At 46.9% G+C, this 232,688-nt stretch overlaps 5 protein-coding genes and 1 long non-coding RNA gene across 14 annotated transcripts; all 6 read right to left on the bottom strand.

Moving 5' to 3' along the window:
- Positions 1-28,643: 28,643 nt before the first annotated feature.
- Positions 28,644-41,978, bottom strand: SLC35H1 (solute carrier family 35 member H1). Of its 2 annotated transcripts, XM_074317835.1 has the most exons (11): positions 41,853-41,978; positions 36,692-36,761; positions 36,391-36,561; positions 35,669-35,819; positions 34,722-34,785; positions 33,961-34,033; positions 33,261-33,429; positions 33,095-33,178; positions 30,783-30,958; positions 29,548-29,677; positions 28,644-29,210 (listed from the first exon to the last, which is right to left on the bottom strand). In XM_074317835.1, the coding sequence occupies exons 3-11, from the start codon at positions 36,508-36,510 to the stop codon at positions 29,089-29,091; spliced, it is 1,089 nt and encodes a 362-aa protein (XP_074173936.1). In that variant the 5' UTR covers positions 36,511-36,561; positions 36,692-36,761; positions 41,853-41,978; the 3' UTR covers positions 28,644-29,088. The 2 variants fall into 2 exon arrangements, with proteins under 2 accessions (XP_074173936.1, XP_074173937.1); XM_074317836.1 differs by lacking the exon at positions 34,722-34,785 and having other exon boundaries at positions 36,391-36,761; positions 41,853-41,975.
- Positions 41,979-43,516: 1,538 nt separating this feature from the next.
- Positions 43,517-79,011, bottom strand: ELMO2 (engulfment and cell motility 2). 2 transcript variants are annotated; one of them, XM_019749701.2, is made up of 22 exons: positions 78,889-79,011; positions 68,211-68,338; positions 67,871-67,911; positions 67,321-67,393; positions 66,899-66,949; positions 63,375-63,556; positions 61,708-61,807; positions 60,490-60,641; positions 59,806-59,884; positions 58,606-58,641; positions 56,681-56,731; positions 52,258-52,380; positions 51,806-51,940; positions 51,146-51,250; positions 50,945-51,053; positions 50,372-50,508; positions 49,097-49,260; positions 48,887-48,999; positions 48,641-48,748; positions 47,803-47,885; positions 46,172-46,249; positions 43,517-45,038 (listed from the first exon to the last, which is right to left on the bottom strand). In XM_019749701.2, exons 2-22 carry the CDS (start codon positions 68,286-68,288, stop codon positions 44,838-44,840), a joined length of 2,199 nt encoding a protein of 732 aa, XP_019605260.1. In that variant the 5' UTR covers positions 68,289-68,338; positions 78,889-79,011; the 3' UTR covers positions 43,517-44,837. The 2 variants fall into 2 exon arrangements, with proteins under 2 accessions (XP_019605260.1, XP_019605263.1); XM_019749704.2 differs by lacking the exon at positions 58,606-58,641.
- A 2,714-nt stretch (positions 79,012-81,725) lies between these two features.
- LOC141568050 (uncharacterized) lies at positions 81,726-91,747 on the bottom strand. The gene is made up of 3 exons (XR_012491066.1): positions 88,879-91,747; positions 83,392-84,445; positions 81,726-82,931 (listed from the first exon to the last, which is right to left on the bottom strand). It is a non-coding gene; the product is annotated as an uncharacterized LOC141568050 (long non-coding RNA).
- A 7,705-nt stretch (positions 91,748-99,452) lies between these two features.
- ZNF334 (zinc finger protein 334) lies at positions 99,453-152,416 on the bottom strand. Of its 7 annotated transcripts, XM_074317303.1 has the most exons (8): positions 152,291-152,416; positions 149,606-149,666; positions 147,259-147,393; positions 146,828-146,929; positions 116,722-116,780; positions 111,748-111,874; positions 111,379-111,474; positions 99,453-108,454 (listed from the first exon to the last, which is right to left on the bottom strand). In XM_074317303.1, exons 5-8 carry the CDS (start codon positions 116,734-116,736, stop codon positions 106,668-106,670), a joined length of 2,025 nt encoding a protein of 674 aa, XP_074173404.1. In that variant the 5' UTR covers positions 116,737-116,780; positions 146,828-146,929; positions 147,259-147,393; positions 149,606-149,666; positions 152,291-152,416; the 3' UTR covers positions 99,453-106,667. The 7 variants fall into 7 exon arrangements, with proteins under 7 accessions (XP_074173404.1, XP_074173407.1, XP_074173405.1 ...); XM_074317306.1 differs by lacking the exon at positions 147,259-147,393; XM_074317304.1 differs by lacking the exon at positions 152,291-152,416 and having other exon boundaries at positions 149,606-151,989.
- Positions 152,417-153,332: 916 nt separating this feature from the next.
- On the bottom strand, positions 153,333-162,823 carry OCSTAMP (osteoclast stimulatory transmembrane protein). The gene is made up of 3 exons (XM_019749621.2): positions 162,688-162,823; positions 159,019-160,021; positions 153,333-156,343 (listed from the first exon to the last, which is right to left on the bottom strand). Exons 1-3 carry the CDS (start codon positions 162,729-162,731, stop codon positions 155,945-155,947), a joined length of 1,446 nt encoding a protein of 481 aa, XP_019605180.2. The 5' UTR covers positions 162,732-162,823; the 3' UTR covers positions 153,333-155,944.
- A 6,218-nt stretch (positions 162,824-169,041) lies between these two features.
- On the bottom strand, positions 169,042-230,129 carry SLC13A3 (solute carrier family 13 member 3). Its single transcript, XM_019749727.2, has 13 exons — positions 229,961-230,129; positions 206,686-206,951; positions 204,237-204,400; positions 195,435-195,501; positions 192,443-192,613; positions 191,163-191,288; positions 189,363-189,458; positions 188,332-188,436; positions 185,792-185,889; positions 182,943-183,055; positions 175,285-175,446; positions 172,698-172,835; positions 169,042-170,830 (listed from the first exon to the last, which is right to left on the bottom strand). Exons 1-13 carry the CDS (start codon positions 230,069-230,071, stop codon positions 170,654-170,656), a joined length of 1,794 nt encoding a protein of 597 aa, XP_019605286.1. The 5' UTR covers positions 230,072-230,129; the 3' UTR covers positions 169,042-170,653.
- Between the last annotated feature and the right edge of the window lie 2,559 nt (positions 230,130-232,688).

Here is a 232,688-nt window from a genome sequence, read left to right as displayed (position 1 = left end):
TCCCTCACACCAACTGCTGGAATCACTGTGCTGAGCCCTACAGCCTCCGGAGCATGGTCCTCCTGGGACTGTACAACCTTGGCCTTGGGGAATGTTGAGTCTCAGAGGCAGACCTAGGACCCCTCGAGGGCTGAACCCCAGGTTGACTGACCTCTGTGCCTCTCTCCTCCCCAGACTGACTGCAGCCGCGAGTCTACGAGGGGCCCACCATGTACACAGAGGGACAGACTCTGGCCCAGTGACTGGCAGGGCTCGGTGACACATGTGACGTTCAGGTATCCCAAAGGGCCCTTGATCTTCTTGTCAAGGGCCTGTAGAGAAAAGTTTGAGATGTGAAAGAGAAAAAAGATTTGCTCCAAAATACAAAAAGAAACCGCAACATCGAAATTATTGAGTGCTGAAATATCTACAAAATGTAGCACTGTGCCAACTAATCAACTGCAGTTCAGCTCACCTCTCCCACACTCATGCATACAAGATGGGTGAGGTGGGGTTCATGCGTTTTACTGTCTGTGAGGTGGAGTGGAGACCCCTCAAAACAGGAGTGCACTGGGGCCTACCTCCATCTTCAAAGTCTCTTGGGTCCCAGCTCTGCTCCTCACTCATTGTGTGACCTCGGACATGTCACTGTCATTCTCTGAACCTCAGTTTCTCCATCTGTCAGAGGGGTAGAACCACTACTTAGCTCTCAGGATGGCTGTGAGGATTGTCCAAGCCTGTTTCAGGATGGCATGGCAAGCCCTCAAGTGCTGGCCTCTTGCTGTGGGAATCCAGTAAGCGGAGGGGGCTTACCCGAGGCTGGTTGGGGTGGACTTGAACTTAAACGTCTGGGGCCCTTCTCTGGTTCTTTCCCTTACACAGAGTCATGGACAGGGATGATATTCAAAATACATCACAGTCAGGAATGGACACTGGGACCTGGAGCAGGACCCTGGAGGCCCTTGCTGGGTCAGGTGTAACCCATTACTTACTGGGTCCTGGGAAAAGCCAAGGGTTCCGGGCGGAGCTGGGGTCACGGGCTTGGGCTGAACCTTTGGGAGACTCAGGTAACAGGAAAGCAGCTATTTACCCACCAGAGTGGAAGGGTGTCAACACATTAATACCTGGAACAGCCCTACTGCTGAGTGCTGGCTCTATATTGTCATCTCCCTTGTGAGTGAGATGGGATTTAGAGACCAATACTATACGCTGACCCTATGACCCCAGGATGCTGCTCCTGGGTATAAATCCCAAGGAAATTCTGGGAGTGTCCACAGGGACAAATCTGGGGGTGCTCATCCCAACATGTCTGTGTTGGGGGGGTGGAAGCAACTCGGGTGCCCTTCCAGGGAAGATGGGGGAACACACCATGGAGGTCTGGAGAGCTGTTGGTGCAACAGACAGTGACAGACATGGAAGGCTCTTTAAAACAAGAAATGAAAGGAGTAAGAAACTGTTGGGAATCTATAGCATAATATTAATATTTGTGAGAATTCAAAATGCATTCGGAAGGTGGTTCATGAATCTATACATGTGCTGAAACTTATAGAGCTGAAGACTCCCCCCCCAAAATTCAATGTTATTGTTTGAAAAATAAAATACAAAAGACCACCTTCAGAGGACTCGCAGTCTAGAAGATGAGACACACTTTAAAAATTGCGTTCACGAAAAATTGCCCTCATATGCAAAAACACATACAAACAGAAGGATTTTTTTTTTTTTTTTTTTTTTTTTTGTCACTTTGCCCCTCCAGGAGCTTCCAAGCTAATGCAGCAGACAGACTGGAAAAAAAAAAAAATCTCATTCTAATATCATCATGGCTGTGCAAACATACGAGGCTCTCTGGGACCACAGCGGAGGGAACAATTTATTCTGCCTGGGGGAACCCCAGAAAGCTGCCCCTAAAAACAGATGATATGTAATTTGAGTCTTCAACACTATGTAAGGAATTCAAGGCATAATACGATCTGCCATCAGAGAGCAGGCAACGCTTTACCCAAGGAAATAAAGCGGGAATGGTGGGATTTGAGGTGCCAAAGGAGGAGATATAGTTGGCCGGGGGAGTCTTTCAGGCTTGGGCACTTCTTGCTTATCAGCTCCTGGCGGCTGGGCCCCCTATAGCCCAAGACGGGGTTTAATCTGCAGGCTGTGAAGCCGGCCTGGCTCCCTTGTACCTGGGAGAAAGGTGACCTTCCCCCAGTCTGCCTGGATCCTGCGGGGTCCCACCTCCCGGACTCCTCTCTCTCCCTTGTCCTACCTCCGTGGGCAATCCATCACCAGTTCTGCCCACTTTTACCAAATCACTTCCTGAATTGGCTTCCTCCTCCCCAATCCCAGCAGCACATGGCCTGAGCACAATTCCTGGCTGACCACGTCTCGCCTGTCTCCCATCCCCCTTCATCCTGTAGCCAGAAGGAGCCTCCTAAAATCTGCTCTTCTTTGCTGCTCTCCTCGCCTGGCTCCCCATAGCCCCAGCATAACATCTGGCTCCTCCCATCTCCCCAGCTTGGTCTCTCACGGTTCCTCACCTTACTCCTTACCTTCCATCATCACTAAACCACTTGAATTCTGCTCTTTCTTACCTCTGTGCTTTGCTAACCCTGCCCTATCCTTTTAGAAGTTCTTTCCACCTCCTGCTTCCCCTAGCTAACTCCTATGCACAACTCCAAGGCTCTCTCCGACCCCACCTCCTCCTGGAAGCCCTCGGTGATCACCCAGGATGGCATGACATGCTTCCTCTGTGCTCCCCACTGTACCCTCTCTAGCATGGCTCACACTGAATTTAAACTGTCTTTTTACTTCTCTATTAGAGGTCTTGTGGTTAAAACATGTGGGTTTTTGGATCCAGGCTCCCTGAGTTCACAACCTAGTTCTTATTGTGACCATAGACAAATTACTTAATCTTTCTGTGCCTTGGGTTTCTCACCTGTGAAATGGGTATAAAAAGAGTACCTATCAAAAAATAAAAACACAAACCCCAAACCAAAAGACTACCTACTTCACGGGGGTTTTGGGGGGGAACCAATGAATGTGTTTAAGTTCTCAGCAGTGTCTGGCACGTAGTAAATTCTCAATAAATGTTGGCTGTTATTTGCCATCTCCCACCCCAAGCTATGAGTTCCTGGAGATCATGGCAGAATCTGATGCATCTTTGGGTGCCCAGCACCTCCCCACAGTCTGCCTGTAGAGTGGTCATCTGCCGGAGACCCAGCTGTTGCTATGCTAAGAGGTTCCACACTGGCGCCCACCATCAGCCACTTCTGAGCCCTGAGCCCCAGAATTGACTCTATTTTGGAGTTGATCGATGCTTTTTACTTGGAGCCCTGAAATGCCTATGGTGGTGGTGAAGGGGCCACCACTTGCCAGATCTCTTTTCCTGCCTCCTGGCCTGGTCCCAGACTCACCCCCTCAAGCTGTCACCTCTAAATGACGTAGGAGATGGGACAGAGGATGGGGTCCTCCATGTACAAGCTGTCCCTGGTCGGACCACCCTCGGTCCAACAGGTGGACCCTTCTTGGAGACTAGTCCCACCAGTCTGCCCAGCATAGTTACAGCTCTTCCCACAGCTATCCCAACTGGGCTCTCCTGCCTGGGTGGTCCTTGGTCTCCGTAACAAAGGAGTTTTTCTTGGCAGTGTTACTAATTAGCAGTGAAAGACGATTAGTGCCATTAACAGACTCAAAACATTTGTATTATGAGCTCCTTGCTGGCTGCAGGGGTGCCCTGAACAGAGGTAGGGGTGGGAGTCTTGGAGAGAACAGCTTTGAGAGGGAGCTGCCAGGTAGAGGCAGCGAGAAGGAGGGAGGGAGGGAGGGAGGGAGGGAGGGAAGGAAAGAGGGAGGGAGGGAGGGAGGGAGAGAGGGCGTTGGCAAGAAAAAACGAAATTTAAAGTGGATGAATTATTTACTGCAGGAAACAATTCCGGACTCACTTACTCTCACTTGGAACATCCCAAACTGTAATCCGTGGCATTTTTCACATCTCCCTAGCGTGCTGAGTGATTTCTTTTACGACTGGATACCAGAAGCCAGGGTAATCTTGTCAGAGATTGGTTTAGTATTGATCACGTGCTTCTCCCTGGGCTCCAGGCTCCCACCCACCCGTGATGGGCCATCCTCCAAGGCTGGCTGGGGCTGGGGTCAGCCCCAGCTGGGAGCTGATCAGCCCCAGGGGGTCATCTCCCTGGTGAGCATTTGGAGCCACCAGGCTGGGCCCCTTGCCCATGAATGAACTGGGTCACCGCGGCCATTTTTGGTCTCACCCCAGGATGGTCCTTAATGTGGCGCTTCTATTTTGCCAAATACTTTAGATGCATTGTGTCGCTACCTCCTCTTAAGAACCCTCAGGTAGATAGTCTCAATCCCATTTTTCAGGTAACAAGAGCAGCAACTCTATACTAACCTCCCCATTCATCCTGGGTACTATGCTAATACCTTTCATTGACTATCTAATTGTTTGCTCACAACAGCCCCATTTACTGAAACACTCAGAGAGGTTACATGACTTGCCTGGAGTCACACAGTGAGTGGCAGAATCTGGCCAAACCCTGATCTCCTCACTGCCAGCACTGGGCACACACTGACTCCAGCTGGGCATGAAAGAAGAGTCATTAAGAGAAAGGATATAAAGCACATGCTGAGCTAGAGCAGGTGTTTAGTACCCTTCCTGGGGACTTCCTGAAGAGGGCAGTGCTTGGCCCAAGGGCTGTGTAGCCAACAGCACGTGCAGGTGGTGTAGGGGTGTAATCGCTCAGGCGGAGGCAGAGACATCTTCAGAGCAGAGACAAGGCAGTCTGGCCAGCTGGGAGGACAGTGCCTGCCTGGGAAGACTTTCCTGCTGCAAGGAGCTTATGACCTTGAGGGGAGGGGCCTCCCTGGAATCAAGGAGAGGAGGGAGACTGGGAGATGAGGATGAGGTCAGAACTCTCGGCAACTACAGAATCTGGGCTCTGCAGCCGTCTCTGGCCTCTTTGCCTCCCTTTCAGGGAGAAAGAGGAGGAATGCAGAGACCTGGGTTCTAGTCCTGACTGGGCTGGGTGACTGCCTTAACGTGAGTCCCTGCTCTTCTGTGGGTCTCTGACTTTCCATCTGTAAAGTGGGATCTTTGTCCTGAGTCACTTAAAAGAGCTCCTTAGGGGAGGCCAGTTAGCCCAGTTGGTTAGAGCGTGGTGCTTTTTAACAACAAGGTTGCCAGTTCGATCCCCACATGGATCACTGTGAAATGTGCCCTCTACAACTAGATTGAAACAACTACTTGACTTGGAGCTGATGGGTCCTGGAAAAACACACTTAAAATAAATATGGTGTTAAAAAATAAATAAATAAAAGGGCTCCTTAATTGAGTCCCAGTTAATTAGGTCAGGAGGTGCCCTTCTGCATAGAGGTGGGGGCGGGGAAGATGGCAGGTGCCAAATCTCCCCCTACCACTCACCCCCCCACCTGGAACATTAGCTCATCAGTGCCGGAGAGACTTCTGATGTCATTGGTGCCCACCCATTTTACAGACAGGAAAACTGATGTCTGGAGATGGGAGCGGAGATCACACAGTCAGGTGCAGGGCCAAGATCCCAGCCTAGGCACCCCACTCCCCAGCTATGCTCCTCCTCGGTCTGCCCAATCCAAGCTGCAGAGCAATTTGGCTTTAAAGCCACTTGGCTTGGGACTGAGGGACCACAGGCACAGGGCTGGGGCAGGAGGCAGGAAGTGGGTCCCACCATGGGGCCATGGCTCTGGCATTTGGCCACCTTCTTCTGCTATTGTAACTGTAAATAAGGCATCTGGGAGGATTTCCAGCACTTTAACGGGTTTAACAAGCAGTAATGTGCGACCCACAGTACAAATGGGTCTTTTAATAATGAATAAGCATTTATTTAACAAGTAATAACAGTTTTAGCACCCTCAGGATCCTCACGAGTTCAAAACTCTAGCATCGACTCCTTAGACTGGCATCGCCTGCTCTTATCCTTTGTCTATTTTTTTTTTAATGAATGTTTGTCTTTCTCTTATTGATTGGTAAAAGCTCTTTGTATATTAAGGCTATTAACCCTTTGCTAATATTTTCTCCTAAGTCTGCACCTTTATTTTTTCCCTTAAATTGTACAAAAATTTAAACATTTTGTGTGGTAAAACTTGTTCTTTTTCTTTTCTTTTCTTTTCTTTTTTTTTTTTTTAACTTTGAGGCTTCTGAGTTTCGAGAATTGCTTGTGAGCCTGATGGATCCTCTGGCTCTCGGGGAATTGCAGGGCACGATCAAAGCAGAGGGTGGGGGTGGGTGGGTGATGCTCCGCAGAATTCAAAGACAAGAGCCCTGGCCCTGGAGTGTGACCTTGGGTGAGTCCCTATCTCTCTTGGGCCTAAGTTGCTTCATCTATAAAATGAGGGTGTTAAAACAGACAATCTCTTGGCTGCCTCCCAGCACGAATCTCCCAAGATTTTAAGAAAAGGACAGTGTAGGGAAGATGCTGCAGTGCATTCTGGGAAGGCTCCCAGGCATCTGCCTTCCATGCATCCATCTCCCCCACAAGATCTCCAGCCCCTCTTTATTGTCGTACCCTTAGCACCTTGCAGAAGGATACCCCATAGTAAGCCTCCAGGAGAAACTCACCCAACTGAGCTGTTGATCACACCTGGAGGTAAATCCTGGCTGCGTGTCACGCCTCTACCTAGTGGAGGTAGAGTGGAGTGAATAAGACTGTATGCTGCTTGGGTTTGGATATCAACTCTTTCGTTAGCTGGCTATGTGACCTTGGGCAAGTCACTTCACCTCTCTGAGAATCTGTTTCCTCTTCTGTACAATTGGAACAAGACCTCCCAGAAATGTCTTTCAGCTTGAATGAAAAATTGATCCAGGACCAAAAAACACATATTCCCTCGCACATACAAATATGTCAGACCTCTTGTTCTATCTCCACTGCTGACTAGAGTGCATTATATCTTGAGCCTAAAGAAATATTTCCTGAGTGTCTTAGTTTGGGTCCCACAACTCTAAGATTCTGAGAAAAGGATTCAAAGGTAAGTAGTTTATTTGGGAGGTGCTCCCAGGAAGAATCAGCTAGGGTATAGGGAAGCGAGGCGGGAGGGAAAGAGCCAGTGAGGGGTGCATGACCAAGCCCCTCATCACTGCGGGCAACTGAAGCTCAGCTCCATCAGGGAATTCTGGGAGCCAGCGTAGAACTCACATCTCAGTGTATCTCAAAGGGTGAGAGAGCTGGGGTACTTACCACTCCAGCTCCAAAGAGTCAGTTGTTAAGAGCTGCTGCTTGGACATTGTTCCATGGCTCTTCCAGTCTGCCGTCTGGGCAGCAGAGCAGCTCTGGAAGTCTGAGCAAGCCTCAGGTGCAGGTGGTAGCAGTTGGAAGTTGGGCAGGGTATGCACCGAAATGCTGAGAGCCAAAGTTAGGGGCGGGGTCCCAGCACCTCTTCTGCAAGGGCAGGTGACAATGGCTTAAGTGGGCTGGCACCATGGGATGAAGGGAAGGATCAAATGGCAAAAGAGGGCCTGCCTGGATCTTCATTGCTCTCCACTCTGGTCACCGCCTGAAATTGATAGCCGGTCCCAAAGGGCAGAAGTGTCACCTCTCTATAAGATGAAATCTATGTCTCCGGTGGATAGAGACGACAGGAAGATTTATCAAGGCCCTAGCAAAATTAACATTTGGACAAGGGACACAGCAAGAGCGGCTTCCAGAGGGGGGTCTCTTTGCATTTATTCAAGCTGGTTCCTGTCAGCAGCTGGACTCAAAAGGGCTGCCAGGGTCAGCCATCCAGCTGGCCTCCTAAGGGAGGGACGCCCGGACAGACAGATGCGGACACATGGGATGAAAGGGGACTGGAAAGAGATCCGTCACCTTGGCCTGGTAGGGAGGCTGCTAGGGGACCCGGGGCGGAGTCCTGGTGCTACCCGTCACTTGTTGCAACCCTGGGCCTCAGTTTCCCCATCTGAAAGATGAGGGTATTGCATTGGATGCTTCCAGCACTGACAATCTCTTTCCCACATGCTGTTTCAGCAGTGTTGGGAGACTGGTATGAATATGTCCCGGGAAACAACTACTAGCCTTGCTTGAACACCTACTATGTGTCAGGCATTGGACAAGTGCTTTATTTATGGTTCCCATAATACTCCACACAATCACCCCATTAGCAGGCACTAATTTATCTCCGTTTTGCTATTGATCTCAGAGAAACAAAACACCACACAGTGAGCTTGGGGCCGAGTAGAGATTTAACCCAGGTCCCCTGATTCGCAGCCAAGAGCTCCTTCCACTGTTGTCACGTAACAACGTGACTACAGGGCCTCTGTCTCTGGGATGGGTTCCAGGGTCTCTGTCTCTGGGATGGAGTCTTAACTTCCCCCTCATGTGGGAGAGCATGCTGTTAAGAGCTCAGGTTCTGGACAAACCTGGTTTCGAAACCCAGCTCAACCAGCTCCTTACCACGAGACCTTACCCAAAGCACTTCACAGGAGCCTCAGTTTCTTTGTCTGTAAAGTGGGCATGTGTAAAGGGCCTGCCTGGTTCTAGGGTCAGTAGGGGTCAGGCTCCAGTGGAGGTAGGTCCTCTCTCCTCCCTATTTTTCCACTCAGGACCTGCAGAGGCATGGGATTTGCATCTGGGGTTTGGGGGTGAATTTGTGCTCAGGAGGTAAGGCTGTCCCTCCAGCTCAGCATGTGTGGGACAAGGGACCCCAGAAGGCCTAGGGGATGCTAGGGGTGAGGCCTGAGTTCAGGCAAGGAGAGAGGCAGGGCCGATGTAGGAAAGGCTGGTGCTGGGAGCATGGACCCCCTGCCTCACCTCAGACATTCTCACTGAATGCGCCATCTGAAAACCCAGCCTGCTACCCTGGACCTGGGGATAGGAAGGAATGGAAGGGAGCTTTCATGGGAGTAACATAATCTTAAAACTTAAAGCAACCGTGGACCGGACTTCAGTGTCCCTACTTGCAAAATGGGCCCAGGGAGCTCCGCCTCCCATTTAGGGTTTATTTAGGTGTAACTGGGATTTTAAAATTGGGACTCCAGGCATTTTGAAAGATTCAGTGTGGGTACTATCTAGACTCTGGGCAGGTTCCTGAATACCTCTGTGTCTCAGTTTATTCATCTGTACAATGGAACCTGACAGTGCACTTGGCTGTTGCTGGGATGGGAGGAGTGCTGATGCGTATAGCACTTTGACAGTGCTTGGTACCTAGGAAATGCTGTGTCAGTGATGGGTGGTGTTTTTATTATTATCCTTATCACCTCAGCTGAGGGGTGTGGAGGTCCAGAGACGGGCTGAGGCCCAAGGACACACGGCAGTCAGGACGGTGACCAGGGGTCTGAACTCCAGGACCACAGCCACTCACACTGAGCCCAGCCCCAGCCCAGGTCCCCAACATCCGCCCCCCCCTGCCCCCGTCAGGGCTGCCCCAGACCACCCCCCGGCCCACCTTGCCCAGAAGTAAGAGGAGGCCCAAATCCAATTAACCTGGGAGCTGACTTTGGAGCATCACCCCTTTAATATAGCTGAAGAAACTGCAGAGATAAATGGGAAATTAGAATTCTGCTGGGGTCCCTGAGACATGTTTGCTGGCCTGCCCTGAGCTGGGGCTGCAGCAAACCTCCTGGGGACCAGCAGAGCTGTCTGAGACGCTATGGAGGGGCTGCCCCTTGAGAGGCGCTGGTGAGGCCCTGGTCCACGCCCAGCTTCTCCCACTGTCTAGCTTCCCACCAGACGCCCACCTTCCCCACTGCCTTGTCCACACCCCCTCCCCACAGACAGAATTAACCTCTTCTTTCTTGATCCTGCCTCCTTCCCCTGGCCCTCCCCTCCCAGGACCTGGGCGCAGGTGTTTGGAGGGGAGCTGGGAAAGACATCATGCCAGCAGCTGACCCTCATTTCCTGGTGCACCCCTTCCCTCCCCCCACCTTCGGCCCTAAGAAAGCCCAACATCCCCTTCTCCTTGTAATGTGTGGACCCTGGGAGGAGCGGGGCCTGGGCCAGGCCTCTGGGGCTGAGGCCTCCTTTGGGCTGGGGCTCCGTCACTTACGGGGTTGGAACTAGGCCTGTTGGGACCTCTCTAATCATCCTCAAGAAAGAAGAGTCTGCAATGCATTCCTTCTGAGGGCCCCTCAGAGTGGGTACACAGAGAGGGCATCTGCAGCCCCCTCCTCTAAGGGAGGGGGTGTGGGCTGTCACAGGAAGTCCTAGGTCACCACCATTGTCTCACTGCGGTCTCCTACAGCTCTTTGCTCCTCTCAGGGCTCAGTTTCCCCTTCTGTATGATGGGGAAGGGCTTGACATCCAACAGAAACCTAAAATTGGGGCCTGGATACCCCAGGCCCAGCCCCTGGGAAGCAAACAGGCCCCCCTACCATCAACCCAGCCCCGCCCCTGCCTCCCCAACTCCCTCCCTCGGGGGACACATTTGCTGCTGGGAAAGTTAATCCATTACAGTTTAAAGGCTCCGTTCCTCGCTGGCAGTAAATTACCTGCTTTGCATTTTGCAGCAACAACTTAACGGTATTAATTTATTGTGCTCTGTCTTTAACAAACATCATTATCATATTGCCAGCCAGGATTATGCAAATGGGAGGGACAAGGGAGAAAGAGGCCCATTCTTGTCCCTAAAGTCACCTTGATTTATTAGTTTGGGGCCCTGCAGTTGGCCAGGTCTGGGAAGCACAGGTGAGCAGGCAGGCCAGGAGTATCTGGAAAGTTTGGGGAGTCTTGAGGCTAGTGGGGGCTCTTGGTGGAGGGTCTCCCTGGGAGGGAAGGACTGGCTGGGCTTAGAGGGACTTTCTTGTCCCTCAAAGTGTGACTTTGGACAAGTCCATTCCCTCCCTGGACCTTGGTTTCCCCACCTGTAAAAGGGGGGTTGGATTAAAAGGTCTTTGGAGCTGAAAATGTGTTAGTTAACTTGAGACTCAACTAGACATTCTGAATGATCCAAAAGAAGGAGTGTGTGTGTCTGTGTGAGTGTGAGTGTGAGTGTGTGTGTGTGTGAGTGTGTGTGTGTGTGTGTGTTGTGTGTGTGTGTGTGTTTGGGGAGGACAGGCTGAGTGGGGGAAGGTCTGGTGCCACGACCTGGTCCGGGGCCGGAGTCCTCTTGCTGAGTTCCCTGGCTCCTGTGACTGCCCGCCCCAGGCAGTCTGCACTAGACTAAAGACGTTTGGATAGTGGAGGGGAGATGGTTGAGCAGGGGCTGAGGAGAGACCGGTGTGAGGGAAGGGGCTACTGCCTGGTTAGAGGCCAGGTGCCAGCTCATGAGAGAGTCCTAGACTTTCAGGCTGTAAATGGGGAAGCTGGCTTGAGGAAGGGAAGCCAGGACCAGCTCAGGCTGGGAGGCAGCAGCATTTAGCTTCCGGTTTTCCATCAGGCTTGGGGGCTGGGCTGCTCTGCAACAGGGGGCTATTGTCCCAGCCTCCTGCTGGCTCCTGCATCTCCTCCTGAGTTTCCTGGGCACTGAGCCCCCATTCCTAGGTGGGAAGTTGGAGGCAGGTGGGGCCAGTCCCGCCCTCTACGCACCTCCTCCCCTGCTCTGGCCGCAGCTTGCCTCTTGCCTCCGTGGGCCTCCCAGAGCCGGCCTGATGACACAGCTGGCTGCCCCTGGCCACCCCCAGCACATTCCCCACCACCTGCAGCCTGGCTCTGCCAGGAACTCACTGGGGCTGCTTCCAAGCACCGGTGGGCTCCAGCCCAGGGTTCTGCCCCAGCCATCAGGGCCCGGCCCTGGCTCTGCAGAGGCGCCAAGGTGGGGGCTGGAGAGGGGCCAGCAGGGAGAAGGCACCAACCCCCGCCAGCTGGGTGCAGCGGCAGGTGGGGGAACAAGCAGGGAGGAGCCATGCTCTTCTCCACTGAGGGCCCACGTTGCCCAGGTGTCTTCCACCCCTGCCTTGTTTCTTCCTCTGCCTCCTGGTCCCCCAGGAGCATGGGGTCTCTGCCCGCCCCACTTTCCTCTCTACCTTGCTTCCTCCTACATCTCCGTTTCTTGGACTCTCCCAACAGGGCTTTCAGGGAGGGGGGTGGGGCTGGGGAGGGAACTAGGAGCAGAGGGCAGGAGTAAGGAGGGCAGGTAGGAGGACAGAGGAATTCAATTTCCAGAGCTGGTCCCTGCGAGTCACGCCGTGTGATAAGAAAGCCACTCTTGTGATGGGCTTCTAATCCACCCCCTCCTGCCTGTGCACTCCAGGCTGTCTCCTCCCTTCACCCAGGGCCATAGGCCAGCAGGGACCCCTGTTCCTGTCACCGAGGAGCTGTATCCACGCCATGCTGAAGAATGCCAGGATGGTTGGGGCAAAGGTCTACGGAGCTTTGTGTGGGCAAAAGGCCAGCAGACCCAGAGGAACCATGATAATGTATAATCTGATATTGTACAATGGCTCAGGTTGCGCTGGGATTCACAGGGGCGTGCACAGCTGGGATCTAATTGGAGCCAAACAGCAGCACATGAGATAAGTAGGGATCATTCCCACTTTGTAGATGGGGAAAGTGAGGCTCAGAGAGGTTTAATGATTTGCCCAAGGTCACAGAGAGAAGTGCAAGTTGAAGTGTGCAGGTACAAGCTGGCCGTCTGAGCTGCTGGGGCTGGAGGACATGGGGGAAGGAGAGGGAGGGGAGATGGGCAGGGGTGCGGGGAGAGGTATGTTCTAGACAGGGTTTCGTGAGAGCCTTCCCTCCAGGCAAGGAAAGGAGGAGCCCCTCCCTCACGCTGGTCCCTTTCCAACCTGACTGGACACACCTGGACTGGCCAGGTGTCTGGGGAGGTAGCAGGGACTTGTCAACCTTGGCCAGCAGGTCCCAATCTCAGTCCTTAAGGGGATGGCAAGGGGGGAAGGGGTGAGCGCAGCCCCAGGAATGTGCTACTGCTGGTGGGCAAGTAGGCTGTGGAACGGAGCAGTGGAGAGATGGGAGCAGGAGAAAAGGCAGTTACGAGACTCAGGGGAACCTAGGGCATGGTCAGGGAGGCAGCTGTGAGCAAGAGCCCAGCTGGGCCCTGCCACACCCACACCCCTTTATAAGACACCCCATTTCAGTCTTGACATCAAAGCCACCTCTCACCCTCTCCCCAGGCCTGTTGGGAACTCGGGTTTCCCACCGGATTCCTTCACAGGCCCCTGGAAGCTTCCTGGGCATGACAGGGCAGGGATTCCAGCGAGATAGGGGCTAAGGGGCTGAGCTGGGCCCTTCTCCCTACTGGCTCCCCTTGCCAGGCCAGGAGAGTGGCAGTGAGGCCCAGGGCTGGGACAGACCTTCTTGCTTGATTCCCACTGGCCCCAGGAGCAGGGCTGGAGGGAGCATAGCTGAGCTGGACTCCCCCTTGTATCCCTCCACTGGCCCCTGGGATTTAATGGGAAAAGTGGCAGGATCTAGTTTCTATTTACTCCCCCCAGGAGGTTTGATGGAGGGGAATTGGCAAGGGATGCAAAGCAAGGAAGGATCCTTAATCCTGTTTATCTCCCTCTCCCGGCCACCCCCTGCTGACTCCAGAAGGTCTGTCTGTTGGGGGAGAGCTGGCAGGGCCATGAAGTTGTGCAGGATCCTTCATGCTCCTTCTACCTGCCGTTTGCTGGCCCCCAGTTCCATGGTGGGGGTGGTGAGTGGTGGGGGAGGTGGGAGGTACTGGGGCTGGGCCCTCCAGGCTGCGGGAGCTCAGCAGAACAGCTGGCGGCTGCGCAGGGCCGTGGGTGGTGGAGAGTGGGGACTTGCTTTAGTAGGCAAGCTAATCTCATTTGGTTGCTGCAGCCGCACAACTGGGGCTGCATGTTAAGTGGCCGGAGGCAGCAGCAGGACTCAGGACAGACACTGAGGGGACTGGACCCAAGCACACCCAGGAGAGCCAGGCATCAGCGCCACTCGGACAAGGAGCCACCCTGGGCAGCGGCAGGGGGACTGTCAGTGCTGCTGGATCAGAGGTTACTCCCTGGGGGGAGGGAGGGCTGCCAGGAGATGGGGGTGACAGCGTCCTCCAGCTCCTTTCTCAATTCTCTGCCTTCCCCCCAACCAGCCCTCCTCCTGTGGGGCCCCTCGGTGGGGTTGGTGGAGATTCACGAGTGCATGCCACCTGGTAGGACACATCTGGAGAGCTGAACTGCATCCTGCTGGCTGGTGGAATGGTGACTGGGGTAGACATGAGGAAGAGAAGGAGCTGACGGGGGAGGCGTAGGGAAGGTGCTGGAAGAGAGGAGGAGGGGTGGGAGCCTGGGGTGGAGGGAGGCCTCCAGCCTCAGGCCCTGCTCAGTCCCCCACTGCTCCGAGCCTCCAGGGTCTTGTTTGGAGGGAGGCCCAGTGAGGTCTGCAAAGGGCCCGGGCTGCTACAAGATGACCGAGGCTAGAACTCTTGGGAAATGGTCCGAAATCATCTTTAGCTCAGAGGGGGAAGATGGAAGTGCCAGGGATGTGGGGCCTGGGTTGGTGCCAGGCTGGGAGTCAGGGCCTCCTGACAGCATCCCACACTCCCTCCCCTGGCTGCCATTCCCCAGGGCTGCCAACTTCCTCAGCTCCTGGGATCACACAGGTAGCTCGGGCCTTTGGGCAAAGATCCGTGGCTCCTACATGGGGGGCTGCCTGCATCATGGCGAGATGGAGACCCACTGAGGAACACAAACCCTGACACTCACAAGCTGGGGGGTTGGGGGCCATCCATGGAATGCTCTGTGACTCAGTTTCCCCATGTGCACCTGAGGGGTTGCTGATGAAATGAGATGATGCAAGTCCAGTGTCTGGCCCAATGCCCAGTATAAAGGGAACCCCGTTATCATTTTTCAGCATCACATCTAGCGCAAGGCTGGGCATCCAGAAAGCACACGGAAATACTGTGGTACAGGAAGTCCCACCATGCGCCATCATCGCAGTTTCCTGGGCCTTTAGAAAACGGCTCTGACCTCGCTTGCTGTGTGACTGGGGGCAAATATCTTTACCTCTCCGAACCTCAAATTCTCCATCTGTAAAGTGGGAACAAGAATACTGATCTTACAGAAAGGTTTCGAGATACTAAATAAGAATATAAATATAAATATGAATACAACAATAAATATAAATAGACAGAGACCAATATGCAGTAGGTGCTCAGAAAATATCTGTTCACTCCCGTAGAAGCCTCCTGTCCAACACTAACTCTCCAGAGAGGGCTCCTCAGGGCTTCCCCTGACCCAGGGCTGGAACAAAGGTCTCTTGACACCTGCTGTGGGGACAGGAGGGATGAAATCTCTGGCTCTCAGGTTTGCTACTTGTAAAAGGAGAGGGCTGCATTGATCTATGGTTTACAGTTGGCTGTGGGCTCTCAGGGGCCACTGTCGTAGTCATTGCTAAGCCCAAGCGGCTCCAGGACCGTCTTTTCTAAGTCACCCAGACCACCTTCCTTTGACTCATTGGATTTGAAAGTCTCTCAGCTGCTGTGAAGCCTCAGGTGAGAAAGTTCCTGACTTGTTTCTTATGTTCAAGCGTCCTGGCAGCTCAGACCGTTGGGATGGGGGCTCCCTCACCATACCCCTGCCCAGGCAGACTGTCGTCGTCCTGCCTGAGTCAGGGTTGGCTCGCCTGCCTGGCAGAGAGTGAGTGGATAGAAGTGACCCCACCCATGCCCAGCCAGCTGGAGCCGGAGCCTTGGATACCGGCTCCTTTGGCAGTTAAAGTCCCCCTGGTTGTCTAATTTAATCACAGCTGTGTGCACGGTGACTCTATAAATAATTTTTAGTGCGACATAACCATTATTTCACTAATTGCTTCACGCACACCCCTGGCCTGTGAGATAAATTAAAGTTTGCTGAGTCAGCACCTTTGGCCGAGGCCGCTTGGGGGCTTGGGAAGTACAGCCCAAAACTGGGCTGTTCCCATGCCAGCCTCAACGTGGAACCCTGAGCGGAGAGTGCGGCTCACATGAAAGGGATGAAGATGGAAGGAGTGAGGAGGAATAAGGAGAAATGGGCTAATAAGGGTTGCCACGTACGGTTGTACAGGTTGTGTCCTGCACAAGGATTCTTGGCCAATGGGGCCCCTGGGGGCGGAAATCCCATCCATGCCATCCTTCCTCAGCCAATATGCCCTGACATGGGATTTGTTGACCCAAGAGAAGGAGGCCCGTTTTTGTGATCTGCACGAAGGCACCATATGGACTGGTAGACCCCAAGTAACACCCACCCTGCAGGAGGTCCGGGCTACGCCTGGCAGAGGGAAAGCAAAGACGCTCTCACGTTATCAGTAGCGTGGAGACCTGGGTTCTAGGGCTGATGTTCAGGGACGTAGGCAAGTCACTTCCCCTTCTCTGGGTTATAATGTTTGGACCGTTTATCAAGTGCTAATCACATCTAAGGTTGGGCTTCGAAACCAAGTCCCTGGCTCTGGGCACTGTATCCTTTCCACGACACTTGCATATCCCGAAGTTAGTGGTTGTGGCTTGAAAACAAGGTCCACGTGGTCAAGTATGTTTGATGTATCGGGTGAAACAGGTTTCTTTCCTGCCTGACTTTCCAGAGAGCTGTAGCATGTGCCCAAGCAGTGACTCTCGCACAGGGTGGGAGACGGGGAATGCATTTGCCCAGGGAATCCTTTATTTTAGGCTCTTGTTCATGCTGGGATCCTCATGTCTGTCTCTGGGTTTGTTAATGCGTGGATTTTATCCCCAAGGGCGGACAGTTCTATTCCTGGCTTGCTCACTGCCCAAGGTGGGCAGAGGCCGCGACTCTGGACTCAGGGTGCTTCCTGATTTGTCATCCAGGAGATGCAGATCTTCTGGAGATTGGCACAGCGTGGGAAGAGGTCTCTGTGTCCTGACTCACGGGGCTCCAAGTTCCTCCAGGGCAGCTTTTCGTCTGCCCAGTTACTGCTGTACCCCTGGGGCTCAGCTCAGGGAATATCTACTGAGCGAGTGCGTGTCCGAGTGAGTGACCCACAAAGAGGTGGCAGGGCAGATACCTGCCTTTGGATCCTGCCCGAAATCGTACCGGCTGTGGGACCTTTGAGCAGATGGCTTCCGTGAGCCCATCGCCACCTGAGCTCTCGTGACCCATTCGTCAAATGTGCATCTAACTCTCAGACCTGTTCATCCTAAAGTGCTGAAATGAAGCTCCAATGTAATGATGGCTGTGAAGGACAGCTTTCTAGAGTGTGAGCTGCTTGGCAAAACAGGGGGATTATTACTGGCTCCTCCTTGGCACCCCGCACGGGGCTGGGACTGCGATGGTTATCACCACTGGTCTCCCTGGGGCCTTTCACATATTGTTCCTGTCCAACAATCCTTATACCGTGTTTCTCCCAAAATAAGGCCTAACTGGAAAATAAGCCCTAGCAGATTTTTCAGGATGACGTCCCCTGAACATAAGCCCTAATGTGTTTTTTGGAGCAAAAATTAATATAAGACGTGGTCTTATTTTCGGGGAAACATGCTAGGACTGTGAGAAGACGGTCCTTGTTTTTCGAAGAAACTATCCTTGTTTTTCGAAGGAGAAACTAAGGTTCAGAGAGGTGATGCAGCTTACCCAGGGTCACACAGCTGGACGGGAACCCAGATCTGTCCTACTGCAGAGATCTCTCCACTCCAATCTTATTGGCTCCTGTGCTACCACTTTGTCCTCCCCTCTGCAGAGTGATAAAGTGGTTTATTAAGTGGTGCTAGCGTGCAGTAGAAGGACTATTAGCCCCAATGTCCAGTCATTTGTTGTGTGTTACCAGTGACAAGGGCAACCGTTTGCTGAGTGTCTACCACGCACCTGGCATTGAGCTGGCGGCTGTAGATCCATTATGTCCCCCATGGAATGCTCATCCACCTCACTGACAGACGTGGAGTTGGAGGCAGTGTCAGTTATGTGACTTGTTCAACAGCATGTGACTAAGGAACAAGTGACTGGGCAGGATTGCCATCCGAGTCGTCTGATTCTGGAAGTTTGCCCTTTCCCTGGATTCTCAGGTTGCTCTAAAACCCATGGTCCTGAATAGCTAGCCCTAGTCTGGGAGGGTGACCTATCTCCTCTTTGGTTCCACGGTCGGACACATCAGGTCCCTCTGCAAGAGCTGCCATTGAGATGTCCCCAAGGCGAGTCATGAGCCTTTGGGTCTCTCCTTCCCTTCCCATGCTGTGCCTGCCTCCTCAGCCCCCTGGGTCCTGCCCTTGGCACACCCTTATTGCCTGGGAAACACTGAAGAATGATGACAGCGCTTTGGGTCCGGCCTCTCCAAGGTCCCTGTTTAACATCCAGGGAGGCTGGAAGGAGGAGAGGGAAGTGACTGCTGACATTTACGATTGATGCAGAGTTGTTTATGTCTGAGCCTCGCTCCGAAAGCGGCCTCTGGAAGGCAGGCTCAGTCGGCCTGCTCCCCTCCCCGTCATCCTGTCAGCCCGGCTGCCATGGGGACAGTGACCTCCGCCAGGGCCACCTCCTCTCCCAGGGTCCACCTCCCAGACTCCTGAGTGTGGCACTCAAGGCCCCTTATATCCAGCTCCAGTCTCCTTGCCTTTCCAGCCTTATCTCTTACTTATTCATTTATTTTTTTAAAATATTTATTGATCATTTATGTACCTGGCAGTGTCCTAGGTACTGAAGATACAGCAGAGAACAGAACAGATCAAAGCTCTGCCCGCTTGGGGGGAACTGACAGTAACAAGTTAACAAATAAATGTGTAATGTCAGGCAAAGAAAGCGACTTAAAACAAAACAACAAAGAAAACCCCAGATTTCCCCCAAGAGATCTCTAGACGGAATTCAGGGAGTTGGTGAAGTCAGATGGGGGGAAAACTACATTTTTATCTCACTAACCTCTAACTGAAATATAGCATCTCTCTTCAACGACAAGTGCTGGCCACACACCACGGTCAGACTAGCAGTACCTGTGACTGTCACGAACAGAAATCAGATATTTCACCGTTACGTTGGAGTTGTTGCAGACATTTCAAAATACTATTGACACTCATCATTGCTTCAAAATTGTGGTAGGTAATAGAGCTGCCGCTAGACCTTGTTATTTAAAACATTAATAAGAAGCACTATAGTACTGTATCACACATTTGTTTTGTAAATATGGTGAAAAGTGTATTTCAATATAATTGATTTCCTTTGTAATTCTACGGATTTTCTTCTCTGCACTTGAAAACATTATTCTGGGGAGGGATTGTAGGTTTCATCAGAGACCCCAAATGGGTTAAGTCCGGGAGCAGAGAACCATGACGAAGAGGGTATTAGGTGGAATGGCCAGGGGCCCTCTCTGGGGAAGTGATATTTGAGCAGGGACCTGATGGAGGCCGAGGAGATGCCATGAGAAGGTTCTGAGTGAAATTTCATTCTGGGCCGAGGTGTAAGGGCTCCGGAGTGGGAAGGAGCCAGGAGGCCAGCATGGCTGGAGCAAAGAGAGAGAAGACGGAGAAGGCAGGGACCACGTTACGAAAGGACCTACAGGCTTCGGTAAAGACTTGGGTCTCATTCTGAGTGAGATGGAAGCTACTGCAGGGTGTCGAGCAGGGAGTCAGGTATTCCAATGGATCGATTAAGGATCAATGGAAATGCTGAGCAGAGAACAGGGCACTAAGCAGTGGGTGAGACGGGAGCAGGGAGACGAGGTACGAGGCTGCTGCCATCATCAAGGTAAAGATGACAGTGGCTTGGACCAGGGCAGCAGGGGGAGAAGTGTTCCCGTCCCGCAGAGGGTTTGAAGCTCCAGCCAACAGGACTTGGATGGAATGTGCCCTGAGCTTTCACACCTCTGCGCCTTAGCTATGCTCTTCCCCGGTGCACCTTCCTGCGTGTCAGTCCTCGGGCCCTCTCCTCTGATTCTTCACCCACGTGGCAGAGGCTGCTAGCTGCCTAAGCTGCTTATTCTTTATCCAGTTCCTCCTTACTAATACATCCCCAATATTGTCTGGGGGAGTAACGTGCCCACGTTAAACAGCCACCTATCCCAGCCTCCTTTGCAGCCAGGGGTTGCCAGGGCGATATAATTATAAGTCACTGGGTGAGGCTTCCAGGAACAGCCTTTAGAAAGGAGGTTGACTCACCCTTTCGCCCCTCTTCTTCCTCTTTCTTCCTCCCTGGATGGTGGAGGCCCCTTCCCCCCACAGCTCTTTTGAGACCACGAGGAAAAGATCAAGGGCATCGCAGTGACCTGGACCCTGACATTCTTGAGGGCTGAACCTGTATTGGAACTTCCCATCATGAGAAAAATAAAACCCTTATGGATTCAAGCCACTATAGTTGGGTCTCTGTAGTTGGGTCCCTCAGAGGGATAAAATTCTTACGTGATACACCACAATCCAACTGTTTACTGGATGTCTCCACCTGAGTAACAGGCCCTTGAGATTCAACATGTCTGACGCTGGGTCTGCCATCTTCCTCTCAAGGAACTTCTTGTTGGGAACCCAGACATCTGGAAGAAAAGAGAACTAATGGTATAAGAGCTGCACCTATCCATCCACCCACCTGCCCATCCATCCATCCATCCATCCATCCATCCATCCATCCATCCTGTTTGTGCATCCATCTGACAAAATTTTTATCAAGTATCTACTATGTGCTGGGCCCTATGCTAGACACAAAAGCTAGAGATGTGAATAATGTATTTCCTTTGATACCCATTCGCTTCTCTATGAGTGGAATGTCTCTGAAAGGGTACATCAGAAGTTGGAAACCATGACCGACCCCACAGAGGGACAGTGGGTACCCAGAGTCCAGGTACTTATTCCTTTTAAACTCTTTGACTTTCGTATCATGTGTATGTATTCACTAAACATTTTTTAATTAAAAGTATATGTACATCTTATCTGGATTTTCAGAATTTGCCTTGCTTCTGAGAGGACCTGAGGCAGTTTACAAGAATACACAGAGATGAATAGATGAGGCCTGTTGTCAGGGAGTTGGCAGTCTCCTGGGGAAAAGAGATGAGTATACAATTCCAAGACAGTGTTGCACAAGGGGCAGAGGGAGAGGGGACGCCCCTTGGCGAGGTTTTGAGTGATGCTGGCGGCTGCATTCAGCCACGGCCCCCAAGCAACGACCTGGGACAGCCACCTTCATCTCACTCCTGGCTGGGCTTGGAACCAAGACGCCCACTTCTAGATGATACGACCGAGACCTTCCTCTCCCCCACAAGTTCAGGCACTTCTGTGAGCTGACCCCTAATCACCGAGCCACACTTATATCCATATACCCAAGGCAGGGATGGCTGGAAAAGCAGCCCAGGGCTGGCGCAGCTCGGATCCTCCTTGCCAGTGGTTGGTGTTGTGTTTATTCCGCATGAGCCCTGCTGGGCCTGGGGGTGAGTGCAGAGTACAGGAAGGAACTTGTCTGTGGTGCCCTGATGTCCAGCATGGCCATGACCTCTTCCGCAGCCTTGGGCTAGGAAGTGGGGCTGAGGGCTGAGGGAAGGCAGGAGCAGGATTGCATGGCTGGCCGGGGCCGGGGAGTGGGGGTATGGGGGTGGGGTGGGGGACCAGCCTGGCTGCTTGGAGAATTCGGTCTTTTCAGAATAGCCCTTTGAAATCGAGCAAGAATAACTTTAAACAATAAGATGCTTCTCTCTCCCCCTCAGCTGTTGCCCAGGCAACGCCAGAGTGCTCAACAACTGTTTAGTTTTTTAAGAAACCAAATCTGCCTTCCTTTGGTCAGTTACCACCAGGAAGATGAAGAGGGCCCCTCGCGGCCCATTGTGTGGGAACCTGGGTCAGCTGCCTGCAGCAGTGACATTTAAATCTGACGCTACATGTTATATATGAACCCGGAGCCACACTTCTCAGCAACTCGTGCTCCCTCACGGAGGGGAGGCTCCATTCTTCCGCCCCAGACTCCTGGCCCCTGTGCGGCTTTGGCAGTCTGAGGGGTGGGGTGGGGGGGTCAGAGCAAAGAGGCTGACCTCTGCCTGCAAAGCAGCTGGTGGCTAGCTTGGGTGTCTCCGAAGGCGAAGGCGATTTGTCCCCAACCCTCATCGCGTCCCCGGAGCAGTGTTCAAGGCCCCTCCCCCCAGAGGCTCCCTGAAAATCCCTGCCTTTGAGGGGCCTTGCCCAGAAACACCTGCCGCTCCTGCAGTGCACGTTTCCCTGCTTGCGGGACACACTGGTGCCCATTACCTCCGCGGGGCCCAGCAGCCCAGCGAGGGAGGATTTTGTTATCCCCAGGTGATACATACAAAGAAACCAGGTGCAGAGAGCGCTAAGACAGTAACTAGTAGATGGTAAGCACTTCAAACAGAAATTCTACAGCAGGCAAGGAGGTAGGTTTTACCACGAGCCCATTTTGCTAGAAGTGGAAGCAGAGGCTCCAAGGTCATGTGACAGCTGGTGGGTATGGCAGGATTTTGACCCTGGCCAGCCGGACTGGAGAGCCTGCATTCCTTGTGTCTCATCTCAGACTGCCTGGGGGAGGCTCTGTGACCTGGGGACAGAGGGCAGATCTTCCCTGGCTCCTGGGACTTGGTTTGTATGCTCTTCTGGAGGAGCGATCAACTTTCCATGGGAGGAAAGTGACGCGCTGTGGCCACGTGAAGTTCTGGGTTATGTGACCTTAGGCAAAGGAATGTATTTAAAACCTCACTTTGCTTATCTGTAAAATGGCAGCACGATTGTGAAGATCATAGTAACAGCTGCTACTTAGGATGTGCTAGGCAGTGCTCCAAGTCCTTTCTGTGTATTACTTCCTTTAATCATCGCAGTAACTCCACACACAGGTCTTACTATTACCTCCATTTCCAGAGGAGGAAATGGAGACCCGGGGAGTGGAGCGGCTGGCCCAAAGTCACACAGCTGAAAATGCGAGCGAATGAACATGAACCACAGGGACAGGTCCTGGCACATGGTAGGTTCAAAGCAGGTGCTGGCTCTCGTGTCCCAAGAAAATAAACAGAGGAAAACAAAACATGGGAGCAAGTTAAATTTAGAAAAGCCAAACCAGGTTAGAACAAGCCCTTTTTCCAGCTCAGCTGCAAAACCAGAATGGGAAATTGGCTTCAGCCCCAACAAAACCGGAGAAGGGGAAGTTGTGACACTTGTGAAATGAGCAAGGCCAGAAAGGTCTTAGCTGGGGAGGGAGGCACACAGCTTGTCACGGGGGTGCCTTACCTCTGCTCCTGTCCCCCGGACTGAGTGAGGGAGCCCCACACCTGAGACAGGTGGCCTTGCCCTCTATGGCAATCTCAGGAGGCCGTGCTGCCGCTTCCGCCCCTCCCCTCCGGCCCTTTCTTTCCCCGGACACTGGGAAGTTCATCCTCCACTTCCCAGCCCCACCCTGTCCCCTCGCATCGCCCCCCCCCCCATCTTGTTTAGCACCACTAAATGGCAAGCCCAGGGGTGCAGCGAGGGGAGGGGCTGGGGTAATGAACTCCCATTGGCTTCCTTCACGAGATCACTGCCTTAATTTACGAGGGCTGAGTGAGTTTCATTTCCCCAGTGCGCCTTGAGTAATTAACTATTAATAAAAGCATTACTGAGTTAACCACGGGGGCATGTTTAATTCATGGGGCAGCTGGGCATCAGGACGGAGGCTCTGGTTCAGTCGGGAGTTCCTCCCAGAGCAAATATTGCCAGCAGGATGCCGCCCTGCCACCCCTCGGACCCCTGCAGTGGGCCATTCTTTCGCTCCCAACCAGAGGGACCTAATCCCAGGGGGGTGTCCAGACTGCTGGCATCCCAATCAGAGGGCCAAACAATGAGTGGGAAGAACAGGGCAATGGGAGGCATGAGCCCCTGGGGAGGGGTCTTGCTGCTCTCGGAGGAGTGAAGGGAGTGACCTTGGGCAAGTCCCCTAGCCTCGGGAGCCTGTTTCTCTTCTGGAAAGAAGGCCGGCTAATAACGCCACCAGCCTCCCAGGGTGGGCTGCAGGAGTAAAGGAGGATGGGAGAGGACGTGGAGACTGACCTGATGCTCTTCACTTGAGTGGTATTATCTTTAGGACCTCCTGATCCCCTTACCCAGAGACACGCGCAATTGTTGGGTGGGAGGCGTGCAGATACCTGCTTGTTCAAGAACAACCTGGGGGAACAATTCCTATCAGGAAATCTCCTGGGGACCTGGGAGCTTTTCAAAGGAGAGGACCCCGTCACCCTGCTCTTACCCAGGTACACCTATGCCAGCCAGGGTAAACTAACTCCTACAGTGCCCAAACACACCATCCTCCTGCTCGCTCATGCCTCTGTGCCTTTTCGTCTGCTCCCCCCACCCCCACCACACCTGGTATGCATTTACCCTTAGGTCTGCTTGGCAACTCTTATTCAGTCTTTAAGACTCAGTTCAAAAGGGTCAGCTCCTCCCAGAAATCTTTGCTCTCCTCCTGCCCCAGGCAGACGTGGTTGCTCCTTTTTCTGTGCTTCCCGTACATTCTTCTATTATGGCATCCATCCATCTAGCCATTCCTATTTATCGAGCACCTATAGTGTGCTACTCTGATGATATTGAAGTTGGACCACTCTGGCTTTTCCTAGACCAGTGGTTCTTAATTTTTGGGGGGCCAAGGACACCCTCTCCCAGAAAAACGCACATATACACATACACCCGGGTGTGGTGGGTGCTGTGATGAGCGGCTCAGATCCCCCTTTGGAAATTGAAGCCTGATTCCCCAGCTGTTGGGAGCGGAGTTGGAAGACAGCCCTCAGCTAGCTGTCAGCCTTCTTTGGAGATTCTCTTGATGAGAAGAAACCTGCCTCACCCAGTCACACCCCCTTGCAGGGGTAGGCCCACACTTCCACTTCCAATGACAGAACAGGGAGGAAGGACAAAGGCCTCAACCTCTTGCCCCACCTTGGGACAAGTCTGAAGGGTTACCTGAGCTCCAGCGTTCCCTCTGAGGTACGGAGAACTTCAGTGGGACTCAACGTCCCCCTCTGCCGAAACCTGTGTCTTTCTCCTCCCTTCCACATGTTTTTCCCAAGCCCACTTTCTAAACGATGTCCCACACTCTGATCTCCATCTCGGAGTCGACTTCCCAAGGAACCGACTGGATTAAAAGTCCCGCAGGAGGTCCCTGACCATAGCCATGGTGTCTCTATGACGTCTCCACCTCCAGCAGCGCTCACTGGGCAGGGCACAGGTAGATGCTCCAGAAACATTTATTAAACGTATTTGAATGCATTTTCTCCCTGTTCTCTGTTCTGTCCCTCTGTTGTCCTAGCAGGAGAGTTCTCATCAGACCCCCACCAGCGGGAGGCCAGCAGGACCAAGGTTGGGGGTCTGTTTCTGGGAAATGTACTCGTTGCAAGTGAAAATGCAGATAACCATGGGAACAGAAGTCAAGCAAATTGGTTATTACGAAGCAGAGGCAAAGGAGCCTGGCTGATGCCAGGGCCGTGTGGTTAGGGTGAAGGCCCCAGGGAATGAAGGGGGTTGCAGGCTGGCAGGAGTGGGTGGTGGTGGTGGGGAACTGCTCTCTTGCAGGGCAAATCATTTAGAAGGTAGGCTGGCCCCCAGGCCTTGGAAAATCCCCCCTTTAGGTGCCACTGTTGGAAATTCCTTCACAGAACAAATATCTATTAAGTGCCTCTGCTGTGCCAGGCACTAAAGCAAGGACGGTGACCTTGAAAGGCCAGGACTTCAATGCTTGCTCCTCATCTCACTTGCTTTGTCACCAGGGCGTCATGTCACACTGTTTTGGCTGCCACTTACTAAGTGGCTCTTACTATGTGCCCAGCACAGTGCTACTGGTTTATATACACTGTTATTTCATCTTCACAGTAGCTTCGTTAGGAGATATGTGCTGATTCCTGCTTTATAGACAAGGGAACAGGCTCAGAGGGGATTGGTAACATGCACCGGACACGCAGCTAATCACAGGGCCCAGATGCAAATCCGAATCCAAATCTGCTGCAGTCCCGGCAGTGAGCTCTCAGCCGCGATCACGTTTAACCTCTACAAGCCATTTCCACAGCTATGAAGAAGGTACAAGCAATTCCTACTGCACTGGGCTTTAGGGATTAAATAACCTACGTGAGAAGCCTCGAGGGTGCCCAGTGAATGGTCGATTCTGTTCTCCCCCCGCTTCCCTGGTCCCCGGCCTCAACACTTGCCTGGGCTGGAGGGCCCCATTGGCCACCTCTCCAAGGACAAATGTCTCACCCCAAGCTCAGCACGATGTCTGCAGCCATACTGATTGAATGCTGTCGAGCCAAATGGATGATCCGAGTCCCCACCCTCAGGCCTCTGGTCTGCAAGTTGGGGACCCAACTCAGTCCAACATTAGTCCATGATGCAGAAGCCTGTGGCAAGTACCACGAAGACAATTCTCCTGATTCCACGTAACTCTACTCTCAGGCCACTGGGATTTTCCAGTTTTTCTCAGCAGAATGGAGCAGAAACAGATGGAGGTGAACAGGTGGTCCCCCGAGCCCTCATGGCAGAGAAGGGCACCAGGATGAAGAGGAAGGCTTTCCAGGTCCTGCCTGCCGTCTCCGGTCTCTCCAACAGGCAAACTCCAGCTCGTCCTCATCCCCACCACGACCTCAACTGCAGACATCCTCATATATTGGGGGCAATAACCTTACTTCCATCGCAGGCTCCCGGGAGAGGCGGTGGGCATGTAAGCACTTAAAACTCGAACCTGCAGGTCAGCCCTCCTTCCCTCCTCCCTCTGCAGAAGCCCTGGAGCTGTAGGCTGCGTGGGGACAGACACCACAGCCTTGGAGAGACAAGTCACATCCTTAGCTTCCCGAAACCTGTGCAAGCACCGAGTTGCCATGGCAACGCTGCAGCCCTGAGATGCAATGGCTGCAGACAGCATGGGTGCTTCTAGGGCTCAAAGCTGAGGGTGGACAGTCTGGCCTGGGAGGCCAGGCGATTGGGCGGGCAGGGAGGAGGGAGGGAGGGAGCGCTCCTCTAGGATCCACTGGTAATTGCTGCTAAGTGAGGGGCTGTCATTGAACCCAACATGTGGGCGGCAAGGGCCCCCGTTCTATACCCTGTAATTACCACACGAGACAGCAGCTTTTGCTCCCTGTGTGAGGAGAGGGGGACGATGGGGGAGCCGATGGAAGCTCTCATCCACCTGAGCCCGCCGGGCTCTGGCAGGCTCTCCGCTGCCCAGGCATCCTGCGTCCCAAGCATCCTAATGGGCAGAGGGGACTAGGCCCTGGCCCCTCCTTTTCTGGCTCTCTCGTCATTTAGTGTGGACGACGAGCTTCCCCTAATCCTGGCCTCTGAGTTTGCAAAGTCCCAGGGAGGCAGCGGGAAGGCACCCCCAGTAGAGCCCTGGGTGTTACACCTCCATTTCTGGAAGAAGTCTGAGCTGTGAAGCTGAACTGGAGGCAGATCTCGGTTCTAATTCCTCCTGAGCCCGGGGGCTCTGAGGACCCCAGGCTAGCCACTAGCCCCCCACCTCAGTTTCCCTAGCTGTAAGAACTGGGGGTGGGACTGAACAATTCTTAAGGATTCTTCTATGGCAGGGGTTGGCAAACTACAGCCAACAAGCTGAATCCTATTTCTATAAATGAGGTTTCACTGGCACAAAGCCATGCCCTTTGGTTTCTGTATCTAAGTCTATGGCAGCCTTCCTGCTACAATGGCAGACTTGAGTGGCTGCAACAGACCATATGGCCCCCAAACGGAAAATCCTTACTGTGTGACCCTTTACAGAAAGTTTGCCGACCCGTTCCTAAAGTACCGTGTTTCCGTGAAAATAAGACCGGGTCTTATATTAATTTTGCTCCAAAAGACGCATTAGGGCGTATTTTCAGGGGATCTTATTTTTTCATGTACAACAATCTACATTTATTCAAATACAGTCATGTCATCTTCTGGAATATCGTCATAACGTACTAAATGAGTCCATCTGGCTGACGATCTTAACTGGGGCTTATTTTCGGGGAAACACGGTATTCACGTTCTCCTAGGCTTAAGAGTGACCTGATTAGAACAATCTGTAACAAGCTCCGTCATGATCGCCACCCACAGACGTTCACTGTCCTCTTCCAAGAACCCCTGACTGGATTTGGAAAGCAATGGCAGGTCAGGTCTTCCCGGAGTCCCCGAGTGGTGCAATGGCGCCACCTGCTGCGCGTGCCTGCAAGCACGTGTCTGGAAAGACATGGCCCTCCAGGGTGCAGCCCCCTCCCTGACTCAGGGGACCAGCTCACAGGAGCAGGCCAGGCTCAGAACCCTAGCACATCACAGCTGGGATCTCGCCCTTCCTTCCCCATTTTACAAAAACTGCAGTCTAGAGGGGAGGAGTGCCTGGTCCAAAGTAGGGGAGCGCAAGGCCCAGGTACAAGAGGCCCATAAAGCCGTCCATGGACGTTCCCTGGCCATACTCATGGCACACAGACCTGGCCGTGAATCCCGGCTCAGCCACTCATTTAGGGTCTAAGTTCCATGGCTGGTAAAAGGATTTTCAGAGTAAACACATGTAACAGTTACTCTATTATCAATATTGACTCAATCTTCAGAACAACTCTGAGATATTATCCCCATTTCACAGATTAAAAAGCTGTGGTACAGAGAGGATATGTAATTTGCTTAAGGTCACACAGCTAGTGAGAGTCAGGATTCAAGCCCAGGCTGCGAGAAAGCACTCAAGTCCCCAGGATATGGTACTTAGTACATATTAATTTTTTTCCTGCCTGCAGGTGTGGTGGGGCCCCGAGAGGGCCCTGTGGCTCAAACAGGAGCACTAGACATGGAAGGGCTGGAGTTATGAGCAGTCATCTGAAGCAGGCGCCAGGCAGGGAAAGGAGGGGCCAGGCCTGCACTGCCCCTCCCAGCCCCCACACCTCCAGGCAACACGTGGTGGCCAGCAGGAGTGTCAACCTTTTATTTCCAAACTATAAACAGACCTGCTGAGAAAAAAGCCTGTCCAGGTGATCAGGCCCCGGCCTCTCCATGTCCCCTTCCCAACTGCTCCGCAGACCACACCCAGTCCCCTTACAAGCCTGCTAAGCCTCTGAAATCACCATCTTGGCAGCCAGAACCTGGCAAGCACGTGAAATCAGCCCTCCCTTCTCCCACTGGGACTGCAGCACAGCTCAGGTCCCGCTCCGGCCGTGGGAGGCTGGCCTGCTGCTCACCCTGTCTGACCGACTCCCTGACCCAGCCCCACCACGGGTCACTGCTATCCCAGGCCCAGCCTGGATGCTCCTGGCCCCCTGCTCCCAGCTGCGGGGAGGAGCCAGCCGGGGCCCTGAGCTGCCATCCAGGGTGAGGCTGGGCGCGGCCTGCTTGCAAGCTGCTCCTGGCTGGTCGCTGCTACCCCTGGGCCAGGAAGTACTCCTCTGCATCGGTGTCGCCTTCCTCCGGCTGGCGGCTCCGCAGCAGCAGCTCCAGGTCAGGGTTGGAGCCCAGCTCCTTCAAGGGTTTCGGGCCATCACCTGGGGACAGAGACCAGATCTCATCAGGGCTTCCAGGTAGACCGCTGTGAGTGTGCTGAGTCGCCCAGGCCCCCCACCAAGTCCTTGCAGACGACCCCCATGTCTTCTCAGACGCGTGGCGGCAGTGGGACCACCAGGCATCCTTCAGGAATTAGAGGCACAGCCAATGCAGAGATGGCTGAACTGTGCAGACAGCCACCAGGCTGCACCTGCTTTGGGGAAGTTGAGGGCCACCTGCTTCCTCCTGGTAGGGCTGGGTTGAGGGGAAATGAGAGGGGCTGAGTGACACGGGGAGGCTAGCCTCAGAACACTGGCTTCTGAAAGGGGCTCCGGTCACCTCTGGAGTGCAGGGCCTTGAGGGCGACATGCAGGGATATTCCCGAGAGGCAGAGGGCGAAGCCCAGCCAGTTCAGGAGGCTGATCTGATCGCCCAGCAGATGAGCTGCCAACAGCAAAGTGCAGACTTCCTGTGGGCAGAGAAGCGGAAGGGGAAGTGATGAGCAGGAGGTGGCCCTGCAAACGGGAGCCCCTCCTGGGCATACCCACAGGAAAGAGCCAGCCCCGCCCAAACTCCCAGGCTGGGCAGGGGGCCTGTCCTGCAAGGCAAAGAGGAAGCTTCCACAGGCTCAGAGGACCAGGCCTGCCTGTAAGGCGTTGCTCCTTTGGTGTTCCTGAGGTGCAAAAGAGGTGCTTTTCACAGAATGGTCAGGATTAGAAGAGGCACACCAAATCCAGCCGTGTCCATGGGAATAAAGGAGAGAGAAGGCACCTACTGATGGGGAGCTCTCAGCTGCCCGGGGAGAATGCAGCCTCACACTGGGCTCTACAGGACACTCACTGGTCTTGGGGTTCTTTGTACACGGTGGCTACAAATGACACGGTGAGACCATTCATTCTGAGATCCACAGCTTATGCCTCCTCATTGGGTTGTCCAGAGAACCCCTGGGGAGCCTACATTTCTGCTTTCTGGCAACACTGCTCCAGTATCAGTGTCCACCTTGTCAAAGAACAAAATCTATACACAGCCCCAGTACAGGTGGAATGACAGATGGTGGAGAAGGGGAGGGAGGAGTGGTGAGAGGAAGGGCAAGAGTGCGGCCAGGCAGCAGTAAACGCAGGATGGGGAAAAACAGGGCACTCATGCTGTAACTATCCTTGGTCGTGACCATGGCAGACATTGCCAATCAATCACAGAACTCTTTACTGAGGAGTCTGGATGGGGTTTCTCAACCCAGGGCTTCAGGCCACTCCCCAGTGACCAGAGTTGGCATTCCTGGTAAAACGAAAATGCGTCCTAAGGCCTAGTGGAGTCAGACCTGGCTTTGCATCCCAGCTCGGCCACCTAGCTGTGTTTTCTGGGGTGGGAGCAGCTAACTCTTCATGTCTGAAGACCACCCCCACCTCACAGGGCTGCAGTGAGGGTGGGAGGGGATACACATGAGAACGTGGCATTTAGCACCCTGAGGGACTTCCATCTCCTCTGTCGGCCCTGGGGTGCAGGAGCTGCTGTTGGGAAACACCTTCAGGGGGCTCCCCTCTAAGACAGGACTGGGGTCACCTCTGAGTCTGTACCTTAAAAATGCCGGCAATGGAGAGAGTGAGGCTGGAGGTTCTGGAGACCAGGAGGAATTCGGAGAAGCCCAAACCAAAGGCAAGAATCCCACCAAGGAAGAGGGTCCCGAGCACCCGCAGGAGTAGCCCTGTGTCCTGGAAACGGAAGATTTTCTCAGATGTGGACAAATGGAGACCTGAAAACAATGGGGGAGAAAGGGGCGGCCACGTCCTGGGTGTGCCTGCCCGGTGGCCTCAGCCTCCCAACAGCCAGGTGACACTTGCCACTGTTGCAGTGCATATTTTCTGAGCCCCTGTTGATGGAGGCCCTGAGGAAAAGAATGGCCTGAGGCTTGGGGAAGCCGGGGAAGCAGGGATGGCTGCCAGAGAGCCCCGGGCAGTACAAGCCCGAGATCCTCATAGGGAGTAATAGAGAGGGAGGGGGGGATCCAGGGCCCCTGGCTGATGTAGAGGGGATGGCACCACAGAGAAAATCCATGAGAGCACCCTGCTCTTTCACATGGGATGGTGACCTCATGTGGCCTTTGCAGCTGTGGTAACGTGTGGGCCAGAGAGGTGGGGCAGCCCAGCTGAGGGCTGTCAACACCCTGGTCCACTGGGGGATGTCCCTTATTCTCAATTTCGGGTGGGCCACCTATAAACAGGGACAATACTCCGTCCTTACTAACCTTCACCATTTCAATCCAGGTCTTGCTCTCACATAGCTGTGTGACTTGCTGAGACATGGCCCCTTTCTGGACTATGGTTTTCCCACTAATAGCATAGAAGGGCTGGGACTAGACCAGCACTCCTCAAACAGATGGCATAATTTGACGAACAGTTCTTAAAAAGCAAACACTGCATATAAATATGCGACAAATGCCACGGTCCCTTGTTTCAGAGACACCCACACAAGCATCCATGCACCAAACTTCATTTCAACTTTTGCTGCAGAGGGTTCTTGGTCCTCTAACGCTGTCCATCTGAGAGGATGATTCTGTGGGTCCCTCCTTGCAGGAAAGACCCCTTGGGATATTAGCAAGGTGTAAAGTGACCCCTGAAGTAGCCACAAAGGACACAATTATGGGAGCAGGAGGCTGACTGACGACTTTGAGACTTTTGGAGGGAAGCACCAAAGAAATGCAGAGTGACAGTCCCCCCTGAGGCAAACAGCCTCGTGATCTAGGACATCTTGTCTGGTGCTGGGCTCAGCAAGACTGCAGAGGCGTCGGCAAATTGAAGGGGAAACAAATTCGGGGAAAGCAACGTAAGTAATGAACGCGCTTGGGGGATTAATTTACCAGAAAAGATTAAAGGGGCTAAATCCATACAGCTTTGCTGAGTGACGACTACCAGGGGCTTTTGGACGAGGGTTTGCAGAGATGGGGAATGGTGTAAAGACCCAGGAAGGGAGGGTGAGCGTGGCGTTTGGTACAGGAGGCAATAATGAAAGGATGGGGAGGGATTTTAAAGAGGAAACAAATGAGGCTGCAGAACAGAAGTTTCCTGGACAACAGGGCTGCAGAATAATTTTCTCAGAGGTTCGAGACGCTTCACTGCTTGAAACGTAAACAGATGTGGGACAGAATTTTCTGTAATGGTCCTGAGGACAGAAGGGACTCTGGGAGGAAGGATAAACAGACAGGGGACAGAGACTAATCCCAAAACATTGGGGGAAGGAGCGGGCACTGCGCCTCCCAGCCTCTCCTCTTCCCTGGGGGATGACAGTGGAGGGGAATGGCTCAGCTGCCCAGGCTCCCGCCTGCCACTGGCCCCCGGTCCCCCACCCCCTCCAGAAATGCACACACTCCACAAGTCTGAACCTACTGCTCCCACTTCCTGGGCTGCCCGCCCCCGTCAGCCCGTTTAAGGCCCATTCTCCCTCCCAAATCCAATGTCTGGGAAGGCTTTCTGACTTGCCTTTCCACCCTATTATCCTGAGACAATCCATGACCCTCTGTCCCTCCCGAGGCAGAATGCAGCAGAATGGTTAAGACGAGCGACTGGAAAGCCAGCTTCTGGATCCAAATCCTGGCTCGTTTATGAGCCACGGGACCTGGGGCAAGGTTATCGTTACTTCTCTCTGCCTCAGTTTCTTTCACTGGCAAGATGGGGATATTAACAGTACTGTCCCATAAGGTTTGGGAGAATATTAAAGTTAATATATTGAAAATGATTAGAACTGCCCTGGCAAACCTTCGGGGCTGTCCACATTCACTGTAATTATCTCTGCTGTGTTTTATATCCACGTTCTATGTAGGATTTATCATGTTGGATTCTAGCCACTTGGTTTAAGTGTCTGTCCAGTCCCCGGAGTGGACGACCCAACGTACCTTCAAATATGGCAAAGAGAGGGAAGAGCCCCAGAAACATGAGTGGCTGCAGGTGGAACATGGTGTCAATGGGGTTCTGGAGCCCTGCAGAACGGGGACACAGGTGAGCTGGCCGCTCGGGCCCGCCCTGCCTCCACCCGGCCTGGCGCCCGGGCCCCTGTCTCACCAAGTTCCGCCTTCTGCAGAAGCATCTGGGTGAGGGTCCAGCGAATGCCACCGATGAACGAGGCCCCCAGCACCAAGGCAAAGCCCTCCATGTTGAACTGGGTGGACTTATAGGTGAACATGAAGAGGCCCCCGGCGATGAGGAGGACCACCAGGACCAGAGCTGCACGCTATGAGGATGGGGCGCAGTGGTAACTAACTCGGGGGCGCAAGGTCGGCACACCTCCAGCTTGGGGGTCAGCAGCCATCTTGGCTGCTCCTTCTATCCCCACCACCCTGGGGTCCTGGCCAGCTCTTTCCCATCGACGTACGCAGAGCTGACATTCAGCTGGCAAATACCCAACGTCAGCTGACCTAAAACACACAAGTGCTTTCCTTGGCTGTCGCAGGCGCCCACGGGGCCTCACCCCTCCCAGGGACCCACACAGGGCACTGCGTCACACAGCGGGGAGCCTCCAGGACCCTGCCTGACCTGGACCCCCGTCCTCACTCCCTTCCTCCTTGGTCATGACCCTGCCACACCAGTTTCTAAATATTCTCAGTGGTGCCCAGTCCTAGGTCCTTCCTCAGGGATGGGAGTTTCTGCCACCTGGGCTGGGCTTATCTCTTCTGTCACACAGGACAAGCTACTGCTCAGATCCCCCTTTTTATTTTTAGCATCTGCGGGGGTAAGAGGGACAAAAGGGAAGCTAGGGCCTCACCAGCTCCTCCAGCTTGAAGATCAGAGAGAAGATCAAGATGAAGAGGACGGCGGAGGATTTGGTCATTGTGTACCTGCAAGGGAAAGTTACCACGCTGCACAGGTGGAGCCGGGGCTCCCACCGCCATCAGGAAAGGAGCCCACAGAACCATCGGTGGGCTGGAAAAGGGGGGGCAGCTTCCTGACTTCCCTGAGGGCAACACAGGGCAATCTGGGTACAAAAGATCAAAAGAACGTGGCCTGAGTCATCTGGGCTGACAGGTGACCTTTAATCAGATAAAATCTGACTCAGAAGCCTCTGCTGAGCAGCAGGGAGAAGACTGCAGGCCTGGCCCTGAGCTCGGAGGCCTACCCTTCCCTGCCGCTCCGTGGAGACCAGGATGAGGAAGGCAGGCTGAGGAGGAGGAGAAGAGAGGACAGGACTGTGCTCTCTGAAGCACAAAATCAGAGATAAGAATGTTATGCCTCCCTCTGTGCAGCTGCACTGCCGCGACTGTCACCTGTCCCCATTCTATTTGAGCCCCTGGCTTCCCCAGGCCACCTGGCAGGCAGGCACAGCTGCCCTCTGCATCCGGCTTCAGGAAGCGGGTAGCAAGTTTCTGGAGCGCTGCTGGGTGTCAGGGAGGGGCTGAGGGAGGAGGGCTGGTCCTAGAGAGTGGTGGAGTGGCTGGCCCATAGGCCGGCGGGCAGAAGACAGCCAGCTGGACAGACAGACGGACAGCGTGAGCTTGAAGGGCGGTGGGGGGTGCGGCGGGTACTCACAGTGAGACGGTGATGTAAAGGAAACTCCAGTTGGACAAGCCCACGTCCAGCGCCGTGGCTAATGCTGCGGAGACAAGGGCCACCCACCGGACACGCAGCCAGGGCCGGCCGGTGTGGGGCACTGGAGGTTACCACCCTTCCGCGAGGCACCTGAGTGGCCCTGCTTTGCCCTACTTACCCTGGCTTTCTCTGGGGCCCTGGACCTGCCGTTCCACCCTTTCTACTCCTGGCTAAAACAAGGAGGAGAGGTCTGCTCCCGCATTCAGGCTGCGGTCCCTTCTGACTGGCTGGGGCTCGCGTCGTCCGCGGGTTGAATATTTTGAATACCCCCTGATGAGGGGTAGTAATCAGACCCTACCGCTTTTACTGAAAACTCCTCAGCGTAGTCATGGAGGAGCCCCTGTCCCTCCTGGATCTGACCCCTGTCACCCAGTGGTGTCTTGTTTCTCAGCACCCGAGACACTTTCCGTTCTCTTGCAGGCCTGTGTGTGTGCTCTCCGGGCACGGACTGCCCTCCGCTCCCAGGACCCACCACCCCACTCACCCTCCAGGTATCAGGCCTTGCTCTGGGGAGCCCTCCCAGCTCCACGCCCAGCCTGGCCTTTGTTGGTTCCCTTGTGCTCAGCATGGCGAGGGCAGGGACCATGTGCCCTGCTCACCACCATCTCCAGGCCTTGGTACAAGGCTCAGTGTAGGGTTCAAGGGTGAGGGAACTGCAAGGCCATTGCCACCCGGGGCCTTTTCTGGGTGTGCATGGGGGAGTGGGAAGATGAGGCGTATGTAAGAGGCAGAAGTGGGGGTGGGGAGAGCAGACAGAGGCCTCAGGAAGCATGGTGGGGACAGGGAAAGGAAGGCTTAAGTTTCAAGCCAGCGAGGAAGGCGTCCTTCTGTTCCCAAGCCAGCCTCCTCTTGCTGGGGCCCTCCCCCCCCCAGGCACAGGCACACACCTGTTGGAGCTACTCTGCGGAGGTAGTCTGTCCAGCTGAGCACCACGCGGGCCCTGTGGCTGGAGCATTGCACCAGCGCCCTGGACAGGGCGGAGAACAGGAAGATCACGGCCAGGTGCAGCATCGTCATGAAGAGGGGGAAGTGGAAACTCTGCACGGAGCCCAAAGCACAGATGGCGCAGGCGCAGTGTAGACAGTCAGCCTGGCCCTGGTCCCTCTTCCCTCCTGCCCCTACCTGCTGGCAGTGCTGCTCTGCAGTGTATGAGGGGCTTTCACCCACATTACAATCACTTGGCAGAGACTCAGTCCCCATTTTGGAGGTCACCCAGAGAGCAGGTGGCATGGCAGGCGGAACCTTAGCACGGTGCTATCTCTCCCCGTCAGCAGCAGGGTAGCCAGCTACCTGCGCCAGCCCCTCCTCACAGCCCACGCCCAGGTACCGGCCAGTGGGGGCCAGGAGGGCTGTGCGATTATCAGATACTGAACTACCTCTCTGGGGGGGGGGGGGCAACAGCTGCTGCCTCAAGACTCCCAGGTCGCCCCAGCTCATCCCTGATTCCCCCTTGATGCAGACATTTCAGGGGAAGCCCTGGCATGTAGGGCCCTGTCCCGTCACTAGTGTGACTGGCCTCCAGTTTGATGAGTTCAAGCCGGTGCCTTCCTGTTGTTAAATATGAGGGACACTGCGTCCCCAGCCCCCCCACACCGAGGCCCCGCGTTACCTTTGTCAGCCATTTGTTGTAGAAGGTGATGCCAATGGAGAAGCAGTAATAGAGCAGGACCAGCCCCAGAGTCAGCACCACCTTCCACACAAAGGCCACATCGAGGGCCCACCTCCCCATCCGTGGAAGTGGCACTTCCCTCGCTGGGGTCACGGTGGGCAGGTGCCTCTCCTGAAGACAGGCCACAGAAGAGCCGGCTGAGCTGGGCCACGACTTTCAACAAGAACGCGGCCCGGTGAGAGGAGTTCTCTTCACCTCCATGATTCAGGATGGTCCACGGAGCCCTAGGCAGAGTCCTCACCTAAGGGGCTGGTGGCCCGAGCCGACCGTCTCCATGGTTAACCGGATGCAGGGCTCACAGGTCCCCAGGCCTGAGGTTAGAAGGATGGAAAGGCAGCTCCGGTGGCTTGCGCAGAGTGAGGGCCCCCTGACTCCCTCCACCCTACCCCTGTCCCACGGGGAGCAGGTCCGAGCAGACCGCACAGCAGGAAGGCACTCACACAGCGCCCAGCACGTCCACTCGCATAGCCTCAAGCTGTTTTCCATGAGTTGCCACCAAAGTGACCTTTTACAATCGTAAATCTGATCATGTCAGACCACTGCTTAAAGCCCTTCTGTGGCTTCCAGTGCTCTTGTGATAAAGATCAAAACTCCTCCTGGGGCTGAGAAGGCCTGAGCAGCCCCTGCGGGCCTCTCTGCTCAGCCCCGGACTCTCCGTGGCCCAGTCCCACTGGCCCTTTCAGTCCCCACACACCAGGCCCCTTCCTGCCGCCTGAAGGAACCGAACGCTCTCCCTCCCTCTGTTCCGTGCTCAGCAGATCCTACTTTTCTTCAGCTCAGATATTGCCTCCTCAGGGGCCACCCGCCTCCCTGACGGGTCCCGAGATGCAGGCTGCTCTCGCAGCTCCCCTACTCTCTTCACTGAATGTGTGTAGGGTGTGATGATTCAAGTGATGGCGAGTCCCCTCGAAGGCTGAGCTCCGCCAACACAGGGACCACGGTGTCCACGTCAGCCTGGCATCACACCTGGCACACTGCAAGTTCTCCACATGGTCTGACGACTCAATGCAAGAGGGCGGGCACGTGGTCTTCAGGGGCCAACTCTGGTCTTTAATCTGGTCACTAACCTGGTGTTAAAAATGGACCAGGAAACCAACACCTACCTTGACCAAGCCTCTAACAACCCCCTTCACTGACACGGCGCCTGCCTTAGGGTCTTGCCAAACTAAACCACTGCCTGTCTCCCTACAAGCCAGCCAACCCCAGTGAGTGCCGGGAGCATGCCAGGCCCTGGGGAGATCGGGTGGACCCTGGGTCCAGCGTTATCCCACCTGCTGCTTCATCTCTGTGCCCCTCTTCCCCCCTCCTCCTTTGAGATGTTCCCACTTTGCAGTAACGCCACCTCCTTCTTGAAGCCTTCCTAGAATCACCTGATCAGACAGAGCCCGAGTTCCGCCACCCCAGTCCTTTCTGAGGAGTGTTGACACTGGCTCTGTACTCTGGAACCTGGGTTATCATTTCCCCTCCCCCAAGGCAAATTGGGAGCTGGCACAAGGCCCATGTCCCAAGGACACCCTAGGGTTGTAGTTCTCTTCAGGGCACTTTGGAAACCTGTGGCGGTGTTTTAGGGGACACTCCTAGCTTGTCATGAGTGGGGGCACTGAGGGGGTCAGTCCACAAAACTAAGAGCTGTTCTGCATCCTGCGTAAATTTGACATTCCTGTAGGTGAAAGAAAGATCTGCTGATAATGACCTGAAGCTAGAACCCAACTGTTTTACAGGTAGCAGCAGTTTTTCCAGGGTTCTGCTCGGTACTAAGATTTCCAAGAATACATTTGCCATGTACACTGAGGGGACAGGGGAGACTGAACTGTTTTTGATAAAAGGGTCCCATGAGCTCCCAGTTTGGAAAAACCGCATCCCGGCTCGTGTGGGTTTCGAGCTGCCACACAACCAGGCTATAGCCGTGGGCACTGAGGCCAACGCAACCCAAAGGTTCCACGGAGCGGGGTCAGCACTGACTGTTTCACGGTGGCTTCTAACGTCCTGGTGCCCAGGAACTAACCTATTGAGGAATTTTATTTTATTATCAATTCCTTTCCTTTTCTTTCTCTTTTATATTATGGTTAGGGCATTGCCAATTACAAAAAATATGTGGGGAGGGTGTTGGTAGGTGAGGGTAAAGGGGATCAAATCTATGGTGATGGAAGGAGAACTGACTCTGGGTGGTGAACACACGATGTGATATATAGAAGATGTATTACAGACTTGTACACCTGAAACCTATGTAACTTTACGAACCACGGTCGTCCCAATAAACTTTAATTAAAAAAAATGTGTAGGCAGTTTTTATGAACCCCAAGTTTCATTTTAAAGTGACAAGGGGGGGTTGTGAGCAAAATATTTGTCATTAAAAAGAGCGTGCTGCGTCTTCCCGGTTGAGGACCTCGGAGCTATGTGACCTGATGTGGTATGTGACCTTAAACCGCCTTCTGTAAGCCTGCGTCGCCCCAATGGTCATCCCTCGGACCTGCCGTCAACCCCGGAACCTAATGCCTACCTGTCCTCTTCGCTTGGGGGTGTTATCAGGCATCTCACACACAGCCTGTCCAGAACGGGCTCCTGTTGCCCAGGAGTCGTGCCCCTCCGTCCAAACCTGCCACCCCAGCCACTGGCACCACCGTTTACCTACGCGCTCAGACCAGAAAACTTGTTCTCATCTGTGATTCCTTTTTTTCCTTCAGCCCACATTCAATCAACAAATACTGTCAGCTCTATCTTCAGAGAATATCCCAAGAAGAGAAGGTCACATCCACCCCTACCGGCCTAGCCAGTAGCCCTCCCCTCCACGATGCAGGCATTAGTCCCCCAGCTGGTTTTCCCAGCTTCTCCCTGCACCTCCCCGTCAGACTCCTGCTAACACAGCGAGGGAGTGGGGTCTCCCGGATCTCAAGGTCCATATACTCTTTCCTCTAGATCAGGGCTTCTCAACCTTGGCATTGATATTTGGGGCCAGGTAATATTTGTGGGGAGAAGGCCTGTCCTGAGCACTGTAGGTCTGTCTCTACCCACTAGATGCCTGTAGCACCCTTCTCCCTCATCCCAAGTGATGACAAACAAGACCGTCTCCAGACATTGCCAAACATCACCTGGGGGCAAAACTGTTCCCTGCTGAAAAGACTGCTCATGTCACACAGGTGAGCACAGGGCCTGCTGGCACTAAAAGCTTTCTTCTAGCACTCTCTCCCCATGGCTCCTATCCACGGCTTCCAAGCCAGGGCAGTCTGCACCCTTCTGTGAGTCAACTTCTTGTACCTTCTGCTTTTGCTGCTGTTCCTGCTCCCACACTGCAATGCCCTCTCTCCACTGTTCAAATCCTGCCTGTCCTTCAAAGAGCCAGTCCAGGTTCCCGCCTGTAGGAAGATCCCATGACGATCCCAGCCCACAGAGAGCGCCGTCTCCACATTCACAACACTCGTTATTATGGTCAGGAAGGTCACCTAACCACAACACAAAATCAGACTTCGGCTAGAAATCATCCAGCCACTTATTCAACGTGCATTGATTACGCACTCCTGTAACCCTAGCACTGGGGACATGTAAGAGACATAGAGACATGTAAATGATAAGGTCCCCACCCTTATATTATCTTATCATAAAACCAGGCTTAAAGGAGCAAGTGCCCTTTTTCAAATCTCACTTGCCTGAGGAATTGCATATTCTGCCTTACTGCCCCGGGGGGGGGGGGCAGCCTCACTGGGGGCAGCAGCCACATCAGCGTAGAGCTGCTGCACCCCTGTAGCACCCGGCTCCCCTTAACCTCCCCAGCTGCACCATGGGAAGTGCAGCTTAGTGCTTCAAATGTGCGCTCAGAGTGACGAAGCTCTGGGATCAAATCCTGGCTCCTCTACTTGCTACTTCATGACCCGAAGTTATCTGACTTCTGGACCTCAGTTTCCCCAACTGTAAAGGAGGATAAAATCGTGTGCCTCCTGGGAGGGGAGTCAAGGGCATCAGGTACTGCACTTCATGCTGGCTCATGGTAGGGGCTTACTCCCCTCCCCGTCCCCTTATAAGGAAACTTCCCAGCCAGTCCCCACTGCTCCACTAGTCACCACACCCTCCTCCTCACTGGTCATTCAAGGGCCAAGTCTCTCTTCTCATCTGCATCCTACACATCCCACCGCTTCCTCTTCCTGGGAAAACCTCGTGGATGCCACACCACACTCTCAGGGTTTTTTTTCTGCTTTTCTGGACTCCTTGGTCTCTGATGATGGCTCGTCAACCCAACCTGTAAAAACTGGGTGCCTGAGGGTTGGACCCTGGCTTCTCTTATCTAAATTCTCACCTTGTGTAATCTCATCCCATTCCATCCACATGCCAATGATTTCTATTAGGTTGGTGCAAAAGTAATTGCAGTTTTTGCACTTATTTTTAACCTTTTAAACCGCAATTACTTTTGTACCAACCTAATCAATTCCGTACATTAGCCCGAACCTTTTCTGTGAGCTCTAGACTAGTACATCTAACTGTCTGTAGCTCCACCCTAGACACCTAACACATGAGGTGTCCCAAATAAATTCCCTGACTCATGCCCCCAACCTATTCCAAAGTCATTAGTAAATGCCAGCATAGTACACCTGGTTACTTAAGCCTAACCCCCCCAAATCAATGACCAGGTCATCTTTGACCACTTTCCCTGTCAAATCCTGTCCTATCAGTTCCAACTGCAATATACTTGTTGACCCAACTACTCTCTTCACTTCTACTCCACCATCCGTCTTATCTTTCGCCTCCTGACTGCAAGGCTCCTAACTGGTGTGCCTGCCGCTTCTCCCCCTGCAGCCTGAAGTCCACAAGGCAGCTGGAGAGATGACTTCAGCACAGACAGCGGCCATCAGCCACAGGGCTGATCCCAACTCCCGGGAAGGTCCAAGAGGAAGGCCTCCCACGATGGCCTCTGCCCACGTCTGCAGCCTCATTCTCCCCCCGCTCCCTCCGCACCCGTCACGCTGGCCCCTGGCGGTTTGTCAAACACATCAAGCCTGTGTCCTTCTTTGCACTTGCTGTCCCCTCTGCCTAGCACCCTCTCCCACAGATCTTTGCTGGGCCCCCTCCTCATCCTCATGGCACCGCCCACCACCTGACGTTTCCTCGTGTCCCCCCGAGTTTACAGTCCGCCCCCAACTCCCACCCCGCCGCCTCGCCGCGGGCAGAGCCGTCTCGGCGTGATTCCCTCCGGGGTCCAAGCCCAGCTTGTTGCCCGGCATCAGGGAAGGCCGCGCGGCAGGCTGCTGAGGGGGGCGCGGGGAGGCCCGGGTCCCCTCCACAGCGGGAACACGGAGGCCCAGGCGCCTCCACGCAGAGGGTCGCAGAGTCCGGCTGGAGCCCGGCGCCCCCGCTCAGCCCCAGCTCTCCCCGCCCCCGGGAGCGCGCAGGAAGCCCGCGGCGCGCACACTCACCCCAGCAGCGGCGGCTCCGGGCGGGGATCCTCTCGCCGGAAATGCGAGGACCGGCGCTGCGCTGCCGGGAGTATTTCCGCCAGCAGCCGCTGGGAGTGGGGTGGGCGGGGCCGGCGGCGCGGAGGCGGGGCGGAGGGCGTGGGTGGGGCCTCGCGGCACTGCCCGCCCCGACGCCACGTGCACTCCGCGGGGAGCCCTTCGAGTCCAGCGCTGGGCGCCCTTGTGGATGTTTGTACATCAGGGCCTCGCTCTGGAGCCCCGGTGCTTACTGCAGAGCCCTACGCACCGTGGGCACCCAGAAAAATAGTCACCATTAACTTCTAATGAACAAATTGTTTACCTTATTCCAGTCCAGTGCTGGGCAACCATGGAAAGAGTTACAAATAGAAGTCTCACACCATTTTCTTCTGGTTGCTCAAGCCAGCTGGGGAGTGCTAAATCAGAGCATTTCATTTTAGGACTTAGGAGATCCATGGGAGGTAATAAATAATACACATTTGTGAAACATTTTCTCTGTGCCTGAAACTTTGGAAGAATGATCTCAGTTCAATAGGTCGAGTAGGGAGAGAGAGTCCCAGACAGGAAATAAGGAGGGGAGGAGAATGGAGCCTGGCTTGGAGCCCAGTTATTTACAAGGAGAGTACCAAAAACTATGGTTGGAAAAGTAGCCAAGGGGCAGGCTGCAGTGGTCCCAAAAATACCAGCTAGGGAGTTGAGCTCTTATTCATCTTGCAGGATGGATTAAAAGGCAGAACCAGCAGAGAGGGAGATCCATTAGGAGGCCAGGGCAGGCTAGGGTTGCAGACTGAAGCCCAGTTTGGTGCTTTTTGCTAACTCCCCACCCCCACCCCAACCCCCCCAGCCCCTTCTGGGCTCTGGCTCTAAGACTGGCTGCAAACATGGATCCTTACAAGTGACTCAGCTGGGCTCCCTGGCTCCTCTGAACAGAACGCTCAAGACCAGAGTGTAAGCAGTTCATTATGCAAACCAATGCTGTCCCCCACCCCAGCTGGCATTTCGCAGGCATTAGTTCATTTGGCCCTTACCAGTCACTTACAATGGCACCCATTGCTGCCCATGGTCTTGGCTTTATTTAATCCTCAAGGCTTGTGCTGCTTGCACTTTCTATGCCATGTGAAAGAGCTTGTCCTCGCCTCCTTCTCTCAGAGGCAAGAGAAAGTATCTATTTTCATTATCGCCCTCATTCAAGCTTCCCAGCTACCAAGGCTGAGGTTTGGAGCAACAGCCTAAAACACCAGCTGGAAGGCTGGGCACTAAGCACGGCAACACACATGGTGCAAACCGTGTCGTCTTCGTAAGGCACAAGTATTCGAGCTGTTCCCTGGCTGTGTCCCTGGCAGGGAACAGAGGGTGGAGATGTTCTCGGGGGTGTACAGTCTGCTTTCCCTGCTGTACCCGGCAGGCCTGAGCAGAAAACACTTTGTCCTGATGTGCCAATCTGTGAACATCCTTACCCAGGTGTGTGTGTGTGGAGGCGGCAGGGTGTTTGAAGAGGAGAAAGAGGCTCTTGGGAAGCGGCTGAGGGCTCCAGCTGGAGCTCCCCAAAGTCTCCCACACACAATGACATGAAGGCTTATCAAGGGGAAAGCTCCTTGGGCAGAGAGCAAGTCACAGAGCAAGAGCTGTTAGCAGGAACCACAGTCTGTACATGAAAGAGTATTTATTGAAAACATGGTTACGGACAGGAAGCTCTTGGTTGCTCTCAGGTTACAATCTTGGTTCACAACTGGAAGTGTTACTTTTCTTCTTTTCTGGCCTCCAATTTTATTTTCTCTCAAACATACCATCCTAGGATTGGTAGCTCTTATATAAATATATATACACGTCTGTATAAGTATGGCCTATAATAAAGAAAATATATAGTACACTCTTCATCGGGCAGTACCTACCATGTCAGGCCACCAAGACCGAATGCCACTGTGTTCACTATGTCCAAGGAGAGAGGCTGTGCGTGTGGTTTATAAGCGCGGCAGCACCAGGGACGCCCCATTGGCACAGCTGTGGCCGCAGCCAGCTCCCTGAAATCATGACCAACGGCAGGGACCACAGCACTGGAATGGGGAGGAAGGGAAGGCAAACTTCCTGAGGTCTGGAAAACCGGAGGAAAGCAAACTGGAGGGGGCTGCAATTCAGGGTAGGTGGGAGATTTCTCCCAGAAGGAGGAAGAGATATAAGTATGGGGGCAGGGGAATGGAATCGAGTGACCTCACTACAGTCTGGGCCCAGGCTCCTCTGGGCGCTCTCAGCAGAGTTCCTTGAGACTAAAAAGATGGGACTTAGCCCTCACGTCTTTGACTTGCCAGGATGAGAGACTGAGAGCTTGGAGAAAGAAATTTCCATCTGCCCAGACAACTGCGTGGGCAAGATACCTGTTGTCTCCAGAGACCAGAGATGTTAGAGCCAAACCCCAGCAGCAGCAACATGGTGGCCCTTGGGAGGTCGAGGGAACCCTCACAAAGATGGCCAAAGCGCGGGCAAGCCTCTGCTTAGCTCTGAGACACAGATACGGATTTCCCCAGGGCAGCCTCTCCACGGCTCGCCACACGCCCAGCATGTCTGTCCTCTGCAGGAGGCCTCTCCGGGGCCAGCTCTTGGCCACATGGGGATCCAGCCGACTGGAGAGCAGGCTCAGGAAGAAAAGGTGAGTGGCTGTTGTTAAACACAGCTCAAGAAGCAGTTTCTTGGCCTGGAAGGCAAGGCTATCTGCTGTTCATTCCTCACAGCCCGAACCCAGGCTCCACAGTGATGGGGCGGGCAGGGCAGCCTGCGCTTGTGACTGACCCACGGTGGGCAGGGACCAAGGAAGCTCCGGGTGGTCTGCGGTGGGTCTGAGGAATGGTTGGCATTTACCGGCCACCACGGTCACTACAGATTCTGTACAAGCGGAAGACAAGGCACCAGACTGTGAGTGTTTCTCTTGGGCCCCAAATCCCTTCCCGGGCACCGCGGCGTCTGGCTCCAGGCTCAGCCATAGTGATAGACAAAGTCATAGCTGCTGGGCTCCTTGGGCACTGGCGGCGGGGCTTCGGGAATCTGGATGTTCTCCAAGTCCAGGAGCCGCAGCTTCATCTCCATGCTCAGCAGCGTGTCCAGGTCGCTCTTCGTCAGCTCGCTGGACATGTCCTTCCCCAGAAGGGCACTGAGGCCGTCGATCCAGATGCAGTACTGGGGGGGGGGGGGGAGCAAGTGGCAAAACGTCACATGGTGGCGCCTGGTCAGCAGGAGGCCCTGCCAAGGTCCCTTTTCTAGGAGGACTCACACCAGGCTCCTCTGGGCCTCAGTACAGGCAAATCGGAGTCGGGATAATAGCACAGGTAAGATGGGAGGTGGTCATTCACTTTCTCAAAAGACCTTTTGGTGTTTATGAGGGACTGACATGCAAACCTCCTAAGATAACATGAAATAGGATTTTTTTAAATGCAGTTAAAGAATACAGCAAAAACGAGACCTGAGAACTGGCGCATCAAGGAACTGAAATTACCCCTGAAATTAGTCTTGGGGGTGGGGAAGGGGGGAGGGGAGGAAATACATATTAGGTGAAAAGAGCAGGACACAAAAGGAACCACGGCGGAACCTCAATTTTGTTTCAAAAAACAAAATTAAAAAAAAAAAAAAACAAAAACCAGTCAATACATTAAGTACTGGAGAAACTGAACTTGAGGGAATAACAGAATTCTCAACCCATCCTTCCCTAACTCCTCCTGTTCCATGCTTCTCGTGCTTCAGCCCACCTGGCTCTCCACCTGCTAGTTCTCCATTTCTTCTCAATAAAACCCAGCTGGCAGCTCAGGCCCCTGACTAAGCGGCTCCTGCCCCAGAGCCCCGCCCCTAGCTTCCTCTGATGGCTCTTGGCGATCAGCAGACATGTGTGGTCTCAACCGCAGTGACTCATTTAACATCTAGCATCTTCCAACACTGCAGATGAGCCCAACCCTGTGTCAGTAGGACCGGACCCGTACGGCCGGATCCACTACATGTGGAAGGAGGAGCCCAGCGGGGAGGACCTGTCAGATACATTGGGGAAGTGGTTACACAGAAACTGCAAAGGGACAACTTCTGCCACTCCCAGGCAAATAAGTTATCCCTGGTTGGCCCTGTCTTTCTAGTGACAACCTACAGCTACTGCTGAGGAGTCACCTGGAGAGCCTGGCTCAGGGGGAAGGACCCCCAGGTGACAGATCCTCGGCTATGGCTATGGCCCCCTGCCTTTACGGGCACGTTCCTGCTCTGCCCACTCCTCCCCTCCAGCTGAAGTGTCACAGGGAGGGCTCGCTGTCCAAGGCAGTGCCCCTGCTCACCTCATACTTATTAGGTGCAATGAAGTTTAAGGTCTCATCAGGGTCATACAGGATGGAGAAAGCCAATTCCAACACCTCCTGAAGGACAAAGGTTTCGGTTACTTGGAGCAACGGACTGGCCTGGGCTCTGCACACCGAGATCTTGGCCAAAGTCCTAGTAACTTGGCACCATCACCAAATGTGCTGATTCAGATGTGACCCAAGGCACGCACGTAAGAGTGGCTGGAGATGGGGCCCAGTGGGGATCAATCTTAACCTACCCACTCCCCACCCAAGTCACGCCTACGATGTGGTGATTCCTTTAACACTGGAGAAGCGTCACTCCTCAACACTCAGGAGCTTTGAATGTCAGAGGCTAAGACTGTGTATCACCTTAAATATGCATCTTGGTTATTAAACTGAAAGTCTCAACAGTTTAAAAAAACCACAACAGCAAAAGCAAATTGTGGCCAAAGATGGGACAATTTGAGCATCAACAACACAACTATAGTGGATTGAAACAAATATAATTTGCTTAAACCCTTGAGTTCATACTAACACTAACAACCAAACCAAAATACACACAAAATTGGTCACTGTTGGATGCTACCAGGAAACTACCTCTTTGTGTTAAAAGTGGGTACATAAAAGGAAAGAATCAAGCATTTATCCTCCTTTCTCATCACTGGGAAACCAACAGCGATGATGGCAAGTTCCTCTTTAGAGAAGTAGTTCAGTTAATAAATGAAAAGGACTGACTGCATTAGAATATCACTCGTTTGCAAACCTGAATTGACTAATGGAACGAGGCACTGAGCACCCCCGTGTGCTAACATCACAAAAAGAGAGACACCACATGTTATGTCTCTTGATAAAACACAGTATCAGCTAGGAAGTGTCTTAAAAAAAAGGTCAAGCCTGAACTGGATCAAGCCTCTAGATCTCTCTACCAATTTACAGATCTGGGACAGAGGAACAAGTTAAATGACACCACGGGGAGACAATCAGCAAATTTCAGAGTCTGGGAAACTACCCAACAAGCTATCTGGTTTCTTCATCTAATAAACTGCGAAGAGAAAAAAAAAAAAAAGATGGAAAGGAAAAGATGGAGGGGGAACTTACGAATTAAGAAACTTAGGAGACTAATCATAATGTGTTAGCCGTTATTTGGATTCTGATTTAGCAAACAAAACGGGGATGTGTATACGTGCATATATACGTATATTTACATATTTCTATACAGAGAAATTATGACATTTATAAGACAATGAGTGGAAATAGAAACATCAATGGACTCTCTGACATTCAATAACAACTTTTTATTTCTTCTTAGGTGTGATAATGGTATTGTGATTATGCTAAAAGATTATGTTTTAATCTAGAGATACATTCTAAGTATTTACAGATGAAATGACGCAATACGTGAAGTTTTCTTTAAAGTAATAAGGGAGAGAGACAAGGGGGTGGGTAGAATTTGCCATGCGTCTATGGGGGTTCTATCTACTTTTGTTTGTGTATGTTCAGACTTGTTCTTCACTGAGCACTCAGGACTAACTTGAAGAGACAGAATGAGGGCGAGAGCACGCACCGTGACCGTGACCGAGCTCTCCAGTTATCACTGTGACTCAGGCTCAGGACTGCTTTGCACTCACCTTGTTCTGTTTCAGAGCACTTTTCTCTTTCATGTGGGGACAATCTTTCCCAGTGACAATGGCCTTAATGTCTGCAACAGGAACTGAGAAGTGAAGGGAATTAGTCTCTGGAAGCGTTGTGCTGAAGCTGGCTGTCGCTCTGGTGCTAGAGAAGCCCCAGCCCCCAGACTCAAAGGGCTGTATTAGCTCAGGGAGCGGGGCCTTGTATTGTCCCGTCCTCCGTGGTCACTTCCCATGGACCATGGCCTGCTGGGCTGTGTCAAATCTAACTGGGGGTCAGTTCAGGGCTTTTGGATTGTCTCCCCAAGGCACGGGGCCTCTGCCACTCACCTCACTTGCACTTCACAGTAAGGACGATGACAACGCCACCACAGCAAACAGCAGTGGCAGCACCTACCAGTTTCGCTTGCTACCTGCTCGCCACTGTTCTAAGTGCTTTACATACACTCACTACTCGTTCAATCCTCATATGGGGGAGGTGTGGCTACTATGCCCACTTGACAGAAGAAACCAAGCAGAGGGGAGAATGAACTTGCAATGAATTAGAATTAGCAGCAAAGCCAGGATTTGAATCCAGGAAGTCTGCTCTTAACCACCGCCTTTCAACTTAGTCTTGTATCTCCCTTTATGATCTGCAAAACCTAGCTCTGATCTCACTGACTTCTCCAAACAGCTCTGTGAGGTAGGCCAGGGAGACGTGACCTGTGACAGATGAGGAAAGGGGCCCAGAGTGACAACTGGCCCGAGACCTGAGAAATCTGTTTGAAACAGCCAGGATGAGAACTCTCCTGACGTGGAGTTCAGCTACCAGGACACACCAACAAAGAAATGAACCTACTTTTCTCCTGCAGGGATTCAAATGTCACCTCCCCTTGAGGGTTGTCATCCAAGTCACCATAGTGTAGGACCTTGTGGTTCAGTGCCAAGCGGCAGTACCAGAAACGCTCTGGAACACAAGGGAAGCCAAACAGCTGAGCAAAAAGACAGTTCTGGGCAGGGCCTGGGCATGCAGAGGGCAAAGGATGGCTTGTTCCCCGCCTGCTCCCTGCAGGGTCCGTGGCTCTGGGGCCCAGGACCCCCTTACCTTGCCTTCGGCGATTCCCAATCTTCCGGAAGCTGCTGCCCTCACAGAGTCGGTTCAGGCGCTGCTGCTTGATCAGCTCAAGGATCTCGGGCTGGATCTTCTCCCTCAGCTCCCTGGGGGGGACGTGCACCAGAGGGAGGCGAGGCTCAGCGGGGCGCTCTTGACAGAACGCAGAGCTGGGGCTGCCCCCCACCCCTGGATTGCACTTACACAATGGGTGGGGACTGAAAGTCATCCTGGCTCATCCTTTCGGACTGGCGCAGTCGCAGAATCTCAGAGTAGCTCAGGCTTCGCAGTTTGCTCTTGAACTGATCCAGAGAGCTGGGCTTGGAGGGCAGAGCGCGAGTGATCTGCTCTCGGACCACCTGCATAACCTAAAGGGAGAGGAAGAGGGCGGCCACTTCGCGCCAGCTCTGACACATGGACAGGCTGCCATGGCTCTGCCCTGGCCCGGGGTCTGCAGCACAGCAGGAACTACAGCTATCTGCCGGGGGAACAAGAGCACCCATTTTCTAAGGCACCCTTCTTTCACGGTTATTTAAGACAAAATGACTGATGCAGACAAATGCTTCATTCCTCACACATTTCAATTAGTCAGCGGTGTGGTGGAATGAGCATAGGTTTCTGGAGCCAGAGAGAAATGGGTTCAGATCGTGACTCCGTCCCTTAATCTGTTCCTGGAGCAAGTCACTTAAGATCCTCAGATCTCCATCTACTCTTTAGAGCAAAACAAAGGAAGATGGATCTTCTGACACCTGTTGCCTGAAGGATCTGAGGAGCTACAGGGAGGCACGGAGCCTGGCACACTGTATTCAAAAACGCGTTACTTCCCCTCACACAACAACAGGGAAAGAAAAAACCAGGACATCACACTGCACGTCCAGTCTGCGCTCCACCAATGAAGGGAAAATCTATAGGGAAAAAAAGACTAGAGGGAAACACATAAAATTACCATCACCGGGTGGTGGAATTACAGAATACTTTTTCTTCTTTGTACTTTCCAAATGTTTTACAATGAGAGGACAGCTTCAAAATACTCTGCTCCTAGACGATCAGCTTTGGAGGGCCCAGTGGTGCTCTACAGAGACGGGGCCTCGGGAAGCCTCGAGAATGACTCCCATGGCTTGCATGTCAGTTTCTCTGACCTCTCCCTGACATTCCCAGTTCCCAAAACTGCAACAGTTCCTGCACACAGTAGGTGCTCAGTAAACCACAGCTACCATTGCTATGCTTATCCTCTTGTTCCCTAAAGGAAGACAGGCGGGGCAAGTACTGTCTCCACTGGGCAAATGAGGAAACCCCAGCACCAAGGGGAAGACTACTCAAGGTGACAGAGGACCGAGCCTCTCCAATGCCTCGGCCTTGTGACTCAATGCTGCAAAACAAGCTGGTTTTCCAGCTCAGGGATGCCCCAGGCGCTGGCCAGCTGTCACAGACTGTCACGGGTGGTGTCCGCCTGTGGCCGCAGAGCTCTGCGACCCTGACCTTGTTGAAGTCCTCGGCCGTTGCCCTCATCTCCTTCCAGGTCTTGTTCAATAGCTGGATGCAGATTCCGAAGAGCTCTTCAAAGGCTCGGTCGTGGGTGAAGAACATGGGGTGGTAGTCGTTGCGTCCTTCGTTGGCTGTGGAAGTGGAGAAATGGGGAAAGGCTGAGCTGGGAGCTCCTGCCCAGGCCCTCCGGATCCTCTGCCCCAAAGCCGCCTGGAACAAAACCTGAGCGAGGACTGGGCCCAAGGAGGGTGGGATGGGCCCCTCCCCACTTCCTTAGCTTTTTTCTCCGGGGCACTTGCTCTTGGTCTGGCTGTACCGTGTCACAGACTCAGCTAGTCCTTATACACGGGAGGAAGTGGATGGTGGCACAGCTCTCGAACCCATTCAAACTGCCAGCTCAAACAAAGCAAGAGCCAAGGTCCCTATTAACAAGGATAAGGTGGATTACAGCGCCCGCAGGTGGTTTTTAAAAAGCAGCCCCACGGACACCTAACTTTATAACCTTGTGCCTCACCAGGCTCCTGATTACAAGGCCTGGCTGAAGGAAGAGGGGCTGCACCGACTTACGTAGTTCCCCAACCTGGAGGATTTCACAGAGCATTTTGGTGAGCTCGATGGCACTGCGGCCAAAGGGGCATTCGTGTTTGTCTTCTCGGCTGCTGTTCTCCAAGACGATCTGGGGGGGAGAGGCAGGCAGGAGGAGGGAGGTGAGGGACGGAAGCCAGAGATGTGGCCCCAGGACCGAGAAAGCTGGCCCCCAGCCTTTACCCGGATGTAGGTGTCCTGATGGACTTTAGCCAAGTACAGCATGTTGTCCAAGGCCAGCATTCCGGGAGGAGTCTGGGTGAAGTCCAGTGCTGGGTTGATATGGTTCTGGGCGAATAGAGAAAACAGATTTGAGACTTGGTAGTCTCCCTGTGTGCAGTGTGACCTGAGGGTTGGCCGCTGGCATCGCGTGCCTACCTCTATCCTAATGCCCACCCCCACCACGACTCTGAGATCTTGACCACTGAGCTGCGGCTGACTCATCTTGACCGCAGCATCTAGCACACCGCTGGGCACTGAGTAGGTTCACAATAAATATTTAACTGAATTAACTCTATCCTCTAGCTATATCCTATCACACAATACTCACTGCAGCTTTTCAGAGAACCCCCTGCTTTGGTGAGAGGTCCCCTCTCTACCCTCTGGCTGACCTCCTGGGCCTTCCTACAGATGGGTTTGTTTCACAGACCAAATGTTGCACATGAACTTGTGACTCTGCCACCGCCAAGGCAAATAAGCGGCAAGGCCCTTCCAGCTTCTTAGTGTTATCTCTGCCAGGGCCACAGCTGCGAAGGAGGGGTTCTCGGGGCTCTGTCTGGATGGGCCCTGTGACTTCCTGTCAGGGGAGAAGGCCCACCGATGTCCGTGCTTGGGGAAACTCACAGTAAATCCCAGCATTTTGTAGTCCTTGGTATACATGGCTTTGCGTTTTTCAGTCCCACTCCCAGGGACGTTGCTTGGGTCAGACTCCGCATCAAATGCAATCCTCCGCAGTTCGAATATAATGTCTCTCTGAGCCTGCCAGGTGGAACCGACAGACAGTCAGCAGGTGATGAGCCAACCAAGGGAAGCGGGCAAAGGAAGGCTGGTCAGGCTTTTCTGGGCAGACTCTGCCTTAGCAGAGGAGGCTTGGCCCAGAGGGTCACCCAGCAGCGCGAGATCACAGGATGGCACACAGCGAGGTTTCCCAGAGCAGACACAAACCATTCTGCAGACTCAACCAAGCACGACCCCTGGCACGTGCAGGCACCCAAGACACAGCCTGAGGGTGGGATGAACCACATCAAACAGCACACAATTTAAGCCAGGACAGCTGTGCCCCACTTAGCACCTACCTGGTCATTGGGGTCCATCTTGGTCATCATCCTTTCTTCCAGAAGGTTAAAGGTCAGGACTTGCAGGACATACAGCTGATGGGCCATCTCGGTTTTGATCGGGCGGTTTCCCCGGATCACATGCTAGAAAAAGCACAGCAGGGAGCAGGGGGCTGAACTGATTTTCTCTTATTGAAGCATCACATCCGTGCTGGTGATGAAAAGGACGTGTGCTGGGCAGGGAACAGGACTTTCCTCCCACACACAGGGACTTCATGTTCTGGAAGCGGACGGAACATGAACGGCTTGATTCAGGCAGAGATGATTCACTGCGGGCCCAGAGGGCACCATCCTGTTTCCTTGCACCCCCCTGGCCTGGGACGGTAGATTGAAAGGTGGAGGTTGCACCCGGCCACACCAAAGAGGATGGAGGCTGCCCCGTTAAGGTTATGATACGGGCGATCAGCAGCAGGACCTGACTCCAACCGCGTAAGTAATGACTGGTCCCAATCAGGTAAGGAATTACTAGTCTCAGTTTGGACCAGCCACACTTCAAGTATTCAACAGCCTCATGTGGCTGGTTAGTGGCTACCAAAGCGGACTGCGCAGGGCTAACGTGATGGCTCACTCAATCCAAGGCAATAGACAGCATGCACGGAGAAGATTCGCTTGTAGAATTAGACACTATGGATCTTTTATCTTCCTTTAGAAAAACAAAATGCTTTGGACGGCCTCACCAAGTAGAGAGGCTTTGGAAAAGGTCCTTTTTTTGAAGTGATATCAAGACACCTACACAAAGGGGGGGATCCAACACTCCTTGGCCAATGCCTGCACTCCCCCGCCCTTTCTCATCAGTGCATGCCCCCTCCCTGCATCCCTCGCATTCCCATGTCCCGCCCCTTCCTCCAACTCTGTCCTCCTCACTCTTTCTCCATGGCCCCATCTCCCCCCACCCCAGTTCGTCACCCCCTCCCTCTGTCCCTCTGATGCCCACCCCTCTTCTTCTCTCGTGCTGTCTCTGTCTTTTCTCTTGCACGCTCCGTCTCCCTCTGGCCCCCCAGGTGGATCGATGCTTCATGCCGTTCTGGTCTCCAGCTGTCCTGTTCTCACTCCCACACGAGCCTGCCCTTTCCCACTTGTATCCCTCTTGTGTTTCTTGCCCCCGCTCTTTATCCCACCACCATCTTGAATCCCGTCACTCTCGGTCTTTTCTCCCCCAAATGAGACTCTTGTCCAGTGTCCCACACGAACCACCTCATGTCCTTCGTGTTCTCTTACTCAGTCCAGCTGTGTCTCTAGAGCTGTGCTGTCCAATACGGTAGCCACCAGCCATACGTGCTTATTTGCATTTAAGTCTGTTAAAATTAATTTAAGTTCAAAATTCGGGTCCTCAGTAACACTAGCCCCGTTTGAAGCTCAAGGGGCACACGCGGCTCGTGGCTACCACCCGCCGACAGAGCAGATGTGGAACATTTTCATTAGCACAGAAAGTTCTGCTGGACAGCCCCGCCCTAGAGCCGCTAATTCACGATCAGTATAGCTTTCGAGCTCCCTTTAACTTTGAGATCAGCTCTCTCAAGAGCCTGCTCTGGCTTGAGATGGTTAGGCCTGTGCAGTCCAGTTTGGTAGCCACTGGCCACAGGCGGCTGCTAAACACTTGAAATCTGGCTAGTCCAAAGTGAGATGTGCTGTAAACGCAAAATATACACCGGACCACAGAGCCTTCGTAGGAAAAAGGAAAATAGATGATATTTTGTTAATGTTTTTCCTCTACTGATTACATGTTGAAATCATACTATTTTGGATATATTGGATTAAATTACATATATTATTGAAATTAACTTTCCCTATTCCTAGTTTTTAATTTTTAATTTTTTTTAAAGGAAGGTATTTCTTTTTTTAAATTTTTATTTAAGTGTGTTTTTCCAGGACCCATCCGCTCCAAGTCAAGTAGTTGTTTCCATCTAGTAGTGGAGGGCGCAGCTCCCAGTGGCCCATGTGGGGATCGAACCGGCAACCTTGTTAAGAGCACCGCGCTCTGACCAGCTGCGCTAACCGGCCGCCCGCCCCCATTCCTTTTTATAATGTTGTTGCCACACGTGGCTAGTGGCTCCCATTCTGGACAGCGCTTCCACAGCTGCAGACATTTCTATTGGACAAGGCTACTCCTATCTCTTACTAGAGGGTGTGCTAATGCCCTCATGCCCTCTCTCCTGAGCCCTCTCTAGCTCCATGTCCCGTTCGCTCCCTCTGTCTCTTTAGCAAGAGCTCTCTCCTCTCACTCAGCCTCAGTGTCTCTCTCCATCCCCCCAAGCTTACTTTTCATTCTCTGCTGGCTTCCCCTCCCCACCCAGCTTGCTTTCCTCCCTCCCCCCAGGCTCTCATTGCCTGGGGGCTTTTTCTGGCCATTGCTCTCTGTCCCTTCCGCCACTCTGATTGCTCCCGACCTGTCTGCCCCATTCCTTCCTCCTCACCTCCCCGCTTTACAGAGAGGTCCAAGTTAATGTGATATTGGTTTTCACTCACTTTAATCCCCTTTTCTCAAATTTAGACATATCCTAGCTTGAAGGAATTATTCTAGCCCCCAACGGATTAGAGCAGTACAGCGCCACACAGATGAGTTAGAGACGTCAAGGTTTTATCTGACGCCTTATTTGACTGTCAGATCCTCAAGGCCTATGCTCTGTGGCTTGACTCAGTTAAATCTGGGACTTAAGGGATCATGCACCGGCCACTTCCTAGCAGACTGTTTGAGCCCTGAGTCCTGACACTGAACTGTCTTCTGTGGCGGAATCTTTGCTTGTCACAGGGTTTGTCTAGAAATGAGCGGAACTTCTAACCCCATTCAGGTAAATGGTAAGCCTCGAAATTCATTCAATTTCCCCCAGAAGGGCACCCTCACTCCCACACGTGTGGAGGACGGCACCCAGGACAGCTGCTCAGGACTGAGGACAAGAATGCTTGGGACCCCGCGTGCTCCTGTCACCTGCTCCCGTCACCTGCTGGCAGAGCACATGAGCATTTGCTCAGGTCCCTCCCGCCAGACTGGCCGTGGGGCTGTGACCAGGGAAAAGGCCAGCAGGCAGGAGCTGGTTCTGCAAGGTGAAGTCTGACAGGCTCCACGTGTTTACATCAGCTGATTGCTGGACTTCACAAGGGCTCAGAGCCTACTTCTTCAATTCTGTCACCTTCATCTCCTGCTCACAAAGAACTGCCAATATGCGTGGAGCGCATCTGCATCCCACGTGCCAGGCACCCTGCTAAGCCCTGCATACATATGAGCTCATTTAGTCCTCACATCCAGATGAGCAAATTGAAGCACACAGAAGTTAAGTGAATTGCTCAAGATCAAAGATTGGTGAACGGCAGTGGGGGCTGGGGGCTCCAAAGTTCATGCTCAGAATTAGTAAGCCTTTCACACTTGACTCCAGATTTCTCATGCTATTCCCTTCACTGTCGTCTCCTAGTTTTCCCTTGTTTCGGCAACTGATAAAATAGCGTCCTTTTAATCCAGATATTTGGCTCTCTTCCCCAGCCCTCGCCGCCCCCACCGCCCACCTCAGCTCTCTCCCACCCACATCACCGCCCTGGTAACAGGGACTTAGACCTCTTTCCAGACGCCCCCTCCCCACCAGTTCCTACTCTGCTCTCCTGCCTCATATACCCCTCAGGAAATACACAGATCGTGGAGTGTGATCTTTCTAAAATGCCAATCTGGTTATTCCACCATCCTGGTTAAATCCTCAGTGGCCTTGGGAAAAAGACTGAGGCCCTACTTATCAGGCCTTTGCTACCTCTGCAGCCTCACCACAGATCTGCCCTTGTTTCACCCATCACCCAATCACACTCTCCTTCTAGGTGCCAGCTGCCCACTGCCTCCTGCAGCTCCTCATCCTCAGCCTTAACTAAGACAGTCCTCTGAAGGCTTCCTGACACCTCTCTTTCAATGCAGGACTGGCTGCCTTGCCTCTGAAATCTCCCAGACCACGCATCTCTATGGAACTTGCCCACACGGTGCTATGACCACGTGTCTTTCCTACTGGACCAGAGTCTTTGAGAGCAAACGAACCATCTTACTCACCCCTGAGAGCACCCCACACAACAACTCAGGTTTAGGACTGCTGTTAGTTGAATGAATCTCTGTCCTCTTTTGTGCCTATGTTAACACATTCCCTCTAGATACAAACTTTTGGAGTTGCAGGGGGCAATAAACAGTACCTCCTTGAGGCTTTACGGTTCCTGGAAGGACGGCCTCCTAGAGACAATTCTGCTCGCAGAGGGTTACCAAAAAGCTTTTCACCTTAAGCAGTGTTTAATACCTATTGGTTAAGTTCCCTCTGAGTGCCCTCCCCACTCAACAGTAATTTCTAATAACAGTAATAATTGCTATTAATCGTAACAAAACAACAATGGTAACAAAACACAGCTTGTTCTGGGAACTTACGTTGAGAATTATGGACCGAAGGTGCTTCTGTGCAAATGCATTGGCCATATCCTAGTGAGGAAAAAAGAGCCAACATAAGGCAAGGTGGCAGGCACACAGCTGGGACCACTACCAAGAAGACAGTGAGGTCACAGCTCTGAAACTTTCTCTTTTAATTTTTTCCCCTTTCAAACGAAAAGTGGGCAAATTGAAAAAAATCCATGGACCATCAAATGTATTTTATACTCTCAAAAACTCCCCCCGATCTTTTTTCGTGAGTGCAGATCAGCTCAGACAGGGCTTCCCTTCCTGGTACGATGAACCGCGTCCTTTTCAAAGAGGGACAAAGACTGTTTTAGGACGAGACACTGTGTTACGAGGACGCCGGGCAATGGACGATGCACATGGAGCACAGAGCAGCGTGATGGATCCCAAGCCACACGCACTGGTCCAGGCAGAAGCCCACCACCCAGGCTGGAAGGGACGCTAATGAAACACGGAATGAGGAAAGGGCTTGGCCCCCTGCTCTCTCTCCAGCCCCCCAGCTCCGCACCAACAGAGCCGGGCGTGGACATCTGAAACAGTCCTTGATTCACTTCTGACCGGTTTAGAGAACCACATGTTGGGTGCTTTGGGGGACTTTTTCATAATAGGGTCACCTTTTTTGCTATATTTGGTTCAGATTTTGACAGTAACACTTTATCCATTTAGCACGCTCAGAAGAGTATCCTACGTAAGTGACCTCCAGGGAGCCAAGCTTTAAGGGTCCTCTCAGAACTATAACTTTGACCTATTCTTACGCAAATCTTTAAAAAAATATATTATATACATTTATTTCGGAAGAAACTACAGTGATAATTTAATCACTGCCAAGGACGTAGCTTCCTTAAAAAGAACATTCATTATTATTCTGTGTTGTGACACTCTGATACCCTAAAGGAGCTCTTGAAATTTGAAGCTATTTTCCTCTAAACAAAACAGTCCCAGATTACTATGCTTTTAATTTTTCTGACAGCTTTTCATAATTCTTTTGTCTCCTTCCAATGTCAGCCATCACTTCTTAATAATGTTAATTAGGATGACTTCACTTTCTAAACGGCTGCCATAATTTAATTTTACAGATAATTGTAAATCAATTGGCGCGAGGGAGCTATGACACGTCTCTAGGGGAGCAATATCCGTGGTACTGCCATGTCCCTCAGAGCTGGAATATGGCTGGATTTCTAGCCATATTCCCAATAGCTGATGCCGCCAGGAACCGTTTCACTTCGCATCCTCTGAGCACACACTGGCTGGAGAAGGGTGGTGGCCTAGAAAATGGCAGCTACAGGAGGTCAGCTTGAGACTCAATCTTGTGGACAGTGGACAAAGTGGGTAACTGACAGGTGCCCACTGCTATAATAGAATGTAAAGGCCCTACACCAAAAGCTTCTCTGTGGTGCTGGGGGAAACCCCTCATCCTTCTCCAGGTCCTCACAGAGCCGTCCCCTCAAAAGCGCCCTCTAACCCGGAAGCGAGCATCCCGGTTCTCTTTTGTCAACTATCTCAACCTTTTCAAATTCCCACAGTCTTCTAAGCATCAGAAAGGGCATGGATTTACCTTTACACCTTGCGCTGCATCGTGGAATCATCTAGATGCGAGTCACAGGCTATTTCTGAATCCGGTCTTCCCTGGCTAAACTACAGACCCATGCAAAGGCAAGTGACAAGGGAAAGAGTGGCCACATTCCCTGGGACAGGCCTCCCCTGAACCCTTTATGTGACTCTGAGCTGCGGTGCGTCCCCAAGTGTCCTAACAAATGAGATGCACGGCACACCCCCGTTGCCTGGGCCTTGGAGTTCCCTGACCAATCCCAGGAATCAGATGTGAGATTCTTGCCCAGCTCTGACCTCCCCACCTGGAAGGGAGCCGCGCGCGGCCCTTTCCACACAGCGACACTACTTACAGTGACAGGCAGGTCTAGCGGATTAAGGTGCTTGTCCTGCCGGCAGAAAGCAAAAAGCACGGAGAGAAGCAGATGGAAGAATGAGCGTTGGGTTACATTCACAACAGGACTAGGAAGGAGGAGATTAACAAAGCAAAGCCATCCAAGACAGACAAAGACAGACAGACCCACAGATGCTCCTGCTCCTCCCACTAGAATCCACCGTGAGCTTCGTACATGATCCCACATGAGTTTCAACTTAGCAAGCCCAGGGTATTGGCAGAGACCTGAAAAGTCTGCCTTTTGCACACCCCTTGGGCGCTGACCAGAGAAATCTAGAAGGTCAGTGTTGGAAGGGCCCTTAAAGATTTTTTAATCTGGCCCGTTCATTTTACAGAAAGAGAAACAGACCCAGCGAGGTTAAAGCACGTGTCCAGCCAGCGGCAGGACAAAAGCTTAGCCTTGGGGTGCTGCACTCTTAGGGCGGTGCTTGTTTCACTGCCCAGCTGATTCCCGGTGTCCTCACTTGTAAATAGGGGTCTGGTTTTAACTCCTGACAACCTCGTGAAGTAAACAGGGCAGATGTTGTCGTTCCCATATAATAGGTGAGGAAACTGGGATTCAGAGAAGTACAGCTATTCGCATAATGTCACACAGCTAATTAATAGGAGAAGAAGGAAGTTTAGGACTTGGATCAGAGGATCCTTCTACATGAACCTTCATGTTAAGTCCCCTGACTCTTGCTTCCTGAAATAAGGGCCTCAGCTGTTTCAGTCTCTTGGACTCAACAGTGAGGCCCAGAGGGTCTCCTCTTTCTTGATCCTCTAACCAGAGGTCGGCAAACTATTAGTGTAAATAGGTCTTACTGGAAGCCAGCCAAACTCGTGCGTGGGCCTGCTGTCTGAGGCTGCTTTGGGCTACAGCGGCAAGTTTGAATAGTTGCCACTTAGATCACAGGGCCCACAAAGTGAAAAATATTTACTCTCTGGCCCTTTAGAGGAGCAAGTTTGCAGGCCCCTGCTCTAACCTAAGACCCAGCTGGTTGCTGTGCTAGTTCTTCTGTTGGCAAAGCCGCTCTGATGTGCTGACCACAGAAGGCCAGGAGGGAGGGCTCCTGGGGAAATGGTTGGGTTTCTGCTCTCTGCACAGCAAAGGGTGGGTGGATGAGACATCCTCCCTTGCAAGAGCCCAGATGAAAAGCTTGAAAAGGCAGCCACAGACCTGTCGCTTGTCCTCAGGAGCCTTCAGAAAAAGTGCGTTGATCAGGGCGATGGCGTAGGTCTGAATTTCCTGGTTGGAGCTGTGTCAATGGAGAGAGAAGGCAGAGGGAAATGAGAAGAGTGACCAGCACGACGACACTTAGAGATGGCTTATAAAATCACTCATAGACTGTAATCAAATAGTAATCTGGGGCTAAGTCTCAAAAGCCTTAAAAGTGCTCACTCAACAAATACTAATAGAGCTTCTACTTAAAATCAAAGGGGATACAAAAATGATTGGTCCCTGTTCCCAGAGAGCTCAAGGTTTAAAATGGGAAACAGATAATAAAAATACAATATTTACTATAAATATAATCATCACAGGTACACACAGAGGCTATTTGGCCCATAGAGGAAAAAGCATTTCATTCTGTCTGGTATCACAATTACCAATATACAGGAAGATTGGGGAAAACTTCACTTTATCCTAAAGGGCAAGGAGAGTTACAGAGGATTTTACGCGGGAGCATAACAAGATCAGGTCTGAATTATGGGAGGAAGCTGGCAGCAGTGTGGAAAAGGTGATGAATGAATGACCAAGCAGACCAGCAGCTCGGTCAATCAAGCAGAATGGAAGGGAAGACGTAAGCAGACCAAGAGAGAAGAGCACAGACAAGGGAAGGGAGGTGCGGGCAGGGTCTCTTACACCTGGAGGTGCGAGATGAGCTGGCCCACTGTGATCTCTTCCGCTATCTTCTGGTACAGACTCTGGCTGTTTAGGACCATGCTCTCCAGGATGGCCAGGGACCTCTGAAGGATAGACACGTCCACCATAGGCTGGCTCACGTACCCTGCAATCTGAAGCCAGAGAGGGGCAAAGTCAGTTAGGAAGCTGGATGGCTTGTTTCTGACGCGAGCCTGCAAAGGCCCTCTCCTCTCAGGCGTGCTGCCCACATTTGGGCAGCTGAGCCTCCCAGGTGGAGAGTGGGTCACGGCTGCACTGGCCAATGTGCCAGGATTCCTGAGGCATGGGTAACTCGATTTTCAAATTACAGTAGCCAGTCAACTATGTTTCCTAAAAGTCTAAGGGCTTAATCCTTTGTCTTCAAAATAAGGGTTCAGGTGTGAAAATGCTGACTGTAGAAAGCAGAGGATCTTACTGATACTGGGGTATCGTTTTACCTCCAGGTACTCTTCTCCTGACATACAGTGTGCCTATAGGCATGTAGACCAGGAGCGACTTGGAGAAGCAGAAAGGACCTCAATGTCTTGTCATCTAATCCCTCTTCTCCATCCCTGTCATACTATCCTGGACACATGGTCATTTCACTTTTGCCTCAGTCTCTCCAGCATCGGCAAGTTCCCAGCATCCCAAGCCGATGACAGGTGTAATTACAGGTCAGTGGACATATTATTTATTGGTTTTAGTTCAGTTTTCTGAATTGACACTGCCCCTTCCTGTAGAAGAAAGGAGGGCAACACTACAAGTATCCACTCCCACCCACTGAGTTCAATCTGACAGTCCAAACAGGCTACCCTGCAGGTCTGTAAACAAAAGGCAGACTTGTAAATATAGGGCAAATGAAATGAACATTTTTTTTATCAAAGAGAAGCTCAGGAAGCCAGGTCAGAAGACTTCGGGATGGTACTGGTTTAGGAGAACTTGTTATCCCAAGTCTCACTGACAATCAAATCCAGTGCCGCTCTGGCCACATATAGCTCTGCGCGCCCAGTTCCAGCTTCTCAGTGTAGGTGCTGAGAGTATAGCAAAATGAACCTTTCAGGAGCCACAGGAAGGCCAGAGCTTGAGGATGAGAAATCTGGCCTCGGGGATAGAAAGCCGACCCTCACCAGAATGGCCGCATGGCCTGCATCTCCCATTAAGCCTGAGGGAGGGGAGAAAGCAGAGCGCTGGAGGCCTCACCTGCTTAATGAAGGTGATGGAAACCATGTCCCAGGAGACAATGCCGTGGTCCATGAGCTCTAAGAAGGCAGTCAGGGTGAATGCCAGCATCTCACTGTAGCTGAGACATGTGCAAAACACACATACAACACAAAGATTCAGAACCGGGAACACGGGTGTGGGCACCATGTGGGGACAGATTTCAACATAAGCATCACACGAGAAATCAGCTGACATGATGAGTGAGGGCTGCATGCACACCTAGCCAGACGCAAGGGATTCTGTCCAGCTATCTATCCCTGAAAACGAAAGGGATGCTGGGTGATTAGGCGTCTCCTATCTCCTCATCTCAGGGAAGCAGAATCACTTACCTATTTCCCAAGAACAAAGAAGCTATCAGACCTTTGTCTCACCCCAACTCTTGGTGGGGTACCTAAGGAAGTGTATGTCCCTTTAGGCCAAGAGGCAGCAGAGTGCAGGAGAAAAAGTACCAACTTTGGACATGGGTTCAATTCCTGTTCAACTATTTACTAACTGTGCAACTTTTATCTTTTCAGACTTCGATTTCTCCCTCTGTAAAACCGTATTAATCTCACAGTGTTAAGCTCACAGGCTTGTGCTGAGGCCAAGACGACCACGCATGCAAAGCCCTTCGCATCGGGCTGATGGAGAATACGGATGAAAATGTTTTCTCTCCTTTGTTTCTCCTCTTTACACATTTAATCCTTTATATAGCTGTAGAGTGCTTTGCAATTAACAAACTCTATTCCCAGGTACAAAGCGTGTTCAGATCCATTCTCATTAACAATGCTTCTCATGACAATACTGCAAGGTAGGTCTTACCCCATTTCAAAGAGGAGGAAACAAGGACCCCTCTAATCCTGTACTCTTGGGAGACTGTGGAACATTAGCTCGGGTCACTGCTGATGATAGCCGAAGGCTTTAGGATTTTCCAAGACTTAAAATAAATACCCACGATTAGTCGCTGGCTTTGGCTAAAGATTTCAATAGCTGATCCATCGGCTGAAAGATTTCTGACTCCCTCTCTGCCAGCTTAGGCTCCAAAGGCTTAGAAGGCAAACTAAACACCTGTTTCTTCACTGCTGATCGTGACAAGGCCCAGTTTCCCACCACATTCATCCTAACAATGGAGTAGCGGAAAGATGTTTGTGGCGTCTTGCAAAGTTCTGGATCTCCTGCCCCCTGTGAAAATGGGAGGCAGGGAGATGGAGAATGGGGAGGGGGTAGCCTATGGTGAACACAGTGAAAGGCATGTGTGTGTGTGCATGTGTGGGTGGAGGGGACTGGAGAGGGCGGGAGGCAGGGGGCGGTTAAAAATAGACAGACACCTGTTCTTGTGGACAATGGACAGTCTGCTCGCTAACCTCCATCAGGCCAGTCACTTGCCATAAATTAACAGGGATCTTCCTGCCTTCCGTAGCTCCTATTTTTACTACCCACTTGGCACAGTACTATTTTCTGCTGTCATGGGATTTATCAGGGCCTAACTAGACGACAGGTTCAGGACCACGCCAGTGACGTAGATCCCGGTGTAGACCCAGTGCTTGGCAGGTTACCGCAGAAGGTGTTCAATAAACTGATGTGGCTCAACGGCGACAGCAGAGGATGCCCTTCGGAGAGTAGGAACCCTCTGAAAGCCCCCCGGACGAGACCTCAGCGATACTCACTGGGACAGGAGCTTGGTTCCACTTTCCACAAGCCGCGTCAGCACGACGACGCCATCCATGTTGATGAACTCGGTGGCGAAGGTCACGTCAGCAGAGAGCTTGGCCAGCTCCTTCATGGCATCCAGCCGCGTCTCCATGTTGGATGACTGGGTCCTTTCCATCAGCTGGCGTGCTGCCCGGGACTGTAAAACCAGGGACAAGACACATGCCATCTGCTCCTCGTGGCTGGTTACTGCTCTGAGGCGGCCTTTGCGTGAGCATCCAAGCCTGAGGCAGAACTAGTTTTTCCACCGCGAAACAAATGTTTACTGGATCGATCAGGGGATTACCAGTGTGCCAAGACTAATTCTGCAGTTATCTGGATCCTTTCTGTGCCACTCTGCTCTATGGATTAAAAAAATTCCCACCGAGGGAATGCAAAAGCTCTGGGAGATGACAGTCCACTCACTATGGCAAGTCACAGGGGAACAGATACTGGTTCTACATAGGACAGATTTCTATTAATTAAAGCCATCAGACAGGGGAAGAGGTTGTCTCTTGAAATGATGAGCTCTCAGTCGCTGGAAGCAATCAAGGAGAACCTAGACAGCCATCTGTCAAACACGCTATAGAAGGGATGCCTGCATTGGGTGGCGAATTTAATCTGATGACCGTGAAGCTCCCTTTCAATATGAAAATGTGAAAAGCCTCACAATTTTTTTTTAAACTTTCTCTGAAAGTCCACATCATTGTCCCTCAAAGTGACAGTCCTGGAGAACCTGTAAGAATATCAAAGAGCGGGAAGCAGCTAATTTCAGAACAGCTTTTTGAAAATGATGGCTGGTGACAAAGCTTCCTCCTAACATAGGAACTTTTCCTGGCAGCACACTCGCCTCTGTTCTGCAAGCTGCAGCTACAATCCCTCTTCTAGTGTTCACAGACTTTCCTTTAGCTGAACTTATTAACTTTCTAGTCAGTGCCTCACAACGTACTGTTTCATCATTCTCTATTTCTGGTGTGTTCATTTAATGTTCTCAGTCGGGAACGGAAGAGTCTGGGGGCAAAAATGTTCCTGTGGTCTTTATTTTTTCTCACAGCGCCAAGCAAGTGACTGGAGCCCAGTTCCCGTTGCCAGCCAAGGAGTCAGGCCTGTTCTCCTCTCTCCCCTTTGCCTCTCCTCTGTTACTGTGATAAACATGGCCCTGTGAGGCACACTGCTCTCAGGGATACAGAAATCCTTCAAGATCTCTGCGGGGGAGAAAATGTGCGCCCGGAGAAAAGGTCACAAGCAGGAACAACTTGAACAGCCTTGGTCTGTATCACGCTTAGGAACGTCCCACTCCAAATGTTAATTTTTCTCCTGAGACAGCATTTCTGGGCTGCTGCCTCCCCCTCCAGAGAGATGTGCTTCTGGGAAAGTCAACCACTATGTGCGAGAGGCCTGTAAAATGCGTCGGCACTTCTATAAAGTAACTCCCAGACTGTCGTACTAAATTAGCGGAGTTTAGTGGGGAATAAGGAAGTCCTTAAGATGCGTTCAAGAGAAGAGGGAAGCAGAACACGATGGCAAGAACACTAGTCTCGAGTCAGGCAGACCCGGGACATTTGAGAGCCAGCCCTGGCACTTTTTTTTGGGTAAACTTTTATTTATTTTAAGTGTGTTTTTCCAGGATCCATCAGCTCCAAGTCAAGTAGTTGTTTCAATCTACATAGTTGTGGAGGGCGCAGCTCACAGTGGCCCATGTGGGAATCGAACCAGTGACCTTGTTAAGAGCACCGCGCTCTAACCAATTGAGTTAACCGGCCACCCCAGCCCTGTCGCTGTTTGACTGCGTGACAAGTGCCAAGTCAGTTCACCTCTCTAAGTCTCGGTTTCCTTGCCTGCAAAATGGGGCTATCAAGAGTGCCCGACTCATCAGGTGTTTGTCAGGACTGAAGTATATAGTATTACGCACAGTATTTAGCAAAACGCAGGTGTTCGGGAAATGTTAGCGTTTATTACTCCACGCCTCCCTTCCTTGCAGATGAACCAGTGTCTCTCCCCGCATCAAGGACACAGGTGTCATCATGCCCTTAGTTTTCAGGCAGCCCTTCTGCAAATGTACCTAAGCCACCCCGCATGGATCACCCTGCTCCAGCCTGAGCTGTCAGGGCGAATCCCTCCACCTGGGCTTTGGGTTTGTCCTGTCCTGATCCAAGAAGGGCCTGTCCCATTAATTACCCTCTTTCCTGCACTGTCAACCTTCCTCTCTTCCATCTTAATGTATTTTCAAGGACACGTGAAAAATTGCAACAGAAGTTAACAACTCTGCAGGGTCAGAGGAGGCAGGGAACTGGGTAGATGAGGGATGGGAGTCGGAGGGAGACCTTTCACTGTATCTTTGTCAGACCTTTTTGATTTTTGAAACACATGAATGGTTTACCCTTTTTAAAAAGCACGTTTTCCACTCCACACTTCCAAGTTACTACCTTCTCTACTTCTTTTCATAACCAAGCTTCTTGATAATGTGGTAAATTGAGCTTCTCAGTTTTTGAACTTCTTTTTACTCAACTCACTGCAATCTAGCTGCCACCCAATCACCCCAACAGAATGGGTTTTCAGGAAGTTCATGAGCGACAGATTGACTTCCCGGGTCCACGGACAGCCGTTCTGTGTTCAGGCTACTTGACCTCTCTGCACTTGCAGACCACACCTGCCTCCAGCCTGACACTCTCTCTGCCCTCAACTTCTAAGCCATTTCACGCTCCTGGTTTTCTTCCTCCCCTTCTGGTTGCTTCCTCAGTTACCTGGAAGGGCTGCTCTTGCAGAAATCAGGGCTCATCCTGGATTTTCCCCTTCCCTTTCCTTCCACACCCAGTACACCCCCATATTCATTCAGTTTACCTCTAAATATTCTTCGTGTCCATCCTTTCATGTCCATTGCCATGTGCCTTGATGGGCCATGAACACTCCTCATTAGTTTCATAAAGATTCCTCCTGCCACCAACCTTCCTTCTTTTTTTAGCCCATCGTCCACTACTCTGTCCCTAAAGTGATCTTTCTAAAATATACATCTAAACATAACCCACCTTCCTGCTTAAAATCTTTCAGTGTCTCCACGTTCCCTTCCAGATAAAACCCAAACCCAAAAGCAGGCTAGCTGGGAACCTTCAGTGTCTGCCTGGTACCCACTGTTCCAGGTCCTCAGCCACCCAGCACCCCCACCTTCCCCAAACAAAGCACATCTCAGAGCACTTTTCTTCTTTCTCTAGCTAATTCCTGCTTACCCTTCAACATGTGCGCTACGTGTCCCCCTCTCTGGGACTCCTCAGGCTGGGTTTGGCGATCCCTTTTCTGAGTTCCAGCAGCTCCCTAATCAACTTTCTGTCTAGACCCTCGGGCGAGACCTTATGTTGTATTTGTTTACTCCCAACCAGGCTGTGAGAGCCAAGAAATGACTTTTCAATCTCCACAGTCTTAGCTTCTAGAATAGAGTCTGGCCCGTGGTAGATGCTCATAGATGTTTGTTAAATAAATTCATTCCTAAGGAGAGCAGAGTACCTACCGGGGAGATGGCCAACTGCAAGATGGTTCCATTCTTAATGTCACTGCGAGTCTGGGGAGCAAAGAGAAGAAAGAGTAACTAAGAAAAAATATTAAAATTGTGCGAGCGAGTTGAACCAACAAGAACTTGTTGTCCTTTTAAAGGAGTTGTCACTGGGACTCCAGTCAGGCCTTCTTCTCCTGCTTGTTTCTTGGCAAAGACCTTCTGAGCCCCTCTTCCAGCACCCCGGGCTCTCAGGCAGTAACAGCCATGGAGTGCCAGCCGTTCGAGGAGAACAAGGGCTGCCACTCCCCCTGTGCCCCGGAAGGAACTCTTTCCCCACAGGTGGAAGCTACCGGATGGAAGGGAGGTAAACAGCATGGGCTCCTTGGGTGGGTCACCGCAAAGAAAGGCTGCACTCATGTGCTTCTCCCTGTACTGACCTGCTCGGTGATGTAGAGCTGGGGCCCGTCGGCGTAACGCAGCGTGTAGTACTCCGGGTTTGGCAATGACCACCTACGTAAGAGAAAAACAGTCCCGTCCGTTGGGCCATTGCTCTGGGCCTGTTAGAAGCTGCAAATAAATAATTTTCAGTAGCGTTGCTCAGGGGATCGGGTGGCCTGTTTGGAGGACAGGGTGAAAAACCCCAAAGTTTTAGGTTGAGGTGTTGAAAAAAATAAGCGCCTCAGCCTTCTGTGAGGCTGGTACCACAAAAGGCAGTACATGCAACTCAGTATGGGCCACCGTACAATTCAGATGCCACCAGGACCTCGGGGCGGGCACTCCTGGATTAAAGGAAAAGCTGGAGATTGATGGGCACTCCCGGGGCAGCCTCATCAGCTCCACTGCCTTCCTAAAACAACGCTACACAAAAGCCCCATTCTGGGGACCTGACTGACTACAGGCCCTTCAACGTCGGTCCTTTCGAGGGCTGGCAATGCTCCTTTAGTCTTCAGCGTGCCATCGTCCAAAACGAGGGCGGTTTCCACTTACCCATCGCAAACTTCCTTGATGATGGATGCCAGTGGCCGTTTCTGAAAGAAAGAGAAAGATCCTCCAGCCACGGCCTAGTTGTGCCAAAGTTCTGATGCCAGGGGCTGCCAAGCAGGACCAACCCGGGACCTCAGCATGGACTCCTTCCCTGACGGCTTCTGTCGGAGAGCCAGCCTGTCCCAAGCCATGGGGACCGACCTTCCATAGAGTGGGACAGGCCTCAGCTTTCCTGTTGCTGGCTCTTACTCCTAATGCCAAAGGTCCATGTCCCTGAAGACGTCCTCGGCCGTGCCACTTCCCAGCCCCCTCTCCTTGTACCACTGTCACCGCAGGAGCTTACCTGGTCAATCTCAAGGAGCTGAGCATTAGCACCTGGCCACTCAATGGCCACTTTGACAATGTCTGATGGTGGTGGCATTGTTCCCAATGGGCCCTACTTCTCCAAGACAGACACACGGACACAGCTGCCTGGGGAGAGAGAATCAGAAAGAAAAAGTCACCGAGTTCGCCTTCACTTTTCACTCTTGTTGGATATTCTGGACACTCAGAATAGTGTCCAAAAGAACATACGGAACTCTTTGGTGTGAAGCTTTCTGGATCACAACACAATCTCTCCTTGGGCTTTTTGTCTCTTTAGATTAAATCAGCAAGTAGAAATGGGACAAACCTATCTATCAACTGTGGGCCAGCCAGGAGCAAGGTCTGACAATGTGACACCAGTTCGGGGGCAGGAGGGCTCTGTGGTAGGAGCGTATTTACTGCAGATTCACGTCTTTGGGGCCTTGAAAGAGAGATGCGTGTGCTCTGAGACAGACAGGAACAGACACAGCCTTTTCTTGGCTGAGCAGTTAGCTACAGGAACCAGCCTACTTCTGTCCCACAGTCAATCTAGGAAGAGCCAGTCAGCAGGGCCCGGCCACATGCTCTGTCGCCTCCTCCCTGCTTATTGCTGCCACTCCTTCCCTTCAAGGACACAGTGTGGAGCCTCCTCTGTGTGGGACGATGCAGAGTTCAGAAAATGGGGAAGAGAACTGGGACAGGAAATGCTATTTTAGTCTCTACTGCCAAGGGCAAGAGCTGCTGAGAGCTCAAGTGTAGGGAGGTGAGGGGACCCTCACACAAAGGCCCCTCTATGGGAGGACAAGGCTTTGGAGATAACTCTGAGCCCCTCCCCCACTTCTCTCCAAAATAAAGGACAAGAAATCATTTTGAACAAGTCTGGAAGATGGGCCCATGTGACCGGTATCCTAGGCAACTCTGCTAGCTTAGTGGTATTCCAAGCAGCAGCTAAAGCATTCTCTCCAAGGTCTGATGAAGGGAAGTCACTTGACTGATGGATTATTTCACATATGTTTACACTCCTTGCCTACAGGGTTCAGGAGAGGCCTCTCTCTTAATGAAAAAGACCTTTCTCTTGTGCCCTCCAGGTTGAGCGAGTCGCCCACAATTCACGCTTCACTAAGGGAGACCGCACCGCCTGCCTCTGCTGGAACACGCAGCACAGCTGTTGCTAAGCTGTAGTTCCTGTACGCTATCATTTTTCAGCCCAAATACAAATGTCAGTTCTCACAGCCTCGTAAGTGTAGGTAAAAGGGGTAACAGTCCTTTCCCCTGCCAACCGCAGGTCTCAGAAAGAGGGAAGCTTTCACAACCATTTCCTGATCAGGGTGGACTGCTTCAGAAGCTGACCATCAAAAAATACCAGCATTTCCAGAACATGACAATGTAAAAACGATGGTTTTCAACGTGCTTTCCCTTATATTGTTGAGTCCTCCCAGCAGCCTTCTGATGTAGGTAGAGTAGGATTATTACCTCCATTTGAAGACGACAACATGAAAGTCCGAGTTTGGGTCAGTTGCCCAAGTTCGCCCAGTTAATAAGTAGGAAAGGGGACAGAACTTGGAGTTGACTTTGGCCAATGCTCTTCCCCTGCCCCCTGAGCTAGCTTGAATTTCTGTTCCTCGCAACTAAATCAAGCCCGAAAGCCTCCACAACCTCTGCAGTTCTGAGCACAATGTTTCATGTATAATTTTTATGTGCCTAGCTGCACCACAGACCTTTGCATAGAAGCTGGCCCCATAAGACTCAGGTTGAAATACTCTGCTCCAGTGACACAGCAAGGCAGGGGCAGTACCATGAATCTCTGGGTGCCTAGAGAGCCTTATCCTTATCGGTAAAGCTGCCATAATTAGGGGTACATCAGCTGTGAGACCGTTTTCTAACAGTGAGATATCATTTACATACAATAAAATGCACCGAGCTCATGTATGTATGGATATATACATGTACATATACAGATGTGTGTATATATAAATATAAAATAGAAACACACGCACACACACACACACTCTCCTTGTAACCACCACCCAAACAAAACAAGCCTTTGAACATGTTCATTACCCCAGAAAATTCCCTCCTATCTCCTTCTAGTCAATCGCCCACCTTCCAGCTCTCCAAGAGGCAACTTCTTTCTGACTTCTATCACTACACATTATTTTTACCTGCTTTTGTATTTTATACACATGGAACTGAACAGGGTGGCTTCTTAGACCATTTGTTATTTAGTTCAGTTCTTCTCGTTTTTAAAATAACTAGGCAGACTAGGTATGACTCAAAGAGCACCAGGCTGGGAGGAAGAAGCCACTGAATTTAGAGCTAAAGGACTCAGGACCTTGTCACAGTTCCATCGCTAAGTGTCTGGGTGATGTGTACGTGTCCCTTTTGCCCAAGTCTCAGTTTTCTTCTACCATGAGACGTGAGTGTTGGACTGAAGTGTGTGTAAGTTGCCTTCTAAATGTGAAAGTCCATATTCTAAAGCAGAACTTTGACGACTGCCTACGTCAAAGTCCTCACTAAAAGAAGCTATGCCCTTATTTCAATGGTGCTCCTCGGAAACAAATTATATTTCTTGGAACTCCTTTCTGGATACTGTCTTTGGAGACAAAAGAGCTAAAGCTCCTTAATTCACAGGTCCACTTTACTGTGACCCCGCAGGGCATTTCCTAGGTTGATTGTCTCTTTCTTTATTAAAGTTAGCCCTGAGTGATTCCTGGCTATACCAAGAATTCATATCCATTTTCAAGCTTGAGAATTTGCAACCACAGGACTATTCAAGAGATACTATACACCCCCTTCTCAGCAATTCTGCCCTTTCCCACAAAGCCCAGGCAGCCCATGTGATCGGAATGACACTCTCCCCCACCACGCCGCAGCTGACCGCACCAAGGTGAACACTCAGCCTTAGCTGGACTAGTCCATTTCTTTCTCTTGAACTTAAAGACACAGGGTAAAGGGGTTGGATGGCAATGGGTCCTGGAGCAGAAAGGTACTGTCAACTTCAGAGTAGGTACCACGGCAGGCCAAAGCCACTCGAAAGCCAATGATATGGAGAAGCAAAAACCAAGAGCCTTGCAGGGGAAGTTGCTCTGAAGGAAGAATCCAGAAATGTGTAGGCGAGTGGAGGCTAGAAACCAGAAACCACGAAGTCCCAGAAAGAGATGGAAAAAGCCACTGGCTGATGACCTTCCAGATTCCATGGTGGCACCTCCTACCCTTGGGGTACCTGAAACCCCCTGTATCCTGCCAATAAACCTCCTTTTACATTAAACTAACCCGTGTTTCTGTTCATTGTAACTAAAAAGCGGAAGACTACGATTGACCCCAAGCTTTGAAGGAACTCAGAATGGGAGGTCTGAACAGGCAGCAGCAGAAGAGGCATCAGACGACGGCACTGAGCAAGCCCCTAGTTAACACTGGCGGAATTAAGGAAGAGCCAAACCCACTTGGCTAAGTCTGGCTTATTGTAAACAGAACAGTTACATGGTGACTTCATAGCAACCATCTTGTATGTGATAGTCACGTGTGGGCGGCCTCTTTACAGCTGACCGCTCGCTCTAGAGCGCTATGACAGCGCATGCGCACAAGAACCTGAACAGCATCCCCATTTTACGGACGAGACACCTGAGCACAGACGGGTGAGAAGCTTGTCTCCCACACGCCTCCTTCCCACCCCTCCCCGCCCCCAAAAAGAAATAAGAAATCACATCAGAACTGGGTCTCGAGGCTGGGCCTGAGGATTTCAGTGAGTTCTCTTCCCTCTGCATCAGGGAAGATGCTGATGACGACACTGGCCCACATTAACATAGAGCTGAGGCTGTTCCAAGGGCATTCATATCATCGTTCATTCCATCCACACAGCAACCCTGTGCGGTGCATTATTACCCCCAGTTTACAGGTAAGAAGATGGAGACACGGAAAAACGAAGTACCGCGCTCAGCATCACAGCTCGTACGCGGCACAGCCCGAATCCGATCCCAGGCAGCCGGGTGTCTGAAAGCCAGGTGGAAGCGGGGAGCAGTGTAACCTGGTCTGTCGCAGGTGCTCAGGGGAGAATTCCGGTTTGCCGTACCTGACGCAACAGCCCACGGAAGCTCAGAGACCCACGTGACAAGAGCTCGCGGCTGTAACAGGTAATGGTCCTCCGCCACCTCAAGAACGTGATCCCTGCCCCCTCACGGTGCCCAGCCCTTCACAATCTAGCCAGAGCTTCCTGCACTGCTTGCTATCTCCACGAGGCAGGCCATGCTCTTTCATTTCTTCTGCACCTTTGTGCATTTTCTCCTTTGCTTTGACTGTCAAAAGAGCTCCTAGTCAAGCTTCAAAGCCCAGCTCTGGTGTCACTGCCTCTTTGCCCCCTTCTTAGCTCTCCCCACCTTTCCCAGGCAAACTGAAACAGGACAGGGGCCACGTGGCCTCACAGCATTCTGTTCACACCTGTGGGAAGGCTCCTGCCCTGCGCTATGCAGGTACACACATCACCCTACTAGCTCCTCCTCCAGGGCAGGCACCGCCCTGCGGGCTCCTAACCTAGCACAGCACCTGGCATACAGTTATGGTTCAATAAGGACCCATGTCTGCTCAAGGCCACCAGCTTTGATTCCTTAACCCCTACGAACCCGGCTGGCTCTACAAGGAAAGGGCCTGGCACGAACTGTCCTAGTTGCTTGGTGTTCCCTTCATGTCCCACCACCTTCCAGTTACACGGCAGTGCCCTTCTTTCAAGTTTTGTTTTCATTTCTAAATTTAGAGCATGTCTCATTGGAAAATCAGATTTAGCATCCCTGACTCTCATTAAAAGACAGGGGGAAATATCCCTCTGCTTTTCTCCCTATAGAAACATCAGGCGGTAGGAGAAGAGAAGTAATAATATTCTCCAGTCTCCCCAGGATAAAGGATCTCCTTGTAGGGAACTAACTCTTCCAGCACTTGTTTGCTTACTCTTTTCATTTTCATTTTAGAAAGGAAGTGGAAATTAGGTCGAAGCAATTCAATAACATTGCAAAATTCCCGGGGCTATAAATAGCCTCTTGTCCACCTCTCAGCAATACTATAGAATTCAATAGCCAACAGGCAGGCTGAGGGAGCTGGATGCCACATCCAGGCCCAGGAGGCAATGACGTAACAGACCCCTTCCATTAAACACCTCTCCACCCCACGCCCTTCCATGCTCTTGAAAGTATTACGGACATAAAGAGGACTTGGACAACTCAAAATGCCACAGAACAGGAGAGAGGCACACACTGAACTGAAGAAGATAATTCTAGAAGACACGAGAATGAAAGCCCAGGTTTTCAAAGGCTAAGCTGGGGAAACAAGAGAAAAACAGCAACATCTCCAATGAAGGCATGCTCAGCAAACCAGCACCACGGGGCTTTCTCAATCACCCAGGCAGTGACAGTAGAGCGGGCGGAGTTGGGTAGCCCATCTTCAGAAAGGAAGTGAAAAATGATCCCTTCCCATTAGTAAGGAATTCAGAATGAAGAATGCCAGAGGTTTCCACCCCCCCTCCCCCTATTCCTTTTAAGGATAAGGATTGACCAGTGCTTTTTGTTCGGTTCTTTTGCTGTTGGTTCAGTGTGGGAGGCATGGGTAAGTTTGGTTTATGTTTCCGGCAGCACACCAGGAAGGCAACTAGAGGTCACACCCTCTTTATAATCGAGAACATAATCTCGACAGAGGCTTCTCCCTCAAATCTTTCATCTGAGAAGTGACTCAACTTCCCTTAGTTCAGACCACTGTGTGAGGACGCGGCTCAGCTACAGAAGAGGGGAATCTGGTTGGCAGAGATTCAGGTTGACACTCACTGCTAGAAACGCTGAGAAGGACCATCATGCCAGAGGCAGCTGAGGTTTCTCTTTTATTGAAATGTGTTGCATACAGGACTCACTCAAACGTGTGGTTAAAAGCCACTAAGTTAGACAGAACCCGAGTGCGGTGAGGAAGGGTGTGGGGACAGGGTAACTGTTTGGGCTTCTTCCCCTACCCTAAGAATCACCTAGGTCTCCTCTTAGCCTGCTTGGAAACTTTCTATAGCGTCGCTGTACTTACACTCCTTAGCAGAGCATTCGGCTTACTCCAGTTCTGTGTGACTTTCAGGGTAGAACTGGCTTTCAGACTCTCCCTTGTAGATGGTACCTCCGTCACATCAGGCCACCTTGTTCCCTCAAACATCAAGCTCCTCTAAGTCTGAACTTTTGCTTGTGCCGTTATTCCCTCCACCTTGTCCAGTGGACAAACTACTCATCCTCCCTCAGGACCCAACTAAGACAATCACTCTTCTTCCTCCGTGGACGTCCTAGTCCTCTCACGTCAGGCAAAATGAATCGTTCTCTTGGTGCTCCCTGTCTTTCCTACATACCTTCACAGTCCCACTGATTGATAATTCTCTACGGGCAGTCTCTTCTCTTGCTACTCAGTGTGATCTGCACCCCAGCGGCATGGGCACTGCCTGGGAGCCTGCAGGAATGCAGAATCACCCACGGAATCAGAATCTGCCTTGAAACAAGACCCTCCCCCACCCGGGTGGTTCACACGCAACTTCAAGTCTGAGAAGCAGACTCTAGACCAGTGGTTATCAACTCTGATTGTGCACCACCAATGCCCACCCCACATTGACAAACTCCTCCAGGTGACTCTACTGGGTGGCCAGGGACGAGAGCCACAGTTCCAGGACAGTCAGCAGTCTGAGGACAGGGACTCATCAAGCCAGTGTCTACTCCCCCGCCTACTCTAATTAAAGTTCACAGCACACTGCCTGGTACACAGCTGTGCCCACAGAATTCCACACCAAAAATACCCTCCAGGGTGCCCCTAGACCTAACTGCCCTTCAAAGAGAATAAAAACACTAACAACAGAGGATTATCCATCGCGTAGAACTTTGCAAATCCCTAGCTATAATAATCGAGGAGATGGATTTAGAAGGGGTCAGTGTTTACAGACCACTAGCCTCCGTTTTTTGGAAATGAAACAGAAACTGAATGGGAAATACAGATGAACTTTAAGAGACCGTTTCCCTTCTGCAGACTGCCTGGGTTGCAACAGGAAGGCGGAGCTTGTGTAGAGATGGGGGAGTGTGGCGAGCTGAGAAGAGTCCTGGGTTCTGACTGAAATCCTGGGCTGTGGGCCTGACTCTTCATTACCCACCATAACAACACAGCTTTGTTCTCGTAAAATCAGGCCAGGCCCTCTCATTTTATAAATAAGGGAACCGAGGTCATACTGCCAGTTAGGGACAAAGAAGGCTTGGGGTCCCACTTCTGGCTTAGTCCTCCCCACAGCCCAGGAGACCTGACCGCCCAGCTTGGCCACGGGCACAAGCCTCTCTCTGGACCTCGGGTCCTGATCTACGTGAGGGGGCTGGACTAGATATTTTTGAGGTCTCTTCCAACCTTGATCTTCTAGTGAGACAGTATAGCCAAACAGGAGCTTGTGGTCTGGAGTGGGACAGCCCTGAATTAGGATCCCAGTTCTAACAAGCTCTTTAGCTGTAAAATGGGGATTAGAATCAACCCTACTCTATAAAATTGTGAACATTAAGTAGGAGAATATATGTAAATTACTTAAGCATGATACCTGACACAGAGTAAGCAAAATTCCAACTGTGTGAACTTGAAGAAGTTGCAAAAACCATGTTTCCCCAGCACAAAAAAAGCCCTACCTGCCAAGCTGAAGTATATTGATGACAAAATGAGAACATACATGTATCTGTTAAGTCAATCGGGGAATAAAATCAATAGAGAAGGCAAAGTACTGCTGATGTTGTATTATTATTATTATTATTATTATTTTCTTCTTCTAGCGGAAGAAACTTGGAGGGTTTTAGAGTCAGTTCCAGAGCAGGGATGAATACAATGACACATAATAGGTGCTCAACAAATCTTTTTTAGTGACTCAATAAAAGCCAGCACGTCTAACAGGGTTACAAATTCAAATGCCTTAAGCGGCCAGGCAGGTAAGTAAATAAGCCATGCAGTAGCTACACAGGGACTGTGGCAAAGGGCAAAGCACCACCCTGGCTACAGGAATTCAGACTGAACACTTTAAACCCATTACACAGCTTAGCCGAGCCAGCCACTCTGCAGCCTCTGCACACCACTGATTCTGGTTCTTCATCACACCACACAGTGCCTGGCACACTGTTTAATCATTCTGTGATCTGCTCTTGTCTTTCCAAGTACACAATAGGCATCCTGAAGAGGAAGGCTGTGACTTATACTCCGCAGCATCCTACGTGGCCTAGAATAGTGCTGGCCTCACAGTAGGGGAGGGCCTCACTCAGGGAGCAATTGATGAACTGAAAAGCCACACTGTCAAAGCAAGCCTAGTACTCCCAGCACCGTTGAGATGCTGCAGGGTCTGTACAGTTTTCTACCCAGATCCTGGGACCAGGCTGCGCTGAGGTATGGTGACTGGATCACAGAAGGACTTGCCTTGCAGGTTTTTCCTTCAACTGCATTAAATGTGCTTGTTCCTGAGCTACCTAGGCAGGTAGTACCAATGTATCTAGACACATTTGTTGTGCACAGAACAAGACAGAATATACAATATACCCACAGGTGCCATTGTTTTCAAGAAGTTTAGTCCCGGGGCGGCCGGTTAGCTCAGTAGGTTAGAGCGCGGTGCTCATAACACCAAGGTTGCCAGTTCGATTCCCACATGGGCCAGTGAGCTGCGCCCTCCACAACTAGAGTGAAAACAACAACTTGACTTGGAGTTGATGGGTCCTGGAAAAACATACTGTTCCCCAACATTCCCCAATAAAAAAATAAAAGTTAGGTCCCCACTTCCCGTACCCCCATACTTCCTTGGCACCTCCTGGAGGCAGCATATGGTATAGAAAGATGCGGATTCCAGGTTAACAGATGGGGGTGCTGGTCCGAATCCTGCCTCCTCCACTCAAACTCTAAGCTAGGATGATCGCTGGCAGGAAACATAATTTTCAGAAGCTCATTATTTTTACTAGTAAAGTGCAGATAACAACAATTTCCTCAAAAGACTCTAGAGGGGAATTACATGTCACAGGCATATATAGCTCCTAGCACTGCACAGCCCAACCCCGCAGCCCATAGCACGGATGGCTACTGAGCATTTGAAACATGGTTACCCCGAATTGAGATGGGTTATAGGTGTACAACACACACCAGATTTCAAAGAATTAGTACACCCACATAAATGTGAAATAACTCACTAGTAATTTTTTATATTGATCACGTTAAAATAATATGTTTTGGAATATATGAGGTGAAGTAAAACACATTACAAAAATTAATTTCACCTGTTTGTTTTTACTTTTTTAATATGGCTACTAAAAAATTTAAAATTACGCATATTTAAAATTACACAGATTGCGTTATATTTCTATTGGACAGCATTGCTCCAACACAGAGCCTGGCACTGCACCAGAGTTGTTTTCCTTCCCCCACCGGTCAGACATCAGGGGCCACAACTCATACCCCCTTCCTCCTGCCAAAGCCAAGTCCTCCATTTATTTTTCAAAATAAGTATTTAAGTGCCTGGCCCTGTGCAAGATGCTGGCGATACAAGGAGCAAAAGCAGACACCATCTTCTTCCCTGTGGACCTTACTGTCTGGTGGGATAGGCAGACGTTCATACTTTCCTAAGTAAATGTAAAACTGCAGCTGTGCAAGTGTCGTAAAGGAGAAGTACACAGGGTGATGAAAGTGAGGAATTCACTTGGTGGGGGAGTCCGGGACCACGGCTGCCTCTGGAGGAAGTGACTTAAGTGGAGATTTGAAGGATGAAGCGTTTACTGGAGTAAGACAGGCGGGAGGAGAACCTCAGGGAGAAGGAAGTCCAAGTGTGAAGACCCCGAAGAGGGCCAGAGCTCGGTTTGCAGTGCGGGGAGGGCATTCAGCGCGAGGGATCCGCAAACTGAGAGGAGGGAAAGGTGGGGGGGGGGGAGGGCTAGATCGCCAGGGCTTGGGTGAGGACATGGGGGCTCATCTTGCAAGTGGTGAGAAGCCCGCCAGTTGGAAGCAGCGGAGTGTCCGGGTCTGATGTGCATTTTGAAGATTCTTCTGGCTACCGTGGGAGGCCCACAGGAGTGCATGTGGGCAGATCAGTTAGGACACGAACAGTCCAGATAAGAGACGAGAAAGGCCTGAACTGAGTGGAGAGGCGGAGATGCAAAGTAGATGGATTGCAGGCTACTGAGCCGGCCAGATTGACGGGGCGGGGTGATGAGCAGGGTATGTGTGTGTGGAGTGGCGATGTCCGGAAAGCTTTCGGACGTGTGCCACCCAGGTCCACACACTCTCCGGACTCCTATCGAGCTGTGTTCCATCCTGTCCGTCTCCCATCTCCTCCCTCCCCCATCTTCTCGTCGCATCCCCGGGCTCCATCCTCCCACCCTCCTCCTTCCTCAGACCCCTGCCCGGCCCTGCCCCCTCTCCTCCAGGCCTGGTCCGCCCTCTTCCCCATCTGACCCCTCTTCCTGGCCCGGGACCCCGTGCCCCACTGGACCGCGACCACTCAGGGGCCTGCCGAACCCGCGCGGTGGAACCCAGGCCCGCCCTCTCTAAGCCCTCAGCCCCCAGGGCAGAAGCACGCTGCAGCCTCCGGCCCCCGTCCCATCCCGGCTTCTCCTTGCTGCGTCCTTCCGGCTAAGCCCCTCTCAGCGGCCCGCCACGCCCTAGCCCTCCGCGCGCCCCTCACTCACCAGGGCGCGGACCTAGGCCCAGCTCCCGCGCCCGGGTCTCGCCGCCCTGCTCCTCCAGCCTCCGCTCGCTCCGCCTTCCCGGGACCCCGCCCCGTGCAGACCAACTCGGGCCTCTATTGCTTCGTTTCGCCGTCAAGCTGAATTCGATTTCTTCAATTGGGTTGTTTGCTTGTCACTCAAACAAGGGCGGGCACAGTTTACGGGGAAACACCGGCGGTCCCCGCCCCTTAGCGGAGGCCTCTTAAAGAAATAGTTGCTTTTTCTCCTCCCGAGGCTATGGGATCAGGCACAACGGGATTCTCACTAAATGCAAGAGGCAGCAGTTTTGTTTTTTTCTCCCCCTCAAACTTTTCTTTTGGAACAGCCGGCAGTGAAGAAACAGGCTTTGATTCCTTGTGACCAATGAGAGGTTTTGGAGGCTAAGCTTGTTCTCCGGTGGCACTCAGTCCCGTGCCCAGCGGGCAAGTAACGCACACTCAACGGTGGAGATGACTGAGTGGGAGGTGACAGTCGTGTCAGAGGCTGTGAGCAGCCGCGGCTGATCACCACCGAAATGGAGCTAATTATACCGACACCCAGGGCTGACCGTGGGCGCTGAGCAGAGGCAGAGGGGTACAGCTCAGCTGTACTGTTGGTAGAGACCCGTGGGTGGTGGCATTCGTCACTGCACCTGCGATGGGAACAAGGCCGGCACCGTGCCAAGGCCTCACTCGTGCTATCTCCCTTTATACTCTCAGCAACTCTGAGGTGGATATTATGCTGATCCCCTTCTTACAGAAGAGGAAACTGATACTCGGAGACGGCCAAAGATCATGCAAAGTGATGGGCAGAGCGAGACACCATCCTGTGCCTGTCTGATTTCAAAGTATATATTTTACCAGTTTTCTTTCACAGATCCTTACAACTCCCAGAGGTAGGTATTTTGTTGTCCATTTTACAGATGCCCAACAGACTAAATAATGAAACTGATACTCAGCAAAGAGACTAAATAACGACTGCCCTTTAAACGGCACTTTACAGTCTGCAAAGCAGTTTTACATATGTTGTTTCATTTGATCTTCAGAACATCTTGGACTTGAAGATAATTTTTATTAGTCCTTTTTCCTGGTGCATAAAGTGATGCTCAGGGAATTTGAGGGTTAGTAATAGCTGATATCACTGCCGCCTTTGCAGAGGTCATCAGTAAACTTGCAACAAAGGTCCAGATAGGACATACTTTTGCCCACATGGTCTCTGTCACAACCACTCAACTTTGCTGATGTCGTGTGAAAGCAACCAGACAGTATATGAACAGATGATTGTGTCTGGGTTCTTTTGCACCTTTATTTACAAAAATAGGTGGTAGCCAGTGGCCATAGTTTGCCCACCCCCGGTCTACAGTGCTTTGCTGGACGCTGGAGCCTTTTATAGACCATTGCTTTGTGGGATCCTCACCGCCACCTCGTTATTATTCATGCTGCTACCCTGTTTCCCCGAAAATAAGACCTAACTGGACAATCAGCTCTAATGCGTCTTTCGGAGCAAAAATTAATATAAGACCCGGTGTTATATTTTATACTATACTATACTATACTATACTATACTATACTATACTATACTATACTATACTATTATATTATATTAAAGACCCGGTCTTATATTATAGTAAAATAAGACCAGGTCTTATATTAATTTTTGCTCCAAAAGACGCATTAGAGCTGATTGTCCGGCTAGGTCTTATTTTCGGGGAAACACGGCATTGTTTGTTACTAATGTATTGTTATTGTTCATGATGTTGTTTTCATCCTTATCATCTTACAAAGGAGCAAGCTGTAAGGCATGTCAATCAAAGTTACAGATTTACCTGACATCAATGCAGGAACCGGAAGTCAGATCCAGTTTTCCTCCCTCCAAATTCCATCCTCTCTCTCCCACACTGTGTTGGGAGATTGCAGGAGAGCTCCATGTTGGTCTAGCAGATTTCCTTCCTGCCCCAGGCAGGATGACAAGCCGTGTTCATTTTGCCTTTTCCTGGCTCCAGGGCTTCCTCCTCCTCAGGGGCATTCTCCCACTCCTCCCTGCTTTCCCCATGAACACCTCTCCCTCCCTGAGCCCCTATGGTGCTTATACCCAACAGCCTTTAATATTACTGAGAAGAGATTATGCTGGAAAATAGGCTCCCTGTGGGCAGTGACAGTGGTGGAATCTGCTAGCACTGTACTGGCTGTTTCGTTTTCACAGCTTGCAGAAATCCCTTCTCCTGCCTTCAGTCACATGTCTGCCCAGCTAAGCTTCACTTCCCATCCTCCCTTGCAGTTAAGAACAGCTGGGTAACTAAGTCCTTGCCAGTGGACGTGATGTGTGAAACTTCAGGCAAGGCCTTTAGCCAATGGGCCTGCCTCCTCCCTGCTCCTTTTCCTTCTCACTTGCTGGGGAGCCTTCACCTTGTGATAATGAGGAAGTGCTGCGGGATGACAGCACCACAAATACAGAAGGTGCCAGGGTCCTAGAATGATCGTATGGAGCAGAAAGCTACCTGCTGACCTGGAAGTATTCCAGGTCACTTCATACTCTTATATGAAAGAGAAGTAATCGTTGTTACTAAAGCCACTAACTTTTTGGGGTGGGGTGGGGTGGGGGTGTGCATCTGTTTGATCTGGTAGAGCCAGCCCCGCACTTACACAACCCTGAGAGTGAAAGCCTCCTTGAATTTTGTGCCCTGGGTGCCTCATTTGCCTCACCCTAGCCCTGGCCCTGTGCAGTACATATTTTTCCAAGGAATGAATTGCTCACTTTAGCTTGAACAATACTTTTCCCCCTGATATGCCAGGGAGTGTTCTTTAATTGCAAGTCTCAGGGACCAATTCTGGCTCACTTAAGCAGAAAAGGAGTTTACTGGCAGGCTAGTGGTGAATTCACAGAGGTGGCAGGAAGCTGGAGAACTAGGCTTAGAAAAGAACAGAGACTGGAGACGCTCTGGGTGTTTAGATAGCCAAAATGAATCCGCTGCTTGACCAGATCTCTCTTTCTTGATCAGATTTGTTTGTGATCAGAGTCAAAGTCCGTGGAGCAATAGTCCAATTGGCTGAGTTCAGGTAACATGACCTCCCCTCAGCTTAGGAGGGTGGGCACCGTGATTGACAGCTCCACCAAGACTGCACACAAGGGGAGAATTCCAGATCCCTCCACCTCCACTCCCAGCTGCTACCCCTGGGCAACTGAGACCAGGTCTCCTATTTTCAGGCTAGGATCTAGTAGAAGTACCTGAAGGTAAATGTCTTGATTACACAAACCCAACACAATGTCTGGCACATGGTAGAGCATAATTGTTAAGATCCCTGGGCCTTATAATCATACGGAGCTCTCTGCTACTTACAAGCTGTGCATTCTTGTGTAAGTTACTAGATCTCTCTGAGCCTCAGTCTCCCCATCTGTACAATGGGGATTACAAGAGTACCGACCTTAATGCGTTATTGTGAGAATTAAATGAGATACAGTAAATGCACACCACTTAGCACAGTGCCTGGCACATGATAAGTGCTCAATAAATTGCAGGTAGTTTAAAAAATTACAGTGGGCCTTTAATAAGTATTTATCGTGTGAGCGGATGAGCTATAACATTTTGAGTTCTGCCAAAATCACATCTGAAACTGGAGTGTGTTAAAATACCCCTCCCAGTTCTCTAATCCACGACCTTCCACATCTGTATGGTCTGTCATCCCCTGTGCGGCCTCACTTCTTCTCCAGTTTGGAGCCCTGGTCTTCACTATAATCACTCTGTCGTGTTCGCCCTCAATTCCTGTGCTCCATTCTCCCTCCATCTACTCAACTGGAAAATCCTAACTCTGTTTAACTCCAACGCGCCACCTGTTCCACACGTGTGCCCAGCAATGGACGGGGGCCAGAGAGAAATACAGGCCCTCCGGCCCTCCCACTGTGGGCCACACTACAGTATGTATTTCCTTGGCCAATCAATTCACTTTCACTCACCCAGAGGCTCGCTCACATCTTCTCCTCTCTTCTGCCTTCACCTCCTCACTCTAGTTGATGAATTTCTCATCTCTCTGACAAAAAAAGAAAGAGAGGAAAGAAGCAATAAGGAGAAAACTATCTCGTCTCCCTTTCTTGTTGTGAAATCCACCAATCTACCTGCATTAGCACCTAAGAGCTCTGCTGGTACCATAAATGCAGCTTCTCTGATCCTCTGTAAGGGCAACCCTGCAGGTGTACCCTGATTTCATCTCCTCTCACCTACTCAGAAAGTTGGCTTCTGCAGTTATTTTCTCAGCCTTATAACATCAGCGCTTCTGTCATCCCCATCAGCACCCACCTGCACTGTAACATAGCCCATCTGTACCGTCCTGGGGGACTTAAAAAGACACACTCACCACCAGGGTCTACAAGACCTTCGATGAGCTGGCCCTTGACTACTTTGACTTAATCTATTTCCTCGCTCCCCCTAGCTCACTCTGCTTGAGTCCAACAGGTCTAATTTCCCATTCCTCAAACATAGTTTCCTCTCACCTCTGTGCCTTTGCACTTGCTGTTCCCTCTCCTGGAATGCTCTTCCCCTGATCACCACATGGCTTTACTTGGGTGGTGATGACTCTGTCTTCTCTAATCCAGGCCACCCAACTCCACTCTGTTTGCTTAACTGGCTCTCATCTTCTTCACAGCACTTGACGTCATATTAGTGCTGTTTCCTGACTTCCACATTAGTCGTAAGCTCCATGGCAGCAGGGATGTTGGTTATCTTGTTCCTACCTGTATCCCCAGCACGTAGCGCATACCAGTACATAATATGTGATCAGTATCTTATTTATTGCATCATTAAATAAACAAAAGGAAGCCATGGGTCAATGGAGGGTCTCTATGAACTGGACTCTTGTTATATTTGGATCTTCCTCAACACTCCTGAGTTAAGCCTGGCCCTTCTCACATACAATTATCATACAAGTACAATCCTTGTAATCACACCAGAAGGATTTCTGATACGGTGGCTCACAAATGTCAAAACCTATGTTTATGTGCTAAAAGAAAAAGAAGCAGTATTTCCTGTGGGTGTACTATGTGCCAAGAGTTATGTTGGGGACTATTACATACATTATTTCATTTAAAACTATCAATTTTCTGTAGAGTATTAGAGCACCCATTTTACAGATGAGGGAGACTGAGGTTTAGAGATGCAAAGAAACTTGCTGAGGCCACACAGCCTGGTTGGTACCCAAGTCTGACTTCAAAGTACATGTCCGTCTCTTTATACTACCCACTGAAAACAATATACCCGGGCATTTCATTTTTCAAGTTGTTCTTATTTTAAAATGCTTAAGGCTTGATATATATGAGACTTTGTGCTAAGGTCTTTACATAATTTATCTAATTTGAGCCTCACGTTCCTATATGGTGTATTCTTTTATTACCTTTATTATACAAATGAAGAAACTGAGGCACAGAGACGTTGAGACATTTTCGCAGGTCTATTTGGGGGAGTGGCGAAGCCAATATTCAAATCCAGTTCTCTCATTTCCAGGCCTGGATCTTATCTGCAACATTGTGCTGTCTCCCTTAAGACAACTCTCTGCCTCAGATAGAAAGAGAAGAAAAATGACTAACACAGGCGCATAAAGTATCATTAAGAAAATTCATGGTGACTCGGTTCTTTAAGCGGGAAGCCAAGGGCAGGAGGCAGACAGCCAGTCTAGCATCAGCTCTTGCAGGTTGGGGGTTCACATAACTCACGATAACTTAATTTGTGAGGATCATTCTTCCAGGAACTGGGACTTATCGTGTATTTGTGTGAGTAGAGGCGGAGAGACAGGGGACTTGGAGACCATGGTGAGCAGTCAGCTGTCAGCCCCAGCAGGAGTGTGCTGGAGCCTCCTTGTGAGACCAGCGCCGTCTGCTGGCATAGGAGATCTTCTTCCAACATCTAAAACCCTGTGTGTGTGTGTGGTGGGGGGGCTGTGTGTGCCTGTGGCTTTTGGGGTGGGGAACAGAGGTAGCCTTGCTGACCCAGGACCCCTCTGTCTCACCATCCCTTGCTTCCATCCTTCTAATTGTAAGCCGTACCCTAGTGATCAGAGCCTGGGTGGCGGCTGGGGGTTCCTTTATTTGTCAGCGCTTTCTTTGCTCCAGTAGACACTTCCACCAGTTTTACTGAATTGGTCTGGTTTGTCCAAGCACTGCCATTCGTTGAGAAGCTGATGGAGCCATTATGGAAGAAATGGAGGGCCACTCTTGCCAGAAGGCCTCGCCTTGGAGGTCTGGCTGGGGAAGGAGACCATGTACCATGCGGAGAGGCTCCTGCTTATGGTAGGGTGACGTCAACCCCCGACCCAAAGTTTATTTGCTATTTCCATGAACACTTGTTGAGCGCTCAGTGTATGACAGTCACTGGTTATATGGTGATGAGCAAATCAAACACGGTCCCTGTCCTCAGCATTCATCGCCCCACAGGGGAGATAGACAGCAAACAAACACAGAAACGAATAAAATATGTTATTATAAGCTGTGATAAATGTCATGCTCCCACGATTAGGGCCACTTTCCCACATTCCAGCAAGTAAAGCGGGAGGTCCTGTCTGAGGAGGTGATGATTACATTGAGACGTGATGCATGAAGAGGACTTTTCCAGGTGAAGGGTGAAGGGCAGGGTGCTCCAGGTAGAAAGAACAGCAATGTGGGGAGACCTGGACATAGGAGAGATCCTGACTTGTACTGGGTGGTTGCATCATAAAAGCAAAGAGAAGAGGAGGACGGAGAAGCCAGCTCATGCAGGCCTTGTCAGCTCTGCGGTGAAGCGTTTCCGTTTGGTTTTACGTGCAATGGGAACCCATTAGAGGGTTGTAAGCAGGGGAATGACGTGATTTGATTTGAGTTTTGCAAAAGGATCTTTTGGTGGTTGGGATAAGATTGTGTTGAGAATGGCCAGTAGGATACAAAGATAAAAGCAGGAAGACCAAGTGGGATGTGAATATTATAAAACCTGCACACTCCTAAGAAAAGACTGATTTTCCCCTAACCCTAGAAATAAGAAACCACCAGAACGGGGCTTAACCCTGTCTAATAGGTCAATGGCAGCTCACCGCACTGATCCTGCCTCTGAAACCAACCAATCGGTGACAATCTGTGCTTTCAAAGTCAGCTAATCCGCAGCAGATACACTGCAATGAACATGCTTCTAAGTCTGGCGTCGACCCACTCCTGCCTTTGGAACCAACCCGATCCCAAAACCTATATAAGATCAACAGCATGCTTTGCTCAAGAGACTATGCCTGGCCAGCCAAGCGTTCCTGCACTTAAGGAAGCAGTAAATTCAGCTGGTTGCAGATACTGAGTAAGAGTCTCTCATCTTCTGACAGAGCTCTTTACGGTCATCCAGACTATGGATGAGGATGGTTTTGTCCTCTTGTCACTGCTGAGGAGGTCCTGCTGACGCACTGGCCCAGGCTTCTTTTGAAAGACACTCTCTTCCTTTGGAGATTGTATGTCTTCAATGAGATGTACGGTCTCATTGTGTCCTGGGGAATGGCTTACACCTTCAAGGGGATGTGTTGGTTGGGGTCTAGTCAGGAGATGGAAACCACACCAGGAATTTGAACGAGATCAATCAATATAAAGAAGAGTTTACTAGGGATAAAGTTGTTAAGTCGGTACCTTAAAAAAAGGATCAGAAGATCTCTAAGGTCTCACAGAGGTAATGACCACGGGAAGCATCTACCCACCATCTCGAAGGCTGAATGAACAAAGGAAAGACGTGGGGATCATTAAAACTGAGACACAGTTCCTGAGGTTCCCGAAACTCAGCCCTCTGAGGAGGGGCCACCGGCCAGCTTGTGCTGGGATCCTGAGCTCAGAGGAGGGCCTCTGAGGCTGGGACTCAGCTCTCCAAGGCGGGGCTGCTGCTGGGTCTGCAGGGCCTAAGAAGGCCATCTGCAAATGTGGGAAAAACTGAACTGGATCCAACTGGTGATACGAGAAGAAACTGCCACTGCCAAGGTGAGTAAGTGTTCCCGGGGTGATGCTCGCAGGACTCCCACAGAAAGCAAACAGGAAGGAGCAAGGCCTTTTTCTCCTCCAGGAAGACCCCCTTTAGCAGAGGCTGGGAGGGAGCTGCTGCAAAGCCGCAACGCAGTGCAGTTCTCAGACCCCAGCGCCAGCAGCACAAAGCAGGGTATGGAAAGAGGGGTTTGGAGCTGAACTAGCTGGCATTCTGGCTCTGTTTGCACTCCATTCAGAGGTTTGTTTTTAATCATTGAATTATCAGAGGGCAGCCTTATTTCTAAGATTTTGGGAAGTCATCTCATTGCTGCCTCGTGTACTTCTGTCAGGTCGCTGCCTCTCTGGTGGCGGGGGCAGACGCACACACAATTAGATGATTTCCCAGCAATGTGCGATGCCGTCAGTGTAAAAAGGGGGGCAGAGGAAGTGGTAGAATGTGGGGAGCGTTCAGTCTGAAATGGTTCTAAGTCTTGGAAGTGGCCATAGTCCATTGAACGAGGAGTGATGAGGAGCATTTCAACAGACTTGACAAAAAGAGGCCCTGTAAGGCCCATTATACAGAAGAAGAAATTGAGTCAGAAAACTGTCTGACTGCCTAACCCAGATTTCTAAACCACGGCCTTGTGACTCAAGCTTGTAATTTCTTCAGGTTTATCATCCTCTAAAACTGGGATAATGACATCTGTCTTTCAAGGGGGGGGCGGTGAGGGTTAACTGGCTTCGTGTGTTGACTAGAAGCAGACAGCCATTTTGGCAGACAGATGCTGGGCACATTCCCACTCCCACTCACCAGGCTTGGAACTTGTAGTTCAAATTCGTGCCTCGGCAAAGTCAATAAAACAGTCCATGTCATGGATCTGGGGGTGGGAGGCAGGGGTAGTGGTGTCCTCATGTTGAAACCAAGAACATAAAATCCTTGCGTGTCATTGTCTCAACGAATACTAATAATGAAAGTGATGCTAATAATGGGAATATCCTTCCACTTAACGAGTGCCTGCTACGTACGTGCCAGGCAGTCTACATTTATTAGTTTGGCTTGTGTATTCATCAAATAGATATTGAGTGTACTACATGCCACTCTTCATGTCCTGTTAAGGCTAATCATCACAGTGACACTGAGTGGTAGGTCATTATTCCTGTTTAACAGAATGAACCCGAGTAAAGAGAGTAAAAATAACCAGCCTATACAATAAGTATCGTGAACATCTTTGACAAATGAAAGAGCCCATTGCATCATTGTTTTTCAAAGCACCCCAGAATTCTATAAATTAAAAAGCTTGATTCTTTTTAAAATGAAACTAATTCTCTTGAAAATAAAAACAAGTCTTTTAAAAAGAAAAACAAGTCTTTTAAAAATAAAAATTTCAATAGCTGGGTTGAATAGCAAAATGGATTGAAGAATCAATTAGCGAACCAGAAGCTCAAGCTAAGGAATTCCCCCAGGATGAAATACAAAAGAGTAAATTGATGGAAAGTATGAATGAAGTGTTAAGAGACACGAAGGACAGATGCAAAAGTTCCACTGTCTCCTTAATGGGAGCTACTGAATGAGGGAGGAAAACAGAGGAAGGAGAATCTCTGAAGAAAGACAATTATTCAAGACATTTTCTTAGCACTTAAGAAATACTTGACCTCTTAGATTGAGAGGACCTAGTTATAGGCCCTCTGCAACGGACAGGAATTACTTCCTGTAATTTACAGAAAGGATGTAAAAAGATGTGTATCGAATACATCATGCTGAAATTTCAGGTTACTAAGGATAAAAAGGAAATTTTGAACATTTCCAGAGTGAGAGAAAAAAAAAATGTTCCAGGCTGGAATGAGAATAAGATTGACATCAGTCTTCTCATTTGCACCTTTGCAAGCAAGACAACAACAAACTGCTATCTTCAAAGTTCTCTGTTGAAGCACTTGTGAATTTAGGATTCTTTACCCAAACTATCAAGCAAATGTGAGAGCATCATAGAGACATGTTAAGACACAAACGGAGTAAAAAAGTTTACAACTCACAGTCCTTGTAGAATAATAGCGTTTCTCAACAGGGTACTGGTGGCATTCTGGTGGGTAATTCTTCATTGTGTCAGACTGATCCACTCACTGCTTGGTACCTTCACCACCATCCATTAAATGCCAGTAGCATTTCTCTTTAGTCACTGTAACAGTACAAAACACCCCACATTGGGAAGGGTTGCAGTAGAGCCTCTGGTTGAGAACTCACTGGTGTAAAAGACATATTCCAACATGAGTCCAGGAGGAAAACGTGGGATATAAGAAGCACAGGTAAGCAAGGATAACAGCAAAGTTTATTGTCAAGTCTAAATAAATCCCTTTCCTTATAATAATTAACTAAAACCTGAAATGATAATGGGGAGGGAGAGGTATGAAGTCTGAAAAGGAGGTAAGAGAGAAAAGTAAAAGCACGCTAAGATTCTCATTTTATTTAGTAGGAAAATAGAGGTATTAACTAACTCTAGATATTGAGTAAGAATATGCTTCACTGTGTGTTTGTTGAAAATATAAAGATAATAGGAATGGAGTACATATGTTCCAAGTCACTAGAAGAAAAATTAACTGGGAACAAATAAGATGCTATCAACTAGCCAAAAAGCAGGGATAAAAAGTACCATGAAAACAGTGTGTCCAATAGAAAACCCATGGTAACTGGTAGAAATGTGCAAAAATAGCAATAACCATAATAAAGGTGAATAGAGTAAATTTTATGTTAAAAGACAGACCCTTGAATTGAGTAAAAAAAAAAAAGGTCAAAGTGTATGCTGTTTTATAAGAGACAACAAAAACAGAGTAATAAAGATGGAAAATACTGACATGGAAAAAGGTACACCAGGCAAATAAATGCCAGCAAAAGGAAAGCCAAGTGGTACAAGTAATCTTAGCATTAGGCAAAGTAGATTTCAAGGCAAAACTAATCAATATTATTTGATAAGACAAAAAATATCTGTTGAGAAAATATTCCATCTACCAATAAGTTTAGCCTTTATGCTTGCACGCGCCTCCTAAGCTAGGATTGAGATATATGATACTAAAACTGATAGGATTACAGGAGAAACCAACCAATGCACACTTTTGTGGGAAACTTTAATATACCTGTTAGAAATCTACAGAACTAGTAGTCAGAAAATCCAGTACGAAACCTGGAGGATTTGCATACCATGATTAGCAAGCTTTATTGAATAGATTTATATGGAGATAAATGTTTGCCCTTTTCAAACATACATGATAACTTTACAAAGCATCTTTATTTGAAATAATAGTTATTCCTTTTAACCACCCCCCTTTCACTTTTTTCCTTTTCTCATATATGTTTTTTTCCTCCCCTTCCCACCTTTCTATTTGTACCACTTGCTTCTCCTCCTCTCAGGTAACCTTGCTTGCAGAGTAACTATATCCTTTTATATCTCTTTTTCTGCTCATAAAATAGGATGAAAAAAATATATATCTAAGTAGATTTCTCTTCCTATCTCTTATAAAATGGAATCATAGTTTATATGTACAGTTCTCTGCATCTTGCAGAAATGGAAGATGGAAGCCCCTGCAAGTCAGTTGATGGAAGTTTAAGAAATTCTTTTTTAATGACTGTACATGTCATGATATAAAGGTCCCACAATTTATTTAACCATTCTCTACCTATGGGTATAGTATACTTTGTTTTTTTGGGTTTTATCGCAACCACAATCACTCCACTTTGAAAATCCACATCCGCATATATCCTGGTGCTTTTATTTCTATGGGATGGATTCTCAGGCGTGGGATTGCTGGGTCAAAGAATATATGAAGTTGCTTTATTTTGATGCACGTTGCCAGATTGCTGTCCAACAAGGTCATAACTACTGTGATATGGTGAAGATGGTCCCTTCCCAGGCGGTAGTAGGTGTCATCCTGCTTCTGATTTGCTAGGCTGGTGTGAGTGAAGTGACATCTCATTATTTAACTTGCATTTCCCTGACTTCCAGGGAAGCTGAACATCTTTTGAGGCTTATTCACCATTTGGATTTGTTCTTCTTTGAATAGCCCAGTGATGGCTTCTGACAGTTTTTATTCTGATACTAATTTGTTCAAGTTCTTTGTCTATATAGATAGAAACCCTTTACCTGCCATCTGCGTTGCAGATGGGAAGAACGATCTTGTCAAATGCTAGGTAGGTATAGTGTGTGTTTCCTTCTAAGATTTTAATGGTTTTAGTTTTTAGATTTAAGTCTTTAATTCACCTGGAATTTATTTTTGTTTAAATGATGTGAAATGCGGTTCTGATATTATTTCTTTGGTCTCTATACTACCCAATATAGTAGCTACTAGCCACATGTGGCCATTGAGAACTTGAAATGTGACTGGTCTGGATTGAAATGGGATGTGTGTTGAAAATACACGCCTGGTTTCCAAGACTTGATATGAAAAAAAAAAAAGAATGTAAAATGTTTCACTAAAAACTTTTACACTGATTGCATGTTGAAATCATAATATTTTGGATAAACTGGATTAAGTAAAATAATTAAAATTAAGTTCACATCTTTCTGTTTTCCTCTTTTTAATGTGGCTCCTAGAACAAATTTTAATTATATACACAACTTGCATTATATTTCTACTGAACAGCACTATTCCAGATAATCAATTTTGCCAGAACTATTTCTTAAACATTTATCTTTTATCTGCCTCTTGAGGGGTGTATCTGTTTTATTGCTTATGGCAGACATCTGTCTTAATCTTCATTTCCCATCATCTTTTGAATAGCCCTTTTATATTTGGAGAAATTAATCAAACTCAAATTCCCAGCCTCCCTCACTGTTTAGATTGTGTATTTGACCTTTGTGAAATGAATGTGAAGTGAGCTACATAGGGAATTGAGTTCTACATGGAGTTCCCATTTCTGTAGGCCCAGGTGGCGGGCAATAACCTTTGATGGTGGCAGTCCCAGCCACCACATGGTGTCAAGGTCAAGGTCCTGGCATTGGGGGGATGGTGATAGCAGTGGCAGTTCCTTCATCAGACAGCACTGTGTATGGTTTGGGGTACTGATTAACCTTAAGTCTGGCTTTTTAGCCATCACTGCAAGATTGTGAGCTACTCAATATCGCTTTAATAATAAACTTGTTTTCTGCTTAATCATCAGAATCAGCTTCCATTGCAATATGGAACCCCATATAGAACTCTGACTGATATACTGGGACTTTGTTTTTCCTCAAAGAAAAGGATTTGGGATTTATTTTTTTTCCCTAGTATTTCTAAAAGATCTCCTATCTTAATGAGTTCTGTCTCGCTACTCCCCCTCCCCCCAGCTTATTTTCTTGTTCTTTTTCTATTTCTCAAGGAGGGTGTTGTCTCAGCCTGGATTCCCCAGAAAACAGAGCCTGTTGCAAAAGTTTACATGCTAACACTTCAGAGGAAGTGCAACCTCAGAAACACCAGGTTGGGGGCAAAGTGAAGCAGGGATGGAGGAGGTCAAAGGTAAGAGGGCGCGTTACTGAGGACCACGGTTTTGTAACTCGTGCAGCTAAACGTTCAGGCGCACAGTCCACCTTCGGAGAGGTTGTGTGAACTCCTCTGTCTGGGAACATTTCTCAGGAGGAGAATGTGAGCAGAACTGATCCACCGGCTCCTTCCTGCCCCCCATGGCTTACGGTTCAAAGTCCGCCCCCAGGGCATTACCTGGCACATGCCGGCTGTACTACCTGACGTCCCCAGACTTGGCTGGGGAAGCCAGAGCTGTCCCCATCATTCTAGCCAGTGCACAGAGTGGTCTGTCTATCCTTTCTCTTGGTGCTACCCTGGGGCTCCTCAGTCTGTAGGGTCATCATTGACGGAGGCACTGATGTGGCTTCACGACCAGGGAATAGCTTGATGTCCCCTCTATCTAGGAATCAAGGCAAGTGATTTAGGTGAGCACGGGGCGGGGGGGGGGGGGGAGATGCCACAGAGATCTGTGGTGGTACGTACCACATTCCTTGCACCATTCAGATCCGCTTTCACCCTCTTGTAATATCTGGAGCACATATAACATATAAGAGCCAGATGCCCTCATTTCTTCCCCAAGAGGAGAGATGCAAGTCAGTCTTTCAAGGTTGTAGCCTGTTGCATTTCCTGAAAAGACTTAAAGAGCGTTAGCAAACCGCCATACCGTTTCCGCAGCTGTAGCTCATTCCAGGGTAGTAACTTGTATGCTTCATCTTCCTCCGGTGGCACCCACTCTAGATTTTCTTCCCCCATGGCCATCACTTCAACCCAGCTGTGCTGCTTGCCTAGTGGGGTGACCCAGACCTCCCTCAAGGGATCTCAGCCCTTACTCGCCTTGCCCTTGTCTAACCGTGGTTGATGCAATTTGCCCACTTGCATGGAAGCCCTCAGAGCTGCCCCAGTGATTCCCGGGGTTGCAGACATACACTTACTCCCATTGTATAGCAGCTCCCCTAGCTTCCTGTGTTACAGGGTGGATTATCCCAGCCGCTATAGTCATTCCTTTTGTTACCTAGTAATCCACTGGCATGAAGACCCCCCAAATGGCCAGGAGGTACTGAGAGAGGCTGATCTTACCTCCTCCACTCTTTTGTTTCTGGGGACACTACACCACCGATAAGCCATTGGTTCAATGCATATACCATATTCTAGAGGACAGCACCCCAACCCTAAAAATGCTGTCTCCAAGCTGGTGCCCTGGACAGCCATTCCACCATTCCTTCAGGCTGACCGCTTTGGATGGCGGTGTATATCTTTGCTCCGTAAGGTATGTGGGGGTCTGGGGGGACCAGCAACATTGGCACCCCCTGGAAGCCTGTTAGAAATGCAGAATTTCAGGTCCCCCCCCCCACCTACTGAATCAGAATGCGCATTTAACAAGACTCCTGGGTGATTTGTATGCGTGTTAAAGTTTGAGAAGAATTGCTGTGCACGGTAAGACCAACAAATCATGTTCACTGAAGCTGGGCAATGCCTGAGGACAGAGAAAACAAGTGGGAGACAGAGGCGGGGATGAAGAGTGGGGTGTAGGTTATGGCTACAGATTTGGAGCAATGCTTAAACGGAAGCACACTCAAGTTCTAAGTTCTTTTCATTTATCGATGAAGTTACTCAAGGCTTTAAAATTTCCTTTGAGTATAGCTTTTTCTGTGCCCCATAAGTTTTTCAGTGAAGAGGTTTCCCTTTCTTTGTTGTCTAGATAATTTGTAATTTCACTTTGCTTTCCTTTGATCCAAGGGTTACCAAACTGTGTTTCTTACTTTGAATTTCCAAGTGGTTATCGTATTTTGGTAAACTTTTTAAATTATTCACTTTTTTTAATTGAATGATGAGCATAGAAGATCGCCTATGAAATGATTAGTTTATTGAATTTTCAAGTTTCCTGATGACCAGGTAGATGATTAATTGTGGTAAATGCTTGTGTATGTATAAAAATGTATATTCTGTATTTGAAGGAATATTTATTTATTTGAGTTGGTGGATTCTATTTTTAATTCTATATACCTATTTTTCCCGATCAGAGCTACTGATTTGGAAAGAGATATATTGAAGCCCTCTACTGAAGTTGTGCTTTCATGAGATTCTCTTTATATATCTAATAATTTTTACTTTCTAATATTTGCCTGCTATGTTGTTTGGGGCAGAAAGTTTTATACTCATTACCAGTCTCTTCATAAATTGTGTAGTAATAATGGCCTTCTTTATCCAGTTTGGAATTTTAATCTTAAAATCCAACTTATCTGATGTGACTATTGCTACTCCTGCTTTTTTGTTTGCTTCCAGATCAACGCCAATTTTTGGATCCCAAACACACTGACAGGGCAAGGGTATCAGCGCGGTCCTGAGACTGGCTGCATTTACAGGGGTTGTGGTGTGTCCTTTTAACCTTCCTTTTACAAGGTTCCTTCAGGAAAGATGCCCATTGGAATCCTGAGGAGTAGCTCCTAGAACTTAAGTGACGAAGCGGCACCAAATGGCAAAGGGGTGGACTGTAGTGGACACTGGAGGCACTGCCCAGAACCCCCTTCAAGAGTGCAGGACTTATTCCCAGGGCTGCTGGGATTGCTGCCAACATATCATCCTCGCTTGTCAGTGCCTGGGCTGAAAACAATTGTCCCACCCAAGTTCCTGCCCTTCCCCAGGGCAGCCCCAGCTCCCCGAATACCAACTTGGGACAATTCTGAAGTGCCATCATAGCTTCAAAGTTCCTCAAGGAGCTGGCTGATGCTTTTATTGAATCTATACCACAGCCCACTTCCTCACTCTGCCCAAGCCTTCCTTGCCTTTCATAGATGTTGATCCCAAGAGCACCTCCCGTGCAAATCTGTTTCAGAGTCTTTCTTCTAAGAAAGCCAATTATGACAATAGGAGATGGTCCTTATTCTTAAGGGATGAACGCTTAAGACTGAAGTGTCATAATGTTGGTAACTTGTTTTTAAATAATTCAGAAAAAAATGTGTATGTATGTATGTATGTATAAAAAGAGAAAGAGAGACAGAGGAGCTGTGGCCAAGTCATAACAACTGGTGACTCTAGATGGTTCATATAGAAACATTCGTCTGCCTTTCATGGGGATTTAAATTTGTACACAATACAAAGGTGAAAACAGAATCCCTTTATTCTATTTTTAATAGGTATCTCAGTGGGAGCAAAATTAAACTTGAATGTCCAATCTGCTATTTTTACCTGGGACCTCTTCATTAATTTTAATCTTTTTGTTTGTTTTTCTAATACAGTTATTTAAATCTGTATGTCTTCCTTTGAATTTTCCTTTGGTCACATCTCATTGATTTTTACATTTTGTGTTCTCATCGTTAGTCACTAGAAATAATTTATATTTAGATTTTCTCTTTAACTTGATATATAGTTAAAACAGTGACTTTTGGATATTTGTGTCTGTAGGAGTTTTGTTGGCAATGAGGTTTTTGTTTGTTTGTTCGTTTGGCAATTCTGGTTGATGATTTCTAGTTTTATTGCATTGTGGTCTGTGAAATGGCCTATGTAATTTTTGCATTTTGGAATATGGTAAAATTTCCTCTCAGAATTCTGGGGAATTCTGTTGCTTGAATACATCCTTGCTGCCCTCATCCTTCAATTTAAAACCAACTACTGAACCTTTTTTGAGGCAAGCAGCTTCTGAGGTTTGGGGCAAAAGCAAGATCTAGTACATCCCTGGCACCCAGAAGAAGGGAGTTGGCAGAGAAACTTTCTGACTCGAGGTCCAGAGAGAGCACAGGACCCAGGGGTGATGGTCAGAAGAGCAGTGAAATCTGGGCGCACTAGATCTATGGAAAGCCAAGGACCTCCTGAGGGAGGGCCTGCACCTGTCCACATGAGGTTTCTTTGGGCTCATTGCTCTGCCACTCACAAAACTGTGAGAAGTAACCACGTGTGTTGAATTCTCTCTTCCCTGAGAAAATGGCAGCTGAGGAGAATAGAGAGCAGAAGGCATCCTTCTGGGACCAACAACTTACCAGCTGGATCACCGCGGACGCAGACGCACAAAGACTGAGGGGCTGTCCATTACTCGAGAAACTGACCCTGCTGTGGATCCCCAGCAGCTGAACGTGTGCCCCAGTGAGCCAGCAAAGGAAAATACCGACATGCCTATGAGGACCTAGAAGCGAGAAAGAGAAAGAACTGGCGAACCCAGAAAACAGAGAGGACAATCTGAACAGAAATTGATGGTGAATACAACACCTCAGGGGCTACAAATGCAGTGTGCACACACTCACACTCACTACATAACACACACACACACACACACACACACACGTTCTGAATTGAAGGAAAATCTCATGTTGGGATTAAAACTCTCAGGAGACGAATCAAGGGAGAGTGGTCACTGTTGAAACCTGTCCTGAAATACCAAATGGAAAAATAAAACAAAACGTAAATCAAAAATTCAAAGAGAATGCAATCATGAGAGGTTCAAGGGAATGATGCAGGTGACCAAATATTTACATACTGGGGGTGCCAAAAAATGTACACAAGTGGACACTTTGGTCAACGTTACTCAAGCAGTTCACCATAATTGAAGTGTCTGGACGCTGATGGGAACCACTTTGAGCACCTCTTGTAATTGCACAAGTCAAACGTGACTTGTATTCATCTTTTGTTGTTGGTATATGCTGAGTATTACAAATTTAATGCAGTTTTCATTTCTTAAAAATATGTATACATTCTTTTTGGCACCCTCTGTATTTGAATTATTCAATATTGGAATTATTATTATTATTATTGGAATAATGGCAATTCATGACATGGAGGAAATGGAAGACAGGCAATAATTAAACAAAATAATGGGGGAACAATTCCCTGACATTTTTCCAATAAAGACTTGATCTGAAAATTTGAAGGGCTCACCGAATTCCAAACTGAATTTACAAAATACAATACTCACCTTTAGCCATGTCCTGGAAAAAAGGACTGAACTCCCAGTATATATATGAAGCTTTCCAGCTTCCAGAGAGGGAAAATAAGTCACTTACAAAGAAAAACCACGAAACTGGCATTGGAGTTATATTCGGTATCACTGGATGCAAACAATGATTTTGCATCTGCAACGCTGGAAGCAAATGATGATGTAATAATGTCCACAGACTTCTGAGAAAAACAGAAATCTGGAGGGAAAGAGGAATAATAATATGGGACTATGAGCACTGAAGGATCTCAGGTTGGTATTTGGGGAGGGACAGATGGAGAATAAAAGCATTTACATCTCTTTGGGGCTTGGGAGAGTATTATAAATGGGTCATCTTAATGTGGAGAAATAGATGGCATTTTTTCATGTAATGGGAGATTCTATCATTGTGATTATGCATTTTATTCTGAATGATAAGAAAAGTAAATACCATTCTATACAGAACACCAAAATCCGAAAGAAAAAAGATAATAAATGGCTATGTTTTCAAGATAGCAAAAAGAAGAAAAAAGAAGAGAGAAATAACAAAGAAAATAAATAGTAAGACTGAATTGAAATGGAAGGAATAAAATAAAGTCTATGATTTTTACACCAATCTCACATGGGCTGAATTGTCCTATTAACACCCAAAGTCTGCTAAATAGAATTAAAGAACAAAACCTCAGCATATGCTATTGTTGGGAATACTGTATCAGTCAGGGTTGTATGTAACAGAAACCTGAATTACAGTGGTTTAAACAAATAGGAAATTTATTTTTCCTTGTGTAACAAGAGGTAGGTAGGTAAGTGGTGCAGAGCTGGGACAGCCGCTCAGAAACTCTCTGCTCTCTACTGTCCATTCTAGATTCCCCTTACCCTTAACACCTCTGCTGGACACAGTGGGTTACCTGGTGGAGTGTCCCCGACCCTCATCTCTAAGGGATCTGAGCCCTCCCTGGTGACCATGCCATTCTCAATATGAGGTCATGATGCCTGCACCTGTCCACTTACCATCAAAATTGGGCAACTTCTCTGTGTACCAAGCTCAGTCTTTCTCCTGTTGACAGGTCCTGAGGGACCCATCTCTCACTCCATTCAGCCATAGGTATAAGCAGAAGGAGAGGCAACAGGGGGATTGGAGTCTGTTGCTTGCTCATGCAGCTTACTTGGGCCATCTGGTCTTCCTCTGCTGTCTGGATGTACCACTTCCGTCCTGGTACATTTCTGGGCCCACCCGATCTGATGACTTGGTTGATCTAACAGAATCCAACTCCTTGTGGATAGTTCTGGCTTTACAGTCACTGGGTCTCCCATGGTCAAGTGCTCCATCCCCACCCGGGGCCAAGCAGCCTGCCAGGAGCTATTTATTGAAAGGTGTGTAATTCTCTGCTGCAGCTGACATGGCCTGGTTCCAGAATCCCAGGGATCGGAATTGTGGGTTCCCCATTGAGACTTGCCAAAAACTCCACTCAGCAGTGTGTTTTCCCACCATCAATATCTCTAACCCATAGGGCCTGCTAGGTCATATGGCCCAAGTTTTGGGGCCACTTGCAATGCAGCTTAAAGCTGCTGTAGAACACTTTCCTGCTCTGGGCCCAACTCAAAGATGGTGCCTTCATTTCACCCAGTATTTGGATCTGTGAGGTATTCCCAGGTTTGGAATATGCTGCCCTAAGAACCCAAAGGAGTCTACTCAACATGGTGCTTCCTTGTTTGTGGCAGGAGATGAAAGATGCAATAGTTTTCCCCTGACCCTGGAGGGGTTGTTCCAGCAGGCTTCCTGAGAATGTTACTTACTTGGCAGATTCTTCACCTTTGAAGAGTGATCTCACCCTCTGGAGTGCTTGTGTCTTAGCAAAGCCTCCACATTCACCCAGTGCAATCAGCATATGTCATCAACAGAAGGGATCAGTGTGACGTCCTGTGAATGTCCAGCCAGCCCGGGGCTCTTCAGAATATTATCACGAAAGAGGGCTGAAGAGTTAACACGGTCCCGGGGGCAAGACCGTGCATGTATACTACTGCCCATCCACCTGGATGGGAACTGCTTCTGACGCGCTTTCTGACAGGGATGGAAAAGAACACATTAGCCAGACCAGTTGCTGCACGCCCGCACCCAGCACTGTGCTAATCTACCCTGCAAAGATACCACATGTGGCACAGCAGCTGCATTGAGGCTACTGTTTGGTTGCGTTTGCAGTAGTCCACTGGCATCCTCGAAGGTATGTCTGGTTTTTGCAGGGGCCAGACTGATGAATTAAAGAGGGTATGACAGGGACTGCATCATTTAGGTTAAGGGTGGCACTAGTTTCTGCCATTTCTCCTGGGATGTGATGTTATTTTTATTTTTTTCTCTTGGCCGGGTCCAGGGGGTCCTGTTTCAGAGGTTTCCACTGGCCTTTCTCACTCTGATGGCTCATACCCTACAGGTCAAGGGATCAACGTGGGAGTCGTGCCAATTACCAATATGATGTCTATCCCAATTGGGACCGGAGAAGTGACCATGGCGTAGGTCAGTGGGCCTAGCAGACTCACTGTAAGCCAGACTTGGGCCAGGAGTTTATGCCCTTCATATGCCCTCAATTAAATCGGAGGTCATGATGAGGATGTTTTGGGTCTCTGGGTATCAATGCCAACTCGGGTCCTGTGCCAATAGTTCTTTAAATGCTTGTGTGTTCTCCTTTGCCCAGCATATGATTCTCTGTCATGGTCTTTCAGAGTCCTTCTAGGGAGCCAGCCTCTCCTCAGTCAGTGTGTTTGTAATCTGAAAACTGGCTCCAGTCTGGAGGGACCGATTGTGACTTTTTGAGGCGTGGCCAACCACCTGATCAGGAAGGTTAAACTGTGAACAATAGGTATCTTAGTGGAGGAGACACAGGGTCACATGTTTCTAGGTATAACATGCATAGGAAAAAGACTAGAAGAAAACACAGCAGACTGTTAGCCATACTTACCTCTCAGTGGTATGGCAGTATTGTGGATGGTTTTAATTTTCTTCTTTAGAGTTTGCTGTATTTTCCATATTTTTGTTCTATAGCAGGTGTACTGTGCCATGCTAGAGATTACATGTGCACATGTGTGTTTTCTCAAGACAGAGGTTGCAGAAAATCTGGAAGTGGTCATCGACTCCCTACTCTCCAAAGGGTGGGTGTGGATATCCAGCATCACTTAAGAGGTGTCCCCAGGAAAGACGCCTTTTGAATCACTGAAGGTGGCCTCTCCCAGAGGCATGGAAAGGGGTCCCATTGCTTAAGGGACTTTAACCAGCCCGTTTGTTATAAAGGGGACGTACACTTGCCATACAACCCAGTAATTTTACTCCTAGGTATTTACTCAACCGAAAACATATGTTCATACAAAGACTTGCACATGAATACTTATAACAGCTTTATTCATGATAGCCTCAAACTAGACACGACCCAACATCCATTAACGAGCGAATGAATGAACAAATCATGGTATATCTTTACAATGGAATACTACTCAGTAATAAAAAGGAATGGATTATTAATACATCCAACACCACGAATGAGTCTCAAAATAATATGCTGAGTGAAAGAAGTCAGAAAAGAGAGTACATAGTGTTTGATTCCACTGATATAACACTCTCTAGAAAAAAATGCAAATTAATCTCTAGTGACTCAAAGCAGATGAGAGGTTGCTTGGGGTGGGAGGGGCAGGAAACAGGAAGGAGGGAATAATATGAAAGGGCACAGGGAAACTTGTGGGGATGATTAGAACACTGCAGCTCAAGGTTTTAAGTGACAGTGCCCTCCCCAAGGCGGCTTTTTAGGTATTTATTTCCTAATTGTTCCCTTCCACATAAAAATTGAATACCACAGATATACTATATGTTTATGTACTACAGTTCTGAGGGCCACAAACCACTGTAATATCTAAGATTATTTTCAGGCCCCAAGAACCAATTTTCACCCCCTTGGGGGCAATACTGCCCCTATTGAGAATGCAAGACTCAAAAAGAAAAACTTGAAGCAGGCAAGGAAAAAGCAGTATAATTAAAGCGATGTGATTTTATTCTTTGACGGAAACGTAGTGACACATAACTGTGAAAAATGTTTCCCCAGCACTATGCATTAATGTGGGTTAATGAAAATGGGTGACTGAAATGAGAGGTGGGTTTGAAAGGCGGGCAGCTTTTAGAGCAGAGGAGTGGTGGTCTTTCATGTGTGACTAGAGCCCTCTGGTGGCCATTTGCTGAAACTACTTCAGTAAATTAAATGTAACCCATTCATTTACCGGCTCTTTTTCCAGCATCCATGCATCATTGGTGAGCACTAGGCTTGGGTTTGAGGTTTAACAACCGAGTGAGAACCACACAGTGGGAAGTCGCAAAGCTGGCATTCAAAGTCAGGTCTGTCCGAAGCTAAAGCCCATACTCGTCTCCTCTGGAGGTCGAGGTTCATTTATTCACCTATAGATGTACAATGCTCCAGCATCATTTGTTGAAAAGTATGTCCTTCCTCCAATGAATTGCTCTTGTACCTTTGTAAAAGGTACAAGTCTGTTTGTATAAGTCTGTTTCTGGGTTCTCTATTATGTGCCTTTGATCATGTGTCTATCCACCTAACAATACTACACAGTCTTGATTGCCGTAGTTTTATAACACATCTTCAAATCAGCAGACTGATCCTTCCATTTTATTCCTTTTCAAAATCATTTTAGCTATTCTAGTTCCTGTCTCTTTTCATATAAACTTTAGAATAATCTTGCCTATATCTACAAAAAAAATTCCTGCAGGAATATGACAGGAATTGAATCAAGCCTACATATCAATATGAGCAGAATTAACATTTTTATTGTGTTGAGTTTTGCAATCCATGAACAAGGTATGTTAATCCATTTCTCTAGATCTTCGATTAGTATTTTGTAGTTTTCAGCATACACTTTCTGCACATGTTTTGTTAGATTTACATCTAACTACATAATTTTTGAGCAATTTAAAACGGTGTTGTATTTTAAATTTTGGTGTCCACATGTTCATTGCCGGCATATAGAAATACAATTGAGTTTTGTATGTTTACCTTGTACCGATGAACTTGTTGAACTCACTTATTAATTCTGGTAGGTTTTTCTGGATTTTTGTTTTGTTGTAGATTCCCTGGGATTTTCTACTGAGGCAATTATGTCACCTGCAAATAAGGACTATTTTATTCCTTCTTTTCTGATGTGTATGTTTTTCATTTCCTTTTCTTGCCTTACTGCAGTTTAGAACTTTCAGCACTATATTGGATACGAGTGGTGAGAGCAGATATCCTTTCCTTGTTCCCGATCTTAGTGATAAGCATCCAGTCTTTCACCGTAAAGTATGTCAGCTGTAGGTTTTTATAGATGCCCTTTATCAAGTTCCCTTCTATTCCTATTTTTCTGAGAGTTTTTGTGATGAATTTCAAATACTTTGGTCAAATATTTTTTCTTTATTGGTTGATATGGTCATGTGATATCAACCAAAGATCATTTCTTCTTTAGTTTGTTAATATAGATTACACTGACTGATTTCAAATACTGAGCCATCCTTGCATCCTTGCAATAAACCTCATGGTATATAATTCTTTTCACATATTCATGTCTTTTCATATGGTTAATAATCCTATTTGCTAAGGTTTTGTTAAGCATTTGTATGTCTATATTCATAAGGAATATCATCAGCCTGTATTTTTCTTTTTGTACTGTATTTTTGAAACCTTTTGATTTTGGTATCAGCGAATACTAGCTTTATAATATGAATTAGGAAGTGTTTTGTTTAGTTTTCTGGAAGTGTGTAGAATTGGTGTTTTTTCTTCTTTAAACTTTTGGTAGAGTGTTCCAGTGAAATGAGCTGGGCCTAGAAATTTTCTTTTTGAGAGTTTTAAATTATAGACTTTGATAAGTTACGAAAATATAACATTTAAAAAGCTATAAAAAGAGATACCTTCAAAAACACTATAAAAATAGGATTCTAAAAATATTCAACTAACCCACAGGAAAGCATGACAAAGAAAACAGAGAGGTGAAAACAAACAGAAACAAAGTGGCAGAGTTAGGCTCTAACATGTAAATAATTACATTAAATATAAATGGTCTAAATATACCCGTAAAAGACAGAGATTGACAGTGTGGCTAATCATGACCACACTATCCACTGCCAATAAGAAACTCGTTTTAAATAAAGTTATGTGGGCAGGTTAAAAGTAAAAGCAAGAAAAAAGATATAAGGAAAACATGAATTAAAAGAAAGCAGGAGTGAATCAAACTGGAAGTAAAGTGGGTTAAAAAGATCTCTCTGCAGAACTAACGTGGGAGCCAGAGAGACCTGGGTTCAACGCCAGGGTTTGCTACTTGGTTTCCCTATAACTCCAGTAATTTTAAGGGACATTTGTAAGCCTTGTTTTCCTCATCTTTAAAATGGGCACGGAAAGAGAACTTACCTCACAGTCCTGTTTCAAATAGTAAATGTGATGTGGCATGTATACCCTTCCTTCATTACTTGCTGTGTAACAAGATCCTATTCCAGGGGCCTGGGCTGGAAGCAACTCTTGATCCTCCTGTTCAGAGTGTGCAAAATTTGCACAGTGTTATGCTCTGCAGAGACAGTCAAGACTGTGTGACAATGGAAGATTTAGGACAACTTTCAGAGAAGTGAACTGAGCTGAATGAACTGGCAGGAGACAGAATTCACAAGAAAAGTCCTATTATTGGGTGTCTGCAAGGGCACAATCTAGGCAGGAGGGTGTCATCACATCCAGGTGAGAAAATTAAATCTCTAATCCTCTCTAAAGATATACATTATGCTTTCTTTCTTTTTCCCTCATTCTTTCCAGATCGTCACCTTTGGCCTTTAATGATATGCCAATTGCCCTGTAATCTGACATACAAAGTTCAGAAGAGTAATATCGGAAAAACATTATAATTGTTATGGACTGAATGTCCCTCCAAAATTCATGTTCAAATTCGAACCCTCAATGTGATGGTATTAGGAGGTGGGCCTTTGGGAGATGATTAGGTCATGTGGGTGGATTCCCTCATGAATAGGATTAATGCCCTATGAAAATGACCCTCCCTCACCCCTTTCTCCAGGAGCAAGAAGACAGAAGTCTATGCATCAGGAAGTGAGTCCTCAGCAGACACTAAATATGCTGGCACCATGATCTTGGACTTGCCAGCCTCTAGAACTGTGAGAAATAAGGTTCTATTGTATTGTTACAGCAGCCGGAACAGACTAAGACAATAGTATTATTTAAATTTGCTTCTTTATTTTGAAAATTAATAAAATTGGGCTAGAGGCAATGTCAAGATTAGAAGTTGCCCCATTATCAGTGCCCTGCTCATCATTCCACATAAAGTCAAAACAAGGCATACTAAAAAGTTTCTCCCTAGAAATGACAAGCAAGGGGGAACCATCAATCAAAAAGACACACTTGCCTGAAAGCCTTTTTTCTTCTCTGCCCTTTCCAGAATCCTGTGGATTCTCTGACTATAAGGATTAAAAGCATTAGTTTAAGACAGAAAAGAAGTATAGCTGGAACATATTTTCATATCAATATTTCCCTACAAGATCATTTTTGAGAAGAGGCTGAAGAACCTAACAATTAAGAGCACAGTTGGGTTAAATGGTATAATCACAGGATTTACCCTTATGTAGTTACTCTTTAGTGGATGAATGTTAAAACAAACGCACATAGTTTTGCCTCTCCCTTAACTTTCAAACTTTCTTTGTCACCTGGTTTTAGATGCTTTTTTGGGGGGCAAACCACACATAGTTGGATTTAGTTTTTTTAACCAACTATTAAACTCTGCCTTTGATGTGTGAATTCACCTTGTTTCTTTTATCTGTGGTAATCGATTATTTTTTCATTTTTATTTGTTTACTGTATTTTGATTTTGTTTCTTTTTCACTTTCTTTACTTTTCCTATTTTAGTCAATGTTCATATTATTTTTTAAAAATTTAGGAGAAATTTTACTAGTGAACAAAGGAAAAAATACAATCAAGAAGGGTAGGCCCAAATGACAAGTGGTGTAGGTACCTGAAAAGTCATTACAGAGATTTTTGGATATAGAAAAATAAATGAAAGAAAAAGAATCTTAACTATGATCCTTACACCAAAACATCACTTTTGCTAACATTCAAATGCAATTATTTCAAGCCTGTTTCTTGAAAATTAAAGTTTATGAACAGAAATATATGCTCATGTGTATATATGTATATGCATATATAAAAACATTAAAAGCAATACCTATGTACTCATGATCCATTTAAGAAACATTGAGCTTACTCTCTCCTTAAATGTCAGCCCCTTCTTCTTCCACAAATGTAATTGCTACTCTCAATTTTGTGTTAATCATCCCCTTTTTTCCTTTGTGGTTTTACTTATTGTATGTGTACCCTAAATAATGTACTGCTGAATTCTGTTTTTAAACTTTACATAACTGCAATAACATGGTATCTATATTTTTTAATTCAACATTATTGTTTTAAGATATCATCTTGATGTGTTTTACTGAGGTTACTCCTTTTTATTGGTACATATTATTCCCACTGTATGATCATACCAACATTTATTTACCTAGTCTATCATTAATGGGCATATGTTGCTGTTTGTTTTTTTAATAATATTACATAAAGCATTGCAATGAACATTCTTGTAATGTGTGGTGACAGATGTGCAATTTTTCCTAGGGCAGTGTTTTTCTGTGAGGGAGTAAATGGCATTCTGGATGAGCCTCTTCATCCTGTCCTTTCACTAACACGTTTCAGGGTGTTTAGCATCTTTAGACCTCTGACCTACTAAAAGCTAGTAGTACCCTCAGTCATAGTGACAACCAAACCATCCCAATATTTTCAAATACCTTTTAGGATGTCCACTTGAGAACTATTGTTTTAGGGTATGTGTCTAGAAGTGGGATTGTTGGGCCACAAGTTATTTGATTGCTCGATTTTCACTTATTGTTGAGATGCAGAGACAGTGGTGGGTTCCCCTATGCAAATCCAACATACACATTATTCATGTCATATAGCACAATCATGTACTATACACCTATATGTAGCCCAGTATGCCTCTGACTTTTCACATGTCTTTAATGCTGTTGTGTCAATGACATAAATTATTCATGCTTTTACAAAAGCGCCACATTTCACATTCTAAGAACAAAATATTTTGTTACCTTTTCTGTAATAAGTTTGGTGTCACATCTGACATATGACTTCTAGTTAAATAATATTTCTACAAGAACATTTTAATCCATATTCCTTAAAATGACATACTCCCCCTCAATATCTTTGAATACTTGTTGAAAGCTTTCACGCATTCAAAGCATTCATAGGGTTTCACTCCCGTATTAATCTGCTAATTCCAATTAGCTATGACCTATTGATAAAGACTGTCCTGCAAGGGTTGACATCTTAGCGTTTCTGCTCTGCAATTTTGCTGATGTTCAATGAGTCTGAGTTGGAGATGCAGGATTCTGCACGGAGAGAGCGTTGATGGGAGCTTTCTTCTTGTGTGTTTTTCTTTGATGTTTGGTGAGGGCTGACCTCTGGCTGAAGGTTTTTCTACATTCATCACATTCATAGGGTTTTTCCCCTGTGTGAATCCTCTGGTGTTTTGTGAGTGCTGACTTTTCATAGAAAGTTTTCCCACATTCCGGACATTTGTAGGGTTTCTCTCCTGTATGAGTTCTCTGATGCACAACGAGGTTGGATTTCACACAGAAAGATCTCCAGCATTCATTACATTTATAGGGTTTCTCTCCTGTGTGGGTCCTTTGATGTTGAGTAAGGTTTGACTTCACGCAAAAGGTCTTCCCACATTCATTACATTTATATGGTTTCTCTCCTGTGTGAGTTCTCTGATGCACCGTGAGGGCTGACTTCTGGCAGAAGGATTTTCCACATTTGTTACAGTCATATGGTTTTTCTCCTGTGTGAGTTCTCTGATGTTCAGTGAGGTTGGACTTCACAAAGAAGGATTTTCCACATTCGTTACATTCGTAGGGTTTTTTCCCTGTGTGTGTGCTCTGAGGTTGAGTAAGTTCTGTTTTCTTATGGAAGCTTTTTCCACATTTATTACTGTCATAGGTGTTCTTTCCTTTGTGAACTCTCTGATTTTGAGTGAGGTGTGACTTCTTACTTAAGATCCTCCCGTTTTTATTGCACTTATCTGTTCTTTTCCCCAAGTGCGTTCTCTGATGTTGAGCAAGTTTTGACTTCTCGCAGGAAGCTTTCTCACATTTACCACCTTCAGAGCTTTTCTCTCTTGTGTTAACTCTCTGACTTTGAGTGAGGTGTGACTTCTTTATTGCTTTTTCACTCTCATTACACTCATTGGGTTTTTCTATTGTGTGAATTTTCTGATATTGAGTAAAGCATGACTTTTCATGGAAGGGTTTCCCACATTTATTACAGTCACAGATTTTCTCTCCTGTGTGAGTTCTCTCATTTTGTGTGTGGTATGACTTCTGCAAGGCTTCTTTACTTTCATTATACTCATCAGGTTTTCCTCCTGTGTGCATTCTCTGATGTTGAGTAAGATTTGACTTCTTGCTACAGGATTTCCCCAATTTATTACACTCAGAGTGTTTCTCCCCTATGCAAGTTCTCTGGTGTGCATGATTTGACTTCATGCATGAGGACTTCCCATTTTTACTGGATTCATGTGACTTCCTTTCCCTAAGGGTTCTCAGACAAGCATTAAACTTTAACTTTTGCATGAAGGTTCTTCTGTAATCATTACTTTCAAAGGGTTTCTCTCCTGTGTGAGTTCTCATATATGTAACATAGGCTGGTTTTTTATGAAAGGCTTTCCTACAATTATTATATTCAAGAAGCAGCTGCAAATCTGAATTCTTCTGATGTTGAATAAAGTCATCATTATGACAGTGGGATTTCTTCTTTTGATCATTTTCACAGGACGTGTCCCCTGTATGAATTTTCTCATGCACAGTATCAAGGAATCTACATCCATTGAAATCACCACACTTTTTTATTACATGGCTTCTATTACAAATAATTAATTCTGAAACACTTTTCAAGCTTGTTCCAAATGAGTCACATTTATGGGATATCTTTCTTGAAGGCACTGGATTTGTGGCCATATTAAATGCTTCTCCTAAGGCCTTACTTGTCTCCTTCATCAATGTTTTGTTGATGAATAAAGCTTGCCTGGCATGTTTATCTTCATTGTCTTGGCTTCTCTCTTTCACGTTATTGACTTTCTGGACTTCTAGAAATATTAAAAATTAACATACATTATGAATTATAACACATTTCTTAAGGAATAGGGTTGTACACAAGTACCCTATGTTGAGTTGATTTTCAGGTTTTGGACACAGTCTCCTGGGATGAAAGAACTCCTAAGCAAGCATGTTATACTCTTTTGATTTGGTAACATGAAAACAAAGACAAAAAAACCCCATCATACTACAGTAGAAAAATAAAGAGAAAGCTGAAAATTAATACAAGTAGCTTTGGCTTGTTACAAATATGACCTCAAAATAGATAGAGAGTTTGAAATAAAACACAAGGAATGGTGAACTGAGAACAAAGGATGTAGGGAAAACAACGGATCCAAGGATGGAGGATAGGCAAAGAATGGGGCAAAGATAAGGGACACTGAGTAGGGAGCTTGAAGGGCTATCGAGGGAAGTGTCAGAGCAAAGATTAAGTGAGGAGGCAGATTACAGACTAGAACCTTAGCCTTCTCTCCCCCGTACTTTTTAATTACTGTTGTGGGATCCTTAGTACAGTCCACACGCTTCCAACCTCTTCCTCCTCTTTTCCATTCTGTAGACCAACTCCCAACTAAACTTATGAAATTATTAATTTCCCCTGGTCTAATGGTCCGTCCCATTGCTCTGGCTCCATCTCTCCATACAGCGGTGATACAGACAAACAATGTCCAAAGACAACGTTAAGACACATGAGAGGACACACCATGCTCACAACAGGATCCGATCCACCTCTATATTCTGATTGATGGCGCTATCATTTGATCTAGTAGGTTAATCAATAGTAACCTGTCCTGACAACCCCACTTTCCCCACTTTGAGTCTGTCGACTTATTTTACCAACTGATTGTGTCTTGTCACGATACTAATTTTTAAATTCTACTTTTATATCATGTTTTGTCTTCTCTGATTTCTCTTTCTATGAGAACTCAAGCACCTGGCTATTCAACTTGGTCCTAGAGCCTTTATTAATTTTTGTCTTTAAAATGTTTGGCTATGGGCGATTCTTATTATCCTCTGCTAGTCTCATTTTATGCAATAACATCAACTGTAAGCTTAAAAACTGATGACTTTTCTGTGGCAGATAAACCAGAGTCAAGATGCTAGCAAGGAAAATTTGATATTGAATGTTTATACTAGTTTCTTGCACCTAAATTCACAATGCATGTTCAAACGATCACCCCACAAGTCTACAATATTGTCAGCTCCCACCAAACCAGGGTGTTTAATTCCATACCTTGTGCATTTTCAACCACAGACTCACTCTCACGTTCTTCGCTGAGTTAGCACATTCCATTCTTAGCTCTACCCAGAACCTAAGCATCCTTCAGGGTAATGCTACTTTCCATTATTTAAAAAATCTCTTCACCATTTTAAGTCCCCTTTGTGGTAAATATTGCAAGTAAATAGTGTCTGTACAATATGTTCTGAGACTATTTCCTAAGCACTAGTTTATATGGTGCTTTCTCTCTACTTCTACTTTCATAATTAAGGCAGATTTCCATTTCTTTTGGCAGTTTTTCCACCATTTTTTGTTTTGTTTCTTTTTGTTTTCACATTTGGTATTTCAGCTGCCTTCAACCTACAATAAATATAGAGCTGACTTTTTTTTTTTTTTTTACTTTCCTTGTGGCGTTTGGATGATTTCCAGGAAAAGGAGGGACAATGCCAACTTCACATTTGCATCTGCATAGTGGAACTCACTCCTTTCTTCTAGAAACACTTCGTTCACGTGGCTTCTGGAATACCACTGTCTCCTGGCTCTGTCCCTACATACTGGGTCCTTCTTCTCAGTCTCTCTTGCTAGAATCTTGTGTCTTCCTGACCTCCAAATGGAGTGCTTAAGGGTGGGGTCCTTGACTTCCTCTCTTATCTATTATCTCACTGAGCGTAGAATTCAGTCTTTACCAGGCCTGTAAAGTTCTCCCCCCAGCTAAGTCTCTGCCATCGTTTGCACCTTTCTCCTCAGGAAACCCTCTTTGGTCCTGACTTCCGTGCTCTTCCCTGATTCCACCAGGTCCACCCCCGTCTCAGAGGCTTGGAACTTGCTGTCTCTGATAACTCATGGCTCACGCCACCCCTTCATTCTAAACTCCATTCCACGTTTTTTGTTCAAATGTTCACCTCCTCAAAGAGGCCTTCCCTGACTTCCCTTCCAAAACATCACTCCCTGTCACTCTCTCTCCTCTTCACCTGACTTTAGCTTTTCACAATGCTAATTACTACCAGACACAGTATGTATTTATTTGCTAACTGGATCTACTGATAGGAGACTTTGCTTTTGTATCCTTTGTGCTTATTATGTGACTGGTGCATGGCAGGCACTTAATAAATATTGTTGGGGGCGGCCGATAGGCTCAGTTGGTTAGAGTGCAGTGCTCATAACACCAACGTTGCCAGTTCGATTCCCACATGGGCCAGTGAGCTGCACCCTCCACAACTAGGTTGAAAAAATAATGACTTGACTTGCAACTGATGGGTCCTGGAAAAACACACCATTCCCCCAAGTAAATAAATAAATAAATAAATAATATTGTTGAATAAAATAATGTATCAATAAATGCATATCTACAGAGCGTTTGGTCCTGGAGGGAAGGTGAACAAAGGCTATTATTGAACAGAAAAAAAACAGAGAAATAAAGTTCTAGGATGAGGGAAGTTGCAATTGGATTCTACAAAAACCAAGCAAATATCTCTACAAATGTTCCACAGAAAACAAAAGAATTATATATGAAAGTTAAAAATTATATATTTGGCGGTTACTATTTAAGGCATGGAGGTCATCTGTCTTTAGTCATGTCGAGAAGCCTTGAGCCTCAAAAAGAGGTTTCTGAAACCCATTCCCCAGATCCCAAGCCCTGAACTGGGCACTTGGGATTCAGTTCCCACCAGCCGCCTCTGTCTCATCTCATTAACTCACCTGGGTGGCGCTGACTTGGGAGTTCTCTCTCTAAGATCCACGCTTCTTCTCCTTGCTCCAGCTTGAGTATCAGCTCAGGTTTGGTGACACAGTGCCCTGTTACGAGAAATGACATGGCTGTGGCCACGTTGCTTAGAGTTCAGGCCCTTTGAAGAATCAGAAGGGAGGAGTTTTAGAAGCTGTACAACAATGGGGCCCCCATCAAAGACCCTTTCACTAGGGAGGTAAGAACACAACATTCTTTCAAGTTCCTTAAAACAACCTCTGAAGCCACAATCTCAAGCCTAAAACTCATGACACTCTATAATGATTTGCTTCCTAAGATGGGGCATGCGTGCCATTGCGAGTTGCATGGGAAGCTGTGCTTACCCAGGGACACCAGGTGTCTGTAGCTCTCCAGCATCACGTCCCTGTACAGGTGCCTCTGAGCAGAGTCCAGCAGCTGCCACTCCTTTGGGGTGAAGTCCACAGCTATGTCCTCAAACAACACCGACCCCTGCAATAGTCCAATCCTGCTTAATCCAAAGAGCTCAAGACCAATCGCATGGGAAATACATATGGGAACTAATCCTACTGTGTTCACTGCTAAGAGTTTACCAGGAAATATTACAAAGGCTGTCTGTGGACCTTCCTTCATGTTGTACTTTGCGGGAGAAACAGAAACCATAACAGAAGTACTCGGCCTCTACAGTTATTTATTAATTCATAAAACAATTTGAGTTCCTCTGCATGCCTACAACATGTTCTAGTTTTGGAGGACGCTAAGGCAATGAAGGCACTGGTCCTGTTTTTAAGGTTACAGACCTACGAGGAGACATTTTACATAGACATACACATGCAATAATGAATTATGGGAGCCATGAAATAAAGTGTGTGCAAAGTAGAGCAAGGTTACAAAGGGGAGCAGCTCTTTGTTTTTCAAGGTTATGCTTCACTGAGGAGATAAAGATTAGATTGCATATCAACAGTGAGTTTTCTGTGAGCATGGGCAACAATATAAGCAAAGGGATAGAAACATTAAAATCACATTCAATTAAGGGAATTGCAAGTAGTACCGTGTGACAGAAAAGGTTGGGGGCTTTGGTGAGATAAAGAACAACAGAGGTATTTAGTGGTCAGACACCGAGAATTTCTCTCCTGTAGGCTAGTGGACTTCAAATATTTAGTCACCCCATCAGTAAGAATTTCTGAGTATCCCTCAGTGTATTTACTAGAAATTACACTACTGTATATGACTCTTCAGCCAGACACCAAAAGTAAAGCTTAATTTTCTCATTTTTTTTAGATACAAAAGAAACATAAAAGGGCATTCTAATCCTTTCTTTACACACCGTACATGACTTGATTACGCAGTTGTCTGGGGTGGACACCCCTACTTTGAAGATTACTTCTGAGGACACTGGGGACCTATAAGTAAGGGACGTGATCAGCTTTATATTTTGAAAGTAATGCTCCAGAAGCAGAGTGGAGAGTGCTTGAAAGCCGTGGTTCTCAATCAGACATGATTCTGCCTGCCAGGGGGCATGTGGCAATGTCTGGAGACATTTTGGGTTGTCACAAGCGAGGAAAGGGTGCCACTGGTAGTGAATCCAGAGGGTGCTGGTGAGTCCAGAGACGCAGCTCACCATCCCACAATGCACAGCACAGCCTCTACAACCAAGAATTATCTGGCCCCAAATATCTATGGTGTTGCGGCTGAGAAAGCTGTTTGCGAGGGAAGTCCGAGAGGAAGGTCGTAGACTCATAAGAAATGACCACCTATTTTAATGTAGTAGCAAAAGGATTTAGAAGTGGGAGCTCATTGTAAGTGGAGTTAATCAGCAACTGGGTATGAAGTGAAGGGAAAATGGAGCATTACCGCCAGGTTATCTGCAAGCGCAGCTGGGTCAATGCTGGTGCCGTATTCTGAGACTGACAGAACAGGAGAAGGAATAGGGTGGGCAGGAGAGAGCTGAATCTCAAACACGCTACACTTAAGGCATCGGTGACACATACAGGTGGAGACGTCCCGGTGACAGCTGGTTACAGTATCTTGGAACTCAGGGGAGAGCTCTCGTATAAGGATACACTTGGAAATCAGGAGTGTTTCAGTGGTAGCTGAAACCATCTAAATAGGGAACTTGTTCACAAAGAGCATGGAAACCAAGGACAGAACCTGAGGGACAGCAGCCGAAGGACAGTAGGCCCTGGTGACCAACAGGGACCCAGAACCGGAAGTTAGCAGCTGTGTCTGCAGCATCTAGAATAGTCCTGATCCCCAGTGGTGCTCAATGAGCAGCTGTCAAACAAATGAAAAGGAGGCTCAAGAGTCACTGGTGGTGACAATTTCAAGGATAAGTGACTCGTAATGCGACACAATGGACTGGGCACACCCATTTATCTCCTTTGCTTCCAAAACTGGAGCAGGGAGAGACATCCAAACACTAACACGTTTATCAGAGCAGTGGAGCGTTGGGCAAGAGTCAGCAAGTGAGAAATTCTGACTAGTTTCTGGAAGATATAGAGTGGCAGGGGGACAGTGGAAGCACTGAGTAACACAAGTACGCTGTACTCCTTAGGGGGTCCCGTACCCCCTTCCACAGGGGTTGGCTGAGAGTTAACACTCAGGAGAATGGTCCCTAAAACAAAACAGGGACTTCTCTCCAGGGGTCTGTGTGAACTCTGCAACCCAGCAGAGTAGCATCGTACTGTACTTAGTATCTTGAGATGGTCTCAGCTTTTCTTTTAAGGCAATGCTAAGGAAATAAACTGACACTCTCTGCCATTAGGTAAGGCACTGCCCCCTTTGGCAGGGGAAAGAGGGGTCCCCTCGTGCTTCGCTCCCCTCTGCACAGCCTAAAGAGAAGCCTGTCTGTACACATCTCCCAACAATTCACGTGAGCACCCACGTCAGTCCATCCATTCAAGGGCAAAGCTTGCCCAGGAAACACCTCTGCACTGCCAAGTAAACACACATCAGCTACCTATATTGATGTAATGAAGTTTTTACCTTTCTGTTCACACAGAAAACAGAAGCGGGCCCAGAGGGAGGAGGAAAAACAATAATCTGAAAAATAAGCCTCAAGAACAGGCTTGAAGACTGTTAAACAAATTTAATGTCAATAAAAAGCAACAACCCAAAGGATAAGTACCAAAGCGAGTAGACTGAAGACCATGAAAACAAGTTTAATTCAGCTATTGAAGAGAATCACGTTCGGTGTCCTTAAATTGATGGAAGAGTCTTACTTCCATAAAGTGAGAAGAGCTGGTTGAGAAAAAAAGGAAAAACCCACAGATACTAAATATTTTGTTGCCGACTTATGAAAACAAATAAGCAAAACTCTCAAGAGAAGGCTTGAAAACAAAATGACTACATAAATGAGCAAATCTCTCACCACATAGAACAAAAACAGAAAAATGGAAATGAAAGAAAAGTAACAAAACCCAGACGGCCGATTGGGAGAGGCACTGACAGTCTAATGGGATTTCTGGATGACAAGAACAAAGAGGCTAGAGGGGAGGAAAAGAATCACAGAAATAACTGAAAACATCCCAGAGCACAAGAGTCTTCATCTTAAGAGAACCCATCCAATTACCACGTAGGCAGCCTGAGAAAAGAACAAATAACCAGACACTGCCTGGTGAAACATTTGAAACCCAAGGATAAAGAAAAACTTGCAAGAAGGAAAAATAAAACAGGTTATTTATGAAAAAATGAGAATCAAACTGCCACACGACTTTTCCCCAGTCTCTCCAAATGCCAGGAGATAATAGAGATGCTCTTTTCTCATAATACTCTGAAGGAAAAGCATCTCAAAGCAAAATCCTATAACCTGTCAATCACTCATGTAACGGGGCAGAGTAAAGGCACTTTCAGATCCCCAGATTCAGACGGCACACAATCACAGCCATTCTGTGAAATATTCCAGAGGCCTCTATTAAAACTCAGCAGAACCTGAGAAAGAAGACATGACATATGGAAATTGTGGTGGACAAACAGAAGAGCGCTGAAGAATTGGTTCCTCATAAAACCAGAGAAGGGCTGCAAGTGGGTGATTTACAGACATGGGGCTAACTCAACAGGAAACGCTTTCTTTTAAAGTTATTTATAAAAGGTAGGTAGGCAAAGTTTTACATTTCTTGACAAAGCTACATATTGTGGGAAGCAAGCGTGAGAATTCCTGAACTCTGGAAGAGGAGCTGAGGGTAAAGCTACAGCAGGCCACGCCAGTTCAACCACAGGCCACCTGGAATGGGTAATACAATCAGCCACTGACGACAGAGAAGGTCTGGCCCTCGGGATGAGCTAGGACTGCCAGTCCTAATGGTCCGTATAGGGTACTTCAAACCCTCTTTCTACCTAAGGAGGGTTGCCAGATTCAGTAAATACAAAATACAGGGCACCCAGTTAAATGTGAACTTCAGATAAACAACGAGTAAGTTTTTAGTATAAGTGTGTCCCATGCAAGATATAGTTCATTTTACATGCCCTGTGTCTTATCTGGCAACCCTATGCCTAAAAGGTCTCCCATTCCAAGTTCTTGGGCAAGTTGGGACACAGCAGATGATAACTAACAACCAACAATGGGTGGACTTGGGTTTGGGGTCTCCCATTGGGGCAGGGAGAAGTACAGACCAAATGAAATGGTCTGTATGTTGAAAATTGTTGAAGCTGTGACAAGTACACTGGAGTTATTACATCCAGGTAAAGAATTTAACAGTGACTGAAATGTAAAAGCAGCTGGAAATTGTAGGTATATTGTAACTGCCCAACTATTATAATTTTGTCACTTTATCTTCAAACTTGGGACAGCAAAAATAACAAGACAATGTATGCTGAAATTTCAGTAGTTATTGTCCAAGTAGCTAGAAAGTGTGAGGCAGTTGTTAACAAAGAATTCCTGAAGTAAAATTTATTATGTAAAAAGAAAGTGAAAAAGAAAAGCGTTAGTTGATTTCCACAAAAATGGAGACGAGGGAGGCATAGATCTTATTTAGATGATACTATAAAAACAATTCCTAATGATAAACGTCTAAGTATTACTTTGTTTTGTGCACCTGAAACTAATAAAAAAAATTGTAAAAAAACAAACAAAAAAAACAATTCCTGATGCTGCTGATAGAAAAATGTTTACCTCTGTGTTAAACACATCAAAGGTAATCAATAATAGAGGAAAAAGACTATGTAGAGCTTCACAACCACTGGAAGAGGGAAAAGGGAAGTAAGATGATAACGCAGGAAAAAAATCAGGAAATGAAAAAAATGAAGAAAAACAATTGACAAGAAAGCATGGTTACTAAAAACGCAAAAGAACGCTTAGGTTTCACCGAAAAAACAAACTGGTAATAAGTATAACAACTCACCTGGGATATGTTCATTTTCTCCTGCTCCTGGAAAAGTTTAGAGACCGGCGAAGGCGGAGCTGGAGAAAGAAAGGAGCAAAGGCATCGTGAGAACTATGGTCTACCTGGAAGGTCCTGAAAGCACCTAGAAATCCATACATACCAGCTGACAATGGCCACAAGGTGGGAGACCCTTCGGAAAGGGCAGGTATGCCGAGGGGACTCTTGTAACCATCGTATAACCATGGGGAGCTAAGAGAAGCAAGTTTTTTTGGGGGGGAAAGTAAATCTTTTTTTCTTATTGGCTTCTTACAATGTATAGCCTCCGTAGAGTTAATAGCAGACAAATATAAAACAAGACAGAGTCCAGCTAAGGAAGACTTGGTCACACAAATCAGAGCATAGCAAGGACAACACGCCATGCCTTCAATCCATTATCAAACATATTATATTCTGAATGTTTTGATGTCTCGGGTTTACTTTAATCCAGTAGAGGAAGGTGGAAATGGGAATGTGTGTGTGTGTGTGTGTGTGTGTGTGTGTGTGTGTTAGGGGGTGGCGGGAGCACAGATGAAATAAATGGTCCATATGTTGAAAATTGCTGAAGCTGTGATAAATATACAGGAGTCATTATATTATTTCCTTTTGTATATTTTGAATATTTCCGTTAAGAAAATGTAAAAATCATGTAACAAAAACCTGATAGGATTTATTTTTTATTTATATTTTTAACTCCTTGAGGTTAAAGAATTAATAGGAACCTCTAACAACAGGGATGGTGTGCTTTAAGGAAGTTTTTTTTTTTTTTTTTAAAGGGATTTGCTATCCTTCGGTTGAAGTGTCTCTAGAGACTTTTTATTAAGAAACTTGTTTTGACTTAACTGAGACATGGTGGCCAGAACAGTGGTTTGAGAGTTGGGGGCTTTGGTGCTCCTTTTGGTTCTGCCATTAATGATTAATGTAAACTAGATACTAATCCAGGTATAATAACATTAGTGATACTGACACTGGTATAGCGCTTACTATATAACAGCCATTGTTCTAAGTACTTGACATATATCACTTCATTTATTCCTTAAAATAAAGCAAGATGTCGGTACTATTATTACGCCCATTTTATAGATGAAGAAATTGAGGGGAAGAAAGTTAAAGTAATATGGTAGAGCTGGGCTTTGTTTGAATCCTGACAGGTGGGCTCCAGAAACTTTGTACTTAACTCTATGCTGATTACTCCCTCAGGTTCCATATTGTTCACTTTTAAAAAGAGGCAGGATTCTATAACCCCTCAAAACCCTTCCTACACTCCAATAAAAGCAGGAATGGGGGGCGGGTAGCATATCCCTAAGTTCCAAATGTGGTGATGGGTGTGGTTTAAGGGTGGTGCAGAATCCTGGAAAAGGGACTAGAAAATGAAGAGTCTGGGGAGAAGTTTCCAGAAGGAGTGGAGCTAGCGTTTCCCTGGCCTTCCTCCCAGGCCATGTCCTCCTCAACTGTCCATAGGATTTCCTCTTCCCACGAAGCCTGCCTCTTGCCCACCACTCTCAACCAAGCTAACCTCTCTCTTCTGAAAGTTGTCCCTCCACTGACTGGCGGTTCTTGACAATCTCTGATGTGGTGATGTTACTCAGGGCAGAAGGGCCAGAAACTGCCTCTGAGCGAGCAAATATAAAACCTACTTGTTTCTCAGATCTCTGCCCTGCAGCTGTGGTGGGGCCCTCCCAGGTGTGCCCACCTTCTTTCCTCACAAGAGCTGTGTGACCCAGGGAAATTGCACCAGGCTGGAGGGGGCAAATTAAAATCACTGGAATCTTTGGTCCAGGTCCCAACTGTCTCTTGGAATTCACCATCCCCTACAACAGTTTTCACAGTATGGTACCCACACCAGCAGCAGCAGCAGCAGCGTCACCCGGGAACTTGACAGAAATGTAAGTTCTCAGGCCCCTCCCCAGACCCACTGAGTCGGAACAGAACCTCTGGGAGTGGGCCCAGCCAGCTGTCAGATGTTAACAAGCCCTCCAAGTGACTCTGATGTATGCTTGAGAACCGCTGCCAGAAAATCTGGCTTGGGAGTCTGCAACCTGCTGAGGGCACAGGGCAGATGGACAAGGAAGAGTCTAGAAGCCTCACTTCTGCAGTAACCTGCGGGTTCTGAACAGATACCGAGAAATCTCTAAGAGCCTGTAAGGAAGACTCAGTCCTGTACACTCCAGGTTCCTCCTCGGGGCTCTAAGGGATGTGCCACTCTGCCTAGTGCTGGGCAAGGCCCTACGTGGGGCTTGGGAATAAACCTGAGAGGTTTGCGCCCAGATCCTTCAATCACTGGCGCTGAGACTCCCCTCCAGAGTCTTGGTTAAAATGAGATTGTTAATACCGACTTTACAGGGAGTCTTTGAGAACAAATATACTTAATGAAAAGAACAGTGAGAAAGGCAGCTAACATTTCCCAGGTGCGAAGTGAACGTCAGGACCTGTGCTCAGTGCTTTACAGGTGCTATCGCATCCCATCCGCAGAACAACCTGGAGGCAGGTTTTAGGAATAACTTCAATTTACAGATGGAGACACTGCGTCTTACAGGCTCATCATTTTGCCTGTGGGGAGGCTCAGTGGCAGAGCTAGAATTTGAACTCCTTAGTTACAACTCGGGTTCGTAAATCAGCCTGCTATCCCGCAGACCCACCACCTGCCCTTAGCCTGCCGGCATGTAACAAATGTTGTAAGAACTCATTCTCCCGAGAGCAGACGAGCTCGGGCGTTCAGGGCGGTACCGCCAGAGACTGGAATCCATTCTCCTCCCGGCTGGTGGCGTGGCTTTGACTAGCTAATGAATGGTTGGTCACGGCACATGCAAATTCGAGGTGCTTCTGGGAACAGTTCTTTAGCATTTGGGTGCCTTTTTTCTCAGCGCACTTGATTCTGACCAAAGACCCATGCCCTTATCCTCCTCGTGGAACTTGCAGGTCCGCAGCCCAGGTCCTCTGTCACTGGGCTTTCTCTAGGGGCAAACGCCGAACAAGGGCTACGGGGTCAGCCCGCGTGGGATTTGCGCAAGTTTTTGCTTCCACCAGGTGTGGGCAAACCTACCCCCAGCCTGGCAAAGCAACCCTCGAAACTGGGCTCTCACCTGTAGTGCACATCCTCCACGCGGGACCCCGTCACCGAACGACGCGTACACGGGGCGTTATCTGCCCCGCGAAGCTGGAGACAAGGGCGCGGGAGAACAATGAGGGAGAACTGCACATGCGCAGGAGTTGTGAGGACCACTTCCCTGGGCTCTCCCCGCAATCCATCAAATTCCATCCAATTCAGGACTCCGTCTCCCATAAGTCTGCGCGCCCCTTTCCTTAGGGACTATCGTAAGAGTTCCTGCCTTATCTGGTGAATTGGATGATTTGTTGTCCACAGTCATCTCTACTTTGGAACCCGGGTTCCTTCGTAACCCCAGGATTAGGGATCTGAACCCCACTCCACTTACAACCAGTGTCCCTTTATGTCAACTGCACATAAGAAAACATAAAAATTCAACTAAACTAAAAACTGAACTAAACTACTAGAAAAGAAAGCCCAGCAATATAGTAAAAGGTTAATACCACCCAGAAATTTTTTTCTCACACACCATCTCCACCCAAAACGGGGGATTTCAAAAGTAATACACTGAAATTGTAGATAAAAGGGCAAGTACACATAAATCACAGGAAGACTTGATGAAAAGAAAAGCACTCATAATTTCCTCTCCCAGAAATGGCCATGTGAGGTGATACTTTTATTAAAATAGTGGCCTAAAAGTTCAATGTGTTACTTTGATCTTTTCATTAAACATGTAGTTAATAATTTTCTTACTTTTTACATTTTCATTTTGAAAATTTTTAAACTTACAGAAAAGTTGCAGGAATGATTCATTCTGAATGAGCACCTATAGTCTATTTTCTTAAATCTACCAATTGTTAATATTTTACCACGTTTGCATTCTCTCAATTTCTCCTCTCTCTCTTACTCTCCAATGGTGAGGGTAAGTTGCAAACACAGACTGTCACCCCTAAAACTAGCATATATTGCCTAAGATCAAAGGCATTCTTTTATGTAACCACTACACAATTATCAAATTCAAGAAATTGAACACTAATATATTATCAAATATGTAGACTATATTCAAATTTACCCCATTTCACAATAATATCCTTTATACCTTTTTTTCCCCATCATCCAGGATCCAATTCATTCATTACATCCAGTTGTTGTATCATTTAGACTCCTTTAATCTAGTCCCTCAGCCTTTCTGTGTCTTAGTAATTTTGAAGAGGACAGGCTAGGTGTTTTAAAACATGTTACTTCATTTATGTTTGTCTGACTGTTTCCTCACAATTAGATTCAGGTTACACAATTCTTGGCATAACATACAGACGTAACGTTTGTCTCAGTAAATCACACCAGATCAGTTTCATATACATGATGCCATTTTTGGTAATATTAACCTTGATCCTATGAGTAAGATAATGTGCAGGTCAATATACTTTTATATCAATTGTTTTTCTTATGCCAATGATAGAAATAGGAAATAAGCTCCATTCACAGTAGCATTCAGTTTCTAGGACTAGGTTAACAACAATTGGACAGAACTTACACAAAAGAAACTATAACATTCTACTGTGTGACATTACAGATGTGAATGAAGACATGTCTTGTTTTCCTAGACGGGAAGACTCAACATTCTTTAACAAAATTTCAAAATATCAATAATTTGAGTGATGTGGTTTCTTTACTTTTTCTTTTATTTCGTTTTACCTAACAGAACACATCTAAATTTCATCTGGAAGAAGAACAACCCTAGGATAACAGCCAGGACTTAAAAACAATCAGAGTACTTCCCACAAGACATGCATATTTATAATATTAATATAATATTCAAAAGGTTGCCTCTGGCTCTTCAGAAGAACAGGTACAAACCCAAGAATTCATTAGAATTTAGAGTATGATGAAGGGGAAATTTCCATGTTGGGGGAGGGGAGAAAAGGGGCAGTCAGGAAATCATGTAAGGAAACTAGAGGCAATGGGGGAGAGTGGGAAGATTATTTTTCTTGTTCATACACGTTATAACACAAATTTCATATAGACTCTTGATTTAGCATTTTAACAGTAAACCATCAAGTACCCAGAGAAAACATAAAATAAGTTTCTCATTTAATCTATGGGTAAGGATGGCAAGCTGTAAAACCATAAAAGAAATGACTGCTGAATTTTACTCTAGAAAAATTTAAAACCTTACTTTCAGACAACAACAAAAAAAATCAAATAAAAAACACTTGGAAAATATATTTGTTAAGTATATAAAAGAAATGGTTTATTGGCTTCATTTAATTATCTCTTACACATTTATAAGAAGATCACACTACCATAAAAATGATCTATGAATATGAAGGTGAAAGTAATAAAAGAAAAAAATGCAAATGAGGAATAAATATGTGAAAGCAGCCCATAAACTACAAATAAAAAATGCAAATGTTTTTTGGACTTTACCATTGGCAAAGATTATAAAGAAAAATGATATCCAGGGAGGACAGAAGTTTAAGGAAATGTTCATTCTCATAAATTTCTATTTGGAATATAATTTACAAAACAATTTGGAGGCCACTCTGTACCAAGATGTAAAAGAGCAGGCACTTTAATGCAGCAATTCTATTACTAGAAATATGACCTAAGGAAACAGTTGTCCAAGGATACGTGTACGCATATAAGTACATTTCTTACAGTTTATAATAACAGCAGCACATTGTCAAAAATCTAAATGTAAGGAAGGAAAAAAAAGAAAATCACTTGTAGGGCTCCATAAGGTAGGGTATTAGGTAACCATTAAAAATTATAATGCAGAGCTATATGAATTGACATGGGGGAGGATTATAATATATTGTGATATAAAATGCTCTTTACACAAGAATGTAAAGCATTAATTCATTTTTTTGTAAAAAGCATACGCATCTCCTAAGGATAAAAAAAAACGAAAAAGCCAAACGCAAGTACAAAATTGATCCAAAAAAAAAATTAAAATCACTTTCATACATTAACAATAGAGAAGTCCATGCAAAGATTTTGTTTATAAAGACCTGGAAGAATTCAAAACCTGCATCATTCAATACTAATTTCCCCACAGTAATAGACGTAGAATTGGAAAGATGCATTCTCAGGGAGCATAAATTTATATCTATTGTGGAATATACCTGCCCTAATGCTGCCTTTTTTATTTTTAGCTTTGATGTTGTGGAGCGTTCACCAGTAAATTAACAGCACAATGCTGTGGTGTTTATTTAAGTGTCTTTGTAGTATCTTATAAAACTGTGGTGTTTATTTAAGTGTCTTTGTAGTATCTTATAAAACTGTGGTGTTTATTTAACTATCTTTGTAGCATCTTATAACATCTAAATTCCACTTCAAAATAATTGGTCTTCATGATTTTTTAAGCCCCCTAAGAGCACAACCATTTAATGAATATTTGGATGAGACTGGTATAATAATTAAAATATTTTAAACGTTAATAACAGTGAATGTTAAAATAACTGCCAGAATTACAAAATTATTCAAGATATTCTAAATCATTAGTAACAGTGTGCTTATCCAAGAACACTTATTCCAAGACCAACTTTTCAAACACCCTACAGTAAAGTTTATTTCCCTGTAGAACCTACCCCTCACCCGTCCCCCTTTGCCCTGGCTTACCTCTCTCCTGTCAAAGTCTGCCCACAGCTTCTACTAGCACACAGTATTTGATGGCTCATGGATGTGGTGATATCATTCTGGCTTTGTTCACTATACATAGGAGAATCAGAAACTGCTTCAGACCCAGCTACCTAGGACCTACTTATTCTAGGGATCTTTTAACTCTGCCCTATAAGGTCTCAGGTTAGAGTGGGTGCTTTTCAAGGTACTTCTAGAACCATCTCCTTCCTTTTCTTGAGCTTGTGTTTCTGTGGACCTGGACCTGGGAGGCAAGTTAACTTGATGTAGAACCTCTAACTTGGACCACAAACTAAACGTCAGACTGGGCTATAAACTCTAAACAGCTACTGAGGACAGAGGCAGGCTAGAGAGGTTAGGAGAGGGTCAGAATCTCGACTGCCGTACCCTTTGAAATGCAATCACCACATAGTAAGATTAATTCAATATTTTCTCCACAATTATTTGGCATGGGGTTACACTGATGTTAAGGATAAAACGATTCAAACATTGTCTTTATCTTAGGCATAAACATACATTAAAAAAACATTTGGAGTAAATATGTTTGAATCTCAGCAACTTCATCCACTAGTGATATGACCTTCCCTCTACCTCTATGAGCCTTAGTTTCCTTATTAAAATGAGGGTGTAAGCCCTAACCTCACGCCTTGTGAGGGCTGAGATAGTTAACCTAAATAAAGAGGCTTGTAATTACCATACTAACATTGATTGGCTGCCTGTGGTCCTATTAGGTACTGGGCAATGTGCACAGAATCACCTGGGGACCTTGTTAAAATGCAGATTTTTATTCAGCTGATGTGGGTGGGGCCCAAGCATCTGCATTTCTAACAACCTCCGGTGATGCCCTTGTTGTTGCTGGTCCCTCACATTGTAGTAGCAAGGCGCTAAAGCTTTTCCTTCTTACCATTTAATCCTTATAACAACACCTTCATGTTTTGAAAGAGGAAACTGAGAATTACACAGATTAAATAACTTGTTCAAAGTCAGATCTGGGATTTGAAGCCCAGCATGTTTGGTTCCATGAAACATACAAGCACTGATCATCATTATCCTGGTCCTCATCATGGAAACACACGCACACACACACACGCACACACACGTGCACATACGTACACACACATGCACACACACACACACACGCAGGCACACACCCGTACACACACACGCACACACACTCACACACGCACACACACACAATTAAAGAACATCAATAGAGAGAGAAGTTATGAAAACTGAAAATTCTGGAGCTGAAAAGTACTATAACTGAAGTGGATATTTCACTAGAGGCTCAACAGTAGATCTGAGCTGGCAAATGAGAGAATTTGGTAGAGAGCAAACTTGAAGATCTATCAACAGAAATTACCTAAAGAACAGAAAGAAAAAGAATGAAGACAATTGAACAGAGCATCAAAGACCTGTGGAATACCATCAAGATACCAACATATGCATAGAAGTCTTAGAAGGAGAGGAGAGAAGAAAGAAAAAGGGAAAAAAAACACTTGAAATAATGGTCAGAAATATCCCAAATTTGGTGAAAACCAATAATCTGCATATCCTAGAAGCTAAACAAACTCCATAGGAAAAGTGCAGAATTCCACCACTGTATACATCATGATCAAACTATTGGAATCTAAAGACAGAAAAATTTGAAATCAGCAACAGAAAAATGACCTGTTGTGTACAAGAGAACAATATACTCGTAATTTGCAGCTGACTTTTCGAAAACAATGGGACTCCAGAATCAATGCGATGATACTTTCAAAGTGCTGAAAGAAAAAAAAAATCTGTCCACCAAGACTTATATATTATTTCTGGGAAATAGTCCAACGTTCTAGAAAATTTTTTTCTTCTGCATTTTTTTTTTCCTGAGGCTTTATAGTTGGTAAATATCAGTACTTATATTTCACATTTGTCTTAATTTTAATATTCTTTTAAATCTAATCTGGATTTTTCTAAATTCTTCATAGACTTCCCATTTTACTATTTTTGTCTTTGCCTGTATTATTCTTCTATTTATACCATCTATTGTATTCATACCCAGTAGGTCTACTTTATTTTTAAATACTTCTTGATCCTCTTTTATGTTAGCAATATTTTATCCAACAGTTTGACACTAGAGTAGCATTATCCATGGTTGGGATGCAGGCAAGTAACAGGGTACTATATTAATTACACTTTTTATTAGTGGTGGAGAGTCTTACAGGTACTTCTTTACATCTTTGTAATTTACTTTGTTTTATCTCATGAAGCAAAAAACCAAATGTATTTTTCTAGCAACTTAATAAGTCCAAATAAAAATATCAGTGACAAAAGTTAGTATCAGATTAACAAAAATATAAAATATTGGTTGAACCCAGGGTTACAGAAATAGTGATAGCAATGATATATTCATGTATGTATTAGAGTTTAGAATACAAATGGACACGAACTTACCTACGCTTTGTGCCTTTAAGATGTGACAAATACATAACTGAGATTCCTATCTGCGAGCACCCCAACTTTAAATATAGTATACTGGTAATCAAATGCACAGTTATATATACAAGTTAGTGGATCTCTCTTTTCATTAACAAATGGACACAAGGCAAATTCCATGTAATAATTCAATGGGTATGTCTAGTATGGCACACCAGTTAGTATTCAAGTAGCATTAAAATCAAGGTACTATATTTATATTTAATCACATATCAACTCATTAAATTCTGTGCTAAAAGAAACACTTGAAAGTAAAACTCCAATTACCACTTTACGTACTGAGTGTAACATTTATTTGAGTGTAAAATTTTTAATAGGTAATAGAGTAAAAATTATTTTCAGTTCAAAGGAAGAATGATGTCAGTGCCTCCTTATTTACAAAAACACTGATGTTGCTTTTAAATGATACCTTTAAAATGTGTAGCTGCACCACTCACTCTTTGCCCCCACACTCTGACACTTCCCAATGACACACTGCCACCTCCCTTACCTATCCTTGTATCCTCCACACACACATACAAACAATAACTTATTGCGATTAATATTATGATGTGAGAGTCTAATCTTACTGTACTCTCTTACTCTGTCCCTATTATTATAGCAACCAACTTGGGGTTTTTTCCTCCTGACCTTAATGAATCCATGAGTGCCTTTCAACAGAGCTCACATTTGAATGTACAGCAAAGACTTCACACTGTAATGCAGAGCTATGAGTGTGATGACTGTGGAATGGCTTTCACTCACATCTCACACTTCACTTGACATAAGGAAATTCGTACAGGACAGAAGCCATACAAATACCAAAACATTCACGCATGACAGCAACTCTTTGGATGTCATGATTGTGGAAATACTTGCAGAAGAGCTTCAAAGTTTACGCAACATCAGAAAAAGCATAAGGGACCAAAACGGTACAAACATGATGCATGTGACAAGGCCTTTAAATTCCTTGTTAGACATCAGAGAGTTTACACTGGAGAGAAACCCTTTCAGTGTGATGAATGTGGGAAGGCCGATTGGCAACAGACAACCCTGAAAGGACCTAAAACAATTCATATTTCAGGAAAACACTTTGAATGTAATAGATGTGGAGATACCTTTGGCAATGTTTCAAAGCTTGCTGAAACACTGGGAAGCTCATACCAACCCAACAGTATACAAATGTGATAACTGTGAAAAACGCTTTAAGTTTTACCCACAACTTAGTAAACATCAGAGAACTCATTCTGAAGACTGAGACAGCATTACAAACTTCACACTGGAAAATTTTTCATTGTTGCGTGTGTGGGCATGATTTTAGCAGTAACTATGATCTTAGCCAGAATGAAAGAACTCCTACTGGAGAAAAGCCATATGGATATAGCCAATGTGACAAGAAATGCATCTAATCTTAGTTGGCATAAAAGGACACTTTCCGAAGTGAAACCATCATTTGTAATCAGTGTAAAAAGCTTTTAAAAGAAGGTCAGACCTTGTTCAACATCAGAAAACTCAGGAAATAGAATTTTTTAAGCCATGGTTATACTGAAAAGGTCTCTAAAGGTCTCTAAGTATCACATCTTCTCTACCAAACACCAGAGAATTCATCCAGAGACACAATGTCTATAGCTAAATATCTTTCCATATTGATTATAATACACAATTCTACTTCATCACAATTCATACAGTCTGGAAAAATCTTAAGAAACAAAACTACTGTATAAAATTTAAGAACACACACGGCAAGGAAACAGCATTATATGCTTACAGGTTCTACCTTATTTTGTGTATGTTCATGATTCTTTGAAATAGTCACCAGAAAAATGACTGAGAAGATTCAGCCTAGGATTTGAAATAACCCAAGGCTTTACCTTTGTCATATTCCCTGTGTTTAGAGTAGAATGCTAGGAAGAAAAATGAAATAAAAATACTTAATTTCATTTAGGTTAGTCATTGAAATAAGATCATACGTTAGATCATAAATAAACTCTTTAAAAATAAATAGAGGTAATATGTTAAATGACAAAAGATTTTGCATGGAAAAATTTACACCCAATACAAGTAGACATAAATAAATGCTGCGAACTCTGTATTTCTGGGATCGAAACCACTGAAGAAAATTCCTATATGCAGAGTCCAAACAAAACAAAACAGCCTTCATTGATCTGTTCCTTCATTTTGAGACCAAAAGTTAAAGAATGATTGGTGACGGGTATTGACATCTGTAATACGAATAAAAATGTTGTGGGTAACAAAATGCTCCTACTTTCTTGTCTGAATGGCTATAACATCTGTGACATCTAGGGTCATGAAATTATCATTAGTCTTCTTAGATATGTTTAGAGAAAAATGATGATGTTGGCTTATGGCAACAGAGGGCCGTTGGACTTGCATTCAGAAGATGGAGAATCTACTTATGTTAATGTTTTACTTGAAAATAGCTACATTTCTTAATGGCTTAATAAATAAACAAACCATTCTAGTATCTGCTACCAAGCAGACTTCTAACACAAAGTCAGAACTTATCACACATTGCTGGGTGAATTCCTTCAACCATTAGTGACAAAGTTCCCCTGTCCAGCCTAAGGCAGAGGGTACATAGCATGACAGGTCTCTTGGACCTGATCCCAACGCATAGGCAGTTTTGGGGATATGACAACTACTCTTTCTTGTCTGTCACTCTTCTCTCTCAGATATTACGAAGGCTTCTCCAAAGAAAACTTGGTTTTGGATTGCCAGAGAAACCTTGCATGTTTAATTCAATAATCTCCTAACGAGGACATGTAATGTTTCTCCAAGTAAAAGTTGGTATAGATGTCCAATTCTTGTGCCTGTACTGGACCCATTCCACTTGACCGGATTCAGGTTAGAGGAGCTGAAACTATAACTGCACTGGGCTGAAAAATAACTGAAATACATTTGAGAAATCGCTGAGAAAATAGAAATGAGATTATAAACACAGTCATGAGAAAAAGAGACATTACTGGCCTGAGGTAGCTCATCCTAAGTTAATGAGGCAAAGGAAAGACTTAAGACTCATGTGCATCAAACCTCCTTCCCCATTTTACTTGGATTCCTAAAACCCAGGGGTAAAGCAAATTAAATGGCCTGTATGTAACGACGGCCCAAGGACACTCCCACCAGCCTATCCACTCCAACATGTGAATCCAAATGACAGGGAAGAAAATGAAACTGAATATAAGACTAAAGTAACTTGTTCTGAAAAGCTGCCATTCCAAATAGGCCACCATTAGACTGGAGTAATAAGCCCCTCATTTGAAAAAAGCCAAAACTAATATACTTCTCCTGTCTCTACATAGTGCCGTTTACTTGGGGCATTCACTAACTGTAAGCCTATCTCAGCCTCTGAATTAACTGCTTGAATTAACTGTTAAAGAAGAAATAAAAAGGCATCCTTTATGAAATTTTGGTCATTCAAAGACATCTTCACCAAAGAACTCCAGGTAAAATTATTTATGTTGGATTTTTCCAATTTTAATGTATCCCTTTATAAATAATTTGCTACATCTAATAGCAGTGTTTTCAATAGAATCAAAATGATCGTCACGAATGATTTTTATATTTATTTTGGAACATCTGAATATTACCGTACTATACACATGTCCAGTTTTCTTGAACTTTTTTGGTCATTAAATCCTTTATATTAGATACTCATGTATCTAATTTTTGAGGAGCTATTAAACTATGATCCAATAAAACTGCTCTGGTGGGAGAAGCTGGCCTGAGATTTTGGTAGAATGGATTTCAGATTCTAGTTTCATTACAAAGAACTAGGGACCTATACCATGTCACCTAACCTATATGTTCCAAATACTTCATCTAAAAGTAGCATCAGGTAGTATTGCTCTTACTTCCAAGCAAAAAGACCAAGATCATATTATGAAATTTGAAAGAACTATAGAGAAATATCCTTCTAGGTTGGTGGGTAGAATTCTTAGAATCAACTTCAACTTTTCAAGGCTCCCAACTCCAGCCCCTGGTCCTACCACTGACACGTTTTTAAGTCAGAGTTCACAATATTCGTGTGATCGTCTCCATTCCTGCTGCCTCTGCCCTAGTCCCTGCCCCGTCACCTAGGGCTTGGGCATTTGTAAGAATCACAGACGTCAAACTTCACCTGAGCAGTTCCTTTATTTCATTCTCTCCAGTTCCCTTTCCATTCTCTTTGGGAACTGTTGTAACCTTCACCATATTTCACAAGCTATTGCATCCCTGCGATGTTTTCTCTTCTTTCACAGAAACTCACAGATGATAAATTCAGGCAGCCCCTCACAATTTGACCCACAACCCTCCACTTCCAAACTCATCACCACCTTCCATGTGTCTTTAACCCTTCTATTAGAGGAAGTGTTTCCCTCTTGCTTTCTATTGGAGTATGTAAAAATCTCACCGTGATAAATACAGATGTGAGGAACACTGACTTCTTTCCTATAAATTCCTGATACTGAGCTTTCACTTTACCTACTGTGATAAAATGCAATTTTTATCACTGCTAGGACAATTCCATCTAATTCAGAAAATGATTGTTTAAAACAGATTCCTGAAATTGTCAGTTGACTGAGAAATGCAATTCTCAGATTTCAAATTTCACATGTGTTCTCAAGCACATTCCTTCCTGTCAAGTGCTGTCTCCCTTTGCCTGTTTTGCCTCAGAATTAAGTGTTCCCTTCATGAAGGCTGAACAAGAAGTGAAGGAACAGGGGCCATGACTCAGGCCTGGGTGCTGGCCACTGGGTCTGGCTGGCCTCTGCCTGGGGCATCTCACCCTGCTTGGGCTTCTGTCCTGCTGCAACGTTTAGCCTTTGGGCACAAGGGAGCAGCTGGACCTGACATCCCTCCTTCATGGCCTCCGGTCCAGACATCCTCGCTGTGCCCACCACATCCCAATCCAGGCTGTTCTCATCTTTGCATGTTTCCCACTGCGGCTGTAACACATTCCCACACACCGAGTGGCATAAAACAACACACATTTATTATCTTACAATCCTGGAGGTCAGAATTCTGAAATGCGTCTTATGGGGCTAAACTCAAGCTCCTGGCAGGACTGTGTGCCTTCTGGATGCTCTAGGGAGAACCCATTTCCTTGCCTTTTCCAGCTTCTAGAAGCTGCTTAGCACTCCTCTGCTCTCGGCCCCTCTCATCCCCTGGAGCGCTTGCCGCCCTCTTATGATGCTATGAGGTCCACCTGGACAATCCAGGCTACTCTCCCCATCTCAGGATCCTTAAGTAACTCACACCTGCTGAGTCCCTTTTGCCGTGTAACAGCATATTCACAAGTTCTAGGAATTGGGACATGGCCCTTGGCATGGGGGAGGGGGGTTATTATTCAGCCCACCACACGGACCTTCCTTCAAACCCGTCTATGGCAAGTAGCACATGCTGGATTCCCCCTCGTACTGACGGGCCATGGGCAAGTGGAGGTGCTATTTTACACCATCTCCCTGCGAAAAGCACCAAACTGCCTTGCCTCCTCCATGCAGCTGCCTCATGGAGGGGAGGGGCACCACGTGAGACCCCTTATTTCAAAGATTCAAGTGGGAAGTAAGTATGTCACAAGCCCCTCTGCGGTGTGTATCATATGACCTCAGGACTGCAGTATACAGTAGGCATGAGTAAAGAACACTTGGGAATTTTTAGCCTAAACCTTGACCAGACAACTCTGCATTCTCTATAATCTTTCCTGTTCCCACCATACTCAGGACCAAAGAGCTGAGAGCCCTACACTACAGGAAGTGACTGGCCTTGATTGGGAAATGAGACGATTCTGGGTGTGATAATTTGGGCTCCATATAAGCAGGCCCAGGTGCATGCTGGGCTCACAACCGGCGTTGGGGCCGGCCTCGCTGTGAGGGTGAGTTCATGCTCTGTTTCACCGGGAAGTGGGGGAAGTAGAGTCACATACTTTGGCATGTGGGGAGACGTCCCATATACCTGAAATCCCAACTGCTGCAGCATCACGTGTGGGCTCCTTGCAGGTCCCAGGTGGAGCGGTGAACCTGAAAGGCTGGCAGACGGTTGTGTACCCCTGGTTTCTTCTGTGTATGTGATTGAGGTGGTGGTAATTTGGGGTGGGGGATGGAAGGGGGGGTAGAGGCTCTTGGTCTCACACACTTCTGCCCTCGATTTTAAGGTGAGACTTCTCAGAATTCTGCTTTCCCCTGAGAACAGGAGGAGGAGAAACATGGCTCTTTCATTCCTAAGGGTGGTATCGCAGGTGAATTACTTTTCGTATTTTGCTTTTTTTTATTTGATTTTCTTCCTAAAATACCAATGTACAGGGCCTAAAAACATGTTGCTCTTTGGGGCTGTGTGGGTGAATCTTTTCTGAGCCTCTGGTGGTTTGCTGGCAACCTTCATCTACACATGGCTTGTTGCCTGTCTTCTACACAAGGTCCTCTCCTGTGTCTCTTCACATAGTTGTCCCTCTGTGCGTGTATCTTTGTGTCCAAATTTCCCCTTTATAAGTCATACAGGATTAGGGCTCACTCCAGTAATCTCATTTGTAACTTGGTACTTACGTAAAAACAAAGCAATTTTCAAGTAGCGTCACATTCTGAGGTTAGAACGTCAATGTTATCTCCCCCCCCCACCCCCACCCCGGGACTGTTATGAATCCATACAGACTGATACAAATTTGTCAAAACTTGTATTTCTTCTGGGAGAAAGGTTTCCATTTCTCTTGTGGTCACTGGTCAATTTTTCAAGCCCAAATTGATACGTTTATCTCTGCCTTCGTTTTTTGAAGGGTATCTTTGCTGGGTATAGGACTCGAGGTGTGTGGCCTCAACTTAATGCCCAGTCACCCCTTTCCCCCCTCTGGCTGGGCTGGAATCTTACTTTTTTGGGAGGTCTGTGTGACGTCCAAAACTTCTGTTCCACTCAGTATCCCAACAGCTCTTCTCCCAAGTCTGGCTCTGTGCAGGCAGTTCCAATGTCAGCCAAGGATTCAAGGGAAATTTCCATGTGGGTGCTTAGGACTCCCTCTCTAGCATTCTGCCCTCAAAATCCCAGCTGTGCTGGAAGGAAGCTCCAAACTCCTTTGGACATATCCTTTGTCCATCCAGCAAGACCACTGCTGCTCTCCGCTTGGGTTCTGTCCCTGCCCTGTGGCTCTAGAAATGCCATCAAGGAGAATTCCAGGGTGATGTGCGCTTTTCCTTGGTCCAGGACCCCAGTCCTGAACGGGTTGTTTTCCAGCGCATAAAAACAGTGGCTTGTATATTCATCCAGCTTTTTCAGTTCTTTCACAGTGAGAGGGTAACTCAGGGCAATTACCCCATTGTGGCTGGAACCCAAAGTGACTGTCCCTCATTTAAGATACAGTTCATTTTTGAAGGCATCCCTTGATGCCTGAGCCTGTATAATCTCAATCTTTATCAACCCACACTGTATGGCAGTTAACAAGCGATGGTATTAATTGGGGTCCTCCAGACAAACAGAACCAACAGGCTACATATACATAGATATACACATACACACGTATGTGTATATATATAATTTATTATAAGGGATTGACTCAACGTGACTATGGAGGCTGAAAAGTCCCAAGATTTATAATAGAAAAGTTGGAGACCCAGGAGAGCCAATGGTGTCGGTTTCAGTCTGAAGTCTGGCAGGCTTGAGACTCAAGAAGAGGAATGTTTCATTTCAAGTCTGTAGGCAGGAAAAGACTGATCTCCTACCCAAGCAGTCAGGCAGGAGTTCCCTTATCATTTCACTTGGCTGGGACTTAGCAGCCTTCAGTCCTAATTCCACATATGGCAGCTTCACCCCAGTGACTCCTCAGCCAAGCACATACACCAAATGCATGTTTCTTTAGCTGTTATTTTTTTCTTTTTTATGAGGGCAGGTAATTTTGCCTTCCTGAACTGTACAGGAAAATGTGTATTTCTTACAGTTTCCACTTTCCGTTATAGCCTTTGACCACACATTCTAACGTGTCCTTATACTCTGTCTCCCTCCTGATTACACCCAACTTGAAAGACATCTACTAAGGGCCCCTTAAAAACATGTAGACATATAAGGTATAAATTGGTATTTCAGGAATCAGTGAAATTTAAAGATGTGGCTGTGATCTTTTCTCCGGACCAGTGGGCTCATCTGAGCCCTGAAGAGAGAAAACTGTATATGGAAGTGATGCTGGATAACTGTGATTACCTTGTGTCTCTGGGTAAGGAGATCTTCCCTTGTTAGTTTAAAATTACCCGTGGTGGACTTGTTCCTTCTGCATGAATTATCTGCAAATCCCATGAAAATGGCTGACTGAATTTCAGCTCGATAATTTTCAGTAAAGTACTGGAGCTGTGTGATGTTAAGAAAGGGCATTTTCATCTTGTTATGACTCAAGCTTTATATTCTCCACTGGCTTCCAAGCCATCACCCCTTCCTTTAAAACTGTACTTCTCAGGCTATTGTGTGCCTAAGAAACAGCTGGGGAACTGTTAAAATATAGATGGTCTTTTAAAAACAAAAACAGTGCTTTGGAGTTTCCTGATTTTGAGGAACCAAAAGCATGGGTCTAAATTCTGTAAACACCACAGCATGGTCAAGGTCACTTATTTTTCTTAGGACACTGGACTTACAAGGCAGAAGTGATATCCTCTTTGAAGCAAGGGAAGGAGCCCTGGATGATGGAGAAAGAGGTGACAAGTCCTCCCTGCCCAGGTACTTGAAAAGCAAGTGGAAGCCATCACAGGTCACATTCCGACTGGTCAGATTAACCTGGACCCTGAGGTGACAGGAGAGGAGCTCCCCCATGGGCCTCCAAAGAAATCTTATTCTTGCCCCACATTCGTCACTCTCCCTGTGCCCCTTTTGTTATACCTCCAGTCTCAGGACACTAAATGGTGTGCTGGTAAAATTTTGAAATTTATATTGCCACAAGAAAAGACATAGTATGAGTACCTGAACTGATCAAATAGTTCATCAGTGATTAGAATGAATGAATGGGTTAGTTCAGGAAAGCGTCATGAAAAGCCTTTTTTTCAAAAAAGATTTATGGAGAGGGATTTTTTTTTCTCTCTCTCTAGATTAAGATAGTAAGTTAATTAGACATAAAATAACAAGCCAGAAAAGCAATAAAATTTAGTAATTGGAGAGAGATGATACGCCCATCATGAACAGAAGGTGGTAATTGCCAGAATGCGCTATCATCCAGGCATTTTATAGAAACTCGTTGAAGTTTCAAGTCAGGGGCTGAAAAGTTAGAAGCTGGGATGGATGATGATGATTCTGATCTGGGACACCATTAGATCTAAGAGTAGGAAAAAGTACCAAATGCACATAAGCTGTAGGCATTTTGGAAAGTGGTCCTGGAATCCAGGAAGAAAAGTTCAAAAGTTTTCTAAGAATTGTTCATAAGATTTCCAAGTAACCCTGGGCCTTCTTATTTTTTTTAAACTTAATAACCTGGCCCAAACTCCTCTCCCACCACCAAGCTAGTTCACCTACAGAAATGAGTCACCTTCTGAACTTTCTTTTATCCCATTAGTGTATTTGTCTCTCTTCCTTATCCTCTCATCCCTGGTACACGTCTGAGTATTTTTCCATGAAGTTGTAATCAATTTTGTATTTACTACAATATTTTTTCCTACTCTCTTCACTGCCTTGTGGTTTTAGTAAACAAATCTGTTTGCTTTCTGTCTTGTGTTCTATATATAAATACTCACCTATTTGAATAAAACAAATTAGATGGTTTATGGCGGGCCATGTGGTGGTAAGAGGCCTGGAAATCAGGTACAGAGAACTGAGTCAATCATATTGTCCAGCTTCTAGCCATTTATCACTGCTGTTCTATTCGAGACTCCATTATTATTTTGTATTTCCATAACCTGTAGCCCATGATCTCATTCGTCTTCTCGCCCTAAGACTACCAGGCTAATACTTTTTCTACGTTGTAAAATATGCACGTATACATTGTTTTATATATGAGTGCATCCTAATTTAAATTGCATGTTGGGAAAATCTCATTTCTCATCTTTCCATTTATCTCTAGTTCTGAGATCTTTACATGTTATATATACTATATATGCTTTGTAAGTGCAATATAGTATTCTACAGTATGTGTCCACAACATTTAACTGAGGAATCTTTTACCCTAACAATGGCCAACTCTCTACAACTCTTTCTAACCAAATTCTCATGTTTCCTCCTTAAGAATCTGTGCAATAATTTCGTTAAGTCACAGGGCATAATATAAACCGTGTCACAAAACATTCCAACCGTCTTTGCACCTCTGTCAAAAAATCAGTCTGTATGTGTGTTTATCATATTCCCTTCCCACTTTTTTAATGGGTACAGAATGTGTAGTTACGTCACCTATTTCATTCCTAATATTGGTAATTTGTGTCTTCTTTCCCCCCCCCCCGCTGGGCTTATCAATTTTATGGATCTTAAAGAACCAGGCTTTTATTTTTTTCTGTGTTTTTCTCTTGTTTTCTAGTTCACTGACTTCTGTTTTACTTCCTTTCTTCTGCTTACTTTGGTTTAATTTGCTCTCCTTTTTAAATTTTCTTAAGATGGAAGCTGAGGTCATTGATTTGAGACCCTTCTTCTTTCAAATATAGGCATTTAGTGCTCTGAATTTCACCCAAGGACTACTTTAGTAGCATAACACAAATTCTCATACATTGTTTTCATTTTCATTCAGCTCACATACTTCTTCTCTTTTCATTTCTTCTTCAAGTTGATTAGTTAGAGTGGTGTTATTTGGTTTGAAAGTATTTGGGGATTATTCTGTTAAATTCTAATTCTATTGTGGTGAGAGAACGTACTTTCTATGACCTGAATCCTTTTCAGTTGGTTGAGACTTGTTTTACGGCCAGAATGGCAAGTGTCCCTTGTGCACTTGAGAAGAATGTGTATTCTGTTGAGTGGAGCGTTACAGAAATAGTAATTAGATCCAGTTGGTTGACAGTGGTATTCAAACCTATCATATATTTGCTGATATTCTGCCTACTTCCTTCGTTGATTATTGAGGGGTACTGAAATCTCCAACATAATTGTGAATTTATTTATTTCTCCTTGATATTCTTTTTGTATCATGTATTGTGAAGCTCTGAAGGTGCCTAAACATTGAAGGTTGCTATACTCCTGATTAATTGACCTCTTTAACATTATGAACTTCTTTATCCCTGGAAATAATTACTGCTCTGAGACCTAGTTTGTCTGATATTAGTCTAGCCACTCTTTGCTTTTTTTTGATGGCAGCATGGTATACGTACATATTTGCATCCTTTTATTTTTAACTTATTTGTGTCTTTACAATTAAAGTGAGTTTCTTGTGGAAAATATATAATTTGGTTTTGCTTTCTTATCCAATCTTCACAATCTCTACCTTTTAATTGGGGTGTTTATACCAGTGGTTCTCAATGTGGGGAGGGAAAGATTTTGCCCCCTTGGGGCATCTGGCTATGTCTGGTGGTATTTTTGGTAGTCACAACGGGGGATGAGAGTATGCTACTGGCACCTAGGAGGTGGAGGCCAGGGATACTATTGAACATCCTACATACATGAGGCCACCCCCACAACAAATAAATCATCCAGTACAAAATATCAATAATGCTCAGATTGAGAAACCGTGGTTTATAGCATTTACATTTAATGTGATTGATATTAGATTTAAATCTTTTTGTCATTTGATTTGTCGTATCTGCTCTTTGTTCCGCCCTTTCCCCCTTTATTGCCCTTTTTTTGTATTATAATTTGGGGGATTCCATTTTATTTCCTTTGGCTTATTAGCCATAACTCTTTGTTATTTGGGTGGTTATATTAGGAATTGAGTTTACAGTATCCATCTTTACTACCTCACCCAGCCTTTATGCTACTGTTGTCGTGCATTTTACTTATGTTGCAAGTCTCACAATACATTGGTATTATTTGTTTAATCAGCCAATATTCTTTTAAAGAGACTTTGTAATAATTTTTAAAAACCTTATGTATTTCTTATGTATTTACAATTTCTGATGTTCTTCCTTACGTTGTGTAGATCCAAAAGTAGAAAGAAGGTACCCTTTTTCTTCTGCTGTAAGGGACTTCTTTTAAAATTACTTGTAGTGTAGATCTGCCAGCAATGAATTCTTTTACCTTTTGTACATCTAAAAATGTTTTTTTTTTAACCCTTCATTTTTCAAAGGTTTTTGCCTGGCACAAAATTCTGGAGGATAGGTGTTTTTGTTTGTTTTGTGTTTAGTCCATTAAAGATTTGCTCTACTCTTGTTTTGCTTGCAGTGTTAAGTGAGAAATCTGATGTCATACTTACTTTGTTCCATGTCTAGAATATCTTTTGATCTTCTGGTTGATTTTAGTTTATCACTGCTTTGGAGCAATTTGATTATGATGTGCCTTGGTATAATTCTCTTTATGTTCCTTGTGCTTGGAGTTTGTTGGGCCTCTTGGGGCTCTGAGTTTACAGTTTTCATTGTGTTTGGAAAATTTGGGGCTGTTATGTCTTTAAATACTTTTTCTGGTCCTTTTCTCTTTCAGAGATTCCAGTCGCCCATATAGTAAACCATTTGAAGTTGGTAAATCTTTCTTTTCTTTTATCAGACTTCTGTTTAATGGGTGCTGATACTTGTAAGCCTCTGACTGTTCTAAGTTTTGAGTTATATATTCCATTTCTTCAGTCCCTTCCTTTGATTCTCCAACCAGGTTTCCCATGTTACTGTTTTGTCTTTGGGTGTGTAATTTTGGCTTTGGCTCTATCATTTTACTATAAATGTGAACTATTATGTGCATTTAAACATACCCTCAAACTTATCTCCACTTTGCTCTTTTTAATTACCATTTGACTGTCTTATGTTGCAATGCCTTATTTATCTTTTAGAAAATATTCATGTATATTTTAAACTATTTCTCCATATCCATACACTTTCCAATCATTTCAGTAGCATCTCAAGGTCTAGAATGATGAAGGTAACAGAAATCCATGCTAGTTCTCCAGCTTATCAATGGTAGGTTAATAAATACAAAAAAAAAAAAAAATCTATAATTTTGTCTGTTTTCTAAAATGCTCAAAATTATTTTTTTCCTAGTAATTAACCAATTTTTATTTAGATTTACTACCAAAAAAATGAATGCTAGAACTTATCTTTTGGTCAAACTGTGGGGTCGTAAGTTTGATAGAGTCTAGAGTTATCAATATACTGAAAATAATGAAGTTCTCATGCAATATAAGAACTTAACTGACTGTGCTGTGTATAGATGCAAAAAGTGGGGACTCCCTTTTCTTTCTAAGAATCCATGACTAGAATATATTTCAACAAATTAACAAAGACGTATATATAAGATTATTCTTAGTGTTTTCAGCAATAACAAAAACAAACACAATTCAAATATCCAAATTGAGCACTGCCCCAATCAATAATGACTGTCATACAGTAAAATATTAAATATCAGTAAAATTGATAAACCAGACTTATATTTAATCATACAAAGATTCTCCAATTAGCTGTTTAAAGGAAAATATTTAAAGTACAATCACTTTCACAAATTGCTGTATCTATACAGAGATATTTTAAAAGACCTTAATGAAAATAAAACTTTAATTCATGCTGGGACTTTCACGTGATTCTTTTTAGATTCTTTAAGTTTTTCTGTTTTGGGAATTAAATTTTCGATGAGTCAGTTTTTACAGTCAGAAATACAAGTATTTCAAATTGAAAGAAATTTTTCATTGGCCACATGTTGTTCACTTAAATTACTCTTGTATGGTATTTGGAGAACACGTCTCTCTTAATCCTCTACCCTCACAAACTTCTACTTCTCACCCACCCCTGTAATCTCCCCAGTCACTGAATATTTCTCTTCCCTCCACCCCACTTACTGATTATCTTGATGTTTGTTGCGATGCCCAAATTTACTTTTGTTTTTCTCATGTTGTTTTCCTAATAGCATGTCAACCAGCATTGGTGAATTATCATGCCCTTAAAGAATCTGTGAATACCTTCAGACAAAGTACTCACCATGCTAAGGATCAAAAACTTCGTAATTTTGCCCAGTGTTATGAATGTAATGACTGCAGCATAGTTTTCTGGGACAACTCACAGCTTACCAAACATCAGAGGATTCACAAGGTTGAGAAAACCCACAGATATGGTGAACATGCAAAGGCCTTTAGGCATCGCTCATCATTTACAACACTCCAAAGAATTTATATTCCAGATCAACACTTCGAATGTAACCAGTGTGGCAAAACCTTTAACAGAGTTTCCAAGTTGCTACAACATCAGGGCACGCACCAAGAACTGAAACCATACCAATGTGACGTATGTCACAAGGCTTTTAGGTTTCTCTCGTCCTTTAATACACACCAGAGGATTCATGTTGGCAAGAAACCCAGCTTGATTTGGCATCAAATAGTTCATACTCAAAAGAAACTCTTTGCCTGTAAATTTTGTGGTAGGGCCTTTCACAGCTTCATGGAAAAAAGTCAACACCAAAAACTTCATATGAGAAAGAAACACTACACATGTAATTATTGCAAAAAGGACTTCAGTCCTTACTCAAAATTCATCCTACATCAAAGAGTTCATACTGAAGAGAGACCCTACAAATGTAATGATTGTGAAAAATCCTTTAAAAGTACCTCAAATCTTAATAAACACCAAAAAATTCATACCGGAGAGAAGTCCTTTTCATGTAATAACTGTGAAAAGACCTTTTCTCAACTCGCAGATCTTAACCGCCATCAACAACTACATACCGGAGAGAAACGTTACCTATGTAGTAATTGTAAAAAGACCTTTGTCCGTTTCTCAGATCTAACTCGACACCGAAGAACTCATACTGGTGAGAGACCCTACCGATGTAACGTTTGTGAAAAGTGCTTTCGCCATCACTCAAACCTTATTAAACATCGAAAACTTCATTCTGAAGAGAGGCCCTTTAAATGTAATGAATGTGAAAAGGCCTTTCGCTATTGCTCAGACCTTAACCAACACAAGAGAATACATACTAAGGAGAAACGCTATCAATGTAGTGAATGTCAAAAGGCTTTTAATGATAAGTCAAATCTTAATAGACACAAGAAAATCCATGCGAGAGAGAAACCTTTTGTATGTAATCAATGTGGAAAAGCTTTTAGCCTAAACTCAAAACTTTCTCAACATCAGAAGACTCATGATAAAAAGAAACTCTAAAAATATATAGAAGATGCAAAAAAAGTATTCATAAATCACCTTTTACTAGAAATTGTAAATTTAAACCAAAGAGATCAAAATGCAAAGGTTTTTAGTCAAAGCCCAATTTTTTTTTTGCGTGAATTCATCCTGTACAGAATATTTTAAAAATACAAAGACACACATGTTGAAGGAACAGGGAGATATGATCAGAAATGTACTTTATATATTCCATTGACTTCTTTGAGCAAAAAATGACTAAACATGTCCAACCAAAACTTGAAATTAGTTCCTACGGTGAGAAGCAGGTTAAGAGGCAGCTGGAAGGGTGCAGTGCAAAGAACATATTCATTTTGCTGTCTGTTCATAACCACTGGATGCACAGCATCATATCTTTAATAGAGGTAGCTCTCTGAAGTTGTAAACTTATGTAGGAAGAGGATGGAACCCTTATCTAAGCATAAGTAAGGAAAAGTAAAGCTGTCTCTTTGGAATTAGAACTATTAGAGAAGCAGAAACTTTGCCAGTGGATAATGAAAAATCTGTCATGGATTGGTGGGTGATAAGATGGTTTCTGCTGCTTTTTCTAAAGGGATAAAATTTGGAGACATCCAGCCTCCCTGAGTAGTTAGCACCATTCTTAGATGTATCCAGAGAACCAAGAGGAAATGGAGAGATTGTAACAATTCAGGACATGGAGAATCTATTACTTATAGTGTTGTCTTATTTGAAATAAGTTGATGTCGTGTATGATTTAATAAATAAATGCTAAGTTTTCTAATAATACGCCAACACTGGTGTGTAACGTCGAATACATTCAGGCCTTGTGTCAGAAATCTAATTACACTTTCCTGAATCTGTTCCCATAATCATTGGTGGCAACTTAGCCCTGTTCAGCCAAGTGGCACAGGCACAGTCTAAGAAGTTTCTTTAGGACTGGCCTCAATCCATAGCAAGTGACAGGAGGACGATATTGAGTTTCTTCTTTGGGGATCATTCTCTCATCTTTCCGCTTTCTCTGCTTTTCCAGATAGTACAGTGGCTGCCATCGAGCTAAATTGTTGTATTAACCCAAGATGTGGCCCCTCCTTGTCTGCTAGTTTCCTTAGGTGTTTTTATCTCTAAGAAAAGATACACATATTGCAAAAAGATACACTTTCTGCAAATAACAGACACGTTATAGTTTTATAGGTTTCAAGTTATGTATAAGCTAAAAATGCAGCTAAGTTTAAAAATGAGTACAAAAGAAATGTTATCAATACAACTATGGAAATGGTTATTGGGATTAAAAAAAAATTGTGCACTGGGCCCCTTACCCCTAATTTTGGTCCTTAAAATACTGGGTTAGAGTAAAATTAAAAATGAATTATTTTACGTGTTTTAAACGTATTAAGAATTTCCAACCTGGTTCCTAGCAGGGTCAAACTGCTAATTCTAAAGGAAAAGGGAAAAGAAGGTTAATAGGACAGAGTAGAATAGCTTGTTCAGAACAGTCTAGAATTCCAAAATTGCCATCAGCAGACTCTATAGGAGCCTACATCCCAATAAAAATTCCTAACATATATTCTTCTCCTTTTTATATCTGTTGCCATGTCCTACCACTAAGCCATAAGTCTCCAATTACCTGAAAAAGGGTAAATGGATAGCCATTATGCAAAAGTTAGACTATTCAAGACATTCTGATTGAAAAGTTGAAGCAGAACTTTTTTCTTTCCAAATGGATTTTAATATTAAAACCACATAATTAAGAAAAAAATTGCTATTGGCTGAGCAATGTTTACCAGAATTCCCTTCCCTTCCCTGTATGTTTCTATTGAGGGTGAGTCACAAAGGACATTTTTTGTGAAATATGGAGGGTGGAGGTAGAGAAGCAGTTGTCTTGGTCCATTCGGGCTGCTACAACATACTCCAGACTGGATAGCTTATAAACCCCCGACATTCTCTCACAGTTCTGGAGGTTGGGAAGTCCAAGATCAAGGCCCTCTTCCTGGTTAGAGCTGGCACCTTCCCACTATGTCCTTACCAGGTTAAAGGGGTGAGGGATCTTTTATAAGAACACTAATCGCAAATCACCTCCCAAAGGCCCTACTTCCTAAAACCATAACCTCTGGGGGTTAGGATTCAACATATGAATGTGGGGGGGGGGGGTCACATGCAGACCAGACAGCATTTTGTTTGTTCTGAAAAGCTTCTTATCTGCTGATTCTCCTTGTTGGCATGAGACAGTAGCCAGACCTACAGCTTCTCTCCTTCCCCAGTATACTTCTCCCTTGAGGTACCAGGCCATTTCGCTTACCTTGAGCACAACTCCTTGAAAGAGTTGTTTGTGGTCACTGTTCCCAGTGTGTTTCCTCCATAGTTCCGGAAACCACTCCATCTTTACCGTGATTACCTGTGATAGCGAGCCACTAAGATGGGCCTAGCAGTCCCGACCTCCTCACATTCACGCCCTTGTGTGCTCCTCTCCCACACAGCATCAGGATCTGTGTGACCAGACTAGACAGGGATTGTGACAGCTAGGTTACGAGGTAAATTATGGCTTCCGCCTTGCTTTCTCTGGGATCAGTCACTCTGGGGGACACCAGCATGCTGTGAGGACACTAACGCCCTAAGTGAGTCCATGTGATGGGGAACTGAGGCCTCCTCCTAACAGCCATGTGGAAGCCACTGTGGAAATGGGTCCTTCACCCTAAGTCTTTAAATGACTGCAGGCTTATCAACATCTTGATAACACACTTATGGAAAATCTGCAGCTGGAACCACCCAGGCAAGTCATTTCCAGATTCCTGAACCACAGAAACTGAATGAGCTCACAAATGTTTACTGAAGTCTTTAACTTGCTAAGTTTTGGGGTGATTTGTTACACAGCAAGAGATAACTAATACATTACCCTGTGTTATGGGTTGACTTGTGTCTCCCAAAAATTGATGCTCGAGTTCTAACCCCCAGTACCACAGGATGTAACCTTATTTGGAAACAGATTGTTGCAAGTGTAATTAAGATGAGGTCATAACGGAGTAGTGAGCCACAAATCCAATATGACTAGTATCCTTGTACTAGTACAATGGAGATTTGGACACACATGCACACAATGAGAATGCCACGTGAAGACTGGCGTTACGCTGCCACAAGCCATGGGCCTATCAATAGGAGACAGGCCTGGAACAGATTCTTCCCTAGTTCCTTCAGCAGGGAGTAGACCAACAAGGTGTTAACACCTTGTTCTCAGACGTCTAGCCTTTAGAACTGTAACACAACAGAATTCTGTTGTTCTGAACCACCCAGTTTGTGATGCTTTGTTACAGCAGCCCCAGAAAACTAATACACCCTGTATGTAATGTCTTAAAATATCGAAAAAATGCAAAGCAATCCACCAGTTTCATTTATAAAAAATAATGAATTTTACAAGGACAAGTAAAATATTAAAATGGAGGGATAAATGTAGAAAATTTGCTACAAAAATTGTTTTTTTAAACTCCATCAGTAAAGATTACAGTTTTAAAGTGAAAGATAATAAAATCCCATTCATAAGAGCAACCAAACCTTTGAAGTGACTAGGAATAAGTTTCACAGAAAAAGAGCAAGACTGGCACACACACGTACACACACACACACACACACACACACGTATGTACGCACACAAACACATATACAGATGCCAATTTCACCCATTAGATAAACCCACTTCATCTTCCCTGGGGTGGAATGTATAATGTGGCAGAGGCCAGGAATGGGTTTAGGGAAAAGTCCCACTCATGGAAATCAGGATTTGAAGCGAAAACATTTCCTACGAACTTAATGGCAATCCTGACTTACTACATATATAAATATAACGTAATTCTAATTGGCATTACAGAGGCCTTTTTCTGTTCTCAGAATTTAATAAGTGAATTCTAAAGAACACTTCTAGGGACATGTTGATTAGGAAAAAAAATTGAAAGCCTGTTGGTTGACATAAGCAAACTACTGATAGAACAGGGTATCAGGAACTACTAACACCAGGGAGACAAACATTATCAGACTTCTCTTTGCTGCTCAAATATGCTCACCTCTGCATGTTTCCCCTACTGCAATTGCTGTTTTCTTAACATGGCTGCTGGAAGCTTCAGGACCACACATTGGCTAACTTATGTCTCTCTCCCATTATAAAGGTCTTAGGAAGGGCTTTCATTAGCTCAGCTTTACCTAACACCCATCTGCGGTATACCCACTGTGAGAAGAGGGAGTAACATGGTTAGTTCTCTTAATGCTACCTCTGCAGATAAAGGGATCGGAGTCTGTTACTAAACTATGCACACAGTTAAAAGACAAAAACCAACCTGTCTAATCTGGGAATTTAAAACTGGGAAATTGTATTCAATTATCGCAGGAAAAATTGGTGTTGATTTGGAACAAAGAGAGGTTAAATCTTCATACCTTTCAACATACACTGTCAAGTAACAATGTCAAGAGAAATCAATTAATTTAAATAATGCTTGTCTCATTATTTTAAAAAGGAAGCATACTTAGCATGTCAGAAATGTTGAATGTTTCCACAGTTCACACTGAATGTTATACCACATTTATTAAACACACTTTTTTTCCTGTGTGAGTTCTCTATTAGAGTGAGGGTTGATTTATGGCAGAAAAGTTTTTCATATTAACTGATAAGATTTCAGTCTTCTGTGCTTATGTAGGGTTAGCCTTGTGTAAACTATTTGATTTGTGTTCTTTTGGTCATTGCTTTCTTGGAATTCACTCTTTATGAGTTTTCTGATAGAAGATGAAGTTTGATTTGTGACAAAATAAATATTTTCTCACATTTGTTAGTCACATGGTTTTTCCCGTATGTATTTTCTGATGTTCAGTGTGAGTCCACAACTGTTAGGTTTTCCCACACTTCATACACTCAAAGGGTTTCTCTCTTGTTGTGAATTCTCCAATATACTCTGAAGGCTGACTGATGGCAGAAGGATTTCCCACACTCGTTACATTCATAGCTTCTCCATGATGTGAATTCGCTAATGTTCAATGAAGGAGATCTTCCGGCAGGTTTTCCCACATATACTACACTTGCAGGATCTGTCTTGTGTGTGTTCTCTGACGGTGAGTGAGGCAGCAGGTTCTCTCACATTTGTTACTTTCATATGGTCTCTCCCATATAGTTCTCTGATGTTCAACAAGGTGTTGGGTTTTTGCTGATGGCATGTCCATGTTCGTTACACTCATAAAGATGCTCCTTTGTGTGCACCTCTCATGTGGTTTGACTTCACCATGAATGTTCTACCATATTTATTAAACACACGTTTCGCTCCTGTGTTCTTTGATGTATAGAGAGTATTGACTTACAGCAGTAAAATTTTCCACATTCATTACATACATTTCTCTCCTCTATTAGTTATCTGATGTGCAACGTGGGCTGATTTAATATATAAAAATTTTCTACATTGATTGCATTCATAGGGTTTCTCTCCTGTATGAATGTCTGAAGATACAACAAGACTGTGACAATGGGAAGGGGGTCAGGTAGGCAACAGGGAATGCCACAGAAATAAAGTTCAAGGTGTAGTGAGGGAGGGACTAGACTCTAGGGAGAGGTAACTTAGCGTCAAAAAGCTTTATAAGTTTTAATTAAAGAAGGAGTACGCTTATTCAGGGACAATGTGTTTTAGGTATTTCTAGCATGACAGTTAATCGTCAATTACTTCCAAAGGTCTGGGGCCTATAAAAAACAGATTCCTGAGAAACATTACACAGATGCCAACTATGAACACTAACCACCTTGGAACTCTCGTTTCCACTGCTTCCACCTCCTCAGTTATCACTTACTCACCTGAGTAGTTCTGAGTTGAGAATTCCTCCACTATTCATGGTTCTTCTCCCTGCTCACATTTGGTTTGAAGATCACATTTGGTTTGCTAACACGATAGATGCCCTGTTAATGAGGAATAATAAAGAACGTGAACCAAGCTCTTTAGGCTCAGGGATTCTGAAGGATGAAGTAAGTACAGCTTCAGGAACTGTGCAATGAAGATTCTATCAATGTCACTAAAGTTAGAACATTTCAGGGAAAGGTGGGGAGATGGCAGTGAGTACACGTACACACACACTCAAACACACACACACACACACACACTTCTACTGCCTAAAAGGATTTAATCATCTTGCTCCCCTGACGCGTAAAGCTAAATAATTAAATCCCACATGTTTCTGTGACACAGCAAATGCATGCTTTCGGGAGTCACACAGGGAAACGGTACTCACCCACTGAGACCAGCTGCTATAGTTCTCTAGCATCACATCACATCACATCACAGCACAGCACAGGAGCCTCTGGCAGGGTCCAGATGCTGCCACTCCTCCTGGGAGCTCAGTCTGCTCACGGAATGAAACCAATCTCTGAAAGAGTATGTTTAATCCGAAGTAATTAGAATTTAGTGACACAAAATACACGGGAACATCAAATATAAGGAGACTGCTGTCATGGCTAATGGAGCTATAGATACTTTACAGGAGGGTAAAAAATTAGAAATATCCTGTCACTGTGTTCATTTTTTAAAATTAATTTTTAAAAATGTACTGAGCTCATACCACGTCCCTAGAACTATTCTAATCCCTCAGATGACTCACTCACATGCAATGCATGATCCTCAAGGAGTGTACATTCGATAGGGTGGCATAAATAGAAATATACATCTTCAGTAAAGAGCAATGATGGACACATGTACAAGACAAAAGGTGAATCTCAAAAGGAGAAAGCTGGTTCCATTTTCTATTATCCGTCTTCCCTGAGGGGGTAATACTTTTACTCCTGAAACATCAATAGTGTGTTTATGGAGGGATGTGAGCATCAAGAAATAGATGCAGGTGTGAAATACACATGGGAAGTTCAGAGCACTGCATATATCTTGGTATGAAAGGACAATGAGGAGCTGGACGGGGGCAGAGAAAAGAGGGACTTTTTTCTATAACTAAGAGTCTTGAAATTTTCTGGATGGTACAACACATCAGTAAAACATGCGTGTACGTACAACTAGCACATACTTTTACTTAGAAATTATAATGTATCTGAGTTACTTTGAGCTACATATTAGTGTCAATAAAACTGAATTGCTTTCTCATTCTTTTAGCCAAAATACCAGTGTGGATAGAAGTCCTGGGGTTCCCTGGGGTGCTCCCTAGCCTTCACTTTGGAGACCACTGTTGTGAATAATGGAAATCCATAAAGAGCTATTTGTTAGCAAAGACTGGCATTCTGTGATCAAATCTTTAGCTAAGAAGCAATGTTCTACAGCATAAGGGTCGGCAAACTATAGCCTCTGGGCCAAATCCAGCCCACAGAGAGCCAAATGACCAGATTCATTTGTTTACACATTACCTATGACTGCTATCATAGCTGTGCTGAGTAGATCTGACAGAGACCATGCAAAATCTCTGGCCAGCAAAATCAAAAGAAGTTATTATCTGGTCCTTAAAGGAAACACTTGCTGTCTCATATTCTAGAATAATGGAAAATGGCTTAAAGGTCAAATTAGAGGGGAAGAACTAGGACACGACTCTGAAACATGACCACAGGTCATTCCCGTGGGGGTGGGAAGGAGGGACTCAATCCTACATGAGAAGGAGGAAGAGGAGTTGACCACTCATAGGTTGTTAAGTTCTTATGGCATTTCATCAACGATATAACAAAACAATGTTGAACAAAACAGTATTATTCAAGGACTTGTTGTATATTACAGTGAAATAACATAGCTACGGTAGATAGCATGAAGAAGCAGCAAAATAATTTTGGAGGAGAGTATTTTGACTACATTCCATAAGGCTAAAGATAAGAACTGTACACAAAAATACTCTAGTTAGGGATCTTGTTTTTCACATGGGGTGTGAATCAGTGATTCTTAAACTACCTCATGTGTATACCTAAATGAGCAAGTAAGTAAATATAATGTAGACAGTAAGAGCCAGGTTTATCCCCGTCAGACAAAGCAGTTATAAATAAGAAAAAGGGAAAACTAGAATGAGCCCTACAAAACAAGCGGCCAATAAAGCATCAAGGCCATGAGAGACAAAGAAAGACTGTCCTATATTGCAGGAGGCTAAAGAGACATAACAACCAAATGCAATGTGGGATCTTAGGTTGAATCCCTGAAAAAGAAATGAGTTGGGACAACTGGCAAAATTTGAATAAGACAGATAATAATAGCATCGTATTAATGTTAACTCCATTTTTGATCACTGTACTGTGCTTTGCCTGGATGTAAAAGTCATTGGAAAACGACTGCATTTCTTTCACAACTGTTTTTGGCAAGACTGGCCTCTGTATCACTCATTCAAAGATCACCTAAGAAAATGTTCACATATAAACAACAGGACAAATATACTCATGGCCAATGTAAGACCTGTCTCATATTGTCTGGGCCTTTCTGGCATAATTTGAATAAACCTATAGGAACATACGATTTCTGTATATTTATGTCAGCTTTCCAGTGTTGATCTGATTTTCTGTTCTCAATTTTATATATTTCTACTATTTCATCTGAATGTACAAACTACTATAAGTCACTTTGAAATCTACTATAGAACGTGGGTAGTAGATCCCTAAACAACTTACCTGGGATTTGTTCATTTTCAGATGCTCTTGAGAAAAAGAGCCAAGAATGGTGATCCCAGGGCTGGGTAAGGAAGAATGGGAAATGGCATCATGAGAATTTGAACATAGCAGCTCTTACAATTACCTACCAAGAAAATGGCCCATTTAAGAAACTGGCCCTTTGACCAATCTAGTACTGGAAGGTACAGGAAACATGTTGATGGACTATCCACTTGTCCATTTACAATTCTGAAATGGTCACACAGAACTTTTCATACTGAGTGAATGTAAACAATTGTTCTCTATGAAATACTGTCAATATATGCCTTTGAAAAAATTAAAAATAACCTGAGTCCAGTAATAGATTGGGTGAACAAAACTGAATATATACAAAATTTGGAATATTACTGCACTAAATTGATTTTAGGATTAAAATATTGGCATGGGAAAATGTGGATATTATGTCAGTTACCTATTTTCCTATATTTTTGCCACTTGAGGTCAGATAATCCAGGAGCTCAGAAAAAAGGAAAGTGCTTTAGTATCTTTATCTTCTTGTTTGGTCTCCCTTACTTAAAGTTTCTCAAGGGGACCTTTTGCTAAGAAACATGTTTTAACTTAAATGTGGTCGAGGCCAGAGCCCTGACCTGAGAATCAAGAGACTAAATTCAGTTCCTGGCTCTCTCACTAGCAAACTTCATGACTGGATAAGCTATTTACCTTCTAAGTCCTAATTTTAAAATAAGGCAAAAGTAATAGTTCAAAAAACTTCTCTTTCCCTCTGTCATGTGATTCTGTTAGGGCGTAATGCAGTGAATCCCAAGTGTGGTGATGGACATGGTCTGAATAAACAGATGGAATGGAGATTGTAGGGAATGACATGTGTTTAGGAGGTGACGAGAAATAATTTCCATAGCTATGCCTGGTACCCCTTCTATACAACCCCCACACTCATAAATCCTCCAATAAAATGTCTTTCCTTGTCTATCCTTGTCAAATCTTCACTTTCCCCATTCCCTTCAACTGCAGCTCATAGCTTTCTTCTGAAAGTTGAACACTTTGCTGAGCTACAATAATCAATGGTCTCTGAATATGGTGTTACCACCCAGACTATGTTCATTCTGGGGAGGAAAATTCTGGCCCAGTAACACCTGAATTTGTTCCTTTCCGGGATTCTGCTTCCACGCTGAAATTCCAGGGTGAATTTTCAGTTCAGAAATACGTTCTTCCAGGTGTGATTCCTGTTCCTGGGGCCGTCTGCTTTTTACTTCTGGTTTTGTTTCAAGGTGGGCGTAGGGGCCACATTTCCATTAGTTGGAGCCTACACTTGGAGTCCCAAGGTGCAAATGCCTTTTCTAACATCTAATCGGGATGCTTTGGAGTGAAACAACACTACAGAAGGCAGGAAAAAACTAGAAGACTCAGTTATGCCTTGTGATCTAAGAAAATAGGTCAAATAGTGTGATTATCAAAATGTATAGCTAACTACTTCACTGTGCCAGAGAAAACCCAATGGGTGTAGGAAGAGGGGAATGTATATTATAAAGACCATGAGACTAGGAGTAAAATAAACCTTGTTTTAAAACTGAAGTCATTCACCAGTGAGTAAATCACTTTCGCTCTCTGCACATGAGGTTTCGCTCTCTGCACATGTGCTCCAACAGGGCTGGTAATGCCAGCCACAGACTGGTCTTGAGTACTGAGTGAGACATGTAAAAATCTGTGTAACATCGATTGCAGGGGATACTTATCGAGAGCACATTATACTGGTCTTCACAACCGCTATCTCATTCTACCTCAGAACCACCCTCTGAGGCAAGTATTATTCCTATGCTCGTTTGACAGATGAGGGAAAAAGGTGACTCTAAATAACATGCGTAGGACCTGATATGAACCCAAACAATCAAGCTCTTAAAACTTCATTCAACGCTGTGAACACCTCCTGTCTCCCACCCTCAAATCCTTCATTGAACACTTTTTCCAGTCAAATCAACACCCTGGCCATTCCCTTCAACTGTGGTTCACAGCTTCCGTCTAATAAAGACTTGGTATAAAATAACTAATATAACGAGAACATGTAATTGTCATCATCCAGTTGTATTCCTTCCCTTCTGCGCTCTAGTCCTTTTCGACCCAGCCCGCAGGCTGCACATCCAAGAGCATCAATGGAACTTCCGGAATCAGATTTCAGCCATTTGGCTGCACGAACCCTTCACCTTCACAGAGCACCTTCTTCAGGCAAAAAAAGGGGAGCACAGAGCGCACGCCATGAGGCCTGCAAGTCAGGAGCGCAGCGCGGCCCTCGCGGCCTTTCTCGGGGACCATCGGAAACCCGCTTCAGGTGCTTCCTCCAGGGGGACGCGCGGAGAGCCCGAGCCCACCCTCCGCAGACGAGGCCAGCTCCGCTCAGCCCCGCCCTCCCGCTCAGCCCCGCCCTCCCGCTCAGCCCCGCCCTCCCGCTCAGCCCCGCCCTCCCGCTCAGCCCCGCCCTCCCGCTCAGCCCCGCCCTCCCGCTCAGCCCCGCCCTCCCGCTCAGCCCCGCCCTCCCGCTCAGCCCCGCCCTCCCCGCTCAGCCCCGCCCTCCCCTCCGCCCCCAAGGGCTCCATGTCTCCGCCAGACTTTCCTCTAACTTGTGGGTGCACCAGCTTCGCCTCGAGTTCGCACCCGGCCAGGCGACGCCGAAATGACTTCTAGAAACTGCATTACCGCCGGAAAAGCCTGGAGAGCCGGAAAGAGCCCCCAGGTAGAGACCCGAAGGGCACACGCGCAGAGGAGGCTTCCGGGCGCCCTTCCCAGGATTCCCCAAAGGACGTTGGATGCCTTTCCCGACTACATTCCCCATAAGGCACCTCGGCGGCGCCCCTAGTTGAGGGATCCTTTGAAGAGCTTTTGCTTTAATGGTGGGGCTTGGTTGATTGCTATGAACCTTTAATACAAAAGGAAAAGTTGCCTATTAATACCTAAGAGTATTTTCTTTTTTAAAAAACCATGGATTCTGCTGAGATTTTCATCCAGTGCGAGCTTTCTTCAAAAGAAACTTAAAGAGTAGTGGTAGACTCAAATTTGCTTTTAAAAAATTATTTCTCAATATGTGATTTTTCAGCATACCAGTTACATTTATACAGGTACTTTTATAAGCATGGTCACTGAAGCATGGTTTATAATAGAAAAAAAAAGGAAACAACCTAAATATGCATCGGTCGGGAGTAACTAGATAAATCATGGCGCATGGACACAATGCAATGCTGTGCAAGCGCTAAGAATGAATAAGGTTCTTCATATGTTGCAATAAAAAATGCCCATGATATACTCCTAAACGAAATAAGACAAAAGGCAAACAAATATATGAAGCATAATTCTAGTATGATTAGATAAAGATACGTACTTTTAAATACATATGACTATAAATTGAGAACGATATTCTCCAAAATGCAGCAATGGTAATCCGTGGGATATGAGATTGTTTAGGAGGAAGAGGGACTTCCACTTGTGCGTCTATATAATTTTTCTATGGAGATGTAAAATGAAAGGATATAAAGGCATTCTTAGACTATTAATTGAATTTGAATTTCAAATATGTGTGTGTGTGTGTGTAAAGAGAGAGGATAGAACACACACACAGATCCTTGCGGAGATAAGCACTGAAGAAGACTGGAATAAAAATATTAAATATTCATCACTTATAGATATAGGTTTATAGGTAAATTTTATTTTCGATGTTAAGTATTTTCTCTTAAAGTCGTTCCTTAGAGTTTCAATAACTTCTGTCTGTCCTCAAATCATCCCTTCTGCCATCTTGCCATCCATAGTAGTTTCCTGGGGCTGCGGTAAAAAGGTACCACAGACTGGGTTGCTTAAATAGCAGAAATTGATTCTCTCACAGTTCTGGAGGCTGGAAGTCTGAAACCAAGGTGTCGGTAGGGTTGGTTCTTTCTGAAGGCTGGCAGGGGGATCTGTTCCAAGGCTCTCTCCTCGCTGCTTGTAGCCTCAGACATTCCTTGGCTTGTAGATGGCGTTCTTCCTCGTCTTCACAGCATCTTCCCTTTGTACGTGTCTGTCTCTGTGTCCCAATTCTTCCACCCCTTTTGCTTGTAAGGACACAGTTGTAATAGATTAGGGTCCTCCCAAGTGACTTCATCTTAACTGGATCATCTGCAAAGAACTTATTTCCGAATGAGGTCACATTCACAGGTACCAAGCGTTAAAACATCAACATCTTTTAGGGGGACAACCAATAATTTTCCTGTTAGCTCTATTAGAATAAAATTAATTATGGCCTCATAGTTACTTTGACATATGTACGGACATCTCTCTTCAGAGATATTTGGACAATGTGACATAAGTGGGTCTTGGAAGAGAAGAAATCCATGCACTGAACCTCGGGCAAAGTTAGTGATCTCAGGCTGGTCGCAGCATGCAGTGGTGCTCCAATGAACATTTATTGAAAGAATGGTGTTTCTTTTTAAAAGGAGAAAAATACTGCAAGGATGAGGAGGAACAGGGAAAGTGACAGAGAGGGGGATGGGATCTGAGTTCTATAGCTTCCCAGGTCCCCAATTCTAGGGCTCAACCCTGGCCAGCACGGAACTCAGGGACTGGTTCCCAGAAATGATGAATTAGTCAGGATAGTCTAGAGGGAGGGAGAGGGAGAAAGGGAGGGGCGCAGAAAGAAGTGAGGGGAGGGGAGAAGAGAGAAGAAAATGTGGGATGGAGGGAGGGAGGCTAGGGAAGAGGAAGAAAATGTAAAAAGGCAGACCAGCAAGCAGATATTGGGCAATGCAGTTTCCAGTGTGGCCAGTAGGGGGCAGTGTTAGCACGGGGCAGCCGACATTGACGACCAGGATGAGCTTTGTTGCCCAGGGAGAAGGCTCCCACCACTGTTGATCTGGGTCAGCTCATCTGTGGTGGACATCTGTTGTTGGGCTTTTTGTTTTGTTTTGTTATGATCCTCCTGACAGCCATACTGTCTTTTTCTGATAACAAGCACTTCAATTTTCCTTTGGGGAACTACCCCACTCCCGTTAAGGTCTGCCTTATATACTCACATAGGCTGTACACTGCACAACTCCAGAGAATCTGTCCATTTAGACTGGCGCCCACTGGAATTGAGCAGTGCCCAGCCTATACAACTGTCAGTGTCAGCCATTGAATGATGGCCCAATAGCTTACCCATCCTGCTCCTGGCCTAAGTAGAGCTGATTCATTCTGATGTGGATGGTGTGAAGCAACTGCCCACTAATTCCTCCTATGTGGAAATTGCTACACCTCTGGAACCCAGGGGAACTGCAGCCGTGGGAGAGGGGCCATTAGCCAGACAGGAGCTATGGCTGTAGGTAATGGAATGTGATTTGGGCCCAATAACAGCCCAGAACAAATATCCTGACCGCTCTGTCCCCTCCCACTTTGGCTGAGCTGCCAGTGCCTCCCATTGGCTAAGTCCAACTGTCATAGAGCAAGGGAGCTGGTGTGTTACGACTCACAGACTCACAGAGGTCAGACGCCTGCGAAAGGGAGCAGGTGACAGAACAATCTGGGCGGAGAAATAAGGAGCACGAAGCCTATAGAGTAGACGGTTGTGATTTATTATAACTTCGATGGGGATAGAGTTGCCAGATAAAATCCAGGTTAACCTGGACTTTGAACTTCAAATAAACAACAAATACAGGCCCAGTCTAAATATGTTTGGCATAAGTATAGTATGTCCCAAGGACACGAAACTCATATCTGTTGTTGATCTGAAATTCAAATTGAAGCAGGTGCCCTGTATTTTCATTTGCTAAACCTGGCGACCCTAGATGGGAAGCCCCTAAAGGAATTTGAAGCAAAGGAGTAACATGATCTAATTTAGGATTTAATAAATACCTGTATTTATAAGATCAAGACAATTTTGGATTACTATCAATAAGTTCAGAGGATTCAGAGGCAAACAAGTACGTTCCAGGAGCACTTACACACATTCATGATGGGAAGTATTCACCAATGAGGTAAAGCAGTGAATGCAGGTGAGAGGCTTCACCGGCTCCCCCTGGCCTGGGGGAACCGTGAGCAGATAGTGGATCACGCAATCATGGGTCTCCAGGCTTTCTTGTCTTCATCTTGCAGAACCTTTTCTGTTTATGGAGGCCTTTCAGGCCCAATATCTCATCCCGTTCTTACCACATTCCTGTGTGGAAAGGAGCTCACATCGTTGTTATTATGCAGTCATTATGCAGATGTAGAAACTGAGGCTCAGAGAGGTGTAGTGACCTACCCAAGGTCACACAGGGAGGCAGCAAAAGGGCCAAGGTTACGACTCAGGTCTGTGCCCCTCTTCTCCAGGTCTCTCTGTGGTTCTAAGTGTACAGTATGCAGTAGGTCTCTCTATCTATGCTGGGTGTTTGCTGGTAGGCCCAGATGTGGGGAGAAGGAAGAAGTCCCCAGAGGCAGCTGCTGGCCTCGGTGCTTGTCATATCTTCGCTGGAGCCGGGCATGAAGGTGGTGGACCCTCCTTGCCTCCTGGGCCGTGAAGAAGGAAGCTGCAATGGTGTGCCGAAGGCGGCGGGCGTAGGTCTCCAGGAGGACCGTGGAACAAGCCACGAGCTGCAGGACCCCCGCCGCCAGGGGGGCAGCCAAGTGGGGGCGTTGGGCAGGCAGCAGCGGGCAGCTTGGGGAGGTGAAGCGGAGCTCCCACTGGAAGGAGTTGTGAGTAGAGAGGAAGGGGTTCTCTAGAGGCGGCTGGTTGAAGAGGAAGGGGACGAAGCCCAGGACGGTGTATGCAGCCTTCATAAGGGAGAAAAAGGCAAAGTCAACAGACAGACAGTCTAGCCATTCCCTGTCCCTCACCACTTTCGGCCACTTGCAGGGCTGGAGGAGTCTAACCTTCTGTCATCTACAAAATGGGCACAGAAGTAACCCTTGCCTTCTGGAGTTTGAGGAGAATCAAACGAGATCAGAAGTCTGAAACAGGCTTTTTTTTTTTGCCAAACAAAAAGCACCGTACAAGTGCCATGTTTATTATTACTCCTTTTGGAGAGTAATAATTTATATCACTCTTCAAACAATTTACTCTTCAAAGAGTAATTTTATTATTAGTCTAATTTAAAGAAAACAAATGAATGCTTAGGGGGCATTTACTCTTTGTTGAGCCCTTAATGAATGCTTTAGGTGTCTTTTTCATCAAATAAGCACCAGTCTAAGATGGGGAACCTAAGGTCACGCAGTGGGTTACATATGACCGACCCAGGGGTCAGTCCCAGCCAGGGTGGGTCCCACTATGCTTCTCAGGCTCTACAATGTCCATGGGGTGTGATGGAGCGAGGAAGAATGGTGTCTAGACAGGCAGGGAGGTCAGAGGTTAACCCTTTGAACTTGGGAGCCAGACTTCTTGGATTGGATCCTGGTTCTGCCCAGGAGCCGTCTTCTCCATCAGGCACAGTCCTAGGCACCACAATACTTTTAGGGGCTTACGAACGTGTTTAATTTTCTTTTAAAATCAGAATTTAAACATGAACTTTTAAGTTGGAGACTGTTTCACGACATAATATTAATACATTTGTGATTATACCAATGTCATCATTAATATTTCTTTTTATGGAGGAAGGAGTCCAGGAAAGCGGACATGCCCAGGACCCCCAAAAGTCACAGTGCAGCCCTGGTTCTGCCACTTACGGGTTGGATGAATTTGGGCAAGTTCCCTAACTCCTCTGAGCCTTCGTGTCTCCATTGGTAAAACGGCAAGGACAGTAATTCCTATCTGACAGGACCACAGTGACAAGTAAATGAGTTATCTTATTTCATCAGTTCTGGGATTCACATTTTCCCCCCATTTGAACACCTTGAGATCAGGATGTGTTTTCAAATCAATAGGACTCGTAACTGCTTTCAGCAGTTCTGACAATATAAGTGTTATGAGAGGATCAGAGGCTGCCAGCATCAAAACTGTGGCGTGGGTATCTGCAGCTTGGAAGAAAATTCTGGAAATGATAGTGGAGTATCATCAGTGCTCTTGAAGGCACAGAGAACAATGTTGGGTGAAAAGCCACAGATACCAACAACTCAGCCAGACTCCTTCAGAAGAATCAGTCTTGAGTTGGAGGATGTTTTAGGAAAACCTTCATAAAATAGCTTCGCTATTTTTCTTGTTATCCATACATACAAAATATATGGTAAAATAAATCTATGTTAAATAGTAAGTGAACTATTTTACATAAATACAATGAAAGTTCTAAATGATAAGAAGACATTGTATCATGGTTTAATTGGCAGCATTTGCGTTCCTAATGAGACATGAAGTGATGGGGTGACTTAAAATCAATGGCCTCTTAGGTTTGTTGAAATATAGTAAATGAGAGAACACACTTGGGACATGGCCTGACACATTTCTTTATTGTGACCTACGGTAAGAAATGCATTATATAGCACCTTCCAAGCATAGATTGTATTGCGATCGAAGAAAAATTTCATAAAACAATACATGCCCTGATTACCTATAGTATACTCTAATGTATTTCTAGTCTATTGTATTTCAATAAAAAAAGAGATGACCATGACCCCCTAAATTGATTTTATGCAATTTGAAAAACGCTTTCCTAGTATTAAATTAGTTCTCAATAAATTTTAGCTAAGAATATTTTTAGCTCAGGGTATGATATGTCGTTATGTTTTATGCCATGGACTTTTGCATGAGATCTTACTGTTAAAAATAAAAAGATCTGTGGCCAAAGAAAATGTCAAAAACCACAAACCCTGATGAGATAGTAAATATATCCAAGAGTAAATAGATAGTAAATATTTTATGTATAACTATTACAATAGTAAACATTTTAGGCTTTGCTGACCAGACAGTCTCGGTTGCCATTACTCAACCTTGCCTTTGGAGAGCAGCCACGGACAGACAATACACCAACACATGGCATGTAAAACTTCATTTACAAAGTCAGGAAGCTGGCAGGACTTGGCCTGTGGGCCGTGGTTGGTGAACTCCTGATCTTGACCATTCTCGAGCCCTCCTCCCATCCTCCTCACAGATGTGAGCTATGAATAACAGCCAGTATTTCCTAAACAGCTCCTGTGTGGCGTGGGGCTTACTGTAGGTACTTTGAGAGACTATCGCCTTTTAAGATGCACGATAACCTTGCAGGGGAAGGAAGATTGATCTGATTTGTACAAACGAGGAAAAGGTGGCCAGGACTTGCTGCCATGTGTGAAAAGAGTGACCTTGGTGGGGGAATTGTTTTAAGGTCTCTGGATATCAGTATTTTCACCTGAAATAGGGGGTGAGACCAGAAGCCACTACATCGGGCTGTGGTGGGAATTCAATGAGTTAATCTGTGGATGCCTCAGGGTCCCAGAGCCTATCCCAGGGCTAGGACTTCAAGTGCAACCCAAGGATGTGACAAACCCTACCCCGTCCCTCAAGGCAATGACTATGTCTGCCTTCCCATCTTCGCACTTACATCATATTTGACCGTGAGCGTGACGGGTACAACGGGCAGCTTCTGAGCCCAGTCCACGGCCGCCTGTGCCAGGAGGAACACCACGTGGTCTGTGGCTACCGTCACAGCCGTGGCCATCAGGAGCAGGGTGAGCGGCCCGAGCCTTAGGAGACAGCTCAGCAGCTCCCCCTGGGAAAGCCTTGGCCAAGTGGCCCGGAGCAGCCAGGCTGGTGGGGAGGCCAGCAGGTGTGTGGCCCGGGCCTCTTCCAGCTGATGAACCAATTGCCGTGTAGCATAGATGTTATCAAAGCACAGGTCGGTCAGGTAGCAGTGGAGGTACCAGGCCGAGTCCACCAGGAGGCCCACCAGAAAGAGCCCTGTGGCCACCCGCTGGGTCCCCAGCGCTGCTAACTGGGCCAGGGCCTCTAGGCCCGAGAAGTCCTCCAGGACCTGCTGAGTGACCCTGAGCATGTGCAGTCGGAAGACGGAGCCGTTGCCCTGGACCTGGAAGGTCAGGCCTTGGCTGCCCCCTGGGCTGGTGGGACTCAGAGCCCTGGATGCTGAGTGCAGCTGGTGAGTGGTGTTGAGCAGACTCTCCAGGGAGCCCTCAGTGACACACCTCAGCACCTGCCCAGCCGCACCCATGTTGGCCAAGACATTGGGCACCACAGTGACAGCCAGAGTGGCAGTACTCCAGGATAGGAGCAGGCGGCGGCCCTGCTCTGTGCCCAGGGTAGGCACACTGAGCGCAAACAGGCAGCGAGCAGGAGGCACCAGGCCCAGGCCCAGGAAGACCAGGAGGCCACAGACAGTGGCTATCGTGGCTGAGGGCCCCAGAGGATAAAACAGTGAGGACACCAGCCAGTGGTGGGCCAGACATGCCCCAGCCACAGCCAGGGAACCGCACAGGAGGAGCTGGGTCAGCAGCTGGCCACAGCTGGCTGGGACAGGCTGAGAGAAGGCAACCCAGGCAGCCTGCAGCAGGGCAAGGGCCTTGCAGAGTCCCACGTGCCAGAATCTCCACCTGCACACAAGGAAATTGGGGAATCCTCTATCAGGAGGGTAGAGGGTTGGGTCTGCCCAATGGCCCTGCCCCACAAACCCTTCAGCAGCTAACAGTCTCCACCCCTTAGCCATAGGGGTGGACACTCTTCCCAGGTGGGCCAATCAGAGTAACCCACCCACAAACCCACATGACCTAAGCTGAACCAATCAGAGCCTCCCCCAGGATTATTCTCACTTGTGTCTAGGATGCTTGTGTCCATAGTTCCAGTTTTGTGAGAGCAGCTGGGCCAAGGGAATGAAAGAGTTACGGAGAAAAGCACAGATGAAAGAAATGAGAGAGAGAGAGAGAGAACTAAAGAGAGACACTATTCCCTTGAATTCATAGACTTGACTGGCTCACTGTGTGACTCTGAACATTCCTTCTTTATGGACCTCAGTGTCTCCTCTATAATTGGGGGAAGGAGAGTGGATCAGTTGGCCTCTGATGAGCTTTTCTACTCCATTTTCCTTATATTTATTCATTCAACAGATATTTATTAAGCCACTGCTATGTGCTAGCCATTGGAAAAACAGGAAAGCATAAAGCAGGTGAGAATCCCTGCCCTCCGACAGCTGACACTAAAGACTGAAAGCAGAAGAACGGTAAGAAGAGGTTGGATGCTAGATACGTTTTGTTGGAAGAGCCAACAAGAATGACAGACTGATTGGCTGTGGGTGTGAGAGAAAAAGGAGTGTCAGGGATGACCAGGAGTTTCGGTGCCTGAGCCACTGAAAGCACGGAGGTGTTGTAGCTCAGATGGAAAATCCTGTGGTTGATGCAGGTTTGAGTGGACGGGGAGAGCAGTCCTTCAGTTGGAAGTCTTACATTTGAGGTGCCAATTTAGCCATTCAGTGGAGCTATTGAGTATGTGGTTGGAAACACGAATCTGGAATTAAGAAGGGCGATCAGGCCAGAGATAAACAGTTGGGTGTCGTTGGTTTATAGATGGCATTTAAAGTCGTGGAGCAGAATAAGGCAGGGTGATAACTGGGAGGAAAGCGATCCAAGGACTGAACCCTCACACTTCAGCGTTAACAGGTTGGGAGATGAGGGGGAACCAGCAAAGAAGACCAAGAAATCAAGCAATGTGGTGCTTGGGAAGCCAAGTAAATAAAATGTTTCAAGAAGAAGGGAGTGATCAAATATGTCCGATGCTGCTGATGGGTCAAGAAAGATGAGGACTGAGCAATGACCGTTGGATTTAGCCACGTGGAGGTCACTGGTGACTTAGACAAGGGCAGCTTGGTGACCAAAACCTAACTAGAGTGGGCCCAGGAAAACCTGCAGGAGAAGAATGTGAGACACACGGGCAGACAACTCTTTCAAGTCTTTTTTTGCGGTAAAGGTGCAGAGAAATGGAGCAGTAGCTGATGGGGAAAATGGGACAAAGAGAGTTCATTTAAGATGGAGGAAATGCCAGTAGATCTGCAGGTGGGAGATCCAATCAGGAGGGGGACACTGATGAAGGGGAGGCTCGCTGGAGTGATCTCTGGTGGGTGGCAGGGGGTGAGACTGAGAATACGAAAAGTCTTAAAAAGACACAGGGGTCTTAAAAAGACACAGGGGCTGCTTATACTTCATAGCAGGTGGGAAGGCAGAGGAAATGGGTACAGATGATGGTGAATGGACAGGCCAAGTGTGGGCACTTACATATCAGCATCATCTGATATACAGAACACAGCAATGGTTAAGAGCATGATTCTAGACTGCCTGGCTTCAAATCCCCACCGCACCGCTCACCATCTGTGTGATCTTGGTTAGGTTTCTTAACCTCTCTGTGCCTCAGTTTTCTCATCTGTAAAATAGTGCAATAAAAGCAGTACCTCATAGGGTCATGTTGTGTCTGGCACATAGTAAGTACCGTGTCAGCTATAGTATCTGTCATTAGCGCATCCTCCAGGCAGGGACTTGGTCTCTTTTGATCACTGATAGGTCCCTAGAATTGCATCTGCCAGGTAGTGGGTGTTCCATAAATATTTGTTGACTGTAGCATGCTTGCTTCTGTTTGCTCAGGATAGCAGGAAGCGAGGTCAGCACTGATGGAGAGGATGCTGGAGGAGGCGATGGAAGCTTGATGATAAAAGAGAAGGTATAAAATAGTTGTCTGGGCAAGTAAATGAACTGGGGAGATGACATGCTTGGTGGGCAGTATGGAAGGCCCACTTGACATTAGAGATAATGAAATATGGCCTTTCTAGCCCCTGAAGGCCTTTTCATTTGGGACTAAACCCCCTCCTACTGTATAATTGGTGTTCAGAACATGGTAGCTATTAAAATAATAGTTAGTGTGAACAATAGTGGAAAGGAAAACCAGTTCTGAGTCATATTGGGTACCAAGGCTTGTGCTAAGTGTCAATGATAAGGATTTTAGCTGCCGTTTATTAAGAGCTTACTCTGAGCCATGCACAGTAGCAAGTGCTGTGAACGCATTTGCTCATTCAATTCTCACAACAGTCTTGCAGACATTCTTCTTCTTCTCATTTTACAGATGGGGAAACTGAGGCTCAAAGAGGTGAAGATTTACCCAAAGTCAGGGAAATCCTCTGCAGTCAGGAAAAGGCAGAGCTTGAGACCTCTGCTCATCCCCGTGATGCCTGACTGTTTTCTTGCCTGTGGCCCCCACTGTCCAAGGTCCCCAGACCTACCCGGTCCTGATGAGGTACTCAGCTGTCCTCCAGACGGCCCTCATGCTTCCTGAATAGCAGCAGATCCAGGCAGGCAGTCTTAGGCAGCGATGGCAGGTGGAAAGGAAACGGGGGAAATTGTGTCCTCTAGGACTTGGGAAACCCTGTCACTTCTGCTTTTCTGCTCTTAATTAAGCCCTCCTGATCGCTTGTCCCGCCCTGCCTGGGCCCACCTCCCAAGGGGTTGGGCAAGCTGCCTCATCCTCTTCAGGCTGGCAGGAGTGGGTGGGAGGTGTGGGAGGAGAGAGAGAGAAAGAGCCTTTTCCAAGTAAAGTCTCTAAGCCTGATATTAGGGGTGGAATTAGTCCCATTTCACAGAGGAGGAAACTGGGGCTTATGGAGACCATATGGCTCATTATTGGTAGTGCAAGGACTAGAACTCCAGTGGGTTTCCCTTTTCCCTCACCCTCCACTATTGTGCGCTGCAGGGGCAGCCTGATCCCAGCTCTTAGGGGATGGGTTCCCACAGGAGACAGCTGGACCTCTGCTAAGACTCTCCTCCAGCCATCAGTGGCTCAGGTCTTTCTCTCCACCTCCCTTCCTGTGGACCTGGCTTCAAAGCACAGTTCTGTCTCTCCCTAGCTGTGTGATCTTGGGCAGGTGACCTCATCTCTGTCTCAGTCTCAGTTTCCTCCTCTTAAAAGAGAGTAATCATGATAACAGTTAAATTTATTGCTATGTATCAGACATGCTTCGAAACAGTTTTTTTTATTTTATTAAATTTGTTGGGGTGACAATTGTTAGTAAAATTACATAGATTTCAGGTGTACAATCCCATATTACATCATCTATAAATCCCATTGTGTGTTCATCACCCAGAGTCAGTTCTCCTTCCATCACCATATATTTGATCCCCCTTACCTTCATCTCCCACCACCCACCCCCCACCCCCTTACCCTCTGGTAACCACTAAACTATTGTCTGTGTCTATGAGTTTCTGTCGAAACAGTTTCTATTCAAATTCATTGCATCTTTACATTCAATAACCCTTTGTGGTAGAGACTATTATCATTTCTACTCTTCAGTTCAGAAAACTGAGACCCAGAGAGTTAAGTCCCTTAACCAAGCCACTCAGCTAGTAAGAGGCAGAGCCAGGATTTATACCCAACAGCCCTGCTTGAGTTGACTGGTCATCCACTGTGCTCTACTGGTGTGGAGGGAAGGATTCACAAGACTCATGCTTCTGGCACTGCACATAGTAGGCACTGCACATAGTAGGCACTCAATAATACAGGTATTCCCTGTATGCACTTGGCTGCAGTCATTTCCCCGCAGGTACATTTCTAGGCTGTTCTGAATGCCAGTCCCTACCTAGAAAGCGGACACTTCTCCCCCAGCATCTCTGTGCCCCGTCACTGCCAGTAGGACTGCCTCCTCCAGGAGGCCTCTCCTGTGAACCCAGCCCTCCACCCTGCAGGATGGGCCAGTTAGGGGAGCACACTTAAGTGCAATTCCAGACTCCATGTCATTTTCCCTTATAAGGGCATGTTGCCTGGGTCACTTGCCCAGGCCTAAAAAAGGGTGTCCTATGGCCCAGAAAGGGGAAGTGTCAATCTCATAGTCACACAATTGAATGCGACACCTGTGGCCCTCAGAAGGCCTAACACCATTCCCAGATCGTAAGCACCTCCAGGAAGCCAGGCCAGGTGCCACGTCTGCAAAAAACTGGGCACACCAAGTAGACCAGGAGCAGGAAACGCACATGCCCGTGGGGCTGGCCAGCTAAGGTTAAGAGCACAGTAGTCCAGATGGAAACAGAGGTGCATGGCCACGTGTAGACCCCTTCACAAAAGGCAGCTTCTATTCTGCTCCAGCTAAGGGTTGAAGCCCCCTGAAAATGAGGCCCAATGTTACCTGATTTTCCACTTACTGTGTGTGCTGTGTGACCTTGGGCAAGACACTGTCCCTCTCTGAACTTGTGTGGCCTCTGCTATGATGAGAGTACTAGTACCTACTTCTTAGGGTTGTCTGAGGATTCAATGAGATAATATATATAGGGTGCCCAGTAAACAATAAATAAATGCTCCTGCCCTGGGCTGATGGCTCTGCCTGAATGTGTCCAGGCTGCTCAGGCTTGATTGTGCAGGCCTCTGTGAAGCCCACTGGGCAAGGTCCCTGATCAGGCTCCCATCACACAGGAAATTTCAGGGTGTTGTGCTGATCAGAGGGGAGCAGTCCTGGAAGACACTAGCATTTGCCCAGTTTCTGCACTGGCACTAGAAGCTGATTGGTTATTTCCAAAGGCCTCCGGTAAATGTAAGATTTGGGAGGATGGGAGCATAGGAAGAGAAGGGGCAGAAGATATTTTGGCTTTTCTTACTTCTGCCTATATAAGGATGGCCTGACTCCAAGGCCCACAACATCCGGAAGGGGCTTCTGAATCACCAAAATAGAATCAGCTTTGTTGAGGGGGAGTTTCTGGGTAGAGGATTCAGAGCCATAAGACCTAACAGGAAGAGGAAGTGGCAAGCCCTCAGCTCTAGAATCAGAATCAGAGGTCCGTAGATATTAGAGTCATTGCATTTTACAGCTTGTGGGCGTAGAATGTTACTGCCACCCTGTTGTTTTGAGAATATGGGGAAATAGCTAAAAATCATCCCCAATACATAGAGCTAGCCAATAGAAACAGAATAGGAACCACATATATAATTAAAAAATGTCCAATAGCCAGTTAAGAAAGTGAAATTAATTTTAATAAAATGTTTTACTCAACTTAGTAAATCCTTTAAACTGTAATCAACATAAATTATTAATGAGATATTTTTACCTTTACTTGTTTGTATTTAGTTTTGAAAATCCGGTGTCCGTTTTCTACTTACAGCCCATCTCCATTCTAACAAGACATTTCAGTTGCTCAAAAGCCACTCATAGCAAGTGGCTACTGTATTGTCCAAGGCAGACATCGGCCATTTCCATCATCACAGAAAGTTCTTTTGTGTAGTGCTGCTCTAGGTCATTAGACCCTGTGACCACTAAAGCTGAAATGGACCTTCCAGAGCGTGTAGCTCAGGAGTCATAGATTCACATATCTTCAGAAACCAGGAAGGTGACAGAGTCAGAGACAGTGTAACACATGAAGGAGTAATGAGGACTGTGGCAAACAAGAGAGTTCACCCTCCAATTTAAGTTCTTAGACCACAACCACTCCAAAAAATTGTTGCCAGAGAGCAATGTGGTGCCGTATTCCCAGGTCATCTGCTATTTTCTTTTCCCAGAGAAGCATAAATCCAAGTTTTAATGGGAAATGTCCTGAAATATTTTAAATATTAGCAAGCAATTAACAGTTTAAACTACATGGAAGAGGGAACACAAAAAACAAAAAACTGTGGGCTGGAGGCAGACCTGGGGACCACTAGTTTGAAAGCTCTGTTATGATCTAAACCTTTCATGCCATGTTTTCTCAATTTGCCCCTCCAGACCCAGTCTCCACACTTTTCCTCCCTGCCTTGTGTCCCAGAGGTGGACCTGGTTGGGCTGCGTCAAAGGACTCCCTTGCATTCTGGCTTCTGTTGGTGCGATGGTTAATTTTATATGTCATCTTGGCTGGGCCCAGATATTTGGTCAGACGTGATTTTGGATGTTTCTGTGAAGATGTTTTTGGATGAGATTGACATTTCGATCAGTGGAGTTTGAGTAAAGCAGATTCCCGCCATACTGTGGAGGGCCTCACCCAATCAGCTGAAGGTCCGAAGAGCACAAACGACTGATTCCCCTGAGCAAGAGGGAATTCTACCAGAAGACTGCCTTTGGACTCTCTCCTGGGTATACATATACACACATCCTGATGGTTCTGTTTCTCTGGAGAACCCTGACCAATAATACAGCAGGATTTGGCCAGTGGGAGCCCCGCCAAAGAGTTCAAGGAAGGAGGAGAGAAACATCCAAGGCAGCTCCCTCCTTATGGAGTCACCAAGGGCTGTATGTGCCCCTGGACTAAAGGCTCTAGTTTCAGTTAGGCCTTTCTCTCCCTCAGACCTTGGGCTGGGAGGTGCTTCTCCATGACTAGCCCTCCCACTGGGGCCTGTCCTTTCCCTCTTGGTATCCCGTGTGCCCACACCCTGTAACTAGACCTTTTCCTAAACTCTCCTCAAGTTAGCTAGCTTATGTGCTTCCTGTTTCCTTTTGAGACACTGATTGCACACGCTCCTTTCTCAGACGAGGAAACCAAAGTCCAAATCGCTCAAGGTTGCCCAGGAGTCCAACGTGGCTTGCTGCCAATGACTTTTATTCATTTTTTCTTTCCATTTACCATCCCAGCTTCCATTCTTCTGCCTGCTTGACTCTATGGAAACTTTTTAGGTATATGCACTGGAATATGAACGAGTCTATCCTATCCTATGTACCTGTTGTTTATCGCTTCTACATGTTGCTGTGTTTTCCAGTGTGCTTTCTCCATATTTTAATTAAATAGTCCCCGCCCCCACAGTGATGGTGGCCTTCAGCTCCTTGGTCCCTCAAGCAACAGTGGTACAAACACCCTCCTACATTGTCTCCTTAGGGCCCCATTTTGCTAGGATATACCCCAGGAGTAGGTTAATGGGGCATAGAGAATGCAGATAACGAATTCCTCTAATTATTGCCAAGTTGCTTACCAGGCAGATGGTGACAGTTTATAGTCTCACCAGCAGAACACGAGTGTTTTTCTGTTTCCTTCCGTTTCACCATCACCTATCATTCCCTTTTCTGGTATTTGCCAGTCTTATCGGAGTATCAGTGAATCTTGGTTTAACTTGCATTTCTCTAATGACAAGTGGGTTTGAGCATCTCTTTATAAACCTGCTGGACACTTAGATATCCCTTTTCAGAATAGCATATTCCTAGCTTTCACTCAGTTTTATCTCGAGTGTTATGGTAGAAGGCTTCCAAAGGTGGTAGCCAACTATCCTCTCCCCTGTACGTGTTACGTGGATGCCACGGCTCCCAGCGAGGAGTGGAGTCTGTGCATATTTCCTCCCCTTGAACCAGGGATAACCTGTGACCTGTTTTTACCAATAGAATGTGGTAGAATCAATGCTCTTGGACTCCCAAGCCCAGGTCTTAAGGGACCTTTTAGCTTCCGATTTCACCTTCCTAGAAGCCCACTGTCATGTAGAGAGGTCCGGGCTAGACTCCTGGAAAGGCCACATGGCCACGGAGGGCCAATGGCCATGGTGGACATTCCAGCTACACTCCAAGCTGAGTGGCCCCAGCCACACCATGTAGAACAGAGACAAAAACATCTCTGTAGAACTCTGTCCAAACGCAGAAATGTGAGCCAATAAATCGTTGTGTTTTAAGGTCCTGATTTGGTGGGGAGGGTGATTTGTTATGTAGCCACAAGTAACTAAAACAAGTGTTTTGTTTTTGTCTCTTCTAACTTCTGGGTGCTCCTCGCCGGTTCCAGACATGAGTCCCTGGTATATTTCCAATGACTCTGCACCACCCTTGCCATCCCATCCTCCCACACCACCACAAGTACACAGCTGACTCCTTCTGGTCTCAGTCCAGTGCTGCCTCCTCAGAGAAGTCCGCCCTGACCACCCTGGCTAAAGTAGCCTCTGAGGCAGTTTACCACGTTGGCCTATTTCCTTTTCTTCTTAGCTGGCATTATGACCCAGAGTCATTTTATTTGTTTACTTGCCTACTGCCTGTCGCCTCAGCTAGAATGTAAGTTCCATGTGGTGGGGGACAGTGAATGAGCACATAATCAGGATCTACATAAACATTGCTCGATGACTATATGGAACAATGAGTGAGTGAGCAAAGAAATGAATCAAACAGACCCCCGATCAGAGGGTGAGAATACGTTCTCATAAATTCTGGTATAGATTCAGTTATCAAATATTTACTGAGCACCTACTATGTGTCAGAAACTGTTCTAGGTACTGGAGTAACAGCACTGAACAAAATACTTTGCATTCTCATAAGTTTATATTCTAGAGGGAGAGAAATTTAATAAGCAAGAAAACAAATAATACAGTGGCCTGACTAAATACTAAGGAACATATAGGAGCATAAGGAGATGGAGAGTAATGAGAATGACATTTTAGACCAGATGGCCCGGGAAGCTTCTCTGGGGAGGTGACATTTGAGAAGAAACCTGAATCGAGCGAGGAAACAAGCATATATTTGGGAGCAAAGTGTTCTAGACAGAGGGAACAGCACGTGCAAAGGCCCTGAGGCGAGAGAGTCTGAGTGTGTGGCTGGAGTACAGCAGAAAGTGGGGAGTAGTAAGAAAGTGAGGTCTGGGAGGCCAATTCTGTGGAACCACCCCAGCTCAGGAATTTGGGGCTTTGAAGCTCTTTTATGTCCACAAAGGCAAATAATCTCCAGGGCCAGTGTTGATTAATATTCTTTATTTTATAGCATTTTCAATCAGAAGTATGTGAAATCATGATTCATCTGGTTACAAGTCCCATTCTCTGTGAATGAACTTCTCTCCTCTCCGTTCCTTAGGAGTGCGTTTCCCCCCTCCCCCATGGGCTGCAACGGTGACTAACTGCTGAGGTCCTACTCATGGGAAGGTGGGGCTCATCCTCCAGCTTGAGGTGGGGTGGGGGGGGGCCTCTCCTCTCTCCTCCCCCCTGCTCCCAGGGAAACATCCATGACTCACTCGTGCTGTACTGAGGACAAGTTCAGTCTCTAGGAACTGCCTTCCCAGCCATGCTGCCAGGGAACTGCATCCCTCAGAGGTGCAGGAAGGGGAGAGGCGAGGCTTCCGGGCCCCTCGGGTGGCACCTTTTCTGATGCTGTGCTAACACTGGGCTACTCATTCCACAGACACTTCCTGAACATCCACTGGGCCCAACACTGTGGATGCCCAGATGCTTCTGTTTGAAATCAGGAGTGATTAAAACCCCGGGGAGACGCCTCCACCAGCCACTGCTCAGGGCAAGTCTCAGTTCTCCCATCTGTACACGGGGATTACCATACATCGCCTGCCTGAGACATTCCACTCCAGCCTTTCACAAGGCCCCAGTTTATCTTTTGATTTTTGTCTCGCCCCTGAAAAATGGGACCTTTGCTAATCAAACATGTTTACCACTTAGGGTGGGGTTGGGGAGGTAAAGACCAGCTGCTATAATAAGAAGTGGCTGGCAGCCACAGTGGCCCCTATGGGACACATGCGGGAGGGGCCCTGGCTGGAGAGGCCATGGGTGACCTGCGAGAGGGCAGGGCCCAGGCTTGGCCTGACTCCAGAACTGCGGCCAAACTGAATCAGATTAAACAGGAAAATCCTAAAAAGCTTGGGTAGAGATGTCAGCAGGGGTTTCTAGAACCCCCCTGATGTGCTTGGGAGCCCAGAGACGCATCAAGGAGGCTTTGCCCAGTCCCCACGTCCTCAGGAAGTCAGCTGCCCCTCCCTGTCTCTAGGGATTGAAAATAACTCTGGCTGCTGGGTGTCAGCAGGGGTAATATTCAAACAGCTGGTGTAGAATGGGCACCGACCAAGCAGAACATGCACTAGCTGTGAACAGCTGGAAGCAACTGGACTGGAACACCACAGCCTCTCCAAGGAAGGTGATCCCTGGAGGCAAGATGGTCTCTCCAGAGTGTAACCTAAAGTAGTCAGTGGGGAATGTTAGTGGTGCCCATGGGGATGGATGGCTTCCCATCCCAACTGTTCAAGACAAAGGCCATTCTAGATTTGCTTACTGTTGCTAAAATCAGGCTCTCTCTTGCATCCTACCCATGTAACAGCTCAGAGATAAAGGAGCTGGTTTGTGGCAGCAGATCTGGGAAAATTTCTGGGCCGGGAACAGCACGAGAGAGGAGAAGATGTCCTAGATAATGAACCTGTTGACCCAAGCGGACCACTAGAGGTCCCCCTTGTTTGCTGCACACTGATTGCAGCGAAGTGCTTGATCGTCCTGTATGATTCTAGCAGCAGGTGATGGCACAAGCCTTCCGGGAGGGTCCCCTCCCAGAGACAGTCTCCAAGGAGGACTCAGAGGGTCCGCAACGTGCCGTTGGCCAAAGTGGATGACGGTGTTGTGACACTGGCTGAGTGGTTGCGGGCCCAGTCCGGGAAAGTGCCCAGCTGGAAGATGGTCTGTGCCCAAGTATTTATGGCCAAGTTGAGCAGGAGGACGCCCATCAGGTTCATCAGGAAGCCTGCCCGTACCTGAAATAGAACGCAGATGGAAGGCGGGTCAGCAGGTGGCCCAGCTTACAGATGGGAAAACCGAGGCTCAGAGTCAGGAAGCCATTCACCCAAACTCAGGTTAGTGGCTGCCCCAGCCCCTCCCACCTTTACACTCTTCTAGACTGTCCCTCAAAGAGCTGCAAATGTCCCCATTCACTGAATGGTTTCTAGGTGCCAGGGGCATGCAGTTTTCACAAGGTCACTTAACCCTGAAAGTAATACTCCAAAGGTTGTTACTATTATTATTCCCATTTTACAGAAGAGAAAAATGAGGCTCAGAGAAGTTCACTTACCCAAGGCCACACAGGTGGAAAATAATCTAATTAGACCATTAAACAACCCCTGTGTGTACACACACACACACACACACACACACACACTATGTGTGTCCAGTTAAAGCTATACTTCTTTACTGAGAAGAATTTTTCTGCTGGAAATTTTTACATCTTTAAGTAGCTGGAAAGAGTTGCCCACTTGCTCCTTACCCAGGCTGACCTTATATATCATGCAGTTCAACCTTGGGCTGAAAATTCCTGTTTCCCAGCTGGGTTTCCTGGTTGTTCCAGCCTCGCGCTGACCAGCCGTGAATCGCATGGTATGAAAGTTACTCCCTTTTCAATTCCTTTTTCAATCTATTCCTCAAAGAGAAGGTCTCCCTGAGGTGCTACCATGCCCTTACCAATTGCCCTTTTTAATAAACAGGGGTTCAGAACCATCTCCAGGCAACTGTTATCAGGGAGAATTTTATTATTTTGCTTTATCCCCCCTTAGATGTAGCTTCGATGGCGCGCGATACTTGTTTTCCATTTACACATGCATTGGAAATTTTAAAAATACTGTTATTTTTTTAAAATGTAAGTTGAATTAGTAAACTTGTGAAATGAGTATTACCCAGGATGCTTCGTGAAGGGAGGCGGCCACCTGATAAGGTCAGGAAACTGCATTGTGCTGTTGGGCCTCTGTTCTAGGGGGTTCTTAAAGCTCCTGACAAGTTTAGAGGGTTACAAGGAGCCTGGTCTAAGTTTGCAGGGGGGGAGGAGGGAGGGGGGAAGGGGGAGGGTTGGGTCTTCCTTTGCAAGGGTCCCGGGAGCCTCACTCAACATGGCTGCTTAGTCCTGCCTTAGTTATTTTAATTAACAGCCACACTGTTACTCTCTGTTTGCTTTGTGATCTTTCTGATTCTCTCTCTCTCTCTCTCCATTTATCCTGTTGGGGTTTCTGAGCCTGGAAAGCCTGCATCATAAACTAGTTAAGCAGATGACCCTTTTGGTTGCACCAGCTTAGGAAGGGTTGTTTGCCTTCTGAGTGTCCAGTGTACAAACACCCCGGGCAATGGGTGGAGGGGGAAGAGGCAGCAGGAGGCCAGAGGAGGGAAGGGGGGAGAGGGTTTAGCAGGGGAGCATGGCCGAGAGGGAACACACTGCCCAATGGCTGAGCCCTGCTGAAAGCTGGTGGGTTCCCTCCACGGCCACAACCCTGGGCTTCTGTCTCACTCCCCAGCTGGCCGGACACGGGGGCCTACCCAGGGTTGTGTTTGGACTGCTGCTTCTGTCTCCTAAAGATTCTGGGCACAGGGAAGTTGGCCAAACAAGAAGAGAGAGCAGTGCCTGGAGTGAGGGGAAGTCCCTTGTCCTGGAAGCAACTTTGGAACGTGTCACTTGAGCAGTGTTTCCTGAAATTGCCTAAGCATAAGGACCATCCCAGAGGGTTTGCTAAAATGCATCTCCCTGGTCCCACTCAGAATGGACTCATTCGAAATTGGGGGCTGGTGGCAGGAGGAGCAGGAGTCCTACCTAGGGGTGTCCACCCCCCTCTCTGGGCTCTTCTAGAAAATGCCCAGACTCACCATGTCTTTGACCAGCAAGTGTCCAGAGGCGAAGGCGATTGAGTTGGGGGGCGTGGAGACTGGGAGCATGAAGGCGTAGGAGCAGCCGACTGTGCCAGGAATCATCAAATACAGCGGGTGCACTCTCAGACGGATGGCCTGGGCCCAGGACAGGGCGGGCGAGACCACGACGTGGAGAAGTATCGAGAAACCGCAACAAGAGATGGAGACAGAAGGAGAGCGATATGGAAGACAGATGCAGAGACAGCAAGAGAAGCAAAGACCACATGGGTAGAGATGGGCAGAGTGAGAGCGGACAATAGAAACAAATGAGAAGACAGATTTGGAGACACACGAGGAGAAATGTGGCCGGACATACAAATACACGGCAAAGAGAGATGTGATATGCAGAAATAGACAGACAGAGAACCAGACCAAGGGAGACACGGAGAGAACATTCTCAGGGTTAGTGACATTCCAGGGCCAGGCTGCAGGGTCATCGGGGAGAGTGGGAAGTGCTGATATACCTAGAAACCTCCTCCAATCTGAGCGTGCGCCCCAATCAGCTGGAGGCTTGTTACAACTCAGATGGCCAGGCCCCACCTCACCCAGAGTTGCTGGTTCAGCACGTCTGTGGTGGCCCAGAGAATCTGCATTTCCAGCAAGTTCCCAGGTGAAGCAGATACTCTCAAATAACAAGCCCCCTGCCCCCGCTTCTCTCAGCCAAACGGTCCAAGCCGCTGGGCTCTGGGCACCTTGGGTTGGAGCCTCACTGGACTATAGGGACAAAGAGAGCTCAAGATGGCATCTGTCGGCAAACATTTCCAACTTTCTAGGACTGTGTAGATCAAAATGTCTATAGGTTGGCCTCAGTCACTGGGCCACTGGTTCGTCACCTCTCCCCAGTGACATATTCACCTATAATTCATGTCGATCGCCTCTCCAGCCTTTTATTTAAGATAGGACAATTTTGGCCCTTATAGGGAAATTTTGCAACCCAAAGCATACACATTTTCTCGAAATGCACTAAAATCACCCCTTGCATGGAAAACATTTTGATTTTGATAAGCAACATTTAGAAGGACGTGTCCTTCGCTAGCAAAAGAGCCTCTGCAGATCTGGCTGGCTCTATACTCTCTTCCTTCCCCCCTCCCCCCTGATAGCACCCCCATCTCTCTTAATTGTCAGGTTCCTCAGACCCTGGGGAAGGGAGTGACTAAATCCTATCACAGTCAGCAAGGGGATGAGGACCCCCACCCCGCAATGTGGGTGGGAGTGTCACATGGCACGCCCGCTTTGGAGCACAATTTATCCCTATCTAACAAAATTGTAAATGTTCGTGCTCTTTCATCCAGGGATCTCAGTTCTAGGAATGTATCTAGCTGTCATCAAAGGTGCACCGAGAGGGAAAAAGGTTGAGGCAGCATTGGCTGGAAACAGATGGTTTAACCAAATCGGCAACTACTGATTCATAATAGAATATTCTCGTCATTGGCAAAGAATGAAGTATATCTGTGTATGTGAATACAGTGTGACCTCCATTATAAATGATAAACAAACATTAATAAACAAACAAAATCAAGGTGGTTCAGACAAGTGTGCCTGGTATATGACTGCATCTATCACTGCGTGAGTATACTCGCAACACTGATTTCATTTGGTCCACTTTGGGTTGTATTGAGATAATCAGATGGTTTGGTCTTTCATCTATTTAAATGCGTAAAACTATATCAATAGTTTCTCATGTTAATCACTTTTGAACTCCTAGTATAAACTCTGCCTGATCAGCCTATGTTGCTCTTCGCATATGACCCTGGATTCGTTGCACTACTCGCTTCTTTATTTGTTACACGTCAGGTTGAGTTACAACGTTTTTCCCTTTGCTCCCCTGGTTTGCTTTTGGTGTTGGGGTTTCGCTAACCTTACACCTGGATTGAATGGCTTTCTCTGGAACACGGTGGGGAAGTTGGCAGCTGTCTGTAGCTTGAAGGTTCTAGCTTTCACCCAGCCACCTCTCCAGGGCTGGTGACTTTCAGAGCAGTGGTTCTCAGCTGGGGATGGTTTTTGTCCTTCAAGGGGACATTTGGCAATGAAGACATTTTTGATGGTCATGATTGAGCGGGGTGCTACTGGCATCTAGTGGGTAGAGGCCAGGGGTGCTGCTACACATCCCACAGTGCACAGCACGGCCCCCACCACTGACCCGAAATGGCAGTAGTACCAAGAGGCTGGGATCTAGAAGGAGGTCACCGGTTTGCCCACCATTACGATTTCTCCTGTGCTTATTTGACCACTCAGATTTTCTACTTCTGCTTAATCCACATTTGGTCATTTATATTTTCCTAGAAAACTTTCCAAAGAATGGAATTTGGTCACTTTGGAAATATTTACTGTGTTTATGCATTTTTTGCAATAAACAACAGCACAGTACTCTTTTTAAAAATAAAAAAAAATCGGAGTTCTGACACTTTCATGCATTTTGGAAGAGAACAGTGAAAAATGGAGCTCCCGGATGGAGTGCCTGCTAGCAGGGGAGAGATTTCTGACCTGTGCGGAGGGGACAGGTGCGCTTCCTTTCCTCCCTTCCCTTCCCCAGAAGGACCCTCACCAGCTCTGACAGGACCGGCAGGAAGATGATGACGGTGGCCGTGTTGCTGGCAAACTCGGTGAAGAAGGCAATGACCGAGGTGATGAGCAGGACGGCCAGCACAGGTGGCATGTTCTCCAGGGGGTGTAGCTGATTACTGATCCACGCAGACAGCCCTGACTCCTGCAGAGGGGAGGAGGCAACAGCCGTATGGTCACATCCCAGCCCACCCCCATCTGCCACCCCTGAGGGCTGGGCCCAGGAGGGAGTGTTGGGGTCAATCCCTTCACAGATGGGGAGCCTGAGGTGCAGAGGGGGGAAGTGACAGGTCCGAGGTCACACAGTCGAGCCTGGACTTGAATCAGCTTCTCTGCTTCCTGAACTCTTCTCTGTTCCACACTCCACAGGCCCAGGGCCCACACCACGTAACCCATGTGGGTCTAGCACCCCTGAGCTCTAGGGGGAGCAGAATTGGACCCCCCATGATGTCTCCCATTCTTCCAATGATGGTTATTCATTTTAAAAATACTGACACACAATTATTTACACAAAATATTAATCTTATAATTATTATATAACATATTAATATGCATAAAATATGTAAAATATATACAAGATATAATACATATCATATATAATATAAAAACATGTATCAGATATAGTATATCAAATACAACACTATCAATATGATTACCAATAATAAAGATATTTATGATCAGTAATAAGGGTTATTATTAAAATGACAATAACACAAATATTAACACTATTAACACTGTATTATTCATTATCATAAGAATCACCATTATTGAAGCTTTATCGGGCGCCCGGCACCTGCATACATTACCTCCTAGACTCCTTCCATCCATCCCGTAAGGTGGACATTCGTCCTATGTTACAGACGAGGAAACTGAGCCGGGCAAAGTTTTTATGATACCCATGGTCCCTAGTAGCAATGACTGAGATGCATTTCACACTCAGGGCCATGTACTTCTGTAAGCTAATGTGCTCCTGCAAAACTCCCTGTCATCCGGGTACCCTCCGCTGGACGTGCCAGTCTGTCACCGCCCCTCTTAATGAAGAGCAATGCCCAGAGCTGACCACAACCCTCCAGGACAGAGAAAGGGCCAGATTGTTGCCTCCCTGACTCCAGACTCTGCCCTGCCATCAGTGCTGTAGAATTATCTCCATGCTCTCTCCACTGACTTCTCCAGGAGTTACTCTATTTACTAATATCTAATATGTACACTCTCCCCCAGCTCTGCTCTCCTTAATTACCCAGCGTTCAACACGCCTTCATTAAGACCCCAAAGCAGCAAAGCTGAAGATGTAAAATTGTGCTCGATGCTACCCCCTGGTGGTAACATGCAGCAATAGCTCAATAAACCTGCAAGGTCGTGTCCTGCCGGTCGTTTCCTTTTTTTCTTTTTCTTTTTCTCATTAAACTTTGTTTTAATGTGTCTCAAAATTCTGTGACAGATTTTTGGTCAAGTTGTTTCCAATAAAAAGCACTGATTTTAAAAACTAATAACTTAAAAACTGCCACACAGGAAAACACATGGTCCACAAAACATTCTCCTTTCCTTCTGAAGGTTTTACCACAGCTGTAGGCTTAGATGCTGATGGAGGGCAACGCTGCGTCAGTCCCCTAAGATTTGGAATCAAGTGTATGTCTCCCGTAGCCCTTTTATCAACCCAGCATCCTCTGGTACCAATCCACTTTGGTTTATCAAACAAACTTTCTACATTTCTTTTATGTTTAGTAGAAAATTTACTGCTTACCCAGAACTTAAAATTTCACAATGGATTCTAGAACACAGCATACTGTTTTTACATAAACCAAAGAATACATTTGTCCCTACAATCTGGCTTTGAACTTACCTCCAACGAACGAATCATAAATGCTTAAAGATATTTTCCCCTAGGAGAGAACTTGTGAAATTAAGGTGCTTCTTTCACATCTTCCCTGTTTGTCTGATAGCCTAGAAATTATGGCACATGGCAGAGTTGAGACTCCAACCCTCCTCTGGCCCAGGGAACCCTATATGGAAAAAATGGGGCCACTGTTTTTTCCCAGAGGCCACAGCCCTGGCAAAGAGACCGACAGCAGTGTGTGCAATTGAATGAAGAGGGGCTGGCGAGGGAATATTAATGACTTGGATGAATGAGGAGCCAAGAACTTCCCTGCAGCCAGGCCTCTGGGTGATGGGCTTCCAACCAATGTCCCAGCAGCCACTCACGTCCTTGCTTCAGCTCCCACAGCTAGAGAAGGTCTGACAGCTACATGAGAGAGGAGAACCCCCGGCTGTCTGGATTTCTCTTAAGGACCTGCTCATTCCCATTCCCGTAGGAAGCAGAAGCTCTGTTTCCTTGAAAACACACTACCCCACAGTGTCCCCGGGACTCTGGGACCAGCAACAGGCAAGGTCAGAGGCGGTATGGCCAGAGGGTAAGGAGAAAGGGCTCTGGAGTCAGACTATATAAGTGTGTTCTCCATCATAACCCTTTCCAGCTGTGTCATCCTGGTTAAGTAACTTAACCTCTCTGTGCCTTGATTTCTTTATCTGTAAATGGGGATGTAATAGTACTGATCCCAGACAGTTATTATTGGGAGAAAAAGAGCTAATCTAGAAAGCACTTAACAGACTGCTTGGGTACTTGGTATGTGCCCAGTGCATGCCAGCTGTCATTAGTAGCATCAAGTCTCGAGATGCCAGAGGTGGCAGAACACTTAGAAATCGCCCAGTGCAATGGTTGCCAAACTGTGAGTCCCAAAAATGCCAAGAGGTGCCTGTCGCCACACTGCAAAACGGTGGGAAGGGGAGGCTAAGTGTCAGGATGATGCCCCCCTCTTCCTTCTCCTCTCTCACTTCAATCAGGTCCTCTTCTAGATAGATCTCTGCGCTACATAGTAGGGTTGCATCTTACAAGGAGGGTGTTATGATCTAAGTTAAAGGTTTAAAGTTGAAATCTCAATAAAAAACACCCTTGAAAATCTCTTACAAGGCTCATAAAACACAGCAGGCTTGGCTGTGTGTTTACAATTTTGTGTAATAATTCGTAGGCAGAGACAGCCAGTGAATTTGATTAAAGGAAAGAAAAAAGAAAAGGCTTGGTACGTGAGGTGAACACTCAAACCATTGCACTGCTTATAAGCTGTGTGATCTTGGGCAAATTAATGAACATCTCTGTTCCTTGATTTCTTCAAGGGGTCATGGTAAAGATTAAATGAGTGCATGTAAAAACAGTTCCTGTACATAGTAAGCACTGAGTATGATTTTTTATTATTTATTTAACAACACAGAACTTACTCTGTGCTGGGTGCTTTTCTAAGTACTTTGCTAATATTAACTTATTTGATCTTCACAACAACCCCATTAGGTAAGCAGTATAATTGCATCCATTTTATGGTTGAAGAATCTGAGGCACCGAGAGGTTGTGATTTGCCCAGTTAAGTGAGATGCCTTGCCTTAGGAATGGAATTCTGAGCTCAGAATGACCTATTCAGAAATTGAGGGTTATAGGCGACTTCTCCAATTAAAATAACAGTAACAATAAATCTCAGCTCTGAAGCAGGAAATGAGGGAAAGGGGAGAAGACTCATGCTTCTACTTGCCTACAGGGCTTGCGTGATTCTGATTTACATCAACTTTCAATAACTTCAATATATTTGCAGACAAGTTTGTTGTGGTAGAGATGCAATAAGATAGATGTGAAGGTGCCAGAATAAGGCCAGTTGTTTATCCATGAGATAGTACAATTACAGGAAAAGCAGTGAGGTTGATAGTGGCCCCGGGTTTTAGCACCGCGTACGTATCAGCCCTCCACTAGGCACTTTTCATACATCCATCGTGTCATCCGTCCTCAAAACATCCCATCTCATAGGTCATATCCCACAATAGTTACTGAGTGAGCATGTAATACACCAGGCCTCTTCTAGATGCCGGAAACAGTGGTGGGTAAGATGGATATGACCTTTGCCCCCATGGAACTTACATTCTGGTAAGAGAGACCCCAGGAAACAAACAAATGGACAGGGTCATTTGGGGGGAGAGTAGATACGGGTTAGCAGAGTGATAAGAGGGAGAGTGACTGGGTATATGGCAAGGCTCCTTTAGATAAGTTGGCAGGAGGTCCTTTCTGCCTTGGGACCTTGGAGCTGAGACCTGAAGGGTGAGGCCTCAGAGATTTCAGGGAGACGAGCATTCAACAGGGAGAAAGCAATGCAAAGGTCCTGGGGTGCAAATGAATCTAGTGTGGCTGAGGAATGTTAATGGGCCAGTGAGACTGAAGTGGAGCCAATGAGAGGAGAGAGATAGGAGCCGACATCAGGAGGTGGGAGGGCCAGCCATTCTGGGCCTTGTGTGTAGGCCAGTGGGAGCCTTCAGACTAGAGTCTAAATATATGGGCAGTTTTGCAGCAGGAGAAAACTGGGGAGACCATTAAGTGGGTGTAAATGAGTTGCCCAAACTCAGAGTAAGCCCTGGGACCTGCTTCCAGCCATTCGGAACGAGCACACGGGAGTCCACACATCCAGGCTCACCATGGGCCCCATCCAAAGACCTCTAAGCCACAGGCGATCACTGTGGCCTGGCAAGGGCACTGGGCAGGGACCAGGCAACAGGACGTGCCATGAGCATTCTGGTCCCTCTGGAGCAGGCTGTGCTGCCTGGGGAGGGGGTGGTACCAGCAGGGGCTGGGGGAAGGGGACAGCGGCTACACAAAGCCCTCGTTGAACAGAAACCCCGGCCGGCTGCCCAGGGCTGGGCCAGGAGCCAGACTGGCCTCCCAGCATGCTCAGCGGTCCTGCAGCCCAGCCGCCACTGAGAGATGGGCTTTGCCCACCACACCCTGAGCTCAGAGAAGCCTCTAGGGTGCAGGTCACCCCTCTGCCCCCTGCCTCAGGGTCAGGCTAAGTGCATCTCAGTAAATGGCACATTTCCACAGAGTTGTTCCGGGCAAGAATCTCTGTGTCATCCTTGATTCTGATTTCCCCTTTTCCCCAACGCCCAATCATAATAACCAACTATGTCGGGCTATGTTCTAAGTTCTCCACATGTCTCCACTTATTTAATAATTGTAACAACTCTATGAGATAGGGACCATTATCATTCCCATTTTACAGATAAGGAAACTGAGGCACACAGCTAAGAGGTGGAAGATCTGTGATTCTAATCCGGATAGTCTTGTTCCACAGCCCATGCCTTCTACCACTGCATTGTGTGGTCTCCTTAAGACCTGAATAACATGTCACTTCCTCGGAAGACACCTTCCTTAATACCTCTCCAGTAGGAGGCAGCAGTGAGAAGAATCAGACAGACTTGAGTTCAATGCCAGCTCTGCTTCCTATGAGCTGTGTTACCCAGAACCAGTCGCTTAACCTCTCTGGTCTTTGGGATTCCTAAAACAGCAGTACTTTTGCTCATCCAGCCTTTGGCTCCTTTTGAAGTCTGTACTATTGTACGTGTGTTATTTATTGAAAAAAAGGAGTAACATAAAAATCTATCTCACAAAAAAGAATGGCTGTATAGAGAACCTGAATGAGCCACCCAGAGCCCCCTTTCCTGTTGCCCCAGCGCGGGGAGTGTGGGCAGCAGACAGCCTCCACTATCAGCCCCTGGCCCAAGGGTCGTCGCCTTGCTAGAGGTCACACCCACTCCTGGGACAGCGCAGCTCCACAGACTGATGGAGGGATGCCCGGATATAAAGGCCTGGCCATCTCAGACCAACTGGGCTGTCTCTGAAGGGCCATCTCAGCTTGGCACTCCCTATAGGGTTGGTGGAGCCTTCACAGGGCTTGCCTCACAGCTGTACATCTCCCCATGCCCTCTCCTGCTTCGTTCCTTCCTCTTCCACGGGAGGTGACCTCAAGGTCACCTAATAACCCCACTGCTCGATTCTCCATCTCAGAGTCTGCTTCCTGGAAGCAGAACCTGCACTAACCATGGAATAAAGATGCACTTCTGCTTGCTATGGAATGCATCAGCATTATCTTCTTTAATTACTTCTAACAACTCCACAGAGTAAGAACTTGGAGCCAATTGATAGATGAGAAAACTGGAGCCCAGAGAGGTTAAGGAACTTGGCCAAAGTGCCCGAGCAAGGAGTAGTAGAGTACGGGTTTGAATCCGGGTATTCGGATCCCCAAGCTTGGGTTTCTGACCAGCATGCACCTTAATATGGTCTTAATTTACACTGTAACACTATTTAAACCTGAAATTTTCAATTGAATTTAAAAAAGAAAGCAATCTGAGAAGCAATTTCAGGTTTCCTTGACCGTAATTTCAGACTGACCCTTAACTGGTTTTGAAGGTGTCAGCTTACACGGAGAGATTTAGGGCAGGGCGGGGCCCAGAATCGTGAGCTGTGGGTTCAAGGCTGACTCTGCCATCTCCTGACTGCAAACAGGAGGAATGGCAAACACAGGAATGCTATTTAGTTTCAAGTTGCCTCCCTTTCCTCATCTTCGAAATGGGACAGCAATAGCATTTACTTCAGTGGTGTTTATGAAGATTAACGGAGTCAGTGTTTGCAAAGTGCTTAGAAGCTGAGCCTGGCGTTTGGAAAGTTCTTGAGAATGAGCCATTAGGAGCTGGGACTCTGAAATTAGATCAATGGGAGTTCAAACTCCAGCTTCCAAGCAGAGTGCAATTGTATGACCTTAAGAGAGCTGCTTAGGGGGTGGTTGGTTAGCTCAGTTGGTTAGAGTGCGAGGCTCATAACACCAGCGTTGCCGGTTTGATCCCCATCTGGGCCAGTGTGAGCTGCGCCCTCCACAACTAGATTGAAACAATTACGGTACTTGACTTGGAGCTGATGGGTCCTGGAAAAACACACTTAAAATAAATAAAGGTTTAAAAAAAGAAAGAGAGAAAGAGAGCTGCTTAATTTTTCCATGCCTCAGTTTTCCTACCTGTAAAATGGGGGTAAAAAATATTATTAGCCTTTGGGGTCCGGGTGAGGATTCAATGAGAGAATCTCTTATAATACATGTGGGACACTGAGGCTGCACTTCCCCTGAGCAGGGAGCACGACCCTGAGAGAGTGCCTCCTGAAATTCTGCATCCTCAGTGCCATATGCGCCTCACTCTAGTCCCAGCCCCGCCTCTGAGCTCACAGAGCCCTGTAGAATAACATGAATAATAATGAATTAATATGAGTAATATCTAACATTTACATCACCGTGGCTAAGAACTATGATATAAATATACACTCTTAGAGCCAAATGACCTGGTTTCTAACCCTGAATACATAGCTGTGTGACCTTAGGCAAGTTACTTTACCTCTCTGTGCCTCATTTCGTAATCTATAGAATGGGGATTCTGATGGCATCTACCTCGTAGGCTTGTTGGGAAGTTTAAATCAGTTAATATGTGTACAGCACGCACGTTGGACAGTACCAGGCATGGGGGTGGGGGTGGGGAGAGCCCAATATGGTGGTGGCCCCCTGAGCTTTCAGAACCCTCCAGCCACGATATTAGTAGTAGTAGCAGTAGTATTCCGTTCACCTGGAGCTCCCTGAGGGGCTAGATCATACCTCCTTCCTCTCCTGCGCAGCACCAGGCACTGAGATGGGAACTTGGATTATCCCACCCGGCAAATGAGGAATGTCCCCTGCAGGGACGGTGCAGTCGCTCACTCTGAGGCTGAGCCTGCAGCCCCCCCCCCGCCGCCACACTCACCTCACAGCCTTTGGCCATGGCAAAGCCCCCTCCCAGGAGGAGGATGATGTTCCAGGGCACCGTGTCCTGGGCCTTCTTCCATGTCAGCAGCGGTTTTGTCTCTGTGTTGGGAGCTGGGCAGAGAGAAGACACATAGCCTGAGGAGGGGACACTGGCCCCGCTGGGCACAAACCCACACACACTTGGGACACTCAGTCTGAGGAGGGGACACAGGTCCCGGCAGCCCTATCTTTGTGCGGACACTCAGGGTTCTCCAGAAAGCCACGATCTGGCTCCAGCATCTAATTGTGGAACTTCAAGGGGGAAAAAACCAAACAAAAAACCCACAAGCATCATGATGGGGCATCTGCTCTATTCAGAATGAGGGTAGTTTTCATGGCTCCCGCAGCTTGAGAACCTCCTGGAACCTGGCACCACCTCCTTTTACTCTCTCAGCAGCCCTTCTGGGTAAGTGTTACTTTTGCCCTCAAGCAAGACAAAAGGCTCTCTTTGTAACTGGATGTGTACAGAGAAGAGAGAAAGAGGAAGGAAATTACGGAGAATAGAAACTAAGGGTATCCTTGGCCCCTGGAATTATGGGATGATTTCTATGTTTTCAAAAGGGGCAGTATGTGCAGTGGTTAGATGGGGGGGGGGGTTTCAGTAAACTCTTTTCTGTAAAAGGTGAGAGAGTGAATAATTTAGGCTTTGCAGCCTCGGTTGCAACTGGGCTGCCATTGTAGCATGAAGCAGCCATAGACAAAACATACACGAATGGGCGTGGCAGTGTCACCAGGAAACCCTGCTTTCCACAGGGTCTTGTCACTTACTAGGAAAGGAAAGATGGACAGGGAGGGCCATGTTTCACGAAACACATTTTCTTGCACCCAACCTGCTGCCTACGTAAATGTTACTTCTCTGTAGCCATTTGAGTTTGCAACCCCCGTTCAGTAGAACTACTAAAGCCAGAGGTGACAAGTGTCTAAGGGACCTGCTCGTTTTTAAGTGGAAAAGCAAGGCCCAGAGAATACAGGAACTTACTCGAGGTCACCCAGCCAATTAGTGACAGAGCTGGGATACCAGACCTCTATGTCATGGTGCCCTCACCACAGCCCCAGACAAGAGGAAGCTCCGGGTCTTATAAGCCCACCCACAGGTGACAGAACCATGGATGGGACCTGATCCAGAACAGCCAATCCATAAGCTGGCCAGGAATCTATGAGGCAACGGGGTAGACTGGTGGGGGAAGATCTGCCCAAATAAGAGTAAACGAGACCAACCCGATTCTTCCTTTCAGAAGCATCGGTGGGAAGTAGAGAGACAACAGGGGAAGAGAAGTGACAACTACAGGTGAAAGGATGGACAGAGAAGCCACATGACATAGGAGGGGCATGAGGGGGCTGCAGTTCTGCGAGGAAGTGGAAACGGAGGAAGTAGATACTACGAGGAAGCAGAAACTGTGAGGAACAGAAAGCACGAGGAAACAGCTACTTGGAGGAGGCAGAGACTGTGAGGGAGCAGACACCCTTGAAGGAGTCGCCACTGCGAGAGAGTGGAAGCCATGAGGAAGGAGAAAGGCTGTGGGACTAGCAGCTACGAGGCGCAGAAAATGAGGCGGCAAGAAGCAGCAGAAGCTGTGGGAGCAAGTACGAGGAGGGAGTGGTGGGCATTACGAGGCAGAGGACGCTACAAGGGAACAGAAGTTATAAAAAAGCCGGGACTGCCATGAAGCAGAAACTATAAAGACACAAAAGCTAGGAAACAGTAGAGACTATGACGAGACCAAGAAATGGTGCACAGAGTGAAAGGTGAGGGAAGTTACTTGGAAGCAAGACGGAGAAGCAGAGATGGAGGGAACAGCTCAATCCTGTTCAATCGTGAGTCCCAAAGCCCACAGCCTAAGCCTCCCTGGAGCCGGCACCAGCCCCCTCGAAGTCCAGCTCTGCTGGGAAATCCTCTCCGTACTGACCCTTCCCCTCTACTCCCCGTACACAAACCCCCACCCCTCCAAAATTGGAGCTATCCTGTGTAATACTCGATGTTTTTCAACAATAGAAAATAGATTATGAGCCTTATTTCCTATCGCATTGTCCTGGACAGAGATTACCCTGACACAGCCTCTGTCACGGGGGGGGGGGCAGTGTTGGCACCTTCCAGACACCTGCTGGGAAGCCCTTGGAGTCTGAAGGCCAAGGCCAGCCTACAGATGCTTTGCTCTGGAGGGCTCAGTGATTCTTTTGAGCTGAATCTGAATGCTTTTAGGCACTTTTGCCTCAGTCCCCTCAGCTTGAGGTTCATGTAAACCCAGCTTGAGGTTTTCATGTCTGGCCCCTTAGGTAACCGAGTTGCAACGTCTGCCTTGGGCCCAGGGGCGGCAAAGTTCTTCTGTAAAGGACCAGAAAGTCAATATTTTGGGCTGTGTGGGCCAAGAGATAAAATTGAGGCTATTGCGTAGGTACTTATATAACTAAAGAGAATAAACAAGTCCACGAATTTCTTATTGAAGAAATTACAAACTTTACTTACGGACACTGAGATTTGAATTTCATGGAATGTTCATGTGTCAGGAAATATTTTTTCTCTTGATTCTTTCCAGGCATTTAAAAATGTGAAAGCCATTCTTAGCTCAAGGGCTATACAAAAACACACAGCCCGCGGTATTTAGCACGTGGGTGTCTGGCAGCCCTAGGTGCCCAGACAAGGTAACCACTCAGACAGGAAACCAGGGTACGAAAGAATCAGGGCCTGTGGCTCAGGCAGTGGGGCTGTCAGAACCCGGGCTTGGGCCCTGCCTCCAAGGCCACCGATTCCCATGCCCCAGGCCACAGTCTTTACTGAGCCCACCGAGATCCCCGCTGTGTCCACCTTACCTTTAAAGTCAAACCACCACTTGATAGAGGGCCTTTGCGACGGGAAGAAGAACAAGATGGTGACAATGGCTACACCGGTGACGGCATCAGAAAGAAACCTACAATGACAAGACCCCAAAGCATGTGACCTCAGGCCTCTGAGCAAACCAAGGTTTGGCAGATTTACAAATGAGGATTTGTGGGAGGTGGGAGGGAATTAGGGTCTCTGTAAAGGGGCCTGGTTGGAGGCCTCTGGCTTCTGCCCTGCACTGAACCCAGTATGGGTGTAACCGCCCATGGACGGACGTAAAAGCCCTTTATCCATAGCTCCCTGGGGCATGTAGCCGCTGCTTGAACCAAACAAATGTTTATCTTCCTAATTCAAGGACCCCAGGAAGAGGGATTTGACCAAAGAGGGAAGAATCTGAGAGCCACAGAATACTAGGGTCTGTGGAGCCCCCATGGACTCCTGTAAGAGCCTGTATTTGTTCAGCTTCTGCTTGCATTCCTCCTGGGATGGGCAGCTTACTACATGGAGATGCAGCCCATTCACACCAGTAAAACCGGACTCAGAGCCGCTCAAAACCTAACTACTATCTTTCAAGGATCACAGTGTGTTCTGTGCAGACATGAAACTCACAGAAGTCTCAGAAACAGCCCTCGGGGGCAGGCATCTTTCATTTTAGATGAAGAATGTGAGGCTCAGAGAGCAGAAGCAACTTGCTCAAGGTCAGACCATGGTGATGGAGGAGATGGGCGATAAACCGAGATATTTCTGGCTCCACCTTCAATGAAGCACAGAGCCAGCTGCTAACAAAAGCTTTTTCAGCCCACACATTTGGGAAGAGTGCTCAAATGGCCAAAAAACTGGAAAAGATGGCCAATATCACTATATTAGAAAAACACACATCAAAAACATTAATGGAGTACTACTCGTCTTGGAACAGACAGGCAAACTTGAAAAGGGGGATAATACCAAATGAGCATGTTGGGAAACTAACAGGGGTGGAGGGAAAACAAACAGGTTTAACCTTCTGAAGGGCAGCATGTTTCAACACCCCTTGACCCAGTTATTATACTTGTAGGAATTTATCCTCAGGAAATAAGTGGAATCTTGTACACAGATTATGTACACGGATGTCATTGTTGATAATAGTAAAAAAAAAAAAAGACTTTTAGTAGAGGCCTGTTTAAATAAATTGTGTTTAATAATGTACTATATATATATATATATAAAATGAAATACCCTGCATCTGTTTTTTTAAAAACAAAAATATAATATCAGGCTTTATGTACTGATATAGAAATACAACCAAAGGAATTGATAAAATAAATGAAGATACTCCTATTCTATAGAATACTAAGCAGTGTTTAAAAAGAATGGAATAGCAAGTTGTCCATGATCATATTATTGTATTTTCCAATTTTTTGTTATATGTACACATACATGTCTGTGTGTATATTAATGTGTGTGTGTGTGTCTGCAATGTTGTGCACCAAATTGTTAATTGTGATAATGAGTGGGGGGTTGGACAGAGGTAGATTAAAGGCAACTAACTTTTCCTTTTTCAAGTCAGCATTGTTTATAATGAATCTTCATAACTTTTATAATTAGCCAAAAAAAGAAAAAAGCAGATCACAAATAATATCTTCACTGTAATCATATTTCTTATTTAAAAATCTTGTGTTTAGGTAGATTTCTGTTTACCTAGTTTGCATGTATTTTTAAAGTTAGTTTTATTGAAGTGTAATGAACAAGCAATAAAATGCACCCATTTAAAGGATACGGGTAAATGAGTGCTGAGTAATGTGCACAGTCCTGTGACCACCAATGTAGTCGAGATGTATGAACAGCTCCCAGAAAGGCATTTTTTAAGTCATTAAAAATGTATATCAGATCTGAGGATGGAGATTCTAGGTGATTTTCACTTTCTTTGTATTACTGGAATGTTTATAATACCCTTTTTTTTTTTTTTTAATCTGAAGGAAAAATAACAAAGTACCTACATTTTGGTACTATAACAATCACCTACATTTTGGAAAAATGAAAAGAATAGTAATGAGAATAAAAGAATGCTAATAAGAGCCACTTCTCTTGGCTCCATGAAATCATGTCATTTCTCCCTTGTAACAACCCTCGTGAGAGCAGAACTTGTATCATCCATTTTAGCAGAGGGGAGACTGAGACTCTGAGCTGAAACGTGTGGCGCGGTCTATCCAGTATGGCGGCCAGCAGCCATGTGGAGCTAGTAGACACCTGAAGTGTAGGAAGACCAAACCGAGAGGTGCTGCAGTGTAAAATACACACCAGTTTTGAAGATTCAGTATGAAAAAGAAAAGCAAAATCGCTCAGAAATAATTTTTATATGGATGACATGTTAAACTACTATATTGGGTTAAATAAATTATCAAAATTAATTTCATCTGTGCCTACTAAAATTTTGTGCATGATGTATGTAGCTCCCATTCTCTCTCTCTCGGATGGGTCTGATGGAAACCATCAGCTCTCACCCCAGAATCCTCCCTGTTGGACCCCATCCTGTGGGGCCCCAGAGGCTCACCCGGGGGTGAAGAAGTTGGCCCAGCCAGGGATGAACTTCGGGTCCCGGGAGAAGAGGAGAATGGCGAACATGCAGAAAAGGATGAAAACGGCCTGTTCAGCAAACCTGTGGCATAGAGATGCAGACACATGGTGACTGTGGGTTCGGGTGGACCACGGCGTGGAAAGGCCTCAGGCAGGTGCCCACAGCATGATGGGCCCGGGCCCTGCCTCTGAGAAACTGAAAAAAATAACTCACTCCCCAGGGAGCCCGCAGAGTGAGGAGGGGGGTGTCCCATGGTGTGTTTCCTGTCCTGGGGCTTCCACACTCCCCAGGAAGGTGTGAGCATCAAGCACCCCTCCCACCAAAGTATTTATACATTCCCACCAGGGATTTCCCAGGGTCCTAAGGAGGAGAGAAAGAGAGACAGAGAAAGAGAGAGAGAGAGAGAGAGAGAGAGAGAGAATCAGAAAAGCAGAGAGAAAGGAAACAGATAAACAGAAACAGAGAGGTAGGCAAAGAGAAGAACAATCTCCATAGAGGCAGATGCAGAGAGGAACAGAAATGGAGAGAGGGGTACACAGAGGTAGAAAGAGAATCCTCAACATTGGAGCAAATATCTACCCAATGTGTCCATTTCACGGATTGGGGAACAGGGCCCAGAGAGGGTTAGTGCCTTGCCCAAGACTACACAGGAAGTTAGTGGCAGAGTCAGCCTGTGTGCAGGCCTACTAACTCGTAGATATTTTCACCACATGAGAAACATGCATTAAACAAGGTCCTGGAAGCCACCCAAGGCAGTCCCACCCTGTGCATTAGAAGGGAAGGTGGCAGGTCCCCATCCCAAGTATACCCTGAGGGGCTTGCTGGTCCTCAGGGTACCTACCCCAGCACCAGGGCAACAGGCTGACTGTATAAGCCACCTCCCTACCCTCGGTCTTCAGGATCCCATTTCAGGCCATTGGTCCTGAAATTCCCCTGGGACTCAGCTCCCGGGGACCCAGGGGTCAGGCCAGCTCTCTCCCCACCCCAAAGACCCCCATGCCACGTACTTGATGGGTCCCAGGTTCTGGAATTCCTCCCGAATCACCGCTCCAGCCCTCTCTTCTGCATCAGCTCTGATCTCAGATTTCTTCTTCCGCCACCCCCTGAAACAGAAAGTGGGGAGTTCAGGAGTAGCCACTAACTTCTTCCCTCACCAACCAACACCTGGCCAGGCCTCATTATCTCTGTTCTGGAGACTGCCATGGCCTGCTGAGCCTCCCTGCCTCTGTCTTCCCTTTCTAAAATCTGTTCTCCCATCTACAGCCTGGATGACCTTTCAAAACTGTGAATCTGATCATATGACTTCCAGGCTTAAAATCCTTTAGGGGGTCAAACAGACACATGAACAAACAGACAAATGAATGAAATGAAATAGAAAGTCCAGAAATAGACCCAACCACAAATGGGGATTTAGTCTGTGATAAAGTGGGTATCATAGACGGGTGTGGAAAAGATGGGCTATTCAGTCAATGGTGTTGGGCATATAAATCAATGGAATAGAATTGGGAGTCCAGAAATAAACCCACACGTCTGTGGTCAATCGATCTTTAACAAGAGCACCAAAACCATTCAATGGGGGAAAGAACTGCCTTCCAACAAATGGACAACCGGATAGCCAGGTACAAAAGCATGAATGTAGATTCCTACCTCATACCATAAAGAAAATTTAACTCCAAATGGATCAAAGACCTACATGTATGAGCTAAACCTATAAAATTCTTAGAAGAAAACGTAGGGGTAAGTTTTCATGCCTCGGAGCAACTATTTCTTAGATATAACACCAAAAGATCAAGGAACCAAAGATAGATAAATTGGACTTCATCAAAATGAAGAACTTTTGTGTGTCAATAAATGGTGTTAGGACAACTGGATGGTCAACTGGGACGAAAAATGAAGTTGGATCCAACCCTTACACTGCACCCTAAGGATAAACTCCAAATACATAAAAAATGTAAATGCGAAAAATATAAAAAATACTAGAAGAAAATATGTGGTTACTTTTTTATAACTCCTTTAATGGGAAGGTCTTTTTAACTGTAACTGAAAATTCAGAAGTCATATGAGAGAAAATTAATAAATTCATCTACATAATCAATTTCTTAAAAATTCTTTGTATAAGAAAGCACTATAAGTAAAAAAAAATCAGGAAAAAACATTTGCAACTCATATTGCAAAATAATCACTAATCTTTCAATATATAAAGAGTACTAAAAATCAATAAGACTGAAACCAATAATCCATTTGGAAAATGTGCAAAGGATATAAACACAGTTTAACAATTCACAGGAAAGGAAATACCTATGGTTCCCATGAATACATAAAAACTTTTCATATTGCCCCTCAACAGGAAAAGTTGGCTCAAAATTTCTCTCAGTAAAATAAATGCAAATTATTTGTTTCTTATCAGATTGGCAAAAATCCACTTTGCTGCATGGAAACAGATTCTCTCATACATGGTAAATGGGAGAACAAATTAGCACGGTTCTTATGGAGAACGACTTCACAATGTCTATTAAAATAAAATTGTGTTTTTGGTAATATATTAGTATTGCTGATGGGTGAGTTATTAATAGCTGAAGGTCTGGGCTTCGCAGGTAGGTCCCACACCACCCATAATTATCACATCCCTGGGAGGCGAGGTCTCCTGCAGTCACCACGTGAGAAGATCACATGAAATTATAAGGACAATCCTCAGTTTACGTAGGAGGAGACGGAGACTTAGGAAGGCCACTCCCCAGTGAGAAGGAAGTTGGGTCCCACACAGTTCAGTCAGGCTCAAAGCTCAGTTAAACATGAGGGTACGGTACCTCAGGGTCATTCCCCCATACAGGAAGGAGATCCACAGCCATCCCACCAACAGGAACAGCAGCATGAGCGGGAAGGCGAAAATGAACCAGGAGCCGAAATTCACCACGTCGCACTGTGGGAAGAAACTGGAATAAAGAGGGAAGTGAGAGCTGGCCAAGCTCAGCCATGCTGGGTGTGTGTGTGTGTGTGTACATAAAAAACCTATAAGCAGTATGTTAAATATAACAGTGGAATTAAAGGTATTTCAAATTTTTTATTTTTTCTATATTTTGTGAGTGTTCTATAATGTGCCTATAATGTATAGAATCAGAATAAATTAATAAAATGTATTTGGGGAGCACAGCCCAAGGAGAACACTCAGGGCAGTCATTTCCTTGGGTCCCCAGACTCCCAGCGGGAGAATCAGAACCCCATATTACTTGGCATTCCTTCTAAATCCCCTCCTCCCAGACTAGAAGGGCCAAGCCTGTGCAATTAAAGTTGCATGTTGTTTGCATATAATTTGCATGCAATTTACTCAAAATCCTTCATGTTTAATATTTTTACATACAGCGCCAGCATTTTTTCCCTAATTTCTTTTCAAGTTGGAACAAAGTCTGCTCATGTCAGGATGGCCAGGCCGCCTGAAAACTCTTCCCATCCCACAGACCAAGGCCTCCAGTTGGGGTTAGATTTTAAAGCAGACGCTACATCATATCACTTCTCTGCTCTCAGCTTTGCATTGACTCCCCATCTCACTTGAAGGAAAAGCTGGAGTCCTTACAACAGTTGCCTTAGTCTCACCTCTTCTTACCTCATCTCCTGCCACAAGCCCCTTTACCTTCTACACGCCAGGCTCACTGGTCTTTGTGCTGTTCACCTTGTACAGGCTAGTCTCTCTGTCTGGAAAGCTCTTCCCTCGTGTCCACATAGCTCACTCCCTCTCACTACTAAGTCTCTGCTCCAATGTGACCTTAGTAGAGCGGTCACACATCCCTGACCAACCTGTATGAAATAGTACCCTCTCCTGTCACTTCTACCCCCTTATCCTGCTTTACTTTTATTTCATAACTCATCGCACTGACATATCACATTCATTTGCTTTTTCCTTTACTGCTTGTCTCCCGCCCAGAATGGGAAACCCCCAGGGTAGAGACTTTGCTGGGTTTTGTGCCTTGCTGGGTCCCCAGAGCCTGGCTAATAGAAAGCATTGCACACACACCACCAGCATGCTGAATGAAGGAGGGGGCGGGGAGAAGGAGAAGAAACTCCCATGCTAGTCGCGGGACACTGCTTTTACCTCTTGAGCTGGCCAAGCAGGATGAGGTTGGGGGGCGTGCCCGTGAGGGTGGCAGTGCCCCCGATGCTGGCTGAGTAGGGGATGGAGATGAGGAAGCCCTTCCAGATGTTTCTGCGATATTCTTCCTCCTTCTTGGAGCATGAAGCCTCCACCTCCTCAGGGCCGTCTTTGCTTGAAACAAACCCAAAGAGAAGCTGTTCAGAACACACTCAGAAATCCTGACCTCACAGGGGGATGGCTCACACATTGTTTGGGTTGGGAGAGCTAAGTGGTCTTTCTAGAAGGTAATTGGCACGGGCATCAAAAACTTCTAACAACGTGCAGCCCTTCAGCTTAGGTGTTCTACTCTTCAGAATTTACCCTAAAGAAATAATTGGTCAAGTGCATTGGATGTGGGTACAAGAGTTTACCATGGTATTAAATATAATTTGAATTGAAAATAACCTACGTCTCCATTAAAACGGGATTGGCTAAATAAAGATGATCCTCTTTCTGGATAGAACACCAATGCAGCTATTAAAATGATGATTTAGGGGAGTGTGTATTAAGGTGAAAGCTGTCTATTATATGAAGGGAAAAGGTAGGTAACAGCACTAGTGTTTTTTTTTTTAATTAAAAAAATTCACGTATCATGAATATACGAATATTAATAGTCTAGAATGGTATAGGCAAAGTCCATTTGGTGTCTTTCTTGGGGGTGGAATCATGGATTTTTTCCCTCTTTTATTCTTTATTTGTATTTCTGGGTTGTTTTCCTTGTATAGTGAAAGAGTTTGGGGAAAGAATGAAATTAGAATTGTTCATTATATAATTAAAAGATGAGGTTGACACAAATGTATTGAGGTGAAAAGATGTTAACTACAGTTCATTAAGTGAACTAGCAGGTTACAAAATAGCATATGTAGCATTATTAATATTTTTATTTAAAAATGCGTTTATGTTTATAGAGAAATATCAATCAATAATCTAAAATGGTCGTCACGTAACGGTTTTAATCTATCCTTGTGAGATACTGAGTATATCTTTCTTTTTGCTTAAGAGCATTTGTAAATTAAGACGTGCAATTGTAAAATATTATTTATAAGTGAATGGAATTAAGAATTGCTCCTGTGTAACAAATCGATTTTTTTTTTTTAAGAATAAAAGATACTTCAAATGCCTTCTGACTTAATTGCTACACGAGGGACCCTTTCTCCAGTGGGCAACGGGGACACGATCTGGGATCTGAAAGGAAGGCAAGGATGAGAAGCAGCTGGAGACCCCATGTCATAGCCTGGCTTCTCGGGGTGAGCAGCTTGGTCAGGAACTATGGCCTCCCTCAGATCGGGGAACCCAACCAGAATGAGCCTCACAGTGAGACCGAGAGAACAGAAAGGACCCTAGGGCCCATCTCCTGCAACCCCTTCTTTGTTCAGATGGGGAAACTGAGGCCCAGGGAGGAAACAGTTTGCATCCAATGCACATGGCGTTGCAGAGAGTGGGGCTCAGGTGTTTCCCAGCGAACTCAGCACTACGCTCTGTGTAGGCAGACGGTTAACACCGATTCCCGGGCTGCATGGCCGTGAGTGGCTGGGCCAATCACAGAACCCAGATCTCAGAGTGGGACTCAGGGCTCCCCAATGAGGCCGAGAAGGAGCACAGGCCAGGGGATAAGACAATCAGACGTAAGATCATGTTCCTTTTCTGTTAATCCCTCCATCAGCCCCTCTTTCATTCAAAGTCAAGACTATTTCAATGGCCTGTGAAGTCCCACCCACTCTGTCCCCCACCACTGCCCTCTTAACCACACAGACAATCTGACACCCCCTCCTACCATCCACTCCCCCTACTCCACCCACACTGGCTTCCTGTCTGTTTTGGACTCTCAGGCACTTGGTACCCGCTGGTCCCTCAGCTGAGAACACTTTCCACGCACCCTCCATGACGCCTCACCTGCAGGTGTCTGCTCAAGCATGACCTTCTCAGAGGCCTTCCCTAACCACCCATTTTAAAACTGCCCTTTCCCACTCCCAGTCCCCCGCCCTGGCCCTCTTTCCTGCTTTGGTCTCCTACATAGCACTTGCCAACCATCTGATGTATTATGGATTTTACTCGTGTAATTAGTTCCTGGTCACTGGGACCTAAGCTCCCCAGGGCTAGGATTTTTTTGTCTTTCTCTGCTGTATCCACAGCAGTGCCGGGCTCATCCTAAAGCTCTCACTAAATATTTGTTGAATGAATGAACCAGACCTGATCGATGCCGAGCACTGCCTTCAGCAAACCACTTTACTCCCTGCTATTGCATCACCATTAAATCGAGATAACGATGCTATTAACAAGTGCTACCATCCGTGCATGTAGGGCCTTGCAACCTGCTTGGTCCATATTACCTCATTCAATCGCAAAACAACCCTGTAAGGTGGGTTCCAATATCTCCTCTGTCAGTTGGTACGCGAAACTCACTGAGGCTCAGAAAAGGTTAAGTGACTTATTTAAAGGGCACAGCAGGTAAGCAGCAGAGCCAGGGTTCAAAGTCAGGTCTGCGTGGCTCCACCCCCCAGGAGCTCAACCACGCTGTCCTGTACAAAGGACATCAAAGGCGGAACGTGCCATCCATGTCAAGGTGCTCCTTGACTCACATACGTGTGAAGATGAGTGTTGTCTCCTAGGATATTTGTGCCTTAAGGCCTCGTGAGCTGGTCTGCACCCCTCTCGTCCTTGCCTAGCATGCGGCATGTGCTTCCCTGCTCTTCTGGGCCCTCCTCTGAGACTCTTCAGTCATCAGGACTCGAGGGATTTAATGTGCTCCCCTGCCCTGTCCACATTTGTGCTTTTTAAGGGGTCTGTGGAAGTCTGTGCTTAAGCCCAAGGGACGAGTGGTGGAAATGTGGGCAATTAGGTCATTTGGACAAACAGACAGAGATGGGAGGGGGTTGCTTGCGGCACTGAATTCTTGCTCGTCATCTCCTTGGACTAAGCACTGGCTCCTCTACGATTTTCACCGGGAACTTACTCTTCTGTGCTGGCAAGAGACTGCATCTCCGTGGGCACGGTGTGTAGGCCATTTGTCCGCACTGCAGCTAGGAGGAAAGAGCATGATGTCTTTAGTGTCATGTGAACAGGACAGAGTGTACCCCCTCTTTTGTAGTCCGTCAAGATTGTTTCCTCAGGCTCTGCCCTTTGCCAAGGATCCCACAGTATTCACTGAATCGAATGAATGAATGAATGAATGAATGAACAAACAAACAAAGAAATAAAACAAGGCACTCAACATTCCATCTTCCTGTCCCACCCACTCCCATTTGGAGATGACCCCAGACCTGTGGGCAGGGAGTTAGCTGCAAGACTGCTTGACAACCCCTAACTCAAGCCTGATAGTGTTTTGGGGACAAGAAAAATCGAAGGGATTAAAAACAGCCATTGCCAAAGGGATGTTTGGGAAAAACTAGTTATGAGTGGTAATGGATCAGCAATGGGATGGGTGACCCCAATCTCTCACTCATTCATTCAAAAAGGATTTATTGAGCACCTACTATGTGCTATTGACCATGAACTTGGGGTACACAGTGAACAATATACAACAAGGTCCCTGTTCCCATGAAGTTTATATTCCAGAAGGGGAGACAGACAACAAACACATAAAGAAAATTTCAGGTGGTGACGAAAGTGATGGAGGAAATAAAACCGGGCCATGTGAAGGAAAGTAATTGCAGAGTGGGGAGAGGAAGTAGATGATCAACTGTGATTAGGTCAACAGAGAGACACCATCAGTGGATGGCATTTGATCTAAGACCTCAAGGATAAAGAGGAGCCAGTCACATGAAGAGCCATGAGAAGAGGGTCCTGGGTAACAGGAACAGCAAGTGCAAAGGCCCTGGGGTAAGACACTTGGCAGAGTTGAGGAGCCATGAAAAGGCCAGTGTGTTGGGAAAGTAGTGAGTAGGGAAGGCCTAGGAAAGGTGGGAGTGAGGTAGGCAGAGGTCAACAGAAGTCAGAAGTCAAATCAAGGATGGAGAACCCTTGCAGGATTTAGAGTCCCAGATGGATATCATGTGACTGACATTTCACAAATGTCTCTGGGTCTGGAAGGGGAAAATGGACTGTAGCGGGGCAAAATTGGAAGCTCAGTTCAGAGTCTGAGACCAGTTCAGAATCTATTGCATGTCCCAGGTAAGAGGATGATGACTGCACCAGATTAGCGGCCACAGAGATGCTGAGAACGAATAAGGTGTGGATGTGTTTCGGTTGTTAGACAAGACCTGGTGCGACTTGGAGTCCAGGGCCAGAACTCAGTCACGTGAACCCTCGCCAATCAATCCATCAGTAATGTCACTGAGTGACAGGACATGAAAATCCATGTCCTTGTGGAGCTTACCTTCTGCTAAGGGGGACAGACCATAAACAAGTAAGTATATATATGTATATACACAGCATGTAAGATGGAAAAGAGTGTCACGGAGAAAAAGCAGGGAAGGGGACAGGTATTCTGGGGTGGGACACCTTTTATAAAGGGTGGTCAGGAAAAGTCTGACTGAGAAGGTGACATCAAACCTGAAGAAGATGAGGGGAGCCATGCAAACCTCCAGTGCAATAAAGAGCAGATGCAAAGGCCCTGGGGTGACAGTGTGTCTGGTGGGTCCAGAGGCAGAAGGGAGACCAGTGGGGCTAGCGGAGCCTGAGGGAGTGGGAGAGGAACAGGTGAGGTGAGAGAAGTGGCAAGGGGTGGGCTGGATCATACCAGGGGCTCACAGCAAAACTTTGGCTTCTCCTCTGAGCCAGATGGGAGCAGAACCAGGGGAGTGTTTGGGCAGAGGATTCAGGACAGGATCTGACTTTATTTTAAAAGTATCCTTTGCTTGATAGGTCAGTCTCCCTAGAAGCCTTTGATAGTGTTTTGGGGACAAGAAAAATCGAAGGGATTAAAAGTTCCTGCAGCTGAAACCATCACTAAGGGCAAAAGAACCCATCCCTGGGCATTGGGCATTTGGCTGGTAGCTGAACACATGGGTTCTTGGTTCAGATCACAGCTCCATCACTTACTATGTGACCTTGGATGAGTGGTTCCAGCCGGGGTCAATTTTGCCTCCAAGGGACATTGAGCAATGTTTGGAGACACTTTTGGTTGTCACAACTCGGGTGGGGGTGGGAGGGTGCTGCTGGCATCTGGTAGGTAGAGGCCAGGAATGCTGCTGAACGTCTTCCAATACCCAGGACAGACCCCACATCAAAGAATTATTTCAACCAGAATGTCAACAGTGCTGAGCTTGAGAAACACTGGTTTAGATAAATCCCTTAACCTCTCTGTAGCTCAGTTATTTAATTCATAAAATGGAAGTAATAATTCTCCAAGGGTTGTGAAGAAGATTAAGGAGTCGACCCGTTTACTACAGACTGAATGTTTGTGTTTGCCCTAAATTCCTATGTCGAAATCTAAGTCCCAGTGTGATGGTGTTAGGAGGTGGGGCCCTTGGGGGGTGATTAGGTCTGAGAGTGGAGCCCTCACAATGGGATTAACGCTCTTATAAAAGAGACCCCACTGAGCTCTCTTGCCCCTCCCACCATGTGTGGACACAGTGAGAAGATGAGGAGCTATGAAGCAGGAAGTGGGCTCTCACCAGACGTTGAATCTGCTGGCACCTTGATCTTGGGCTTTCCAGCCTCCAGAACTGTGTGACATAAACACCCAGTGTGTGGTATATTTGTTATAGCAGCCTGAAGGCACTAAGACACATTTAAAGCAGGGACTGGCAAACTTCTTTTGTAACAGGCCAGATAGTAAATATTTTAGGCTTTAGAGCCCATGTGGTCTCTGTCAGTAACTACTCAACTCTGCCATGATATCTTGAAAGCACCCACAGACAATACGTAAACGAATAAGTGTGGCTAAACCTTTATTTTTTGGACACTGAAATTTGAATTTTGTATAATTTTCACATGTCACAAAATAGTCTTCTACTTTTGATTGTTTTCACCCACTTAAAAAACATAAACTATTCTTAATTCACAAACTGCACAAAAAAACAGGTGGTGGGCTAGATTTGGTGGGCTGAAGTTTGCCAGATTTAAAGAACTTCCCAGGAATCTGAGCGCCAGCAAGGATTTTGTTAATGTGGGTTACTCTTGAGGAAGAATAAAAAAGTGGACCCTGATGTCTGGAAGTGGTGTGACCCAGATATGCCATGTTGTTCTCTTGTTGGACCTAAGTCATCTTACACATCACCGACCTCAGACAAAATCACTCTGAGACTGACAAAAGGAGCCAAAGCAAGGACCTGTCACAAATCTATCCACCACACAGTCATTTGCCACCCGCAAAATGCCAAGCATCCCCCGCTCTTGCGAAACGAATGGCTGCTACTTCTTTACCCAAGCATCGAGTTGCGCCCGATCTGTCAGTACCCAATCTAGAGAAAACCCTGCTTCCTTAGACACCCTCTCCATGTGACGCAACCACAGCCCAAGTCCTGTGAGAGGTCCTAACACCCTCTTACTGAGATGACCCAGGTAAACCCCCATGTGTGCTCTTCTCCCTCACTGAGGCAACAGAAGCAAACTCCTGGGACCTTCATCCACGTGGACTAGGAAGAAGGGTCTAGACTCCAGCCTCGGTTCTTTCCCTGTCTCCCCCAGGGGCTTGGAGAAGTCCCCCCCACACACACACACACACCTGGGCTGCTCCTTTCCTGTTGGCACCTTGAGGGAGCAGGATTCCTTGGTGGCTGACTGTGTCATTTTTACTATGTCTGAGGCTGGCCCTGCTGACCACTAGCCAGGGTCTGAAGGCTAAAGGCAGCTTGGTTCACCCTGGGCCACGGGGACAAGGGCCGCAGGGCTCCCGTGATGCGCTGCACACAGCCAGAGGCACTGAAGCAGGAAGTGAGGGGCTGTTAATAGGATACTGATGCTAAGGGACAAAGTTGCTCCCCAGGGAATGGCCCGACTGGAAGAACTCTGACCCAGTGACCCTCCCCAGCCCCCATCCATCTCTAGTTCACTCCGTACCCTTCCCTCTGCAGTCTTGGGTAAAACAGAATTTCCTGGGAGGGCCCAGGCGCCACCCTAGGAGTTCTGGTTTAGGGGCGCTCGAGTGGGGCTGGAGCCTCAGTATTTTTGAAAAGTTCTGCAGGCGATTCTTTTGGGCAGCTAGGGTTGAACACAAGTCGCCTGAAGTTACACAAGGGGAAACTGAAGCCTCTGGCAATTGCCCACGCCCTCAGAGGGGGGTGTGTGCTCACCAGAGGGCCTCTGTCCCTACCTGGCCCCTGTTACTCATCCATGGACCCTGGGTGCTGCCAGCATCTGAGCCGGGGAGCCCCGATGTAAGACTGTATGTGCTGTACACAAGGCTGGTTAGGAGCTTGGGGCTTACATAAGGTTGTATTCAAGTAATGCCAATCCCTGAGTTTATCAGGCAGGGGGATGACATCTTTCCCGTTTATACTCTTCTAGCAGCCTCAGAACACCTGGGGAGACTGAAGTCCAGACAGGTGGGGTAAGGTTGGGATCAAGAGACCCAAAGGGTCAGTGGCAGAGTCAGGCTTGCGCCAGGAATGTTGATTCCACCCCCCTGAATCTCACTATCTCCAAAGACTGCCCACCTGGCCCTTGGTAGGTCTGACCTGGAACTGCGAATCCTAGTCTAACCTTGACGTTGGGCACACGGAAGGCCCTCAGGAAAGAGTTCTTGTATCTAATTAGGTAAAGAGCACCCCAGGGAAAGTCAAGGCCCAGCTCTCAGGTCTCGGGTAAGCTTCATGACACTATATGTGAAATGGGAGGTATTGTCCTCATCTTATAGATGAGAAAAAAGCCTTCAAAGGAGTTCCCCCCCACCCCCCGCTCCTGGCCTCACGGATGAAGAGCGAAGAGGGAAGGCAATGCTTAACCCAGCCTAATAGATTGGAGCCTCTTGTGCATTCCTAAAGGAGACATGGGTGGCATGCTAGCCTCCCTTGGGCAGAGAAAAGGAGGGGAATAGTAGAGTTTACTTTCAAAAGCCAGCTGGGCCCCTTACTGGCTGAGGGACACTGGGCAAATTCTTCACCACTCTGAGCGTCAGTTTCCTCCTCTGTAAAATGGGCGTGATGAGAGGACCACCCCTGTGGGGCTGTAGTGGAGGACCTGATGGGAGCGCACATGTAGAAGGAGGCTGGGGAAGCCACCACCCACCTGGCCCCACGGTCCCCCAGGCAGTGCAAGGAGCAGAGCTGGGTAAAGGATCTGAAGAGGAACAGCAGGCTGCCTTCCAAGTCTGAGGACCCCCAGGGTCTGGTCCAGTGAGCCCCACCCTGCCCCAGACTCTTGCTTGGGGACAGTGCTCATAAGCACAGGTCCGAGATTCGGACAGAGCTCAGTAACTAACTCATCCTGTTACTTTGGGCAGATTGTTTTGTCTCTGAGCCTCAGTCCTCTCATCTGTAAAATGGGGCTCATTCACCCCCTAGTGCTGTTAGGAAGACTGAACAAGCTAATTGCCATGAAAACCAGAGCAGTGTCTGGGTCTTAAGAAAATGAAAGTGTCCATCATCGCTGTTACTATGGCTGTCCCTCATGTACTTAAAGTCCCAGGAGCCTCCCCGTCCCTGTCCTGGCCCACTAACAGTCTCCACTCTCTCCACCGCTGTCCTTACCTCCTGAACCCAGGACAGAGCACAGAAACTGGGTGAAAGGCAACACCTCTCTCTGCACTGGAACGGGCCTTGCTTTAGGTCTTAGGGTTGATCATTAACCAATGCCAGCTCTCTGATCCCAAAAAGCAGGTGTCTGCCCCAGCCCTCAAGGTTCTCCTACCTCCTGACACCCTGCAGCACAAGGGAAAAGACTCTAAAATCACCTTGTGCCCAACATTGGGTGTGACCTTGGGCAAGTCCCTTCCCCTTCCTGGATCTTTTCATTTTTATAATGAGGAACTTGGTTTTCCAACTTTTTTCTTTTTCTTTTGGCCACTAGACTCTGAGAAAAATCTTGTGTTGGAGGGAGAATAACAGAGGTTAAGAGCACAGGCTCTGAAGTCAGCCAGCCTAGATTCAAAACACCAGAGCAGCTGTTTTGAAACTAGGTGGCCTTGGGGCTACTTTATCCCCTTTTATTTATTTCTTCCTTGATTTCCATCCCTCTGGAGGAGGTCAATGCTCGCTCCATGTCAGCCAGATGTAAAGCCCTAAGAAGAGTCCTTGCACAAAGCAAGTGCTCAATAAACATCTGTGTTGTTAATTGGAAGCTCAGTGTACAAAGCAGATAAAGTGGGGGCAGCTGGAGTTGAAATGGGAAAAGGAGCTTGCTGCCACCCCAGGGTGACTGACTACGAGACAGTTCTCTTGGAGCCCCAAGACTCAGGGGAAACAGTTTGAAAACCAACGAAGCTGATACCAGGGAGCAGAAAACTGCAAACTATAGCACTTGGGCTAAATCCGGCCCACTGCCGGACATCTAAGAAAGTGTCTAACATTTTTAAATGGCTGGAAAAATAATCAGTAGAAGAAGAATATTCCCTGATGTAAAAGTTGTAGATACAATTTTACTTGCAGCACCCATAAGTAAAATTTCATTGGAACACCGCCACTGCTGCTCATTTACATACTGTCTATGGATGCTTTCTCTCTGCGAGGGCAGAGTTCATTGGTCGTGACAGAAGTGCCAGCAAAGCCTAAAAGACCGATCTGGTCATTTACAGAAAATGTTTGCCAACCCCGGCTCTAGAACTTTTCCCTTCCACGTAGAGGCCTTTGACCTTGCCTAGATTCTGGCTCTGCTACTTTACCAACAATGTGATTGAATCCGCACATCTCACTTTGCCTCTCTGGACCTCATCTGTAAGGTTCTTATACTACTTTCTAGATTTCAAGGCTGCTGTGGAAATAAAATAAGCAAGACCCCTTATTGCATGACGGGGAAATACCCACACTACAGTAAATGAGATTAACATAGATGGTACATGTATCAATATTTAGGTTTTTAATAGATGTATATTTATTTTCATGAATATTTGAAAAAACATAACTAGCACACCAAAGCCCATGGTTTCACGGATAATGTCTGTTGTGCTAGTGGGGGTCAATGATCCAAAGCTACTGGGGCAGATCTGCCATCCACCTGTCAACATGTGGCTTCCTAGGTAGCATCTCGCCCCCCACGTGGCCCCCCCATCATGGTCACATTCTCATTGGCTAACCTTGGTCACATGACCACATCTAATTGCAAGGCAAACTGGAAAACTGAGACTTTTCTCTGCCCAGCCATGCGCCCATGTAGGGGTTCTATTACTAAAAGAACAAAGGAAGAATCAATACTGGGGGTAAACTAGCAACCTCTGCCCATAGATGTATCAGTTTAAAATATATTTATTTATATAAGTAAAAAGAAACACATTTTAAAGCAGACAGGATATGGCAGCCATTTTTCAACCATGAGGGAAAGAGCAAGGGAATAACAGACACCAGTGAATAGTCCTGACACCTTTGTGCCTCCGAATTGATCCTGGAACTGCCTTTCTCTGACTTCTTGATATTTGAGGGAAATAAACCCTTATTCTTTAAGTCACTTGCCGACTGGCATTCTTTTGCGTGCAGTGAAAAGAGTTCTCACTGATGCAGTTGGTTTCACGGGTAAGAGAGTGGGGTCTGGAGACAGACTGCCTGCGTGCAAAGTCGGGCTCAGCCATTTACCTGCTGTGTGATTTGGGGAAGTCACTCGCCCAGCCCTTGCTTAGTCATATAAAAACAGGGCAGCTCCTTTTGCTTTATTTAGAACACCGTTTCAGAGGTTGGAGTGAATAAATCCCTCAGTTGCTGGCACATTCTCACTATTTCTTGCACGAGGCCCCTCTGTTGTTTCCCTTACTGTTATGTACTATGTATTTAGTCCCTTTCATCTCCATTGCTCACTCCCATCCTTTCCAGAGCAACCCCGCGGACGTGTTTAATGTGAAGCTTTTCCTCTGCTTACGTTCCTATAAACCAAGTTCTCATTTGCACGTATTCTTAATTTACATAACAATATTGTGTTCTCTATTTCATTCTGGTTTTTCCCCCCCAGTCACACCTATGTTTTATGAGCTCCACGTCTATCACTATACGTTCCTCTCATTCTTTGCTCCTAAAAGCAGGAGAGCGTTCAATGGCGTGCGCTCACCACACCTGCCCTGCCCTTCATGAGGGACACATTCGTGGGACTACCAGCTCACCACAGAGAAAGCTGCCGTGAGCACGGCCACACATGGCCCCTCTGGACCTAGGCCAGAGTCCCTTTCGTATTTCATTCAGGAGCACAACTGCTCGTTATCGGGTATAGGCACATTGAATCTCAGGAAATTTTGCAGAATGCCCCTAAGAAACACTGACTGGTCCCCACCTGCCACCCCCAGCAGTAGACAGAGTTCCATTCCTGCCAACACTTTCTATTATCTCGCTTTCTTCTTTTTGCCAGTCCCATCGAAGTAAATCTCTTTGTTGCTTCAGTTTGCCTTTCTCTAGATAGTAGTGATTTTGGGCATCTCTTCAAATGCTTTAAAACAAGATTTAATTACAGTACTTACGTCATAAGGCTGTTTTGAGAGGTAAAGGAGATAATGCATATAAAATGTTTAGCTAATTGCTTAGTACATAGTAAATGCTCAATAAACGCAATTTTTTAAAGTACCATGGTTTGACTTCGTTAATTCTCAATTATTATTATTAGTATTATTATTCAAATACTCAGCACTTAGTAGGTGCTCCATAAGTGCTTTCTTTTCGCCTTCCCCGACACGCTTCGGACTTCTCCATCCAACTCCTCCACCTTGGTGGGCCTGGCCCCAAGTCCCTTTCCACAGCCTCACCTGCATTCTCTTCACTCTCCCAGCTGAGGTCCTTCCGAGTCTCCTTCTGGCCAAACAGACTCTTCAGGATGGCGCTGGCGATGGGCAGCATCATGGCGGTGGACGCAGTGTTGCTCAGCCACATGGACAGGAAGGAGGTGGTCACCATCATCCCCAGGATGAGCCTGGGAACAGGGGGGGTTAGAGGCAGATCCAGAATTGGGTCCAGGAAGTCCTCTGGCCCGAGTTTGCCCTGAGGAATCCAGCCCACTCATTTTATAGATGAGAAGTTAAGGCCCAGAGCGGACGAGCCTGTGACCAAACGGGGACCAAAGCCAGTCACCAGCCTTGAGATCTAAGGAAACTGGCTCAATGTATGTAAGTGAACTCACCACAGGTGCCCAAGGTAAAATAGTTCCAAAGACCCTCTGAAATTGTCTCTTCTTTGCCCCCAAATCCTTGATGGCTCCCATTGTAGGATGAAGTTGCCTTGGTTTGGCACCAAGACTCTACCATCCTCCTCTCCCCCTCCCCCTCCCACTCCTACCAGGCACCCCTGCTCAGGCTGAGCTGAACTTCTCCCCAGCACCCAGCATGCCCTGCTCTCCCGCCTGCCTTCCATTGTTTGGTCCTTCCTACCAACAGGAATCCAAGTTTCATGACCTTTTCCCTTTACATTCAACTCTTAATCCACCTGGAATGTATTTAGATGTACAGTATGAAATCAGCTCTAAGTAGATCTCTTTTTCAAAGAATAATGTAATTATTTCAACCCCCACCATTTACTGAATAATCTTTCCCTTCCTCGCTGATGCAGATTTAGTCTAAGTTATTTATTCTGTGTTTTCAAATCTATTTCTGAACTAGTGTCATACTGATTTCATTGTGGGAACTTTAAAATACGTTTGCTAGCAGCCCCACTTATTCTTCAATGTCAAATGTAAGCTCCTCCACAAAGAAGTCAGCCCCTATCTCTCACCTGGGCTCCTATGGCACGTGGTCCCCTTGGGTATCAAACACTGCTTTCTGTTGGGATCAGTTCTATAGATGGAATATCTCTCCTAAGACTGACAGTTCCCCCAGGAGGAAACAGCTCCAGAGACTAGCATAGTGTTTGGCCCGGAGCAAATGCTAAAAACCCACAAGTTATCCAGAACCTTCTTCTCCCTCACCCTCACCCCCCAAGCCCATCACAAAAAGAGCTCTCCCATCTATCCATTCTTCCATCACCACTGCCACCACCCTAGTACAGGTTGTCACCATCTCCTGTCTGGACACCCAGAACAGTCTCCTAACTGGGCAGCTTCTCACTGCCTATCTGCTCTTTGCACAGCAGCCAAGAGGAATTGTCTTAAAAATGCAAATCTGGTGATGTCGCTCCCCAGCTTAGAACTCTTTAAAGCAGAGATTCATAACCCGAAGTCTATGGATATAATTCAGGATGGAGAGGAGGAGGGGAAAATATATCTTTATTTTACTAACACCTAATAGAAATGAACTATTTCCTTCGGTGATAAACACAGAGGCCACAAAGTTCAGTAGTGTCAGAAGTGTCTGGGACTTGGTTACCAATGAAGATCACAGATATTTTCATATCTCATTGTTGTATAATAGTTGCAGACATCTTGGAATATCATTAACAGTCAAGACTGCCTCAAAACTACAGTTGTTGTTAGGCCAGTAGTTAGATCTCATCATTTACTAGAAAGGAGCACACATGGTACCAAACCACAAATTTGTGTGTTTTTAAAAAATTATTTGGATAACTGCATTTTTCTGTAATTGTAGTGGTTATTGTTGTTTTAAATCCCAGGTGTTGTGCTTTATGCATTTAAAAACATTATTCTGGGAAGGAATCCTTAATATTCACCAGATTGGAAAACAAAGATTAAAAGAACAATAACCCAATTTTAAAGGCCATTCAATCCCCTTAGAATCAAGTTCACATCCTAGTCAGGGGTTGGAGGCCCTGCTAGAATGGACCCTGCCTCCTGTCTCTCTAAGGCCATCTTTTTACCCACTCACTACCCACCCTGTCATCTTGGCTGGTAAATAGCAAACTAGGATGACAATGGCCAGCATTTATTGTGCAGATCTAGGCTATAGTATCATTATTTTACAGACCGAGAGAGGTTAAGTCATTTCCAGGAAAGGTGGAATTCAGCCCTAAGCAGTCAGTCATACTGCTAATATGGCCCATTCTAAAACTACAGGACACAATTCCCTGGGGCCAAGGTCTGGGAATCGGCATTTCAACCAGTTTCCCAGGTGATTCTTACGCACTTTTGAGAAGCTCCCACAAGCCTAGCACTGTGTCTGGCACACAGAAGGGGCTCATTAAATATCTGAGGAATGAATAAGAATGTGGAAGGCGGGACACGATGAGTAACCGGGAAGAATGAATTTGGGCTCCATAGATGTGGGCCCTCTGCCTCCCCACCTTTGGACTGGACCCGTCACCTGGCCTTACCAGGCTGGCTGGACCCCAACGAGCATCAGGACCTTGAGGGCGATTCTCCGGTGTAGGTTCCACTCCTCGATGGCGGTGGCCATGATCAGACCGCTGAGGAAGAGGAAGTTGGTGTCCAGGAAGTACTGGGGGCAGACTCGGCTGGACGGCAGGATACCCAAGAAGGGGAAGAGGACGATGGGCAGCAGGGCCGTCACCGAGAGGGGCAGGGCTTCCGTGCACCAGTACACCGCCATGAGCAGGATGACAAACAGGCAGCGGCCTTCCTGCAGGGGGGAAATGCAGGCTCAGGAGGGTCAGCGGAACCCGGGGTGGCATCACCAATCTAAGCCTCATTTTGCTCTCAGCTATAAAATGGGGACACTATCTCTGTCCATTTTATAGGACTATATGAAATACCCCGTTGTCTTAGAAGTAGACTCGGAGATGAGCATGAGTGTAGAAGCAGCTTACTTAATAGGGGATCCCAGAAAGTTCTGGAATGTTAGTAGAGAAGTCAAGCAGAGAAGAAAGTCAATAGTGTGTGTTAATGAGGTTACCACTGTGAGCAGCGGGGGCTCAATCCTGATGGGGTCCCTGGGAGACGGTGCAGATCATGCCTCAGTCATTCACCTGGGAGACGAGGAAGCTGGGCTATTTATCTGCCAACTCCTGGCCGTCACTGGTTGAGGGCTACTTCTGCGAGCATTAGTCCCCAGCATTTCCAGCCTGCCCACGTGCATCCAGAGAACACACTTATCTGAGCGTCTTTGGTGCAGTAAGAAGCTAGCTATTGGCATGTGCAGAATGGTGAGTGCCGATGGGGACGCGGAGGGAACACCTGTAACAACTGCCACATCTGTACCCAGCATGTAGTATGATGCCTAATAGTGCACACTCTATAAATAGTAATAATAATAAGTGCTATATTGTGCACTGTTTGGTGGGACTATAAAATGGTACCGCTGCTGAGGATAAAACAGTGTGGTGGTTTCACAAAATATGAAATAGAATTACCATATGAGCCAGCATTTGCACTTCTGGGTATATACCCCAAAGAATTGAAAGCAGGATCTCAGTGAGCGTTTATACACCTATGTTCATTGCAGCATTTTCACAATAGCTAACACGTGGAAGCAACCCAAGTGTCCATCAACAGATTAATGAATAAGCAAAATGTGATATATATAGTATAAAATATATAGTATAAATATATATAAGTATATATGTAGTATAAATATATATATATATATATATATATATATATATATATATAAAATGAAATATTATTCAGCCTTAAAAAGGAAGGAAATGCTGACATACGCTACAACATGGATGAACTTTGAAGATATTATGTTAAGTGAAATAAGCCAGTCACAAAAAAAGACGAATACTGTAGAATTTCACTTATATGTGGCACCTCTCAGAGGCAGAAAGTAGAATGGTGGTTGCCAGGGGCTGGGGGAGGAGAGTGGGGGAGTCATTGTTTACTGGGTACAGAGCTTGAGTTTTACAAGATAAAAGAGTTCGGGAGCTGGATGGTTGCATAGTGGTGACAGCTGCTCAACATTATGAATGTATTTAACACCACTGAACGGTGCACTTAAAAATAGGCATAGTTAAGACAGTAAAATTTATGTTCTATGTATTTTACCACAATAAAAAATTGGGGGAAAATCCCATTTTCCTATTGACTTAAGATACATTCTTCTGGAGGAAAAAACAAAATAAAATGGACACCCAGAGTGAATACAATCAACTATCCTGCAGGAGACGGAAAAATTTGTTAGGGGCAGGGAAGAAAGAAATGATTATAACACAAATGGACACGACTTGAAATGAATATTTCAACATGTCAGGTTATTGGATACACACTTTAAAGATCAAAAGCAAAAACAATAATACAGAATCAAATCTAATGACTAAAAAGTCCCTGGGTTTTGATTTCTCATCGTCCTCTCAGTTCCTAAACCAGGCAGATCCCAACATAGCAGGGGTAAGATACCTAATCACAGACCTGTAATATTTATTACTTTTAGCCCTTGGTCCAAGCAAAACTGTGTATTGAATCACAATATATAAAACAAATCCTGAATATACAAATTTAGTTAAAAGGGAGTTTTTCTGGGAAAAGTGGAATGAGGAGCTATCCACCGTGCCATGCAGTTCTCTCCGTCCCTTCCACCTACAAGGGCAGCGCCTAAGACACTCCCTGACTCAGGAAGTCAGTGGTGGACAGTCAGACCATCACCAGCCACCCCGTGGCATTTCCCTGGCTTTGCGGATGTGGAGACTGGGACCAGAGAGGGGAAAGGTCAGATAGCAGATAGGTGGCAGAGATGTTTCTAGAAGCCCAAAGCAGGACTCCCTAGGCAGCTGAGACCCTGCGCCTGGTCCTTTACGGAAAAAACCCTCTTAGCCTCATTGGGTGCTTGGAGCCAAAGGGCATCGTCCGAGTGTTCCACAGAGGCAAACAGAGGAGCAGGCCCATCCAGGTCCTCCCAGTACATAGAACAAAGATGGTGGAAAGCGGCGGCACGGTGAAGAGCACGCACTGTTTGCAGAAGCTCTTGGAATCCCCACATTCTGCCAGCAGAGCTTCAGGGACCACCCGAGGAGCCAATATATCCAAATGCTCAGACCACAGAACATCAAATTTGGCTAATTCGGTCTTCTTGGGGGTAGGAGCCTGTGAGTCTGCAGAGGAAACTGAGTGTCAGCTGGAGACGGTCAGTTTCCACAGCTCAGGTAGGTAAAGTGGCTTTTCTGAAGACACACAGATTCTGAGAGATGGGCCAGATTTCAAGCAGAAGAAGCCTGAATTTTGGCTACTGGTACCACAGAGGCCTGATGCCCCCACTTCATTTTTCTTCATTTAACAAGTCACCACCTATGTTAATCAATGTTCTCCAAAGAAACAGGACCAATAGGAGATACATATAATAAATAATAATTATTATTATATATAGATACATATAAATAAATATATATATAAATATATATATACATATAAATATATATGCATATATATATGGAGGGAGGGAGGGAGGAGGGAGGGAGAGAGAGGGAGGGAGGGAGAGAGAGAGAGAGAGAGAGAGAGAGAGAGACAGAGACAGAGACAGAGACAGGCAGACAGAGAGAGAGACAGAGAGAGAGAGGGGAGATTGATTATAGGATTGTCTCACACCGTTATGGAGGCCAAGAAGTCCAGTGAGCTGCCATCTGCAAGCTGGAGAACCAGGAAATCTGGTGCTGTAATTCAGCCCCAATCCGAAGGCCTGAGAATCAGGGGCTGATGGTGAGCCCTGTGAGTCTGATTCCTGAGCACCAGGAGCTTCAGTGGATGTCCGAGGGCAGGAGAAGACGGCGGCCTCAGATCAAGCAGAGAGAGGAATCCGCCCTTCCTTCGCCTTTTTGTTCTATAAGCTCTCAGTTGATCGGATGATTCCCACCCACACTGGGGTGGATCTCTACTCATCTACTGATTCAAATGCCGATCACTTGGAAGTGACCATTCTAACTTCTGAATCGAGACTGTTTGTGTGTTAAAGTCACTGGAGGATTTTAATTACTTCCCAAGAGTAATGGGAAAAGTCACGTCTGTAGGTGTATTCATCCAAGTTATGGTGGAAGAATGTCCCCCACTGACTACATTTTAGAGTCACAGCTGGAGAGAAGAATAAACATGACTTTTTTTGAAAACTAACTTTATGAGCTATAATTTACACACAATCAAATGCATCCATTGTAGATGTACAGTTTGAGTTTTAACAAACTTACATACGCATATAACATCACAACCAAGATAACATTTCCATCAGCTCAGAAAGTTCCATTTTGCCCCTTTGATGCCAACCCTCATCCCCCCTCCACTGCCTTGATTTCCATCTCTAATAGATTGGTTTTGCCCGTTCTTAGACTTCACTTAAATGGGAGCATACAAGATGTGCTTTCGTATTTTTTCTCGGTCTAATGCCTGTGAGATTCATCCATGTGGTTGTGTGTGTCAGCACTTCCTTCTTTTTCATTGCTGAGTAATAGTCCATTCTTTGACCATTCATATTCCATTCTGCTGTCCCTCATCCCCCCACCCCTGCCAGGTCTAGAGGACAGAAATGACTTCTGGGAGAGCAAACAGTGTGTTATCCCTGTTTATTTGTTCGTCTTCCTGCTGATGGACATTTGGATTGCTTCCAGCTTGGGGCTGTCATGAATAAAGCTGTTTTGAACGTTCAAATACATCTACTTCCGGGGTGCCATCCTTTGAGCCTTTCTCTGCAATGTATTAATTCTAGACATTATATAATGGGGGGTGGGAATATGTGTGGGTAAATTCTGGCTGCACAGGTTGCCTTTTAAAGGCTCTGAATCCCAAACCTGTATTCATATTCTCTCTCTCTCTCTCTCTTTCCTCTTCTTTCTCTGTTTCTCTCTCCCCCTCCCTCTCTTGTCTCTCCCTTCCCCCCTCCCTCTCTGGGTGCTCTTGCCAGGATGTCAATATCAGTCCTTTATAAAAGAATGACTCCAGACACAGCAGGTGTCCGCTGGGGAGGTGACCAGGGGAAATGAGGCAAACTGAAAATGTCAGGATTTGGGAAGTCAATCATTGGCCCGCAAGGGGCTTTGGCAGTAAATGGGTCAAGAGTGTGTTTCATTACCTCGTTGGTTAGGGATTGGAGCAGAGCCCGGGTGACCCCAAATAGCTTCAGTGCCCCAGCTGAGCTTCCAAATGGATTCAGAATTGCCTGCTGGATGCCAGACATCTGGTGGGGGGTTAATAACTGCTGCTGTCCCTCATCCCCCCACCCCTGCCAGGTATTGAGGACAGAACTGACTTCTGGGAGAGCAAAAATCTCCCAGCAGGCATGGCGGCCGGGACTAGCGATCCACGGCCTGTGAACACAGAGTGGTGGGCTTGCAGAGGTTAAGCAGGCCAAGGCCGTTCCTGCCTCCAGGTCTTTGCACCTGCTGTCCTCTCTGCTGGGCCCCCTCAACCCTGACCTCTGCCCAGCTGGCTCCTTCTTGTTGTTTAGCCCTCATCTCAAAGGTCGCCTCTTCAGGGAGTCCTTCTCTGATCACGCTGTTGTGGTCTGATCTCCACTGTCCAGCCTTGTTCTTGTCGAGCACTTATCAATAGCGCAAGTATTTCTTGTTTGTTGACTTATTATCTCTCTACGAGGGAGCACAGGATGCTGTATTAAAAATCCCTGCCCCGTTTTAAAACCCCCATTTTGCAGGTGTAGAAACTGAGGTCTGGAGAGAAAGAGGAGTCTTTTCAGGAGCACGCAGAGCACAAGAGCAGATCTTATCACCCTCCGTCCTGGTTACCATTTAAATAATGGACCGGGGAGGGGTGGCCAGGTAGATCCATGATTGCACGCCAGTCCACAGCACATTTGTGCCACCTCTGCCTCTGGGCCACCCCCCCTTTGGTGAACTCAGACCAGCCACTGTGCCCCCAGGAGGTTCAGTCTGCATGTCTACAAAATGGAGGCTTCTCTTGAACCCTCTAGGGCAGATTACCTAGAAGGGTAGAGTCATGAGATCCCAAGGCCCTGTTCCTTTGAATTTTAACTTCTGGGGTTTAGAGGTGGAGGAGGTGTCTCATCTTGCAGGCTTATTTTCTGGGTCATCTCAGATCAGTAGTTAGCCTCCTGGTCACTTTGTTCTGTCCAGAGGCTCTGCTTCAGGAAGGAAATCTTGCTGAGGTGGCCCAGGGTAGGTGGGGTCATGTCTCCAGGTGAAACACCTCTCAACTCCCCAGCCTCCCGCCTTGGCCATCAAAAGCTGGCATGACTCAGCTGAAACCACTAGGGGTGGAAGAGCCTGAAGGAGACTGTACCCCCAGAAGACAGGTACCAAAAGCAAGAAGCCTGATCCTAATTATCAAGGCTGACCCCAGCGACCAGATTTGGAAAACCTTGAGGTGGATGGGGTTGGAGGATGGCTGAAATGGAAAGTGGTCAGCTTTCTTTTTCAGAAGGGAAAAGAATACCAAGGAAATCCCCAGGGCTGGGCTGTCTAAATGCAGTAGCTTCCGGCTACATGGGGCTATTTAAATTTAAATTCATTCCAATGAAATGAAATGTAGAATTCCAGCTTCTCCCTCACATGAGCCACAGTTGAAATGCTCAGTAGCCACAGGAGACGGGCGTGTTTACCATTCTGCACAGAGAATATAGGACATTTGCATCACCTTAGAAAGTTCTATTGGACAGAGCTTTTCTCCAGAAGTCAGGCCTGAGGGCCAGGAAGCCTGGGCGTAGTGGTTTTGCTACTGAATTTTTTTGGCAAGTCACCGAACCCTCTGAGCCTGCGTTTGTTCATCTGCATATTGGAAATGACAATCTGAGGGTGTCTACATCACAGAAGATCCCACTGAAATCATTTCTTTAATTATTATTATTATTATTATTATTTTGCTGTTTCACAGAGTTGTAGCTGTGCAGTGGTCCCTCCCACTTCCTAACACCACTCTTCCAGACTTTATCTTTGATGTCCTCTTTTTTACTTATTTCTCACACTGTCTTTTTGTGGGTCTCATGCTGTTTATCTATCACAGGATTGGCACCCCTCTTTCCGGGCCAGTTCTCTGTTAAAGGAAAGTGTGGGGAGAGGGGCTGGGAGGAAGCTGGGGCAGGAAGGGTCTAAACATTAGCACCGTTGGTTATCTCAGAATCCATTCTCACCAGCTCTGCTCTGAAGCAAGTCTCTTCTCTAAGCGGCAGGCTTAGTGTGGAAAACAAGTGTGAAGACGCAAGAACGTAACATTTCTTCTGCGTCTCTGAGCTTTCATGTCGCTGACTAACCAAGAGAGTAAACGTAGAACCATAACCACCGTAGAGCTGATCATTAACCATCCCGTCTCTTCCACCCGCCTTCCAACATCCTGCTTCTCGCCAAGGGTCTTCAGGCCCCTCTTTCAGTTCATCTGGACTCTGTACTGTCACGTGAGTCTCAGGGACTGTCCCCATTCCCTGTGCATGCTCCAGGCTTTGCCAGGATTGGGAAGGGCTCACAGCGTTGAAAAATACTTCTGGAGAAGTCCACATCCTACCTGGGAGCTCAGGGGCGTGTGCCTCTCCTGGTTTCCTTCTGCAATTCGGTCCAAAGCTCACTGCCATTGTCATCTCTTCTTCACACACCCGGGGATGGGACTGTGGTCTGCCCGTCTTCATCAAAGATGACGTTTTCTTTGCTACTTTTTGTTGCTGTTGTCAGACTCCTTCAGAAAGGTGGACGGACTAGAAGTCTAGACTCCACCTACTTAAACCAGAAGTGCCTCCTACCTAGTAATTTTGTCCTCAGGGAAGTACGGTATTTCCTTTCATTTCTGTGTATTTGCTAATCTTTCTACAATAAACATGCCCAGTAGAAAGAGCATGGGCCTTGGGATCAGATAAGCCTGAATCTGAAACTCAGTCCTGCCACGCTCTCGCTGTGTGACCCTGGGCCAGCTCCTAACGCCCTCACCCTCCGTCTCCTTACATGCTGTAGGTACACGGGAATAGTACCTACCTCGGAGAGGGATTTGTTTCATTCATATAACCACTGACCCAGAGAAGGACACATGGGAACACTCAATAAATGTGAGCTATTGTTATTCGTATTAATTATTAATAATCACATATTCATGTTACTGTAGTGTTAATAATTCAAGTTTAATTTCTTAAAGGCGGGCTTCAAAAATTTCTTAGATCTTAAAATCTGAGAGCTAGAGTGAACCTCAGATCATTTAGTCCAATGGTTCTCAACAAGGGGTGATTCTGCCCCCCAGGGGCTATGTGTCTGGGGACATTTTTGGTTGCAGTGATTCGAGGGGGGGGTGCTAATGGCAGGTAGTGGGCAGAGGCCAGGGATGCTGCTGACAGCCTGAGGTGCGCAGGACGGCCCCCACCTCAGAGAGCTGATTCGTTTCCAGGAGTGTCAATAGCACCGCGGTTGAAAACCCTGGTCCCATCTAACCCCTAATACAATGGTTGCCCAGAGAGAGAAAGTGAGTTGCCTGAGGTCAGCCAGCGAGTCAGAGATAAGGACTTGTTTTACCTTATTTCCTTGAAAGACCACTGTGCCCTAAGCTTTATCACACAGCAGGAGCTGCGAGCAGGGCTGGGACTGGGGTGAGGCAGCTGCAAGACCCTGACAGGGAGCCCCACTTAAATTTTGCTCCCTGAGTGCCTGCCGGGCTTCCTCTAGTCCTGGCCCTGATTGGGAGGGAGAAAGAGGGGGCGGTCCCCACAGTCCCTGAGCAGCCCTATTCCTGCCAACCCAACCCATACGTTTCTTACCGGAAGCCTTGTAACCCCCCCGCCAAAGAAATCCCAGCTTCCCAGATTTAGCCAATCCATTACCACAGGGATTAAAGTCTGTAAGCAGAGCATGCAGAGGTGGGTGGTGAGGGGGGTAGAAAATGCCATGTCAGGCAGTTAATTTTTGAGCTGGGGAATGACTTCCAGGCCGATACAAGGCAACTTTTTTCCTATTGACCCCAAGCTTGCCCCCCTCATTCACTCAGAAAAGAAAGAGAACTGGTCTGTTCTCCAAGCCCAGAAGCAGGAGTTGCCTGGAAACTTTATCCACTACCATTCCCCCTACCCACCCCCTACACACCAGCTCCCTGGTGGGTTGCAGCAGGCATTTTTGTCAGGGCACTGGGCTGTGCCCAGGCCCTCAGCAGGCACCAGCGGCTTCATGCCAGGCCCTTCGGGGTACAGGACTGGGGCCAGCTGCCCACAGCGGTGCCCTCCTGCTGCCCACTAGAGGCCTGTTCCCCAGAAGTGTCCATGGCTGAGGCTGTGGGGCGCTCTGAATTTTGAATTCTAGAAAGACAGGAACCATGCCTTAAACCTCTCAGAATCCCCTCACCACTCCTAGCCCAGGGCCAGTACTAAGCAGTGGTCGAAGCCTCTGGAACTACGTAGAGATCGAAGCATCATGGCTCAGGCACCCATTCCTGGTGGAAATGACCTTGAGCAGACGGCTTCCCCGCTTGGAGCCTCAGTTTGCTCATAGACACCACAGGAACGATGGCATTGCAGAGTCACCATGGTGGTACAGCGCCTGGAAGATGGCTGTCTCCCAAGAAGCAGGAGCTGTTGGGGTCAGTGGAAAAGAGCAGTGGACAGGGAGCTAGGAGACGGGGGCTGAAATCTGGACCCGCTGCCAAGAAGCAGAAGAACCCGAGTCACGAGCTTGGCAGCCAGCGCCAGAGTGCTCGGCTTCAAATCCTGCCTCTATTGCTTTCTAGAGCCAGTGACTTAATTCTGTGCCTTAGTTTCCTCATCTGTAAAATGGGGATGATGATAATGGTAAGAATTTCAACCTCATAGAGTTGTTGCAGGAATGAAGTTAATGTAGGTAAAGTGCTGGGAGTGAGGAATGGCAGAGTAAGCTGTATATACTTAAAATATCACCTACTATTGACGGGCTCTGTTACTTGGAGCACATGTCTTGCCCTCTTTCCATTAGAAATTTCACCGCAATGATCCATAAGGCATTTCACGTGGGGATGAAAGTGCTGATTCTAGGTGGCACATAGATACGGACCCGAAAGGAAAAGGAGCCTGGAGCACACACCCAGCAGGTCCAGGCAAAGGACCCGGCCTGGCAGGACGAGAGACGACCCGAGAGAAACCCTCTCTGCAGAGGCCAGGCGGCATCCAGGCAGGAGGCCTCCTCTTGGAACAAGGGACTTAAATGAGGCCAGCTGAGGCTCAGGGTGACAAGGCCACTAGGCATCACACAGTCCCCGGGGCACATCTCAAGCTGCGAGCTTTGGAGCGACAGGTGGCCTTCAGGAGCCTCTATGTCCTCGTCCATGAATTCAGATGTATGTTACGCCATCCAGAGAGAGCCGGGAGGGAGATGAAGGGGAAACAGACGTGGTGGTTCTTTGAAAGCCCTGTGATTCTGGGAGCATCTCTCTCTCCCCGCCTCTCAAGCAACTCTGCCTTGTTGCCTCAGAGCAATAGCACTGCTATTCAGGATGGGTGCATGCATTGAGCACTTACTGTGTGCCAGGCAGTGCTTGTGGATTCCCTTGTTAAACTCCACCCACAGCCCCATGAGGCAGCTACATCTGCTCTCCCTATTTACATGTGGCTCGGCTCACTGTGGCTTAGAGAGCTTGAGTGACTGGTCTCAGAGTGAATGGTAGATGAAAATAATAAAGCTACCACTTATTGAGGGCTTACACTGGCCAGGCACCAAGCCATGCCTTTGACATGCGTTAGCTCACCTGTTCATCAGACAACCTTTTTAGAAATGAGAAACTGAGGCACAGAGAGGTTCAGCTACTTCTTCATCCATGTGCCCTTCTAGCAAGGGGTGAAGCTATGATTCCCCCTGTGGTGGTCTGAGCCTAGTCCCGGGCTCAGCGATGAGGGTACAGTACTGGTAACAGCCAGCATTTACTGAGCACTTACTATGTGCCGGTGCTGGGCTAAGCCCTTTCCGTATTATGACTTTCGCTCCTCACACACTCTGGTAGGTTCGATAAAAGGAAATGAAAGGACAAACACTCAACAGAAAAGCACTTTCCAGGCCCTTTCACCTCTCCTCTGGGTCTGTTGAGTCTTGAAGACAAGCAGAGCTGATTTTAGTGTGCCCATTTTCTGGAGAAGGAGACTGAGGCACAGAGGGTTAAGCCAGGGTAACCCAAAGGAAAAGAGCTGGGGGCAACCCAGAAGTCTGGTCTCTGATTTCCAGCCTGGGCTCCTCCCTCCGACCCTCTCTCCTATGCCTGAAAATACTCTGAGAAAGCAGTTAGGAGATACCTGTGTCCATTTGGACTTAAGATTCAAGAGGGAAAAAAGAGGAGAAAGTTGAGAGGGTGCCTTACCCCAGGAGACCTCTGAGGCCAGCGACCCCTTTCCTCTCACCCTTCATCTGGACTCGAGTGTGTTAGTCCCCTGGACTCATTAGCAGACGCTGTACAACTTCAAGTTCTTGGGGCCATTCATTAAAAGTATTCCTGGGGAGGGTCACATGCCTAATCATTCCTGAGCCAGACAGGTGGGTGGGGTGGGGGGAGCCCCACTGGACCCAGGAGCCCCTAGCAGCCCGGCTCAGCCCAGGAGGGCGGAACAAGTTGTTCCGAAAGAGGCCAAGCCGCTGCGTAACCTTGGGCAGCTCCTATCCCCCTCTGGGCCTTAGTCCCCCTGTCCAAAGGGCTCTTCAGTTCCCAGCATGGGGTGGGGATGCATATAAGCCCCACTCAAGGCTTCTCCACCTCCTTCTGCTCCTGACACCCCCTTCCACACCTTTGGAGGCCTTTCTCTGGTTGAAGTGAAATCCAGTCAGAAGGCATTGGGGTGGGCTCTGCCTTTAAATCCTGTCTGGGTTCTTCAACTCAGTGTCTCCGATCAGGGGACCAGGGCCTGTCTCCTGGAGGGGCTGTTATGGGAACCAGGGAGGTCATCGATGTTTCTTGAATACCCGCCACACTCCCACCTTAGGACCTTTGCACTTATAAACAGTTAAGTGTCCTGCCTGGAACTCTCTTCCTTTATATATGCTTAGGGCTCCCTCCCTCACCTCCTTCAGGTGAAATGTCATCCCCTTCAGGTATCTGTTCAAAGGTTCCCTTCCCAATGAAGCCATCCTGACTCTAAAATCACACGGTTGCATTCCTACCTCCCTGCCCCCTTCTCTGCTTTTTCATTCTCCACAGCACTTATCATACCACAGATCTTACTCATTTATCCGTTTGTTTTTAAGGTCTCCCCGCTAGGATGTCAGCTCCATAATTATAAGGCTTTGTGACTATTTGGCTCACTGCCATGTCCCCTGGGAATACTAAATGGCATGTCATATGTGTTCAATTAATACTTTTTGACTGAATGTAGTAACCACTTGGGGACAGCACCTGGCACACAGCAAACCCTGAAGAAAGATCCTTTTCTGGCAGTGAGCCCATATTCACTCTGGAAATATTTATTAAGCACCTACTGCAGCCCACGTGTTGGGGGGACAAGCTGGACAGGATTCCTAGTACTTGACTTGCTATTTGCTTGTTATCGTTTTCAAAGCACTTAATTTCCCAGGCTCTCAGCACAGCCCCATGAGGTAGGCAGGCCCAGGAAACAAGATGGGGAAACCAAGGCTGGCGATGAAGTCCCTGGTTCCCACTCACAGAGCAAGTCCTTGGCCAAGCCAGGATTGCTCCTGGGCCAGCTGAGGCCACATCCTGTATGCCCACTACTCTGCCTAACTTCCCTTGGGCTCTGGGGGTCTGCCCTGCCCCTGACATTTTCAACTCTCTCCTGTTTACCATCATCCCACCACCCCCTCCGGTCCAGCTGGCCCTGCCCCAGGCGTCCTGGGAGCTGATGTGGTGAGCGACAGGGAAGCGGACCCTTGCTGCTGAGGCCTGACCTGTGCAGTTTCCAAGCCTCTCTTGACAATGACCCTCCCTCCACTGCCCACAATCCCTCACTTCTCAGGCCTCTGGGGCTCCATGCTTCAGGCCAACAATAAGAAACGCAAGGGAACTTGCACTGCGGTTTTTCTCTGAATAAGCACTATCTCATTTAATCTTCCCAGCAGCGCCTAGGAAGGAGCCTTATTCCATTTTATAGAAGAGAAAAAGGAGGCTCAGAGAACCCAAGAACCCACCCAGTGAGAAAAGGGAGGGGGCCAAGAGGCTTCAAAGACAAACCTCATGGACTATAAAGCCCTTCCAGACCCCTGGATATACAGGTTCATTTGTAATGCAAACAACAATATTACTACTAATTACAATAATAATCGCAAACATTTACCTACTACTTCTTCTATACTGGGCACAGCCCCAAGTATTTTAAGTATAGGAACCAATCTTCACAACACCCCTATGAGGCAGGTCCTATCAGTGTCCTCATATTACAGAGGAAGAAACTGCGGTACAGAGAGGCTAAGTAACTTGCCCAAGGTCACACAGCCAGGAAGTAGGACAACAAGACTGGAGTCCAGGAAGTCTGGTGCAAGAGTTCACACTCTCCTGATGCTGCCCTCACCCTCTCAGAAAGTGATTCTGTGGGAGGCAGCAAACAAGGGCTTCTCTTGTTATTTCTTCCAACCTAGGGAAAGGCATTGTTTCTGCCCGCTGTCAGCTCTGCCCAGCGGAGCCTGGAGCTCAGCTCTAAGTGGGGCTGTGAGGTCAGGGGTGGTTTGTCTTGCCTGGAACACCCTCGATTTCCAAAACTTCTCCACTCTGGGCTTCAGTTTCCTCATCTGGAACGTGGGTAATAACATCTCTTGCCCCCACAGAGCCCTGGTGAGCTTAAATGAGCAAGCTAGCAAATCTGGAGTGCTTTGAACCATGCCTCGCAGTTAGTAAGTGCTAGAGAGGTGTTGGCTATGGCTCTTAGGCGGCCTCTTGGGCGACACAGAAGAGGGCATGAATAAGGCACGTGGCCCAGGACATCAACAAAATTGAACTGACTTCCTGCAGCTTCCCAGCGACCAGCACATTCCTGTAGGCGAGCTTCACACTGTTGAAATCAAATCCCCTTTTCAGCCCCGGCTGCTGATAAGGACCGCAGGAAAGGAGAGCAAAAGGGACCGGCCACTAGACTGACCGGTGGAAAGGTGCTGGCCTCCCCAACCCTTTTCCAAAGTCTTTATCAGGCTGGGGATCACTGTTCTGTGCTGTGTATCAGTCCCCCTGCCCCTCCAACATGGGCTCATTCCCGTTGACTCCCTGTCCCCCTGTGAATTTCAGGGACAAGTAGAACTGAGAGCCTGGTATCCCTATTTTGCAGATAACAGCAACAGCTGCAATTTTTTATTGGGCAACTACTATGCATCAAGCACTCTCAAGTCTTCCCAGCAGGTGGGTTTCATTCTGCCCACTTTGCAGATGAGGAAATAGAGGCTGGGGGAGGCAGGAGGTGGTACGGCCTTGAGTGTCTCTTTCTTGATACATCTCAGCTGGAGAGAGCGGTTCGAGTCCTTGTGTGTGACTTGTTCCTGGCCCTGGCCAGGTCCAGCCTAGCTAGGGTTCTGACTTTGTGTCTTCAAGGTCTGGGGGTGTCAGAAAATGCTGCTCATCAGTCCAGAGGGCACTGTCCTGTTGCGTCGGGTCAGGAAACACGATCTTGCTCCTTGCCTCATCACGGGGAATCACATTGGCCTGTTTACACACCTGGCAGGAGCTCCGGGAAAGTGGAAAATTGGCGGGGCCTCACAGGGATGGTTCCGAGCCCAAGGGGTCTGTGTAAGCAATGGGCCAAACCTGATGGGGAGAGCACGGAAGGGGCACAAGAAGGGTTCTGGGACCCCCTGGCTGGGGTAGCCTGGGAAAGTCCTCCCACGCCCCCTCTGTGCCTCAGTCTCCCCAGCTGAAAAATGAAAGGGCTGGAAACAGATTCCAGCTCAAACCTTCCACAAATTGGTAGCAATCTGGGGGTTTGGAAAAGTACAGGTCTTCTGAAACCAGAGCTATCCGGGTTCAAGTCCAAATTCATTCATTCGCTTGTTTACTGAGTACAAAATGTGTCAGACGCTGTTCTAGGCACTGGAAATGCTACAGGGAACAGGACAGACATGGGCCCTGCCCTTACGTTACTCACAGTTTACCAGGGGTGGCAGACAAGGAACAAATTAATGATCGTTTCAGACTGGGATGGATGCCATGAAGGAAATCAAACAGGCGGCTGTTTTAGAGAGTGTTTTGTGGGATGAGGAGGGCAAGTACTCTTGAGAAGGGGTAGTCAAGGGGGACTCAGAGGAGGAGATGTCACTGGCTCTAAGACCTCCATGACTAGAAGGGCCCGGCTGTGGAAGACCAGGGGCAATATCATCTCAGGCAGAGAGAACAACACGTGCAAAGGCCCTGAGGCAGGAAGAAGCTTGGCAGGTTTCAAAAACCAAAAGAAGGCCTATGAGGCTGAATCATAGTGAGGAAAGAGTATGGGAGATTATAACAGCCATATTTTCTAGTTTGCTCTGACATCTTGGGACCTTGCTGCTTCTGGAGGGTCAGCCTTTCCCAGGTCTAGCTAATTCCTAGAGATAGTAAACAATTCACCTGTGTTTTCCAAATGTAAACCAGCCAATCCAGAACCCAACCACCTCCTTTACTGGGCTCTCTCACTCCAGGCCACTATCCTCCTGCCTTAATCATCCCAGGACCAGGTACCAGAAAACTCAGGGTAGCCTCTATGTCCCAGAGCCCACTGAAATGATTTGAACTAGCCAATCCCAAGCCTGCCTACCTAGACTTGCCCATTCCTTCAATACGTAATATATTGCCAGATAAGTGATAAAAACCATGAAGGAAGATAAGGCAGGGAAGAGAACGGTGTAAAGAACTTTTCATTTTGTGTGTTAATTAGGGTGGCCAAGGAAGGCTTCCAAGGAGGTTCATCTTTGAACTAAGATGACTGAAGTGAGGGAGCAAGCCTTGTCTGGAGGAAGAGCAGTTCAGACAGAGGGAATAGCAAGTGCAAAGGCCCTGGGGTGAGAGCAACCTTGGGATAGTTAAAAAACAGCAAGAAGGCCAGTGTGGCTGGCGCAGAGGGAGCGAGGCGGCCACAGCTCCTAGTAAGTGACCGATAAATATTTGCTGTCCTTATCCGTTGTTGAGGGCCTACTATGAGCTGACCAGATATAAGGATCTTGACCTTTGATTCCTGTCACCCCTTATCTAGAAGTTAGGCTTCAGAGATGAAATGAAATGTCACTAGAATAGAAGGTTGATGGCTGGGAGCCTGGGATGGGGGAATCACTAGACAAGGAGGAGGGAGGGGGTTGAGGTGCTCATCCCCAAGCTGCCACTCACTCACTGGGACGCCTCAGGCAACTCACCTACCTTCTCTGGGCCCAGGTGTCCTCTTTACGCATATTAAACTCGAATGCTCACCAAGTTCTGGAATGTTGACAGTGACTGCAGTAAAGTAACAGCTGACATTTATGGAGTGCTTACTACGAGCCAGCACTTTGCCAAGTGCCTCAAACATATACAATCATTTTGTCCCCACAACACTATTATTGGACCCAATCTCCATATGAGAACACTGAGGCTTAGAACTGACCATTTCAACAGAGTTCATTCCACCCAACACTACCAGCATCTTTCATTTTCCCCCTAATCAGGTTCAGAGTGCCCTCTAAGAAAAAAAAGTATGAAGATTAGATTGTGAAAGAAACAAAATGTATGTGTATCTGAGATGGAATTTTTGCATATATGAACTTATTTCTTCATCACGAAATCCTGTGAGGAAAGGACTATGAATAAATCCATTTATCGGATGGGGGAACAGGTTCAGAGAGGTGAAATCACTCTTCCTGAACCACACAGCTCATCGGGGCAGACGTGGGAGCTGAACTCATATCCACAAGAGTCCAAAGCCAGGACTTTTTGCCAAAACCATGCTCCCTCCTGAACCCCAGGGTTTGCATCCTCGGAACAAAGGGCCCACCTGATGGGACAGACACAGCTGTGAGTATGGCTCTGCCACCTATTAATTTCCTGTTGCTGCTGTCGCAAATTACCTCAATCGCAGTGGCCTAAAACAGCACAAAGTTCTTCTTTTACAGTTTTACAGGCCAAACGTCTGAAACCATTTCCACTGGGCTACAGTCAAGGTGCCCTTGGGGCTGGTTCCTTCTGGAGGCGCTAGGAGAGATCCATCCACTCCTCGCCTTTTCCAGTGTCTAGCGGCTGCCTGCATTCCCTGGCTTGTGGGCCCCCATCACATTCCCTTCTGACTCTGACCCTCTTGTACACATCCCTGTACAGGCTCCCTCTTGTACAGGTCCTTATGGTCACGTGGGATCCACCCCGGTCCTCAGAATAATTTCCTCATCTCAAAATCCTTGCCTTGACCACACCTGCAAAGGTCCCCTTTCTATGTAAGGTGACCTGCCCAGGTTCAGGGGACTAGGACACTAACATCTTCCTTCGGTGAGGCATTGTGCAGCCACCCACAGGCAAGGAGTCTTCCTTTACTGACCGACCACCAAGTGGCATGGTGCCAAGAAGGTCGTCTAGGTAGCCCCCTCATTTTACAGATGAGGAAACCAAACAGCAGGGGCTGGCAGCCAACCTTAGGAATCTCCAAAGAAGGCAGATACACCGGGGGTGCCAAGAAAATGTACAGAAGTGGATATTCGGGTCAGCGTTGCTCAAGCAGTAGTTCCCCGTCATCAGAAGTGTCTGGACGCTGGTGGGAACCACGTTGAGCACCTCTTGTAACTGCAGAAGTCAAACGTGACTTGTATATATCTTTTGTTATCAGTCTGTATTGAGTATTACAATTTTAATACAGTTTTTTTCCTTTCTTAAAACGTGTATACATTTTTTTGGTACCCTGGTATATGCTGGCTGCGAGTCCAGCATTTCTTGCAGTGAAAGAGGCTCGCTCTGGAAGACTTTGGACCATTCAGAAAAGGACAATAAACACCACTGTTACTCCCTTTCTGATTCTTCCTTCTCATTCCCTCCAAAACAAAGTCTCAGTTTGGTTCTAGCTTGCCTTTTACACCTCTCTTGATCCTTTCTCTCCCTTTGTAACAAAGAAAGGGCACGTCTCAGGCCCTCAGCTTCAAGCGGGCAGCTGTATGCAGCCAGAATTACCCAACATTGGATATTTACTTATTTACTGCTAGTTTTCTTCTGTTAGTCATTCATGATCCTGATTTTCCATATATGGTCCTGACATGAAATTTCCTTTCTAAGTCACTTATAAAGCCACATTTAAGTTTTGTTTTGTTTTTGTCTTTTTTTTTTAAGGAGGGGGCAGTAAGACATTAATGTAAGGAAAAAAATAGGTAAATGATAGGAATGTAATTAAGGAAATAATACTGAGTGGGAAGGGGATCTGGCAGAAATGTTGTGGGTGGTATTTGGATGATGGAAACCACATCAGACCTCATGCCATTTTGGGGGTGCATGTGGACAAATTCCTGGTCCAAGTTCTCTGGGGTTCAATGAGATGAAGCAAGTTAAAAGTACTAGGCAGTAGCTGGCCGAGAAGGTGCTCGATCCACAGGGCCGGACTTGTGGTCTTGTCTGGGAAACTCCTATTAGGGGAAGACTCAACGGCTTCTCAGAACCCTGGTCACCTGTCTGCCAAAACCCAGGACCAAGAGACGAGGAGAAGTGACTGAAGTAATATTTAGTAGCTGTGTGACCTCAGGAACATTACCTAACTTCTCTGTGCCTCTCTTTCCTCATCTGTAAAAATGGTGATCATCATTATTCCTATAAGGCTGATGTGAAGAGTAAATGAATAAAAAGTGGAAAGCATGTAAAACAGTATAGGGTGGGGGGGGGAATTAGCAGTTATTGTCATTACTATAAATTCCCACTATATTTGGTGCTGCACTGGACAATTTCTGTACCTTCTCTCTCTTCTGTTTTTAAACTTTTATTTATTTTAAGTGTGTTTTTCCAGGACCCGTCAGCTCCAAGTCAAGTAGTTGTTTCCATCTAGTTGTGGAGGGCGCAGCTCACAGTGGCCCATGCGGGGATCGAACCAGCAACCCTGGTGTTAAAGCATCATATTCTAACCAACTGAGCTAACCGGTCACCCCTGCAGTTTCTCTTAATTAAGTCTCATAAGAGCCATTTGAGAGGATGTGAGTCTTCCTTACTTCACAAATGAGAAAACCGAGCCTCAGAAATGTGAGATCTCCAACCCAAGCTCCCCTGTCTCATAATTTCAGAGCTAAGTCCCAAACCCAGCTCTTCCTAACTCAAACCTATGCTCTTTCCATCATTTTACTTCTGAGTCTCAGTTTCCTCATCTGCAGAATGGGAGCGTTAAAACTTACCTTGAGCACTGAATAAAAAGGTAATTAGTTATGGTGTGGGCACAATATATGATTTCACTGGACCCAAATAATAAGCAGAGAGGAAGGTGATACTACGGCCATGTTATAAATGAAGAAACTGAGGCCCAGAGAAGTAAAATGATTTGTCCAAGGTCACAGAACAAGTATGTAGCATGAGAATCCCATTCTGATTCTAAAGACTCAAAACTGGGAATGAAATGACCATTTTCCTCGTTTCCCACCTAAATGCCCCAGCCCAAGAATTAGGCAACAAAAAAGTGGGCCTCTGACCTTATGGGTAAACCACCACCCCCTGAAAAGATTCACTATCCCAGAACAAGTCTGCTGATAGCCACACTTGACACCTTTGTGCAAATTAGGAAGAGAGGATCTTCCTCAGGTGATCCAGCCCTGCACTGGGGTGCAGGGTTCAGCATGTGGAGTACAGGTGGGTTCAGTCTCACTTTACCTCCTCAAGGTAACTTGTGCAGTGTACAACCTGCACAACACTCTGTAGCAGGACTGCCTAGAGCACCTCCGAACTCCTCCTCCTGAGAGCATCCTTTGAAAGAGTCACCTGGCAGGACCCACTGTAAGAACTCGTCTTGGCCAGGTGGTCAGTCCAGCTAAATTGGCTTTCAGTGGGTGCAAGGTGGGAAAGGGGCAAGACTTCTCTGCAAGCTCTTGGGGCAACAGCTTATTAGCATGCCTGCTTTATTAGCCTCTTCTGTCCCCGCTAGTTGCCCTAGGCCAGTCCCCAAACCTCCAAGTCCCAAGATGGTCATTTTTGGAAAACTTTGAGGGGGTCCCTCTGGCAGCATCCTGACTTCCTAAGTCTGGATCCCCAGTGGCGCTGGAAATTGCAACCACTGCATTCTAGAAGTGCATCCCACTCCTTTTCACCCCTGCTGATAGCGTTCCGAGCCAGGACATAATGTAAGAATTGTTCCCCCCGGATCTGCCCTTCAGATTAACCCCAGCCTCACCAGTCGCCAGGGGACAGTTGCATGAGGAGCAACCCTTTTGATCAATCAGAATCCTAGAGCCTCAGAGCAGCAGTGGCCTGGAGACATCATTAACCTGGAAAACCAGACTCAACAAGGAGCAAATGGCAAATGCCCAAGCATCTCAATGCCCAAACTTCTATCCTGATGTGCTATCTGCAGTTTCGCAAAAGGTTTTCGGAACCCATACATACACTACAACGTGCATCGGGGCTTCCAGAATTTCTATGTGAGAGAGGCTTAGAAGCGGCAATCTGATGGGGGTGGGGTGAACACGAGGGCACTTGCCTTGGAGCTACATTTGAAGAGCCAGCATATTTTTGTCAGCCCACCAGCCTTTGTTTGGAGCAGTTATCACGGGGGCTAAAACTGATTCAGACGACAGGGATTGTCTTGAAGCTGTGTTTGCACAGCAAATGCACTGTTTGCTTTAAATGTATGTCACAGATCAATAAAAACAGCAATGTTTTCTGTTCAATGTTCTCTAAGGATGCTTTTATTCATATTGTGCTTGACATAAGATTGAGAAACGTCAGTTATTAACATCAAGAATAATGATAATGATGATAATGATAATTATATATGTAATTATTTATGTAATTATATATTGAATTATAGATATAATTGTATACATAATTATATATGTGTATATATGTATATATACACATATCTATGTATATATATAGATATATAATTATTGAGTATGCTGATAGAGATTTTGAAGGAGGCTAAAATCTCCCAAGAAGCCAGACCTGCCTCCTTGGAGGAAGCCCTGGTTTGTCAGCTACTTAAAGAGTCAGTGACAGCCAAGGCTGCACAAAGGGTCCCCAACCAGGGATCTGTAGTGACCTGGGAAAGGTTTTCACTCATTTATAACTCTAGGAAGACTGTAAAGTGTAGCGGTCAGAAGTACAGACCCTGCGTTCTGGCCTGGCACCGGCTGTGTGACCTTGGGAAAGCCACCTAACCTTGCTGAGCTTCCATTGCCTCACCTGCTCAGTAGGGATGCTAACAGAAGCTGTCTCCTGGTTATGTGGACATTATATAGGCTAATGCCTGCGAAGCTCTGATATGGTGCCTGCACGTAGTAAGAGTGAAGCATTCACGAAACACCTTGCTCATGAGGCTACCACCGTTGCAGGGATGACAGGCACGCTGCTACGTTAGCTGTGCGTGCCTGAGTTCAGGCGTGCAGCTCAGACCCCCTCCCCAGCCCCGTACTGAATTTTGTATTTGTAAATCTATATGCTTTTGCTTAAACAGAGCCCCTCAAATACTATGTACTTCAGGCCCCATAGCACCTGGGTCTGCCCCTGGGTTCACAGGTCTTGCTAGAGGGTAGAGCAGGGAGAAGGGAGCTCCCAGGACCCCTGCTGAGGAGAGAGAACCTGTGTGCTTCACCTGTTCCCCGGAGCTCAGCCTGGGACCTCGCAGACCCATCATCCTGCCACCAGCGATCCTTCACAAAGGCAGGCGACTTCCTCTCTCAACTCTTCACATCAATTCTCCAAACTAGCAAGGTGATCGTCGCGTTTTATAGACAAGAAAAGTGAGATTCAAAGAAGAAAGGGGATTGGTCCAAAGTCCCGAGATCAGCAAGTGGCTTAGGATGGAATGGTTTTAGAAAAAGTGACCTATTCCTTATTCCAGCACTCATTGTTTCTCTCTTCCATGTCAAGAAATTCTAACAGCTTCGATACGTCCATACTAAAGGACTTGCTTGTGTATTAGCCCTGGATCTCTTTGGCATCCCCTAGTACCTCCTCACTCCCTAGGCCCAAGGAGGGCCCCTTCTTCCAGGCAGCCCTCTCTGAACACCTGTCTCACTTCCTATGGTCTCTGCTGGTGTGTGCTGGGTAATGCACCACTAAATTACACCCTCTCGTTACTTTTATGAACAATTTAATATCTCATTGAGGCATGATGACGCGACTTCTGGAGGTAGAAGCCTGTCTTATGAGCCTAGTACCCTTCCATGATGCCTGGATGAGCCGGACACAGGTGAAGGAACCAAGAGGGACTTTCAGTACCATCTCTTTCCAGCTCCCATTGGTGGTGATTTTCATCGTGATACTCTTGACATCCATCTTCAGTCTTTGACCTTCTAGACTTTCTTTGAGAGTCTAGAAAAAGCTAGGATTCTGGATTCTGACAAACTTGGGACTGAACCCCCACTCAGCTGCTTGCTGTGTGATTCTGAGCAAGTCACTTCATCTCTCTGAGCCTCACTTTTCTTCTCTGAAAACTGGGGTAAATGATCCTCCACCTCAGAGGGGCACTGAGAGGATTAAAGGAGATGATGCACGTAAGGCAAAGCTGAGCGCTGCACCTTGCTCCTAGTAAGCCTTTATGAAACTTGGCTGTCCCCTTCATGCACGGCGCCTGGGTGAAGGCCCACCAGTGTATGACTAGGCACTTACTGTATAAGGCTCAGTTCTCAGAGATTTGCACACACAGTCATGAGCCACTAACGACGGGGATACATTCTGAGACATGCGTCTTCAGGCAATTGCGTCGTGCCAACATCACAGAGTGCACTTACACAAGCCTCGGTGGTACAACCTACTACACACCGAGGGTGTATGGTCTAGCCTGTTGCTCCTAGGCTAGAAGCCTGTACAGCACGTTACTGTACAAAACAGCATGAGATTAAATTAAACACAAGACAATATGATACAATCAAGAGATGCCGTAAAGAACGAGATGTGTGGGCTCCAGCCGCTAACACGACATACTGTTTTACAGCAAACTTTTTCTATATAAGTAGAAAGAGTATGCTAGAAAGTATAGTATGATACATGCACAAACCAGTAACATAGTCGTTTATTATCAAGTATTACGTACTGTACATAATTGTACGCAGCATATACTTTTATATGACTGGCAGCGCAGTAGGTTTGTTTTTACACCAGCATTACCACAAACATGTGGGAATGTTTGTTCTACAGTGTCAGGATAGTTACACATCACTAGGCAATAGGAATTTTTGGGCTCCATTATAATCTTATGGGACCACCGAGGTATATGCCATCCGTCATCGACTGAAACATCACCAGGTTTATGCAGCTCATGACTGTATGGCTTCATTTACTAGTCACCACAACCCTACGGATTGGCACTATCATCCCCCCCCCCCTTTTACATAAGAGTAAACTGAAGTTCAGAGAGGTTAAGCGACCTGCCCAGGTCACACAGCGTCACATTCATTAGAGTTCCGTGATTGTCAAGTGAAAGGTGCAAACACGAAGTTAGCGCTTAATAAAGAGAAATCATTCATGTAGAAGCGAGAAGATCCAGAAGGCTGGGTGTGACTCAGGCTTCAGGGAGCAGCTGGGAAAGGGGAAAGGAGTTAGGGGTGTTCACAGCAGCCCGAGGCAGGATCCAAGTGGGAAAAGGCTGGAGGGGGATCTGGTGAAATCTGTCTACACTGGGACCTCAGCGGTCCCCGGCTTCAGCGGTTTGGGAAAAGAGGGTCCTGCCCGCGGCGCAGCCCGGGGAGCGGATGGGGGATGCACAGGCAGAGGCGGCGTTACCTTGGGCGGGAGGGCGAAGACCACCGGCAGCAGCGCGAGCGGCGCAAAGAGCAGCACCAGGAGCCGCCGCGCGCTCCACACTTTCTTGGCCACTGTCGCTAGCGCCGCCATCTGCGCGATCACCGGGGAGCGGGCCAGCCCTGGACTGTCGGCTCCAGGTCCCCGGCGCCGACTTAAAGCCTGTGGGGGAGGGTCCAGGGAGGGGACTGCGCTTGGGGACCAGCCCTCTCCCTACTCCTCCCGGAGGAAAAGGGTGGTGCCTGCTCCCAGGGGACTGGGTGAAAGAGGCCCGGGAAAGTTAGGTCAAGTTAGGCGCAATCACTAAGGACCCGCCTGGAAGGCAGCTTGGCCTCGGGTTTGAGCCTGGCGACTTTCCAGTTATGTGACCTGGGCAACCGGCTTACTCGTTCCTCGCCACTGTTTACTTGCATGTGAAATGAGCGACAAAAACAGCGTGGGGACCAGAGCCCTGTGTAAAGCATGTGAAATATATGTGTGGATTGAGGTTTGCAAAACAAGTTGTTTACTACCGTGTTTCCCCAAAAATAAGACCGGGTCTTATATTAATTTTTGCTCCATTAGGGCTCCTTTTCGAGGGATGTCTTATTTTTTTCACGTACAACAATCTACATTTATTCAAACACAGTCATATCATCTTCTTCTGAAACATCTCCGTAATGTACTAACTGCGTCCATCTGGCTGAGATCTTAACTGGGGCTCATTTTGGGGGTCTTATTTTCGGGGAAACACGGCAGTAGGATCAGGACTATGGCTGCACGTGTGTGAGACGGATAAGAGTGAAGTGAAAGTAGACATGTTTGTGTGTAGAGCATATACATGAAAGTAAACATGTTTATGTGTGAAACTGAGCATAACAAAATGGAGTGGTAAATACGTTCACCTAAGAGATGAACAACTGGCAAGCCACTTCTGGTTATCACCTAAGAAGTAAACAAGTCCAAGGACAAGAGGATAAAAGCAGAACTCCAGAGCAAGGCCATGAGTGGTCCAACTGGGCGCTCGGCTAAGACCCTCTGCGAGGTGCAAGCCGCGATACCCCGGGACTCCCCGAAGCTCTTCCTTGCAAGACCAGCTCGCCTCAGACCCATCACGGGCCCAGTCGCCTCTCCCAGACCAGGGACCTTCTCCATCCTGACTGACTCTGGGACTTGGTTCCTTATTACATTCTATTCTATTCTGTATAACCTTCTGTGCTGACCAGAGTGTTGGCCCCTGGAGGGACATTGGCTCCCAAATAAAGCTGTGTTACTCACTCCACCTGAAACTGTGTGCCAGGCTGTTCCCCACTCGCGTCCCAAGTACCACGCAGGGATGTAGAGCCCTGCCGAGGGGTTAATGTCCCCTTGACTTTCAGGAAGAGACTGAAATGTGGGGACTGCCCTTACAGGTGCTCGCAACACAAATTGGCATAGTGGACACTTTCACTTCCCCACTGACTTCACAACTGATGCTCAAGCCTTGGCCATAAATCGGCCCGTCAGTCATCAATCGGCGGCGTCAGCACTCCTTTTTCAAGAACAGAAACTTCTCAGGAAAGACGGTGAGCTCAGCTGGCTAGAGCATGTTACGATTAACACCAAGATTGCCAGTTTGATTCCCCCACATGGGCCACTTTGACCGGTGCCCTTCTTTAAAGAAAAGGAAGGAATATTTTTTTCTTCAAGTCTGTCTGCTCGATGACAGTGGGTAACAACGTGTGGCACGTTGGATAGCCAAAATAATATATGAAGAGCTGAACTGTGTGAGGAAAAATCGAGACAGAATTTGTCAACAGCTGGAACTGTGAAATGGAAATTTTTGGTTTGGAAACTAATTGCTTATATTCTCTTGCATCCAAACTTCTATAGCTTATTTTCTGTGTCACTTAGATATCGCTCTCTCTGTCTCTCTCTCTCTTCCATAGGATGTGGACGCGAGCTAAATCCCTAAAAAAGAAGTTCAGGATTAGGAGACATCCAAACACTGTGCTTAATAAGGAGGACCCCTGATATGAGACGGACTAGAAGTCAGGAAACGGCTTCCTGTACAAACCCCTGAGGATGTACAGATAGACCTCAAAAATCCTAAAAATGAGACTCCTTTTATTTCAAGGGCACACACGCAGGAAATTCCTGCAATTTTGCTTCAAAGCCTCTCGCAGATCGATGACGACAGGAATAAAGGAAAGACACTGCCCAGGAAAATTTTGAGCAGATCTGCAGAAAACCTAAAGGTTACGTTTAAAAATGATGATGAATAGAAACCAAGGGATCCGCACGTGGGGGATCCAGGAGATTATAACAACCCGTGGGCCCCAGAGGAAGTCTACCAGGCTAGACCAGTAATAACTAGAAAACAGGTTATAGATTATAACCATGGACAGGGGACACCACAACACCTAGAGAAAGGAGGAGAATTCACTAGAGCAGAACTCCAGACCATGAGGGCTGATTTCTCACAAAAAGATTTGGCACATACAGAATGGCTTCTCCGTATTTGGGATAAAGGAGCAAACACTATCATGCTTACAGGAACAGAGATGAGGCAAATATCAGCCGTCACTGAGCAATCTCAGTTGAATGCACAGCTATTGGCCAATGGATACTGACACTGAGGGATTGGATCGCAGAGGCCTGGCGAGCCACATACCCTACAGTGGGCCTAATGTCCCCGGGGGATGGTTTACACTGGAAGGACACAGCCCAAGCCATCAAAGTCACTAGAAAA

Source organism: Rhinolophus sinicus, linkage group LG13, assembly GCF_036562045.2.
Source record: "Rhinolophus sinicus isolate RSC01 linkage group LG13, ASM3656204v1, whole genome shotgun sequence".
In the NCBI taxonomy this organism is placed as follows: Eukaryota; Metazoa; Chordata; class Mammalia; order Chiroptera; family Rhinolophidae; genus Rhinolophus; species Rhinolophus sinicus.
This window is presented reverse-complemented; position numbering and strand designations above follow the sequence as displayed.

Excerpts from the sequence above, each read along its gene's own strand:
- SLC35H1 (XM_074317835.1), bottom strand. The coding sequence starts at position 36,510 with ATGGGGAGGTGGGCCCTCGATGTGGCCTTTGTGTGGAAGGTGGTGCTG. Across the intron at positions 35,820-36,390 it reads ACAACAAATGGCTGACAAAG|AGTTTCCACTTCCCCCTCTT; the intron begins GTAACGCGGGGC and ends GGCTCCGTGCAG. Across the intron at positions 34,034-34,721 it reads CTTTACATCACCGTCTCACT|GTACACAATGACCAAATCCT; the intron begins GTGAGTACCCGC and ends TTTCCCTTGCAG.
- ZNF334 (XM_074317302.1), bottom strand. Across the intron at positions 111,475-111,747 it reads CAGACACCTGGTGTCCCTGG|GGCACTGTGTCACCAAACCT; the intron begins GTAAGCACAGCT and ends TTCTCGTAACAG. Across the intron at positions 108,455-111,378 it reads CCCAAGTCAGCGCCACCCAG|AAGTCCAGAAAGTCAATAAC; the intron begins GTGAGTTAATGA and ends TAATATTTCTAG.
- OCSTAMP (XM_019749621.2), bottom strand. The coding sequence starts at position 162,731 with ATGAGGGCCGTCTGGAGGACAGCTGAGTACCTCATCAGGACCGG. Across the intron at positions 160,022-162,687 it reads GAGTACCTCATCAGGACCGG|GTGGAGATTCTGGCACGTGG; the intron begins GTAGGTCTGGGG and ends CCTTGTGTGCAG. Across the intron at positions 156,344-159,018 it reads CGCTCACGGTCAAATATGAT|GCTGCATACACCGTCCTGGG; the intron begins GTAAGTGCGAAG and ends TCCCTTATGAAG.
- ELMO2 (XM_019749701.2), bottom strand. The coding sequence starts at position 68,288 with ATGCCACCACCATCAGACATTGTCAAAGTGGCCATTGAGTGGCCAGGT. Across the intron at positions 50,509-50,944 it reads CCTCCAGGTTGGGGAACTAC|CCAACGAAGGACGCAACGAC; the intron begins GTAAGTCGGTGC and ends CCACTTCCACAG. Across the intron at positions 45,039-46,171 it reads TTGCACCTAATAAGTATGAG|TACTGCATCTGGATCGACGG; the intron begins GTGAGCAGGGGC and ends CCCCCCCCCCAG.
- SLC13A3 (XM_019749727.2), bottom strand. The coding sequence starts at position 230,071 with ATGGCGGCGCTAGCGACAGTGGCCAAGAAAGTGTGGAGCGCGCGGCGG. Across the intron at positions 204,401-206,685 it reads GTTGGGGTCCAGCCAGCCTG|GCTCATCCTGGGGATGATGG; the intron begins GTAAGGCCAGGT and ends CCCTGTTCCCAG. Across the intron at positions 183,056-185,791 it reads GTGGTGGTTTGACTTTAAAG|CTCCCAACACAGAGACAAAA; the intron begins GTAAGGTGGACA and ends CTCTCTGCCCAG.